Raw genomic sequence first — 241866 nt, 5'->3', positions numbered from 1 at the left:
AGAAAAGGAAATGTCAGTAAGTTCCAGTAAAGACATTTCCAACAGAAATGTCAAAAATAAAGATGGTGGTGATAGGATCTGGGGATGAATGTATAGCTTATAGTTAATAAGCATATGACTCTATCAGAGGGTCAGGAAACTTATATGGTAAATAAATATTTTAGGCTAGGAAGGCTAAGGGGTGTCACAGCTGCTATTTCCTGCCTGTGTAGTGTGAAAGCAGCCATTGATGGTACCTAAATGACTGGACATGATTGGTACCATTAAAACTTTATGAAAACAGGTGATGGGATGACTTGGCCCTTGAGCCAAGTTTGTGAACTCCTGGTCTAACCATGTTGGTAGGTTTAAAGTCCACATCTTCCAGATCTTTCTACCTTTTTGGCCTCTTTCAGATACTATTTTCTATTATCCATTTTCCTTGTCCCAGACCCTTGAGATAGTAGAGCCTGGGTCTCTGAGATGCAGTGTGATTAGTCATCCAATATGCTAGTTATTTTCTTCTACATGAAATGAAGGTAACAGAGAGATAGGATATTTATAAAGGTTAATGAGCTAATAAAAGCCTGTTACCTAATAGATGTTCCAAAAGATTCACATTCTCTCTTTAGCAATGTCATATTTGCCTGAAGTTTATGTTAATCTTTTGGATATCTTTGGAGGACTCCTCAAACATCTATGCTCCTCAAATGAACTATAGATGTATCTGCTCCACAATAAGAATCTCAAGTGGTCATAGAGTAGAAAGGACCAAAATAATAATTTGGCCAGGCCTCTGATATTGCAGAAGAGAGAATATGCCTTTCAAAGTTAAATGACTTGAAATCTGTTATTTATATCAGATAATAGGGGCCCAACGCACAAATTTGTGCATCTTGAAAGAAATGATGAGCTGCAAGGCTACAGTGAGCACAGAGCAGGTCTCAGCCCATCCTCCATACAACTGCCTGGCCCCTCCTGTCACAGCCCTAATCCCCTCCCTGCTGGCAGCCCCACTCCCACTGCTGCTGTTGCTCACATCCACTGATGGCACCGAGCAATGGGGACCAGTGCCAGATGCTGGCAGTGGGTATGAATTGTGGCTCCAGCACCAGCAGCGGGTTCAAGCAGTGGCTCTGGTGCAGGCACCAGGTGCAAGTGGGGCTGCCACTGGTAGTGGGTGCAAGAGGCAGCTGCTGGCCCTGATTGCCCCTCAGGAGCAGTGGTAGATGGAGAAGCCTTGAGGGGTGACTGAGAACAAAGAATTTTCAGTAACCACCAGAGCCTCACCTGGATAACAGTGACTGGTGCTCCGCCTTGGTTTGGCACCTTTGCTCACCTGCTCCACCATCCTACTGCAGCTGATGCCCGCCATGTTTTGCATGCGCCCCCTGGTGGTCAGTGCATGTCATAGTGACAGGTTGTTTAGTTATTCAATTGTTCTGCCGTTTGGTCTATTTGCATATTAGGGTTTTATATATATAGATTTCTATGTGTTCTAGGTAGATTTCTGGGGATTTTTCATTTTATTTCTGAGCATCCTTGTTACTGATAGTATTCATGGTTATTCGTGGTATTTGCTGGTCTCCAATGTCTAGGCATGTATGGATATCCATATTAATGGCCCTTTTCTAGCAGCTTTTTCTGAAGAGGTTTTTCTACTATTTTTCAGTAGATCTTGCTGAATCCCAAGATTTTTACCGCTGTTATCTCCCAGAGCTTACCACCACAGCATCTGTAGACAGTACAACCACATTGCTTGGGGGTAGGGTTTGGTTTGCCCTCACCTTAATGGCAATCCCAGGCCTTCGTGGGGACCCTCCCCAAGGACCTGAACTGGGGATCAATCACAGAAGGAAGCAGCACTTATCTGCAATAACTTTTGTTTTATAGGTACTGTGCTCCTTTAGTTGACACCAATGGCAATGGGAGGTGAGTTTTTGGGAGTCCAAGGGGAAGTAGATCTCTGTAGTCTCTTTTTTGGTCTGAAAGTCCAACACCTAACAATGGAGAGCCATGCACAGAACCCCGTGTCCTATCACTCATCTGCTGCTCAATCACTGTTCACTCTCCTTGCCCTGCTGGGCTGCCCCCTGCAACTTCCTGTTGCTCCAGGCCTAAGAAAGTACCTGCTATCTGTGGCCTCTTGCAGCCTACTCCCCTCATCTTTCTACTTATTCCCGGTTGCCCATCTTTAGATGCTTCAATCGGCTGGTCTCTCGAGCATGCCTCTGTACTGAGTATAGAATTCTTTGTTGAATTAGAGTTGGTTAACGTGATGAAATTTCAGTGGGAGAAGCCAAGGGGATCTCTCAGGCTGCCATTCCTCTGACATCACTCTTATTTTTCTTTTAAGAAATAATAACCTTAGAAAAACTTCATTATGATTAAATGACAAGGATGCCTAGATTCTTCAAACTGGTGTACTGTGTCTCATTTACATGCCTTAACATTTAATACCACCTACTCACATGCCAATATTGTGCTAATGAGGAGGCTACCTTTAATGTACCAGAATATTTTGCAATTAGCAAGTGAGTGAATAATATTAAATCATTTTAAATTTTATAATAAAAGCTTTTCTTTATTTTGACAAATGTGTAGATTTTCTTTCCCAGTTTTTCTAAAAAGTTAATTTTAATTCAATAAATGCTTAGTATGTCTGTATCTGTGTGCTATGTGAGTGGGATTTAATTCTAAGAAAATACTTTAAAATGTATCTGCTTTTAAAGAGATCTTATTCTCCATGTTTTGTGTATTAGGTAACTGGTATGAGTCTTTTTAAGTGCTAACAATAAGGGGGATTCAGATCAGAAATATGAAAATCAAGTAAGATTCTTATGGTGTGATACTCATTTTATCTGAAGCAGCAGTTGCCATAGTTTTCAGGGAGTATAATACTGGGATGATGATGGAATTTATGGTTCTGGTGCATTTAACTGAATAGCTGGATTATGTTCATTCTTAATACTTTCATGAGGTTGCATAATTGGAGATAAAAATCTGTATAGAACACCTTTATTCAACAGGGCTAACTTACAAAGGTGCTATAGAAAAAAATGAAGAACAGACATATTTTGTCAAAATTGGTATTTATCATATGTTGAGGAGCGTTACCTACAGGGTATCAAGTTTCTCAAGACTATTAAAGAGAGAAGTTTTGCTCTAGGTAAAAATCAACTCATTCATTCGTTCTTCATTCATGCATCTAAAATTACTGACTGCCTTTAATGTGCCAGGTACTGTCTGGGAATGCAGACATTAAGAAGAGACAAGCCATAACCAGTTTGGGTCAGTGGATAGGGCATCGGCCTGCGGACTGCAGGGTCCTAGGTTTGATTCCAGTCAAGGGCATGTACTGTGGTTGCCTGCACATCCCCAATAGAGGGTGTGCAGAAGACAGCTGATGGATTTCCTGTCTCATTGATATTTCTAACTCTCTATCCCCCTCCATTCCTCTCTGTAAAAAGAAAAATCAATAAAATATATATTTTTAAAAAGAAAAGTCAAAATTCATCTCCTCATGAAACTTGCACACTCATAGAGGAAATGGGCAACCAACATAAAGTATGTCAGGAAACAATGTCTGCTACTGAGAAAAATTAAAGCAGGATAAGAAGATGAGGAGGTCCTTAGGACGAAGGGGGTGCAGAGCAGTGGGTTGCCATGCAGCTGGTTCACTCAGGACAGCCATGTCTCTTGTGATGGTCAGTGCTAGATATGTTGAACATTTTCCTTGGGAGCAATGCTACTTCAGACAGACTGATCTGGGAATGCTGCTCCGAGGAGGAGATATTTGAGCAGAGGCCTGAACCCATGAATGGAACAATGAAAAACTATTCTCTCACCAGTAGGAATGTAAATGGTATAACTCTTTTGAAGAGTGAGTTTTAAGACATAAAAATATTCATACAATCTGCTTGCCCAATGATACTTAAAGAAATCAGCACTTAAGAATAATCTTTTTTTTTTTTTAAACCCTCATCAAGGACATTTTTTCATGATTTTTGGAGAGAGTGGAAGAGAGTAGCAAAGACAGTGAGAAACATCAATGTGAGAGAAATATATTGGTTGGTTGCCTCATGCACACGCCCTGACTAGAGCAGGGCCGGGGAGGAGCCAGCAACCAAGGTAAGTGCCTTTGACGGGAATCAAAACTGGGACCCTTTTGTCCACAAGCTGACACTCTATCCACTGAGCCAAACCGGCTAGGGCCTAAGGAATAATGTGAAACATGGTAAAAGCTTTTTACATAAAGAAATGTTTGTCATAGTGTTGTAGTAGGAAAAATTTGAAAAGAGTCTAAATAGTTAACATCAGGAAAATTATAACAAGATCCCTGGTGTACATTGATAATAGGGCTTGTCCATCTTGGTACTACTGACATTTAGTGGTGGGTGATCCGGGGGCTATCCATTTTGTGATTTGTGACACTCTAATATCTGTTTTTCCATTTTTTAAAATTATTATATTTTTGATTGTGGAGGGGAACCGAGAGGGAGATAGATGGAAACATCAATGATGACAGAGAATCATCGATCGGCTGCCTACTTACTGCACACCCCCTACTGGAGACTGAGCCTGCAATCAGGCATTTGCCCTTGACTAGAACCCAACACAAGACCCTTCAGTCTGCAGGCCAACACTCTATCTACTGAGCCAAATGGCTAGGTCTGTTTTTCCATTTCATATGTTCCTATTTCAGATTATCTTCATGACTATTGCTTTAAAAAATAAGCTTCAAAAAAGAGCTAATTAATTTTAGTTCTACTTTAAGGATTTAGTGAAAACTTCCTGGTATATTACTAGAGGAGACTCGAGGCTCCCTGAATTGTTCTCAAACCTGATCACGCCTTAAGGTTGCTAGATCCCAACCTCAGAGTTTCTGACATGGTAGGTCTGGGATGGGAACCCAGGATTCGCATTTCTAACAAGTTCCCAGGTCTTGGTGGTGCCGCTGGCCTGGGAACCTGACTCTGAGGACCACTGGTTTAGACGAAGTTTTTCCTGGCCTCCTGCCGTGGCCCTAAGCTGGGCATTCTTGGAGATCACAGCCCTCTGCAGCAGGCAGCGCTACAAAACACTCCTGGCTGAGTCAGGGCACAGTTTCCAGTATCACAGCAGGCTGGTTACCCATGACTCCCTCTTTTGCTGCATTTGGGCTCCCCACAGCCACTGGGCCCTGCCGATTTACCTTCACATAGGACTTCCCCTTTTCCATGCTGGGATTTATGACCTTCTGGTCCTTTTCTACTCACCTAGTTTTCAAACCAGCTGAGCCTGTCCCTGGCTGGCAAATCTAACTCTCAAGTTTGGTTCTCAACAAAAATTTCTCAACATTTCTTGGTATGTGGTACCCACAGCCTCTCTTCTCGGGAACATTTTCCTAGCTCCACTAAGCCAAAGACATACATCATGATTCCCTTTATGAAGTAATTAGGTCCAACTAATTTCAAGTGAATAGCTGTGCAGTGTCAGTACTTGTTACTATGTTGTCTTCAAACATGGAAAAAGTGACGTCCCTGTGTGCCTCAGTGCGGTTTGGAATCACAGTCCCATCAGATCCATCTTTTTCATTTCCATCATCTCCATTCGCTGTCACACAGGCCCTGCACACAACACTCCACAGGCAAACGCAAGCTGACGACGATACTTATATTTATTTATTTTTCAATCCCTTCAATAAACCATTTAAACAATGTTGGGTAAGGTTGTTATTTTCATAAAAACATATTCTTTCACAACAAATGTGTTTCTATTTCTCATAAAAGTTAAAATCACATGCTAAAACAGTTAGTCACTGAGATAACATGGAACAATATCAGGAGACGTATAAAGCAAGACCAGGCCAGGAGCTATATAATTAAACTAAGCAATTACACAGAACTAGAAAACCGACTCAGTATTAAAATATAAAAATCTACGATTATAAATATAAATTTGGTCCATGGAGACACTAGCGCAGTATTTACAGTGAGTAGAAGATTATTTCATACTGTAGGTGAATACTGCAGTTGTAAAATGTTGAATATCATAAGGAACAGAACATTTTATTTACAGTCTACTGTATTAAAAGTTATATTCCCAGCAAACCTGATGTTTGCTACAAATACAGCTAAAAATTTGACACTAAAACAACATGTTTTTTTTGTAATTTGTAATTCCTAATATCTAAAAATTGAAAACTTTTGTTAAAATCAATACAAAAAACACCCTAATTCCATTCTTAGAAACACTGTAAAATTCAATCATTTTTAGTTTAAGCACAATAAGTGAATTACAAGAAGTTCTGCAAAAAGGCACACATTGTTAATAATATAAATTTGGCAGCAGAATCCTATGTCATGAAAGTTACCTTCAGGGGATGGGAAAGAAAACAGGGAATAGAAGAATGGGTTTTCCAGTCTGATTTGAGATATGGAGTTTCACCGCCTTCTCTGTGTTAAACTAAAGACTCTAAGCTCTCGGCTATATTTCCATCGGTCAATGCTGCGCCGTTACTGTCCAGAGAGGTGGATGGATTCTCTTCCTGCCTCGTGCTCACAAGGCTGAGGACTGCTTTGTAGAGAAACTGATACTGCTCCTAGGAAACAGGGAACGGGAGACATAAACAGAGGCTCAGTGAAGACACGCATCTGGAATATTTTTAGTGACACTTGGGCACTGTCCACTGTCTGTGTTAGGGGCTCTGTTATACTCAGCAGAGGCACGCAATCTACATGAATCTCTTCTTTTGATACAATTAAAATAGCTTTTTAACTTCCCTAGCTGGCCTGGCTCAGTGGGTAGAGTGTTGGACTGCAGAGTGAAGGGTCCCAGGTTTGATTCTGGTCAAGGGCAAGTACCTTGGTTGCAGACCCCTCCTGGGTCTGAGCTCTGGTTGGGACACGTGCAGGAGGCAACCAATTGATGTGTTTCTCTCACATTGATGTTTCTCTCTCTTTCCCTCTCTCTTCCTCTCTTTCTAAAAATCAATGGAAAAATATCCTCAAGTGATTTAAAAAAAAAAAAAAGCTGTTTAATTAGTTAACATTTATGTCCTAGAAAATTGGTCCACACACATTGGCTTATGGTAAGCACTCCGTCCTTACTCATTTACTTCATGACGTCAGTGAGAAGGCAATGTGACAGGGTTCCGTCACTGACTGGTCAACTTGTGTGTAGCTCTCTGGCATGGGCACTCGTGACCCACTCCCAAATAAGGTGCTCATTCTCTATTCTCTAGTTGCTATGGAAACCATAGGGTTTGTCTATTAAGGGGGAGGTCAAAGATTGCACATCAGTCAGCTAAGACTCCCATGCAGAATCCACTTATCAAGTATTCTTCATCCTCTTCCCCACCTGACCGCGCTATCCCTGCTTTGCCAAAGGTGAGCGAGCGTGTGCCCTGCTGAGGTCTCAGAGTAAAGACACTGTAGAATAAGGTAGCTTTCCTCTTACAGATGCTGGTTTGGTTGTGGGGGTGGGCGGAGGGGAAGGTAGCTACAGAAAAAGTGAGTTGGAGACTGACATCATAGCAAACAGTCCTTAGGATGACATGGGAATTGGTGCCCCATTGAAGGCATCTTCAGAATAGGTCAAAGGTCAACCTCTGGAGAGCAATTTCATACACAGGAAAAGCTTGATACAACCCAATGGATCTGAAAGGGATGTTTGTTAGGGACTCCTCTGAAGTGCAGGTGTGCAGGGTAACCTTGCCTTTGGCCATTGGGTTTGGGCTATAGCTTAAAAAATGGGCTTTTCTAAGTCCCTTAAACATGCACAGACCAGGGGATGAGCCTATATTCTACATCCCCATAAGCTCCTCCCATTGGGCCACTTAAACTAAGTTCCCTATCGTCTTTCCAGCCCATATTTCTACAGTAAAAACTTCCAGATTATTTCAGTGTTGAGACCAACTTCTCCAGATGTGCTGTATCTTTGTTTTGATCATCTGAGTCTCTCTTTCTTTTAAAAAGTACCCCAAAATTAGTCATTTGTTAACTTATGAAATTAAATTTCACTTGATAAAAAAGTGAAAACTTCAAAAGTTTAAGACTTTGGGGTGTGTCTTCTAACAATTCTCTGAGCTGGGCAGAATGTGAACTCTGGAAATGTAGTTATTTATTTTGTTTGGATCAGTCAGGGAGTTAATGCTTCTACTGGGGATATTTTGCAGAATTACAAGTCTTGTAAAAAAAAAAAAAAAAAAGCATACACATTACTTAACATTTTTAGCCATACATTTTCTAGAAGAAAAAATGTAAATGTTTCTTATTTATAGTTCCAGTTATATGGATCGGAGACAGAATAACTTGTAATTCAGGCTGAAAACTACATCGAATGCTATCAGTCAATGTGACCTTTTTTGATGTAGGATAAAATGAGGTTGGCAGCCTCCAGGAAGTAAGTAGTAACTGTGAGGTGTTTGCTTCATTGCTTGGTTACTTACGATGTCAGCGAAGACACCTGGCCTCATCAGATTAATCATCTTGGCTACCTGGTAGACATCCACGGAATTCTCTTTTTCTAGTTGGTGCATAAGGGTCACCAGAGCACAGAAAGTTCCTGCTGTCACTCCTCCGTGCCTTGAAGCAAAGGGAAGGGACAGACTTTGTTCAGATTCATCAGACTTTCATATTTGAGATTCACAGATTGTACTCTTGACAACTTTATCCTAAGAACACTGAGATTTCCAATGAATTGCCTCTCTTTATTGTGCATAAAACTATGGTTTATAGAACACTCAACAAGTGCTCATGATATTAATAATGAGATACTTTATAGAGGATTAAGATTTGCTTTACCTGGAGCTAGCAATAAATCAGAACACTCTAAGGTTATTAATATGCATTATATATAATATGTATATAATATATAATTCCAGCACACATATTTTTTATTTGCTTATAACAGAAACCTGGAAACACTTATTGGATAAAGATCTCTGTTTCTGATAAATAAAAAATATATTAATTTTACTCCTATTCCAAGAAAGTCCATGGCTGAGAAATGTCTCTGATTAGCACCCGTAAAAACTCAAATGCTAAAACTGAGCCACCAGCCCTGGCTCAGTGGATAGAGTGTCAGCCCATGAACTGAAGAGTCCCAGGTTTGATTCCAGTCAAGGGCAAGCACCTCAGTTGCTTGCTTGATCCCTAGCCCTGGTCAGGGCATGTGTGGGAGGCAACCAATCAATGTGTCTCTCTCACACTGATGTTTCTCTCTATCTGTCTCCCTTCTACCCTTTCTAAAAATCAATGGAAAAATATCCTTGGGTGAGGATTAACTATAAATAAATCAATAAATCTGGACCATCACCCAACGTCGGGCTCTTGGCATCCATTGCAAGAGCACATTTTTGTGATCACACACCCATCTCCTGCCTTCAGGAGAAGCTCCAAGAGAAGTGAACAAAAATTCCGTGTTCACCTTGTCTGTAAAAAGCAGATAATCCACCCAGACTGAATCACTACATTAGCCCAAAGCATTAGGTGAGAACAAAGACAGCAGAAATCTGCATACATCTAGGCAGTGGTCAGCAAATCGCGGGCCGCGGTTTGCCGCTCTGTTGACTAATGAGTTTGCTGACCACTGACCTAGGGGATGCTAAGGCACAACTTGATTTCGAGTGTGGTACTTACTCATCGTGGACAATCATAGGCCCATCCCTGCTGGCAGCTTCTTCTTTGATAATACTTAGAAGTTCAAAAGTTTTACTGAGGGGGCTGTCTGGGTTTGGCCATTTGGGACACTGAAAATGCCTCACTTCCAGTACATAATCATCCTGTGACAGGAAAGAAAAAATCAAGTGCTAAAAGAATCAGATGGGTCACTGAGTAGAATAAGTGAGGAAATCAGAAACCACAGGAAGGTGATGAAAGCAAACGGCATGCACAAGCGAGCAGCAGCAGTGTCAGCCTGTCCTTCACGAAAGGAAGGCATTGGTCTGAGGTCCCGTTGGCCACACACAGATGCATCTCTTACTTATTCCAACAATAAACCTCATTTGTGGGTGTATGCCAATCAAACCATGGCAGTATGTGCAAAAGATGTGTCTGTGATGCTACATTTAAACTTACAAGGAGAAATCTTCAGTGTTAAAACTTATTTTAAAAATAACATAGACTTTTTCAGTACCAGTATCACTCAGGTTTAACTGAGGGGAAAATGAGACAGGAGGACACTGGGGAAGATGCTGGCAAGGAGGGTGGTTTTGGTTTCAAGCTGGTCCCAGTTCTTTTTTTTGTTTTGTTTTGTTTTAATATATTTTATTGATTTTTTACAGAGAGGAAGGGAGAGAGATAGAGAGCTAGAAACATCGATGAGAGAGAAACATCAACCAGCTGCCTCCTGCACACCACCTACCCGGGATGTGCCCGCAAGCAATGTACATGGCCTTGACCGGAATCCAATCTGGGACCTTTCTGTCTGCAAACCAATGCTCTACCACTGAGCCAAACCGGTTTCAGCTGGTCCCAGTTCTGATTCTTGCTTAAGTGACCAAGCAGCCTGTGTGACTTTAAATCCCTTACACCTCTGACCTCCAGCTCCTGAAGTGTATGCAATCAAATGTTACATCTAAAAACAAGCAGCAAATGTTCTAGCTGGCTCGGTTCAGTGGATAGAGAGCATTGGCCTGCGGACTGAAGGACCCCAGGTTTGATTCTGGTCAAGGGCATATGCCCAGTTGCAAACTGAACCTCCAGTAGGGGGAGTGCAGGAAGCTGATCAATGATTCTCATTTAGATGTTTCTCTCTTTCCCCCTCCCTTCCTCTCTGAAATCTATAAAAAATATTTTAGAGATTAATAAAAAATAAACTTAAAAAAGCAGCAGAGCCAACAATTTACTAGTTCTAGTATATGAAAGTGCAAAAGTCAAAAATAGCCAAGAAACCACTGAAGAAGATAATCAAGATAATCATTAGCTATCACAAAGTCTTATATCATAAAAGAATGAACAAGACCCTGTATTTTGGGCAGAGGCGTGAACAAAGAGACCAATACAATACACAGAGATACAAGAAACAAGCCCATACATATACGAGAGAAATTTGATTTATGACTGAACTGGTATTGCTGATCACTAAGTATGCTGGAACAATGTTTATCCACATGGAAAATAAAGAAATTTGACCCTTGCCTCACAAAACATAATACAAAATGTCAATTTCAGGTGGAGCTATAAAACATTTAGAAAAAAGGATAAAAAAAACTGATTTTTCAAGCTAAAAATGGATTTTTATTTTTATTTTTTCGAAGACACCAAATGATTTCCTTATAAAAGTAACAAGAACCTGGCTGGCAAGTCTCAGTGGTTCAGCATAGGTTGGCCTCTGAACCAGGAGGTCATGGTTTGATTCCGGGTCAGGGCACATGCCCGGGTTTTGGGCTCAATCTCCAGTAGGGGGCATGCAAGAGATAGCTAACCAATGATTCTCTCTCATCATTAATGTTTCTATCTCTCTCTCCTGCTCCCTTTCTCTCTGAAATCAATAAAAGTTATTTTTTTTAAGTGGGAAGGGAAAAATATAATAAATTTACATGGATTAAACATTAAAACTTTTATTCACCGAAAAAATCACAAATCACAAATGTCAAATCACAAACAGAAAAGAAGGTATTTCCAGTATATATAGTTGACTAAGGATTAGCATCCACATGCTCACTGGCCCCACCCCCCACTCACTGGTCGTTTGACTGTTCACTCTAGTTGCATATTAGGATTTTATTATATAGGGTAGGATATGGTTTACTGGTTTCAGAATTAGGGTATTGTAAAGTGAAACAACTAAACCATCCAAAACTTTTTTTTTGATTGTGAAGTTATTCTGAACCTCACATTCCTTATTTATCATTCCTAATATCTTTTAGAATTTTTTTATGGCTATACAACAAATAATGTACTGTACTGCAGTTATGTAAATATTGACAAATAATTTAGAGTAATGCCTTATAGATAATCAAGAGATTAGTAAAACAGCCCTTGCTGGTTTGGCTTAGTGGATAGAGCATCTGCCTGTGGACTGAAGGATCCCTGGTTTGATTCTGGCCTGGATTTAGAGTTTGATTCCCAGTAGGGAGTGTGCAGGGGGCAACTGATAAATTATTCTCTCTCATCATTGATGTTTCTATCTCCCTCTTCCTCTCTCTTCTTCTCTGAAATAAATAAAAATAAATATATATTTTTAAAAAGAATTTAGTAAAACAATTCTAGTTCACTGCACATTTTCAAAGCACTTCTTGCCATGGATGGTTTGGCTCAATGGATAGAGTGTCAGCCTTTGGACTGAAGGGTCCCAGGTTTGATTCCAGTCAGGGACATGTAACTTGGTTTTGGGCATATCCCCAGTGGGGGTTGTGCAGGAGGCAAGCTGATTGATATTTCTATCTCATTGATGTTTTTAACTATCCCTCTCCCTTCCTCTCTGAGAGAAATCAATAAAATATATTAAATAATAAAAAAGCACGTCTTCACTTATTGACTCATACATTCCTGGAGAGCAATGCGTTAATTTACTAAGTAATACGTTTTCCATTTTATTTAGCAGAATCCAAGGTAAAGTTAACACATGAGAACAAGGATTGATTCAACTTTTTTTTTTAATTGTGTTTACTTTCAATTTAAGTTCTATTGGCAACTGTTCTGAAGTAAAAGAGAAATCTTTGTTTTCCTGTGTGTGTAGAAATATTTGTTTTCTGTTTAGTGATAATCAAGTATTTAATGATTCTACAAGATTTTGAAAATGAAAGTGACAAGTAAAGTAAAACTTACTATTTAGGTAATCTGTCTCAATTTGTAAGAAATCAGTTTCCTTCTTTTTATTGCTGTAAAAGATCCTTAAAGAGCATATATTTAACAGGTGCTTAAGATGAAAAGTTTGTCATTTAGATTATAGCCATACCTGTGTAGCTTCTAAGATAAAATCTTGAATTAAAAGTTTTTCTTCATTAGACAGACATTTGTGTTCTTCAGCCATAAGAGTGACCTTAAAGCTTTCACAATTTATAGGCTCATCTTTATTTGGCCAATAAACAAATTCGTCTTCTGCCTGGAGGATTAAAAACCAAAGAAAATGCTAGATTTTAATAAAATGACTAATTAAGCAGGCTGTGAAATGAAGTTAACTGGTTAACATAGACAATTCAACACATTTTACTATGAATTCAAAATTTACTCTTAAAATCTTGTGTATTATAAACCTGCAGAATAAAACTTAAGAACCCAAGTTATTGCTTTGTTATTTTGTTTCCTTGGTTTATCAATAACAGAGATTAATGGCAGCTTCTATAATTGATAACTTAGCAAATGAAAGTCAAGTGATTTTAGAGCTCAGCAATTTACAGCATCATTTGGAACGGTCAGCATAACTTTAAGGACAAGAAATGAATCTCAAGGTATATATGCAAAGGCTAAATGAAACATTAATTTTATTTTATTTTGTGGTTTCTCCAAATACATATGAATAGTAGCATAGGGCATCCATGATTTTCTGATACTAAAGAAATCCTTCTGATACTGGCAGTTTACTTTATTCCAAATTGGTCTTCTATGGATAGCCTCAAACTGGGGGAATCTCCAAATATCTTACAGAGTTTTATTAAAAATATTTAGAAGCATACGGACTGACTACATTCATGATTATGATTGTGATTTTCTTAGACTGTGTCACAAAATACTTAAATTTAAATAAATTTCAACCTACCCTTATTTAAAACGGTCATTCAACAATTTCAGACCTGAATGCATAACCAAACCGGGCCCAATAACAGTCAAGGTGCAATTCCAGTGACATTACTTTATTAGTTGCAAACATGATCACAATATCTTCCGATGATTGTGAGCTGATATTTCTCTTCAAGGACAATACTAACAGGGGCCTGAGGGCCTTACCATGTTTTGACCATCAGGAAGCATAACCACCAGCTGGGCGTTATGGTCCCATATCATCCTCCAGAAATCTTTGATGGTGTGGAGAAGGGGATGCTGCGTGATGATAAACTCGTTGCTCTGGTAATAACCCTACACAGTCAAGAAGAAGGTAGATAAAACCTTGGCATATGACTTTACATATTCAGAAAACATTGGTAAGCTTATGGCAGCCTCTTTATTTTCAGATTGTGTTTATAAATAACAATGTGATTCCTCCAATCAATGTTTAGGGGACACTGCTCTATGCCAGGTATAGCATTAAGCATTTTCTCCCCTTAAGTGGGTCATTCCTCCCAGTGGTACTATGGGATAAAAAATGCTATCCACGTTTTACAGGTGGTTAAGCAGATGCCCAAGTTCACACAGTCGTCAGCTCTAGGAGCAGACTTATCAACATGACTTACGAACCGTATTTCCTTCACTATAAAAAGTGGAAATCTAGAGAAGAATTACATTTCTCATTTCCCACAAATCCCAACGACAGAGTGCCACATTTCACACCGCTGGCAACAGGGCAGGTTTGGTGTCCAGAGGCCCTCTGACAGGTGAGCACATGTTTTGTGTCTATGCATGGTGTTTGGATCCTGCACCTACTTACTTGCAGATTTTCCCAATCCCGGCCTAGTTAAAGCATCAGGGAAGGCTGTTATCTATCGCTTCTGTGGGGGTGTTTTGGGGGGTGAAGGGGTGGTGTTGACGTCATCAGATCTGACTTCTATCCCCCAGGGCTGCTGCCCATGTCCCCAGCTACTGCCTCAGGCAGCTCACTCTGGCATTGGTCCTGGTGGCACAAACTGGCAGGCAGTCTCCCCAGCGACTTCTCTGACTTACCATGATATAGGAGGCATTGATGTAGTCTGTGCCTTCTCCGCTCAGAGACGAAATGCCAACTCGTGATCTTTCCACTGCAACACAGAGCATTCTGGGTAAACAACTGGCCTCCCCCCCTCCACCTTCCCCTCCAGCCCCACATGGAAAAACAGCTGCATGTCTCGTACTGAGTGTCTGTGACCTTTAAGCTCATGTTAATCATGTATTTTGCAGTTTTAGGTGACACTTCAGGGTTTGAGATTCTTCTTTAAAAGTTACATAATTAGAAAAATCTGAATGTATTGCTTTTGTCCTAAAATGTACAAATATTGTTAAATTACTTACAAGGGTTCTATTATAAATGAAAAAAAAATTCTTTTCCCCAAGTTTCACATATCTTACCAGGAATGATGGAAGAAGTTCTGTTCTTTTCCCTGTTGCATTGCTTTAGGGCTGTAGAATAGTCACTCTGTTGTATGTTTGATTGGCTCAGGAGCTGAGAATGGGAATGAAGGAAAAATACAGATTATTTCATTAAAGTCACTCAAATACACACACACACACACACACACACACACACACACACACACACACTCCTATACATACACAGCCCAACCAAGGTAAGATACCAAATATAAATTTATCTGACTTTTTTTTTCAAGAATTCCTTGAACTGAAGTTGTTTTAGGGAACTCCGTGGCACATCCGTGTTTGACACCAGGAAAGTTGGAAGAAGCAGAGAATACTAGCTTCCTAGTTGACTTGCAGCATCGGGAAGATCTTCCCCATGGCTTCCTCTGTGGGTGTGCACTCTCCATTTCCTCTATTTAAATCTCATGCAGTTGGGAGATGAGCTGCATACTGTGTGTGTGTGTGTGTGTTAATATATATGGATATAGTTGGATTTTATTCATTCTTTTAGAACTCCAACACATGAACAATCTTTATCTATTCCCCAGTTACTGAAGGTCCAGGTCATTTCCAATGTTTTGCTATGTCCAAAATTGTAGCAATGAATTTCCCTTCTATATTTCTGAATGTTCACATGTGAGGATTTCTATAGAGAATTAGGAGTCACCAAGTGTTTAAATCTTTTGTTAAAATATATTTTTTATTGATTTCACAGAGGAAAGGAAAGGGACAGAGAGATAGAAACGTCAATGATGAGAGAGAATCATTGATCGGCTACCTCCTGCATGCCCCTCACTGGGGATCGAGCCTGCAACGCAAGCATTTGCCTTGACCGGAATCGAACCAGGAACTCAACCAGCCAGAATGTTCAGTGCTTAAGTTTTGATAGTTTGATATGTAAAAAATGCTGTATCATGGTTTTGGTTTGCATTCCCTTAATTATTGTGAAATGAAGTACTTTAATGTTCATTAGCCATTTAGATTTCTCCTTTGAGCACTGTAATTTCTTATTTCTACTTCATTGTCAGTTATTGATTTGTAGGGGTTTTTGATATCTTGAATGTAAACCTCCAGTCTGTTAAAAAAAAAAAGTTGCAAATATCTTTCTCTTTAATTACATAGACATTTACACCCAATGTATTAAGTTTTCCCTTAAGTTTTCTGTAAATTATGTTTTTATTTAAAAACCCCTTCTCTACACTGAACCCTTGAAAGATATAGTCCTCTAATAGTTATAATACTTAGCGTTCACCTTGAGATACTTAAAATCCATTCTGAATAATTTTAGTGTTTGAGGTGTGGTAGCAGCCTAAATTTACTTGTTTCCACATAGAAGTTGTTCTAATATCACTTATCCATTAGTTCATCCTTACCTTACTAATTTGTAATGTCGTATTAATCACATAATTTCCACATGTGCGTGGGTCCTTTGGCTTATTTGTCTGTTTTTAAATATTATTATATCTGCATAATAAGTCTTCCATAAGTAGAACAATACATTTCTATTTCTTACTTTTCAGTATTGGTTTGCATGTTTTGGGACTTTTATGCTATATTAATTTTAAAATCAGTGTCAAAAAAATAAAATAAAACCAGTGTCAAACACAAAAGCCTGACATGTGATAGGTGTCTCATATATATTAGTTGAATAAACAGACATGCAAAATTTATTGCAGAGAAATTTTCCTATGGTTAAACTTGAATCAATACCTTTCCTTATACGACAATAAGCACACACACACACACACACACACACACACACACATCTGCATTTCCTAGTTATGATGTTAACAGAAAACAGTCAAATGTCCCTCTTTTTCAATGGATTCTGATGTCATAATTGATATTTCCATTTTGATCCTGGCCATCTAGTCGAAGCCATATCAGTTCTCCTATAGAACTGTGTCAGGAATAACGCATAGTGAAATGCGGAATATGAGTAATATATCTATTTTTTTAATTAATGGAAAAGCTAATGTTAACATTTAATATTTCCTTATTATCTGTTTCTGGGAGCCATGCTGTGCACTTCTCCTTAAGCGTTCCTTCCTGCCTCAGATAAGCTTGACTAAGGGAAACATTCATGTTTTCTGACAGGTGCTCAGTTCAGCATTCACCCCTTGCCTTCCTCTTTAAAAACAACAACGCATTTTATTAATTTTTTACAGAGAGAAAGAGAGAGGGATAGAGAGTTAGAAACATCGATGAGAGAGAAACATTGATCAGCTGCCTCCTGCACACACCCTACTGGGTATGTGCCTGCAACCAAGGTACATGCCTTTGACTGGAATCAAACCTGGTACCCTTCAGTCAACAGGCCAATGCTCTCAACTGAGCCAAACCAGGTAAGGCATCTCATCTTTCTCTTACTCCTACAAAGTGCAAACAGTGCGAAGAGGGCAACACATCAGAAACAAATCAGAGCTAACATCTTCTATGTTGCAGGCTGGGGAGAAAGGAGGGGGAAACCCAAAATCTCAAGGTTTGTTAACTAACTCTCCTGGATTTTTCCAATGTCTTTCCAAATTCTCCCTCGATAGTCCTTCTTCAGAACTTGACCCTGTCTCCCCGGGAATCCTGGGAAGTAGGAGGTTACTACAGGAATAACGGGAAGCGCAGTAACTCCTCCATTCCTCTGGAAGCCTCGCCTCTGCGATGCCCACCCCAGCTGGCAGGCCGGGGCACATCTGCTTTCTGAGCTCTCTGCTCCCTGATTTCTGGAAGGCAGAGAGCTGGGCTGCAGGAGGAATAATACTAAACAACAGCAGAAACACCCCGTGCCCTCCTCCCCAGTGCGCGGCCTTGGGACAGGGTGCGGGGGAGGAGCGGGCTGCAGAAGCTATTGTGGTGTCGCCTCTTCTCCTTCAGAGGCTTCAAGTGGGGCAGGCTTCTCCCCAGGAGCAGAACAGCCCTCCCGGCTGAGTGGTCTGGCTTTTTCAAAGCGAGAAGAGCCCTTGTCCGCTCTGTATTGTCAGTCCTGTCTGTTCCTCCTGGTGGGCTGGGTGCCCCTCCCCTCCCTGACCGAGTCTGCATTTATAAAAGTTGGTCTAGGGTTTCTGAGAACTTTTTCTCCTCGCCACTCCAGAGGAAGGTTCTCCTTGAAATGCACCACGTGGCCTCGCTGCAGGGGGCAGAGAACAATAGGAGCCACTGTGCCAACAGCTCTCTGGGCCCATCCCCGTGGCCCTGTGGATGCGGAGGGGAGGAGGCAGGCACCCTCAGTTCTGTGGGCAGAGAGGCCCGAGGCGCTGCCAAGAGGACTCACCTTGAATTGTTTCTCCAGCTTGGTTTTGCCCGTAGGCCCGGGGATGAGGAGCGCGTTGACATAGGCGTGAATGTGACTGTCGGGCACCTCGGTCTCCTTGCTAAGTATGGCCTCCACCAGCGCGTCATGAATGAAGACATACTGTTCCTGGCGAGGCAGGGACAGTAGGGAATATTACTTCAGGCTTTCCTTATGTGCATCTAGGTATAAAAGCAGTATCTTCCACGGACAGACAGAAGGAGTTATACTGAGGGTGGAGAGAGAGCCACAAAAGATTGCTTATCAGGCCCGGCAGGAAGGCAGGGGGAGGGAGAGAAGCAGTGGGGGCAGAACACAGCTCTCCTCTTCCCTCACCTCTCCATTTCTGTGGACTCACATCTGTGGGAAGGAGGCAGGTGATTCGGGGAAGCAAAGCAATGCCTCTTCTCTGCCCTGCCTTCAACCCAAGGCCCACTTCCGCCTTCTGCATGAGGACTTCCATGACCCCTCTCCCTCGGATGGGTCTGCCCCTCTGTCCATTCGAATGCTCCTTGTAGCCAGTCATATATAACTTAGTGTAATGATTTATACGGTTTTTAAGAGTTATCTTCTTTTCTATGAATAGGACTCTTTTTCTCTAGACCAGTGGTTCCCAACCTTCTTTTGGCCATGCCCCACCTGAGCACCTCTAAAATCCTGATGCCTGTCCCTGTGACATCTAATTCTTACTATTCGCAAAGTGAACTCCTATTCACGTGGAGGAAGCGTCAAAAGCCATTCATTTGGTCTAAACAAGCTTCCAAAGACTATGGCATTCATGAAAGAGAAAAATAAAAGAACAAAAGGACAGTTGAAGTACTGAGGAAGAAATCACTGAGAAATTGTTTTAAAAATAATAATAATACAAAGCAATATAAAAATATCAAATAGAGTTTCAAAACATATAATAGAGAATTGAAATGCATAAATATGTCACAAGATATATTTATATACTGTAAACGAGGCCCCTAGAATCAGAAGAAATGCAAAAAATTCACTGTTAATAACTCATTCTCAAAAGACACCCCCCCCCCCCCTTAAAAATCCAATTGCCCCCTATGGGGTGTGTGTCCCACACTGGGAACCTCTTTTCTAGTCTTACGTGACTAGAATGTCAGTTCTCTTATGAAATGAAATTTGGTTTGGTTTTAAACCTGTTCAGTTTCAAATCGCTTTCAAGCTGCCATCAATAATTTTCAATTTACATTCCTTTCTATTTAGACATAGCGAAAACCAACACAGATATGCAGACTTCTCCTGTGCCATAGACATGTAAAGAATTTGGGCCTAAAGATGGATAGAACTTTAGCATAATGCATACTTTTTAAATATAAAAATGAATCCATTTGTTTACTACGTGGAGGAAAAACTTGAAGATTTTGCTAGCAGATGACTCATTTTCTGAATCTTCTCTGTAACTGGTGTTGCTTTAAAGATAGTTCTCATTTGATCACAAAATAGACAAAACTTAGTTGGTCCTTTAATGAATTACATGCAATTACCTCTTATGGGTTGAACTGTGTCCCCCACAAAAGTTGTGCTGAAGCCTTAACCCTCAGCACTTCAGAATGTAACTGTACTTGTAAACAGAATCACTGCACATGTAAATAATTGAAATGAGGTAGTGGCTAGTCACAGGAAAATGTGGACCAGGACACAGAGGGAAGAGGGCCTTTGAAGACAGAGACAGGAGGTGGAATTATGCTGCTCCATCCCAGGAACATACGTGCTACCAGAAGCTCGAAAAGATAATAAGGGATCCTTCCCTAGAGGTTGCAGAGGCAGCATGGCCCTGCCAACACCATGATTGTGCACTTCTGGCTTCCAAAACTATGGGGCAATCCGTATCTGTTGTTTTAAACCAGTTTGTAGTACTTTATATGGCAGCCCCACCAGACTAAATTCAGGCGTCTTCAAACTACAGCCCGCGGGCCACATGCGGCCCGCAGAGGAGTCTGATCCGGCCCGCCAGGTTTTTTGGGCAGTGAGCGCAGCCGAGGTGTTACAGTAGGAATTAGTAGTTCATATAGTCCGGCCCTCCAGCTCTCTGAGGGACCGTGATCTGGCCCCCACTTTAAAAAGTTTGAGGACGCCTGTAACACTTATCTTCCCAGCGCTAGCATTTTAATTCCAACCCTTAGGTAAATAAAATCATCCTTCTTCTCATACCTCAGTTTGCACCAAATAGTTTCTTTGTGAACGAATGTGTTTTAAGAAGCCGAATATGTTGACGGTGCCTTCATGCTGAATTTGCTGCAACATGCTGTCCAGCACAATATATGTGCCTGTTCTCCCAACTCCAGCGCTAAAGAAAACAAACAAACAAACAAACAAACAAAAATGGTTTCAATATCAAGCACAGAATAAATTGGAAGATAGGTCACTATCAGCTGTCTTGTAAATTAAAATAATTTCCTTCCTCGAGCAAATGAGCCACATAATGAATAATTAGCTACCCAAAACTGTAAGTAGTTGTTAAACATATGCTTCAAATGACAAAGTTTCCATTCATTTTTTTTTTTTTGCTACCAGTCAAACTGCAAAACAACCCATTTCTGATGTAGATTTAAAAAAAAATTTTTTTATTGATTTCTGAGAAGAAGAGAGAGGTAGAGAGAGATAGAAATATCAATGATGAGAGAGAATCATTAATAAACTGCTTCCTGCATGCCCCACACTGGGGATTGGCCCACACCCAGACATGTGCCCTTGACTGGAATTGAACCCGAGACCCTTCAGTTTGCAGGCTGATGCACTATCCATTGAGCCAAGTCAGAGAGGGCTCTGTTGTGGATTTTTATTTTCAATAAGTATATTTATTATTCATTTTGTATTTCACAGTGAAAATATTATTTGTCAGAGCATAATAAATAGACAATCTGAGAAAAATAAAAGCATCAGTGACACCAGATTCTGAACAAAAAGAAAAAAAAGAAAGGTCCCTGGGTCTATATTGCCAAAGAGAGATATTTGTAAAGATTTCCGCATTAACAAGAAAAAGAATTTGATCAGGCTTGCAGCTGAAAAATATCATTTCAGTGAGAGCGTGAAGAATAAAGCTTAACTTCAGTCATTTCTAAAGGGTCATTATCTACTGACTTCTTCAAAGACTCTACTGAAGGGACAGAATTCATAGACTGGATTCCTTTCAGCTGCTCCAACAAGTGGAAAGTGCTAGAAAGGAAAATTGGCACCTGCTCTGCACAATACCCTGGTCTTTCTCCATTTGCTCGGAAACAATTCCTGACCTTCAGAGCTGTTTTCCTTGCATCTTCCTGTTTCCCTCATCTTCAGGCGAACAGATAAAAACCTCAAGATAGGTCTCTCAAACTTTGTCTGAAGAGAACTCCTGAGATAGGTAATTAGAATATGTCAGGTAAGCTGTAGAACAAAGGAAAATGCTTGCTTCTATGAGAACACAGGTATTGCTTTGATGAAAATACTGCACTCAGAGAGGGATTTGATTTCTGTGATCACAAAGCTTGGTGGAGAGTCAACACTCAGGATTGGTTAACTGCTTCTTTTATTTTAACTGAAAAATAGCACCTGGAACCGCCAATGTTGTTTCCTTTCTCTGTTACATCATTTTGTCCTTATCATCAATCCAGGCTTGGAAATAAAATGACTTGGGCAAGGATGAATTGATAACACATTCAGTAGGATATATTAGGGAGAACTCAAGAAAATAAGAAAAGGGTTTTAGATCCAAAACTGTTTTAAAACAACTTCAAAGTATTCTGTCAAGCTGAAACTGGTTTGGCTCAGTGGATAGTCCCAGGTTCAATTCCAGTCAAGAGCATGTACCTTGGTTGTGGGTGCATCCCCTGTAGGGGGTGTGCAGGAGGCAGCTGATCAATGTTTCTAACTCTCTCTTTCCCTTCCTCTCTGTAACAGATCAATAAAATATATTTTTAAAAAAAGTCTTCTGTTAAATTCCTCACATTCCATGTGCTTCGTTTTCTCTAATGTAAGCCTGGCATAATAACTCTACAACAGCTCTGCCAATGTGGCTCAGCTGACTGAACATTGATTGCCCTGTGCACCAAAGGTTGTCAGTTCCGTTCCCAGTCAGGGTACCTACCTGTGTTGTAGCTATGATCCTAATAGGGTGTATATGGGAGGGAACAGATAGATGTTTCTCTATCCCCTCCTCTCTCTAAGCATGTCCTTGGGTGAGGATTAAAACAAAACAAAACAAACCATCTATAATAGATTATTAAGTCCTAGGAACAGGGGTTGCTTCTCAAACATTTTTATCTCATGCCATTATCTACAATATATATATAAAAGCCTAAGCAACTGTTATGACCAGCCAATTGACCAGTCAACCAGTTTCTCTGATTCGCACTGACCACAAGGGGGCAGACAATCAATGCAGGAGCTGCCCTGGTGGTCAGTGTATTCCCACAGCCAAGTTCCTGTGGCCAGCCAACCCCCCATGGTCCCTCTCCCCAAATGGCTGGCCCCAATCGGCACCCAATCAGGACTGGGCTAGATGGCCCTGATTGGCCCAGATTGCCAGCCAGGCTGAGGGACCCCATCTGTGCACGAATTCGTGTGCTGGGCCTCTAGTATTGTATAAATGTTTGTTTAAGTACAAAATATTGTTCCACCTGCCTCACATGGTTAATAAGTTGAAACCAAATTCAACAGTCAAATAGGATATAATAAACATTATAACAATACCTGATGCTTTGAAATATTTAGTAATCAAATTGTGAGTCTGACATATTGATTACCTAGTGATCAATATTTTTGAAAACCTGTATGTAATTTCATTCCTCTCATGAAACTGTTAGGGGCAAAAATAGAATATAGGGGACTAGCCCTTGTGGACAAAAGGGGCACATGCTAATCTGACAAGCTCAGGGAAGGCCTACATAGCGGTCTTGCAAATTCTAAGACCTAAAGTAACCACAAGGATGGTCTGAAATTAAATTTTAACTAAAGTTGTTGTGGTAGGTAGTCACATCATATGCCAGCCTCTTCCCTGATAAGGTCAGTCTTTACCTGAACTGAGCCTATTGTCTTTTGGAATCTCCGATAAGGAATGTCAGGGTAAATTTTAACTTCCCTTTTTTTTTCCGGAACCCTCAAGGCACAGCCAAATGCCAGGACAGACCACAAATTCCTTCATTGTTTTTGTTATCATGTTAATTGTTGCAGTTAACTATCCTGCACCCACCTAAGTAAAAGAAGTGTGTGTCTATCATTTTATTTTTTATCCAATCCCAGAGGTTCCGCCTCTCCCTCTCCCCTCTTTTGCTTTCTCCCACCTCTAATCTATCACTAATGGAGTTCATGGAACCCACCTATGTCTCCTCCTTTGATTGCAATGTATAAAACAAGTTGAAGAACTGCCATCCTCCAGAGCATTATCCCAATTTGTTGAGATCCTGCTTCCTGGCAATTGTCAACAGTTTGGCTCAATAAACTCACAAATTCTTTATAGGTTTGAATGTTTTACATTAACACTATGGTTATGGGAAATATTAATCATGAGCTGTTAACCATGATTGCCTTGTGTTGGTTAAAGGAAGGACATTCTGACCTGGCTGGGAGTTGTATGCCCCCAGGACCTGGGAGTCAACCGTGGAATGTGGTCCATTCTCATTCAAGAATGACAAGATGAACCACCTTGCTGCCCAAACAAAGGTCTCACCCCAGCCTGAATTAACTACTTCCCTATACCTGTAATCCCTACTTCTCCGTGCAATCTTTGTCCTGTCCTATATAAGCAACTGGTTTAGGGGGGCTGCAGAGCAGATTTTTGTGGATGACTTGCTGCTCTCATTGGAATAAACACTCATATATGATTCAACCCTGTCACTGCTGAATTGACTCAAGTAGTGACCGGCAGCCTGGACCAACTGGCTGTCCGGTTTCAAAACACTTCATGAAATCATTCCCATTTTGGCAAAATCTTGGTTCCACTGATTCCCTTGTCATCAGCATAAGCAAGTCTACGGGTTAGAAACCCATCTCCGGGACTCACCTGCAATGGACAACCACGGGCCCCACCGCATAGCGCTTGGCCTGGGACGCCTTTCTCACGAAGGTCAGCACGGGCAGTGAGTATTCTGGCACTCCCATGTCGGGCCACTGCGTGTAGTGGTACTGCGTGACCACGCGCCCACTGGGCCTTCCTTTCTGGGAGCCCTGGAAGAGACCAGACAGCCAATCACAGGAATACATACAAATCACATGGGACTCTAAAGCGGCTTAGGGTTCATAGCTGGATGTCATCAGCCTGTAATGAAGAAAATGTGCACACTGTTGTTTGTGGTGGCTGATCTTAGGTGTTCACTTGGCCAGGCTGTAGTGGCCTGTGGTTTAGTCCAGTGGTTAGCAAACTCATTAGTCAACAGAGCCAAGTATCAACAGTACGACTGAAATTTCTTTTGAGAGCCAATTTTTAAAAAACGGATAGATCCTCCTTTCCTCCAACTGATGGACAGAGAATGATGTAAACTCCACGTACAGCCCAGACATTCCTGAGCACTGAACCACCAATCAGCACCTGCCAAATACCCTAAGCCCCTGAATCCCAAGTCCCTAGGTCCCTAATCATGTGCCTTACATGCACAAACCTTCACAAAACCTTTCAAATTAGCCTTCAAACCTTCTTTCTACGTTCTTCAAAAATGCCTCAGACCTTCCATTAAGTATTTCTATAAGGCAGGGGTTGGGGGGAGGGGGAGGAGGCGGGAAGGGAACAGGCTCCATAGCCCTTCCCAGGCTAGCCAGGCCTCTAGCCTCTTGAGTTCCAAACCAGGAGGATCTATCAAAAACTTAAACTATTGATATATAGGTAGGTACATTGTTATTAACCTAATTAGGATACTCCTAAGCTGGCCTTTGCTAAAAACTCAAGGGGCCAAAAAGCCACATGTGGCTCGTGAGCCGCAGTTTGCCAACCACTGGTTTAGTCGAACATCAAGTCATACCAGATGTTTCTGCCAAGATATTTTTATATGTGTTTGACATTTAAATTAATAGACTTTAAGTAAAGCAGGTTAAGCTCCAAAATATGAGTGGGCCTAATGCAATTAGATGAAGGCCTGAAGAGCAGACTGAGGTTTTTGAAAGAGGAAGGAAGGAATTCTTCTCCCGTCTGTAACACAGACACTGCCTGAATTTCCACCCTGGAGTCAGTCAATCTCTCTCTCTCTCTCTCTCTCTCTCTCTCTCTCTCTCTCTCTCTCTCTCTTCCTATTTCCCTCTCTGATTACTACATCATTGTTCTGTTTTTCCCTTCCTTTAACTTGATGCTCCACTATTTCTATTTGGATGTGCAGTGATCAAGGGGGCAGGAATTTTTGTTTGTGCATCAAATCCACTGCAACCATCAGGACTATGTCCAATCTAGCTCTAAAGCCAAGGCTGGCATTTAGAGACTTGGAAGAAACTTTGGGATTGAGGTGCAGCTATACTAGGTGTACTGGCTAATGCGGATTATTTTCAATAGATGGAGTTACACATGTGTTGATATATATATGCGCGATTTGATATGTATGCTATTTTGTTGTATTGACAATAAGCTTCAAAACTTCATATGTCAAATTTGCTTAACGTGTTACCATCATAGATATTTTTATGCTTATAAACGTTGAATTTTGTGCCAAAAAAGGAGCATTTGCTGGAAGTTTTAATTCATTACTTTATTTTGAAGAAAAGTGCTGCTGAATACCTCGGGAAAATTATGGTGAACATGCTCCATCTCAAGATACTTGTGAACACTGGTTAAAATGCTTTAAAAATGATATTTTTCTATGTGAAAGACAAAGATGTTCAGGTCAAACGAAAAAGTTTGAGGACCTACAGTTACAAGCATTATTGGATGAAGAGGTGTGGCAAACTCAAAAACAACTTGCAGAAAGATTAAACGTTGCTCAGCAAACAGTTTTCAATTGTTTACAAGTAATGGGAAAGGTTTTAAAGGAAGGAAAATGGGTGCCACATCAACTGAACAAAAGACAAATGGAAAACCAAAGAGTCATTCGTAAAATGTTGCTTCAATGGCACAAAAGAAAGTACTTTTTTTTTGCATTGAATTGTGACTGGTGACAAAAAGTGGATTTATTTTGAGAATCCCAAATGCACAAAATCATGGGGTGATCCAGGTCAACCATCAACATTGACTGCAAGGCCAAATCACTTTGGAAAGAAGATAATGCTTTGCGTTTGGTGGGATCAAGAAGGTGTGGTGTATTATAAGCTTCTAAAACCAGGTGAAACTGTTAATACTGATCGCTACCAACAGCAAGTAATCAATTTGAACAAGTAATGCTTTAGTCATGAAACAACCAGAATGTTCCAGAAGACGTGGCAAAGTAATTTTGCTTCATGATGACACACCATCACACACTTTAAAATCAGTTGAAGACATGTTAAAAGATCTTGGCTGGGAAGTATTGACCCACCCACTGTATTCACCAGACCTTGCTCCTTCAGATTACCACTTGTTCCGATCAATAGCACACACACTTTCTGAACAGCACTTCAAAATACAAAGAAGTAGAAAATTGGGTCTCTGAATTGTTTGCCTCAATACAAGAAAAGTTCTTGTATTGTATTAGGACAGTATCCACAAATTACCTGAAAGATGGGGAAACATGTAGCTAGCAATGGACATTACTTTGAATAAAGCACTTTTGATGTTACTCTTGAAATTATCGTGTTTTATTTTATTACAATACACCCAATAAGAGCACTTAATGTCTTTATTATACATTTTTACCCTATTTTCCTTATACCACCCACTCACTTGAAAATGGGCCAGATGTCTTTATGGACTCACCTTTTTTATCTTTGTGTTTCTAAGGGTAAAATTTCTCACAGTATAATAGGCAAGCATTTGAACACTCTTCTGAGTGACCAGAAAGTTCCCGTACTCTTCACTACCATCAGCAGGCCAGTACTGGTCACATTTTCTCTGCAAAAGGGAAAGTAAAGATGCTTTTTCCATATCCAATGCACAATGTACTGGTAAGAGGGGTGCCTTAAGGTCTGAGACTGTGACAGGAATGGACTCTCGCACTATTCTAAATATTTCTTTCCTTTCTAAGTGATACCAGATTGGCTGAAGAGGAGACCAGAGATAGATCAAAGAAGCAAAAGGACAGTGCAGTTATCTGGTCCAAACTTCCCTTTTTCAGATGAGGAAAGTGAGGCTGAATGTATCTAGTCACCATAGGGCCAGCACTGGAATACAGCTCCTCTAAATTATAATCAGCTTCACTCCACATTGCTACTCAAAGAGCTCCATTTATCTTCCCCAAACTATAAAGAATGCATTTCAATAGCAGATAACTGGATTAATAGTGAAACTTTCTGCCCTAAAATGTTAAGTTTTCCTTTAGTTGTCATATTCACTGGAAAAGAATCCTGATGAGCTCTCCTATCTTTGGCTGCTTCCTAAAGCTGACTCCATGAAAGCACTTTGAAGTGCCTCTGGTTGTTACTTTGGGGATGCCATAGGGATTACCACATACCCTTCCCTTCTCCACGAGGTTTGTGATCATGACGATGACTTCCACATTATGCTCCCATATCATTCTCCAGAAATCTTCGGCTGTGCACTTCAGGGGGCCTTGAGCAGCAATGTAAGCTTTTGGTCTGGTGTAACCCTGAAGAAATAAATGAAAACATTTCTTATTAACTGATTTGCGTGCCATTTTTAACAATCTAAGACTTACATTTTTAGGTCAGCACATTTTTTTTTTCTATAAAAGAAAATCATAAAAAAATAAACCTGCAAAGCTGGATAAACTTATTAGTACTAAAAAAAATATAGCAACTCTTCTTTAGCTACATGTTTTTGTAGAAAAAGAGGTGTACCATTCTGTGCATCTTTAATCCAAGTAAATTTACTCTAAGTCTATGGACTTTGCTTAATATCTGGTCCTTAATTGTGCTGCTTTGAAATGTGGTCCAGGTATTGGGACTCAATTGTTTACAACAGTTAGGAAACCTCTGGTGTCTCCTTACCCTTTCCTTGGTGGAACTGAGCAACGTTAATGATTAATAACTATGCTTCAGTGAGCACCCATTGCTGGCCAAGATGCTCTACAGACATTGACTCTAATCCATAAGCTCCATGCTAAATGGAAGCACCATCCTCATTTGAAGGTAAGGACACTGGAGCTCAGAGGAGTTAAGTGGCTTTCCAAGCTCCCACAGCTAGCCAGTGGCAGACCTGGATGCAAAACAGGTAGTGCTGACTCCCAGCCCCATGTTTCATATGACATACCTATTGCCTTATCTGGAAGCAAGAAGTGGTTGCTTACAACAAACCCACTGTGTACTTATATTTGGTGCTCACATCTTTGAATTCAGTGTTCCACGCAGCATAAACATGAAGGCAGCAAGACTGAGAGCTCATTGTCAGGAGAATAACGGAGCTCCACTGACATTCCGTTGACCACAGTGAAAAACCAATTAAGTTAGTCCCTGAGGAGCTCTAACAGGTCCTACAAAGCTAGTGTCCTGAGGGAAGCCCAAGGTTATGAAGATTGATAACTGGTTAGGAGTAATCACTTTTAGCCAGAACCACCTTGGGAGTTTTTCAGTAAGGATTTATTGATCATCTGCTATCTACACAGCATTGTGCCAGGAGGTCTGGGACATGTAAAATAAGCACTGGTCCTGCCCCTCATATTGAAGGGGTTATAAACCTCCCTAAGTCCCTTCTCTCTCTCTCTCTCTCTCTCTCTCTCTCTCTCTCTCTCTCTCTCTCTCTCTCTCTCTCTCTCTCTCTCTCTATCATCTATCTATCATCTATCATCATCTATTATCTATCTATCTACCACCTATTTATCATCTATCATCTATCTACTTACCTATCTATCTTTCCAGCTATCTATCTATCCATCCATCCTACCCTGAGTATACATTCTCAGCCTGAATCCCTCACACATCTAGAAGAAAACCATATTTATGAGCTGGACTGTTATTCAGTCTGAAATCCTTTAAACAGGGAAATCTCTCACCACTGATTTGTATTTATTATCGATCATATAACATGTATTAAATACTAGTAAGTGGCACAATAAATTCTTACTTTAATATAACTTCTATAACATTTCATTTAAAGCATGCTTACATCAACATAATTGGCATTGATGTAATCAGTCAGTTTGCCATCTTTTTCAGCAAGTTGTGCCAGCTTAACCCTACTATGGTCATCTGTAAAAAAAAAAAAAAAAAAAAAAAATTTCATTGTAGCATGGATTACTTTTCAGCATAAAGGTTCTTTCTATTTATGTAATAATTTGTCAAGTATAATTAGAATCAATGCGATGTAATTTACTATAGCAGGCTTTTGGGGACTCCAGAGATGACAAAGATAAATATAAAAATAACAAGAGCTTCTGACTTCAAGTTTTCTAATGTAGAAGATAAGAATGGACATGCACACATGTAGAAGGCTGAGGCGTTGAGAGAGGTACAAAGTAGTAGGGAGGTATGAAGGAAGAACCTGTATTGGTTTGGGATGATAAACATTTTCGTAGAGATTGAAATATGCACTTGACATCTTAGATAGGTGTCTAAAGGTGGATCCTGGGCTGTGAACTGGGAGGAGCCACTGAAGGGAGAGAAGAGTGATGGGGTCTCAGGAAGCTGAGGAAGGATGGCTGTATGAATGCTCTGAAGGTGAGGCTGAGGGAGGAAGGAAAGTAGAGAATGAAGCACAAGGGACCTAGGAGGCATCTGTGAATGGTTATGAGAAGGCTAACCCCTATTTTGTAAAACCATTGTTTGAAATTCTCTGCTATTTTTCTGACGGCCCTTTATTCTGGAAAAAATAACTTAGCTTTCTAGCCTGCTTGAATAATGAGGAAGATAAACTTAGCTGTCTGACCTTGTAGGCCAGAGACTAGATACGCCCATACTCTCATACCATGCCGGATGCATTTTTTAATTAGATACAACTGTGGTGTTGTTTTCAAAGCCACATGCTTCCAGCGAGATAACCACTAAACACACATAGGGTTGGCTCTTTAATAAAAAGAAAAAATTCTGCTTGTTTGCTCTGCTTAGAATTTGACTTCATTTTTCTCTAAGCCTACTGGTGTATATTAAAGTGTGACTCCAAACTCTTGAAGCATTGCTGGTTTTTCTTTCTGGACTTCTGTAACAGTTACAGCAAACAGCTCTATCAAGGGAAGAACCTCAAAGAGGAAACTCCTGCAAAAGGAGGCAGAAGAAAGGTTGCCCAACAACAGACGTGGATCCTGCCTTGTCCATGAAAGCCATAGTGACTTCCACACTGTGTACTGTGGCAATTTAAATATTGAAATATATTGAAATGAAGTGTGTGGGATTAGCTGCATTTCTGCAGAGAAACTATTTGGGAGAACTACAGAATAAGAAAGAAAAATGTTAACGGAAGAAAACATGGTAGTTTCACAGGGCAGACTATTCTTTTCAAGGGTAAAGAAGTGAGTACAGACCAATCAGTGACAAGATTTAGAGATCTTCAGCGATATTAATGCTTCTGTGATGACAGCTGCTCACACAGGCGCAGGGATATAAGCAGAAATAATGTACGGCAATGGAACGAAGGGTGTGAGGCAGGTTCACCGATTTTTGTACTTTTGTTCTAATATATTTCGATGGATGTTACTGGCTAAATTTTCCGAGTTGTTTTTCTCCATCTCTAAAGCAGGACTGTTAATTACCTATCTTGCCAGATTGTTTCAGGAATTAAACAAAATAATGTTTTGTGGTGGTGGTTGTTTTTTTTTAATCCTCACCTGAGGATATTTTTCCATTGATTTTGAGAGAGAGTGGAAGAGAGAGGGAAAGGCAGAAATATTGATGTCAGAGAAAACACCGATTGGCTGCCTCCTGCACATGCCCCGACCAGGGCCTGGGCCTTGGAGGAGTCTGCAGCCGAGGTATGTGCCCCAGAATGGAATCGAACCCAGGACTCTTCAGTCCACAGACTGATACTCTATCCACTGATCCAAATAGTCTCAGGCTAAACAAAATGATGTTTTTACAGTGCCAGGCACATAGGAGTTGTTCAACAAATGTTCATCTCCATCTTTTTCTTAGTTACCCGCTGGGCATTTTCTATTTAGCTGGTAAAGGGAATAGTTTAACAACTTCACCCTCTCCAAGCAGCAGTGAGTTTTTGTGTGCAGCCAGACAGTTGCTTCAGTTGAGGAGGAGAAACATGAAGGGGGACCTTCTACTAAAAAAATAAACACTGGTGTAAGCCCCATGGGGAGACAGGCAGGATCTATGCAAACTATTTAGAAAAAAAGTAGTAACAAAGGGAGGCGAGTGCAGTTTCATTGGCCTCCAGAAACAAGGCTGGAACCAGTATTTAAATAACCAGGCCGGTAATACTATGTTCATATGGATCTAGGGAAGCACATGGAATATATACGAAAGAATGTAAGTAGAGATTCAGGAAGGGGGATGAAGATGGATTGCAAGAGATGGAGGAGAGGGAATATAGGAGAAAATCAGAGGAAAGAGATATAAGCAAGAGGTGATATATACAAGTGTTGCATCTTCAGGTTTATACCTGAAACTAATATAATGTTGTATATGTCAATTATACTTCAATTTAAAAATCAACAACAGAAGAAAGATGGTAATTTCATAGGAAAAAAAGAGGTAAACTTGCATTACGGAAAAGAGTTATTGAGAAGAAAAAGAGAAACATAACTAAGAAAATAAAGGGAAAGAAAGAATCCAACTAACCCTTTACAAGACCCCAGGAAGAATGGCAAGACAGGGAGGAAAGAGTGGAAGAAAAAATAAAGTCCAAAGAAAATATACCTTGGTTAATAAATTAACATAATAGTAAGTAGATCTCAAATACAAATAGGACCATAGAATTCCTATATAATAAAAAGGTAATATGCAAATAGACTGAACAGTAGAACAACTGAACAACCAATCAAAGCATAATAGGCTAATGATATGCTCAGGCTGCTCAACCACTCGCTATGACATGTACTGACCACCAGGGGTGTACTGACCACCAGGGGGCAGTCAACTGGTTGACCAGTTGCTATGATGTGCACTGACCACCAGGGGGCAGATGCTTTGACCTGTAGCGTCTGGTAGATAGGGTCTAAGTGAGATGGGCTGGACACATCCTGGAACCCTCCTGTGGTCCCTTCTTGGCCTGATCATACACCAGTGGGGTCCCTCAGCCTGGCCTATGCCCTCTTGCAATCTGGGACCCTTTGGGTGATGTCAGAGTGCTGGTTTCAGCCTGATCCCATAGGCCACTCCCCTTGAGAGGGCACCAGACACAGGGCTCATGGCTGGCAAGCACTGCTATAGCAGCTCAAGCCTCTCCTGATAGGGACTGATTGGGTGCAAGCAGGCACAGTGGGGCCAGGATGAGCTAGAGTGGTAGGTAGGAGCTGCAGGTGGTGTTGGACTGGGGTTTTGGCCAATTCCTGCAGGGACCCCACCCATGTACAAATTCGTGCACCAGGCCTCTAGTACCAGTATAAATAATGACAGAAACCGTAAGAATAGATTTATAGTCAATGGGACCTGAGGAAAGGACTGGATTAAAATGAGTTTGTTTTATTTAAAAGAAACAGGGAAGTGGGAGGTGGGGGGTGGGACGAGGTTAATCAAAAAATTTATGTGCATATACGCACAGCCCATGGACACAGACAATAGTAATACTTTCAACAATAAAGATAAATTTTAAAAAATAAAAGAAACATGTGTCCTAAATGGCAAAATGCATTTAAATCATAGAGATAAATTCGATCTATTATCTAACACGTCTTATTCCCTGACATAAAGGTTCGGCAACAGCGACCATAGGGCTGCTGAGAAGACTTGAGGACATTGTTTAAGGGCATAGCAATGACAATGGTAACCAAGTCAGAGCTGAGTGAAGGACATACTTACAGGCAACGATATTTACGTATCGGTTCTTGTGCTTGTTGTCTGGGTGGTTGGAGCTGTCTGCCGTGATACCTAAGTCAACAGTACAGCTCTGCACTTCCTGAAAAGAAATTGTACGTGCAACATTTTCACACGTGTCCTTTCAGAGAAAGGGCCTTAAAATATAATGAAGACAAAACAAACAAAAATAGTCTATCTAAAAAAATTTTAGCATGTTACAACTAGTTCTTGGCTAAGAGAAAATGCAGTGAAATAATAATGCCTTACCTGGTAAAACTCTTTCAGTGTCTAATGAGGGAATGAATGCCAAATAAGTAAAGAAATCAAATTCCACAGCACACGACAAATGAGAAAAAAAAGTGTTCATATTAGGTTTACAATGGAAAACTATGATCATGCAATAAATACATTTATCAAATACAAAACAGAATGTTTCAAACATGTCACATGCAAATCAAAATTTCTAACGATTTGGAACTTTAAAATTATGTGAAAGGAAAAATAAACATTTTAAAAAAGGACAGTGGTACGATAATATGATGGTTTTTAAAAAAATTCAGATGAGGAAACCCATCTATTTGAGGACACATTTTGTCATATTAGTTAGATTTGCTAATAACCAAATATAATGCTATTTGATCACTGTAGCACTATTTGAAACTGAATTAGTGATACATATTTTTGTTTGTGTAATTTTAAAGAATAAAACACTTCCTATTAGGTGGTTTGAAATAGATTTAGGGTTACAAAATATTAAAAATCTCCAAAAACTTTTTATCATATATTTTTTGAAACAAAAATTTAGATAGCATTACTTTCTATACACCGACTCTTTTTAATTTAAACTTTAATGGGTACAGAAAATTACTTCTGTAAATTAACTTTAAAAATGAGCTAAAATTTTTTTCAGAGATATTTTCTAATTATATGAGTTTGAAATTAATAATTATTTAATGTTAAAATAATAACATGAAAGCCTTATACTTTTTTGAGAAAGTATATAACCCCAATATGAACCTGATTAATCACAAATGGCCCAGCCTCTCTCCAAGTAAGCTTTTAATGTCTTTTTTTGCAGCAAGTCATTCTGACTCTAGATTTAAAAACAATTTAATATTTAAAAAGTATAACATTATTAGTTACTAAGCTAATTATTAAGTTAATGAAAAGTTTTCTTTCTTGACTCAAACTGTGAGTTAAAAGCAATGGAATTAAAAAACACATTCTTGAGGCTATTAATTTCATTATTACAATAGCATAGTAATATTCAAAATGATTATTTAGTTGTGAAAGCAATAAACCTGCTCTTGCCCATATGCTATCAGCAACTTTATTATAAATTGTCTATTTTTTCTTGATGGTTTTTCACATTTGGAGAATCAGACTTATCTTTGGCACATTCTCCCTCTTTCAATTACAATTTTGTTTGAGGTGTGCCTGGCAGTTCCTATGAGGTATCATGGGTACCACTCGGTAACCTCTGTTACCGTATTTTCCAGCGTATAAGGCGACCCCCTAATTTTACAGTTAAAACATAGGTTTAGGACTATATTCGCTGTATAAGACCCACTTCCGAGGCAACACCAGTTCTTTTTTTAATAGACCGCCTCTCTGACTCTGGCCAATCTGAGCAGGCTTTTTACTAGAACACAGTGTAGCTTCAGGTACAGAACATGTATAATTTGCCTGCATAAAAAGCCTGCAAACTCGGAAGTGGGGGTAGTCTTATACAGTGAATATAGGTCTAAACCTATGTTTTAACTGTAAAAAAAAATAATAATAATAATTAGGGGATCGTCTTATACGCCGGAAAATACATAAGTAAGAACAACTAATTTGACGTTTAAAATATGTAATTCTTGCCGGGACCGGTTTAGCTCAATGGATAGAGCGTCGGCTTGGGGACTGAAGGGACCCGGGTTCGATTCCGGTCAAGGGCATGTACCTTGGTTGCGGGCATATCCCCAGTAGGGGGTGTGCAAGAGGCAACTGATCGATGACTCTCTCATCGATGTTTCTAACTCTCTATCTCTCTCCCTTCCTCTCTGTACAAAATCAATAAAATATATTTAAAAAATAAATAAATAAAATATGTAATTCTTTATATTATTCCACTTTACCTAGTCATTATCTCACACTGATTTCTTATTCAGTAGCCATGGCTTAATTTTCTTTTAAGATCTGGTGAATTGCCTATTTTAAATTTAGTGAAACAACATCACTTTTCATTTCAATTTCTTTTGATTTCTTAAAGCTTTCTGATCTGTGGCACCTTCCCTCAGTGCACCTTGGCTGGCGTGACTCCTGGGAAGCAGTTGCTGGGCGCAATGGAGAGAGTGGCACACCCTCTGGGCAGGAGCAGAGCTGAAAGTGCTTTAAAAAGGGAGGCCCTTAGCCTGGCAGGCATGGCTCAGTGGCTGAGCACTGTCCTATGAACTAGGGAGGCCACAGTTCGATTCCCGGTCAGGGTACATGCCTGGGTTGTGGGCCGGATCCCCAGTGTGGGGTGTGCAGGAAGCAGCCAATCAATGATTCTCTCTCATCATTGATGTTTCTATCTCTCTCTCTCCCTATCCTTTCCTCTCTCAAATCAATAAAAACATATATTATTAAAAAAAAAAAAAAAAGAGGGAGGAAGTCCTTAGAGCACTGGGGTATTCAGCAGAGACAGAAAAGCCACCTGATGCCCCCTAGAGGGAAAGGAGGGGGCACTGAAGATCCTTAGTTTTGAATCCCAGCCCTGCTATTTTAGTTATTAATTCACTTCTATGGAAACTGATGTCACCAGTAATGTAATAAGAGCAAATAACTTCTGGAGTTGGGTGAAGGCTGAAAGTAGGATAGGTGACCCTATTTTAAAAAGTCTATAAACTGATAGTTCAATGGGTCATGATAAATTCACAGCAAATTATCTGTCTCATCTATCTAGGAGTATTTTAAAAGATATTACTAGAAAAATTTTCATTGATTATAAATTTTAAATGCTTTTAAGTGTATTTTTTTGAGAAATTGGGATGTCACTTTGTATAATATTTATTATATCTGTTTAATAAATGTCATGCATTTACACTGCCATGATGTTTATAATTAACTTTTTGTATATACTTTGGCTGAGAAGCATAAAATTTAGTCATTTAGCTGAAACCAGTTTGGCTCAGTGGATAGAGCGTTGGCCTGTGGACTGAAAGGTCCCAGGTTCAATTCCGGTCAAGGGCATGTACCTTGGTTGTGGGCACATCCCCAGTAGGGGGTGTTCAAAAGGCAGCTGATTGATGATTCTCTCTCATCGATGTTTCTAACTCTCTATCCCTCTCTCTTCCTCTCTGTGAAAAATCATTAAAATATATTTAAAAAAATAATTTAGTCATTTAGGGTAATTTATATAATTTAGAAAATTAAAAGGAATCAGTGTTACTAATGCCTATTATTTTTAAAAAGAATGCTAGATTTCTGTATTTTATGTGCCAATATTAACTATGTTTTGTTTTTTTTTTTTAATTTTTTTTATTAGCACAACATGGCTTTTTAAAATGGAAAACCAATTTTCTAAATTATATGATAATCATAACACATCTCCTAAACACATATATTGAACTAATATTCTTACTAGAAGTGAAAATGTTTTCAATGTTATTAGGTAAAAAAATAGTCTACTGCTGAATCGTTTAAATTTGCCATTTTCCCTATTACTTAACATAGACGTAGTAAAATCGTACCTCGAACTCTTCGGTAAACCCACTACTTGCATGTAAGTCTGCAACATGCTTTGGAAAGTGTTTTATTGGAATTGCTCCGACATCATCTAAATGAATAAAAAAAAAATGAGGTTGGAAAGGATGATTCAACTTACATGAATGTGCCTCCTATTATAAAGATTTACTAGGAGCCTTCTCCTAAAAGAACTTCAAAATTCAATTATTCTTATAACCTCAATGAAACCTTTAGCAACAATTGCCAATGTTTTCTATATTTACTATTTACCATAATCTGCATTTTAGAATTCTGATTAGATGAAGAATCTCTTTTTCCTTTTATATTCCAAAGAGAGAAGAGTTCATTTTCAATGTTAAATGATAAATACCACCAAAGCCTCACTTCTTATCAGCGAACTGCAACTCTTTATGGCCAACTTTCTTTAACATGGCTATGAGTTGCATGTAAATTCTAGGGGAAAATGCAGAAACAATATACTTTCAATTTTACCACGGACATGATATATAGTGCAATTTCAGTTTTTAAAAAATTGTATGGCTCACTGTGTTACAGTTAAATAGTAAGATTTTTTTACAGTTGAAAACATTTTTCCTTTATTTTCTATGTAATAGAGAAGACTTATATGCAGACTATTCATTGAAAATGATATAAAAAATCTTTGGGACTTTTAATCTGTAGTATATCAAGAATTTTAAGTTGAATATACTATGAAAACAAAGTTATCATATCTGTGAGTTAATTGTGAAGAGGCCAAATTATTTCAACTGGCTCTATTTTTATTCCTGGAAAGACTTTCTTCGATTAAACACATTACTAGTTCACAGCATGCAATTTCACAAGTGATTTCTCTGACAAGGAAACATCAAACACATTTCACTGGAAACAGTTATTTACATCAACAGCTGTTCAAGCATCCAGGACATTTAATATTTTTAAGCCTCAATTACCAAGAATTGATTGATTAAAAAAAATTAGAATCCATCTGTTCTCTCTCTTAGATGAGTATACCTGAATACTAACATTGAATTAGCCAGTTAAGTTTAAGAAACTCTAGACAAAGGTGTAACTCCACCTTCACACCTCCTGGAGGATCTTGCCTGCAAGTAGCTTTTATAAGCAGATAAGGAAACAGAAATAATTTGTGGCATCAAAATTGTTGGTTCTTTACTAAAGATCCTTCAAATCCACCGATGCTATCCTGCACAGGTAACCTCTGTGCACAAGCACACGGACTACTTTTTATTTAAAATTTTGCTATTTTGCTGATTGCTTTTATGAATTGGTCTGCAAATGAGACCCAAATATCTTTTTATTTTCAGATTTCATATGAAAATGCACACGTTTGGGTGATCAAGAGTGCATTTTTGAGAGCTGAGCAGGGAAAAAAGAGGAGATCCCTTGATCACTATTCTGAGAAGCAGAACAGGGGTTTTGGATTTCCTAAACAAGGTCCTGATCTTGGATTAACTCTTTGTTAATACAGTAATAGCTTATGCTGGACTTTGGATAATATTATGGTTAATTTGCATACCCAGGCTAACAGGACATGTAAAAGAGGTATGTTTGAAAGTGAAGGGGATCAAAATGCAATAGATAACAAAACTGAAAGTCTCAAAATCCCTTATATGTCCATGAGAAATTGTGCTGTACCAGTGGCTGGCAAATTGTGGCTCACAAGCCATTTGCGGCTCTTTGGCCCCTTGAATGTGGCTCTTCCACAAAATACCACGTGAGGGCGCACACGTATAGTGCGATTGAAACTTCTTGGCCCATCCGCAGAAGTTGGTTTTCGGCTCTCAAAATAAATTTGTACTGTTGATGTTTGGCTCTGTTGACTAATAAGTTTGCAGACCACTATGCTACACTAACATAAATACACAGTAGTTTAATACAATGAGTTAAATATAAATAAAACAGTAGCGGGCCGAGACTGGTTTGGCTCAATGGATAGAGCGTCGGTTTGGGAACTGAAGGGACCCGGGTTTGATTCCGGTCAAGGCCATGTACCTTGGTTGCGGGCATATCCCCAGTAGGGGGTATGCAAGAGGCAACTGATCGATGACTTTCTCTCATCGATGTTTCTAGCTCTCTCTCTCCCTTCCTCTCTGTACAAAATCAATAAAATATATTTTTTTAAAAAAAACAATAGCGGATTAAAGACAGAGTTGATGAAAGGTGGAAAACAGCCAAAGATGTCGAATTCCTATGTCTGTTAAAAGTTACAAAGAAAATGCTTCTCTTTTTTCCATTTTTTAAATCATGAGATTTCAGAAGATAATACCAGGTGGAACTTGTGTCTTTAGCAGTAATAGATATATGTATGTATGTAGTCCCAGAAAATTTAAAAGAGGCTTCTGTAAAATGGCCACGTGGATGAATTTTTCCTCTTGTTTTCCCTGACTTGATGACTTTCCATGTCCTTATCCCACCTTCTATCTGTGCTTCTTCCATAGGTCACACATTTCCAGACAATTCCTTGTTTGTTACCTCTTTCATGCTGAGAGGTAGTACAATGGTAATAAAATAGGTGTCTGGGAATGTAGTCATAGTGTGAACTCAAGGGTCAATGGGTGTCTTCAATGACACTGGCTGATTCTTGCATAGTGTTAATTAGGCAAGTTCTGATAAAAGCCGTTGATTTTTTTTCTAACAGTTAAGAAACCTTTCCCCACACAAATGCAGATGGTCAGAAAGAACTAAAGGTTCTCCTCGTTTTTGTTATTTTGTCCTATCCACCCTACTGCACTGGTTTAGTCCGTTTTTTGTTTTTGTTTAGGTTTGCATGAAAAGAAGCTGAAAGGACCAAAACTCAGCATTATTCTTAACTAATACGCTATTGCTGTAAATGCTTATGCTCTTTAACATAGTACATCTGAATAATTATAAACTATTTTCCCACATCATGTGTATGGTTAAGAATGTTCAAAATCTCTGAGAACAAGTTAAACAACTGAGTGTCTGATACATGATGTAATACATATTTTGGACAACACAAATGTTTATGAAAGTATATTATATGCATTTGCAAAGTACAGTAAGGACAACCCTTCCAACATTTTGCTTTTCATTCAACATCAACCAGCTCCTAGTGGTCATACGTTAAGCTGTTACCTGCAACTGGAAAGATAGGCGTTGGAGGTGTGGATATCACTCTGGGGGAAGTACTGTCCTCCAAGTAAAAGTGTGCAGTCTGGAAGCACTTCCTGGAAAGGAAAGAAAGCAATTTAAACTACCAGCTGCCTCAGAGAATGAGACAATTTCTGCGCTGCCTCAAAGTCATGACAGAAATCATCAGAAACAAAACATAAGGGGGCATCTGTATTTATTTTATAAAACACAAAGTATTGGAGCAATTTATGGCCTCCAAATTTATCTCAGTTTTAGGTACCAGATGCAGAAGAGCAAGTGCATATCAGACTTGCTGTAAGTAGTGGTGGTATTTGAAGTTGTAGTTGAAGTTGTAGCTTGGCTGAGGTAGAATGTCTTAACACCTTAGTTACTCTTCCACTGTTTCTACCTTGGACAGGACCTCAGTGGAAAACAGCTTGTCCAAAGCTATTTTCACTCAATATTTCAGTGACCAAGACCTGCAAAGCCCAGTCAGCTGCTAGCAAAAGGCAGCAAGCTATGATCACATAGAAATAAAATTCCACAGTGGTAACATTTTGATGAAAAAAAGAAGTCAGTTTTATACTGTATGATAATGCACTGATAACAGAACAAAGTGAGGAAATAATGAGCATATAACCAAAAATAGGGGTGATTTTCTTCCCAACAGATGCTGGCCTTGTTGATGAGGGTTTTGAGAATAAACATATTTGGAATCAACGGTAACTATAACCTACAATGTCACCTGAACCTATTTCCATTCAGATAATAAGTGTAACATCTGGTAAGAGCACACTACAAACTACTGAGAAGAGCAAAGAACCAACTGCTGCTATAAATGAATGCAAAACACGCTTCATTTCAAAACTTAGATAATTAAAACTGCTAATGACACTCTTTGATGTGGGTCATTTAATTTATTTGAAGTATTACTCATGAGTGGTTAAGCTTAAATAGAAATATCTATGTGAGAAAATGCCAATCTCACTTTCCATTTAAAAGCATCAAGCTACAAGATATTTATCCTAATGAACTCGAACACAACATTTGTTCTTCCATGACACACCTACATTGTTTCAGTAATCAGTTCTCTGCATAAATTCTTCAATGGCTTCCCAATAGAATGGCATTCAAGTATTTCAGGAAAGACAGAAGACCCTTCATGATTTGGTCCCCTGCCTACTTCAATTCTCTCATCACCTATAACACTTTCCCTTACCCAGTGGGCTCTAGTTCTCCTGGCTCCCCTCTTTCTCCCTGGAGGAGGCCCTGTTAGTACCATCCCAAGCCCTTGGCTCTTGCTGTTCCCTCTGGCCACCTTCCTCTTTCCCATCAGTTTTGCATTGGCCCAAAAGCCACTTCCTCTGAGAGTCCTTCTCTGACCATACTAACTAAAGATACCAGCCTAGCCCACTAACTTCCTATTCTTTGCCCTTTGCTTTGTGGCACTTAGCTCTGCGTGATTGCCTATTTATGTATCTGTTCATTTGCCTTATATATTTTTAGCTGGTCTCCCCTCATCAGAATGTATTGTAAATCCCATGAAGGCAAAGTACTTTGTCTTAATCAGTGCAGTGTTAGTTCTCAGTGCTAAGAACAGGTCTGGCATGTGTAGGGGCCCTCAGATATTTGTTCAATGAATTCATTGCTATCAGTATGAGTCACATAACATTATATAGTTTATTTGTAACCTTCATGTCACAAGAAAAATAATTCAAAAGCAATGATGTGCATAGCAAAACCTAGCCCTCTGCTGCAATGCTGCTATGTCTTTGATAATGAAACCTGTGAGAGCATAGATAATGGAGAGAACACAAGAATGCCTTAAAAACCGAACAGGTGGTACAAAAGGAAAATGAGTGGATGTAGAATCAGATGACAAAAGGATCCTGTTCACATCTGGAAAGTGGAGTAGATACGGCAGATCAGTGAGGAATGGAGGGAGGGATGAGGGCCATCCTATATAATAAAAACCTAATATGCTAAGTGCATGACCATTTGTTTGACTGTTCCACCAGTCACTATGACACACACTGACCACCAAGGGGCAGATGCTCCGACCAGTAAATTAGCTTGCTGCTGGGGTCTGGCTGATTGGGACTGGGCAAGACTGGATCTCTCCATGGTCCCTCCCCAGCCCTGATTGTGCACCGGTGGAGTCTCTTGGCCTGGCCTGAACCCTCTCACATTCTAGAACCCCTTGGGGGGATGTCAGAGCCAGTTTTGGCCTGATCCCCCAGGACAGGTGGAGGAACCCCAGCGGTGCACGAATCTGTGCACCTGGCCTCTAGTAGGTCTTATGATAAAGAAACCATCCCTTAACTCTAGCTGGATAACTCAGTTGGTTAGAAAATTGCCTCAATACAGCAAGGTTTTGGGTTTGATCCCTGGTCAGGGCACATATAAAGAGCAACCAATGAATGCATAAAAAAGTGGAACAACAAATTGATGTTTCTCTCTCTCAAATCAACCAATCAGTCAATCAATAAAGAAACCATCCTATTAAAAGACCACATTTGAATAGAATTGAAAGCAGACTGGAGCAGAAACCCCAGGAAAGTTTGGCTTATCTTTGCAACCACAGATGTAGCCTATTCTGAAACTGGGTTAGACACTTGCTTTTATGATCACAGAATACAATCTCTTTCATTCCTCTAAAATAAGGTTACACAAGCAGGTAAAAGGGTTTGTATTCATTTTTCAACGAGTCTTAAAGCTATAGGATGCGTGAAGAGACAGAGCAATATAGCAGCTGATACAAGAATCTCTTCTGCAGCATCTTTGACACAGAAAGAAGGCCCAGTCTGAATGCCTTCCGTAACAAGGAGCTCACTTCTTTGTGTTATCTTTAGCTTCTAGAAATTTTTTTCCTCCTCCTACTTCAAAGCTCATTCCCTTCTAAGTGCCTCCAAATGGCACCAAAGGCAGGCCTTCCTGTCCCCCTGCTGTGCCTCTTACTGTTGAAATCATACTTGTATCAAACCGGAACTCAGTCTCCCTATTCCTTTAACACACTGGCTCTAGTTCTGTATGTTACAGACCTTTAGATTATGGTACCCGGTATCTTATAACATGTATACCCTATCTACCTATGGTCCTCACCTGTTTTGACATTTCTACTCTAATAATACTAACAAGTTACAGATCATTGAACCTGCCCTTGTCTGTCCGAACTCAGTATTTCTCCTCCCAGCTGTAAACATTGTCCTCCTTCTGGTCAAATGCCTCTCTTACTGAGATGCCAGGCAAGCGCTGTCCTTCTTCGAGATGCTCAGCAGCATCTTCCCTGGGAAAACAACCCCTGGCTGTCTGAGCAGATTCTAGCATTCAGTTTCTCTGTTCCCACTGCACCTAACGCAAACTTCCAATCACAATCACCTTTACTTGATTTCAAAAATGTGCCTAGTTAACCCTGACCTCCACCTCACTGGACATTATTCTCCATTATTTTATTTTAAATTCTCTTCTTAGTTGGTGGTTAGAGTAATTATTTTGCAATATGTTTATTTTGTGCCATATATATTTAAAGATGGGATTTATGTAGACTCAACTCTAAATATAGTGCCCGGAGTATAATAGGTGTTAAACATTAAAAGATTAGATGGATTTCCAGGAGCAAGTAAATCCACCAATCATAAATTAGTTTACAGCTGCATTTTAAAGTCTCTAATCTACTCAAGCCCCAAATGGGATAACTTAAAAATCTCAAAGCATTTGGGAGGGAGAGGTGGAGTATATAGCTAGAGAAAGATAAATGCATGGGTGGATGAATGGAAGGACAAATAGAAAGAGCTTGTCTCCGAGAAAATGGAAAGAAGATAGCATCTCATACAACAAAAAAGATAAATTAAAAATACACTGGTACTGAGGTTTAACATGTTGCTAATGTTCACTATAGTATCTGGGTAAATACCAACTCTACTTTTTTTTTTAGCAAAAGAATCTTGTAAGGAGGAAAATCATACAAAAAAGCTTATAAGTGGGAAGTATTAAAATATTTGGATGAAGGGCATTTGTATATTGCTACTAGATAATCATACTTAAGAAGTGACATTCTACTTAAAAGGCAGCATGGTACTGGGAGGCCTCTATTCTGGGCTGGTAGCTCCCCTCAAGGGCCTGCACACTTATCTTTATGATGAAGAGAGAATTCAAAATGCTTTTCTTCCCACTCCCCCCAGTCAAAACAATGTGTCCATGGCAAGTTCTTCTCTATACTGCTTTTAATGAATGCTGTTTTGTTGAATATAAATTTGGTGGTGTTTTTTTGTTTTGTTTTGTTTTGTTTTTGTTTTGATAGATTCTAACTACTAAAACAGCTCTAAAATTTTTTATCCTTTGAATTTTTAAAAGGTACGTTTTAAAAAATATATTTTTTACAGAGAGGAAGGGAGAGAGATAGAGAGTTAGAAACATTGATGAGAGAGAAACATCGATCTGCTGCCTCCTACAATACCCCCCCCCCCCCCCGGAATGTGCCCGCAACCAAGGTACATGCCCTTGACCAGAACTGAACCTGGGACCCTTCAGTCCGCAGGTTGACGCTCAACCTACTGAGCCAAACCAGTTTTGGCTTAAAAGGTACTTTTTAAATATCTTCCTTATAAAGTAATTTTGCATCTTTGAAACTTACAACTTAGCTTATGTAAATTATACCTTAAAACATCTGGAAGATAATTTCAAGGCATATTATTAAATGTATGACAAGACTCACTATCTATAGTCCATCTGTTCTGTATAAGCAGTGACTGTCTTCACATCTATGTGCTAAGTGTTGATCACAATGTCTCCTGCTAATTATCACTCAGCCATGATGAGAAAGTGATAACTGTTTTAAACTTGCAGACATAGGCCCTATCAATCAACGTTAATCTGATTATTCAATTTACACCTTTTCATCACCGTATTTAGAATTAAAAACTAAAATTTTGTAATTATTACTCAATTTTTTAGATTTTTATACAAATATGAAACAATATCCATTCTTCATGCTGAATTCATGACAGAAACCTGAAAGGTCTGACTGGAATCTTTACGGTAATCTATATATTAAAACTTCCCTGCAAATGGTAACAGGAGAAGCCTAATTCTTAGATGGGAGAGTGAGGTGCCCAAGGCCATAAAGCAAATGCCAGGATGAACTGGGGAAGGGATCTATATTTTATAACTCTAATTCTGTCTTCCAGCTACAACATATTTTCTCTCAAGATTTACACAAAACATAGACCACCTTGAGTTAGGTAAATTAGACGAGAGGATTTATCATCATACTCTGAGGTTATATTTTTCCTCTAAAAACTAGGCTAGAAAAATGTTTAAATATGTAAGCTTGGAAACCCATATAAGGGCCATTGGGACTCTTGTTGGTATGATTTTAAAAATATATATTTTTTATTGATTTCAGAGAGGGAGGTAGAAAGACGGAAATACCAATAATGAGAGAGAATTACTGATCGGCTGCCTCCTGCATGCCCTACTGGGGATCGAGCCTGCAATGCAGGCATGTGCCCTGACTGGGAGTAGAACCATGACCTGCTAGCCGGGCTGGCATGATTTTTAACCTTTCCACAGGCTGCAGTCTCCAGGAAGGCCTAAATTGACTAGTGGAATCATATTGTTCACAAATGCATCTACACTGGAATTTGGGTAATTGACACAAATCTTGAAGAATGTTACAACACTGGCATTTTGTAATTTAGCAAATGATACCACTACCATATTATTGATCTAAAAGGTTACATTTCAAAGTTACTTAACTTCATGTGGATGTGAGTAGAACAAATATGTCAAGTTCTGAAATGGGTAAGTAAAAGTAGCAAAAATTATCAAAACATTTGATAGTTAGATATAAAATATATGCTTAAAGCCCAGCTGGTTTAGCTTGGTGGATAGAGTGTCAGCCTGCGGACTGAAGTGTTGTGAGTTCAATTCTGGTCAAGGGCACATGCCCAGGTTTTGGGCTTGATCCCTGATGGGGGATGTGCAGGAGGCAGCCTATCAATGATTCTCTATCATCATTGATGTTTCTATCTCCCTCTCCCTTACTCTCTCTGAAATCAATAAATATATTAAAAACACACACACACATAAAACACCAGAGTGCTAATGCACTCTCTATTCAAGGTACATCACGTGTTATTTGTGAGGAAAAGAGAAACATCTCATTGTGAAAGTAAAATTTATTTTTACTTATAATTTTATATTTTTTCCATGCTTAATACAGGTGGAATAACCCATTATTAATATAAGATAAAAAACACTCCAAAGTTTAATTTTCCATGAAATATCAAATTGTATTGAAATAAGAGAAAATAAATTTGTAGAAAATAAACTTAAAATACTAAGAGACTAGAAGACTCATAATAATTATTTCAAGGTTATAACTAAACTATCTGACATCTTCATTGGAACTTTGTTCTAGCACTATTTACTATAAAGTAGAATTAGGTCCTGCTTTCCATCTTATTTTAAATTTGTTTAACTCCAATTCCTAATAAGTTCAAACACTGATTTGGCAGGGGGAATCAGATTAGATATAAATAAGTCATTTAAATAAATATGATATCACTGTTGGTAAGAAGGGAGAAAAGCAATATGAATTCTTGTTGAGCAAACATGTATGAATTCTGTACTGTGATCTCGGGACTCTGCAGAGCATGGGATCTTCTGGGAAAAAGAGTCATTGTCAGCTACAGAACTTACTGAAAAAAGCAGCTTTGTGTGCAAAATAGGCACCTAACCCATGTACAATAACAGAAGCATGATCTGTTCTCCACAGTTTGCAGTCTATTCTGTTCTGTAAAGGAAATCAGGTATGAAATGCAGTTGGCCTTGAAAACATTCTACTGTAGCCAATCGATGTCATGCTCTCAGCTCATGCTGCTTCTGGTTTTGCCTCCTGCCTGCAATGCCTTCTCCTTTATCTCCACCTTCTTTTTCTTCTTCTTCTTCTTCTTCTTCTTCTTCTTCTTCTTCTTCTTCTTCTTCTTCTTCTTCTTCTTCTTCTTCTTCTTCTTCTTTAACAAAGCCTTGTTGAAGGTTTTCAAAGATATTTTTATTAACATATTTTTATTGATTTCAGAGAGGGAGAGACAGAAACATCAATGATGAGAGAGAATCATTGGTAGGCTGCTTCTGTATGTCCCACATATGCCCTGACCAGGAATCAGACCGTGACCTCCTGGTTCATAGGTCAACACTCTACCACTGAGCTATGCCAGCCAGGCCTATCTCTACCTTCTGAATTTTGCTCAACTCCAACACTACATTTTATGATTGCCTGCCATTTCTGGCCTGGCAAGATCCTTTGTTCTCAGTTACCTTTAGCTCTTTAGTTCTTTTAGACCACTTTTAGCTTTACATGCATGTACTTTTATGATATTTTATATACTAGTATTTCCATAGAGAATTTTCCCCCTCAATGAGCATAAATTTCTTGACAGAAGTGACTGTCATTCATTCATTTAAAAATATTCTCTCATAGTTGTAGTACATGGAAAATTGTCAATATTTTTAAATAGTAAATATTTTTTAATAAAATGAGAATATATTTTGGGATAACACATAAAGAATGGTAATATGGGTTTCTATCAAAATGTAGTTAATGGATTTATAGCAAAAAGGAGTTAATTATAGATCTTCTGAACAAAATGCTCTTTGAAAACAGAAGTAGAAAATGCTAAGCTATATTCTTTCTTGGTTTACAGATATGATTCCCTTTATTGTTATAAAGTTCTTGTTTACTAACTGACACAATCATAACAGCTATACTGACCTACATTTGTGTCCATGTTAAACTCACTAATTTGCTTTGTGTTCATCTTGCTATCGGTTATGATGGATACAATTTTCTCTATCTTTTCAAGATTTTAGTATGTTATTGGTGGGAATGAAGCTAAATTTCATCCTCAAGGCAAATTATAATATATTTTCAAATCCCATAGGTCTTTATGTTAAATTTTTTGTTTTCTAATTAAATTCATATTTTAATTGCTTGAATTTTACTTTTATATATGGGGTACTATTTTTTCAATCTTTTTAAAAAATATATTTTATTGATTTTTTAACAGAGAGGAAGGGAGAGGGATAGAGAGCTAGAAACATCCATGAGAGAGAAACATTGACCAGCTGCCTCCTGCACACCCCCCTACTGGGGATGTGCCCATAACCAATGTACATGCCCCTGACCGGAATCGAACCTGGGACCCTTCAGTCTGCAATGCTCTATCCACTGAACCAAACTGGTTTCGTCTGGGGTACTATTTTTTTTAGTATGCAGTTGTATGCATCTTGTACATAATCCAATAATTAAAAAACTATGTTTTACTATATCAAAAATTATGTGTTCCTAAATAATAATTTTTAAAATTATAACAGTGGGAGCATTGAAGCAGATAAACTTATAATCATGTTAAATGTTATGATAAGGTTTGAATGTTAGATAAATATGAAAGTACAATTGTAAGAGTACTGTATTATAGTAACTTAAGCCAAAGGTCCTCTATTTTACCTTTCATTGTTTGAAGTATGAAGAATAATCAAATCTTTTATTATTATGACTCTGGATTCAAAAATTAATCTCATTCACAGTACCTGCATAAGTTAATGGTAGCTCTCAAGTAAAAGGAATCTGAATGTGCTTTGACAAATTTTCAGGTAAAAACGGGCAAAAATCTGAGCTTTAAGAGAAACATTTACAAAACAAACACTCAACTTACCTCCAATAGATGAGAATACCCACAAGAACCACTAGACAGATAAAAGTCAGGGCTGACACGATCACAAGGGGTATAACTGCCTTCTTTTCGGATTCCAACCCCTCAGCTAGACCAATACGAGACTCATGGCTACTATTACTGGCCTCTGTAGTCGGAGAAAATGAAGAGAGTTGATATTTAAGTGTCAAGGAAAGTTACAACATTTTCAATAAAATAATTGCAATTTTCAATCATAAACAATTGCAAATAATTGCTTACCTTTAAAATTTTGACTCTATGATGCAAAGAATGTTTATTATTATAAGCCAATTTATAAACCAAAATCTAAAAAGAAGGCAGGAGATCAGACCTGAAGAACTATAAAATCCTAACAGAGATTGGCACCCCGGTAGGGGAGCCATAGCAAGAGTGAGCATAATACTGCCTTGAGAAGATTGTTAAAAGGGAAATGGAAGTATTAAAATAAGAAGGCTATCCAGCTTTTAAATAAAACAATCAGGAAAACAATGCTACTTAGTGAATCACCATATAAGACTAATTTTTAATCTCGAAATTAGGTAAATAATTAGGAGCAGTTAATCATTTCATTCAAAGAGAATCTTAGGACAACCCTTCTTACATTAAGATAAACCTTAATGAAGATAACAACTATTTAAAATTTAGGTGCAGGATGCTTTAAAATGTTATCTTATCAAATGTTTCAAAAATAAAAATATCAAAAAGAAAAATACGACTGCACGTGAATGGAAGGACTTCATAGATCTAAGAAGTTATTTTCAAATATGCAAATAAAAAAGAATAAATTCTCTCCTTGGGTTCATTGAAAAAGGTCGCAAGTATTTTTGTGAGCAATCAGGAATGTCATTGTCCTAGCATTTTCAAAATCACTGCCACTGGCGCTGTCCAAGTTGGTAAAGGTGGTTCAGAATCCGGGGTGTCAGTGGCCAGGCACCACCGTCCCTTCTACTCTGAGGTGTGTGCAGTGGGAGACAAAGTGCCTGAACAGAACTGTTCTACCATAATGACATGCTGACACCATTACCTGTCTGCCTGGAGAGGTTTAGAAAGAACTACATTTACATTCTCCAGGAGAGTCTCCACCGCTTCCTCACAAATGGCACATTTGGTGCTTTTGTACGAAGTACCTTACCATTAGTGACATGAGACAAAGGAATTCAATGGAAACTGAAATATTTTGAGAGTGATATACATTCATAAGCAAAATATATCTAATGCAGAGAGCTTAAGATGTAAAATGATAACTTCCTTCTGTAACTGGATGCTGCAAAAAGGGCCAACAATTTAATCTGTTCATACAGATCCAAGGCACAGAAATGATACCCAAATTTCCACAAATGTTTGTTCTTTCAATTTATGGATGCATTTTCTAAAAAAAAATATAGTGGAATTCAAGCATGTGCCTAAAAATCATAAAATGGAAAAGTGGAAATATTGTAAGTCAACTGACTCCTGTAGTTAATATTCTGTGAGAATCCGGTTACTTTCTACTCTGTTAGCCATGTGCTCTGGCAGTTCTGTATTAGGGCAAGGCTCATTTAGAAAATGAATTAATCTGACGATGAATCTTTTAAAATACCTCTATGAAATTTACAAAAGCACCTTATTTTATTGTCTTCATACTTTTATCTATCACAACGATCATGATCTAAATGGCAAGTCTGTGTAATAAATGAAATCACCACTTAGCAAAGTTCCTGGTACCTAGTAATTACACAGGGTGGTTAATATTATCTGTGTCTGTTATTCTTGAAGTGCAGTCCTTAGTGGCATTGGATCCCCTGATGCATGTTTGGGGCCTATCCCATATTTCCTGAAACTCAGTGGTGCCCTGGCTGAGTAGGTTAGAGTGTTGGTTAGAGTGTCATCCTGATATGTCAAGGTTACAGGTTCAGTCTCCAATCAGGGCATAAAAGAGTCAACCTGGAGAGCATATACTAAGTGAAATAAGCCAGTCGGAGAAATAAGCATCACCTGATCTCACTCATTTGTGGAATATAATGAACAACATAAACTGATGAACAAGAATAGATCCAGAGACACAGAAGCAGTGAACAGACTGTAAAACCTCAGAGGGAAGGCAGAGGAAAGTGGGAGGCAGGTGGTAAAAGATCAACCAAAGGACTTATATGCATGCATAAGCATAACCAATGGACACATACAATAGTGGGGTGAGGGCCTGTGCTGGGGGCAGAAGCAGGCTGGGAGAGGTCAATGGGGTGGGGGGTGGGGGTGAAGGAGACATATATAATACTTTCAACAATAAAGAATTAAAAATACACAAATAACCAGCAAAAAAACAATAACAAAAAAACAAACACACACACACACACACACACACACACAAAACAAAAAAAAACAAAAAAAACAAAAACCCTCCCCTCACAAAAAACAAGAATCAACCAAGGAATGCATTAATAAGTGGAACAAGTCAATGGTTTGTTCCTCCTCTCCATCTCTCTCTCTCTCTCTCTCTCTCTCGAAATTAAAGACACTGTGGATAAGGCCCTGAAATTTGTGTTTAACAAGTCCTTCAGGTGATTCTGGTTCACATTAAAGTTTGAGAACCAATGATGTACATTAATTTACATACAAAGTGAGCTTATATAATTACAGAGGTCTTCAATGACTACAAATATTCATAACAATATGCATATAAACATATAGATACATACATATCTCATTTATATATATGCATGTGCAACACATATGAGGTATGTATAATCATATATGTGCTATATAAGATACAGAAAACATAAAATGCATAACAAATTAACATATATACCATACACTCTGTGTACATACACATGTGCACAATATAGTTTTGTATACAGACTTTCTCTTAAGTTTTCTGAGAGTTCTGATTTTAAATAAAATCTTTAATTGAGAAATTAGAATGATAAGTCCATAATAATTAATTATATATTATGAAACCTAGGTTTTTTTGTTCAAGGTGGGATACTACAGGGCAATGCACACAATCAACTGATTGCATTGCATGTTATAATAACAACTAGTTGTACTGATTTTTATATATATTATATAGTTCATATATATATTAAACTAAAATGTTAATTTGATATAAGCTAAATTGTATATATGACTTACTGAAATGATAAGGCAAGAATCTACTAATAGACAATTAGAAAATAAAAAAACTAAGATTATTATTTTAAAGTAACTTTTCAGAATAAAACATTATAATTCTGGCATTACAAACTAAGCATTATATACATATTTTATTATCTATAATCTCAAAAGCTTAGTCCTGAGAAATAGACACCAATAACTCAGGTTTTCAGTTTCAGTTTTGTATTAACTCCCTAACTGACCTGGATCAGATAATCTAGTATCTCTGTGTCTAGGTTTATGCAGTCATAGACTGCATATAATAATATTTGGCTTACCTATATTATTTTGAGGAACATGTCTTGTAAGTTATTCTATCTTTAAAGATACATAATCAAATTATAAGTTTCAGAATTAGTCAATAGGCATTTGACAAAGAGGCCTATTAAATTATTTGATAAGACAAATTATGTATTATTCTTTTTACAGATAAAGGTTTAAAAACAAGCCATAATTTCCCTAATCTTGTTTTACTTTATTAGTTTATTAATTGTTATTTTATGATGTGGGATGCTATATTCATGTTGTTTTCTCCTCATCAGTGGGAAAACATACTTTTAATAATTCATAAATCTACTAAGATTTGTTGAAGAGAAATTGCTAAGTTTTAGTCAATAATTCTAGGTTTGTTATTTCCCTATATATATTGTTTTTCTATAAAAGCATAATCTAGCAAGAATATCTCAATAATGTCACTACCCAGTAGGACAGAAAAATAGATTGATTCCTGATATTTTCCTCTAAAATGCATTTGATAAACATTTAAAAAATATATTATAATTGGAGCCATCTCTCTCTCTCTTCTCTCTCCTCTCTCTCTCTCTCTCTCTCTCTCTCTCTCTATATATATATATATATATATATATATAAATATATATATACACACATATATATGTATGTATATATGTATGTATATATATGTATATATATATTTATACACTAGTGAATATGGTGACCTATGGGTTCATTATTTATTCTCACACAGAGTTTAAGTTTTTAAATAATATCAAGTTAAATAATATCAAGTCAAAATACTTAGACAACTTCTCTATCAAAATGTACAAACTTTTAATTGCTGCTGTATTGAAAGAACAGCATACAATTGAAGGGATACAAATAATGAAAGAGAAAAAATCTCCCAATGAGTCTGCTGTCTGTGTTCTGGATTATAAATGTTCACTTTTATGCAATAATAGTGAAAGATGTTACTCTAGCCTGTCTTTTAACTTACTGTTAGATTTAATTATTTTCATTGTTAATTTAAAAAGTGCTTTAAAATTTAATAAAAGCAAATTGTAAAATTCTTATGATGAATTCAATAAAATTATCTAGTATCCCATGTGGTTAATGGTATTAAATTTCCTTTTTTCCTCATTGGCATTTGAAGAAAACATGCTATAAATAATCTGCTCTAAGAAACATCTGGCCAATAAACTAATTTTCATAAAATACATTAATAAATGAAATGCATCTCCACAGAAAGTGTTCTAACATTTTGCATCTTGTCATACAATACCTGTAAATACACTGCATATTAATGTCCATTATTTAACTTCTTAGAAAGGTATTTAACAAGTACATAGTAGACTGTGCTTTGTTAGTTTACACTGCCCTCTTTAGGCAACATTAAGATAATCAAACAAAGACAATTTAAAAAAATTAAAACCTTATTTTATAAAGAAGCACACCATTCACTCTCAAAAGTTAGCAACAGAACTTTTTTATAAAGTTCCCAAGCTAATATGGTGCAAATTATGTAATTCCTTTTCATGGGGCTGGTCAGAAAAAGGTGCTTATATCATATTACTCTCAGAATTTATAATTCATTTTTGAATTCAATAGATTTCATTTATAACTTATTTTAGAAAATATGTAAATATGAAAATTATCTTTAAAAAAGCACACGTTAATCTATCATTCAAAAAGCAGGATAAGTAAAAATATATTATGCACGCATAATTGCTCCCACATACAGCAGGCATCATGTAGAACATGAAAAACTGACAATAAATAAAAGTCACTTTCTCTCTTTTGCAGAGAATTAAAGACCAAAACAAACAAAACAGAAACAGACTCAGATTCAGAGAACAAATTGTGATGGCTTCTGGAATTGGGGTGGGGAAATGGGGCAATGACTGAAAAAGGTGAAGGGGAATAAGAGGGACAACTTCCAGTCATAAAATAAATAAGACCTAGGGATATTGCATACAGCATAAGAAATAGAGCCAACAATAGCATAATAATTTTGCACGGTGACAGATGGTTAATAGACTTGTGCTGAACACATCACAAGGTATATAAATGTTGAATCCCTATGTTGTACACCTAAAACTAACACAACATGGTATGCCAACAATATTTTAATAAAAAGCAAAAAAAAAAATTGAGTATTCATTTGAAGTAATGAACAAAATCATACCCTAAAAATCGTAAACTGATTTGAAGTTTTGGTTAAAAACTGATACATCATTTTACCAAATTTCTATGTTTTCCTGACTTTCCTAATTTTTGAGGAAGAAAACCACCAGCCTCAGTCTATCCTTTTGATCCACAACTAACCTGCCTCTGCAATGTTGAACACTTCTGAGTGCCTGCTAGCAACAGTCGGTGCTGAGGACTGTGGGGGTCCAGGGGTTATTTCTGAGTCACCTGCTTCCGGGACCCCAGCCACAGCTCTTTCATTAACATCTGGAAAACTGAAACCTGTGGCGGTCTCGTTCTCATTAAGACTGTCTGACATACTTTGCCCTGATCCACTCTCTTCTGCAAGAATCGCCCACACTGTAGATACTGCCGTGAAAGGAAGCAGGGCGTTAGCAGTCTGAATGTCACTGTCCTGTTTCCCATCATTGTGCTTTTGGGAGAGCACATCTGGTGATGGTGATTTATCAGGACTTCTGTGCATATAGGTCTGACTTTCCGAGGTCACAGCTGTGACTTTACTTTCTTCTTCAGACTTCTCAGACAGGGAGTATGGTATGGGGTTATTCTGATCCACAAGACCATTCTCCTCGGGGTCTGAATCATTCATCACCTTTTCCTGGGATTCTCTATAGAAGGAGCAGGACATACACTTATTGACAGCTAAGCCATCTCTCTCTCTGTCATCACCATCATCATCATCATCATCATCATCATTATCCGTATCACGATCATCACCCACTAACTCAGCATCGGATTTGGCGCTGTGAGTCAGCACGGAAATTGTTTCAGAAGGAAACAGCGACTTTGTTGTGGCAACGGAACCTTCTTGGTTGGGAAAAGCGGCTGGAATAGAAACATGCACATTTCCGAAAGGAACAGAATGATCAGCAGTGAAAAGTGTATCGGGAACACCTGTTGGCATACCAGCCAACACCTCCTCAGGAATGGAACCCTGGGAGGAGGTAAAGACTTCATCAGGATAGACAAACTTAGTGAAAAGTGTATGGGGAGGTACATCCATCGATAAAACAGGAGTAGCAAATGCCTGCCTCTCTTTTTGGGGAAAGGCCTGGTTAGTCTCCAAACCGGCCGTTTGGAAGAACTTATCATTACCGAGCAATGACGGTACCACTTGCTGGGAACGTTCACTCTTAAGCAAGACTGGTTCAACATCTTTCTTATTGGTATAAGAAACAGTTACACTTTCAAGTGAGGCAGCAGGCATACTAGAAGCAGGTGACACACCAAAAACTGACACAGATGTAGAGAGTGGCATGTTTTCACTTGAAGCAGAAGTGGATGCCATGAGATGCGATATTGTAGGACTAATGTGCTCAACCTCGGGGGATGCAGCCAACATTGGCTCTCTAGGCACAGCCGAAAGAGCAGTTGTGAGCAATGTGTCACCATCAGAAGGTGGCAGCGACACTTCAGGGTTAAAAGAAGCGGAGGCCTCGTAAAAGGAGAGTTGAGTTGAAGGAGATAACATGTCACTAGAAGCAGGGTCAGAGGGCGCTGGGTCTGAGCTCGCACTAAGCACAGGTGTAAGGGAAGTATCACCGGGTGCTTGAGAGACTGCATGTGTAGGTTGAATTGAAAAGCTATTTTCTGGAAATTGACTAATCTCATGATCAGAAGCCCTAGTGACGGTATAAGCAGGCGAGCCTGGAGGCATGCCCTTTGTGATAGAAATGGAAACAGGGGATTCTTGTAGCTCATTCACATCACTGTGCAGGCCGGGCGTGCTTTCAGACTGGGAACCCATCTCCGTGAGAGGAGAAATGTGCAGTTCAGTCTGATTTCCATCCACTACATCACTCTGAGAGAGCGGCTTATCATCATCATCATCCCCAAACACAGATACCGTATAGGTAAATTCAGCTATGGAAACAGGTGAGGAAATGTTAAGGGCTGGCAGACCATCTGTGTCAGGTGAGAGAAATTCACCATCAGAGGAGGCTCCAGGCCACTCCCCGTCACCAGAGAGGCCGTGAGTGGGCTGCAGCCATGGTGCGGTTGGGGACAGTAACGAAGGCTGAGGCGTGGGGGTGTGGCTGGGACTGCTAAGTGAGGAACCCCGAGGAGACACACCGACAGGACCATGCACGGGGACCGCAGAACCGTAAGAGGCAGTGAAGAGGTGCCGGGAGGCCTCGGCATGAGACAGGGCAGAGGAAGGCCCGGGCCCCGGAGAACGTGCATGCACGGTGACATCGCCGCTGGACGGCTCAGCTTGAGGAGACAGGCGCGTTTTATGAAGGACACCAGCTTCACTACCACTGAATTCCAGCGTCTCTGAAGCAGCAGCAGGAGGAGTGGCCTGATGCGGCATCACGGGAGCGTACGGGGCAAGGCTGGGCGCTAACGGGACATCACCCCCGGCCACGGGCAGAGAAGCATGCAGGGACCCAGTGGAGGTCACTCGTGGAAGGAGGGTCTGAGAGGCTGTGTGCAGGCGGCCAAACGGTTCACTACTGGAGGAAGCAGAGGAAAACGGAAGCAGAGGCGCACCACCAGAGGCAGACAGGACGGGTTCTAATGACACAGGGACACTGGGGAACACAGGCGTCGCATGCAAGGCCGGATCACTACTCGAAGCGGCAGGGGGAGTGTCGAGGATCGGATGGCCAAGCGACAGAGGGGCGGCTAGAGGAGAGGCGTCACTACTGGAGGGAGGCTGGAGAGGTGTCTCACCGTTGTACCCGGGCTGCGTGGTCTGCGCAGGGACCACGCCGACGGTGGGCCCCGAGTCACGTTGCCCGGAGGACGGAGTGAAAGCGCCAGGTGTCCCCTCGGTGGGGAAGAAGGCAAAGGAAGAAGAGGGTGGCATTTCCATATCTGTGACCGGGGGACGCTGGGACACCCACGGGCCTGGGGAAGAGGACTCGGCCGTCTTCTCAGATGGGTCCACCTGGATCTCGGTGGGATGGGTCTGGAGAAGGCCCTCGCCACCTGACCCAACATCGGGCGGTGTCCTCCCATCCATGGGGCCGGGAAACCACACACTTCCCTCCCCGGAAGGGTCTCGGAGGGAGTCTTCTGAACCCGACGATGCTGGCTCTTCGGAGACATTTCTCACAGGGTCTGGGAGAAGGGCGTCAGCGGTGATGGCCTCCGGGCTGTCTGAAGAAAGCACATACCCGTGGGATGTGTTCTCAGAGGCAAACGGGCCAGCAGCTGGGGTGGGACTGGAGCCTGACGCATCATCAGCTCCCCCTTCAAGCTTGACACTGACGAGTAAGCTCTCTTCCTCTCCGAGATCAGTGGACACCTCTTGAGATTCCACTCCAGAAACTGTGCTTACAGGTTCCGCAGTCCCAGTCACGGTCTTCTGCGGAAATCTGAGGACTGCTGTAGAGGCTGAAGAGCCTTCCGGAGAGTGAAGAGAAGGAGGTTTGGTCCCAGTCCGTGATGTCAAAGAAACCTCCTTTTCTGGGGCTAACTCAGTGACTGGTTGGGAGGTGGAATCTAAGGACGTGCTGGGAATAGCACCCTTTCCAGAGAATCCGCTTCCTCGTCCTGGGGACCGGTTAGTCTTGGCCTCGTTGGATTTGGTCCCCAGGCGATGGTAGTTTGTTGTGGTAGCACTCTGGGGTTCCTTTCTCCTTATTTGGTTTGTGGCACTGTCTCTACCAGGGTTCACAAGAGTGTCTTCTCCCTCTTCTTCCTCCTTGGAAAAGCAAACAAGATTTAATGGAACATGAGAGAACAGCTAAATCTCTGTTTTATAATATCTTATACTGCATTATACTGCTAATCTTCGTGAGATCTCGGGGACTTCCCATAAAGCACCATTCCAGAGAAGGCTTTCTCATCTCTTGGCACAAAAAAAACTAATGACTAAAATTCGGTGGCCCAACAAAAATATATTATTTTTTTCCAATCTGCTGAAACAATTAGATATAATTTTGTTTCAACTGGGAGGTTATTGGGTTGGCTGTTGTCATTTTTCTTTTAATATGTTTTTCCTTCTTTATTCAGAGAGGAAGGGAGAGGGAGAGAAGAATAGAAACATCAATGATGGGAATCATTGATTTGCTGCCTTCTGCCACTGGAGATTTAGTGGCAACCTGAGCATGTGCCCTGACTGGAAATCAAACCGTGGCTTCCTGGTTCATAGGATGACACTCAACCACGGAGACACACTGGCCGGGATGTTGATATTTTTTTAATTGACAACATTTTTTAAAAGACAAAAGATTGTCTTTTCCCTTAACAATCTAAGGGAAAAGAGGTCAGTGCCTCTAATTAAAGAGCCAGGTATTACATGTTTTAAAAAGTGTTCTGGCACACGGGTTGAAAATCCCTGCTCTATACTATAATCTTTATCATCCACCCCCTAGAGCAGTGGTTCTCAACCTTTCTAATGCCAAGAACCTTTAATTCAGTTCCTCATGTTGTGGTGACCCCCAACCATAAAGTTATTTTCGTCTCGACCCACAGATTGAGAACCACTAGCAGGGTCGCCTAAGACCATCGGAAAACACAGATATTGACTGAACGATTCATAACAGTAGCAAAATTACAGTTATGAAGTAGCAACGAAAATAATTTTATGGTTGGGGGTCACCACAACATGAGGAGCTGTATTAAAGGGTCGTGGCATTAGAAAGGTTGAGAACCACTGCTCTAGAGAGAGTAATTAAATTTAATGAAAACATCTTATTTATGGCTGCCTTTATTTTAATGCTATATAATGAAGTAATCAAATTAAGAGATACCACAGTTTTGAAAGGAACTTTGTAGTTACATTTATTTACTGGGAGTGTTATGTAACATAGTATTTATTATTTTTTTGTTTTATGTTTCTCTGTTCAGTGCATCTGACAACAAACTAAATAGGAATTAGCTTTTTGTAATATGAAATGTCAATGAAACAACTTATTTCAAAGACTAAAGTAGTTGCACATTCAGCATATTTCATTGTGTATATTAAGAATAAATCACAATTTTTAAGTCTTCATAATAGAAAGAGGTTTTTTATTTATTTTTGTTTTTCATTTTGTTTGGAATACTTTCCGAACAAATGACTTAGGCAGACATTTTAGAGACAACTTGTCAAAATACATTTCTAGTGCTAGTTATTTAATTTTGTGTTTCCTTTGGAAACACCATTCAGGTGGCCCAGCCTTTCATGACCACTTAGTCTGTTCATTTTATAACATGCCTAATTATATATTTAGAAACGAAACTGCCAAAGGTATCAAAGTATTATATTTTTAGCCCATATGAGATATGATTTTCAGTTTGTTAGCACTGTCACCTGTTAGGTCTTTTAGGGCCGTGTCCCTTAAAAGAAGAAAAAAGTGACTGAGTAGAAATTAATCAGTAGAACCTGACCAATATCCATAGATAATATTTGAATCCTAAACCACGTGTGTTCATGATCATGTCTCTCTTACATATGAAAAGCTACATTGGTAAAAAACAAGTTTTCATATCCAGAACTTAATTATTTTGATTTTAAATATTTTCTAAGAGATAGGTTGACTTTTTGGGAAGGATTTCAATTTCAATGATCTAGATTGTATTGATGCTAAAAATAAATATTCTTTTAGATCCCCTAGACCTGTGTTCGGCAAGCTGTGGCTCGCGAGCCACATGCAGCTCTTTTGTCTCTTGAGTGTGGCTCTTCCACAAAATACCAGGGCCTGGGCGAGTCTATTTTGAAGAAGTGGCGTTAGAAGAAGTTTAAGTTCAAAAAATTTGGATCTCAAAAGAAATTTCAATTGATATGCTGTTGATATTTGGCTCTGCTGACTAATGAGTTTGCCGACCACTGCCCTAGACAATTGCCTCACTAGTGGTCAGTATTTATTCATGTAATTTTGCATTGTTTAATATCTTGTTCATAAATACAACCCAAGTGCTTTCGCCAAATAATTTTCCTGAATAAAATACTCACTTAATCTACAAGCCCAAATACTTCATAAAAAAGGAAATAAGAATAGATTGCCTTGACTCTCTTGGGGAAAATTTTTTGGTGCCAGATATCTCTCCTTTCCCTAGAAGTTCTTAAAAATTTGGTTTATAATCTGATTGAAAGTTTTGCTGAGGATCAGTGTCAAGTTTAACAACATGGATTTTCTCAACTCTTCCTCATTTTTGCAAATCTGGATTTGTGCCTAGTTTCTGGTATCACTCCATGTTCTTATCCTCTGCCAAGACTCTTTCAAACCTTTTTCTGCTCTATTCGAACCTCTGTTTTCCTCTCCTCTTCCTTCATTCACCTTAATGTTTACAGGAAAAATAGAAGCCACAGACAAACACATACCTCCTCCTAACACTAAAACACCCAAAACAGGGGCCTACCAACTCCACCCTCTCTAATTAACTTCTAGTTATTATTCCACCTTCTCCTCCCCTTCTCAACCAAAGTTCCCAAAAGACATCATCTATATTCTCTACATAATCTAACAATTTCTATCAAATCCCACAATAGCATTGTTTCTCTTTCTTTTTGTTATACAAACACACTTTATTATCTTCCTACCATAAGTTCTGTGGATTTCTATAAAATTTTTCTTAAAACATAATACTACACACCTTCTTCTTCTGTTAAATCTGGAAAAATTACTATATGCGGGTAGACACACACCTCCTTTCTATTTCTCTTTTTTTCTAGCAGATTTTAGACTTTATGAAGTTCAGATACCTACTAGAAGCTGATGAAGGTGACGGATCATTTATTAATCATACCCATCCAATCTTGAAAATCTTTATGAGGCCATACTGCCTTTGTCAGCATTTCAAGAAGAATATGTAAGTCATGCTTTACGATTATACAAATATTTTAATGGCTACTTCTTCCTCTAATTTCTTACGGAGTTGTGAATCTCTCTTCCACTGTGGTTTTGATCTGCGCTTCACAAATTCCATTTTTCAAAAATAATTGGAAAGCCTTGATTATGCTGGAGATACTTTGTCTTTCAAAGTCATACAATTCTACTTAAAGAGGATCCAAGAAACATCCCAAAACTATTCATTTCCATATTGAAGCTTAAACCCACTACAAATGTATTCTAGATATTCTCCAACCTCTATCATTCATTCCTGCATGAGTCAATTAAAGTGAGCAGTGTTTATGGACTGAATGTTTGTGCCCACCCCCTCCCAATGTGATGGCATCAGGAGGTGGGGATTTTGGGGGGTAATTAAAATTAAGTCTTAAGAGGGAACCCTCACGAGTGGGATCAGTGCCTTTATAAGAGTCATCAGAGAACTTGCTTCTGCTCTGCTCGCTGCCATGTGGAGAAGCGTGCAGCCTGCACCCAGAAGGCCCCCTCCGGAACCTGATCTTGCTGGAACCTTAATCCCAGACTCCCAGTTTAAGACACAAACTAAAGGTTTGAATTTACAGTGTAAAAATATTCTCTTTTTCCTGCCTTTGGCTTGATTCTGGTGATAATTTCTAGGTACATACATATCCATGCGCATGTGTACACAAGCATGTAGGCACACACACTCACACAGAAATACCCTTAGCTGAATTCTATGGAGCTCCCGTTAATAGATAAACTGACTATTTGATAAAATAATCCTTTGCAAGAGAGAATTGCTGTAAGTTATATAAAGTATTGATGTAAAACACAACCTAATTGCTACTTATTGCTAGATAATAGCATTAGTTATCACACTTTATGATTATATATATATATATATATATATATATATATACACACACACACACACACACACACACACACACACACACACACACACATTCATACTATATTAACAATAGCACCTGGATTTAAACATATAATCTCAGTTAAGATGAATAGTGCATTTGGGTTTAGGATTAAATATAAGGTATATCAGTCAGTTTCTCTATCTTTTAAAAATTAAGACAACATTAAAATGTACAAATATTTTTAATTACCCCTTTACTTGAAAAACAAACATTATAATCTGAATAGTCCAAACATAAATATTCAAATTAAATGGACAAAAAATATATTCAATTTGTATTTTGGCCCATAGTTATTATCAATCTACTAATCATTAGTTAAGTTGGTTATAAATAAACTGTAGTAATATTAAGAATTAATTAAAAAATAAAAATACAAATGGAAAAATAATTGATATTATTTTATTCTTTTTGAAAAATTTGACACTGAACAATTTCTGGTTTATAGCTATATAGTTCATAGCCATAATTATTTTAAAGATTTATTTTTCATTATCACCAAATTTTTTGCATCTCTATTATTTTTATTATACCCATTAATAAAAGTTCTAAGTTCTTCATATAAAAATTATGTACACCAATTATATGACTATCTATGAAGCTCATCAACCAACCCTACAAAATCTAATGCAACACTAATTTTTATTAAAGTAATATCTGAAACCTAGTGAATAATTCATAATAGACTTTTAAAGTTTAAAACATTTGAATATAAAATATAACTATGATACCTTGATTATTTCTTCAGCTCCAATTAATTCAGGAAAGAAGTCAAGTTCTATGAAATTAAAAACAAAATTATTAATGTTTTTATTCAATATTTTAGCTGTGTGGGTTTACCTTTGTATGGAAAGAGGAAAAAGACAAAAAAAAAAGACTATTAGCTTTGAAAATACAGAATATGTCCAAATAAAAATCTTGAATTTCAGTTTTCAACACTACTGAACACTATAAAACACAACACTACATGCACCTGTATGAATCTAATCCAACTCCCTTCCCCATTCCCACCCCCGTGTATTTGATGCTAAAGAAGGATAGGGAGGCAGTGAGGCTGATGTTCTGAGTATAAAAAATCAAAGAATTTTCATCAGTGCAGATTTACTTACAACCTGTGCAGAGCTGATGAAGGCACAATTGGGGAGATGACAGAGGTTTGGGGGAGAAGTAACAGGACTTACTTTCTCATTCAGCTACGATTCCCTAAGTTAATCTTCTGACTAAGGGTAGACTACGTCTTTAATTCCTCAGATTTGTGCTCATAACTAACTATACACAGAGTGCTGCCCCAGGTAAACTGGAGCGTGTTTTCCAGCAGGTCTGGGCTGGGCTGGCATTCCCTGCCTCCTCCCCAGGGAAACGCAGTTAATGCTGCCCATCCAAAGAGTGTAATGACCAGGATCATTCAAATCCACTTTCCAACAGACGAGAATCAGCATATTTCTAGTACATGGACATATGAATCCTAAAACAAGATCTGTCTGTAAGTATTAGAAAAGGTTAGGAGCTGATTCTCTCCAAGAGACCTAGCCCCATGGCCAATTACTGGGGGACAGAGGATTCCTGCTCACTCTCCATCTGAGCTGCCGAGGGAGACAGGCTAACTGGGAGGGTGCAGGCATTACTACAATGAGGTTGCTATTGCTATTATTTTATAAAAATCTTATTCTGTCACCGAAGTTTATGCTCTTCACTATCCCCATGCTGTTGATGTTCTGTCGTATGCCTCTCTATATCCTCAAAGGAAATGCAAGCTCTATAGAATTTTCAAATGCATGACTGAACTAACAATAAATGTTTCTCAAACCCAGGCCCGTTTTATAACATAGACTTTCCTGAGTTTATTTTTATCAGGAAATTTCTAGCTGCTCAAAAATGTAAGCCCATAAGATACAGTGGTATGCATGAATTAAAAAAATAGATAAAGTTAATAGTGTTTATTGTTAGCTATTTCAAAGTTACTTACCCGGAACAATTTTCTGTGCTGTAAAAATGAAAATATTCCCTGAGAACAACAAATCTTAAATTTTAGCTCTCAATGTTTTTTCTTATTACAACTGACCAAAACAGAAGGAGTTTGGATGTTTGGGTTATTACTGTTCTCTCTTTTTTAGTTTTGTTTGTATGAAACCCCTTCCTCACCATGATTTCCACGTTCTTTATTTCTTAGGTTACCAATGAAAACGATTTCAATAGTCAGAAATAATTGTGTCTCTATAACCACCAAGGAAAGCAAGAAACACTACATGTGAATTTAAAGTGGGAGGCAACTAAACTGAGAGACATATAACAACTTCAGTATGACTTTGTAAAAACTGCAATTTAAGAAGGTCATGCATGTAAAATCTTCAAATTCAGCAGTCAGACAATGCAAAATTTGACTGACAATGCTTTCAAACGCAGTCACTCCTTGTGGACTTTTAAAATACTCTAATGTTAATAAGGGCAAATCATAATCAAATACTTGGTGATACATATATTATACTGTTGCTCTATCTCTGTTAAGAAGCTAGGAGCAAAAATCTCAAAGGTACCGTATTTTCCGGTGTATAAGACGACTTTTGAAACAAAAAAAAAAAGTCAACCGAAAATCGGGGGCAAAAGACCAAAATTGCCAAAAATTACCTGCAAATCTTGAAGGCAAAGTAAGTCTTTTCTTTGAAGTGGGGGGTAGTCTTATACAGCGAATATAGACCTAAACCTATGTTTTAACTGTAAAAATTAGGAGGTCATCTTATACGCCGGAAAATATGCTTTTCTCTCCAATATGCTTAAGGAAGTGTTCATTTTAAAAAAAAAAATTTTTTTTTAAGGTCTAACTGCCCTAACCGGTTTGGCTCAATGGATAGGTCCCAGGTTCTATTCTGCTCAAGGGCATGCACCTTGGTTGCGGGCACATCCTCAGTAGGGGGTGTGCAGGAGGCAGCTGATTGATGTTTCTCTCTCATCGATGTTTCTAACTCTCTATCCCTCTCCCTTCCTCTTGAAAAAAATCAATAAAATATATTTATAAAAAATTTTAAAAAAGTCCTATCATGCCGAAACCGGTTTGGCTTAGTGGTAAAGCGTTGGTCTGCGAACTGAAAGGTCCCAGGTTTGATTCTTGTCAAGGGCATGTACCTTGGTTGTGGGCATATCCCCAGTAGGGGGTGTGCAAGAAGCAGCTGATCGATGATTCTCTCTCATCGATGTTTCTAACTCTCTATCCCCCTCTCTTCCTCTCTGCAAAAAATCAATAAAATATATATATTTTTTAAAAAGTCCTAACTTCACCTAACTCTATAATTGTAATGGGTAAAAGTAATTTTCTTATTCATTGTCAGGGTTGGGGGAGTACACATAATGATCACATTGAAGACTGATTTTCTTCTCCATCAATATTCTCTGTGTTAACTGCATTTACAATATTTGTATCATTTTGCCAGAGTATAATTATTTTTAAAATATCTTTATTGATTATGGTATTACACATGTGTCCTTATTCCCCCATTACAGAGTTTAAATTAACTATATGGATTATGGATCCTGAAAAGTTAAAATACATGATTTTACCCAAACATATCCCTAAAGTATCAGTGAGTTCTACTCTGTGTTTGCTGCATTATAAGTTGAAGTTCTGCCTGAACCGTGTGGCTCAGTGGTTGAGCATTGACCTATGAATCAGGAAGTCATCATTGGATTCCTGGTCAGGGCACATGTCTAGGTGGCAGGCTCCATCTCCAGTGCAGGAGGCAGCTAATCGGTGATTCTCTCTTATTTTTCATGTTTTTATCTCTCTCTCCCTCTCCCTTCCTCTCTGAAATCAATTAAGATATATATTTTAAAAGGGAAGCATATATGCACCCACACTGCCTTTTGATCCCCTTCTGTTTCAAGGCACTCTTATGGGTGAGTACCCCATGTGTGGGCCTTCATATTGGTAAGTATACACACTTTGAAAAACCCTAATTCTGGTTTCCTATTAAACTCAGATTATTTTAATTATCTGAAATCGGGGTTACCCAGCAACACTTCAATACCCCCTCCAAATAATCCAAATAAGTTTTTTTTTGTTTTGTTTTTTGTGTTTTTTTTTTTTTTTTTTTTTGCTGAATCTCTTCAGAACAATTTTGAAATAAAATAATTTGGGGAGATAGTTTCTATCATCCTGGAGATTCAGAAGTCATACTTCTGGGTCTGAGAGTTCATAGCAGCCAAGGTCAAACTCTAGTGATTGGCAAAAGGTCTCATATTGGGTACCCTTTGGCCTGCTGTTTCCTCACAAATAATAATGATATTTTAGTAGTCACTGGTCTGACTCAGGTTCTACACTCATACATAAGAGTGAAAAAAATTACGCTTGTTAACAGAATCCTCTCCCTTCATCAAAATAGATCCCATGAGGGCTGTAAAAGTCCAACAGCCAAGATTGTCAGATTTTTTTATTTATTTACTAAATACTTAAAATTCATATTTGTGTGATAACTAAACAAAAGCTCTTGACCCATCCTGGTTTTGGTTTTGGGTACTTATAATGCCAGATTTTCTAAAAGAGCCTGTTAGTTAGACATTAATATTCCATAGCACACAAAAAAGCAACACTAGTGTAGGTTGGCAAGAAAGACTTATTTAATTGTTTGAAGGTAAGCCAAGTTTCACAGTGCAAAAAGTGAAAGCCACGTGGACTGCGATTTCTTCAAACTGTGATATTATATTATATCATATTAGCCACAGCGTAGGATGGTACAGGCAGGATAAGGACAGATACAGAGTGATTTCACAAAGACAATTGTTACACAACTAAAAAGCACACATAACAGAAAAAATGTGTTGATTTAATTCACCATGCATTTAAATTGAACACATAATTACCAAGGCCCTAAAACATGTACCTATATAATGTCTCCACAAATGTATAGTCATTAGCTCTACTTTATAGAAAAGAAACAAATAAAATTATTTCAGTTATAATAGAAACAATATTTACAAATTATTTATTTATAAATAAAATCATCTGCAAAGTATTTGAAAAGACTGTTTTTTCTGTTTAACCTTAAAAAGTTTTCCTTTTTAAAAGGGAAAAAAAGTTAAATTGTTTATGAATATGAATTTATTTTAAAACAGCAGATTCTAATTATATTTAATGATCCATAGTGTATTGTGATACTGCTGTACACAAAAAATATAATTTAATGCAACGCAATAACTTAATCTAAGAAGCCAAAGTTAAACGCCCAGTTTGGAAGATTGAGGTTTCCTTCACAGATATTGATTAAAATATTTGAAATCATTGATTGAAAGAATAAAGGCAATTATAAATGACCTCCTTCATTTCTTTTGAGCAGAAGCAATAAACAATACAGTATTTAGAAAACAGTTTATCCAAAATAATAATAGAGTACTTCAATAGGACATATTACAAGGTTACTAAAGTAATGAAACAACATGATAAACAGGATGAAATGGTATAACAAAGACAATGAAATAAGCAAACTCAAATCTACTTACATCTATATTAGCCACATAAATCACAAACTTCACAAAGGTACTATCACACTAAACCATGACGTGTACTGTGGTGTATTTACCATAGAAACAATATTTAACATAATGTAATTTCAATAATGAATTGAAAACATATTGATTAGAATGATTCTGCAGCCTGTAAGATCAGAAAGGATGAGTTGTAAAAAAAACTAATCTTTTTTCTATATAAAACAGGAGGACCCCAAATTTTGGGTAAATTGACTTTTGATGAAGTGGTTTTTGAAAGAATAATTAAAGGATCATTTATTTGTTTTTAACCTTTGGTTTTTAAAATGAGTATCATAGTGAAGCATAAATCGAATACCATCTTCTACTAAAACATCATTACAATATAAAATGTTTTAAAAGACTGAGACATTCATGGAGATTAAATGGTGTGTCCACACTAGCATCTCATTAGTTCAATACTGTCCAGGCCCTTTAAATAAATAGAAATTAAGTTATAATATTGATTATTTTGTACAAATGTGAAAGTGCTACAAGCGATACAAGAGTATTGTACTTTGTGCCAATATAGATTTAGTCTAAAAGGATCACTCAGAAATCACTTCTATAAAAAATAGACATTTGATCTATTTTTTCATATGCAATAAGTTTCTCAAAAAGAAAAAAACATTCAGGAAGTTTAAAATTTTACCATAGTGGACTTAAATTTCACTATAGTGGATAGAATAAGGAAGAGTATAATATAAATAGCTAACAGTAAGTGTTTTTTGTAAACTACTGGGAAATTCTTTTATGTAAAGAAATTAGATAGCTATCATGAAACCAAAATAGTATCAAGTGAATATATTCAATATAATTCATTTCTGAAAAGACACAATAGAATTAGAGGAGGTTTTTGGATGCCCTATCACATATGATACTGACCAACACGGTCAGCGTTGCACTGATAAAGATGCCATTTTCTGGAAGGGATCAATAGGAGCACTTTGCTAGGTGAGGGATGACATTCTGTGGAGGAGCATGAGATGGTACAGCTGAAACCATGGTCAGTTCATTTGATACTCACCTTTTAATAAGACTTAGAGCTAACATTCCACTTAAAAGTAACCTGATTTTGAAAAACAATGCTAAATAAGAGCAATAGGAAAGATTTTTAGACCCAGGCCATGTGAAATATTATAAAATAACTAGAGGCCCGGTGCACAGAAATCGTGCTCTCAGGAACATGGGGGGTTCTTCTGCCTGGCCTGCGCCCTCTGGCAGTTCAGGAGCCCCACAATTGAATGCTCTGCAGAGGGAGGCCCCGCCCACCACCATCAGCTGGGTAGCCTGGGCCTCCCTCTTTGGGGCAATCATGGAGACCCCCCACCGGTGGCCTCGGCTTCCCTTTGCTGGGCAATCGTGGGGCAAAGCTGGGGCCCCCTGACCAGTCATATAGCACCTGCCTTGTCAGTGGCAGTCAGTGCTGGGTCGCCTTATTGCCAACATGATAGTAGTAATATTTATTAGCCATCAATGTTTTAACTTGGGAAATATCTTGGCAAGTTTTGTAGCCTGTAGTTTGGAAAAATACATACTCTAATATCTAGTGCTCTAGCATATATTCTTTCAGTCAAAATTCAACTAGTAAGAATACTGAGATGAGATAATTAGTGAACAGCTCATATGGATTAAATAAAGTCTATGCTATAGCAAATGGACCACAGGAAAGTCAATACACATCAGTTGTCCATCCATATGTAAGACTGAAACTTGCTATACTTAATGTAACTTGTAACCATTCATTTCCATTAAAAACCTGTAAAAATTTCAGTGAGTTACCTTATTATAGGGATGACCACACAATATTTAGATTTATATATGTATCTTTGAATATATTTATGAATATGCATATGTAGGGCATGTATGTGTATGCATGTATAAATATATGCATATATATATTTAATTCAATTCTATTATTTAAAACTGCTTATATTAGCAAAGAAAGACTTTTGTTTAATTAGGTATATCTATAAATTGTAAAATTATGATAGTTAGCAATTCATTTAATTATTGCATATGTTTTGAGATAAAAAGATTTCCCCATAATACTCAGAGAAGATGCATGCAAATAAAATACAATTAGAACCAACTTTCTGTTTTGCTTTTAGGAAATCAACTAAGAGAAAAGCACTCCCACCCCCAGACCAAATCACAAAAAGTGAATAGAAATATCTAGATAAACTCTTGAGGTGCTTTGTATAGATATTCCAAAGTACCTTACATAATCCCAGCATCACATACTTACTACAAAATGCTTTGAGGGCTGAAAAGGAAATAAACACAAATGAAACCAAACCTCATTGTCCAAAATAAAAGTCTTAGTGTTTACACAGCTATTTTCATTTGATGACCACCTCAGATGTTACAAAAGGTTTTGCTGGTCTTAGTTTACAAATAGAAAAATTCAATATTCAGAGTAAATTCAGTGATTGTCCTGTCCAGACCTGCTGGGCGAAAAATGGCTTCCATGTTTCACAAAATTACCCGTGACCCAGACTATAAAGAGAATCATTTTGCCTTCTGGTCCAAAGGATATAAAAGCAGAGAGAAAACACCAATGCGTCCAATAATGAAACTAGCCGCATTTATGTACATAATCTAAAGGCTTGCTAGGTGGCCACTTACCAAGGTCATTGGAAGGCATGTCCACAATCAGCTGGTCACTATATTTTCCATATAAGCCATTGGTGCATATGGCTACTATTTGAAGAACGTAACTCATATTGGGTAGTAAGTTACTGAGGATAGCACCCTAAAAGAAAGATGTCAATAAATTATAACTGTGTTATTTTCAAGGAGTATAGCATGTACACATTTGTCCTTGAAAACTTTTTTCTCATTAAATGAGAAATATTTATATTTTATTAACCACAGAAAATGTTTATGTAGTGTTAAATGGAAAACCTACCGAAAACTAGGCATCTTTCAACTTTACAAAAAAAAAAAAAATCCGATTTAGTTTTAGAAAGTTTCATTTTTTAACTAGAACTCATAAAAGTTATACATGAGTGTCAAAATCTGCAAATTAATATTCTAGACAAATAAACACGTAGCATTTGCAAGGAGCAAAAGGTGAAGAAAACACAATGGAAAAACAACTTATTTCCAGTTTTAACAATATATAAGCTAGGTAGTAACAGAATTATTATCATCATACTATTATGAAATGAAAAATAGTGTATTTCTATAAATTCCACAATCTTCCATGTTCATAGAGTCTCAGTTCTAGTTAAGTGAATCTAAAAGTTGGAACAAATTTGATCCATTTTGTCCATATGGTAGTCAACACCACGATCACAGGGACAGTTTTTGTTTAAAGGCAGCTTTCTAGGGCATGTGGGACTCGAATGTCTGAATGCAGAGTGTAGGGTCTGGCCTGCAGTGGGATCTTCCTAGAGCCACACCCAGATGGTGTTGCCTCAATGAAACCCGAGTCCACAGCCAACACTTCCAACACTCCCTGCCCAGGCAAAGTCTGCTACTGAGACGCTCAGGTCATGTGGGACTCTGCCCTTTATTTTCTTTAGTTCATATGCCTGGGCAGGGAGGAAAAGCAGGTAGATCTTTCCTGAGGCTTACCTGCCTTGTGTTCCGAAAATTCGATCTCAATTGTTTTCTTTGCTACTTGCAAACTTGATGCCAAAAAAAAGACCTTTGGAGAGCCCTACCGTATTTGCCTTGTGCTGGTGTAACGTGAAGGGGCAAAGAACACGGGATGGTGCCAGAGCATGGAGATTCCAGCCCAGTTCTTTCCACAACCGTGAGGTCACACTCCAAAAATTTAACTGCTCTTTCCGTCCCTTTATTTCTAAAGAGAAGTGACCCTAGATGACCTCTAATTCCTAAGCCTTCTGTCTGTGTCTACTCTGTAATGTTGTTGTTGGCAAAGTGGTGGTCTCCCATAATTAAAACCATAAATAATAACATAGTGTGATTCACTGTAAGATTTGATATAACTTAAGCTAGGTCCTCTTCCTCCTCCTCCCTCTGGTGACCTTCATACCAACTCTAAATAACCAAGGGCAACAACATACAATCATTGGTAAGATTTTCCTTGAAAATTAAACTATAATATTATCAATATAAGAAACAATTGATCTTATAGTTACCAGATCTTGATAGCCATCTGTCAAAAATTCATGTTTGGTTTGGTCTTCTCCCTCTAACTGCTGGTAAAGAACGGCAAACTTCTCGATCATATTATCATAGACGACGCGAGGTCTCTCCCATGTAACAAGAAGGCTGGTGTAATTCTTTGGGTCGGCTTGAACATTTTCTGGTTCTGAGCTACAAACTTCAGAGAGAAAAAATTTACAAACTTCAGAGAGAAAAAATTTACAGCTGTCAGCCTCTAGGATTTTAACAAGTAATAGATGATATTCTACTAATGGCCTGGCATATGAATTCATGCACATTGAAAGAAAATTAATTAGAAGAAACATTATAATATCACTATTTGCCCTTTCTCTATATTAGAAGTGTCAACCAAATTCACATCAACAATGACAGATTGAAGCACAGGCATGCAATTGGCACCCGTGAGAGCTTTATATGTATCGTGCATGTGTGATAAATAAATTTGCTTAACTAGACCTGCTTTCTGATTTAGCTAAACTTTTCCCAGCCCAGTGAAGCAGCCCAACTTCTCTTTCAGGTAATTGTCAGCAACACAGCAGTAAATATCAACACAAAGCAGATTATTATTATAGTCAGCAGGGAGAACAAAGGGTAAAATATTTAACTGCAGCAGTGTTTGACTATATTCTGCACAGTGAGAAAACGTGAAGTCATTTTCAAGGTCCACCATTTCTTACTTCTTTTCAGTCAGGTCAAGTTTCTAAGCTTTCTAAATCTCCATTTTCCAGCTAATGAATACAGGATTCCACTGAGTCTCCTATCTACCTACTCCAGGACTTCTGTGAGGATCAAATGAGATCAGGCATGGGAAAATGCTTCACAGACATTTGGTTAAAGTGTGAAATGTTTCCATCTGGCTATAAAGCAAGTCATGTTTCTGGGCTGAAGAAACTGCAAGGAGGCTAGCTAGGGAGAGGAAGTTGGTCATTACTACATGATGCTATTACCTGGATAGTTGGACACTTAGCATATTATCCTTTTATATATATATATATATATATATATATATATATATATATATATATATATATGGATGATTTTTTCGGTATTTTATTTCAAAAGAATGTAAAGAGTTATACTTACTTGCTGGAGAGCTTTTGTTTATGCCACTTCCTTCCCACCTACCTCTAGCTGTTCAAGTCCTACATTTCCATTCAGGAAAAGTCTAGGTCAAATGCTCTCACTTCTGCTGTTCCGTGTCATTTGTCTGCTTGGTTTCACTACTGTATTAATTGCACTTTCTCCTATATTGTTTTTCTGAATTGGTCTTTCTTAACTTCTCTAGCTGATTATAAACATAAAAGCCATAATTCTAGACTAGAGGCCCGTTGCATGAAAATTCACGCACTGGAGGGGTAGCCCCTCAGCCCGGCCTTCCCCCTCTCACAGTCTGAGATCCCTCAGTTGCTGGAGGTGACCTGTAAATCAGGGGAAGGTGAGGCCCCCATCACACGTAAGCTGCTGTCATTGCCGACAGTGAAAGCCTCGGCTGGCCCTGGTTAGCTGAGCCTCAGGCTGGCCCTGGATGGCTGGGCGGCCGAGTGGACGGGGGTGGGGTGGGAGGGGGGGCTCCAGAGGCAGGTGCACAAAGCAGTCAGACCCTCCTGGGGGTGGTCCCAGCTGTGCCCCACACCTGCCTCCCCAGCGGGGCTGAGGGGATTGGGTATCACCATCATGTGGCTGTGGTGTGGCAGTCAATTAGCATATTCCCTCTTTATTAGGTAGGATTGACTAAAATGCTATTTTGAATATTTGGCATTATTTTTGGAAATAAATGTACAAAAGACACCTACAAGATTGTGATGCCTTTATTTCTCTTGTTTGGTACTTGATCAAGGTGGTTAGCTTGGGATGAGGAGAATTTTAATTATAAAATATGACCTACTACTGAACATTTTGCTGACAGAAAATCCTTGAAATAATTAAAAATTTCCAACCAGAGAAAAACCATAGGAGAACAAGTAAAACAATCATTTCAGTATTTTTCAGATCTGCTAACAAAAATCCCACTTTGGCATAATAAATTGATTAAACAATTTCATGGAATTAGAAATTTCGCTTATCTCATCTGCAAAAAAGGTGTTTTGTTTGTTTGTTTGTTTTTTTAATCATATAGGGATTTCAAATAGAATTGAAGCCTATGCTGGGAATGGTGCCAAATACTTAGTCCAAAGAAAGAGTAGTCTGATACTTTCTGAAACATACATAATGTGCTATTGTAATTTGAGCTAATTGTGAGAATGAAAATTATATTGTGCAAATGAAGCAAAATAATAAGTATCTTTCTTCATAGACCATATCGAGCTGCAAAAGACAGAGAAAGCAAGGTCACTAAGACCCAGGATTAACTAATCAGCTCACACAATCTGGGTTTTGTTTTCGGGGATACTTAAAGCATCTGGCTGAGATCAGGCAGTTGCCTCAGGTCACCCAATTGTCACTGCTCTACGAAATAGTTGAACGATTCAGTGAAAATGTGCCTTAATAGCATCGTCCGCATCTCTGTACAAATCTGTAGTTTATCTCATGAACACAGGAGGGCACCCAAAACTAACAATTGGCCTCGTAAATTGAAAAGTTTTACATACAGTACTTAGTATTAACAATTTCAGCAAATGTGCACTATGCTAGTAATGGAATATGAATGATTCAGGAAAATATAAACATATATACTTTGTATAAACAAATGCATGAATAACTTCATATGAGTTAGAGATAGGATTTATTATTGTAAAAACTATGAAGTTTTTTTGTTGTTTATTAGGGAATTAGGGTAAAGTGTTCCTTTGGGAATAAGAATAGGATTCTTCCATTATCATAAAATATGAATTCATAATAAGAAAATATATTCTAATTTAGATCCAGACTACATTATCTTTACTCTACCTAGTGACACTTTTATTAGTGTCCACCAGATGGCAGAAGACCATCAAGTCATCTCAAAATATATGTGAGCTACTCACATAAACTGTCATGGTAGGAACAAGATTCCTCAGTTTTGCTTGTAATGATTCCCAAGTTCTTTTTGGAAGGAAAAAAGCAATTCTAGACAATATAATTTGTTGATTTTGTCCTAAAAATTCAATCCCAGGTTTTAGAATATGGGAATGATTTAAAGTGAACTATTCTCTTCCCCCCAAATTAATCTTAAAATTCATAAATTTTGTGCATGCCCAGAAATGATAAAAATTGCTTGAAAAAAGTATAAATACCCAAATGACTGCAAAATATCCAAATGACTATTCTCTAAATAGCACAAACTTCTTTGGTCAGATGTCTATGTTTAGCTAAATTTAATAATAGTAGAAATCACAGTTGCTTCATATTTTAAGAATCAACATTAGTAAAAAAAATTCTAAAAAAAAAAAGCTATAATTTTCATTAAGTCATCATTGATTTGCTTTCTTATTTATAGATCTAGTAGAGGCCCGTTGCATGAAGAGATTCATGCAAAAGGCTTCTTTCCCTTGGCTTCTAGCACCAGTTTTCCTCCAGGACCTGGGATCCAGGCCTTCACTCTGGCCAGTTTGCCTTCTTCATCTTTGCTGCAGACTCCGGAGTCTGCAGCCTTGTCTTCACTGTGGCACTGCGCTCCTGTAGACCCATCCCCTTTTGTCCCCTCCTCAGGCCCTCCCTCTCATAGCGGGTGTCCTGCCCCACCTGGCCACTCGGGTTGGAGCAGCTGGGTGGCCACCATCTTTGGCCTTCTAATTTGCATACTCACTCTGATTGGCTGTGGGTGTAGTGGAGGTACAGTAAAGATAATGTAGTCTGGATCTAAATTAGAATATATTTTCTTATTATGAATTTATATTTTATGATAATGGAAGAATCCTATTCTTATTCCCAAAGAGCCTATTGGTAATTAAAAATAAGTTCACTTATTTTTAATTATAAATGGTATGTTAATTACACTATTTTAAAAACAAATTTTTTAAACATTTTATTGGTTTTTTTTTTTTTTACAAAGAAGAAGAGAGAGGGATAGAGAGTTAGAAAAATCGATGAGAGAGAATCATTGATCAGCTGCCTCTTGCACACCCCCTACTAGGGATGTGCCTGCAACCAAGGTACATGCCCTTGACAGGAATCAAACCCGGGACCTTTCCGTTCTCAGGCTGACCCTCTATCCACTGAGCCAAACCGGTTTCGGCTTAAAAACATTTTATTTTATTATTATTATTTTTTTTATATTTTATTGATTTTTTTACAGAGAGGAAAGGAGGGAGATAAAGAGCTAGAAACGTTGATGAGAGAGAAACATCGACCAGCTGTCTCTTGCACATCCCCTACCAGGATGTACCTGCAACCAATGTACAATACATGCCCTTGACCGGAATCGAACCTGGGACCTTTCAGTCTGCAGACCGATGCTCTACCGCTGAGCCAAACCGGTTTCGGCGGCTTAAAAACATTTTAATCCTCACTGGACGATATGTGTATATGTTTTTTAAATTGATTTTAGAGAGAGAGAGAGAGAGAGAGAGAGAGAGAGAGAGAGAGAGAGAAACATCAATGTGAGAAACATGGATTGTTTGTGGTTGCCCTGACTGGGGATCGAACCTGAAGCCTTTTTTGATGCAGGGACAAGGCTCCAATCAACTGAACCACCTGGCCAGGGTTCCCTTTGTTTATTGATAACCAAAAACTTAATAATAGGTTACAAAGCTACAGCCCAATCTAGTACTTTAGATATTGAAATACAGGTTCTTATGGGGAAAATATATATATTTCAGGATATACTAAAAATATAAGCCTGTATTTCTATTTGTAGTCATTGATCTTGCCAAAGGACTGCCCTTCTATAAGGTAGGATGGAATCTTTAAATAACAATCTAGTTAACCATATATATATATATATATATATATATATATATATATATACATATATGTATATATACATACATATATGTGTATACACACACACACACACACACACACACACACACATATATATATATATATATATACACACTACTTGATATTCAAGCATAAAACTGGTAATTACCATGAAATGAGTTTTTAATTTGCACTAAATTTTCCAGGTTTTCATTATATTTTTTATTGGAATTAGTATAATTATCATATCAGAAGGACATATACTCTACAAAGCATATTATCTGGATTTAAAATTATGAAGCATTTTCCAGATCAGATTACCAATTGATATAATAAAGTAATAATAAGAATGTAATTAATTTTCTTGATTATGAGGAGTTCAGAACTATGTTGAGGTCCCAGTTCCTACAGCAGGACTGAATCACATCTCCCGATATCTTTCTACAAGATACATGTGATCTGAACCATAGTTACAGATTCTTTAAGCAACACTGGCCAAGAACGAGAATTTGGTTTCTGCAAGCCCTTGCCCTTGACCATCCTGTGGTCCATGTCAAGTCACGTAGAGTACATCAACTGCCTTGGTAGGAATGCAAAGGACGCTCACGTATAAAGAATGAGGATACAGTCCCCCTTTTCAGGGTACAATACATATTCTCACTTAAAAACTTACTTCTCACGTTAAATTCTCATCCACTTGATAGCGGGCTCTCTTAATATACAAATACAGGTGATGCTGTCCCTGCCTCTATGAAGCTTGTTCTAACCCTCACAGCTAGTAAGCTATAAAATAGAATGGCTGTTTTTAGTTTCTTAGTCCTAGACTCCATTTATAGAGGAATAAAAATAAATTTGTAAAAATATACCATTTAGACCAAATTAGGTTGTGATTTTCAAAACCACCCATTTTTTCCACTATAAGTTGTAAAAGTTTCACAAACTTTCAGCTGACAGAGAGTCATTTATCCTCTATTACATATATAAGTCTATATGAAGGGCGAATATCTCATATGTAGGGATGTGCATGACTTGGAGAACAAGTATGAAAGATTAATAAGCAAAGCACTGGGTGTCATGAGCAAAAAAAAGAGGAAAAAGAAAAGAAAAGGAAGAGGTAAAGTACAAATGAGAACATGACAACTCTTCGGCACGAGAATAACACATCTCTCAGCTAATGGAGCAAGTGGCTGCAGATGGTCAGGGGAGGTGCGAGTCTCCTTCTGCTGCTTCATGTGCCCCCCTTGGGGGAAGGGCAGTCTGCGCTGAGGGAGAAGGTCCAGGCTTAGCTCCATGGCTTATGAGTCAAGGTGACAAGACAGATGGTGATTCTTAGGGAGGGGCAGAGGAAATGTCACAATTGCCTGCGATGTCGCTAAGTTTTACCCAGTTATTTTACACTGACTTGAAGTTTGGTGCCATTTAACACAAGCCATGACAGAGGACTTTGTGGACAAACTGTAAACCCACCTCATCTTTGTTTGAGGTTTATGAGCATTATTTGAAAAACTATTGTGAGAGGAGCTTAAAGATTCACAGACCCAGAAGACAATCAATATTAAGGTTGCGATTTCCCCTCAGGGAGTAGCAGATCTTAAAGCTAATGTAAACATGGCTACAACTGTGACAAATAACTAGAAATGATCTGTGACTGTTTGGTACTCTAAATTATGACAGCATTCACTTGAGATAAATAGCCAAGAGGAATCTTTTAAATTCTCCCTAATTCAGTCAGTCTTCTCTTGGGGAGCACAGGAACTTCATCAATAGTTTGATTAGTAATATACTAATATAATCTCCTAAGAAGTCTCCAGTCACTTTTCCGTAGAGAGTGTCAGTGGACATGTGATATTAATGAATGCTATTTATAACTACTGACTTTCAAGAAGGTAAGTCTGCTGATGTATAATTCATCGTGACATTTTTCAGGCAATTATAGACAATTTCTTATTGCTCAAATACAACATTAGGGGATAAAGACAGTCCTGTAATGCCATTTTCCACTGAAAAGCATCATTAAATATATTACCATGCCAGCAAATGAAGTGCATTTGTAATTCTATTCAACAAACAAGAGCCTTAAACATGGAAAACTTGAATAGTATGCCATACTTGCTGTGATAGCTTATCCATCATATATAGACACATATATGCATACACACATATAATCAAGAGTGTAACACACACACACACACACACACACACACACACTACAATAATCCTATACAATAAAAAGCTAATATGCAAATCAACCAAATGGCAGAACAACCGGTCTCCATGACACTCACTGACCACCAGAGAGCAAATGCTCAATGCAGCCAGGCTCAAGGCTGGTGACTGCAGCAGCAGTGCTATGGATATCCGACTGCTGAGTGGGCCTAAGCCTTTAGACAGACATCCCCTGAGAGCTCCCAGACTGCAAGAGGGAACAGGCTAAGGGATGCCCCCTCAAGTACACGAATTTTCATGTACTGGGCCTCTAGTAGTAGTTATAAGTCTGAAGCGCATTATGTTCAAAGGACTGCTCTGCTTTGCAAACTTTTGTTCATTTAAAACCCAAATGCTACAAAGGTGGCATTTTAAATATATATATATATATATATATATATATATATATATATATATTTTATTGCTTTTTTACAGAGAGGAAGAGAGAGGGATAGAGAGTTAGAAACATCGATGAGAGAAAATCATCGATCAGCTGCCTCTTGCACACCACCTACTGGGGATGTGCCCACAACCAAGGTACATGCCCTTGACCAGAATCGAACCCGGGACCTTTCAGTCTGCAGGCCGACACTCTATCCACTGAGCCAAACCGGTTTCGGCCAAAGGTGGCATTTTAACTCTCATTTTTTAGGTGCAGAAACTGAGGCTATGATAAATTAAGTAAACTGACAATTTCTGTGTAACTAATAAGTGTTGGCACAGGGGTTTGAAAGCAAGAGCCTACTGGACTTTAAAGACCACGCCTTTCCCACTGTGCTTGCCCAGGCCCTGCTTCTCAGTGGAAGTCTTGCCAGTGGGCTGCGAGGGCAGCAGGGAAGCACCTGGTGCCCGGAAGGCAGGCGACAAAGTTGAACTTCACCTACTTCCCACTCACGCTGTGTCTGTATGGTTACTCCACGTATTTCTCATTATCTAAAAGACTGCTTTTACTAACTCCTTCAGGATCCAATGGTTCTACTAAATTCTGTGATTCTTAGAAAGCCATTGTGCATCCCATGGTGCCAAAAAGACATGCCTTTCTATTAATAATAAGTGGCAGCTCCACATAAAAAAATGCAAAACTTGAGGACTGAGTTCTGGTAAGACATGTTCACGCACAAACTCTGACTGTGTTCCTGCTCTGAATGCAGAAGTGAATGAAGCTGAACCTCTGCTCTGAAGGGTATAGATATACAGACCTCATGTGGGTTTTGCAATTATTTGCAATGTAGTTTTCAGAGTGTATTTTTCTACAATGCATTTACTGAGAGGAGAATTTTGACCATTTTCATGCCAACTCTTGGTCAAAATGAGAATGTTAGGTATTTATAATGGTAAAATATATAAATGTAACCTGAATATCCAGAGCTGAGAGGTTGGATTAACAAGCTGTTATGACTCTATAATGCAATATTACATAAAAATGATGCATTAATAATATATTTATATCATGGAATAAAAAAATCCATAAAAATATGTATGTAGTGCAATTTCATTTCTGTGAGAAATAAGAATATATTTTTAAGGAAAAGGTCTGGAAGGATATTCACCAAAATCCTCATAGCAAGTATCTTTGGGTGGTGACATTATAAAATGTTTTTATTTTCTTCTGTGTATTTATCTACATTTTCTGATTTCAAAAAAATATTTATTTTAATAAAAACTTACTTTCAGATTAAATATAATAAAAATTAAGTGCTGAACATAAATGCAAACCTCAATTCTTATTCTCAAATTCAGTTCAAGAAAGTAGACAGGAAGTAGTGTATCGATTAAGAAAACAACCATCACAGGGATATGCTCAAAGCAATTGATAATAGGAGCTTGTTGAACACCAGTACTAATGATGGGACAAGCAAGAATTCAGTTGTTACCTTCTGCAGAAAAAATGAAATACTATTTTTGAAAAGTTTCATGTCATTAAGGTAATCAGTTTTTATGATGAATTCATATAGGCAGAAATCATGTTCCCTTCTAAATATAAAGCATAGCGGAGAAAGTTTTGGAAGTCTTTAAAATCAAGAAGAACTGGGTTCAAATACTCATTCAGAACTTTATAGTTCTGTGAACTTGGACAAACCACTTTATATCATCTTTCCAAACTGGAAAATAAGGCCAATGTATGGTTGCACACACTGATTCACACCATACAGGGTAGATTATTGTTTTTATTGATTACTTTTGGTCTTCATCACTTAACTGTGGAAACAACAATGTTCCACATTAAATCAGAACTATATATGGGTAGACATGTTAAATGGTGCAATAGACCTACCCTACTTGCATTCTATGGAGATGAACTCTTTTAGTCATTTGGTAGATGTCTGGTGAATAAGACTTGTATGTTAGCTCAGCAATAGAGGTGAAGAGGTGAGACACTTAGCGACTTCTTTCATGAGTAAACAGACAATTATCATTCTATGCCAACTGCTATGAGGTGTGGATGCGCAGAAAATAGGCACACCTGGGCCCATCACACAACGTCAGATGCACATAATTTATCTTGTACTCTGTGGGTACAGCACCTCCACCAGCGCACAATCCTGTGCCCCGGCCAGAGCTAGACTTGGTGGGGATGGAAGTGGAGTCAGAGTGGCTCTCCAGTGGATGCAACCATCTACTTGGTCTTGAAGAATGAGAAGACCAGTGAGTGAAGACAGCGGGGAAGAACATACCATGGACAGGAAATAACATGTGTAAGTGCAACTTGGGAGACAGGGTCTGCCCTCTTCAGAATGAAAGGAGGAAGCTGGGTGAGGAGCAGAATGCCCTGAGACTACCGTAAAATGGCAAATGGTATGGAAGGGTTTCAATAAAATATAAAAGTACATGACAGAAATACAGTTATTTAAAATTTTTTATTTGGTTATTTGCATTTTAGAAGAGGAAATGGTTAAATCCCGCTTCTTTTTTCTAATCAATTGTCTATTATTTACCAGACAGGATCTTATAGTATTTAGTGTTGCTAGTAGAAATATAATTAAATTTCCTCACTTTGGGGCAATTTAATTTGAAACTTAATGTAACATTAAATGCAGCCATTCATCATTGCTGTCTTGTGCTGTATTTTTTTTTTCTTGTGTGGTTAAAGCATAAACAATGCTCACAAATAGCACATTAAAACATGCCATTTTAATGCCTAATCTTCAAAAGCAGATGATTATGAAATTAATGTTATACATGGCCAAAAATTCATTGCAGGGCTGAGATCAAAGAAGACCATGTCCTTGAAAAGATTTTAAGTCCCTTAAGGCCACTTCAACTATTTCCTTCATGAACTAGTCCATTCAAACGGTGAAATGAAAAGGACAAGTCAGTAGATGTAACCGATTGTATCCTCTGGGCATTTCCAAAGGCTCCAGCTGCTGGGCTGGCTTCAAAAGACTCAGAAGTCACTGAGGAGATGTTCCCCTGAGTCTTCTCCATTGCCTGACAAGACCTTTCTCCCCCCAAAGAAGGCAACTAGGGAAAAGACTCATTTTTTATTCATTACTTAGTGGCCATGTACACACAAATCTGTGCGCAAATAGCTTGCTGCCACTTGCCTCAGTTGGCTGCCCCGCCCCCCACTGCTGTAGCTCTCCCTGCACATAGCTCACTGCCCCACCCTTCTGTAGCTCTCTGTGGCTGGTAGCTTTTTGCCCTGCCCTCCTGGTGATTGGTCGTTACACATCACGATGTAACGACCGTTTGTATGTTGCCTCTTTATTATATAGGATAATTCAGCGCATTTAGTTTCCATTTCTACTAGGCAATAGCTCTTCTCCAGGAGCTGCTGACACTAAATGAACACCTTAAAACCCAACTATATGGTGACAAAAGATTTGACTTTTGGTGGTGGGCACTCAATGGAGTATCTTAGAAATGTACCCTACATCATCTTCTTAACCAATGTCAACCCAATAAATTTATTTTAAAAACACTTGTTGAAACAAATGATTCATCTACCTCAAAAACAAACAAACAAACAAACAAAACAAAACCACCTGTCAAGGCTCAGCTCAAATGTAGTTCTCTCACAGGGGTTTCCTGATCACCCCAACCGGATGTGATCTCCCCATGCTCTGAACACCTTGGTTGTTTATTCACTTCTCTTTCATAGCTCTTAAAACAGACAAATTCCATCAGGTGAATTCAGAGGTGTGTCTGTAGCTTTGCCATCTATTGCTGTGTGTTTTAGAAAAAAACACTGCCTTATTGAATCTCACTGTTTTTCATCTGCAAAATGGAAATATCCATGTGCGAAAGAACAGATATTTTAAGTTGCCATTTTATGAATGTGGTAACTGAGATTTAGAGAAGTTAAATAGTTTGTTTAACGCTACAAAGCTAATAATAAAAATATTACTAGGAATTGTTGTTTTCCATCGTACCACAATTATCTTCTACAACACTGAATCTGTGAGTTGTAGAAAAATCATATTTCAATACATACCCGCTTCATGAATCTCTTCCTTTCCAGTATAAGAGGTAAACACCTGCCTGGAAAACTTGTACTGTTGTTCTCGAAAATTATTTTGTAAGTACTCCATCAGCATGACATAACCAGACTGTTGCATGGTGAGAACTTCACAAAAAACAGCCAACTAAAAAGAAGAGAATGTAACATGTACGTTAACATTCCTGCTCCACGGGCATCAGTAAATGTTCTAAAACATACTCTGTAGTGAAGCTTGGAAAATTATTTTTTCAAATAACTTCATTTGTTTGAATTTCTAATATTACCTGGCTTTCAGAGATGCTAACTGTATCTTTAAAAACAATCCAGTCAACGGTGTCCGTGCAGGGAGGAGAGGTCAGCGAGCCGTTGTAGGTGTAATACTTGTCGGTTGAGTTTGGCAGAAGGGTCAGCAATATGAAAGGATCTAACGCCGCCTGTTTCCCTGCAAAGTAATCACATATGTCTCAGCTGGCATCCCAACTCTGCAACTTAGCTGTTCAAAACTTCTATGAAACAGAGACATATGCCTTGACATCTATTTAATCAGAAGTGAAAATTTGAGAACAGTTTGGATCTACTTTTTAAATGGCAATAAAACTGGCATATACATAACTTTCTTACATATATCACTACATAGTGTTAGATGCTTCATCTTTACACCAGGAAGATGCTAGAAAGATTATTATACATATAAAAGATATTCATAAATTATATGACCATTTTAATAAATCCGGAAAAACTATTTGATAAGATTCAATACACTTAGTGGAAAACAAAAACAAAAGCTTATTCTGATGATTATCTTCAAAAGTCCATCCTATATAATAGAGGTAATATGCAAATTGACCCTCATAAGATGGTTGCCTACAATCAGGCCAGCAGGGGAGTTAGTGAGGGATGACCAAATGATTGAACTGCAGGCTGCTTGGAGCGACCAGGCTAGTGGGGTGGCCACGGGGGGTGACCAGGATGGCAGGGTGGGGCAGTTAGGGGTGACCAGGCCAGCAGGATGGCAAGAAGGGCAGTTAGGAACGACCAGGCCAGCGGGGGGGGGGGGGGGGGACAGTTAGGGGTGACCAGGCCAGCAGGGATGTGCAGTTGGAAGTAATCAGGCTGGCAGAGGGGGTATTATGGCCAAGCCAGCAAGGGGAGCAGTTAGGGGCAATCAGGCAGGCAGGCAGGTGAGCAGTTAGGAGCCAGTGGACCCAGATTGTGAAAGGGACTGCTGGTTTAGTCCCAATCCCTGGGATCAGGCTGAAACCGGCAGTTGGACATCCCCCGAGGGGTCCTGATTGGAGAAGGTTTAGGCTGGGCTAAGGGGACCCCCTACCACCATGTATGAATTTCATGCACCATGTGTATTTATATACATTCTAGTATGTATATAAATACACATACATGTATAGTACAATAATAAATATTGATTTAACTTCCTAGATATATAATATAGGACTTTTATTCAAAACAGAGAATCCCTACCCACTTCCTCCGCCCCAAAAAATGGGTAGAGTTTTCCTAAGTATTTCATCTGGTCTTAGAATCCTGAAACAATCTGGCTTTCCTGGCTCCTTGAATAGTCCCATTTTTGTTTCTGCATTTCCTAGTAGCATGTCCCAGTAGCACGACCACTGCCTTGGGCATTTTGTGTGCCATCCCTCACTCATGCAGGAAGCAATCTCCCAGTGAGATCTGTGTATAACCCATTCTCCCACCCAACTGATTTTTGTAATAATGTAAAAATTCATAAGAACCCCAAGCAGAATCTAGAAGATGTCTCCAAATAGCTTACTTACCAAAACGACCAACTTTCTCGACTCCATCAATAATTGCTTTGTAATCCAAATTTTCCTCTATTCCAATCTGTTAAAGAAGAATGATATTCTAAAAATGGGATAAACTGTTTGATTAAGTGTTCACTAAAATGTAAAGATTAGTGATTTGCATTTTAAGTAGTCAAAAGCAATGTTCTCTAAATTGCTCACTTTTTTCCACAGCAAGCTACAAACAAGTGCAACATAAACCTTTTAAATCTCTTCAACTTTCCACCAAGAGAAGTACATTTTAAAATGTCATGACTCACCGTCTCTGCTATATCATTACGACATTTCGCCTATACAAAGAGGCAAATTGGTGCTCTCAGCACATACAGTTCAAGCTGGCAGGCAGTGAGGTACCCAACAAATGAGTCCAAGAGGCCCTTTCAACTTCCCAGCCAAGAGGTGGTTCTCCCAGTTAGCATTCTACTTGTGAGCTCTTCTACTTGTTCCAAAGAATGTTTTGATATTTCATGTCAATATTTCATGTGATTCAAAAATTAAGTTAGCGTTAAATCTAAGTATAATGATTACCTCAAATAAAATAGATAATGCTCTTATCTTCCCTTTTCCTTTAACTGCTTCTTCAAAGCTTGAGAATTGGTCCACATCAAAGCAGTAGATTTGCATCTGTAAATGTAACAATGAAGGCTTTAGTATATAGAAAGGCTTCACAAAAGTGAGCAAAGAGACAATAAAATGATTTACCAATTCAATCACTTCTACCTGAAAAATTTTCTAAACTGTATAATTCTGTACTCTGCATATTTAAAAATAATTTTTCAATTTTGTGTACTAGTATACATAACTGCATTTACTATCATTTCTCATCCTGCAATGAGGAAGGAAACACAAGTTAGATATGCCTGTAACTGAAATGACACATTGAGATTACTAGGTGGCATTAAAGTAATAATTTCTAGAACAATTATCAAATGCAATAAATGATCAAATATTATTTAAACTATTTTGCTGGTATTCTTTCAAATACAGTTTCATTCTTTTTTGACTGGACATGCCTTTCTTGATGGTCTGAGGGTTAGCATTTTTGAACTTTGTCTTCCACTCTATTAATTGTGAAATTCTTAAGGACTTTATTTCCACCTAAAAAATGCTAGGAGTTTTAATTTCTTGTTTTGTCTTCTCTCTGGGTATGAGGCTACACCTTGTTAATTTCTACTTTAGCCTATATATCTGTTGATTGATAGATTCTAGTCTCACTTATAATTTGGTGATCCTCATGCTGTGGGCTTGGGAATAAGGTAACTCAGTTTAGAACATAATTAAGGAAAGAACAGAACGCCTCTGAGAAGGTTAAGGTGCAGTAGGGCTGTGATCAGAGAAATAGTGGGTGTGAAGCAGGGGGTGGCCGTGGCTCCTGTCTTGAGTGATCCCCAAAGCCTTTCAAAGAGAGAATTTCTACTAAGCTGAACCCAAAAGGATGAGAAGCTTTCAAGCTCAGAGCTGAAAAGGCAGAAAGATGAGCTTATGTTCAAGTTAGAGGGACCAGCTTGGGAAAGGCCAACAGGCAAGCAAATATGAGAAGTGGAGGAAATGGGAAGAAATGGGTGGTGTTTCAGCTGAGCATATATGACGGAGAGGAGAGGTGAAGCTGGAGACGTAGGCAGGGGGCACACCCAGGAAGGTATGTGATGCAGTTTGGTCTTGAGAGCAATGACAAATCCTGATGCATTTCATCTAACAGGGTGGGGAAGGAGCAGGATGGGGGTAGGGGAAAGGGGAACGTGGAAGACATTAAGACTAGAGAGAAGGAGACCAGTTCAAGATTCGAAGTAAGAGACAAAGGTGGTTTAAATTTTTATCTGATCTCCCTCTTCATTTAGGGGCAGAATGGAGATCTGTCTGTAGCAATGCAGAAAGACCAGAAAAACAGAACAAGTCCAGGATGCCCCTCAGTTTCCTGTTTGCAAAATGATATGGAGAGAGTTTACACAAGCAAACATCAAACAAACAATACCACTGAGAGAACACTCTAGGGCCTTTTCAAATAAGAAAAATATATGAAGGTTAGTGTACAGACTCTCTACTGTTTATTTTGCTGGTTCAGGACTTACGTTGTTGTCAGAGTTTTTCTTGACTTTTAAAAAAATTTTATTGAATTTCCTGAGGTGACATTGGTTAATAAAATTATATAGGTTTCAAGTGTATACTTCTATAATACATCATCTGTACCCTATATTGATTTTCATCTCTGTTCTAAATTGTGAGAGAGCTAAACTCTCAGAAATGAGAATGTTATGTGTGCTTAATGAATTTACTTTTCTTTCACAAGCCAAATTTGATACTGTATTTTCTTCACTTGATCTTAGCCAAAAGGCCGAGAAGCGATTGATACTGTATTTTCTTTAAGAGTAGTTAATATATCTATATATATAAAACCCTAATATGCAAATAGACAGAATGGTGGAATAGAACAACTGGTCCCTATGTCATGTGCTAACCACCAGGGGGTGCACATGGAACATGGTGGGTGTCACCTGTGGCAGGACTGTGGAGCAGGTAAGCACCTTCCCCTGCTTCTGAGGCATGATTGGGGCAGCAGCCACCGCTCACACCCACTGCTGGTGCCAGCCCCAATCGTTCCACGCTGTCACAGGTGCAATCGGGGCCAGCACTGTCAGCGCATGGAAGTGGCGGTGGTGTTAGTGGTGCTGATGGCAGACAGAGAACCGGGGGTTGCAGTGGGAGGGGCTGGGCAGGGTATGGAGGATGGGCCGAGACCTGCCCCTGTGCCCATCACAGCCTCATGGCCCACAGTTCCTTTCAAGGTGCACAAACTCATGCACTGGGCCCTAGTTTAAAAATAAATTACAAGCTATTATAATATAAATCTGAATGTGCTTATCCACATTAAAAATGACCTTTAGTCCTTTAAAAGATCATTCATGCTAGTCTTATTGTTATTATCAATATATATTTTGGATTATAAATTCATAGTTTCATTATAAGTAATTTAGAAAACATGGGAATTTTAAAGAAGGCACCTATATGCCATCACAAAGGGAAAAATCATTGTTAATGTTTTCTTAATTTCCCTCACTTATTTTTATATTAGTAATAATCCATCTTCTCCTTTAATCTCTTAATAACTGCATAAGATAGCTGTTACTACTATTATATGAATTTCACAGAAGAGAACTGGAAGCTCAGGTAAAGTAAATAATTTATACAATGTCATGTCTTTAACTAATAACTAAAGTAACAATAATTTGTACAATGTTGTGTCTTTAATAATTAAATGGTGAAATCCATATTGAAACTTAGTGATTCAAACTTACTCTCAGTCACTAGTTTTCATATTTCACAAAATTGAAATAATGCCATGTTCACCATTTTCTTTTCTTTTTTAAAAGCATTAAAATCTTTAAAAAGCAAAAAGCATTACTATCTATGGTAATATCTTACGATGAACCATCTTTGTGTAAATCATACAAGAATATTATTTTTACAAGATGTATAATATCCCATCATAATGTATTTAATCAATTTCTTTTGTTTCAACTTTTTATTACTGTAAAAACTCTTTGCACATACATTTTTTAGTATATCTATAATTATATTTTATTTTTTATTTCATTTTATATTTTATTGATTCTTTACAGAGCGGAAGGGAGAAGGATAGAAAGTTAGAAACATCAATGAGAAAGAAACATTGATCAGCTGCCTCCTGGGGATGTGCCCCCAACCAAGGTACATGTCTTTGACTGGAATCAAACCTGGGATCCTTCAGTCCACAGGCTGACGCTCTATCTCCTGAGCCAAACTGGTTAGGGCTAATTATATTTTAGATTAAATTGCTACAAATTGAAATGATAGATATTGGAAATAAGCTTATTAAAGTCTTGATAAAAACAGCAAAGTACATCCAGAAAGTCTACCAATTTATACTCTCTAGACATGTATAAAAGTATTTATTTCCTCCCACATTTATGACTTATTATATTTATCTTGCCAATTTTAAAGCTGAAATTTTTTTCTCATTTTACTTTGCATTTCTTTGATTCTCCAGTATAATGATTAAGTCCCCTTACCCACCCCTTTTTTTTCCCTACAGGGATATGAATAAATTTCATTTATTCATTTACTCATAACCATTTATCATCACTAATGTGACCAGGAAGTGAAAAACTAAATTTGGGTATTATCGATATTTAACTTAGTCTGATAAGGAAGACAGATATTAACAAAGCAAACAAAATATAACTGCACAAATTATAACACTTGATAACAAATTAATATAATAGTATGCTTAATAAAATCTCAATGAATAGAGGAAAGAATCAGAGGGAACTCAGAGGAGAATGATTAGGGGAATCTTAGGATGGCTGTGCATGGATGCAGAGGGCGACCAGTCCAGATTGGAGCACCAGCAGAACTAGTGACTTACCTCAAGTGGAAATTTTTGTCCTTCCAAACTATGTTCTGATCCATCGGAAGACATGTTGCATTTTCCCCAGTGAAAAGTGATCTTGCTTGCTTTGAACACCGTTTCTGAAACTCCTCCAACGAGCTGGTAGTCATTAGTGAGATTAATTTCCACTAAAAACACATACACAGACAAAAATGAAACTGCGTTTAAATTTCTAAAAATCAAAATGACAAATTTCAAGTAAAATTTTCTCCTATTACAGGTACATTAAAATGTCTTTGATTAATTAAAAAAAATAAGTTGCCATTTTGGAAGCTGAACTGTAACTCTGCACAATATAATCAATATATCTTATTGCCTAAAATGTAAACTAACCGGAAGACCTTAAGTGCTGTGGGACCCTTTAGCAGAAGACAGCCAGCCAGTCCACCTGCCCTGCTTCTCTGGTGTCCTGAGATGGCCCTTACCTCAAAGGCATGTGACAGTGAGAGGACAGAGTGAAGGGAGAAGGAACAGAAGAGTGGACAGGAGAAAAGTCTTCCCTTAGGAGTGCTCCCCACCTTCTCACGTTCAGCTCATTTCTACTCGTTACCAGGCTGCTGTTTCTGTCTCCCCTTCGTACCCCTCCATGTATCACCCCAGGCTTCGTCAAGCCGTGTCCCAGGCTGCGGCAAGGCAGGTGGAAACCCAGACCCATTGAGAGGTTTTAGCCATCTCATGTTTGAATCCTGAGCGACAACTTTCAGAATCTTAAAATCTCTTAATTTGAGTTCCATATCAGATATTATCTGACAGTATTTTAAGAGTTGTCTGGAGATTAAGGATTCTCTTGAGAGCTTAATATATGAAAGTGAAATCTCTCAATGAGATTTAAACAGTTTTTGTTCCATGAGGCAGACACCGCTGTTGGCATTAGGGACTTAATCCAACATGCTGGTACAACCAACTGGAGATACATAAACTTCCATTAAGAACAACAATAATAACATAACAATACAATAACAATAATGGTCAACATCCTTTTTTATTACACTAATTTACATGTATTAAATATTTGCTACTCACACATCCTAGGAAGGAGGAGACATAATTATTATCCTACGGGTAATGAAATTGAGTCACAGAGAGTAACCTGATCAAGATTTAATGCTGTACTTAAATAAAAAAAAAAGTATATATTTTTTATTGATTTCAGAGAGGAAGAGAGAGGGAAAGAGAGATAGAAATATCAATGATGAGAGGCATGCCCCTCACTGGGGATCAAGCCACAACCCGGGCATGTGCTCTGACTGGGAATTGAATACGACCTCCTGGTTCATAGGTCGACACTCAACCACTGAACCACACTTGCTGAGCTTAATGCTGTACTTTAAAAGTCAGTAGTAAACTCAAAACTGCCCTGTGCCCAATAGTCGGGGGTAGGGGTGACTAGAAAAAGAAGGTGAAGGGATCAGCTAAAGAAAATACATGCATACTCCATAGACCCCATCTATAATTTGGTGAAGGCCCAGGAAGAGGGAGATGGGGTTGGTGCAGATGGAAAAGTGGGGGAGGGGGAAAGAACACCTGAAATAATGTCAACATTAAATATTTTTAGTAAAAAAAAATTGCAAAAAAAACTAAACAGGAATGGCTCTAAAGATCAAGTGTTGGCTGCACTCCACTGAGAAAATACAGCAGAGGACATGCCTCATGGCTTCATAACAGCCTTCAAAGCTGGTGCTTGAAAGTTCGGAAATGGTGGCAGAGTAAGTTGAAGCTACACTGATATTCTCCCACCAAACTGGATTTTCAACTAAAATACAGAAAAAACCACCCTGAATAATCAACTGAGGACTAGCTGCATAGAATCCTGATAACCAAGGATGGAAAGTGGAGGCGGCATAGAGACTGTAGGAAGTGCAGAGATGGGAGAGAGCTGGCCAGGCACCGACAGGCAGTAGCTGAAGTTCCAGAGGGATGCCTAGCTAGGGAGGCTTCTCACAAAGAACTCTGGGGTCTAAACCCCAAGCTGGGCTCTGCAGCCCAGAGCAGCATAACTGAGAAAGGTGTCCACATAACACCCGGCTGTGAAAAGCAGCAGGGCTGTGGTCTACCAGGGGAAAATGGCAAAATATTAGCAAATTGGATCCAGCAATATGTTATTAAAAAGATCATACACCATGACCAAGTGGGACTTATTCCAGGGATGCAAGGCTGGTACATTATTTGCAAAACAATAAACTTGATATATCACGTAAGCAAATTGAAGGACAAAAATCACATGATCATGTCAATAGATGCATAGAAAGCATTCCACAAAAGCCAACACCTATTTTTGATGAAAACTCTCAGCAAAGTAGGAATAGATCATACCTCAACACAGTAACAGCCATATGTAACAAACTTATAGCCAACATCATACTCAATGTGCAAAAACTATCATTTCCCCTAAGAATAGGAACAAGTTAGGGATGTCTGTTTTCACCACGCCTTATTCAACATAGACTGGAAATCCTAGCCACAGCGATCAGACAAGAAGGAAACATAAAAGGCATCCAAATTGGACCAGAGGAAGTAAAACTGTCATTATTTGCAGATGACATGATATTGTACATATAAACCCTAAACACTCTACCAGAAAACTACTACTATATTTAATAAATTAATTCAGCAATGTAGCAGAATACAAATTTAATACCCAGGAATTAATGACATTTTAAAAATATATATTTAAAAAATATATATTTTATTGATTTTTACAGAGAGAAGAATAGAGAGTTAGAAACATCAGTGAGAGAGAAACATAGATCAGCTGCCTCTTGCACACCCCCTATTGGGGATTGAGCCTGCAATCAAGGTACATGCCCCTGACCACAATCAAACCAGGACCTTTCAGTCCATGGGCCAATGCTCTGTCCACTGAGCCAAACTGATTAGGGCTCAATGGCATTTTTATACGCCAATGATGAATTCTCAGAAAGAGAAACTAATAAAACAATACCATTTACATTAGAACAAAAAAAGATACTTAGGAATAAACTTAATCAAGGAGTTCTGTAGAATATTTGTACTCAGAAAACTACAGGGCATTGAAAAAAAGAGAGCAAGACATAAACAAGTGGAAGAATATACCAATTCATGGATTGGTAGAATTAACATTATTAAAATGTCCATACCACCCAAAGCAATCTATAGACTCATTGCAATCCCTATTAAAATACCAAGGGCATATTTCACAGATCTAGAACAAACTCTCCAAAAATTTATATGGAATAATAATAAAATAAACCTCCCACAAATAATTTTAGCAATCTTGAGGAAGAAGAACAAAGTTGGAGGAATTACAATACTAGATATCAATATCAAATTATACTATAAAGCCACCATAATCAAAACAGCCTGATACTGGCAAAAGAATAGGCATATAGATGAATGGAACAGAAGAGATCCCAGAAATCAACCCAAGCCTTTATGCTCTATTAATATTTGGCAAAGTATGCAAGAGCATACAATGGAGTCAAGGCAATCTCTTTAATAAATAGTGCTTGGAAAATTAGACAAGTAGTGCAAAAAAAAATGAAACTAGACTACACTAAAAATGGATAAAAACTTACATGTAACTCATGAAACCATAAAAATCCTAGAAGAAAACATAGGCAGTAAAATCTCAGACATTTCTCATGGCACTATGTTTACTGATACATCTCCTAGACCTAGGGCAAAGGAAACTAAGAAGAAAACAAACAAATGGGACTGCATCAAAATAAAAACTTATGTACAGCAAAAGAAACTATTAAAAAATGAAAATAGAGCCCACTGTACAAGAGAATATATTTGATAATGATACATTAGGGACTCACACAATTTATCAAAAGGAAGACAATCCAATTTAAAAAAAAAAATGGGCAAACCTAAATAGACACTTCTTCAAAGTGAACATACAGATGGCCAAGAGACATATGAAAAAATGCTCAAAGTCACTAATTATCTGAGAGCTGCAAATTAAAACGAGGTATCACCTCACACCTGTCAGAATGGCTACCATCAACAAATCAACAAATGGCAAGTGCTGGCAAGGTTGTGGAGAAAAGGGAACCCTAGTTCACTGCTGCTGGGAATGCAGACTGGTGCAGCCATTATGGAAAACAGTATGAAGTTTCCTCAAAATATTAAAAATGGAACTGCCATTTGACCTAGTGATTCCACTTCTAGGAATATATCCCAAGAAACTTAAAAACCAATAGAAAAGAATATATATGTCCCTATGTTCATAGCAGAACAATTTACAATAGCTACGATTTGGAAACAGCCCGAGTGCCAAAAAAAAAAAAAAAAAAAAAAAAAAAAGCTGTGGTACATTTACACATTATGGCTGTAAAAAGAAGGAAGTCTTACCATTTTGCAACAGCATAGATGGACCTGGAGAGTATTATGCTAAGCGAAATAAGCCAGTCAGAGAAAGATAAGTATCACATGATCTCACTCATATGTGGAATCTAATGAACAAAATAAACTAATGAACAAAATAGATTCAGAGACATGGAACAGACTGGCAAATTTCAGAGGGAAGGCAGAGATGGGAGATTAACCAGGGAACTTATAAGCATAAATGCATAACCCATGGACACAAACAATAGTGTGGTGAAGGCCTGGGAGGGGTGGGTATGGGATTGACAAAGTCAATGGGACATCCATATACTTTCAATAATATAGATGCATTAAAAAAAAAAAAAACAGTACTGGAAATGTCAAGATTTACAACAATATAATTTTATGAATTTAATTAAGAATATATTATAATATAGTAATTTTCTTAATTTTTCATTCAACACACATATACTGAATACTTATTTAATCTGCATTAGGCATTGATATAGAAAAAAATCCTACCCTTATGGAATTTAAAACTAAAATGCCACATTCAAATAATTATATTATTAAAACATGGAAAATAGAGAAAAAATTCACTAATGATAAACCACCTCAACATTACCATTATTACAATTTTCAATATTTTTTCCAATCTCTTCCCCATAATTACATTTGTTTTATCTAACTTCTTGACATACATACAATTTTATTTAAAACACATCAGAGAAAAAAGATGTTCATATTTTGAAAACTATTTTTTTAACTTATTATTTAGTGGAATTTTTATGTTATTATAGTTTGCATGTTTTTAAAAACAGTGTCAAGAAAAAGCACGTTGAGAGTGCTTCCTAAAGATTGTATATAATTTTAAACTTTTGTGTAGAAGCGCTAGTAATTTCTTAAAATTCAATTATAGTCAATTGCTTTTTTTCTTATCCAATTATTGAATATAGTCTGAGGTTTAGCAGACAAATCAAACTATAATGCCCAAGAAAAAGAAATCCTGATTGACTAAGTGATTAACCAGTGATGGAATTATTAGATTACATTAATTATATATTACGGTATATTTATCACATCTTCTAGTGGAGGCATCATGAGGTAACTACCGTATTTTTTGGACCATAAGACGCACTTTTATCCCCCCAGAAGTAGGGGGAAAAAGTCCCTGCGTCTTATGGTCCAAATATAGCCTACACATATACTTTTTAAAAAAAGTTTTTTTACTTGCCCGGCTCTGTGTGGTCTCTGTGTGCTTGCCCGGCTCTAAAATGGTTCTAAATGCTGCTGTTTACTTTACAGGGTTGATTACATGTGTTTATGACTGTGATGTTGGGTTTTAATGAACATAAAATATTTTAGGACACTATTTGTTTCAGAATCTTTTTTTCTTCATTTCCCTTCTCTAAAAACTGGTGTGTCTTATGGTCCGGAGCGTCTTATGGTCCCCAAAATACGGTACTTTGGTGATTTTATTCTTTTGTATACATTTTCAAAATGTCTAAACTTTGGATTTTCTATGCTCTGTTTGGTTTGTTGTATAGATAGTTTATGTCCAGTTCATAGTATAATACATTATAAAAGACAATTCAAATGAAACTAATCTGAACTTCCTCTAGGTCCAATAAATATATTAAAAAATCACACACAAAAATGCAAACATGTTACCTGTTTTCCCATTGTTATGAATGAATGTGTTTTCCAAAGATGTTTTATCCCAACCCTGAAATTTAAGTTTCTTAAGATTCACATTTACTTGTGTAATATCTTCATCAATATTGATAGGAGATTGTTTGGGGCTATTACATGTTGGATATTTCTTTCCCCAATTTTTTTGATTCAGTGCTCCTAGGAAAAGAAAAGGGTAAGAAATTAGTTTCATAAATTATCATGCAAAAGCTAAATTTTATATTATAAAGTAATGAATCCATTACATGAAAATATATATAATAGGAAGAAAATTCAGACATCTTTGAACCAATTCATAAAACAACTATGCCTAGAGTTAGATTCTGGATTTTAATATAATACACTATAAAAAAACAAAAAACAAAACAGGCCTCTAGGACAACCACATAAAGTACAGAGATCAACAGCCTTTCTTTAGCCACCACACTCTCTCCCAAATCAGCAGAAAGCTTGGTTGTCATGTAAGTCCTAGCCCACGTTTGAGCAAGACCAAGGTTTTCCATGATTGATGTTGAAGGAAATTATAAGTAAACAAACAACCTGCATCCCCCTGTACCTGCAGTTTATGCAATCTACTTCTTGTGATAAAACAGCGATTTTCAAACACTGTGCTGCAAGAATTTTTTAAACATGCAATACCTGATTATTTAGTGAAGGGCTCTGACCTCTTTTTCCTAGATTGTCAAATACAAATATGACAACAGTCAACACAACAGTAGCTATCTGGTATGAATGCCCTGTCTTGAACCATAAATAAATAGGTCATATAATCTTATTGGTCACATCAACATCAATGATGAGAGAGAATCATTGATCACCTGCCTCCTGCATACCCTCCTACTGGAGATTAAGCCAACCACCTGGGCATATGCCCTGACTAGGAATTGAATCATGATCTCCTGGTTCAGAGGTTGATGCTCAACCACTGAGCCATGCCAGCTGGGTATGATTCGTTAATTCTTGGTACCAGAAATCCTTTATAGGCACCTGAATTTTTAAAAAGTCACTTTGGAGAAAAAAAGTGTAGATAATTACTATTATTTTTTTAAATCATTCAAAATTATACCTACTATCGATATTTTGTCAGATGAGTAAAATATATTTTTTTGGGTTTGCCCAAAAAGTTTTGTGACACACTAAAATTACTGTGAAAAAGAACTCAGTGTGGATGAACTTCCATGCAAGCTCTTGTAATGTGGCAAAGCTAGCTTTGCATAATCCATTTTATATATAATTGTGCATTAAATTATATTCCCATCAAATATAAGCATGTAAATATAAATATTAATATTATATAATACACTTATATGTGTAATCATATATACCCATAATTTAGCTCAGGAAAAAAATAATAATCAGTCATACCATGAAACTGCCTATATAGCCAGGGGCGATTAGGTAATTCATCCCCTAGTGAGGCATCTACCAAAATTGACAGATGCTAATTTTTTTTTTTTACACCTAACTCTACTCCTAGAGAGCACTTAAGTATCAGATGCTTTAAGTATGCACCGTGATGCACATGTCAGCTTCCAGTAAGGAGTAATACTATGCTTATTTCACTGTAAAGAAAATTGGCATGAGGACATAAAACACTGCTCATGTTACCGTGTCAGAGCAAGAGGAGCAGAGAAAATGCAGCACAAACCAATAGGCCCTTTGTTTGCTTAAGTTTTTAATAGAGTGAAATAAATCCAAGACAGCTAGGACCAATCTTACAGTTGTGGTTCACAGAAACATACAAATTTAAGTAAGCCTCTGGTACCAGTTCCTGTGATTTATAAACCTGCTATTTCCCATAGCAGTTCGTGATCATCTCTGTTTGGCTTCCTATTTGGTTTATCCAAACTGAACAACTGAAACCAGCTCCTCCTGTAATCTTTGTGGTCCCTTAAACTTGGAAGTCTTTCCTCCTCAGCAAGCCCTTTGGGTCTATCTTCAAAGCATATCCCTAATCAGACAGTTTCTCCTTTCCACTGTTACCACCTAGCCCAGCCCAGCCCACAGTCATCATTAGTCTATGTCTTTCTCTTCCACAAGCAGCACTGCCATCACCTAGGTCCTAGGAAATTGTTAGGAGAGGCAGGTCATAGCCTTACTAGGTCAGAATCTAATTTTAATACAAACCCCAGGAGATTCAGACACATATTAAATTATGAGTCACAATAGGTTAGACATCTCTATTGCTTTCTCTCTGATTTCCACCCTTCTTCTCCTGTCCCTCCCACAAGTCTGTTCCCCAATTACATAGTTGGCAGGATTATGAAATGGACCCCCAAACTCCCACACCCTGTATGTCTAGGTACTAAGAGTGGCCTCCGGCTGATAACCAGCCAAAACAGACAAGCTGGTACCAATAAGGCAAATACTGCACGATTCCGCTTATTTGCAGCATATACAGTTGTCACACTCACATAGATAGGAAGCAGAATGGTGGTTACCAGGAAGCGGGGGGGGGGGAGGGGGAGGGATAAAGGAAATTATTTCATGGGTACAGAGCTTCAAATCTGCAAGATAAAACATGTTTTAAAGATGTTTCACACTAATGTCAGTGTACTTAACTAATGAACTGTGTACACTTAAAAAAAAAATGGTTAAGAGGGTACATTTTATACTGTGAAATTCTTACCACAATAGGAAAATGATTAGGGTGGCAAAAACAAACAAACAAAAATTGGGGACCTGAACCACAATCTTACGACGACAGGGATGTGAACTCGGGCAACAACTTGCATGAGCTGGAAATAGGACTCTGCCCGGCAAAGGGCATCTTGATTTTAGATTTATGAGATGCTGAGCAGAGAATCCAGCTAAATGGCCTCTCCTCTTTGACTCTAGACCCATAGAAACTGTGAGGTAACAAATACACATCGTAAGTTGTATTAATTTGTTGTGCAGTGTAAGAAAACGAATGCAACAAGTGGGGAAAGTAATATTTTAAAATATGTATCAGATTGCGTGTCACTCCTTGGCTTGGGTCCCTCAAATAACTTTTCATTTTGCACCGAGTAAAATGTAAAGAAACGCATTACCATGGCGGACGGATGCCACCTGACATCACCACTTCCATCCTCCCCAATCTCATTTCCCATTGTGCTGTGGTGCCGGCTCTACACTAGCCGCACTGGCCTTTCTGTTCCTGGAACATGGGCAGCCCCAGGGCTCAGCACTTGCTGCCACTTCTTCCCGGAAGGCTTTCCGAAAAGCTGTGCCAGGCTCTCTCTCATTCTCTCTTGCTTCAATGAGGTCCCTGCAGCCTTTCTCTGGACATCCTGTATAAAACACACTTCCCTGCCCTGGTCATTCCTGATTCCCTCTCTTTAGTTCATTTTGTTCTCCTTAGATATTAATTATGTGTATTTGTTCCTATACCCTAGAACCTGAGGGGAAAAAAGCCCTGGCATATAGCCTAGGTGTTCAATAAACATTTGTTGAATGATTGAATCAGACAAATAAAAGATGATAATGTCTTTTGTTATATGAGTTTGAGCTCATAGGGATCTATCATAAAATGGCAACAGGAAGAAAAAAAAAAAGAAAACCATTTCTGACCTCAACAGTAGGTCACATTTTACTATTTGCCATATGATGGATTTGTTAGGTAGTCTCTACTAAACTTCTACTGAAGGCTATCAAGAAAGACATGACCTCTAACCTAAATGTTGTCTGACATTTTATAGCACAGTGATCCCGAGTGACAAGGTTAAGTTTGAAGTGAATCAGTTACACTGAGTGTGGACCTAGTTCAAAACATCAAATAGAGCATGGGGTCAAGTACAGAGTCAAGAAGCCTCCTTAACATTTGTGACTAAAAGAAAATAAAAGAGGCAGAGTAGGGAAAATAATTTTATGGAAAGATTGTAAAAGAGAAAAAGTCCCATAAAAAGAAAAACACATTTAAAAAGCTATAAAACAACAAAAGCCCACTGATGTTTTTTTTTTTTTTTTTTTGCAAAGCACTCTGGAAATTAGGTTCTTTCAAATCGTCATAAGTACAAAACCAAGGGAAGTAAAATAATGTGTTAAAATTATGCACACAGATGAAACATAGGTCAAAGAAGCATTAAATGTATTTTACCTGACTTTAATAATAAAATATTAGATTCATGTTATGCTTAAACATTTTAAAAACTCCCCAAATTAACATTTTTCATGTCACAATTGGAGAGCTCAGTTCACATTGTGGTTAAAGCCATGATGATGTGCCTGAGAAAGCAGGTGCACAGAATTCATTAGAATGACACCCACTGCATTATTAGTGAATGTGGTGAAGGAGAAATTAGGTGAGTCCCTGTAGTTGCAACACAAAATCATCAGGCTGATTACCCACGAGGAGGACTGTAGAGGACTAAACGTCAGCTCTAGAAAATTAAAATAAATTATTCATTCACATTGACATCTATGCTTTCATCCAATTATTGACTTACCTGGATTAGTACCACTCCCATAAATTTCCTGTGGTTATCTCTACAGGAGCATGCGAGAAACTGTATTTTGTTAACTTAGTTACCTACTGAATGTGTTTCTTTTTAAAAAAATGTATTTTACTGATTTTTTACAAAGAGGAAAGGAGAAGGGAAGAGAGTTAGAAACATCGATGAGAGAGAAACATTAATTAGCTGCTTCCTGCACACCCCCTACTGGGGGTGTACCTGCAACCAAGGTACATGCCCTGTGGCAGAAAAGTACAGGCAATGCTCAGAGAGAAGTGAGCAGCCCAGCTTGGTCCATGAACAAAGAGTGGCTGCCAAGGACCTCCAGATGGAGGTGGAAGAGCAGACTGCGTGGGCCATGGGAGGCACGGAGACCTTGGAAGAGTAAAAGAGTTCACAACAGTCCTATGAGAGAAATGAAGAGGGCGAGACTGCAGAATAGGCAGAGAAAGCGAGGCTGTATAAATAGCAGACATTTCACAGGCATCCATTATTTGTTTTCATTCACTTTAAAAAATATATATTGTATTTTATTGATTTTTTACAGAGAAGAAGGGAGAGGAATAGAGAGCTAGAAACATCAATGAGAGAGAAACACTGACCAGCTTGTACAACCAATGTACAAGCCCTTGACCTGAATCAATCTTGGGACCTTTCAATTCACAGACCGATGCTCTACCACTGAGCCAAACCGGTTTCAGCTGTTTTCATTCACTTTTTACAAAATCCCTAGCAAGGGACTGAGTATTGGCCTTCTCGGATTTTATATGTTGAAATCCAAATCCCCACTGGGATGTATTTGAAGGCAGATCTTTGGGAGGTGATTAGGTCAGGAGGGTTGAGCCCTAGTGAGTGAGCTTGGTGCCACATGGGAGAGACCTCCGAGAGATCCCTGGCCTTCTTACCAGTGAGGTTGTAAAGGAAAGACGGCAGCCTAGGAAACAATTCCCACTAGACACTGAATCTGCTGGCACTTTGATCTTGGACTTCTGGACTCCCAAAATAGTAAGAAATAGATTTTTGGTTTTTTGGTTTTGTTTTGTTTTTTTATAAGCTATCAGCCTATGGGATTTTGGTATAGCAGCCCGAAAGGACTTATTTGAACTACAATATGTCTGTGTCTTATTCATGTTGTAATTTCAGCAACTTTCTTAGAACTCAATTTAAGGATTAAACATTTCCTGAATGAATAAATGCTTCAACAAGATATCCAGAGTTATCTACCTGTCTTTGTATTATACATCTTGACAAATTATTGTCTTAAATAAAAACACACTTAAAATATTCTATGTAGGGAAATATTATTTCACCAGTCTCTAACAAAAAGAAAGAAAGAAGAAAGAAAGAAGAAAGAAAGAAAGAAAGAAAGAAAGAAAGAAAGAAAGAAAGAAAGAAAGAAAGAAAGAAAGAAAATCAGGAAAGAAGGAAGGGAGGAAGGGAGGAAGGGAGGAAGGGAGGAAGGGAGGAAGGAAGGAAGGAAGGAAGGAAGGAAGGAAGGAAGGAAGGAAGGAAGGAAGGAAGATGTTTTCACTGTTTGGAGAGAAAAAAGTAAGAAAACAAAAGTTTTAAAAAACAATTATTCCTATCTATTTTTATATTATTCCTATTGAGTTTTCCCTTCCAATGTGAGAAAAATGGATAAAATAATTGTAATATTGTTTAAGGTATTCAGAAAAAAGCCACTGAAAATTCAAAAAATTTGATAAAAATTCCAATATGATTCCTTTTAAGTGCTATTATTTAACAAAAATTGACTCAGAACTGATTACTCAAATAGCAAGCTATTGTTAAGAAAAACATATTTTAATGAATTTATTTTCCAGTCCAAATTATATATATACATGTGTGTGTGTGTGTGTGTGTGTGTGTGTGTGTGTAATTTTAGAGAGAGAAAAGGGAGAGAGGGGGGGAACATCTATGTGAGAGAGAAACATCTATCAGTTGACTCCCATATGTGCCCCATCTTTGAATGGAACCTGAAACCTAGGTATGTGCCCTGACTAGGAATCGAACTCACCACCTTTTGTACAGGATGTTCAGGATGACATTCCAACCGAGTCACTGGGACTGGGGCCCTGGTCCAGATTTTGTGTTAAGAATATGTTTGCATTTCTTTATCTTTACATGTAAAAATATTAAAAGGCAAATATAAATGTAATATTGCTATAAGGCTGTAGTAATGATCATAACACTCATTACTAATTGCCTTGAATATTCCAAGATTCCATACATTACAAATCACGGCTTTATGAATTACTGTGGCTCAATGCGGTCGTGTAGTGTTTCTACTGCTATAGCCTGATATCAAATATTACTAATTAAATCAGATAAACACAGCTGAAACTGAGCAAGCTACAGGAACCATGAAGAGTTATTAGTCTACCTACCCTGACAAGCTAGCACTTCCAGAAAGGAAGATAAGGCTGGGGATTAGGTAACTCTGATTTAAGTCGTGACCTTTAGATTGGCACGATTCCAAATGAGTCCACTGTGTTTGAATATTCAGGCTTAGTGCCGGACCTTTCTATAGTATTTGCAGTTACCGTATTTTTCGGACCATAAGACGCACTTTTTTCCCCCCAGAAGTGGGGGGAAAAAGTCCCTGCGTCTTATGGTCCAAATATAGCCTACACATATACTTTTTAAAAAAAGTTTTTTTACTTGCCCGGCTCTGTGTGGTCTCTGTGTGCTTGCCCGGCTCTAAAATGGTTCTAAATGCTGCTGTTTACTTTACAGGGTTGATTACATGTGTTTATGACTGTGATGTTGGGTTTTAATGAACATAAAATATTTTAGGACACTATTTGTTTCAGAATCTTTTTTTCTTCATTTCCCTTCTCTAAAAACTGGTGTGTCTTATGGTCCGAAAAATACGGTAACTAACCTCACTGGAAGGCAGGCAAACTGCCTGTGGAATGATGAAAGAGAAACAGAGTGAGATTTCTTTACTTTGTCACTGCAGACTGGTTACCACTGATGATATAGTAAATATAGAACAAAAAGAAGAAAAAGAAAAAAGCCCTGCAAGTTACTTCATGGTTTGAGGAAAAGCTCTGAAAGTGCTTTAGAGTCACTGAGAATGCTTGTGGTCATCAACATTCCTCTTCAATAACAGAGGAGCCAGGTTCCTATGCAAGGAAGCAATGGCACAACAGACAACACGGGTTTTCTGACAGCAACACCACCATCTCATCTGCCCCCACGGGTTACTGTCCACAAGCTTATTACTGCCATGGTGTGCGACTCTTGGCTCTGTTTCCTACTTTTGGTAAAAGGACCAGAGATTTAGAGTTTAAGTCTGAGATACAGATATCATCCTATGTCCTTCTATTTGTGAGAGGCCTTTTGATACAATTTTCTGCAGTATTATTTTATTGCTTTGGTTGAAGAGCACAATGTCCACAGGACCAAATATTATGGTTTAATTCTTATATAAAAACATCAGTTCCTCCTTTCCGTAAACACAGACTATGGGGTTCTTTCCTAAATCAGATCTCCTCCGTGCTCCATGTAAGGACCGAGAAAAAGCTGTGGGAAGATATCATAAATCCATTGCTTCAGCTGGGAAGTTTATATTTTGTATTATCTCTACATTCCATCAAAATTTAATCCCAATGAAGGCAGCTTTCATTTATTCATTGGTTCACTCAGTCATCAAATATTTAACAAAGTGCCTAGTGGGAGATAGAATATAAATCTGGTACAAAAGATTCAAATATGAATAAAACAGCACACATCATCAAAGAATTCATGCTCTAGTGAGACCTAAGACATATCAACTGTGAATTGTAATAAGTGTGACAGCAGAGAGATGCACGGAGTATTCCAGGAACATAAAAATGTCTTGCCTAATCCAGACAGGACAAGAGATACAGAAGACTTTTGAATGACAAGACACTTGAGAGAAGTCTTAAATAATGGGCAAGGATCATCAAATTGAAAGTGGGGAAGAAAGTCAGGGCCAAAGGTATCTAGAAGGAGAGAAAGAACAGCATGAACACAGACTGGTTATTTGGGGGGGAAAAAAAGCAAAAAAAAAAGCAGGAAGTTCCATGCGATGACACAGAAAATGCAAGGCAGGGAGGGGAGAGGAATGAGTAGAGAGGAGCAGATTTTGAGGTTTTAAATGCCAGGATAAAGGGTTTGAACTTTTTTCTGATAGGTTATTGAAGGGATTTAAGTTGCAGGTACTTCTCAACAGGGCTTATTTGCCCCTCACTCTCAAACTAGCACCCACCCACCCCCCACAACACACACATAACACCCTGAGGTGTGATCCTCTTATTTGATTTAAGACCTACATATATCAAGGGGCCAGATGAAACAGCATCAAAGCAAATTCCAGTGAGCTTCACATATAGCATACCCAAGGCTTTTTGTGTGTGTGTGTGTTTTGTTATTTTTTTTTTTGTGTGTTGTTTTTTTTGTTTGATTTTGATTTTCTTTCTCTCTCTTCATTTGCATAGTCTTTAATTGCTATTTTTTATTTTGGTCTGCTCTTTTCTTTCTCATCCTCTATTTTTTGTTAATTCTTATTTTTAATTCAATTTATTTTCTTTTCTCTGTTCCCACTTTTATTTTATTTGGTATTATCACTTTAAAATTTATTATTATTATTTTATTTGTTATTTTCTATCTTTTATTTGTATACTTACCCTATTTCTTTTTTTTAAATATATTTTTATTGATTTTTTACAGAGAGTAAGGGAGAGAGATATAGAGTTAGAAACATCGATGAGAGAGAAACATAGATCAGCTGCCTCCTGCACACCCTCCACTGATGATGTGCCTGCAGCTAAGGTACATGCCCTTGACCTGAATCGAACCTGAGACCTCTCAGTCCTCAGACCGACGCTCTATCCACTGATTTCGGCCTTACCCTATTTCTGATCTCTTCCTTCTTTGCTTTCATATTCTCTTTTACTTACTTATTTCCTCTTCTAATTCTTCTGGTCCCATGTATTCTAGAGTTCTTTTTTAGTGTCTGTTTTTCATTTGATTGTTTGTATTTTAGTTTTCTGGTTGAGGCTGTTGTTTTATTATTGTTGGTACTGGTATTTGTTTTCCTTTTTTAGTTTTTATTGTTTTCTTCATTTTCTTTTTGGTTTAGTCTAGTTCTGTTAACATCCGTATAACAGTTGACATGATGTGTTTGGGGCTGAGCCTCATGGTCAACAAGCCTGAGGGCTGAGCTCATCCACAAATATAACAACTATCAAGACCCAAATTCAACAGGAAAACCCAAATAACTCACACAAGGGTCATTCCTAGAGCACTGAACTTAGATAAAGAAGATTATACCACTGGGTTCCATAAGATGCCACCCCACCAAGATTGAGAGGCAGAATAGTATTCTCTGGCATAATGAAACAAACACAAAGAAATAGAAAAGAGAGGAAAACAAAGAAACAGGCCCCAAATGAAAGAACAGAAGGAATAGCCAGTACCCATTTTTTGTGTTTTGTTTGTTTGTTTGTTTTTTAATATATTTTTATTGATTTTTTATAGAGAGGAAGACAAAGGGATAGAGAGTTAAAAACATCGATGAGACAGAATCATCGATCAGATGCCTCTTGCACACCCCGTACTGGGTATGTGCCTGCAACCAAAGTACATGCCCTTGACCGGAATCGAACCCGGGACCTTTCAGTCCGCAGGCCGATGCTCTATCCAAGAGCCAAACTGGTTTTGGCAAGTACCAATTTTTTGTAACACCTCTCAGCAAAGTGGCAATAGAGGGATCATATCTAAAAATAATAAAGGCCTTATATGCCAAGCCTACAGCCAACATCATACTCAATGGGCAAAACCTAAATGAAGAATAGGAACAAATCTTCCCCAACAAAAGTCAATATTTACTTACACTGAGCCTGTCTATTGTGTTTTTGCATCTATGATAACATACCTCTTTCCAGACCTCTCAAAGCACAGGCACTGCACCAGAGCAAAGACCACAAATCCCCTCTCTGTTGTTGTCATGTTAAATGTTGACTACCCTATACCCACATGTGTCTATCATTTTACATTTTATCCAATTTAAGTCTTCTCTTTTGATTGTAATGTATAAAATAAGGTGCAAAACTGCCACTTTTTTGGAGCATTTTCTCAAACCGTTAACATTGTTGTCAGTTTGGCTCATATAAACTCACAAATATTACTTACAGGTTTGAATATTTCTTATATTGACAGTTATTTGTTTTTCTGTCTTTCCCTCCCTAATAGAATGTAAGCTTACTAGGGCAGTACCTTATCTGTTCTGTTAACTGTATCGACAGAGACTAGTATTGAATTAATAAATTGGTATTACCTATAATTGTTATTGTATTTATTAGTATTTATAATTTCTCTTCATTCTTATAAGTGCTCTCTGAAGCAGGCAGATAAAAAAAAAAACACACATTTCCAGAATAACTGAAATGAACAACAAAATGCACTTTACAATGTAAGGAGAAACATCATCACTAAAACTGAATAAAGTTACTAACACTCCCTAAACACCTCTAAGCAGCTACAGAGAATTCAGTTCAATGGAGCATGAAACTCCATTTCATGTGCTCCAGTTTGTCTTATTAAAATATTTTAGTACTCATACTAAAAGGAAGTACTTTTTGAGAGCTCCAAATGATATGTTACCATAATTAATATATTTAATTTAGACTGAATTTGGCCTCACAAACAAAATTCTTTTAAAACAGGCTCAGTAACAAAATTTTAAAATTACAAAACAGATTCTCACTGCAACATCCGGCTTTCATCTATTCTAGTTAGAATTCTCAGCAGACTGGAATAAAGAGGCCACATTAAATTATGCATTGCCGAGGCCCTTGCATTGTTTTCTAATCAAAATTATTTCTATAGAGAAAGCATTAAACTCAGTGTAGAATTACCAACTGAATTATCTTTATTTTTAAATTAAAACCAGAGGGAAATTCAATAGTTGAAGCTAGTGTAATCGAATTTCTGCTTTATTAGTCACATATTTATAGGCTCTGTGATATGAACTTTTCCTTTATTTTCCACTAAGTAATTAAAATTTGCATGTATTTTCAATGTGAATGAGCAACACACAACTATAGAGTAAAATAGTAAAAGGCTCAATTTTTACCTCCCTCACATCTCCTCCTTTAAAAGGCAAGTCTTAATAAATGGTTGTTGTATAAATTTTCTTGTGGAAACAATTTTAAACTTAAAAAAAAAAGGTCCAAGTACCAAATAAATACATATGATGTCATAGGACGTGTTCAATTAAAATGTGTTGAATAAATGAAGTTATCGCCCTAGTGGGTGTGGTTAAGTGATTAGAGTGCTAGCCAGCTCACTGAAAGGTCTTGTTGGATTCTAGTCAAGGGCACCTACCTGGGTTGCAGATTCACTCCTCCTCCTGTCAAGAGTATGTGTGGGAGGCAACCAATAGATGTGTCTCTCTCACATTGATGTTTCTCTCTCTTTCTCTCTCTCTTCCCCTTGCCCCCTCCCCCCCAACTCCCTTTCTCTTCCTCCCTCTCTCCTTCTCTTCCACTCTCTCTGAAAAGCCATGGGAAAAATATCCTCAGGTGAGGATTAACAACAACAACAAAAAAGCTCAAATGAGCTTATTTATCCAACAAGTTCAGGCTCTTCTATCCACTGGAAGATTTTCAAATGAGTTCTCTGCTAGAATAATGCCATATGGCAGATGCTTTTATTCTCAATTTCTTTAGAAATTATTAAAACTTTCAAACATATCCCCCATGGTTAGAGACTAAATTCCAAGAAAAGTCCAGCCCAATGATGGGAAATGTAATTTGTATGTATGGTAGTACCTTGTCCTAGGGAACTGGCGTGACTTGGAAAGTGACAATTATACAAGTGAATTAATTCTAAACATCTACCGAAGAATGAAAAGTATAACAGACTTTATAAACAAAAATCCAGAAATATTTCTATTTTAAAACTTTTGAAAGTAGCACTAAATTACATTATCAACACCTCATAAAATTAGGAAGAAATCATTAACATAATTAAGGAGACTAAAACCCTGAAATTTGGAAATTAAAAAAAATAAATAAAAATGAATTCAAGGAAAATACAATCTTTTAAAAATTTGTTTTTGCTTTTGTTTTTTTCCCATTGATTTTTAGGGAGAGTGGAAGAGAAAGAGAGAAACATCAATGTGAGAGAAATGCATTGACTGGTGGCCTTCTGCATGAGTCCTGACCAGGGCCCGGGCTGGGGAAGAGCCTGCAACCAAGGTACATGCCTTTGACTGGAATTGACCTGGGACCCTTTGGTCCACAGGCCAGCGCTCTATCCACTGAGCCAAACTGGCTAAAGTTGAAAATACAATCTTGATATCATCAGGATCCAGGCTCTTTGGGGGCCAGGTCAATAAAGTATTATTTTTAAAAGGTTAGGAGAAAGAACATTCCTTGGAAATTGCTGGAGATAAGTGTGTCTAGACTAACTCAAGGTAAAGATGGCTTGCAACCAGGCTCACTAGTGAGGGGTTCTCCTTGGACCCCCCAAAGGTCAGAAACTTCCTGATTCAGGTAATGAGCCTTCTGTCTAGTGGGCCAAATTAAAGCAAGTTGTATTTACAATGGCTTGAGAACTTTCCTTATCTTTCTGTAGACTTAGCAGGTTTTGAAAATTACATTTAAGATATGATAGTATAGAGAAAGAAAACCCCTATTTTGTAAAAAAACAAAAAAAAAAACAAAAAACTGTTTGGAATTTTCTGCAGTTTTTCTTATATGGCCTCTTATTTTAAGAAAATGTTTGCTTTCTAGCCTGCTTTAGACTGCTTGAATAATGAGGAAGAGAAACTTAGCTGTCTGACCTTGTAGACCAGAGATTAGATTTGCCCAGGTGCATTTTTTAATTGGATAGAACTGTGTTGTTTTCAAGGCCAGCATAGAGATAACCACTAAATGCACATAGGACTGGCTCTTTAATAAAAAGGGAAGTTATGCTTGTGGCTTTGATTAGAATTTGAATTCATTTTCTCTAAGCCCACAATGGTGAATAAAGTGAACCTTTCCAAACTCTCCCGCATTGTTTGTTCGGGACTCTGTAACAGTATAGTAAATAGAAGCAATGATAATATTCTTTCGTATCAATTTAACATGTCCGGAGAGCTAAAGCACTTTCACAATTATAAATGCATATTATTTCTCTTAATTTTTACTCATTCATTCATTCATTCATTTCACAGATTAAGGCAATAGAAGTAGAGACTGATTACGATTCTGGGTAGTGCAATTTGAGGTCTCCAGATCAGCAGCAGGATCACCCGAGGATTTGTTAGATATTAAATTTCCAACCTTGACCTAGGATTTACTGAACTGGGAATTCTGGAAGTCAGACTCAGTAGTCTTATTTGAATGATTGCCCAGGTAACTCTGATGCACACTAAAGTTTAGAACAGCTGGTCTAAGTGATAAACTATCTATATCTACTTTCCCCTTTATTCTTTACCATTGTAATCACTCCTCTGGCAATTTCATTTCCCAAAAATGGCAACATTTAAAGTTTAAGAACATTCCAATGAAGGTAACTGAATTCCTTACTAATCCAGTATTCTATTATTTTTAGTGTTAAGTATGAATCACTTTTTCATAGTCTCAAATAGTTAAGTTTAATTGTTGTATTCTCATAAACTATGAACAAACATGCACTAAATTATCTGTGATAATTCAGCATAAATATTGACACTATTAAATACACACTCTTTTTAAGGTATTTGAATTTTAGCATGTCTAGGAATCTATTCTAATACAGCCCAACTATGGTAAACAACTTTACACATACACTTGGCATACTTAATGTTTATCTGGCCAACAGCTGCTTGCTTAATTGCTTACCGTTAGGAAATTGGAAAGTGGTGTGATTATTTAAGTAAGGCCAAATATTAATTAGGATCAAATAAATATAGCTCCTTAGATCTCTGTGGTTTCTAATCTATATAAACATCTTGCAGTGATAACTCATAAATGATTAAACAAAGGCCAGATACTTTAGAGGAATTTGCATATGCCAGATCTTATTTTTTTTTACTTCAATTTACTTTTTGAAATGTTGATAGCATTTTAAAACACATCAATAGGCCTTGGATTTTAAATCAAACCTTTCTCGTGCTTAAGTATGAATAAGAAATAATGGGGACTGGCAATAGAAGTTCTTATTTACTAAAACATCTATGTTTTGGGGATAAACAATCATAATTAAAAATCATAGAACCTTTTCTCCAAATCTAACTGAAGCCACACAGACATAGGACCTAACTGGCTTTCTTCATTATCCCCACAGAAATTAAAGGGGCAATTATTCTTCTACAAGGCAACAATAGAGGTTGATTTCCAAAGAGAAGCCGTCCTCCTTTCAAAAGAGAATAAACTCTTTCATGTCAACAGAGACTCACTTAGAAGACAGTGAATTGGAATGGGGATCCTTTATCTAGGGGCCAGTCACACTGTCCATCAATGTGCAGAGGAAGTGGAGCTCCCGGGGTGGGCAACTCCTCCGAAGCACATTTGGGGGCATTTCAAGGCTCTAGGAGACATGCACGAGTGTTTTGATTTCTTAAAAAGCATATACTCTGTGGTAAGTGATATACAAAATGCGACTGAGCTGGTAGTGGTTCAATCAACGATTGGAAAGAGATTCTCACTGAGCTGGGATAATGACCCAGACTATGAAGTGAATGGAAAGTGAGCAGATAGTGCCACAGTAGAGGAGAACACCAGGTTGTGAGCCCATCAGTGCCCTCCCCTGGATGGAACACTGGCTAGACTGAGTCCCGGGGAAATGCAAACGTATAACATTACCATTTCTCTGAGAGAACATAGGTCATTCCTACACCGATTACAACTTACCACATACTCTTTAAGGATACAAATGGTTAAGACAGTATTTTTCACTTTATTTATCAGCAAAGCAGTTCACCTGCTACGGTCAAATAGCAATGGGTCCAGATACATAATTCACTAGATCATTACTGAATGAGGAAGTACGAAGAGGCAGAAGATTTTCTGTGATGCCAGAAAAACTTTTCAATCTTCCACAGAATAAAAATTAACGTATATTCAATATATGTTTAAGCCTCCCTCCTCCTCCCAATTCAATTATAAAACAAATACATCAGTTGGCTGGAATATTGCCCCACGCACCAAAAGCTTGAGGGTTCCATTCCCTGTCAGGGCACATACCTGTCAGGGAACATACGGGAGACATTGGATTAATGTTTCTCTCTCTTTCTTTCTCTCTTTCTCTCCCTCCCTCCCTTCATCTCTCTCTAAAAATCAATACAACAAATACCTCAGGTGAAGATTTAAAAATAGAAAGGAAAAAGGCACCCACCATCACATTTGTTAGAAGTGTCTGCTCTTCTAACAAATTTCTAATAAAGACACATGTATGCCCTAACCAGGGTGGCTCAGTTGGTTGGGTGTCATCTGGTGCACCAGGAGGTTGCTGGTTCAATTCCAAGTTCAGGATTGTGGGCTAGATCCCCAGTAGAAGGTGTGCTGTGGCAGTGGATATATGTATCTCTTTCACATCGATGTTTCTCTCTCCTTCTCCCTTTCTCTCTCTTTCAAATTCAATGTTATTCTTTTGTAAAAAAAAATTATTTTATTGATTTTTTACAGAGAGGAAGGGTGAGGGACAGAGAGTCAGAAACATCGATGAGAGAGAAACATCAGTCAGCTGTCTCCTGCACACCTCTTACTGGGGATGTGTTGGCAGCCAAGGTACATGCCCTTGACTGGAATCAAACCTGGGACCTTGCAGTCCACAGGCCAGTGCTCTATCCACTGAGCCAAACAGGTTAGGGCAATAAGTTATTCTTAAAAAAGTAAAAACACACGTGTAAAGTAAAACAAACAAACAAACAAACAAATAAATAAATAAATAAATAAATAAATAAATAAAAATATATATATATATCAAACACAGTGGCTTTGGAACCAACATTTTTTACATCTACACAAGATTTCAAAATCAGACAGTTTTACACCTATGTTATTGCCCAAATCACTGAGACAAAAAAAATCAAAGGTGGCCTTCAGGTTCCTCAGGAAACAGCGCTGAAATCAAGACTCAAGGGCCCAGTCTCCTGCTCTCTTGTCACTCTACACAGTGATTTCACCTGGTTCTGCATTTGTGAAGTGAAAACACTGGCTGCTTCTCAGCTTGGTTCACTCACGCCACCCACACTTGCTGAGCTCAAATTTTATGCTGCACTCTGTGAACGTAAGATGCAAAGAACATGGGACCGGCCACATCTCTGTGTGGTGCGCAACAAAGAGAAGAGCTGGGGACAGAACACAAGGGCAGGAGGCATCTGGAAGGCTTCACTTCCTGAAGGAGATGCAGAGGTTTGGGATGCAGGCAAAACAGTGGAGAATAATTAGAATCAGAGAGAACCTGCTTTTGAAAATGCCAGTGTAGCAGTAGGCAGAAAGAGAGAAAGGGAGAGGGAGCGGGAGAGGGAGAATGATGACTGATGGGTAACAGAGAGGTGAGTTGAACCAGATCACAAGAGTTTCTATATCCACTCTTTAGAGTCAATGTTTCATGCTGTAGGTGATGGAGAGCAAAGGAAGGGGTTTGAACAGGGGAATAATACAATTACATCTCTACTTTAGCTTTTTACAGATGAGGAAATGGGAAAGATGTGCGGTCTAAGGAGGCCATCTTTGAAGGCAAGCAGTTAGATAGTCTGATCCCAAAGCTTGTCCCTTCTCAGACAAACTGGTAGAAGAATTCCCACCAAAACCTGTTTCCTTAGAACATGGCCTTGTCCATCATCTTTCTCTCACATGGACTCCCTGTGAAGTCACATGGTGATGTTGATTAATCCTGTCTTTTTTGAAACCCTCTCCCATTTCGGTGAAACCTCCACCTCCTCAGACCTCTCTGTTGTTTGTGGTTTTTTTGTTTGTTTGTTTGTTTGTTTTAAACCAGTTCATCTTCCTTTCATTTACTAACATGTTGGTGTAATAAAAATCATGCCGAATATCTCTTAATGCAAAATAATCCAATAACTAACATTTCAAGTCTTTGCCAATCAAAATATGGTATGAGTTTTATTCCTCAGAAATCTGAACAGGACAAGGATATCAATTAAATGAGAATTAACTCAGGAGGCTCTAAGAATTGGTCTCATCACACTCCTAGTTCCCCCCCCCTTCCAATTATAATTAAAAGTTTATTTAGAAAGTCACAGGGGTAGAAGATGTGAGACATAGAAGAAAAGGTCCCAGGAAACAAGCTGCAGCAAAAGCAGGGCCCTTGGAGCTTAGGGGAGAGAAGGAAACTCAAGCCTCGAGAGACAAAAGAGGGCGGAGAGTTTGGGACGGGCATGCTCCATAGAGAATGGCCACATTCACAGTTTTGTGTCCAAAGACTGGAGGAATACCACAGAGGCTGGAGCAGCCACTTCTCTCTCACCTCCAGGCTGGCTCAGCTACTCCCTGTGCCTGGAGCAATCTTTCCCCCACGTTGGCTTAACGAGCTCCTCCACATGCTTTGTCTCAGTCTGAAGTCCCTTTCTGTAGGAAGCTTTCCCTGAACCCCTGGAGCTATGCAGAGGCCCCTGACCTTGTGCTTGTTACCACAATCTGCCGGAAACTGATCATTGTCAACAACCTTCATTGCTCTGAAAGGTCAGAGCTAGTTTGCTCACAGCTTAGTTGAAACATTGTTAGCGGAAGCAACCTCCACCTCTGTTGTCTTATGTAAATTTCTGTTATTGGAGACTCCTGCCCAAAGGCTATGGGTGTATCCCATAGTCTCAATAAAAGCCTTGGCAAGGCCAGAGCAGTGTGTAGTCCTCCCCCTAGAGGTGGGTTCCCGCCAATATTCCCAAATTAATACTTTTCTAGTCTCTTTTCATTTGTTTGCGGCCTCCTCCTCCAGAACCCAAACCCTGAACCGGAAACTCTGAACCACGCGGGATGCGAAAAGGGGCTCCCACAACAACCTACCACTGGGCATTTATCACGCCTGTGGCTGCTTCCCTCCTTCACTGCATCCTGGAGGCCATCACACGCTCTGGCTCATGTTTTTGCACCCAGTAAACATTTGTTAATTAAGCGAATGATCTCAAGAGTTTAGATTTTCCTTTGCTGAAAACTAGAGAATAAGATTCAGAGAAAAGAAAAGCCAGGGACATGATAGGAAGTGGAATCCTACACATTCTAACAAAGATGAACTGAATATAAAAATCCTCTCAGGGATATGTTGAGGGCACTACATACCTAAATGCAGCTGGTCCTCAAGAACAAACTTTTGGGGTTTGGGGAAAGAACAACTATATGTTATCTATGGAAAGTGTTCTGCAAGCAGCTCTTACATCCTAAAGATGCTTATGGAATAAGAAAGGATAGGAACAACATGGGAGGAAAGCTAAATTAGTCATGCTCAGTTTAGAGATCACCTAATTTGGCTTATGCCAAGTTTTGAATTTGCTCTAAAGCTGATTTTGGAATTTTCTGCTATTGCTTCAATTTCCAGGTGGCAAAGGGCTACAACATACAGCCTTTCCCGCCTTCATTAAGAGGTATAGCTACTTCTCATGTTCTAAAACTAGCTCTGAACTCAGTCCACAGTATTCATTTTTTTTCTCTATCCCTATTTGTTGCAAGACTGATCTGGGTTGACTCCCTAAAATTATGTTATTAGTAGTCACAATTTCTCCCAGGTGAAATTAATTCTATGTCCCAACGAGACAGAATGAGGTAGATGAATAAGTATCAAATATCTGTTGGTCATTTGCTATGTGTGAGGCTCTGCTCTGGGCCTGGAAATACAAGGAAGAAAAGAAAGCTAAGCCCAGGAGCAGCTTAGTTCTTTGTTTCCTCCACTTAGTTACAATAGATTTCCCTAGAAAAATAGCCAAAAAGTATTCTTGAGAATAAAACAGAGTACAGAGTAGCACATTTAGTAAGAGGACAGAAACATGTGTGAAAGAATAATTAGGAAGAGTAAGGAAAAATGAATCTTAAAAATAAGAGACAATTCTGCTGAAGATAGGAAAGCGACGTGGCCTTTTCTTAGAGCGTTTTTGTTAGAAATTCTATCATGGTCAGTCCTTTCTCTGCTCTCTGAAAAATATATGCATCCTTTTGAAAATCCTATGGGCCTTTTGTGAGCTCTATGAGCCAGGAATGTCTTTCTCAAGGACCTGGGAGCCATCTTTTATGGGATGTGAACAAGAAGGAAGACAAAGCGCCATCTCCCAGTTTCTGTGGGAAGGTAGGAGCCTGGCTTAGGTGGTTGCCTGGTTCCAATTTGCAAAGCTACCTCCTCTGATAAAGCTAGGAGGTTTGTTTTCCTTCTAGATAAAGCCAATATGCTAACAACATATGTAGTCACTCCAATTACCAGGGAAATTTCGTGTGAACTATATGTGATAAAGCTGCTGCCAAGTTCTTACTTGAGGACTGACTAGTCATTGTTTATCTTGAAAACATGTGTGCCATTGGTTGTATCTGCTTGACTGGATAGGGATGAGGTTCTTTTTTGTCTTTGCAGTCTCTCAGTGGATGGTCTTGATGTTCTGGTTTAATGCTTATTCAATAATAAAACAGTTCCCTTTCTCTACTACCTTTATGGAGAGGGTTTCTGTGTTGGGAGATTTTATTTTTAATTATATTTCCTGAACATAAGACATTAATAGCAGTTTTATCTCTGGAGAGTGAAATCCCAGCTATTTTATATGTACACCTATAAATACCATATACTTTATATGTACATGTTTATAAATACTTACCTATGCTTATAAATATACTCATATATTTATGTAAATATTTATATAAGCATATAACAGGATGTCCCAAAATGTATACGCAGCTGATAGCTCACTTAATTTTCACTCCTTTTTAGGTTTAACTGGTCTGAAATAATGGGGTGAAGCCAGACTAAGACTGAACAAAGAAAATTTATCCTAAAGTGCCACTAAACTTTTTTTTTTTTTTTTTTTTATGAGGATACATAAAGAAACAAGTTTATGGTGCAAAACAGGCAACAGTTGACAAAATGGGGTGCATAAATACAGGACGAAATGATTCTTAATGTGTGTGATGCCATTGCTTCACACTATCAGCAGTGCTGGACAAGAATGGCATTGCCCCCCCAAAATTATTCATTTCTGTTGATTCTATTACGTTTTGAAAATGAACTGTATGTTAACAAACACTGACTTAATAATCACTCAATGTGCATATACATTTTTTGGGACACCCTGTATTCGATATTTCTGAACATTTATTCTTTTAAATGAAAAATAAGTGAACTGATTTCCAGTTGGGGAAAAAGGAATCTACCCACACATCAGATCCTCATCCATGATACTCATTATGAGAATGGCTAGGATCTCTACACTTCATAGATTCACAGGTTCATTGGGAGGAATGGATCAGAAAGGCATCTACCATCTCCCCGGCTTTAGTCTGGTCTCATCACACTTTCCTCAGCCTGGGTAGGTCTCCTCTTTCATCATCTGTCACCAAAAATTATTTCGTTAAATTAGAAAATGAATTTTAGCCCATGTTGACCAAGAATCTGATTTTAAGCCCCAGGTTGCTGCTCCTCCCTGGAGATGGTCAGCCTTGGAACCCCAGAGTCTTCGTCTCATTTCTGACTCTTTGAAGACTCCGGCAGTGGAGATGGGGGGCAGTTCACCGCCAGCTCAGTGGAGGGCAGGCATTGGAGAGGAAGGGAGGCTCTAGGTCAGGAGTGAGCTGTTGAAGCAGCAGGAAACCAATTTAACCTGGAACCTGCTCCAGTGGATGCCAGGCTCTGCTCTGCATTCGGCTGCTGCCACCAGGTTTCTCCCTCTGTCTTTCTAATTGCCTCACAGGGGCTCCTTACTACCCTTCCTTGGTTCTGGCTTCCTTCATCCCCCCTCCCTCCAAACCTACTTCTAAATACAGCCCCAATTCTCTGCTCTCTCCATGAAACCTTAGGCTTATACAGTTTAAAGCGTGACTCTGTGCAGTGTTGTGCGTGTCCTGGGATATTCCACCATAATTAAGAAGCTCCTTGTGTGGTCTAAAATAGTTTGAGGCTGGTGTGCCAGAGGCCATAAAGGACCTCTAGGGTCCTCCACTCTCAAGCCAGAAAAGGTCCTAGCTCTGGGCCATTAAAAGGCTCACTTATCTGAATAAAACACAGTACATGATTAAAATGGAAATTGGGCAGCTCTGGCTGGTGTGGCTCGATTGGTTGAAGCTTGTCCCACGCACTGAAGGGTCACTGGTTTGATTCCGGGTTGGGGCATATGCCCAAATTGCAGGCTCAGTCCCAGGCTGGGGTGTGTGTGGGAGGCAGCTAATCCATGTTTCTCTCTCATGTGGATATTTCTTTCTCTCTCTCCCTCTCCCTTTCTCTCTCTAAAAAAACTGTGGCATTTATGGATAGCACAATAGAGAGATAATCATATTGATTGACACATATACATTCAAGGGATAAAAAAATAAAATCTATCAGTCCTAAACATATTTTAATATATTTCAAAGTCATTTTTGTAATTTTGTGCTTTTGTCATTAAAATATATAAGAAATTTTATATTCAATTTAGTAAGAATTTTTCTGAATATAATGAGTCATTTATATTATTTTTCAACTTTTCGCTCTTTGATAATCTTTGGTTTAAAGATTCAGAATTATCATACAGGAAACTAACTAAATAAGACTAATATTCAGTCTTTACTGACTCATAAATAGGAAGGCCAGCTTAAAATTACTGCAATACTATTTTGCCTAAAAGTTGAAAATGTATAAATGAGTTTTGTGTGACAATACAAACTGTGGCCTAATCTTATATGTTTTCTTAACCATCTAATAACCTATTTTATTTTCTCTTGCTAAAATACATATTTCACATAGTAGAGTGCTCCAGAGAAAAGAACACAAAGAGATAAAGTCCCAGAAAAGGGAAGAACAATATACACAGATATGAAACCCACAAGTGTGAGCACAGACAGAGGAGGAACAGCCAGATTTTTTCAGCCTGAGCTGCCAAAGGACTTGACCCATCCATTCAAGACTCTACTAGGTGCTACCGTAGGATTACTTATGAGGCCCGTCTAGAGAATCTATGCAATTTTAATGTTACTCATGGCAGAACACTCACTAGAATCTCGTTTTACTACTAGAAACATTTTGCTGTGATTATTCAATCAGGATGCTATTCTACAGCCACACTTTTATGTTTTTAATTCCATACTAAATGATAGTTTCAGGGAAATAAGTTCTGAGTTTTTAGATCATTTAACTGCACTCTATTCAGCCTCTACAATGAGGCATACTCTACTGATCATTTAGCATAGGGAAAGCTTTCCCAGACACAAATCTTAGCTCAACTCTTAGAAATAGACAGTTGATAGAAAGTACTTGTCTATAATATGCATACAAGCAAGACAACTCCTTCTAAATCCTTCTGTGAGACTCTGTGCAATCTGTTTGGGTCCAAGTTAAGATGCTGCCAAATAATAATCACTTAGATTTGCAGTGAGCTCGTTCAAACAGCTCTCCTACGACATTTATTTGACCCATGAACAATTAAGTAGGGCATCATTAAAAACTTTTGACAAAGCTGAAATATAGAACAGTATGGCAGGCTGGTGAGTCTGCGTGTTAGTGATGTCCACAAAGCCTGCTTAAGTGCTCTCTGCTCTGATCAGCTGTCTGCGACATCCTCTCCCTGCAAATCAGCAAAGCAGAGGCATTACATTCTGCCTGGGAAAAACCCAAAGTGTGGTCCTTATCCAACTGCCTTACCCTTCTTAGCTAAGGGAGTTGAAAACCTTTTGTTTCAATATACTTGTTTTACAATTTTAATACAATAGAGGTAAGCAGTGTACAATGAGCAGTGAACGTCTCCAGCCTCTTTTGGCCTTCCATAGACACATTCCTTGGTGCCAACAGTTCGGTATGTATCTTTCTAGGCCAATGGTTCTCAACCTTCTAATGCTGCGACCCTTTAATACAGTTCCTCATGTTGTGGTGACCTCCAACCATAACATTATTTTCGTTGCTACTTCACAACTGTAATTTTACTACTGTTAATGAATTGTAATGTAAATAGCTGTGTTTTCCGATGGTCTTAGGTGACCCATGTGTTGAGAACTGCTGCTGAAGAGTCTAAGACTATTGGAAAACTCAGCTATTTACATTACGATTCATTAATATAGTAGCAAAATTACAGTTAGGAAGTAGCAACAAAAATAATGTTATGGTTGGAGGTCACTGCAACGTGAGGAACTGAATTAAAGGGTCTCAGCATTAGAAAGGTTGAGAACCACTGTTCTAGGCCTTTCATCTATGTTCATATACAGGTTTTTACAGAAATGAGATAATTCTATACATAGAGTTCTGGAACTTGCTTTTTTCACTCCTAAGCTTGAAACCATAAGTGAACAGTATGTTTAATATAAGGAGTGATGAATCAAAGAGGAAAATACAATATGTTACTGTAAAAAAATACATTTTAGATTTTAGAAGAAAAAGGATGCCTGGATGAGTCAGAAACCAGTCATTATTCTATGTGGATTGAAAATTTCTTTCTGAGATACGTTTAGCTACTTTCTCCTAGTTTAACAGAGATAAAACATTAAATCCAAGAATGTCCAAAAATAAATGCCAAACATAAACCCACACTGCACACAAACTTCTATTATGGCTCTTGAGTTTGCAATAAGTGGCAGCTTCTAGTTCATATATTTATTGGAATGGAAATACTGTTTAGACAGGATATTCCATTTAAGACAACAGAATCAATTCAGTATTTAAAGCCTCCTTCCTCCAGAGGTGTTCAGCCAAGTGTCTAAGAGTGACACCCATGTGGCCTTTTTTACTTCTATCCAATGCAACCCTTTAACCAAAACTTTAAAGGTATCCAGGTTTTAAGAATTTGACAATACAGTATACAAAAAAATTTCAATTTCAAGTTGCTCTGAAAATGGTGGAAAAACACACAATATATTTTTAAAATCCAGAAAATAAATACTACATTTCTTTATTTTTTCAATAAATTTTTATTTTTTATTAGCACCACGCTCTAACCAACTGAGCTAACTGGCCAGTTGTTATTTTTTAAATTTAAAATATATTTTAATTGATTTCTTAGAGGAAGGGAGAGGGAGAGAGAGATAGAAACAACAATGATAAGAGAGAATCATTGATCAGCTGCCTCTTACATGCCCCACACTGGGGATCAAGCCTGCAACCTGGGCATGTGCCCTGACTGGGAATTGAACTGTGACCTCCTGGCTCATAGATTGTTGCTCAACCACTGAGCCATGTCCAGCTGGGCAATACATTTTTATTGATTTTAGAAGAAGAGGAAGAGTGAGGGAGAGGAAAAAAAAATTTGATGTGAGAAACATTGATTGGCCACACAGAGATTGAACCTGTAACCTGGGCACATGCCCTGGCCAGGAACTGAGCTGGCAACCTTTTGGTGACTAGATGATGCTTCAACCAACTGAGCCACACCAGTCAGGGCAATAAAGACTCCATTTCAGTAGTGAAACTCCTAAGAATGCAGCAGTAAAAGCCCCTCTACTGCTTGAAGTTGCAAAGTTCTAACACCTCAAACGGAGGATCATCAGCATTTCACATGATGATCATGGGTTATGTATATGAAAGGAAGGTCAAGCAATTTAGTTTTTATTTTTATTGAATTGTCAGAGAAAATTTTAGGTTACTAGGAAGAAGGAAATTCACCTTCTGAAACCCTTTAATGAAATTAAGTTACTAAGGAAAGAGCTAAATTACTAAGGATTTTAGTGCCAACATTCCCAGGTTTAACATTCACTATTTTGTCACAATGACTAACATGTCTTGCTCACTTTCCCATAATAACTTTAAAAACGGGACTGTCAACTGTATTTACCAACCCTGTCATTTCTCAACATAATTACAGCAAACATCCTATATAGCTGTTTTTAACCTATATAAATAACACAGCTGAAAGAGTGGTACTTCTCTTCTTCCACCTTCTATTCCTCCACCCAGCTGGTAGCCAGCTGAGATTTCCATTGTTTCTTCATGTATAATAATTGTGTAATCTTTCATAAACTACCTTAGCCTGATGTGATTCCATTTCAGTAATAATTTAAATGGCTATGGTAAAGCAATGAGCTCTTCTATAGTCAAATGTTATGATGTTCCTAGTAATTTTTATAGAATTCTATATGTACAAATATTCAAGGACAAATCCTTCCTTCTGAGATAGCAGCTAATCTAACACATTTCAATGATAACACAGCACAAGAAAGAATAGAAATATATAGCTCACCAAGATAATCTGTTATGAAACTAGCATTAAGTGTAATCAAAACCAGTTTACTTCAGCCATTCGTCAATTAGTTAAAATTAAGAATCTTAAAACATTTATTAAAGAGGATAGTTTTTCACTTTCTAGGTGTAATAATAAGCATAGAAATTGAAAATACTATCAACCTTTAACTACTTGTGTTAACAATAAAAGAGATAATAAACTTTATAGTGAATAATCCACATTATAAATGCTTGGTTAGATGTAATTTGCTTGAAAGAGACACATCCATTTGGATCAAGACTTTCATTTGCTTTCTTTTTAACACTTTAGGAATTCGGAGAGAAAAAAAATCTGTAGTCAGTTGGAACTACGCAGTTGTAAAATGTCCTCATCTGAAACATTCCCTTTTGAGACCTATAACACTTTCCCACACAGAAAATGACATTTTTTAATGAGTCTATCCCTTCAACTGGTAGATTGTCCCTTAAAGGAGCAGAAGCCAATAGGTCTTATGTTATAAACAATATGGTGCAACTTGATCATAAAGCAAAGAACTGGGGAGCATTTGAGATCTTGCTCCCTGGCATATGTTATCAGTTTGGCTCAAAAAAAGCTCTTACAACATTCTCTACAGGTTTGGGTGTTTCTTTCATTGACATTTACTTGGCGTAGTCAGCAGGACTCCAAAGAAACCTACCCAGGATCACACCAGAGACCCGGACCTGGTGCTGGGACAAGCAGGGGCCCATTGTGCCTTCCTGGCCCCCAGCTTCGCACTGGGTGAACTAGGGTGAGTTTCATTGGGATTTCAGGCCTCTGTGCTTCAAGAAGCAGACCATGACTTTATTTGGACTATTCTTAGGAAATCCTCGGCATGGGTTAAGTGTTGAGAGAACCAAGGAAAAGGGGGAAAAATGGGTTGTTGTTTTTAATTTTGGAATTTTAATCATATACTTACTCAGAATCTGAACAAAATGTTTGCTGGTTAAACAAAAGATTAAACTCTCTTTAGCTCTGAAAGAGAGAGAACATTTGCTTCCCCAACCAGAATAGCCAATGGGGTGACAGCAGTTGTTTCAAACCCCATATCTGAGTGGCAGAGATGGGCATCAGGAGTTGTCTAGTGCAATTAAGCACAGGTGATTCCAGAGAAGCCAGGGGGCGCCCTGGAATGGGTTCACCCCGAGAGAGGGACTGTGCCTTGGGAAGCACCACAGCTCCATCACACCTGGTAAGCTCTTGTTGATCCTTCCGCTAGTATTCTTAGCACACTGAGAATCTTTGTGGAGTTTCCTGAGAAAATTTTACCCCTAGAGCCTAAAGTAGTCAGTCCTATACAGAGACTCACAGCATTAGGCTCATCTAGACATGTGCAGATAAAGGTCAGTGCTCCATAGAAGTTTGTGTAGACTCCACAGCTCTCAAAATTAACACGGGAAATAGAGCCTCCCAATCCAGCAAGGCCCACCACTGTTTCCCATTAATATGAAGATGGCCAAGATGAGGATCCCTGGATTCTTCTAAATTAATGTTTATGCACACAATTAGGAAAAAAAATAGCTATAAAATCAAACCTTTCATTGGTCTACAGAAGCTTCATAAAACAGTGTTTAGAGAAATAGATCAACTTATTATGTCAAAACAATTCTTTAGGGTGTTAAAAATGGCTGTCCTTATTCTAAAAAGGGAAGGTCAGTTGGAACTTGACTTGTCAAGGGCAGATATAAATCACAAAAAGCCTCCAAAACAAAATTTGAATCCAACTGTTCTCTGTGCGTGTCTATCTGGATATGCATATATATGTGCATTATAAATATATGATAATTTTCTACCTCCAGATGGTATTGTCAAAATTAATTCAAAGGCAAGCACTTGTAAGGATTGAGCATTCTAAAATTCTCGGAAATATAGAAACTAACTCAATGCTTTTCAAGTTCCTGTGATTTAAGATTAATCCTTAGTAAATAAAAGCTAGTTTAAGTAGATGGTTTAGTAAAAAAATAAATAAATAAATAAATATAATAAATAAATAAATAAATAAATAAATAAATAAATAAATAAATAAATACGAGAGAGCAAAGAACTTCATTGTTTATGCCAAGACCCTTCTACAGAAGCCTGGCCACCCTACAGATGCCAGGTCTATACACATTTCGCCCATTAAAGGAAGAGCTCTATAATAGAATATACACAGTGGTATCTGCATTGGCGAATAATAAACCCAAAAGTAGAAGTGTTGTCTTCTCCCGACCTGGTGAGGCACACCCAGTTGCTCAGGGACCCTGGTCTGCCGGAAAACACACAACACTACACTCTGTCAGTCAACACACATTGGTGCTTGGTGAGAACTGTACCCCTCTCTCTCCTTAGGCCATTTTCTGATTCTAGATTTAGGAAGGAGGGAGGCTACATTAACGCTTGCTTTTCAGTTAAGTCATACCTGGTAAATATCTGAGTTCTCTCTTTAAAGATTTATTGTAGAGAGGAAAGTAACTCACTTTTAGTTCTATCTCTAAGACTAGGGAGTTGTTCAGAAACTATTGTAAATCTGGATGATTTTTATCTACGAACATGTCTCTCTGTATCAAATTTCCTAAAAAGGCTATATATATCACTTTTTATCCACAGCCAAAACTATCCAGAGTGGTGAACTTTTAAAAATTGGCTGTGATATTCTTGGCAGTTAAAAATAAGAAATATAAATGTAACCAGCCAAAGCAGGTAGAAATTTAATCCTCATCAAAAACTTCTTAGAGAAAAGTTTATCTGCAATCAGCATTCCCAAACACGTATGAGTGATATCTAGATAAATCTTTTAAAAAGATATCCTGAATTAAATCCCCAAATGGTGACATCAGCAAATATTTCCCAAGAGAACAAGAGGGCTGTCCATCATGATGTTGTCTTCCTTGGTTATAAATGCACTCCCAAGTATTCAGACTTTTTCATAATTGCTAGAGGGGTCACTTTTATAAAAAGACTAGAATTTTTATTTTGAAGGGGGGAAAAAGACAAAATTAGTTACAGAGTCAGATATAAAATTACTAAGCACAAACAGCTTTGAAAAATAAAACAATACTTTTTACATCGATTAATAAACTTATTACAGCCTGGAGCTGTTCTTTGCAAATATCTTTTCCCATTTGGTTGGGTGCCTTTTGTTTTGTTGGGGGTTTCTTTTGCTGTGCAGAAGCTTTTTAATCTGATTTAATCACAATTATTTATTTTTGCCTTTACTTCCCTTGTCTCTGGGGTCAAATTCATAAAATCTTCTCTAGGATCAAGGTCCATAAGTTAGTTCCTATGTCTTCTGTGTAATTTATTTTTTCAGGTCTTATATTTAGGTCTTTGATCCATTTTGAGTTAATTTTTGCATTGGGAACAATCAATAGTTTAATTTCATTCTTTTGTATGTGGCTTTCCAATTTTCCCAGCACCATTTACTCAAGAGGCTTTCTTTTCTCCTTTGTCAAAAAATATTTGCAGACATACATATGAGCTTATCTCTGGGATCTCTGCTCAGACAAGAGTTTAATATCTAAAATATATAAATAACTCATGTAATTCCACTAAACAAACAACCCAATTAAAAAACATCAGAGAACATGAACAGACTTCTCCCAAGAAGACATACAAATGAACAACAGATATATGAAAAGATGCTCAACTTCACTAGCTATTAGAGAAATGCAAATCAAAACTATAATGAGATACCACCTCACACCTGTTAGATGGCTATTATCAACAAGACAAGTAGTAACAAATGTTAGGCTATGGAGAAAAAGAAACCTTCATTCACTGCTGGTAGGAATGTAAACAGGTACAGCCACAATGGGAACAATATGCTAGCTCCTCAAAACAGTAATACCATAGTTACCATATGCCCCAGCAAGCCCTATTCTGGCTGTCTAACTGAAAATTTTGAAAACATTTATTGGCAAAGCTATATGCACCCCCGTGGTCATTGCAGCATTATTCATGGTGGCCAAGACATGGAAACAACCAAAGTGTCATTTGAGAGATGACTGGATAAAGCAGATGTGGTACATCTATATAATGGACTCAGCCATAAGAAAAGATAAAATACTGCCATTTGCAACAACATGGTTGGACCTTAAGAATATCATGTTAAGTGAAGTCAAACAGAAAAAGTTAAGAATCATATTATTTCACTTTTAAAGTTATCCAATTAGTAAAGATTTGAAAAATGACAATCACCAACCCTGGCTAACATTCAGTGGGTTAGTCTAGAAAACAGGCTATGTATATCAAGAATTTTGAAGGAAAGCATTTAATTTTTTGTACTCGGTGACTGCATATCAAATATTCTCTAATAACCAAATGGTAAAATTATAAATAAAGATATATCAATCTGTCTATTCATACAGTGTTGTTTCTACAGTAGCTTAAATATAAAAAATAATGAATGGTTAAAAATAAAACATGATGATCAATAAGAATTATCACTGGAATGAGTAAATGCTCAAAAAATAATTTCTAGCATATTGGGTATATAACTCTATGTATAATATAATAAAAACTGTCCTAAAAGGAATATATACATTTTTTTTAGTGGATATCCTGGCAAGTACTTAAGAGTAATTTTTATATTTTTCTTTGTCTTTTAACATATTTTCTAAATTTTGTACAACAAATATTTACCACTTTTAAAGAAAGAATAAAAAATTACAACTATCTATAAAGCCCATGGTGCTGCTGCCCTTCACCTATAAAATAAAGTTCAAATTGGCTATATTCATGTTAAAGGCCTTTCGATCTGATTCCATTTTATCCATCCAATTTTATTCTTTTTTTCCTTTTTATTGAATTTATTGGGTTGACATTTGTTAACAAAATCATATAGGTTTCAGGTGTATAATTCAATAACACATCGTCTGTATAATGTATTGTATGTTTACCACCCCAAGTCATCTCCTTCCATCACCACTTATTCCCTCTTCACCCTCTTCTACCTCCCCCATCCCCTTTCCCTATGGTAATTATTGTACTATCGACTATGAGTTTGAGTTTTATTTTATTTTATTTTATTTTATTAATCCCTTCACCTTTTCACACAGTTCCCCAACCCCTCTCCACTCCTCTACCACTCAGCACTGTCTCAGATGGTCGCCAGGCATGTCATGGGCCATCTAGATGCCACCCATCAGGTCTGGAGCTTCTCCTCTGCCCTAGGTTTCTGACCACGATTTCCGGTTATCACCATGTAAAGCCAACTTAAGATATTCATGATGCTCTCAGCCAAGGTTGGCCATTCTAAAAAGTCATTTTGGACCAGATTCCAATTAGTGCAGCCCAGCAATTCAGAAGGAGAAAAGGAGAACCCCTCTGAGAGCAAAAATCCCATTAGTATTCGTTAAATGAATTTAAAAAATCACTACTGTCATCATAACAATAGCAGTAACATTTCTTGAGAGCTTTCTGTTTATAAAAAGGCACTGTTCAAATTTCATTTATCTTAATGCCCAGAATAATCCTCGATTTCAAATATGAAAAAAATAAGCCTCAGGTAGTTTATGCATATTTCCCAAGGAGATACAGACACTGTAGAAAAGGGATTCAAATCTAGGCTCTATTTGATATCAATATCACTACACTAAAAAATTTGCTTATGGAAAATCCACTAGAAATCATTTTGCATATAACATTTTTATTAGTTAATCTAAATGAACATCCATGTTGCTAAGTTTAAAAAGGTGCATTGGCTACAAAGTTTCCTATTACATATAAAAATAGATAAAAAGGCAATAAAACTTTCTTCTGAAAATCATTATATGTTAATATGTTTACCTGTATAGGACCAGCCAATCTCTTCAACAAGTTTTCTCTGTTGTCTATAGTATCCATAAGCCCAATCTAGAACCAAGAAAAAAACAATTAATTAATGTGTAGAAAAACTTGTCTAAATTTTTTTTTTAAGTAAGATGGTCAAATTATTGATGCCATAAACAGTTCCTTATTACCCTTACCATGTCACCTTCCCAATGTTTTCTCCCAACCCCAATCACTACCCTTATAGATCCCATTGTTGCTCTTTTTGTAGACAGTGTAAATTTTAGGAGGCAATTTAAAGAAGGCTGAAGTTCAGGCAGGGACAAAGCATATATTGTGGGTAAAGTAGGAGCAATTCAGAAGGGTTTAACCCAAAAGAGAGACTGTGTCAGGCATTCTATAAGTTCTCAGTTCAACTTTTCCTGTCTTCAAATTTTTCTTCCCATTTCCTAAGTCAAATGCTTATAATCCTATTGATTATTAGTAATACTTTTGGGTTTATAAAAACACAGGTTTTATCTGTAAACACTTCTGGGAGACCCAAAGGTTATCATGTTTTGAAAGTTTGCTTCTTTTACAATACAAAGTTAAATGAGGTGCTTGCAGAAGTGAGAATTGAGATGTGTGGTGTTGGCTGGGAGAAACCCTCAGATCTAGCCAACCACTAATCTACTTTGTCACTACAGATTTGGTATTCTAGACATTTCCTATAAACAGAATCACACAATATATGGCCTTTTGTGACAGGCTTCTTTAATTTAGCATAATTAATATTTCCAAAGTTCATCCATTTTGCAGCAATCATTACTTCATTCCTTTCATTGCCTTAAAAATACTCATTGTACGGTGACCAAAATGGTCTGTCTTAAAGTTCCCCTCAGCTGGAATAAACTTTGGCCTGGCTTCTTCTTGACTCTAGGCCCCTGACCCACCTTTCCTTGGAGTTTAGAAGACTTGTATGGTAAATTCTCTCTGTGTCCCTGTGAGATGTAAGTCTTTTTTCCTAGCCACATGGCAGTTTTACAGTCAGAAATGTACGCTCAAGGACTGGGGAATCTTCTCTTTGAAATGAAATCATCAAAGGAAATAGCACCCTTATCTCCTCTTTCTATGAGCGGGTAGGAGCCTAACTTCATTGGGGTGACTGCTCCAAGTTCAAAAATTACCCTTTTGTCATAAAGTAATGCATTTATTTTTCCTTGAATAAAGTCAATTAGCAAACACAAATGGTTTATGATTTTCCCCCTTAATGTTCTGCAGTACTTTTCCACTGGGGCTCACTCCAACCTTTAAACAGCTTTACCCCCTCTGCCTCAATGGAGTTGAATTCAGACTTAATTATGGCTTCTTTCCCAATTGCAATAGCTTTGAATAAAGTCTCTCTTGCTGTTTAAACTTGTCTGGTACAATTTTTCTTTTGACAACGGATGTACCACATTTTATTTATCCATTCACCAACTAATTAATGGATAGTTAGGTTGTTTCTTTGGAGGGGGAGGCTATTATGAATAAAATTAATATTAATATCCATACATGTATTTGTTTTTCTATTTAAAAATTAAATGTTAGGTTTCTACTTCATTTATCTAATAGTTATCCCATAGTATGGTGGTCATTTATGGTTAAAATGTTTCTTCATGATCAAGGAATATATCAAATTAAATATTAGAAAATGTCTTAAAGATCATTTGACTCAGACCTCAATGGTCTACAAAAAAAGTAATTCCTGTCCTAGCTGGTTTGGCTCAGTGGAGAGAGCGTTGGCCTGCAGACTGAAGGGTCCTGGGTTCCATTCCGGTCAAGGGTATATTACCTGGGTTATGGGCTCGATCCCCAGTGGGGTGCTGCAGGAGGCAGCTGATCAATGATTCTTTCTCATCATTGATGTTTCTATCTCTCTCCTCTCTCCCTTCCTCTCTGAAATCAATAAAAAAATATATTTTTAAAAATTCTTATTTTAGAGTAAGGTATTTATGCCAAAGAAATGTAAGCGGTGTATAAAGGTAGCGACAGAAATGAACACAATAAGCATGGCACCTGCCTCCTACTGCGCTGAGCCTTCCCCAATATCAGTGATTCCTAACAATCCTGAGCTATTCATTACTACCCAAAGGTGTGCTGCCTGAGCAGGAACCGCTATTGCACATATACTGTCAAGAGAACCAAAATAAAACAAAACGAGACAGAAATTATTTAGGTATATAAATGGCTGAGAATTGACTGTATACCTAATTTGAACTGAACATCAACTGTAATTTTCCTGTGAAACTTTGCACTGACCACAGGGAAAAAGTTTTTCATCTTATTATATATTTTAAATATAAATATTTTTAAATAGAAGACTTTTTGTCCTCTCAATGCATTTTGATGATTTCAGATCAAAGATCATACAAAACCTACATTTATCAAGTATTATGTTGAAATAAATAAAACAGTAAATTCTTGATTAAATGATTCAGTCTAAAAGATGACAGTAAATAGCAAAATTTAGCTTTCCTTGGGGCTCAAACTCTACAGAATGAGCAGTTATCCTTGGTTTTTAATCGCCTACCTTAAGAAAGCTTTTCCCCATGCTTCCATGTCTCTGGAAGCTTGGAACAGAGGGCTGAATCTCAGATGGAAGGCAGGGGGTGGGGGGTGGGAGGGTGGGTGAGTGAAAGGTAATCAGTCTAGGACCTTGCATGCATATCTGCGTGGCATGGCCAGTGGACACAGACAATGGGGCAGTGAGGGCCTGGGGTGGAGGGTGGGGGCGGGCTGGAGGAGGTCAATGGGAGGGAAAGGGGGCATGTGTAATACTTTCAACAATAAAGAATTATTATTAAAAAAAAAAAAAAAAAAAAAAAGCTTTTTTCTTTTTTCAATACAAGATTCCCAGATGTTGGTAGCTCCCCTCAGTTCCTTCCCATATTGTTTCCTTGTTACTTCAAACAACCCATTGCACATTCAAATGCTAATTGCATAGTCTTTGAGTGTGAGAGTATCTCCTTAGAGGTCTGATAGATAGATGTGATAGCTCCAATGAACCAGAAAAAAGAAGCCAGGGTCACTATTTTTCTTGTGTTATATACTTTGAAAATCAACATATAAAATAGAATCTATCAAAGTACTTAAACATTTTTAAATCAATTAAAATAATAAAATAGACTTCTTTTTCTGTTTCTGTGAACTTCAGTTTCTTTAGTTTTTATCTATTTTTCTTTCCATTTAAACATATTTGCCAGGTCTGTTTTGGTGTGCTTTGTACTGTTAAAACTAAGAAATGAATTTCAGAAATGAATTGTACACATGATACACAGAATTGTACACATATATATATGTTAAGGCTACTCTAAAATTTGTCCTAAAATATTCTTTATAAAATGGTTTTATACCTGCTACAAAAAAAAAAGAAAAAAGAAATTTGCTTTATTTTATTTCAGGTAACCTTAAAAGTACTTGTTGCAACATATTTGATCTTATACTTAACTTGAGCTTCTAGATATATGCAAATCTGTATATGTCTATGTGTGTATATGTGTATATATGTGTGTGTATACACACATATATATACATTTATGTTATATTATATATACACACATATATTATATTCAAAGAATATAAAGAAAAATATGTGTATGAAAAGTATAGGTAAAATTAGCATTTTTTTTTGCTAAAGTTTTTTTTTTTTCATTTTTTGCCCCTCCCCACCCTACTGCTATACTTGCCCTTGCTCAAGTTTTTAAAACAACAAAATTAGAGTGCTCATTTCCTATTAAAATATCATTATAAATATTTCAAATTACAAAAATGCCTCTGATTTTGCCCTTAACTTAAAGTCTCTGCTTCTTGTTGGTTAACATATATTCTACTTATGGTTTGTATACAAGTACATAAACTAGCAGCAGTGCTCTGACAAAACACACACACACACACACACTCTTTAATACTATAAAGTAGCCAGATATTATGACAAGGAGAAGAAATTCAGCTTTTGGTGGGAAATAACCACAGATACAAGTTTGAAGTTTAAGATTCTAAAACTAAATTTCTCTAGTGGACTTTGCCAAAGGAGATGATACTAACAAATTTCACATCCTTTGAAAGAAAATCACTAAGGAACTTCAGAGGAGGGACATCTGGAAAGGCAGAGAAGAAATAAAATTAAAAATGAATCTTTAAAGCCCTTAAGACTGACAAGGAGACTGAGAGACAGGCATTGACAGGTTCAGATAGAGGAAAAGGCATGAGCACCAAGCAGTGGCAGATGCTGAAACCAAAGGTTTAATAGGCCAGTTGGGCCCTCATATAGGGTCTGCATAGGTCACTAGGAACTTATTCTTGGTGACAACTCACCGTGATACAAAAGTCACTTCAATGTTCATACTTTTTGTCATCCAACTCTCTCCTCTTACCTACATTTCTTTTAAAAACAGGAAGGAGATAGTCTGCTGAGTTAACTGGAAAGTATTCATATATTTCATATACTGTGCATATTTTAAAGGAAAATATTACAGAAGAGTTTGTAGTCTGGCTGGTGTGGCTCAGGGGCTGACCATCCACCCATGAACCAGGAGGTCACCAGTTAGATTCCTGGGCAGGGCCCACACCAAGGTTTAGGGCTCGATCCACAGTAGAGGGTGTGCAAGAGGCAGCCAATTGATGTTTTTCTCTCATCAATGCTTCTATCTCTCTATGTCTCTCCCTTTCCTCTCTCCCTAAATTCAATGAAAAATATTTAGTAAAATAAATAAATGGATAAATAAGATTGGATAATAATGCAATAAATATTTCTAATTGAAGTGAAAGAGGTTGGGGGTGGGTGGGTAAAAAATTTAGATGGCTAGTATCTGCTTGAAGGAAGACCTGGAAACCCCTGACTACAATTTAATGTCATCGGAACAATTATCACCCAATAAATAATGTGGCCGTCAGACACCCATTAGACTGAAGCGGCAGTGATAAAAAAGGGTGATCGCTATAGCTGTCATTACCCATCTATTACCAGAAACAAAATAATAGAAGTCCCCTCTCAGAAAAGAAAAAAAAAAAAATCAGAAATAAGAGTTCCTTTAAGAAGAGAATTAGCTTTTGATTAAAGAACACCTGTGAACACATCACCTAGCTTTGAAAGTCCTTTATTTTGTCAGTATCTACACTAATAAAAGAGAAATATGCAAATTGATCACACCTCTATGGCACCCATCATCCAAAAAGGAGTGAGTATGCAAATTAACCCAACAAAGATGGAAGGTTAATTTGCATGTGGAGGTGCTGCAGAGTGGCCGGATGGGGCAGGTCATCTGCTATGAGGAGAAGGGCTGGAGAGGGGGGCTGAGGGAGCTACAGGAGCAGTGCTCAGGCTGGGAGCAAAGACTTGCAAAGGCTCCTGGGCAGCCGGGAGTGAAGCCAGGGGAAGAAAGGCCTATTCTTGCACGAATCTTCATGCAATGGGCTTCTAGTTCTATTATAATATCTTTGTTTGATAAGAAAGCTGAGTTTATGATCCAAGTGATCTAAACCAAAATCCTGATTAGATAACTAAGGCAACTTTCCAAATAAAATTAAATCTGCCCATGATATAGTAGAGAGTCTATAATATCATACAGGGCAGATTTTCTCCAGATTTTCCTGTCATTCAATATTGCTATCAAATTGTGTTATCATATAGCCTGCCTTTACCCATCAGGATTATAAACTCATCCAGTATATGTGCAAAGATATTTGTGAAACATAATTTACTTAATTATGATAATTCAGGTAATAGGCTTGTTTAGAATACTGTTACAGTTCAAACATAATACTTCCTGTTTATTCTTCAGATGTAATAAAACTTCCTAAAAAAGTACTCCTCTGAAAAATTATATATTTACATATAAATTTTTCCAAAAATCATTTGTTTCCTAATTTCAGCTACCTTTCAGTGTTAGTAAGAATAATTCCATTGGTTATTTTCTTCTCTGTAAAGATTTAAAAATTAATGTACTGCTTACAGTCTTAAAACTTAAATTTACAACTTAATGCCAAATAAGAAGGTACTTAATTCATATTGATAACAACAAAGAATTCTGCAAAGAGGTGAATTACTAAAGTCCAGATGACCTCTTCATTTAAAGGTTAAAAAGATGAAAAAAATATATCCTTGAGACACTACACTGAAAATGAGAAAATTATCCAGAGAGATAGAAAGATTAAATGTAAGAGATATAAAAGATAATTAAATAAGAGCACAAAGGGAGCTATTTCTTCCATATGCTTATTTTGATAGTTACCTAATTAAATACACATTTCTCATAGGACTAAGGACAGGTTTGGAGGTGAGCAATTAGATTTTACTGTTCCCTAGACACTGAGTACTGTGTGTGCCTCCCTAAAAAGGATTTGTATATTGGCAATTTATCTACCAAACTTACTGAAAAATTTTCAATAAAAGCTCAAAATATTCACAAGCTTTTCTTGAAAAAGTAACCAGTGTATTTTCTTACACTCCTTAGATGTGTGGGTTTAACCTACTGTGATTTGTTTGTATCCTTAAAGTTGAGGCCTTTTCTGTCAAAAACATATGAATAATTTTAATCTGTATTACATGAACAATAACACATGCCTGTTTCAAAGAAGTTAGGAAAATAAAGATAAGAAAAATAATTTTAAAAATCACTTATAATTCCATCTCTTACAGACAACCAGTATAATTTTGTGCATGTTTTACTATATCTATGTAATGAATTTATAATTTATGTAAATTGAATTACACTACTTCATTATTTCGTGACTTGTTGTTTTTTGGTGTGTTTTTTTTCATCATAATAAATCACTGATATATTCTCAAGTTAATAAGTAGGGTTTTATAGCCTCATAACTGTTCCATTAAAACCATCTCTACATTCTGAATACTAAAATGAAAAGTTGATTTAACTTTGGGAAATTTATTCCTTGGACTTAAATTATGTAGGTGATGAAAGTTTCCATTAAGCTAGTTTGAGCTTCATGTATAAAATAAAGTCTGAAGGAGAGTAAAGCAACACTTTTTATTTTCCCTGTCAGCTGTGTTCTACTTCACCAAGGAAACACTAAAATGGCACAAACTCATTGCTATTGTACAGGGCTATAATTATCACAGCTACCTAGGTTTATGACAACAACTAACAGTGAAATTATCCCACTATAAGAGAAAAACACAATTGGTGATGAAATAATGGTGATGGGATCAAAGATAGAAATAACATGTGTGAAAATAGTTGTAGGAAGAAGGAGCTAAAAATAATGCTAAAAGTGGGAAGAGAATCAAATCTGTAGAAGAAAAAGCATATGAATGTGAAGAGAAAACATGGAATTCACCAATACACAAATATAATGTACTATCACATTTGTGTTATGTATTAATATACTATTACTAGAGGCCCATTGCACAATATTCTTGGAAGAATAGGCCTTCCTTCCCCTGGCTTCACTCCCAGCCGCCTGGGAGCCAGCACATCCCTGTTCCCTGGCCACCCAGAGCCAGCAAGTCCTTCTGTCTGGAGCACCACTCCAGTAGCTCCCTCCACCACCTCCTTCCCTTCAAAACAGGCTTCACACTGCTCTGAGCCTGCATATGCAAATTAACCTCCATCTTTGTTGGGTTAATTTGCATACTCACTCTGATTGGCTGTGGGCATAGTGGAGTGATGGATAATTTGCATGGTTCTCCTTTATTAGATAAGATTCTATTATGTACAATTATATTGATATCTAAATGAAAGTGCGTGATTATTCAGCAGTCTAAATGATGTTTCTGCTGTTCAGTCTTATGTCCATGTGAAATCAGGAGTAGAGCAAGAATATCTGTGTCTCTCCATGGTCAGGATCACTCAGCACACCAAAAATTCCCAAAGATACAAAGGGATTCTATTTACATTTACCATGAAAAGCATAAAATATGAAGACATTTCCTAAATAAAGATCTGACCTGTTATTAACACAAAAGAAAACATAAATAAATAAGGAGAATATGACATTCTTAAATAGAAACACGATTTGGGAAAGATATAAGTTCTTTCCATATCAATAAATAGATCAAATCTCAATGGAGTGTTTTTAATCAGCAAAGTTATTCTAAAGTTCAGTAGAAATTAAATGAAAAATAACAATTAATAACACAGTTAAGAAAAAGAGTGAAATAATGCGGGGTTTGGTTAAGCAATCACTAAGAGATAAATTGATAGGCAGATCAATATAACAAAGCATATAGCACTAAAATTGGACTTAGAATAGATACTAATATAATCCATGATAAAGGAAACATCACAGTCAAATAAGGAAAATATGAAAGTTCAACAAATTTGGGGACACTGCTATTTGGAAAGGCAGTTAAGTCACACTTTACATATATCAAAATAAAATCCATGTGGTCCTGGCCAGGTGGCTTAGTTGTTTGGAGCATAGTCCTGTACACCAAAAGGTTGCAGGTTCGATTCCCAGTCAACATGCCTAGGTTGTGGGTTTGACCCACATGTACGGGAATCTTTCAGGCATGTACGGGAAACAACTGATTGATGTTTCTCTTTCTCTTTCTTTCTCCCTTCCTTTCTAGAGCTAAAAATAATGCTAAAAGTGGGAAGAGAATCAAATCTGTAGAAGAAAAAGCATATGAATGTGAAGAGAAAACATGGAAGTCACCAATACACAAATATAATGTACTATCACATTTGTGTTATGTATTAATATACTATTACTAGAGGCCCATTGCACAATATTCTTGGAAGAATAGGCCTTCCTTCTCCTGGCTTCAATGGAAACCTATCCTTGGGTAAAGATTAAAAATAAAAAATAACAAAAATAAAAGCCAAGTGTATTAAGGACTGATTAAAAAAGAATTCACAAAAACTATAGGAAAAATACAAGTAAGTATTTAATCTATATTAAGATGGGGAAGACCTTTGTACACACAAACAAAAGATATAATAAGAATATAGTACTGACTCCATAACATTCAAAACTTGAAGAAAAATGCTTAGTAAAATGCAAATTACAAATGTTAAACTATTGGTTATTGCTAAAATGCACTCAACAAATGTGACAATATATTCCAAACATATAAATTCTTACAAATCAATAAAGGCAAATAGCTGAAACCAGTTTGGCTCAGTGGATAGGGCGTCGGTCTGTGGACTGAAGGGTCCCAGGTTCAATTCTGGTCAAGGGCATGTACATTGGTTGCGGGCACATCCCGGTGGGGGGTGTGCAGGAGGCAGCTGATTGATGTTTCTCTCTCATCGATGTTTCTAGCTTTCTATCCCTCTCCCTTCCTCTCTGTGGAAAATCAATAAAATATATTAAATAAATAAATAAATAAATAAAGGCAAATATATGAACAGACAAGTTTGTAAAATGAAAATATAACTAATAAACCTAGAGAGAACTTTTAGATTTTATTGGGTATCAAAGAAACAAAAATTAAAATAATGCTAAGATAGCATTTCTGTCAAAAGTTTATTATTATTATTATTATAAATATTCAGTGACACCCAAATTATCTTGATATGTTTCTTAATAGACAAGTGGAAGTATGAACAATTATAAATTTTCTGAAAAGTAAGCTGGCAAGAGTCATCAAGATTCATAAGAATCTTCATATCCTGTGAGACAGTAATTCCATTTCAAGGAGAATATTTTAAAAGATTAACAGAGATAAGAACAAAGGGCCATGTTCCATGATGTTCACAACACTGAAAGTAACAGTGACCAGTTGGAAAATAAATTAATGTACAATAAGTGAGGGGAAGTTTAAAGAAATGATGTAATGTTCATAATATGAAATAATGTATTTATTGATTTGGAGAAATGCACATGATATAAAACCTTATCAACAGTGATGGTAAAAATTTTATATTACCTATATTCAGAAAATAAGTTTCTATGTGATTTTTATTTTTAATATGTTTTTAAGTGTTCAGTGTATTTTACGTTTGTATTAGTTAAATATTTAAAAATGTAAAATGAAAAAAAGTAAAATGTATATGCATTTCTGAAACAGTATCTCTAATTCTAAAGCCAAATAGGATAGAGACAAATTTAAGTTTTGTTTATTTTTAATATATTTTTATTGATTTCAGAGAGAAAGGGAGAGGGAGAGAGATAGAAACATCAATTATAAGAAAAAATCATTGATTGGCTGGCTCTCACATGTCCCCTACTGGGGATCGATCTCCAATTTGGACATGTGCCCTTGACCAGGAATCAAACTCGGGACCCTTAGACCCTTTAGTCCACAGGCTAACGCTCTATCCAATGAGCCAAACCAGTCTTGAAGACTGGGTAAAGAAAAATTTGAAACCCATTTTCCTTTCTTATTTTAGATTTTACAGTAACAGCTTATCTTTATTCACAAGAGACTGCATACAGTAGCATTAACAATATTTTACAGCTAAGTTTAGAAAATCATAACCAAGCCTGCACATGTTAGGCAATCTGAACATTTCAACGACCAAGAAAATTAAAAACAAGAGCCATAGCAAAATAGGAATGTAGCAAACTCTCAGAACATCTAATTAGCTATGATGACTGGATTGATTAAGTCACCTATTTTGGGGTAAACTTTTTTAAAAATTTTATTTCACTTTGTGTCTTCTAAAACAAGTACTTTTTGCCGAGACAAAATTAGACCCATATGTACATATCTATCTATTAAGCAGGAAAATCTGGCAACTTTATGAGTTGGCAGCCTGTTATGAAATAGGTTATAGGTGGATTGTATGTTAAAACAGCTGCTGGTGTTTTGACTGATTCATTATTATGCCTGGACAAGGCAGAACCATTTTCTTGACTTTCCAATGTGGTGACTGAAAATTCATTTTTATCACGTTTCATTTAGATTTTATTTTTTTTAACAGTCTAGCAAAAAAGCTTTTATTCATAAGCATAGTCATTGTAATAAAGAGGCTGATAATTTTTAATAGATTATTTTATTTTATTTTATTTTATTTTATTTTATTTTATTTTATTTTTAAGAGAGAGAAACATGGCTATGAGAGAAAAACATCAGTTGGTTGCCTCCCCTATTCACTCTGACCCAGGACGACTGAACTTGAACTCGCAACCTAGGTTTTTGCCCTGACCAGAATTGAACCAGCAAACTTTCAGTGTGCAGATGATGGTCCAACCAACTGACCCACAACAGTCAGGGCATTTTTCAATAGCTGTTAATAATTTTTGAGTATCTGTTATTTTATAATTTTTATAAGCTTAATAAGCCAGATATTACTGCTCATTACACCTCCATGGGCTTGGGCAATATTTCAAACAGAAATCAGAGTAAGCCTGGTAGATCTGCCTAATTTAAATTATAGACATATCAATATTTTATACCTCTTTCAGGAATCTTTAGAGTCAGAAATATAGACCCTCCCTCTGAGTGGTGACCTTGGAGAAGTGACATGTCTTTGGTGGCATTTTGATAATTATAAAACTCCTGTTTATAAATAATTATAAAACTCCTGTTATCTCCTGTTTACTGATAAGGATGCTGTAACAAATGATAGGGCATATATTAAGCCATTTTGAGATTCCTAAAAATGGCTTACATAGTGCCCTGGCTGAGTGTCATCCTGTGCAGCAATAGGTTTCTGGTTTGATTTCCAGTCAGAGCACATGACTGGGTTGTGGGCTCAGTTCCCAGTCGGGGTGGTTATGGAAGGCAAACAATAGATGTTTCTCCTCTCTTTCTTTCTCTCCCCCCCCCCACCTCTCTCTCTTCCTCTCTCTAAAATAATGATAAATTTTTAAAATGGCAATCAAAAAGTAATATACCCACCAACACCACCATCAGTAAATAATAATTGTCAACACTATACTCTCTATGAAGCCTTATCTGATCTTTCTCTTGTAAAATAAAAAAAAGGCTCATATCAACTCATTTCCTGAATTTGTTTTCTAAGTGTTTAGTTTTTTCTTTTACAAGTGAAGCAAAAGTCCCCAAAATAATATATTTAGATCATGGCAGAGCATATTCTATTCAGTCACATTTGTTTACTGTTGTCTGACTTTTAGACTAAAGTATCCTTTAGTCTTAAAGGTAACTGTGGACATGGGGAATACAAACCTCTCACAAGAACAACGAGCCATTAAACTTTCAAATGATAAATACCACTCATCAACTTATTTTTGGTCTGTTAATGCATTTGATGTGAGTGGAAACTGCTCAAATCCTATTGGCTCCATTGATTGGGACGATGTAGGAATGTTCTGTTGGAATAGAAGATTCATTTTTGTGTTTCACCTTCTTACTCTCCCACCAAGTTACTGCTCTTTGAAAAGCTTCCCCCTTCCAAAACCGGTTTGGCTCAATTGATAGAGCGTCGGCCTGCGGACGGAAAGGTCCCTGGTTCGATTCCAGTCAAGGGCACGTACCTTGGTTGCGGGCACATCCCCAGTGGGGGGGGTGCAAAAGGCAGCTGGTCGATGTATCTCTCTCATTGACGTTTCTAACTCTCTATCCCTCTCAATTCCTCTCTGTGTAAAAATCAATAAAATTGAAAAGCTTCCCCCTGCACTCATCTTTCTTGTGTAGACATGTGTACACCCCACGGAACTTGGTGTCTCCATGACATTCGCTCTCTGAACCACCCAAGTCCACTCTAAGAAAAGAGGAGTCCATTCAATCATCAGTCACGACACACTTGTCTTCAAGTCTTGCACTGGTGACCTGTCTTGACTTAGTGGCCCACTGTTTTTCCTGAAACTTGAAAGCTGTGTGCAGTGACAGATGTTAGGTTGCCTAAATAACCCAGGTTTATTGCACTCAGAGGATCAATATCTAAAAAGCATTCCCGTTCTGTAGATAATTAATAGCCTTGGAGAATATAGTTCTTTAGTTACTTTTTACACACAATCACAAATGGTTGGCCAGGAGTTAGGTATTATTTATTTTGGAATACTTAACTCAGCTTGATTAAACACATTTTCTCTCCAGGTTTACTGTTTGTGATGATGCTGAGAGACTAAACAAGTTAATGCAGTGTTTTCAACCTGGATTGCAACCAGGACTCTGCTGGTATTTTGCCCTGGAGTTACTGGGCCACTGGGGCACCTCCAGACAATTAGCATACTCCTGCAGTGTCTGACGTGGTAATGGAGAGGGTGAAATGAAAAAGAACATTTTACAACACACAAGGGTAGCATCTCTGCCTGGGCCGGGCGGCTCAGTTGGTTGGAGCCTTGTCCCATACACCAAAAAGCTGCAGGTTCCATTCTCAGTCAAGATGAGTATGAGAGGCAGCCTATTGATATTTCTCTCTCACTTACATGTTTCTCACTCTCTCCCTTCCTTTCTCTCTAAAAATCAATAAAAACATATCCTTGGGTGAGGATTAAAAAAAACCCCCCACAGGGTAGTATCTTTGTACCTTAAAGAAAAAAAGAAAATTGTTTTTTTATGAAGGGACTTAGTCCTTAAAATTATTTATATTTGATATTATATATACTAGATATTTGATATTATATATACTAGAGGCCCAGTGCACAGCATTCCTGCACTGGAGGGGGGTCCCTCAGCCCAGCCAGTGCCCTCTCGCAGTCTGGGATCCCTTGGGGGATGTCCACCTACCAGGCTAGGCTCACTACCCCTGGGGATCGGGCCTAAGCCTGCAGTCAGACATTCCTCTCGCAGTCTGGGGCTCTCTCAGTCCGGGACCCCTTGCTCCTTACTGCCCTCCTGCAGTGGAGGCAGGAGAGGCTTCCACCACTGCAGCTGCACTAGCCAGCAATGAGCCCGGCTTCCGGCTGAGCAGTGCTCCCCTTTTGGGGAGTGCACTGACCACCAGGGGGCAGCTCCAGCATTGAGTCTCTGCCCCTGGTGGTCAGTGAGCATCATAGTGACCTGTCGTTCGGCTCTTCAGTCAATTTGCACATGAGGGTTTTAGACATAGGATCATAAATACTTAAGATATTGATATATAATTTATGTTTTCATTAATATATTTTTAAACATCTAAATGACTTTATGCTTTTTTGAAGTTTATGTCTTTATCCTAATTTTCATTTTTGGTGGCAAATAACTGATAATCTATTATACATCTAGTCAAAGACACATTGATTTAACCTGGGAAATAAAATTTGCACAATATCTATTTTATACTGAAGTGAATGCTATTTTGTTGATGTCTTCAGTTTTAAAATAAAAAATAGTGGGATGACTGAACAGAAAATACGATTTAAAAGAAAAGCTACAATTACCAGTTCAAGTTCGCCTTTAAACATAGAAATAGCAACCTTTCGATTAAAAACAATAATTTTCTCCCATACTGTATTTACTCTCTAAATGTAAATTTTATTCACACTGAATATAGATTATAGGAAGAAAAGGCAAGTGAAATGTGGAATCAGAAAAGAAGATGAATGGTATAAATAGATCCTTCATAAAAGTAGATTTCTTTCAACTACTTTTGGAGAATGTAATAAAAAGCATTTGAAAAGTTTTCTTTAAAAAAAAAGAAAAAGAAAAAGCAAGCCTAAACATTAAGTGCCCTTGTGTGTTTATATTTAGCACTAACATCTCATTGGAGACTTTGAATTTGTGTTCCCTAGCTGACAGCACTCACCTGCTGCGATGGTCCCACTTCTCCAGTCAAGGGCGCCTCCCAAAAGTGAAAGCGATTTTTCATTTGTGAAACTTTGAAAGGCTATGAACCCCAATGGAAAGGGGCTGGAGCCAGCCAGGGGGCCAGAAGAACTATGAATGTTACATCTGGCTTTAAATGTCCCAGCTGTGGGCTTTGGAAGACATTTGCCCACCTTAGAGCTCAGTTCCTCTGCCTGCAGCATAAGGCCCTCCTATGCTGGTGAGGTGGTTTGGGATCCAATTCATTAATTCATCTGCATGTGTTTATAAAGGATAAGACAACCTATTAACATAGCAATAATGTTTTCATCTGGGAAGTAAATGAAACCTTATTTTCACCTTATCTTAAAGAACAAAGGTTATTTCATGTACTGCTACAGCAGGAGTTTTCTCTATCCTTTCTTTTATGTTCTATGTGAAATATTACTCAATCCTATTGTTTAACATATTGCTTCCTATCTCTGTGGGCCAGTCGGGGTTTGTCTTTAAGTCTCAAACCCCATATCTATAGAATATATATCCTATCTAATAAAAGAGAAACATGCAAATTGACCATACCTTCGCTTCACCCTCAGGCCACACCCACCAACCAATCAGGAGCCAGTATGCAAATTAACCTAAAATATGGCAGCAGCCACAGATCTGGAAAAAGCAGGAGGCTGGGGGAAAAGGAAGCCAAGCTTCCTTCCTGCCCTGGCCTGCCCTGCCCTCTGCTCAAGGCTACAAAGTTTCAATTATAGAAGATAAATAAATCCCAGATACCTGCTTCCAGCCAGCACTGGCCTATACTTGGCTCACCGGGGTGTGTGGCTGGCCTGCAAACCACTACAGGCCCCTCACTCAAGCCACTCCACGCCCCAAGGGAACTCCCACCCTGATCCCGGACACCCTTCAGGGCAAACCAACCGGCCCCCACCTGTGCACCAGGCCTCTAACCTATCTAATAAAAGAGTAATATGCAGATTGACCATCACTCCAACACACAAGATGACTGCCCCCATGTGGTCAAAGATGGCCACCACACAAGATGGCCAGCAGGGAAGGGAAGTTGGGAGGGACAAGATCTGCAGGGGAGGGCAGTTAGGGGTGACCAGGCCTATAGGGAAGGGAGCAATAGGCCTGCAGGGGAGGGCAGTTAGGCATCAATCAGGCTGTCAGGGGAGTGGTTAGTGGGTGATCAGGCTGATAGGCAGAAGAAGTTTTGGGCAATCAGAAGGGCAGGCAGGCAGGTGAGCAGTTGGGAGTCAGCAGTTCTGGATTGTGAGAGGGATCCCAGATTGGAGAGGATGCAAGCTGGGCTGGGGGATACCCTCCCCACCCCCCAAACAAATTTCATGCACCGGGCCTCTAGTGTATGTAGATAGATAGATAGATAGATAGATAGATAGATGATAGATAGATATATAGATAGATATGTGCATATATATGTATATGTGTGAGTATATATACTCACACACACATATATGAACATATATGTGTATATATATGTATCTATATATTTATTTTACATTTAGAGTTCATCCTGCTATTTTTTTAAATTCATCAATTTCACTGATTCATTAACTTCTTTGCAAAACAAAAAAGTTAATTTGCAAACAACTGGCATCTGACAAGTCATTTTACATAAAAATACTATCAGGAATGTTCACTGAATTCACTTCAAGGAGAAATCTATATTTTCAAAGATATTTTTATAGTCAGATTTACTCAATAACAAAATTAATGTAATTGAAGAGATCCACAGGAGTAAGCAATCAATAATAAATTTTAATTTAATTAAACTGAAATAAATTAATTTAAAAAGCTGAATGGTTAACAGAAGTAACTTCAAAACAAATTCATACATAAGAATTCTTCTTATATTATCCAGAGTTTAGATTTTACATCTTCAATATATATATAACTATCATGAATCCAGAGAAAGTTAAAAATCACAAATGCTAACACAAAGGAGAAAAATCTGAATAAAGAAATTCCAATAGTATCTAAAAGTGACAATGGATAGTGGAGTAAATTGACCAAACAACCATTAAAAATCAGAAAAAAAATAACCTCAAAAACAGTAATGAGCCATTTAATGATGTGAAAATAGGCCTCATTCTTCAATAGCATCTTAAAGAATTATTATAGACTAGAGGCCCAGTACACAAATTTGTGCATGGATGGTGGGCTCCTTCAGCCTGACTGGTGATCGAAATCTATTGGGGGGCCGGCTGGCTGGGGAGAGGATCACAGGAGGTTGGCTGGCCAGCTGAAGGGGGTGGGGCCACAGGAGGCTGGCTGTGGGAGAGCATTGAGTGTCTGCCCCCTAGTGGTCAGTGCGTGTCATAGTTATTGTTCAACTAGCTATTCCAGTTGTAACAGTTGCTTAGGCTTTTATATATATACATATACATACATACATATATACATATACATACATATATATATGATATAGATGAGAATACTGATGTGAGATGTCACTTAAGAAGTTAGATTATATTAAACATATTTTTAACAAAGTAGAAAAAACTATTTACATTGTAGAAAAATGGTTTTCATCATAAACTGGGGAGATTTTAAAGTAAATATTTGGGGCTTTAACGGATATATTTTAGTTACTTCAACATTTTTCCAATTCCATCACAACAGTGCCAAATGGAATGTTCACTAAGAATTCATTTAACAGTTAGTGCCTACTAAACTATATGCATGAGGGACACGCCACTTACTAGTAAATAAAAAGATTATCTTCGAGTTGTTCACAAATGATGTCTAAAGTTCTTTAACATGCCATTCAAGTTCTCTGGCAAACTTAGAATACAGTGACTACTGAAATACAAATTAACTACCTTTTTCTTAAACTTCAGAAGAAACAGCTTACAGAAACTGTCAGCTCCTTCCATTTTAAATGACATCTATATACCTCCAGCTATCCGAAATGTTTCACTTCATTTAATATTTCAGTGAAAGAAAGGATTGAGGAAGGATTCCCAGAAGCCTCTTGGGTATCAGAGCAAAGGGCATGAGTAGGCCAAGCAGTCTGCATTTCCCAAGACCCCTGCCAGGTGCCTTGCACTCATTCCCTAGTTATTACCGGGCCAGAGGCTCACTGCTCCCTCCAGTTCGGGAAGCATCTGGTGATTTGGGGTGGTAACACCATCGCCCTGACACGCTTTCCCATCTCCCGCAGAGCCCCTGTCAGCCACAGGAGTGTGTATGCAGGACATGGTGACACCCTATGGGCCTTCTTCATTCATCTCTCCTCACAGGGAGAAAGACCACCCCATCTCCCTGGGACATCCACCTAGAAGTAATGCAATGTGATCAGCCTCTCGTAACGATGCCATTTGTAATAACCTGCTTATTGTTGAACAGGAAAGGAGAAAAGGGAAGGCCCGATGATATAGGCGTGCCATTTACACAGCTTTGCCAAAAAGCTGCATTTCACACTCTCCAAGTCTGTTCCCTGCTGATCAGTGGGGGGAGGGACTAGACAAAGGCAGTTAGATGCATGCCCAGTGAGGTGCGGGTGACTTGGGAAGGTACCTACCTGTCTGCCCTTCAATCACACCTGAGAGCCAGTTAGTGGCCGGGAGGGGCGTGGTCACTGCAATTGGAATATTAAACTTCCAAACAAAGGAAGTCCCCTCTCTTCTCCCTCTTTGGCACACTGGGCCCTCCCGCGGCAGGGAGCTTGGGCTCCCCTGCACCCACAGAGCACAGGGCCATGTGGGGCACCACAAATGGACTCAGGCACTTGAATCTGGCCTGAATGCTGAACCGCACCTGCTTAACATGAGGTGGAAGTTCTGGACCCTGGCGTTGTTTCTGGCTGCTGGAACCCCAGCTGCCCCCTTTCCAGGTCTTTGGAACCTGAGAAATGCAAGTTCACACAAATAAAGCCTTTTCCCACATCCCCTCCTCCCGTGGGGGCTTCTGAACATTCTTATTTCAGCGGCACCCCGAGAACCTCCATCTCACTCCCTCCAGCTACAAGGCAGTTTAATCCCCTGGTAACAATATAATGTCGTCAATGCCCAGTCCACCAGATGATTTATGGGAAGCCTAGCAGTGCTTTTGGATATAACAAGAACCCCTGGGATGTTTTCGTCTGCAAACCCAGCAGGGAGCCTGGCACAGGAGTGAACAAATGAGCAGAAAGTTATAAACCTCACATCATGGTCACGCCTGTAGTCAGGTAGGTATAGCAAGCATTCAGTACAAAGTCTTTAAGAAGAAAAGGCAGCAGGAATTGTATTCCATGGTCTTCAACAATCATGCTTTTCATTTTGATCTTTAAAAGACAACTGGCCATCAGGAACATCTCATGATGAAAAGAAAAGATTCATAGATGCTTCACAATTTTAATGAACTTGTGTCTTGGAATTCAAGGCATGCCTCGAGGATTTTTCACAAAAACAATTGATCCTTTTCATGGCTGAGTGCTGCTGCAGCTTCCGATACACAGCCAGCAGATTGCCATGGACACACTCTCCCAGGCCGTTCAGACTGGAGACCACCACAAGTTCACATCTGAGTGTAAGAAGAGACAGCCGTGGAATCTCTCCTTTGCAGGAATTTACTTAGGACCTTAACAGGCACCCTTGTTAGTAATAATACAGATCACTCCCAACAATTTCTATCATGCTAAAAAAAAATTTTCTACAGAAATAAAAATGGAATGCTTTAAAAATCCAGACAACATCAAGCAATCAGAAACCAACGATGTAAGATAGTGTGAAATACATGATTTCGGAGTTGTAACAATGCATAGCTAAGAAAAGCAATGCTAAGTGTTTGCTTCTCTTAAATGGGAACTATTGTATATACAGAAATGAAGAGGATAAGTAGGCAATTTAAGAAATATAGTCCGTGCAGCTGGCTAATTCCAGGCAACAATTCCACTTTTTCCCCGGCAACTAACTTGGATTATTTTTTGCCTGAACTTTTTGAGTGACTTGCTGAATTATGTTATTAATTTGTGTAAATAAGTTGAGAACTCCTTTTGTTGGATATGACATAATTTGAAATTCCACTCCATCTTTTTCTAGTCTACTGATGGTAGTCAATATAAAAAGCATGAAAGAAAACTCTCCCATACCTGCTGCCTAAGGCACTATCTCACTCTCCCTGTGAGCAATCCCAAGATAAGCTTTCATTTCACACACCCTCTGCGTGCTGATTTGTGGTATTTATACAATGAGGGCAGGTTAAATGTAGCTTCATTTTATCAAACACATATCAACTAAATAAAGGAATTCGTTCCATGACTGTAAACATAGGAGACATAACATCATCTTGGGATGTGCCGAACTTGGTGCACGCGAAGGGCCAGATGAAGGTGTCATCCAGGTGTCATCTACTGCAGGCATCTTGTTATCGATTCAGATGGAAACCTTTTAGCATCCATCCACCTAATACAGGGCTTCCCACACTTGTTCCTATCATGACTCAGAAAATGGTAATTCTTGCAGTGCCCTAAGCTGACGTGTAAGACCCGACTAGATGAATCCTAGACACACTCTTGGCAGTTCTGCTCCCAAGCAACTTCTTACCTGAGAGCTCTTGCTCAGCCATCCACCTGGCTGGACAGCTACTCTCTCCCTTCTCAGGCTCCTTACCCACCCCCAATCCTTCTCTTCCTTCCTATTGTACCTTAGTACCACCTTTTCTAAGAAGTCCTTTCTATTATGACTCTTGCAAAGTCTTTCTCGGAATTATATTTGAAATACAACTTGTGTAATAGTTTTTCTTCTTTCTCTTCCCCTACATCGAACCAGTTTATACTGTTTCTTAGGTAATTCTTTTTTCTTGTGTAATAATTTTGATGTTTGTTTACTGTGCGAGGCTATAAATTTCATGAGAATTGGAAATGTGTCTACTTGTTTTGCTGTATCCTCAACACCTAACCTAGATACACAGTAGGTATTAAATAAATATTCACTGAATGAATAAACTACAAATTTAGGATTTACAATCTCAGATGAATGTTCCCTGCCACATATATAATTCATTTATCCCTCTCTGGTAATCAACATTTTCTAGACCAGTGATGGTGCTAAATCTCTCCCTTTACAATTAAAGGCTGACCCAATACCCTGTTACCACCAAGAAAACAGAAACTATTGCACCTTCTAATTACCTTTTGTCTTTACTTATAGTTCTCTGTCCTACCTTCTCCAGGATTTCTTAGGCTTCAATCTCTCTCTCTTCACTGGATTTTTTCCTTGGGCTCTGGTACCCTAAAAAGTACACTCGACCCTGGTACCCTAAAAAGTACCCTTCCCCGGGACTCTTTCCCCCTCTCCATGTGAGATTCTATGCTTGTTTCTCAATAAATTTCCACCTTTTGCTATATATATCTTTTGCTATATAAATATGTATCACTCCTTGATGGGTGCTGAGGAATTTGACACCATTTTTATTCTCAGTCCTTTGTATATTGAATCTAGTTGTTGTTGTTTTCCACTTTAAACTTTCATAATATTTTCTTTATCTCCAATGTTTTGAATTTTTCACAATAATCCTTTAGTTTGGATCTCTTTATCATTGACTATAGTGGGTCTATTTTAGCTCTTTCCAATTTAGAGAACCTGATTCTTCAGTAATGGGACATTTTCTTGACATTTCCTTCCCATAAATTTCTCTTCTTTGTTCCTATTACTCATTTTTCTGAAACTCCTGTTAGCTAGATACTTGATTTTCTGGATGGATTATCTATTTTTTTTTAACAATCTCCTCTTTCCTACTGTCCACATAGTTGGATTTTTGTTCTACTTTTAGGGAAATTTTCTACCTAATATTTGATAGTTTATTTCAACCATTATTTCATTATAAAAAAATTCTAAGGGCACTTTCTTGTTATCTTTTTATGCCCTTTTAAAATCTCTTGTTCTTGTTTTGTGAATACAAAATATCTCTAACTATATAGATTTTATAAAATTTCACTTTATTTTCTGTTTTGTCTTAGTTTCTCTTTTTTTGCTTACTTGTTGTTTCTTTGGATCACTTACTTACTAGGAGGCTTTGCTTGAATATATGGTCATCCTAGACTGACCCTTTTTATTTATGAGAAACACACTAAAACCTAGAGAAGGTATGTTTCGTGAGTGAAGTTTGTTAAATGATGTTTCACTAGAGGGTGATCACAGCATAAGGTAGATTTTCCACTGTGGGATTCCAAATAGTGGTATCTGTTATCCACACCCTTTGGCATCCTGGGACCAAGATGCAGGAATGCATCACAGCTGGAGCTCAAACTCTCCGTTAATTCCCTATTCTCCCCCTGATATAGCTCACCTCTGCCCTCTGCTATGCCTGGGTATCCAAGGCAAGATGTAAAGGGCAGGATGAAAGTTTAATTTGAAAAGAGAAAAGCTTAATTTAAAATAACCTTAGCACAAGCACATATACTTAATACATAGAACAATCAGAAATGTCAGAACAATATTAAATCCTAAACATATCTGCTGATATCCTGCAAATCCTTAAAAAATTGCCATGAAACCCTCAGGTACCAATGACTATTCCATAAAAGAAAAATGAAAAAAGAAAAAAAAAATCAACACTATAGATTTTTTCTACAAAAATAATTTGCTCCAGTTTTTACTTTGCTAATCCTACCCCAGTCTATCTGACATTTATTTCAAAAGGATAAGTAGCACTGTCACTACAAGGTCATTCCTAATGTTATTCTAGCCTGAGACCTGCTTATTGGTAATATTCTTAGTTCAAAAGGCTATTTAGTGACCTATTTTAAAGTCTCAACTTATTCAAGTTACTAATTTTTAAGGAGAGCTTACCTAAAGTGTTGTCACTTGCCATTATAGAGAGTAGAAATACAGATAGAATCATTACAGAAATATATAATCCATTTTGGAGCAGAGGGGTGGTAAGACCAGGGAAAACTAGTATCTGAAGCCACAAGAAAAGCTGGATGAAAATAAATAATAAATCTGATGCAGAACCTAAAATATGACACAATCAGAAACATTAAGGATGCACCACTATTCTTAACAAAGAACAAACAATAAAACTAAGAATTACACAGTTTATAGTTGATTCTCTTTTCAAATACAACTGAACCACACATTTTGTTGTTGTTAATCCTCACTCGAGAATATATTTCCATTGATTTTTTTTTTTAAGAGAGTAGAAGGGAAGGGGGAGAGACACACAGATAGAAACAATGATGTGAGAGAGACACATCAGTTGGTTGCCTCCTGCATATGCCCCAACCAGGACTGGGGATAGAGCCTGCAGCCAAAGTACATTCTCTTGACTGGACTTGAACGTGAGACCCTTCAGTATGTGGGCCGAAGCTCTATCCACTGAGCCAAACCAGCTAGGGCTGAACCACACATTGGATAAGAGCTGATATTTACAATGCACAAATTCAGCTACCTTCAAAGTGGTGGAGCTAGACAGACAGGCCGTTGAACACAAACATAATAGAAAATATTTTTAGATCTTATTGTTCTTTTCCCCAACTACTCACGATTTTAACAAAATACATCTTTTTTTCAGTCCTATTTACTTAAAACGAGCTTTCATTACACTGCTCAGGAACTTTAGATTGCATGGCCTCATCCATATTCTAGTTTTGCTTTCTCACTTTGCATAAATAGTGAATGTGAAAATGAGATTTCTGGCAAGCATAATGTCTTTGCCTGAAGTGTAGAAGGGATGTCTTAAATAGCGCTCTCTTTACTGCTGTCGTTCTCAAGAAAAAGACACCATCACTCAGAGCCATGGTGAGAAGCATCAGACACACAGAATGGAGTACATTTATAGGGACACATACCGCTGAGCTCTTCCCTTTCCTTTTGCTTAGACACTTGACTCCATGCTCTCCTACTTACCAGCTGCATGATGCTGGGGAAAGTTACTTGACTTTTCTACACTTCCTATTTGTAAAATGGATAAAACAAATCCGATGGGCTTGTTGTGAGGAGTTATATTACATAAAAACGGACAACACTTAGCAACAATGAGCACCAGGTCATGTGTAAGAAACAGTGGTTATTATGCTCAGCCTTAGGCCTTGCGAGGGGGAGGGGAGATTTCATCATCTTCATTTTGTATCCCAAACATTGACCAGAATGCTTATCTCAAAGCACAGACCTGCCACTTCTGGCTCCAGGTACGTATCTCCACACATCCCTATGCCCCTCGACCAACGCGAAGATTTAGAGCACGCAGGGAGAGCCACGGATATGACTGGGCAATGTGACTTATCCTTATCTATGTTCCAGAATGAGCCAATATATCAAGGCTCTCTCTATAGACAGATAAAGAGATTCTCAAGGTCTCTTTGCCAATTCAACAGCATGCATGTGCCAGGTGGTGAGCTAGTTTCTGGCACCAAGTTCACACATTAGAACTGGAAGAGGAATGTATAAACAATTGCCATACCACAGGATCTTGGCAATGAGAGGCGTGCTTGAACAATGTGATTTCACAGAAGAGCGAGTGACCCCCTCAGGACGATGAGGAAAGCATTAGAAATAAGGTGATGCTTATATTTCTATTGTGCAGGGTGAGAGGCCTCCTGTGGTTTCCTGAGTTGCCAGGGCTTTGACCCTGGTTCACATTTAGGACCGTGGCCTGAGCATCTAGTTTCAGATCACCCTTTCTATCTACCCTCTCCCGGGGTCATGTTTCTTCCTTCCTTCCAGCCCCACACTTGACCTCTTCACTCTGAAAACCAAATATGAATTCTTGACACCTGTATCTCAGGTTTCAACAACTGTTGTGGTGTCCTGTGGTCCCTCAGTGACTGGCTGTCTCATCTCTGCTCAGACTTCGGCCATAGGAGTATCTATTGACAAGGCCAGAATTTTCTTCAGAAAAATGGATGTGAGTCTGTTCCAAAAGCAATGCAGGCCCCAAGTTTAGCCACCAAGAGCACAGTGGTCGCCACTATTACACAACTAGGTCGCTTGAGTCATAAATGATAGTTCCAGAAGTTGCCTGTACTACAAACACTCTCTCTTGTCCCCAACCCTAAGCTTGGTCTCCAATAATCCATCGGAGGCACCTCCATCCACACACACCAGGTCACACTGCCTCGCCTCAGGAGATGGGTCAAGCTCCCATGGAGAGCTGCTCCAGCCCAGCCCGGCCTGCACCGAGCTGTAGAGCCTTCCAATCAGATCTGGCCTTTGCCTGAGCCTGAAACACAGATCTCCCTTTCCCCTGAGTCCACAGCCACCCCCTGCTCCTGGCCTTGGCTCCAACTCCCACCAGCTCCGGGATCTGAGCTTCCTGAGGAGAGAGAGACAGTCTGAAGGAAACCAGATATGGTTTCTAAGTGATCATTCTGTTCAAACGAAATCAGAGCTTTCTGAAACTTCAAAGATAAAACTTCTGATAATGTAAGCAACAAGGTAGGAACTTGTACAAAGAGCAGAGTTCATCATTCATATATTCAGAGTGTTATTCGTAAAGTATTAAGAACATAATGAAGAAGAAAAAAAAATCACAAGAAATGTATTTGAGAGATCTGGAAATGACATAGAAATACCTCCAGGCATTAGAAGGTTAAGAGGCATTTTGAGGCACGATTGAAAGGAAATAGAATTGATCTGAATTGGGATGGGAATGGCAATGCCTAACAGGATTTGCAAAGGGGAGGAATAGAGATATGTCCTCATCACTACTGTTTTAGTCTAATAGAAAACATTGGCTTTGACTCTATTTTTAAGAAACATCTAGGACTTGAATGGAAGACGAGCTAAGAAAAAGAGAAACAATCGACGATGGCAAGTTTTTAAAACACAGTAATAATACAAAGCCGGGTGATTATGAGTAAACACAAGCATTAGACTGGATTTGCTCTCCTGTGATGTCACTTCATAGCAACTCCTCCTGCGCTCCCATCATTGACTATTCTGTCCCATGTCTTCCTTTACTTCCCACAGATACACTCTGCGTCAGCTTTCCCCTGGAGGCTGGTCAACCTGAACTACTTATTAAGAGCTTCCCTGCACGCTTTGGTAGATCACAAGTATATGAAACACTTCTCTTTATAGCGAGATGCTCTTATGTTTAATAGAATAGCATCCTCCTCATTCTGATGTGTAAAGCAGCACTTCCCAGACAGCCTTGTCAGTTTACTCAAAGGAAACACATCTAAGATTCTTCGTCCTGGAGCCAAAAGAAGGAGCAACATCAATTAATTTGCCACTACTCTTGCAGCAAAGAAAACCAATATTAAAAAAAACGAACAAAAAACAGTAAGGGTTGCCCTGCTGGTGTGCATCAGTTGGTTGGGCATCACCCCAAGCCCTAGAAGGTTGTCAGTTTGTTGTCCTGTCAAGGACACATGCCTGGATTTGCAGGCTGGATCCCAAGTAGGGCACGTGCAGGGGGCAGCCAATCAATGTTTTGCTCTTACATCAATGTTTCTCTCTCTCTCTCTCTCTTTCCCTTCCCCTCTCTCTAAAAATTAATAAACTATCCTTAAAACATCAAAAAATAGCCGAAACCGGTTTGGCTCAGTGGTAGAGCGTTGGTCTGCGGACTGAAAGGTCCCAGGTTCGATTCTGGTCAAGGACATATACATTGGTTGCGGGCACATCCCTGGTAGGAGGTGTGCAAGAAGCAACTGGTCGATGTTTCTCTCTCATCGATGTTTCTAGCTCTCTATCTCTCTCCCTTCCTCCTCTCTGTAAAAATATCAATAAAATATATTAAAAAAAAACATCAAAAAACAAAATAACAGTAAAGATTGCCAGAAAACTTCAGCTTCTCATGCTCCAGAAAATAGTATTTGAATTTAACAGAGATGATACCTAGTGTACTTATATTATGGTTACTCAAAATAGCAGCTGAAAAGACTTTAAAGATATTACTTCAATGGCAGAGACAACCTCTGAACTGTCTACAACAATACCATTTTTTTTTTTTTTTGGATTGGGAAGGATCTATGTCCTATTTCTTTCTTTTTAAAAAAATATTTTTATTGATTTCAGAGAGGAAGGGAGAGGGAGAGAGAGATTGAAACATTAATGATGAGAGAGAATCATGGACCTGCTGCCTCCTGCACGTTCCCTACTAGGGATCGAGCCAGTTACAGAATCATTGGTGTTCATGTGCTTACCTTTTCAAATCTACCTGTGTCCTTATTAATTTTGATCATTTACAGATCAGCATGAATTACATGGATCAGACAATGAGGAAGTATGCAACTGAGTAGTCAAGATAAAGAAATGGAGATTTGATTGGAAAAAGGGGCAGAACAGCTGACTAATTAGGGGGCCCTGGAGCACTTGGCTAAAAGGAGAACTCAGAAGAGGTGCAGAAACAGTGGATGCAGGCCTTCAAATGCAGCCTGAAGTATCGTGTCTCGGGAGGATGGGAGAAGAATAAATCAAGAATGGTGCTGGGTAACATTCCATTGCATGTAGGTACTGCAGCTTTTTTATCTACTCATCATTGATGGACACTTGGGTTACTTTCATATTCTGGCTCCATATATATATATATATATATATATATATATATATACACACTCACACACACACACACACACACACACACACACACACACACACATATATATATATAGGCAAATCTACCAGACAGGGAAGGACCAGTCAGCTATGATGCACACTGAACACCAGGGGCAAATGCTCAAGACAGGCCCTGATTGCCCAGATGGGGAACCAGGAATTGGGGGTGGGTAGCAGCAGGTGCGGACAGTGCCAGGGCCTTGATTTCCCCTCCAGTCGCCCCCCCACAGAGAGGGCAACAGAAAGTGGCACGTTAGTGGGGGGAGGGCGGTGGGGCCAGCTGATGGCAAGGTGGCCTTGATCACAGGCCAGGCCTAGGGTCCCTACCCATGCACAAATTTTGTGCGCCGGGCCTCCAGTTGTAAATAACACTCCAATGAACAGAGGGGAGCCTATACTCTTTGGAGTTAGTGTTTTGGGTTCCTTTGGATAAAAGCCCAGAAGTGGAATTGCTGGGTCAAAGGCACTTCCACTTTTAATTTTTCGAGGAACATCCATAGGGGCTGCACCAATCTGCAGTCCCATCAACAGTACATTAGAGTTCCTTTTTGTCCATTGCCTCACCAACACTTGCCATTTGTGGATTTAATGATGATAGTCGTTCTGACAGGTATAAAGTAATATTGTGGTTTTCATTTGCATCTCTCTGGCATTAGTGATGTTCAGCATCTTTTCATATGTTTATTGTCTATCTGTATGTCCTCTTTGGAGAAGTATCTGCCCATTTTCAAATTGAATTGTTTGGGGTGTTTTTGTTTTGTTTTGTGTTGTGTTTTGTTCAGTATGAGAGGAAGAGGTTGAGGGACTTGGATAAAAGAGGTAAAGGGATTAAAATATAAATTTACAATTAAAATATAGTCATGAGGATGTAAACTACAACATAGGGTTTATAGTCAATAATATTGCAATAACTGTGTATGGTGCCAGGTTGGTACTGGAAATATCAAGAAAAAATTTTTGTAAACTAAATAATTTCCTAATCATTATGCTCTATGCCTGAAACCAATACAAAATAATATTGAAAGTAAACTATAATTGAAAACTCTAACTAACTAAAATAGATAAATAAGTAAAAGAAGAGGAAAATATGCTAAGCTAAACTTTTTTTTTCTTTGAGATCTTCCTGCATGTCTGAAATTTTGTGTTTTTGTTTTTTTGTATTTCATTGAAAATTATTTTCTTAAATTATTTGGGGTACAAACTGGGTTGCCAATTCCTTTTATAATCTTTCCTCATAAGGCCCATCTGAGTCATCACAATTTTCTCAAATAACTCTTCAAGACAAAGATATCTTTATTTCTGAGCTCAATAGTATATAATACCAGAAGATTCATCAAATGGTTATAATAAAACAACTTTCTACAGTGAGCCTTCACCACAACATGGCATGTATAAAAAACCTCTACTCTGTCCTCTGTTCATATTTCCTTTAAAATACCATTATTTTGCCGAAACCGGTTTGGCTCAGTGGTAGAGTGTTGGTCTGCAGACTGAAAGGTCCTGGGTTCGATTCCGGTCGAGGGCATGTACCTTGGTTGTGGGCACATCCCCAGTGGGGGTGTGCAAGAGGCAGCTGATCGATGATTCTCTCTCATCGATGTTTCTGACTCTCTATTCCTCTCTCTTTCTCTCTGCAAAAAGTCAATAAAATACATTTAAAATAAAATAAATAAATAAATAAATAAATAAATAAATAAAATAAATAAAATACCATTATTTTAAATCTCTCTCAATAAGTATCCTATATAATAAAAGCCTAATATGCTAAGTGTCTAGTCATTCAGTTGGCCATTCAACCAATCAAAGTGTAATATGCTAATGATATGTTAAGGGTGTTCAACAGCTTGTTGTGACATGCACTCGCCACCAGGGGGAAGATAGTAGACCAGTAAATCAGTCTTTATGACATGCACTGTCCATCAGGGGTCAGATGAGAAGGAACCAGCAAAAGTGCTTGAGGGAACCGGCAAAGTAGATGGCCAGTGGGAAAGCCCGGAGAACCAGGCCAAGTGTCGCGTTCTGAAAGTCACATGAACAAGGCCGTGCCCAAAACACAAAGTGATAATTTTCGAAAGCTGCTGGTAGGTCAACGAAATGAAAACCAAGAACATTGCCTATTGGATGTAGCAATCTTGAGGCTGCTGGTGAGATTGGTGAGGGCATTTTTTTGGAGGGGTAGAAACAGAACCCTGTGTAGAGTGGTTCAGAAGCAAACAGGAGGAGAGCACATGGAGACGATGAATACAGAAAACATCCCAAAGGTTTAGCTGAAAAGGGAATGAGAGAAAGGAGGCAGAAGGCTAGAGGATTCTTTTTTTTTTTTTTTTTTAAATATGTTTTATTGATTTTTTTTACAGAGACGAAGGGAGAGGGAGAGAGAGTCAGAAACGTCGATGAGAGAGAAACATCGACCAGCTGCCTCTTGCACACCCCCTACCAGGGATGTGCCCTCAACCAAGGTACATGCCTTTGACCGGAATCGAACCTGGGACCTTTCAGTCCGCAGACCGACGCTCTATCCACTGAGCCAAACCGGTTTTCGAGGATTCTTTTTAATGGTAGAACTAACAGCATGATGAGAAACAGTCATTATCTTAACATTTAATATGAAACACACATTAAGTTAACATCTGCTGATCAATTTGTATTATCATATGTTAAGCTAATAACTGGGAAGAAAGCATCGCTGTAGTGATGAATAGATGAAACGCTGCTGTTCAAGACCTCACCTTTAGCTGTAAGCATTCACACAGAGCCTCCTGCTTCAGGCAGAGAGGAAGTCCTGAAGTCACACACAGAACTCACATTTCCTAATATTACATTGTCCCTTCTGCTTTTGCAAAAGAGATAATTATCAAAAATTTCTGAAGTCATAACAAGCTTTTCTGAAAACATGGGCCATACATAACTTTATGATTAAAGTTACATCCAAAGGACCTCAATTTTGTGTGAGGCTCTGTATACTGAATGATTAACTCATTAACTAAAATCACAAAAGCCTCTTATTCTGAATGAATAACTTATTAATTAAAGTCACAAAAGCCTCTTTAAAAAGCAGGATGAAAATATTGCATTCCTTAAAAATTAATATTAAATTAACCTAATTCTTCCCTGTGCTCATAATTTAAAAACTTTGATCATCTAATTCATTCCCTATATAACTGTTTTAAGACCTGATTTTCCCAAAGTAAGTCCCATAGGAATCTTAATCATCGCTTAAAATATTTGGTTAGAATCTGTTAACTCTTACTTAAAATGTCTGCATCAACAGTCATAACTGAGATTGGTTATACATTTTAAAACTAATAAATTTTTATGAAGTCTTCATCAGTTTGGGGGTCAATGAGAAATGTTCCTTAAAACAAATTTGAAAGAAAAATGAAGTCACTTGCTCTGCTTTGGAGTAGTTTAAGTTTTCTTTATATTTTGACTTATAAACATTATGACAGACTTCCCATGACACTATCTAGGCCTTTTATTAGAGGAACTCTTTATATATTTCCTCATTTTTTTCTGTCACAATTGTTCTGTATAGGGTTTAGGCTTCTAATAGGGTTAATCTTGTAACTTATATTTAAAAAGAAATTATAGTATTTACTCTTTCCACTTTTTCATTCATAAATTCAGAATAGTGTCATGATTTTTTCATAATTTCTTTTACTTTTCAATTAGAGTTGATATTCAATTTTATATTAGTTTTAGGTATACAGCATAGTGGTTATAAATTTAAATAATTTATGAAGTGATCCCCCTAATAAGTCTAGTACTTACTTGGCACCATACAGAGTTACTACAATATTAGTGACTCTATTCTTTATGATGTACTTAACATTCCTAGGACTATTTTGTAACTGTCAATTTGTACTTCTTAATTCCTTCACCTTCTTCTCCCAACGCCCCAATCCCTCTCCCATCTGGCAACAATAAGTTTGTTTTCTGTATTGATAAGTCTGTTTCTATTTAGTTTGGTCATTTATTTCATTCTTTAGAGTCCACATATAAGTGAAATCACATGGTATTTGCTTTCTCCAACTGACTTATTTCATGTAGCAATAATACCCTGTAAGTCCATCCATGCTCTTGCAAATGGTAAAATTTCATTATTTTTAATGGCCAAGTATTATTCCATTGTATACTAGTATTCGTAGCACTACTTTTTTAATCCACTCAACTATTGATTTAGAGGCCCAGTACATGAAAATTCGTGCACTAAGGGAGTAGTTCCTAAGCTGGCCTGCACCCTCTCACAGTCTGGGACCTCTCGGGTGATATCTGATAATGGCTTAACTCGGGGGATTGGACCTAAGCCTGCAGTTAGACATCCCTCTGGCTGTCCACCTGCCTGCTTAGGCCCACTCTAGGGAGCAGGCCTAAGCCATTAGCCAGACATCCTTTGCACTGCTATGGCAGTGGAAGAGGCTCCTACCTCTGCCACTGCGCTGGCCAGACATGAGCCAGTCTCTGGCTAAATGGTGCTCTCCCTGTGGAAGTGTACTGATCACCAGGGGGCAGCTCCTGCATTGAGCATCTGTCCCCTGGTGGTCACTGTGCACCACCGTAACCAATCATTAGGGTCAATATACATATTACCCTTTTATTATATAGGATGGGCACTTGGGTTGCTTCCATTTCTTGAATATTGTAAATAATGCTGTAATAAATGTAGGAGTGCATATATCTTTTTGAATTAGTGTTTTGGGTTTCTTGGATTATATACCCAAAAGTGGAATTACTATGTCATCAGGCAATTTTTATTGCCTCTATCTGAGTGAGATGGGAAGGGCAGTTATAGAATGGAGCTGCCTGGTTACCGGCTTCCACTGGGCTCCATCGTCAGGAAGTGAGGTCGCTGCTCATGTCAGAGGAGATGCTCGGGGTAGGGGACCCATGGGCGACCTCACTTCCTGATGATGGAACCCAACAGAACCTGGTAGCCAGGCAGCTACATTCTGTAACCGCCCTTCCCATCTCACTCGGATAGAGGCACTGGAGAGGACACCATGTTTTCGTGTTATCTCCTCGTGTCCCGAGGCCGAGGCCTCAAGAAAGGCAAAGATGAGTGTATATTCCAACGTGCCCGCCGCTGGATCCGGACTCAGTCCAGACGACGGGACCCAGCGGTAACACAGGGAGGCTTAGTGCAGTTTTGTTCAGGCCAGGTCATCACTCTGATCCCACTTGAGCAGCCCTATGTCCTCACTGTGTGTGTGTGTGTGTGTGTGTGTGTGTGTGTGTGTGTGTGTGAGGGGTGGTGGTGAAGGGGGGTACATGTAGGGAGGGCCTGCCTGGAGCAAAGACAGGTTGGGTTGGGGGGTCAGGATCAGTCATGCTCACACCCTAGGTCAAGGCTGGCTGGGTGGACATGTAGTGTGGGTGGTGCCCTCTGCCCGAGGTTTATCCTGAACCTGGAAGTGACTCTCATTTCCCCTGGGAGGAGGTCTGTGCAGACACAGGGCTGGGCCTGATCCGGAAGCAGAAGGTCCAGGGGCAGAAGCAGCAGTGACTAGGGCAAATATTGAGTCCTGCTGACTGGCTGCCGGTCACTGTCATTGCAGGGCTCAACCCAGACCAAGGTGGAACAGCAGCTGATCCAGGAGGACCTCTTCCCCATGTCCAGGAGTGAGAGGGCAGAGAGCCACACCACTGAGGGCCAGGACAGGCCTGATGTGTGTGAGGCCTCCTGGGCATCTGGGGAGCCAGGGCCCGTGGGTGGGCGGAGGAGGACTCCTCCACCGAAGCCGTCCAGGCTCCACAAGCCTCCAATCTCTAAGCTGCTCAGTTTCAACATGCAGATGCCAATTTTCAACTCTGATCTGAAGCGCTATATCCTTGTTAATAACACCAAGTGGGAAGATCTGGAGCCCAACGAGGCACAGCCTAGGGGTGAGGAGGTGGGGCTGACAGGGGTGGAATGGGTGGGGAGATTCATGTGAACTTATGGGGAGAGGATGCTGCCAAATACAGAAGGAGCATCCCAAGAGGCTGGTTGGGAACAAAGACCAGCCTCTGACCACCCATCTGCTGGACTTGGGACAGGAAGGACGTCCTGTGGTGAGTCCTGGGCTGTGGCTGTGTTCTGTCTTTGGAGGACAATGGGCATGCAGGCACCTGGGTGATCTTTTCTCCTCACTCAACTCCAGCAACAGCCCAGGAGACAGAGGCAGCTCCTTTCACAACCAAAGTCCAGCCTCAGGAGCAGGATGCAGAGCTGGAGGCATCTCCAACTACAGAGCTTTCACCACCTCCAGCAGCCTCTCCAGCTGCAGCTGTGGAGCCAGGGCCGGCCCCAGAGGAAAAGGAGGCCCCACCACCGCTGGATGAAGAACCCTCCCTGGAGCCCATGCTGGCTCCTGCCTCAGAGAAGGTGCTGCCTATGGATGGCCCAGCTCAAAGGCCCAAGGGTGAGATCGTGGGGTGGTATAGGGGTGGGAAGGTTTGGGAAGGTCCATGGGAGCTTATGGAGAGAGGCACTTGCCGGAGACATGGGGAGCACCCCTAGAGCCTGGCCAGGAGCAAAGACCACTTAAGACTACCCATCTGCTGACTGACAGTGGGGAGCGCATCCTTTGGTGGGTCCTAGGCTCTAGCTGTGCTCTTGCTTTGGGGGACAGATGGAAATGCAAGCACCTGAGTGATCTTTTCTCCTCTGCCAACTCCAGCACCAGCCCAGGAGGCAGAGGCAGCTCCTCCTGATGCAGAGCTGGAGGCATCTCCACCTACAGAGCTTTCACCACCTCCAGCAGCTTCTCCAGCTGTAGCTATGGAGCCAGGGGCGGCATCAGTAGAAATAGAGGCCCCACCACCGCTGGATGAAGAACCCTCTGTGGAGGTCATGGTGGTTCCTGCCTCAGTGGAGGACCTGCCTGTGGAGAACCCAGTTCAAGAGCTGCTGGCTGAGCTTGCACATCCTGTCATAAGGGGAAAACTTTATATTTTCCTTTTCTCTCCTGTTTTTCTTTTCTTGTTTTTTTGTTCTCCATGGCATGATACAATTTTTCATGTTTTGACTCTTATTATTTCAGGGAGTTGGGAGGTTTTTGACTTTATTATTTCCTTTTTTCTGTTTTTAGCGTTTATGTTCCCATTGTATAACCCTGATTAAGTAATAAATAAATCGTATTATTCATATTTTAAGTGTTGCCATTTCTGAGCTTGAAGTACATTCATGATCCCGGGCAAGCATCACCACCGTCTATCTAGAGGCAATGCCCATACCAGCACATGTCACACACACACTGTCAACTCTGGGGAGACATCACTGTCACCATCGGACTGGCTGTTTTCCGGTCTCATGACCATCAGCCCTGGGGACAAAGTGAGGCAGCAGAGACCCCCAAAGGTTCCCTGGACAGGAAGGGGAATGGTCCCTCCTCTGGGAGAACAATGTGCAGGACCTGCCCAAGTCCTACAGACGCACACCTTCACCTGGCAGTGCTTATCCCACAGAAATCCTTGCACAATTTATGAAAGATTTATTTTTGAGACTACCCATCAGAGCACTGACGAAATTAGGTAAAACACTAATGTCCATAGAAAGTGGAAGGGCTCTAACAATCCCGGTCCACATGGATTAGGGAAGCTGAGCAGCTGCTAACATGGGTGCAGGGGTTTCTAAGTACTGACAGATAAAGGCCTCTGGGGTCCTCTCACTGGAATTGAAAAGAAGATAATGAAATAGAAGTTAATGCACTAAAAGAAAATACTGACTTATCAGAAGAAAAGTCTCTTATTTCTGACGATACTCCTGATGATCAATAAGTTCAAGCAAAAATATATATAATTTTTAATTCTTTGTTTTTCTGTTTTGATTTAGTTAGGATTCAAGCCATACTTCAAATGTAATTTATTCATTTCTTTGATTGCTAAATACAAACCTCTTTGTAAAAATGTCTCAAAATATTTTGTGGAATATAAAAGAACACATCCTTTGGTGGATGTGGGAAGAGACTGAACATAAACTGTGCACCTATGGATGAGGACAATGGGGAGGTGGGGAAAGGGCAGAGGGTGGGGTGGGAATCTGGTGGAGGGGGAAAGAAATGAGGAACCTTTGTAATAATATGAACAATAAAAATTGATTAAAAAAAGAAGAACACATCCTTTATGTAAGAAATTATTTTTCTTACTATACAAAAATGGAAAGGCTGTGTTAAAAAGTCACATTTTTAACAGCTTGATTTTTTCTTATTTGTGGTCTAATGAAAGTTCTTTTAGCCATAAGAAAGCAGATATTGGTTACTCAAAAGACAAGTGTGACACTAAACTATTCAGAGCATATATTTCAAAATAACTGAGAATGGTTAAAGAGAATTTTTTCCCCCCATGCATACTTTGATAGTCACCTGCCTGAAGTTGAACAGTCTTGGAAAAATTTTTTTTAACATATATATTTTATTGGTTTTTCTTTTTCTTTTATTTTTTTAATATATTTTTTATTGATTTTTTACAGAGAGGAAGAGAGAGGGATAGAGAGTTAGAAACATCGATGAGAGAGAATCATCGATTGGCTGCCTCTTGCACATCCCCTACTGAGGATGTGCCCGCAACCAAGGTACATACCCTTGACCGGAATCGAACCTGGGACCTTTCAGTCCACAGACCAATGCTCTACCACTGAGCCAAACCGGTTTTGGCTTTTTCTTGATTCTTAATATGACCTTTGGTTTCTAAAAATCCCACCAATTCTCTCCTATTATCAAATGGCAACTTTTATATGATAATTGAATTTAATATGGAGGAAAATCAACTATTTAAATCATTTATAGAAGTTCGGTTGTATAGTGTTTGGAAAACTGCTTTACTCATAAAAATATCAGGTGTCTTAGTATTTACTTTTATGACTATTTTCACTATAAAACAGGTGGATAAGATCCCTATTATGTTACCTAGGAGACTTAAAAAACTTTTGTGCATGGTGTACGTGGGAATCCTCATTTCTGGGTATTTCCAGTCTATCATCTCATTGGAGTGGGAAAATGTTCTTATCTAGGTTGGTGGTAATGTTGTTGGGATCAGGATTAGGGACATTCATGAAGCAGCTATCTTAGGTGAATAGGGAGACTATATTAATAAGCTACAGAAGGCACTTATAATGGCACTTACTATATAATACCATCCTACGAAAATAGGGAGAGATAGCAGATCTACCTATACACAAAAACAAGTACAGAGAGGAAGCCAAATGAAAAGAGAAATAAACAGGCCCCAAATTAAAGAACAGGAGAAATCCACAGGAAAAGAACTAAATGAAATGGAGGAATGCAATATACCACAGAGTTCAAACAATGTTTATAAAGACTTAAATGTTAGACTTGAAATCATAAAAATCCTAGAAGAAAACATATGAAATAAAATCTCAGACATTAATCAGAGCAATATTTTTTCATATATATTGCTACAGGAAAGGGAAACAAACAAAATAGACAAATGGGTCTACCTCATAAGTAAAAGTTCTTGCACAGCAAAGGAAAGCATCAACAAAATGCAAAGACAAATTGAATAGGAAAACATATTTGGCAATGATACATCTGCTAAAAATTGATATCCAAAATTTATGAATTACTTATGCAACTCAACCCCAAGAAAAAAAATCCAATAAAAATGGGCAAAGAACCTGAATAGATACTTCTCCAAAGAGGACATGCAGATGGCAAATAAACATATGAAAACATGCTCAATGTCACTAATCATCAGAGATATACCAATTAAAACCACAATGAGGTATCACCTGTCAGAATGGCTATCATGTCAACAAACAACAAGTGTTGGCAAGGATGTAGAAAAAATGGAACCCATTGCACTATTGGTGGAAATGCAGATTGGTACAGCCACTGTAGAAAACAATATGGACTTAGCTCAAAAAATTAAAAATGGAACTGCGGTAAGACCCAGAGATTCTATTTCTAGGAATGTATCCAAAGAATCTCAAAACACTAATTCCAAAGAATATATGCACTCCTCTGTCCCTTGTAGCATTATTTACAATAGCTACGATTTGGAAGCTGCCCAAGTGCCCATAAAGATATGAGTGGATTAAAAATATGTGGTATATTTACACAATGGAATACTATTAGGGCATAAAGAGAGAAAAAAGAAAATTTTACTTTTCATGATGGCATACAATACAGGGTATTGTGCTAAGTGAAATCAGACAGACAGAAAAAGGCAAATACCATAGGACTTCACTTATATGTGGAATGTAATGAATAAAATAAACAAAATAGAAACAGACTTAAAGATATACAGAACAGACAGACAGCTCTCAGAGAGGAGGAGAGAGAAGAGCTGGGTGAAACAGGTGAAGAACTACATTTAAAATCAAAACAAAACAAAACACCCTCATAGATAGACAACAATATGGTGAGTACCGGAGTGATAGGAAGCTGGGGAGAAGGTAAACAGGGGGTAAATGGTGATGAAAGGAGTCTGGATTTTGGATGGTGAACACAGATAATATCCAGATGAGGTGTTATACAATTGTACCTCCAAAAACTAAAATTTTATTAACCAAAGTCACCCTAATAAATTGAATAAAAAATAAATAAGTAAATAAATAAAAATAAAAATATTTCCCCAATCTGGAAAGGTAATCTTATTTTCCGTCCCCTGAGTTCTGAAATGGATTAACATGAAATTGAATGTAAGTAATAGGATGAATTTAGGCTGTAGAAATTAAAAAGATGCATTGTCTATCTATAACTTAGTGATGACTGGTGACAGAGCTGCTTGCCAGGAGTAACTCCTAACCTGCAAACTAGTAAAAAAGGTTTAAACCTATTTGCTAATTCTGCATCAGACCAAATACTGCTGCTTCTATTATATAAGAAAATAGTTTTTTGAACTTTTAATAATCTAACATTCTATCAACCATCACTATGTCACCAAGTACTTCCTTTTTCGGTGTCTTTTAATTAAATATCTGAGTATTGTAATTCTTTTCCTCAGATATTTTTTCTCTTAATTTTGTATTTCTTAAATTATAATGCATACATTTTGTTCTGGACATATTAAACATTTCAAAATAATTTCTTAAATAATCTATTATTAAATAATAATATAATTGACATTAAGTTAAAAAGAATGACTAATTTTTTCAATATAAGCAATTATGTATTTTAAAGGGTCCTTTATCCTAGTCTAACCGGGATAAGTTTTCCTGAATTCAACTTCCTTTCATGGTTATTTGCAGAATTGGGAAGTTATAGAGGTCTGCAAATAATGTCTATTGGCCTATTTGTCTCATAAATATTTAAACTCTTTTGTTTAAATGTACTGAATAGAACACTGACTTCTATAATACTTCACTAAACATTTGCCTCATCTTGATAGACTTGATTTGAGCAATCTGTTTTTTTTCATAATCTCTCCTTCATATTTCACATATCTTATTGTAAGCCATTCAACTACACTGTAAAGCAGTTCAGAAGCCCAAAGAAAAGAAACTAGGATTCTTGTCACAAAACTTGGTTTTAGAATATCCCTCATAGAACCCCAAGCAGGGCCAGGCAAAACTCTGCTAATCTCAGATTTTTATTTGTTTGTTTGTCTGTTTGTTTAGAGATTTTAAGTATCAAGAACACTGGCTCTTCTTTCCAAGTAAAATAGCTTTTACTTTACAAATCTAAAATGTAGCCTGTTGCAAAATCTTAAAGCACTGGACACATGGTAAAATGCAGACAATAAAGCTATTGACAGCAACAGGTAACCAGTGGCTATAAAATGTACAGCGCTTTTCTCCACAGTTGAATCGAACAGGATCTCAAGTATCTTAGATCTTGTTCTTGGTTTAAAAAAAGGATAAAAAGAACTGAGGGAAATGCTCTTGGCTGGCCCTGGAGGGATGAGGAGGTGTTAGTGACAAGGATCCGGTATTTTTTTGTTTCATTAAAACCCTGGTTTGACAGGAAACATAGGGAAAACTTAGCCACAAAAATGGCGCATCCGCTGTGCAGGCCAGCAATAGATTCTCCCACCACTGCTTAGAATAAAGAAACTTATAGTCCTCTTTCTCTCATGTTTCTGGCCACAGCCATCTTTCTTCCCTTCTTCTGCATTCACTATTGTACTCTATTCCAATCGCTTACTTTTCTTTCTTAAAAGCCTGAATGCTGAGAGGAAAAGCCCTTAGAAAGTGGTCCATGAGAGTATGCCAATTCAGTTCAAAATCCATATAGACTCTTGGGTCTGTTGAAATGAGAATGTAATTTGATTGACCCACTTTTGGTTTACTTTTTTTAAAATAAGAGGGTGAACTGAATTCTAATTCTGAATGCTGGAAATGTGATCCCAAGATCCTCACTCTGCTAAACAGTGTGCTGAATGAGATGGGGTGTGGGCCATATTTCACATTTGACTAGATGGATCCTACTGGATTTTCTGTTCTTAAAGTGACTGCTTTGGCAGAAATTTCATCCCTTGCTTTATGTCACAAGTACTGATTGAGCATCTACTTTACCGGTCAGGGGTCTTGACAGACCAGGGCTTGTTGTATCCCTTGAGACAAGACTCTTTCAAGGAAGAGAGTTATGGATACAGCATGAGTGATGTTCCCTCTCTGGGGCAGGGAAACATGCTGTATTAGAGAAGGTTTCACAGTGCTCGTAGAAGAAAACTAGGGATGCAAGGGGCCACAGCCTCCACAGGAAAAGGAAAAGCTTGAGCCAAAGTGAAGGGCACTGGTGTGAAGGGTCAGGTCAAGTGGGTCAGGTAGCCGCAGTTCAGGTTTGAAGCACCTTGAATGCTCTCATGAGAGCATCTGATGATATCAAGAGTTACATGAGTCTACAAATCCCTCCCAATACTGAGTAGAAGCAAAACAAAATCCCACCTAGTACTTTCTATTTTCCATGGATGGAGACCTGATTCCTCTATTGTGTTTCATTATTGAAGTTAGTTTTTGGTGAGTTTTTTTTTTTTTTTTCCTGAGAATTAAAGAAACACACCATGTAAAAGGAAAAGCATACCAATAATATTTGTCACTACAAATTTACATAAAACGTTTTAACATTGGCCTTAGACAAGCAATAATTTATGTTAAGTCACTAATGACTATAGCATGTTTATTGAACTTTTTGCCTTATGGGAAGAGAACAGTTTGGTTTCCTCGATTAGCAAGGTTTCCTAGCTTAGTAGGGAATGGATGGATGTGTTACTATTTCCATGGCTCTGTGTGTGGGTATGTGGGTGTATGTATGTATATGAATGACATTTGGTGCAATGGAACTTTCCAGCTGAGTTTTGATTAACGAATAGATATGTGTTTGGGGTTTATAGATGACTGATCAATAAAATATGCAAAAAACTCTTCATATAAAGGTCTTGAGAGGTCCTATCAGTGGAAGCATACACTCCAGCCTAAGGATCCTAACTGGGATAAATGTGGACAATTTTCTCACTGAAACTGCATAGTCTGGCATATTGGACGATAGTAGAAGGCCACAAGTGCAATCTCTTCCACACAAAAATCTGTATCAATTTTTCTTGACCTATTTTCAGGATTTCCCCCAATAACACAATCACCCAACCCAATCTCCAGAAGACTGTGTGCTGCAGTCTCAAAGCCTCATGTTTAGAAAGCCAGCACTCCCCATGGGTTCATAATGAAAAACTCACTGCATGAGGTAGCCTCTGTCATCATTTAGAGAAGCCCCAACTCGTCTCAGGTAAAAAGATTTATGCACCACAACCATTACCAGAGTGATTACTTGGCTAAATATCATCTTCATTTGCCTGAATGCCACTGAGTCTGACACATCCTCACAGCTCATCATGTTTGTAAAAATGCACCAATTGCTTTATTTTTTCAAATGGCAGATGCTGTAGGATTCTAATTTCAAAATGTGGAGGAAGAGGAGAAGGAAAAGGATGGCGAGGAGGAGGAAAAAGAGGAAGAGGAGGAGAGAGAGAGCGAGCGCCATCTTGAAAAGCTCCCATCAAACAGGGAACTGAAATATTCTCTTTTAAAAAAAAAATGGTGGTTATTTTATCATTTCATGGAATGGAGGGATTAGTATAAAATTTTGAATTCATTACTGAGGAACAAGAAAGCATCTTGTGTTTTCTTGATTTCTTCTGTCAATAATACTAAATAGCTAAAATGTAATGAAAGATAGGGAAGAATAGAAGTTAGAGTCACAGGCAAGAGGGATCCTTGCCATGGATGATGCTCAGACTGTACTGCATCTTAAAGGATATAAAGGCAACATGTAGTAGCCATTCTTGACTAATTAAAATTTATTTCATTCTCTGCACTTCTTTGTCTAAAATTCTTGCCACGTTTTGATAAACTTTTACCTAAGAATCTAGGCATATCCAACCAGTCTTTGAAATCTTAGCACCAAGAGTTTATCTTTGAAATAAAACAGCAGTTGCCACTACCAAAAATTAAACTTTGCATTGGGACAGACATAACTATGGAAATTCTGTGACATTTTCTTAACAGTAAGTATTGAACAGAACATACAGGATGAGTGTTTTAACAAATATCTTGCTTCTGTATCTTGCTCTTTGCACTACTATTTTCAATGTGATAGGATATGAAGGTGAAGTAAATGCATTTCAGTATAGAAATGCAAAACCCAACCAACTTCTGTACTGAAGCTTCTCTTTCCGTGAGTAATCTGAAATGAGTAATAAATATAAGCTTATCTTTTTGTATCTGCATCTAGCAAAAATAAGGGAGGAGGTACAAAAGGGGTTTCAATTATTAAATGAAACAGTAAATGTCCCATGTTCCAAAGGAGAAAGTGCTGCTCATATGCTCACAGATATATTTTTAAAATAAATTCACATCTTTATTTTGTCTGTCCTTTTTCTGACTTTCTACAGACTTAAAAAATATGATTCATATAACTGAACATTTATTTCATTTTTCTCTATTCTGGTATACTCCCACCAGGGTTCATTTCATATCTGTAGCAAAATTAACTCCTGAAAGAGAAAAACTATTGAAGTCCAGCACAGTGCTAAGCAAACAGTAGCTGTTCAATGAGGAGCTGGTGAAATGAGTTCTATTGATCTCAACTGGGCTCACCCCTCTGAGAGGCACAGAACTGTATTCAGGTCACAGGACGAAGCAGACCTTCCTCTCCTTTCTTTATGTGGGAGGCAGGCAAAAGGCAGGCTCAAAATATCCAGGATAAATCCTACCATTAAACCTAATTTTTCTAAAGGATATAATCTTATTGTTAGAATGCTCAAAATAAGGCACTATCAATTTTGAGAAGCAGAAAACATATATTATTATATATTTATTGTGTGTATATATGTACAATATACATATGTAGTTACAGACAAAATACTTATATAAATATTCTATATAATAAAAGGGTAATATGCAAATTGATCCTAACAGTGGAATTACCAGTTGCTATGATGTACACTGACCACCAGGGAGCAGACGCTCAATGCTGGAGCTGTCCCCTGGTGGTCAATGTGCTTCCACAGGGGGAGTGCTGCTCAGCCAGAGCCTCTCCCGCCGCCTCAGCAGTGCTAAGGATGTCCAACTAATGGCCGTTAGTCTGACATCCCCTGAGGGGTCCTGGGCTGCCAGAGGGATGTTTGATTGCCAGGTTAGGCCCAGTCCCCTAGGGCGTGGGCCTAAGCTGGCAGGTAGACATCCCCCAAAGGGTCCCAAACTGGGAGAGGGCATAGGCTGGGCTGAGGCACCCCCCCTAAGTGCACGAATTTTTGTGCATAGGGCCTCTAGTATATTATAATACATATTACATGTCATTTCCCCACTTTATAAACCATCAAGGGCAAATTTATCATAATCAAATATTACTCTTGAAGAATCCATTCAGCCATACTTCTTAAATATCAAATTCTTGCAATCAGCTCTTAATAGCACAATATAATTACATTTCTTCATTACACAAGAAAAACTATGCTTGCATTATTTCTTTTCTAAACGTTATTAATTTACCACTTACTTCATTCATTTACCATTTCATATATCTTTAATGTAAATTGTGACATACATGTGTATATTGAAACTAATGCCCTTTCCTCCAACAGTAATCCTTGATCCCACCTACCCACTCTGCAGGGTCTACACCCAACCCTGTCTCCTGGAAACCTTCCCAAAGGTGAATCCAGTCTACCCTCTCATACAACTCACTCCTTCATATTCTGCAAACTCTGCTATGGATGAGAGACCTTTATGGATGGATCTCTCTCGGGCAAAGGCTTAGCAATCCACTAGATGAGTATTCTCTCTAAGGAAATATTTATTATAAGGGAGATGCTCAACAAAGACTCACTGAATTGATTTGTGCTTGTGTCCTCACTGTTAATTACTAATGATAATAAAATAGTTATTTGGGCCATCTGAAACAGTTCTACATTAACTTTTAAATGGAGCTATTATTAATTTTCAAATATAATTAAAAACAAATAGCATAGACCTGATGAATATGAAAACGTTCTTTTAAGAAATACATACAAATCAATTGATGAAATAAAAAAAATATGGCTATATTTTATACCTATTACATAACAAAAGAGTAAGTCTGATTCTAGCAACTTATGAATGGAGAAAGAAAATAAACAAGACAAACAGTTAGCAAGAATATGTGTCATTGACAAAACTAAATATATTATGTGCCTATATTGCACCTGGGACTCCCATCTCAGAGGCTGGTTCAGGTACCTATCCATCTGCTGACAGACTTAAATCTTTGGACCAACTCCAAGATTGTCTGGCCTCCTGAGGTTCCTCTGGCTTGCAGAGACTATGAGGTCAACTACTATAGTCCACATTCCTCCTTCTAGGGTTACTCTGACACTGAAACTGCCTTAAGGAGAGAAGAAAGCACGGTAGCCTGTTTGGCTCAGTGGATAGAGGGCCAGCCAAAGGGTCCTGGATAGATTCCAGTCAAGGACATGTACCTTGATTGTAGGCTCCTCCCTAGCTTGTCCCTGAAGGCAACTGAATTGATGTGTTTCTCTCACATGGATGTTTCTCTGTCTTTCCCTCTCTCTTCTATAATACTCTCTCTAAAAAATCAATGGAAAAAACATCATGAGGATTAACCAAAAGAAGAAGAAAAAGAAAAAGAAGAGCAGAAAGGGATGGGAAGTTTTCCAGAACCTTTGTTCTGTGGCACTAGCTATGTTTTAGGATAGCGCGGAATTTGCAAATATTTCTACTTAAGAAAAATGAACCAAGATTACTAGGTTATCTTAAAATGAACTAGTATCACAAGGTTAACCTAGATTTGTGTTTTTTAAACCCTGGTTGTATTTTTTAATCACCTGGGAAATTTTAAGAAAACATCTGTCTTTTTTTATTTTTTTATTTTTATTTTTTAAAAATATATTTTATGGATTTTTCACAGAGAGGAAGAGAGAGGGATAGAGAGCTAGAAACATTGATAAGAGAGAATCACTGATCAGCTGCCTCTTGCACACCCCCTACTGGGGATGTGCCCATAGCCAAGGTACATGCCCTTGCCCGGAATCGAACCCAGGACCCTTCAGTCCGCAGGCCGACGCTCTATCCACTGAGCCAAACCAGTCCCGGCGAAACATCTCTGTCTGGGTCCTGTACCCACTCATGTATTAGATCCAGGGTGGGGCCCAGACATAGTATGTTTTAAAAGTTCCAAAGGTGTCTCAGTCAGCCCAGGCTGCCATAATAAAATATCATAAAATGAGTGGCAAAATGACAGACATTTATTTCTCACTAGAGGCCTGGTGCACAAATTCGTGCACGGATGGGATCCAGCCAGCAGGTCCCAGGCCAGCTGGGGGGAGGGGCATGGACACTGGCTGACTGGCCCCACCCCCTGGTCAAGCTCCTTGTGGAACTCCTGGTCAGGGGGACAATTTGCATAATAACCTTTTATTATATAGGATCATTCTGGATAATGGGAAGTCCAGGATCAAGGAGCCAGCATATTTGGTTCTGGATAGAGCTGGAGAGGACTCTCTCCCTGGCTTTCAGATAGCTGCTGTCTCTTTGTATCTTCACAGGGTAGAGAGACAGAAAGCTCTGGCCTCCCTTTCTCTTCTTATAAGGACACTGATCCCATCACGGGGGCTCTACTCTTAGGATCTCCTCTGGAACGAATTACCTCCCAAAGGCCCCACCTCCAAATCTCATCACAGTGGGAAACAGGATTTCAACATAGGAATGTTGGGAGGAGACATACCGTATTTTTCGGACCATAAGACACTCCGGACCATAAGACGCACCAGTTTTTAGAGAAGGGAAATGAAGAAAAAAAGATTCTGAAACAAATAGTGTCCTAAAATATTTTATGTGCATTAAAACCCAACATCACAGTCATAAACACATGTAATCAACCCTGTAAAGTAAACAGCAGCATTTAGAACAATTTTAGAGCCGGGCAAGCACACAGAGACCACACAGAGCCGGGCAAGTAAAAAAACTTTTTTTTAAAAGTATATGTGTAGGCTATATTTGGACCATAAGACGCAGGAACATTTTCCCCCCACTTCTGGGGGGAAAAAAGTGCGTCTTATGGTCCGAAAAATACGGTAATACCAACCAATTACAAAATGCATCGAGAATTGAGAGCCATTGACCTCGATAAATGGTTGTCAATCTTTATTTGCACTGAAACAAACATGACAATGATAGCGTATGTGTAATGTACTCTTGTGAGCAAACCAATATTCTGCACAATTCTGTATCCCATTTAAGAAAATGTGTAAGAATGCAAGAGGGTAAAAGTGTTAATTACAGAAATAATTTGTACTCTAATGACAACGCAACTTAAAATCATTGTTAAAATCTAGAAAGTTCCTTATGTCTGCCCAGCATTTTATTATTATGAGCACACAATCAGGACTCTGGTGGTGACCATGATCTCTGCCAAAAGAGGTCTTTGTAAACAACAACAGTGTGTTTTTTTTCTTATTCAAAGTTCTGAATTAATAAGTTCAGAGAAAAAGTCTAGTAACAATGTCCATCTTTTGGTAAATATGTCAGAGCTTTAGGATTTCAAGAAATAAGCAGTCCAGTCAATGACAGTGAAAGAACAGAAAAAGTATGGAGTCAATGTTGTCGGGGAAATCAGAGAAAGAAAGATAGACTATTCTACAGGTGTGGGAAAGTAATTTTACTCACTATGAATATTTTAAAAGGAAATGCTTCTTTCCTACCAATTAATGCATTATTCTTTCCAAATATATAAAAACTATATTTCTAAGGAAACTTGTAAAAAACTTATCTCCCGCCAATGTATATAATGTGTACATAAATTGATTCACATTTATTGAATGAAATCAGAAAGTTTACATTAACCAGCACTTTAAATGCTTCCATATATGTGTGCAAATATGAAAAAAATAAAGACAACCCGCCTATTTTAGGGCACTAGGATTTTTAAGCAAAAAGAAATGTTAACGTATCTTTTAAAAATGATGTTAACTACAAATTATATCACAGTAAGATATTTTTAAATAATGGTATCAAATAGCATCAATGTTCTCCCTAATTCTTCATCAAGATGCTGGGCAATGCTGAGGGTTTTTTAAATCTTAAATTCATGCTTAAAGGAAGTGAAGAGGAAGATCAATGGCCACCAAAAGCAAACAAATAAGAGAAAGGAAGGAAGGGGAGTAAGGAGAAAACACAGCAAAGATCCTAAAAGAGGACCAAGTCTTTTTTTCTGTTTTTAACTCCTATGAGGATTTCTAACTCACCCCACACCCAGTTCCATTTGAATTCAACTCAATTCAGTATATGCTTAATATCTGCTATGTGCAGGGCTAAGCTAGGCACAGCTTAGATTAATAATAAAACTTGAGACAATTTTCAAAAGCATGCATATCCATCCTAATTTATAAAGAGCCAGGGTCCATAATGTTCAAAATTATTGAATGAACCACCAAATGCCAGGCTGCACACACAGCAGACTCAGGAGGGCAGGGATTGGTGAGTGGACTGAACTGCTGACCTCTCGGTCCCTCCTAGGTCTTGGGTTCCATGGTGACCCAGCACTCACTGCAGCAGCCAAGGTGGGTGTGATGTGACCATCACCCCAAAGAGGGAGTCCCAGGCTACCTGGCCAGCGACCCTGCAGTGGGCGGGGCCTCTCTCTTCGGGGCAATCAATCACAGGGCTCCCAGACTGCACGAAGGCACAGGTCCAGCTGAAGGCCACCGCCCCCCAACACACACAACTATATGTCGTGTCCTTCATCTGCTTTCTAGAACAGCTTTGGCCACTACCTCTTGCAGTCAGCTTGACTGGAGGAGATTAATCCATTATGATGACTTTTGACTGACTAAAAACACAAGTCTTCATGGGTTCAAGACACTTCATTTTTCATTACTGACCCCCTAACCTCTACTGCCCTCTCCTCCCTAACGGGTAAACATGAGTACACAGTCACATGCACACACCCGCACAGGCACATACAATGACTTGATGCCCTGCTCCCTGGGCCATATCCAAGCATCATTACTGCCAACTCATCTAGAATTTAACCTTCACTCAAAACTGCTACTGCGAGGACACTTAACAGTATCCATCTCAGGAGCTCCAATTTTAAGACCCAGGTCGTGTCTGGATCTAGGTGATGCTTATGGGCCTTTCTGGGAGAATCAAAGAATGTGAAGATGAGGTGCCAGAAGTGGCATGGCTCAAAGTGAATAGTGACCTAACTCTTGGGCTGGGGGTCAGAATCAAAAGAAGAAAATGTCTGATGAAATGGACCCATCTTAACAGCAAAAGCTACTGCTAAGAACCTTCACAGTTCTTTTTCTCTATGACCTGTACATTAAATATTTACCAGGTACCTACTATAGGTTCTAAGTCCAAGAATCCTAAGTCCAAGCGTGAATGAAATACTGTCTTTGCCCTCAAGGAGCTAGAGGGGGAGATAGATACACTACAAAATGATACGGTGAATGCTAAAACCCGTCATGGATGATGTGCTGTGGGAGCAGAGCACTCACTTCTGAGCTAAGAGCTAATCTCTCCCCTTTAACACCAGTCTATACAGGCCACAGAGTGGCTACGGAATTGTCTTCACTATTAAAGCTCTACCACCTAGTCCCACCTTCTTTAACAGTAATATTTACACTTTTACATTTTGCATACCTTGCAGGGCTATCACTCAATTCAAAGATCCCGGGTTCTCATTAGTTCAATGTAATAACTATTCCATAAAAGCCCTTAAAACAGTTACCTCTCCTCTATGACTCATAGTTAAGCTTCCTTACAGGAAAGCCACAGCGGCTTTTCCCATTACCTGTTCAGTGGGTCAAGATTAAATAATAATTAGAGGCATACAGTCATCACATTAGTTCTCCACCTAGTAGCACACCTCTCAATTATTTTAGAGAAGGTCCAGATTCACTTAGGGGATTACCTTACAGTCATCTTTAAGTTCCGCCTCTCTTATTAAGAATCTCTAGCATTAAATGTGTTACTCATGTGGTTTTTTTTAAAATAATAATATTAAGTCAGGTATCAGAAATCAAATCCACAGTGAAAACTTGTTAATAATCTGGACACCAGGCTAATATTTACATGTCAAACTAGCTCAGAAGTTGTCAAAGTGCGGACCTGGCCCTAGCAACAGCATATCCTGGGAATCTGTTAGATGTGGATTCTCAAGCCCCACCCCTTACCTACCAAATCAGAAACTCTTCAGGGTGGGGCCTGGAATCTGTGTTTTAAGTGTTTCTGATGATTCTGACACACACTAAAGTCTGAGGACTGTAATCTAGCTAGTTGGCAAAACCAGTTCAGGCTACAGGCCAATTTTGACAGAATAGTCCAAGTAGATGAACTCACACCATATTTAACAACCCCCCCCCCCCAAATAAAAAGAAAACCCATAATGTTTCTCTTTAGTAATTTGGGAAAATATTTGTTCCAGTCTAAATAGTTTAATGATATTTTGTTTGTGTTCTGAAGTTATTTGAGGGATGCAATTGGTCTATATGTTCATTCAAAACACCAGAATATTTTGGACAAAAAGTGATAAGGTCATTAGTGAATTCTACAAATTTTTGCAGATAATGGCAAGAATGGCAGCCTAACATTCAAATTGTCCCAGAGCTGTCACCAGGCACCGCTGGCCTCAGTAGGTAGACCTCTCATGAGCATCTCTTACCTGTGCAAGGTCTCTTGTTGACCTCAAAGGCACTGAAGACGAGTAACAAACACATTCACAATACCAGGTAGATGTTGAGGGAAAGATAATTGAAGTGGAGGCCGAATATTTCATTTGTAGATAATGTGCCTCTGTTTTTTTTTTTTTCAAACTATGCTACTCTAAGATCAAGATACTCATCAGATCTGAGATTGTAAAGACTCCTATGTCTGCCTGCAGGCAACACTATAAAAGGCCAACTTTCTCAAAATAGAGAAAGGTTGATAAAGGAGTCAACAGTTAGTCTAAAAAAAAAAATCAAATTTGAATCCTAAAACAGGCTTACATTCTATATCATCACATACACTTGTGGTACTCTTAATTAATTTAATCCTTTACAATCTAACATCATCAAAGCATTAAAGAAAATATCCAATAAACTAAAATCTAAATAACCAAAAGCAACAAGCTGCAAATTATGCTTTATTAAGAAGTTGCAAAATGGAACCTATTGGAATGGGATATAGTTCAGCCATAAGATGGAATGAAGTACTGATACAGACTAGAGGAAGAGTCCTGAAAACACTATGTTAACAGAATGAAGCCAGCCACCGAAGACCGCATATTATCTGACTCCATTTATATGAAATACTCATACAGGCAAATCTAGAGGAGAAAAAGTAGATTAGAAGTTTCCAGGGCTGGGGTCAAGAGAATGAGGAATGACGATTAATGGAGTTTATGTGAGGGGTGATGAAATGCTATAATTAGATAGCAGTGATGATTGCACAACTTTGTGAAAACACCCAAAACTACTGAATCGTGCACTCTCAGAGATGAATTGTACACCATGTGAATCACAGCTCAATTAAAAAGAATTCATGGTATACTCAGCGGATGTGGTTTGGAAGGCATACAAAACAGTATGCTCTAATTTATTTCTATACTGCAGTGAGGTGTGTTTTAAATAATCATCTAAGTACCAAGGGGATCTGGCTTTGTTGTTAAAACAGATCTACAGAGGAAATGTACATTCCACAGGTGTGTATCTGATGACCACAGCACTAACAAAAAATGTCTTTCCCTCTCCAGAGTCAGCTGTATGATGCTGGAGAGAACCAGCACCAGAATCCCCTGTAAGTCTTCAGCGTCCCTGTGTGTCTCACATCACCCCTGAGTACTTCCGCAAAGCTTTTGGGATAGATATTTTGACCATGTGTCTTGGGGTAGGTTTGGGGAGGTGGCAGTTATCACGTTTGCCATACAATTCTAACTAGTTAGAATATGAAATTATTTTTTTCTTGTACATGTGACTGTGCCAAGAACAGCACCATCTGTTGGATGAAAATGTAGGTTAATATCTACTTGAATATGAACAACCTAAACATTTAACAAGAGTCTTATCCTCTAACTAAAAAGAGTATGTGCACCCATAAATGGAGGTATGCTTTCCAACTTCCAAGTGCATGCCTCCAAACCTATTCCAGTCCATCATCATAGCAAATATTACTAAAGGAAAACAAAACAAAGCATTTCTTTAATAAAATGCAAATAATCCAATCTTACAATTCTTCGGGAAAATGGCTACTTCTGAGTGCACCTCCACTACTTAATGTGTCACCTAAAAGGCGGTGCATGAAAGATGAGTCCTGGATAAACAGATCAGCCTACAGCTCTCCTCTGGCTCTGGCACCAGGGGCGGAAGGTTGACAGAAATGTTGATTGAAACTTTTTTTTTTAAAGTAACTGCCCAGACTTGAATGTGACTAAATTAAAAGTATGAAAAAACACTGAAAAGTCGGGTTGGTGCTTGTTCCTGTTACTACCTTTCAGGCATTGTGTGAGCAGTGGGGGGAAGGGGTGTGTGTGTGTGTGTGTGTGTGTGTGTGTGTGTGTGTATGAGTGCGTGTGTGTAATGCTCGTGCATTTTTCATTCAAGTCCATAATATCTGTAGCCTGAACTTAATAGCAAAAACCGCGCTGTAATGTGCAGCCCCGCACCATGGTTAGATGTATGGCTGCATTTATCTTCTGATGTGTACGGAACAACAGGCTCTTCCCACACTGCAAAATGAGAGAGAGAGGAGCTGTGAGGACGGGGCAGTGATGCCCAGTGTCTCCTGTGCGGCGGGAGCCGGAGCCCGCGGGCAGGTGGCAGGCGGCGGAGGTCGCGGTGGGGAGGGCGCCTTCCCACGCAGCTGGCACCGTGGGGTCCCGGCCCCCCGCCCCTTCTCCTCCTGGTACACGGCGGCGGCGAGAGCCAGTGCCTAAGGCTCCAAGACACCCCACCTGTGTCCCACAGGACCCCGAGGGGAAGCCCGAGGTCCCCACTCACCCAGGCGGCACACGCAGAGCAGCGGGATGAGGGCGAGGAGGCGCGCCGGGAGGAGCATCTCCGGGCGATCCGGGGGCCCCCGCCGCGCGGCCGCTCAGCTTCTCGGGGCGCAGAGGGAGCGAGCGGGAAGGAAATGTCTTCTCCTCCAGCATATAGATGTGCAGATCGTGTGTGTGTGTGTGTGTGTGTGTGTGTGTGTGTGTGTGTGAGAGAGAGAGAGAGAGAGAGAGAGAGAGAGAGAGAGAGAGAGAGAGAGAGAGAGAGAGAGAGAGAGAGAGGAAGCGTGGTGGTGATCGGGGGAATAGGAGCCACTAGCCGAGGCGCATGTCGGCGGGCGCGCGGGCGGGCGGCGGGAGTCGGTCTCCTTCTCCGGCTGCGGCCGCCGCGGTCTGAGCGCTCGGAGCGCAGCGGCGCCGGGAGGCGGGGGCTGTGCGCGCGGCCGCGGGACCGGGCGGGGGCGGGGGCGGGGGCGGGGGCGCGGGCGGGAACGGGGCGGGGGACTGGGGCGGACGCAGGGACGGGGCGGGGGAGCACCGCCTCGCCTCGCCTCGCCGCTGGGAACTGGCCGCAGCCCGGGTTCCGCGTGACTGTGGGCGGAGGGGCGCGGCTGTCGCTCCGGGTGCGGGTCCCAATACACGAGTCCCATGGCGACACCCCCCGCCCCCCGCAGCAGCCGCCCTGGCTGAAGTCGGTGGGACCCGCTGGGGTTTAGAGTCTTCGCGGAGTGACCATCCTCTCTGAGGACTCCCCCATCCCTTTGGAAGAGAAGAGGCCAGACCCCCACAGTCCCGTACAGCCCGAGATGGACCTTCGGGGTTCACGCCTGGAACTGTTTTTCCATTCATCGCTGCCCTCCCTGCAGATGCTAAGTGGCTCCGATCAGCCCCTCTCCGTCTCCAATGCCCACATCACCGAAGGCGTTCCATCCATCCCCTGTTACTTACTTCCAGGGCAGCTGACCCGCAAATAATCTCCGTCCGGCCCAGGCTGTGTGACCAGTCAGACCATGCCCCTTCCCCAAAGTGCCATCACATTGTCCTGCTGCGCACAGCGGCTTGGGGAACGTTCAAGTGCATGAGTCTGGGTCGCAGGGAAACGTTGTCTAATTGGTTGATTGAAAGATAAAGAAAAGAGATATATTGCATGCCTCCTGCTGCCTCCGAGCTGGCAATGTCACGCTGTGCGTGCTGGTTTGAGTGGTGGTCTCCATAGCTAGCCTGGGAGCACCTTGGTGGTGGGAGTTTGCCTTATTTCTTATCGCCCTAGAGGCAGAGATAGCCAATGTGTATTCTCTAAGTGTTTGTTGAATTAACTTGAAGCCTAAAGGACAAGATAATGCAACGTCCTGAAAATTCATGAACTTTTCAAATATTTTCATTTATATATCCTTTAACTATTGGAATATTTTTTCTACTTATATGAGACCAAATTTGGAGCTTTTAGAAACTCCACTCCAAGACACCGAAAATCAAGTTCTGAATTAATCGCTTGTATTCTTAGCAACCATTTGATGTAGGTTTCCTGTACAGTGAGTGCTCCTGTGTCCTGTTCTGGTCTCAAAAATAGTATTTTAGTTTAAACATTTTAAAGAAAGTTATCACATGCAAAATTGAGTTCTGAATGTATTTCGAGTGTTACCACCTGTTCTCACCAATATCCACAGCGTCTGAACTCCAGGTTACTAGTAAATGTGCAGAGGCAGTGGTTCTGTTTGCTATTACTTCCGAAATTGATTGTAACCATGTAATAAATTTCAAATCAATCTAGAATGCTTAATCAGGAATACATGTACATTTTAAGAAAATTGATTCAATCTTATTCCTTCCATGAATAAAATAGAAAAGGTGCAACTTTGAAAAGAATTATAATGGGGGTTGATTGTTCAGTTTCCACTAGGGAAGAAAATAGTTGCTAACACAGCAAGAAACGCATATAAACTAGAAATGTACCAAGAGGTCACATAAAGTGTTTCATATGGACTGGAGTAGGTAGATGAGGTTTCCTAAAGAACTGTAGTTAATTGAGGACTAGAAGGGGGGAAATTGATGTCAAAGGTTTGGGGGCAAACAAAAATGAAATAAGCAGTCATGTGCTATAAAAATAGTGTGACTTAAATTTGAGCAGATTAAGTGGGAAACATTGCTTTTCTATCGGGGGAGCTTATACGTGAAGTACTAAGCAAGAGGGAACCACAAAAGAAACTTCCAAGATCTTCAACTATTTAGAAGCTAGTTTTGCTCAGGAGCATATGTGGTGTTCCATAATGTCTCAGTTAACAAGTCTACCTGACTAGTCTGCCAGAATAATCCAACAATAACAAAAATGACACTAACTCCCTTTTTACTTGGCCAAAAAGTCACATCACTAGTCACTCTTTTGAGTGAGATCACAAAACCTTTGAGATCCTAGTTACCCTGGTAAAAAGGACAGATGGATCCTGTGGTCTCTGCTAATTCAGTTCTCAGCTAAAATCATTGTCCTTCTTCTAGGAAGGCACGGAAGCCACCTTGAGGGAATTGTCAAGTTGCTATTGAGGTTTTCATTGGGAGCAGGATGGCAATCAATTCTATATGACTGAGTAATGGCAACGGAAAGCTGCCATGGAGAACCAGCCAGTGTGGATCTCATGGTCCTGGGGAGGGTGATGGAGCAGGAGGCTCAGCTGGTTCAGGTTCTTGAAAAAATAGGTCAACAGCCCAGGTGTTGGAGAAGAGAAGGCATCAGAAGGGTCAGAACATCAAAAGCAGATTATACCTCACATTTCACAATTTTATGGGGGTCATGGTCATTTCTGAGATGTGTTGCCTGATTTATATTCATTAGTTATTGTGATTTAAAGTTATAAACTTATGAAATCACATCAGAATCTGAATCTATCACCTATCTACCTATTTATCTATTTACCCATATGTAAGTCAATTGATAGCCATATATCATGTCATGTATTATATATTATATACTTATGTATGAAAATATATTTACATATTTATATCTTTTGTATATTTAGACATATATTCTATAATCTTACAATATTATATATGTGGTGGTGCTGGTAAAGTTTATTTAAATTATGCTGTATCATATCAATCACATTTAAGTTCTGGAAGTTTGTATTTACAGGTGGAGTTTAATATATTCCTGGAAGGATATTTTGTTATTGTTGTTTTTTTTTTTCTTTTGTCAAAAATAAAAACAAAACAGGATACACTTAATATGAGAGTTCAGTAGCTTAATGAACATCTTTGTTGTTTGAGGGGTTATTATCTTGGATTTTAGAATGAAATATATCCAGAGGTTGCCAATGGCAATTTATGAGAGAGTCATAGAATTCTTTGCTTTCTACCATAAACTCCTTATTTAATTATTAAATATTCAATGAAGATTTGGACCTTCTAATGGGTCTTCGTCTTAGTTCTCATCCAGAGAAGTGGTGAACTGAAGTGGAACCAAAGTTTCAGTGTGCACACAGGGGCCTCACCAGCAGGAAGACAGGTATGTCCATTTCCATCCACTGCACAGCCACGCTGTAGCCAAAATAGAATCGCAGCTGTGCTGTTGTTCATACCAGTTGCCAAAGAGGTATACCTGGTGGGGATGAAACTCTGGCCTCACTTTTTGCCAGAACGGGTAATCATTATTTTGTTGAGCTATGCAAACAAAATAAGCTATAGGGTAATTACCTATATCTATCCATCCATTCAACCATCCACCCATCTATCTGTCCATTCACCCATCCTCTATCTGTCTACATCAATTCTTTAAAATTCATTCTTTACGTTTATTTTTCTTATGCATCACATTTCTATTGTGTGTCCATTATATGTCCTGCATTGCTTTAGGAGCTGACCATTAAAGTTTTAGTTGTTCTATCATTTTCATAACGGAACTCACAGTCTGAAAGGAGATAAAAGCATTGTTCTACAAAATACCTTTGCTGAGGATTGCCAGATAAAATACATGATGCCTAGTTAAATTTGAATTTCATATAAACAAAGAATAATTTTTAGTGCAAAATAATTTTAGTGTACTGTGATGCACTAAATTTAATGAATAAACTTAAGGAATAGGTTTTTAGGGTAATGAATACTTTTTACTTACAAATTAATTTTTAGTGCACTCCAAGACAACTTTTAGCACATTTTTATATTTTGTAAAAATGAATTATTTATCTGAAGTTTAAATTTAACAGGGTGTCCTGTATTTTTATTTGCTAAGTCATCCCATCACACTTGGGTGGCTCTGGGAATTGTCTGATGTTAGGGCTGGACATTTGTGGGGGTGAAATAGCCACAGTCTCCCATAAGTTTTCTTCCTCAGCAAATTATTTTTGAAGTGTCCCTAATGTGAATAAAGATAGGGGCAGTTGGAGGAAGGAGGGTGTTTTCTCTGCAGAATATGTGTGGCTCAGAACTATGGAGTATTGTATAATCACTGAATAAAATATGGAATTTAGGGGCATGTAAAATACTTCTTATACTATGACAGTAATGAGTTCTTCCTGGTTTGCTCACAAATGCTAGTGCTCCTTTTTATCCATTTTTATTGACAAATATATTTCAGCAGAAATAATTAGGTTGGATCAACTCAGTATTTACAGTCTGAGAATGTAATTTTATTTTTTTTAGAAATAAAATATGTGTTTTGTGATTATAAGATGTTTGTCAGAGCATATCTCATTTTACTTGAAACCAAGTAATTTAGATTGTGATGACAGATTTATCTTATGTTTTGAACCTTACAAATTGTGTTCACAATGATTGAGACAATGGCTTATACTCAGTATTCTTGTGAAATTTCTGGGGGGAAAACTGAAGAATAATTTTACTTTCTTTGACATAGTCAAACCTTTTATTTGGATTTGTCCCACTAACAACTTCCTACCTAAAAAGCAGGTAGGAACCTGCCTGAGTTTTGTATCTTTACTCCTAATGACCCTAAGGTGTTTAGCTAGTTGACCCATTACTACCTTTTCACAATTTCAGGTATAAAACAGGTGGGAGGATCCTCACTGATAGGTCCAGAGCTAAGTGTGATATGGTACCCTGAGTCCATTTGAAGAAGGGATAATTACGTTTAAAAGAAAACCACAGTGAGCTACATACTTAGCCTTTTAGTATATTATCATGACTCACTACAAAATAATGTAAACTCATTATATGCAAAGTATATAATTTAGTGATTAAAATTGTATTAAAGAACACAAAAAGGTAGGAACCATTTTATCCATGTCAGGAACATTTAGTTCAGGATAAATTTTCCTCTGTGTATTAAAATAATTTATTTATGCATTTTGCATAAATTTAAAACAGTGGTTAGAAAAAATAAGCATAAAACTGTAAAAATTACTTGTGGATGGATATTGCTTACATGTTTATCTTTCTTTCAAAAAGCAAATATGTCATTGTAACAAGGATCTTAGGTGTCATCTTAAATTTTTGATTGGTTATACTGCTATCTTGCTTTGGAAATATTCCTTTGTCTTTGAATAAGCCCAATTTTTGTATATGTTTAAACGTAAGGGTATTCAAATTCTTGAGCCTCTCTTTATCCTGAACTAAACTTTTAACTTGATTAACTCATATAAAAATGGTTTTTCTTTTTAAACTGACAATTTTTAGAACAGTTTTAGGTTCACAACAAAATTGAGCAGCAAGTAGGGAGAGTTCCCATGAACTCTATGACCTGCACAGCCCTCTCCACTGTCAACATCCCACAACAGAGGCACATTGTTATAATCGATGAACTGAGCTGCAATTCTCTAATCGTTTACATTTACCTTTCCCCCCAACATCCATGATCTGAATTTCATTGTAAGTTCCAAGGGAATGTATCTTCGAATTTGCATTAAATTACAAAGATTCATATGGCCAAATTTAGGTTTATTGCTACTTCCATTTCTTTGTCATTTAAAGGTGAAAACATTCTTCTCTCTCTCTTATCAGAAGCAAGCACAGGATTTAAAGAGTTTTTATAAGCTTAATTTAAAAATCAATATTTCTCTGCTCTCTAGGTCTTCAAAAAATACCCATGATAGTATTAGCCTGGAAACTAAATGTGTAAAACAACTTCTGAAAAAAATCAGGAAATCAGCATTAGACTGGGCCATTGGAATGAGCCACTCTATTTCAAAGGCATACACATTTCCAATAAATAATCACTTAACTCTTTTCTGCCTATTTCCAATGAAAACTAACATACAACCACTCTAGATGATCCATTATACTCTGACAATATTAAAAACTATTATGTTCACCTTTATTTTTAGCCTAAATTATCTCTATATGATACCATCCACTTGACCTTAGGGACCAAGAAAAAAACTCTCCCCTTTTCTTGTAGAAAGAATTTCTGCTTTCCTCCAATCCTAGATAGTGAGTTTGTTTTTTGTCTTTCTTCTCTTGCTAAATGCTCATTCTTCCAAGATTGATCTGAATCCACTGACTCTTCTGGGATCAATGATCCATCATTTCTTTGAATCTGTCCCTTCCAATTTATTCTTCTCACCAGGCTATTAAATATTTTCAATTAAAAAGTCTTGGGTTTTTTTTGTTTGTTTTTTGTGTTTTTTGTTTTTTTTGTTTTTTACTGCATATCTCATTATAATCATAGTACCAGGTAAGTATTTATAATTCTCTTGAAAGAATGGACTATCATCATCTCTACATCCTCACCTCCTTCCAATTTCTACCAAAGCATCAACATTAGGTTTCTGCCTTCCTTTTTCCATTAATAGTTATCTTTAAAAGGTAAAAAAAATAAGTAAATAAATAAATAAAAATCCCATTTTAACGGTCTTGCAAATGCAGTGCACCTTGAAACTAAAATCTCATAGTTTCTCTAAAACTGGTGCTTTCTATGGTCTTTAACACTATAACACCTGAGAAATCTCCTTGGCCTCTTCCTCCCCAGCCTCAGCTCATCAGTCACCAAATCCTACAGTTTACTCTGAAATTTTACTCTGTATGGATCATTACTTATTCAGATAATCAATGGGCCTACCACATAGCCAGTGCTTAATAAATATTTACATATATGAACTAATTTATTGAAGGTGGGCCATTGTCAAAACAATACTACTCACTGCCTCTCCTGCCTGCTTATGGTAAGTGTCAAGAGAGCCACGCAATTCATCAGCCTGTAGCCTGGATGTTTCCCTATCATTTCCTGGACATTAACTTACACCCTCTGAACAAGGAGGCTTCTTCTTCCTCTTGCCTTACTGGCTGGTTTTTATGATAATAGACTTAGACTACTCATAGCACATTTTCCTTGACTTTTGTTCCTCAACTGTCAGTGCATTCATTGCCAACCTCCAGTGCATTCATTCCCAGATCACAATCTTATTCGCTCCTCTTCTTTAATGATTAACTTCTCCACAGATTCTGTTTAAGTAGAGAACCAGCTAGGCCTGAGGACTTCAATCTTTCCCTGATGTTTTCAGCAGCAGTATTTGGCCTTCAGTTATTTAAAATTTTTAAAGTTAAGAAGCATCTATATTTTGAGGCTATTGCAAAACCCTGAAATTTGCCATTGGCCAAAACCTGTCTAAGCATTCACTTTTACTTACATTATTTCTACACAGCTGCTCCTGTTCCTTAAAATAGGAATACAAGCTAAGGAGGTTCCACAGCCCTAGAGGATTCTCACATTATTCTCATAACAAAGAATATATATATATATATATATATATATATATATATATGTATATATATACATATATATACATATATATATATATATATTGTTGAGAAGCTAGTATACACCAAAGTTCTAGAAAACTAATTATTAACTCTCTACTATAGTCCTTCTAGTACAATAATAATTATAGCCACACTTATTTAACACATATGAGGTGCCAAAGTTGTTCTGAAGGTGTTGTATATAATTGTTTAATCCACATAATTGTTTAATCCTCCATCAAAACTAAGAGATGGGCTGAAACTGGTTTGGCTCAGTGGATGGAGTATTGGTCTGCAGACTGAAGGGTCCCAGGTTTGATTCCAGTCAAGGGCATGTACATTGGTTGCAGGCACATCACCTGTAGGGGATGTGCAGGAGGCAGCTGGTCAATGTTTCTCTCTCATCAATGTTTCTAACTTTCTATCCTTCTCCCTTCCTCTCTGTGAAAAATAAATAAAATATATTTTTAAGAAAACTACGAGGTGGGTAACATTGTCATCTTCCCAATATTGTAGGAAAACTGAGACAAAAATGATTTGATCAGTCATATAGATCATAAGTGACAGACCTCAGGTGTGAACTATATATTTATCAGCGGTAAAACCTTGTTTGTTACTGTCACTCCCATTCCTTTTTGTTTGAAATCAGAATAAAGTTGTATTTTTTTAATGAGCTGTATATTTAATTATTAATATACACTGAACCTTCCTGAGGACACTTAAGACACCAACCCCCTACCAAACTCAGACCAGATGCCTTACACATGTCGCTATGTTGCTTTCCTGATACATAGCACATTTTACAAAGCTTGTTGCGGTGCGTGGTGCAAGGAATACACATCCTTCCAGGAATTCAAGCATGCCATCTGCCCAAATAAGATTCTTGTTAGCCTGGGGATAATACCGACCGGTGTTTCTTTTCAGTTACCTAAGTCGATATATTTTGGAACTATACCTCTAAGGGCTTGGGAAATCAATATAGGAGAGGCGAGGAGAAGGAGGCATCAAGGCTGGAGAACAAAGGCACCATTAGTACCCTCGTTTTCTTCCCTGAAGCCGCCAGCACCTGGTCATCTTCAAAATCATGTCAGGAAAATAGAACATAATAATAGCATTTATCTTGTACTGACTATCAACTCGAAGCCAAATGTTTCTGTATTGTTATCTTTAATCACAACCAAACCCCAAATTTGATATGTCATTTCTCTATTTTGTAGATGTTTCCCAAGGCAGAATGAGTTTAGCATTACTCAAAGACCTGGAGGGGGTGTGTGTGAAATTGGCATTAAAAATTGAGTTTCTCTGGTGCCAGTGTGTATGCTCTCTTCATAAACACACCATGAATTTACTTAGCCCCAGGAAGGCCTCTTTCTCAAGCAGAAGTAGCCCAGTACTTAGCCACTCCCCTAGGGAGCATCTGTGGCTCAACCGGAATTGACAAGATTCCTGCTAGCTTTGTACTCCAATGAAACCGATTTTTCATAGCAGTAATACCTATACCTCTTTATAGATGTATACTTGGCAAGTTAAAAGTTGAAGACTGATTAAATATGTTCAGTAACATGAAGAAGTACCCAAGGACAAGAGCAAATTAAAATAATAAAAACCAAAATGGGAAAAGAAAAAAAAGAGATAATGCAAAGAGTGTAACCGTCAGGATGGGCTAGATTATACTGCAGTGACCAAGAAACCTGATTTGCCAGGGTAGCTGTGTTGAATTCAGGCTGTTTTATGGTTTTGGCATCTCTTTCTCAACACACATTTTTCACAATTTTCACCATTTCAGGGAAAGAAAGTGCTGGTGCATCTTGTACTGTCAACTTAAATATCTCCATACAGGGAGGGCACATAGTACTTTCCTTCCAACCATTGGCTTTTCAATGTGCCTAGAAGGAAAGGAGAAATAATTATGGGTAAAATAGATGTCTGCTACAGAGAGTAAAAACAAGAAGAGAGAGGAGGGGGAGAGAGAATGAGAGTATAAAATAAAAAGATATAAAGAAACTCAAAATCAACAGAGCACAATGGTTTATGATTGCATATTGAATTGCAATAGTTTTGCAATATTTTCTTCGGTTCTGAATGTTAAAAATTATTCTGAAGTCTTTCAGGAGAAATATGGAAATTTCCATCATCAGAGATGAGTCAGCTCACAAATTGTTAATACTTACTCTCAGCATCGCAAGTTTTTGAGTTGTTGCTCCATCGCTGATGGCTTCCGTAGGCGGTTGAAGAGGGTAGATGAATAAGACTGAAGCGATTGAATATGACAGCAAGACAAATAGTTTGTATTATAAAAGCAAATCATTTCTCTGGTTCTTTGCTGCCTTTTTTAACCTAGAAAAAATGTTTATTACATTTATATACTTTAAGACCTTGAAGGCATGGACTCATCACTGGTATTTATAACAGTACCAGTTGTTCTATCACTGCTTAGAAAAGGCAAAATAATTTTGCCACTTTTAACTTGAGCTAAATTTCCTTAATGTTACAGTAAGAATATGGTTTTAAAAAACATATGTTGCTGGAAATAAGAGCCTGAGGAAAGACCATGGCCCTTTAGCTCAGCTAAGAGACATCATGGCCCTCTCTGTTATACTTCCCACAGCTAATGTCATCTAGATTACATACAAACTGAATGCCTTTCCAGATGTTCATAAACTTGTAAGAGGTTCTTGAAGAATATAGACACATAGAAGTAACATTATGAGAAAGTTGAGTTTTTTCACTGACTACTCCTCAAAGTACTATGTGGTAAACTACACTTCTCATTTCTTATATAGCCTCTTTATCAGAGTATGCAATTTTTCCAGACAATCTTGTTTATTCAAACTCTAATCAAGTCTGCAATACCAATATTGCATGAATCCAAAGCTCTTCTTTTTCTCCAGGGACCGATAGACTCAAGCATCTTGGTGGTAGTGTATTCTTACAGGATTCCCATTTCTAAATATTCTAAAAGGGCGGTGGAAGGTTGGGTCAGAGTGGTGTGATGGGAAAAGGCCTCCACCATCCCTTGTTGGCTCTGAAGATGGAAGAAGAGGGCTGTGAGCTGAGGACTGTGGGTGAACTCTGGAAGCTGGTAAGGACAGAGAAATGAGTCCATTCCCAGAGCCTCCAGAGGAAAGGCAGCCGTGGTGGCCCTTTGACTTCAGCCCCATGACACCAGCCTCAGACTGCTCACCTGCAGAGCTGGAAGTCTGTGTTAAGCCACTAGATCTATGGTGATTCTCTATGACACATGTGTCAAACACAAGGCCTGCGGGCCAAATCCGTCCCGCCAGGCCTTGCAATGTGGCCCACACCGCGCTGTCATCACTGCACTCCGCTGCGTTTCCATCACAATGACAGTTTATGACTGTTCAGTAAACCATTCGGCCCGCGATTTAGGCTGGATTTTAGATTTTGGCCCCTTCTCTGATTGAGTTCGACACCCCTACTCTATGACAACGAGGCAACTGCTGCAGCAGGCAACCTTGCATCTTGACCATGTCAACACTGCTGGCTGCTTCACACTTGGCCACCTCCTCTCCTCTTAGTTTTGTGCGTAATTTCCCCAACTCAGGGGGGCAAAGGTGCAGACGAGCAATTCCACAGCTCAGGCAGATGTCGACCAAGGGAACAAAATGCCGCTTTCCTTCATACATGGCAGTGTCCACCTTTTCATTTTTAGGTTTGCATTTGGAGATGGAGTCTTTGGAAGATGATTAAGTTATGAGGGGACAGCCCTCAATGGTGCTCCTAAAGAGACGAGGGACACAGTTTCCCCCTTCTCCCTGTGAGGGTATAGTGAAAAGAAGGCTGTCTGGGAATTAGAAAGCCAGTCCTGAGCTGACACCATTGCTGCCAGTGCCTTGATCTTAGTCTTCCAAACCTCCAGAATGGTAGGAAGTAAATTTCTGTTAGATGCAAGCCATTCAGACGCTATGTTGCTGAAACAGATAAGGAATAGCTTTTCTTTTCTCTCCTATCTCTATTTATTGTATTGTATTGTATTGTATTGTATTTATTTATTTATTTAGTTAGTTAGTTAGTTATTGCTTCCTGGGAGAGTTTTGTCAATTCTCTCTTAACATGTCTGTTGGGGTTATGGTTTATTTGATCATATTTTTCATTTTCAAGAGCTCTTATTGGCATTTAAATGTTCTTCAAAAATAGTATCCTGTTCCTGTTCCAGGAATGCTGTGCTGTACCATCCATTTCACCTTCTTCAGAGATGAGAGTCTCTATTTTCTATCAGGTTGGGAAGGCAGGGTAATCTGTACATGTGAAGTAAGTGAGAGGATCTAGGATTTGAGCCTCTTAAACAGACTGTCAGCCAATCTGCTGTTTTTAAACCCGTCTTTTCTTTACTCACAGAAGCACTGGAGTTCCCAGCTCTCGTGTTTTCAGGGATCCGCGTTGCAAACTGGGTGGCTTACGGACGTTCTCCATTGCTAGTTCAGGGCCTAGCACTCTCAGGCCCTGGAGATCCCTTAACATTCAACCCGATTTTCAAATTTGATTTTTCTTTTGTCTTCTTTTGCAATTATTTTCCCTATGTTTTCTTTGTCCTTATGTTATTATTACTTAAAAACTTTTCCAAGCTGTTGTTTCAGTAGGGCTTCTAGAAAGAATAGGGATAGATGTATGTGTGTGTTCAGTCCACCCTATTTAATACTTTTAATGGGGTTGGCACCATATGTCTTTTGAATGACTCACTTGGAAATCATCCTGCCCAGCCTAATCAAGTGTCAGTGGGGAGAAGGATGGCACAAAGGGAGAACACCTCTCAGCACAGGCACCACCTAGAGAACAATCCCTCTCCACCTGTCCCCCGTTGGTGGTTTCAGACCCAGTTGGATAGTCTCTTAGTAAATGTTGCCTTGAGGGTCTCTTCCCAATTTTTTTTTGTTTTAGGGGGATTGCCTTCAGAATTTCGTATTTAACTTTTGGCTTTGGGCCTTCGCTAAAATTTTGAGATAACAGGAAACATTTCACTCAATATCCTGTTATATACTGAACTGGCTATTGTTTCCCCCCAAGTTAAATTACGGAGTTGTTCTGAATGATCAAACAGTTGATAATAATTATTCTGTTGCATTTATTTCACCTGTGTCTTTCGCTTATCTATATTCTTGCCCTTACAGCACAGACTTTTTGTGTGCTTCCACAAAATTATGCAGGTCTTCAAATGCTAATTAGTTAGTGGCAATAATGCATATATCTTCTTTAATGAAGATATGATTAGGTACATTTCATAATATATAGTTCTATATAATGAGAAATGGAAGTACTAAAGTAGGACCAATAGGAAAAATTCTTATATAAGTCCATCAAGCAAATCAAATAGATAGCACTTACTGTATTCCAAAGCATATCATTTTTTCCTTTCTTACCTTTAACAAATATTTAATGGGTTAAAACAACTTTAATACTAGTTCCCTGAAAAAACACACACATCATAAATTCTCAGGAGTCAAGGCTAAAAGGCATCATAATCAATGACTCACAATTCTGTGGCACCACTTTTCTTTCTCATGCTCCCCGATTCCATTTCAGGAACTTACTCTGGAGCCGCATCTATGTCTAGAAATAATCATTTTCTTACCTTCTCATTGTTCTTTCCTCTTACATTATTCTATTATGAAGTAAATTCAAACATAAACTTATATTTCTAGATGATGGAAAACAGATGTATTGCTTTATTAACTTTTATACACCAAGGTCTCCTATGTCTTCAATTCTCCCACTTTTTTCCTGGCAGTAGGCACAGCTAGGTTTTCCTCAATGACAAGATTCGCCAGAAGCCAATTCCACAGCTTCTGTGCTTAGTGCCTCGAGCTCATTTTCACCATCACTTTCAGCCTCAGAGACTTAACTGCAAACGTGATGTTCAAAGAGAGAATTTACCTCATCCTACACATCTTGCATATGCCTGCTAACAATATTTTGCAATGCCATTTTCTACAAAAACTTAAATAGGCTAGGGGTAATTTCTGAGAGTCAAGTCATTTGCAGTGAGAGGGAAAAAAATGTAAAACTGTGCTGTATTGCCATGAACTGAAGCTTCAATCTGTTTGAGGTGATGATGATTGCGTTTTGCAGGAGGGCGTTCAGGAAAGGAACATAATGGGAGCTCATGCCAGCTTTGCCTGGAATGGAGCCACCTTGCCCAGAGCAAGAGGAAAGGATGCATTTTCTCCGAGTGGTGTCAATGAGTGAAGGTTCTTCTTCACGCACAGTAACCAAGACGTGAATAGTTAAAACCCAGTGTGGCTTTTAAGGCACAGAGACCCATCTGGACTCCGCTCTGTCATTTGCTTGCTGAGTGAGCTTGGGCAGATGACTTACCCAACCTTCATTGGCCTCCCTGGTAAAGGAGGACAGTGTTATTTCTCTCACAGGGCTCTTAGGAGGATTAAATGAGATAAAGTGTGTGAATGTCCTTTGTAATTTTTAAAATGCCATGGAAATCCAACTGGTATGGTGGCTTTAATGATTTCTCTGGCTGAATGGAGGTTTGCATTGCATTGTAAGGCTATCAAACACAGTGAGGTGGGAGCTTCAAGGGACCTGAAAACAAGCATTCAGTCATCCTGCTTGGAACTGCAGCCCGCACACATCTTCAGATTCCATTCCTGCTCATTCCGAAGAGCTGTCTGTAGGAACGATTCTTTTCTTTGTGCTTGGTATGTATTTTAATTAGTTTTCAGAATTTCCAGATACCCATTTATTAAGCAGGGATGCAATTGCAGTCTTGCCCCAATCCTGAACCAGTTGCATAGAACAAAGGCCTTGTATTTCTCATTCTCTGCATTGTCCAGAGCCCAGGGAAAGAACAGGGGGAAGGGCTCAAGGATATCCAGGTTCTTGTCCCAGGTTTACTGTAAAATAATGTGTCTTCTTGGGGAAATCATAGTTATTCTGTGCCCTTTTCCTTTTTATTTTTTTATTTTGATAGAGCTGTACTAGGCAGATGACCCAAAATTAACTATTACTGTTTTTTTGCAGTAATAGTTGAGATGTTATTGACATTCTAAAACAAATGGAGACATGACGCATGGAGCTGTGAAGCATCTCTGTAATGATGTTTTCAGAGCTGCCTCCTTTTAACAGATGATGACAGAGCACAGCAGAAACAGATGATTTTACCAGAGGCTCCAAAATGCACGGAAGTGGAACACATCTTTTCTTCTGACCTTCACTTAGCCAAACATAGGCTTCTCCATATTAAGCTTTGAAGCATATTATCAGTGTTTTAAAGAGGGTTACTCTTATAAGATTTCCAAATAAGCCCTGGGTGGTGTTGCTCAGTGGTTGGAGTGTCATTGCATACACTGAAAGGTGGCAGGTTTGGTTCCCTGTCAGGACACATACCCTGGTTGTTGGTTCGATCCTAGGTCAGAGTGTGTACGGGAGGCAGTGAATTGATGCTTTTCTCTCACATTGATCTCTCTCTCTCTCTCTCTCTCTCTCTCTCTCTCTCTCTCTCTCATTTCTCTCTCTCTTATCTATCTTTCTTATCTCTCTATCACTCTCATCTCTCTATCACTCTCCTCTCTCTCTCTCTCCCTCTCTCTCTCTCTCTCTCTCTCTCTCTCTCTCTCTCTCTCTCCCCATTCCTGTGTCTCTCCTTCCCTCCCTCCATCTCACTCCTTCCCTCTCTCCAAAATCAATGAGAAGCATATCTTTGGGTGAGGGGAAAAAATGGTAAATATTACTTTTAAAAATATATTTTCTATTCTTTGAAACTTACAATTCTATTTTCATGTTAAGGAAGTTGTATTAGTGCCAGATAATCATCTGAACTTCTGGATGCTTCTCTAAACTGAAATTCTGAACCTCTTAAGGTTTTCTCCTTGCTATCTGAAATTTCTGCTGTATAAGCCTTTTTTTCTAAAGAGTACATTCAGGCTCTTATTTTCTCATATAAGAAAGAATCTGTGCATTTTTGGGGGGTGGGGGGGTCAGGATTTGAGATCCAGTAAAATACAATCATTATGTGACAAGTTTCCTCAAAATGAGAAAGTGGTTATTTCAGGTTTTTAATACCAAATAAGTATCTTCCTATTCTGCATGTATTTATTATACCTCCTAGGTGCATTCTCTTTGACAAACACAAATGATTTGAGGCATAGGTTGTTCATTTGTGCTATTCCCCCATTCCCCCTCTCAAAGGCTGTGAACAGGAGCTATATTATAGGAATATCTAGAACCAACACCTAACACTGTCTAAGACATGGTTAATAAATATGAAATATTAATGAACACATTCTTACATAAAGGACAGGACATGAGCAACTAGGAATATTTCATTGTCAATCACAAAATGGCAACTGACATAAATGATGCAGACAAGTATTCCAGCAATTAAAGAAGGTAGGAAAGTTCTTGTGGGATTTCCATAAGAGAAGCCATCTAAGGAAGGGTGAAGAGGTCTGTAAATTATTCAGAGGATGAGCCACAGAGAAACCAGCCTTTGGTCTGAGCTTGAGTTTATATCATGATCGCAGTGCAGGGGTTTACAAATGAAGGCAATGGCATGCACTCACCAACTGAGACTTGCAGAAGATATGAGGGCTGTTTCCATATCCAAAAACAAGTACAAGGGAAGGCATGTAACAATGACAAAGACAAAGACGATAAAGCATTTATTAGTGACTATTAACACTAGGATATAAAAATCAGCAAATTGGGAATAATAGATGACCTCCAGGTCCTAAAATAATATAATCCTTGAGAAGTGACCATGGAAACACAAAACTAGGAGAACTCAGTGTCACCCTCAAATAAATTCCAAATGGATCTGATCATTGAAATAGCATTCCTGTCTTTGTAACTTTTAAAGATTCTTTGTATTTTGTTATATGGACATGAGCATTTTAAGGTACCTCATCATTTGATCCTTAAGACAAATATCATGAGATTACCGTTGTTTGTTCCTTCCTATTGACTCACCACCAGAGTAAACTTAACATCAAGCATATTGGGTTCTGCTTCTTGAATATATTATAATCCCTATTCCCTTATTCCTCATTTAGACACATGGACCTATCATCCACCTAGCTGCTTACTCCAAAAGACCAAGAATCTTCCTTGACACTGCTTTTTTCCTCTGCCCCTCAATCCCATTAATCCATCCTCAAATGTATCTTAAAGTCTATTAATACCATCTTAGGTCATTTCTCACGGACTGCTTCAATAGCCTTTTGCTTGCTTTGCACATTCTTTTTTTTCCTCACTAAACTATTCTTTGCAGATTATAATTTAAATAAAAATATAGAGACTTGTTCTTTCAAATATGACAGAGGAACTGGAACCAGACTTGCTGTCTTGCTATAAATAAATATTAGTCAAAATGCAGGAAGCAGTTAGGTTATATATATATATATAATTTCAGAGAGGAGGGGAGAGGGGAGAGGGGAAAGATATAGAAACATCTATGATGATTGGCTGCCTTCTGCATGCCCCCCACTGGGGATCGAGCCTGCAAGCCAGGCATGTACTCTTGATTGGAATCAAACCCAGAACCCTTCAGTCTGCAGGCTGACGCTCTATCCACTTAGCCAAACCAGCTAGGGCCAGGAAACAGTTGTTTTAAGATATTGAGCAATAGATAGCACAAGACTGTGGATACTCAGATAAGGGCAACAAACAAGGTAAGCCCAATGATAATCCTGGTTTTCTGTCTGGAAGCATACCGGTGTTCTTTTGTGGTGCAGTAGAGGAGTACCCAAGCAGAGCATGTCATGTAATCTTGCTGAGTTGGAGGGACCAATCAGAGTTTTGGGAGGCTGAGTAGCTAAAATCTAGGAAGAAAAATATAGGAGGGTAGCTCTTAAGAGATTGAGCTCTAGAAATCTGCATAAAATTTACTTGCATCTGTGGATGAAATCAATAAGCCTGGGCAAAAAGAATAAGCTGAAAACTTCCCAGAGCTCACTCATGGCTGGGAGACATGCAAATTCCAAAGAAACAGAGCTGAGGTAATTTTAACATGTTGTAGTGTTCAATAAGGATTTCAAAGGCCGTATTTTACTAGTAAGATTAAACTATCCTCAGAATAAAGGCTATCAACTCATCCTAACAAAGCTAAAACAAGTCTCATTAATAGAAAGCACACTATGTAATGTGGCTGTGTGACAGCCTAACCTCATATGAGATGACAAAGAAGGCTTATCCTGGGTACGTGACTTAAGCTGAATGTTAAATGCTCCGTAAGAATTAGCAAATTGAAGAGATGAGAAGATAATTGAGTATTTCAGCATATGCAAAGCCTTAGAGGCAAAGAAGACTCAGGTAAACCTGAGAACTGAAAGACCAGTGTATCTACAGCAACATGATCGATCTATGATGAGACTGGGAGCTGGCAATGGCCATAGAACTTCAGCTCTCAGACATCATATAACGAATTGTCACTTCACACTGTGTCTTGTTGCTTCTCTTGCTCTTTGGATGCTGGTGACTTTGGACAACTTCTCTCAGGAATCATGAGAGAGAAAAAGGAAGAGACAGGACAAAAGAGGAATGAAAGAAAGAAGAGAGCACACAGGCTGTTGGAGCAGTTTGGACATGGAGAAGATGCTAAGGAGGAAAAAAATAGATTTTCACTATGTTCCATAATCTTTAAATAACGATCATTAAGAGAAAATTGTTATGACTGAAATTTCATAAAAATGAAAGACAAATTTGTGCATGATCACAAACAGTGATCTCTGTTAATTTGTCCCCGTGAACTAAAACTGTAAGACAATAGAAAGTCATTAAGTAGAAAGTGCATGTTGGTAGTGTCCTTGGTGAGTAGAAAGAATGAAATGATAGGTCTTTCTCTAAAATTTTTTATTTAACAGAAAAAAAAATGCAGTCTTGTAATGTCACAAATAGAACTTGGACTTATGCTTTATAGTGTACACAGCCAATTTTATGTTCACTACTTCTAGCACATTTCTTAGCATTTTATTTTGTCCAACTGGAACAGTGTAGGCAGTGGTGGCAAAGAAATAATAATTTCCACTTTGGAGATCTTAGTTTGATGTGCTTGAAAGGGACTTGAACATGTAGAAAGGCACACAATGTTTTTGGATAGATTGAAAACAGTAGTGTAAATATATCTTATTTCCGCTAGATATCATACATTATTATAAGACCGAAAAATAGAGAGCTATTTTTAAAACGTAGGCAAGCTGAATTCTAACATTTTTATGAAGAAAATAGAAGTTTAGAAGTAGCCAAAATTAATAAAAAGTCTGAAAAGGAAGACTAATAAAAAGAATAAGTACTATAAGTTACTGAATGTATATAAAGCTACAGTGATCAATTTTAAAAATGAAAATGTTTTTGTATTGACAAAAGAGTAGTTAGGCAGATCAATGGATCAGAATTAGAAACAGTCTATATAGATCTAATAAATAATTATCTATTTAATTTTTGGTTGATTAATATTTAAAGGCAAAAACTGATATCATAAAACTATTAGAAGAAGTAATGGTACAATTATTTTTCACCATGGAATCAAGATCCAAAAGCCTAAAATCTACACAACAAAGCTAAGTATATTTAATATGAATATTGCTAATTATTTTTATGATTAAAATATTAGAACAAACAAAATGGGGGAAATATTTACAACTCATGTGAGATTCTAAGTGCTGTTTAAAAATATATATATTTTTAATATATATATTTTTTAATATATATATATTTAATATATATATTTTAATATATATATATTTAAACAGCACATATATATATATATATATATATAGAGAGAGAGAGAGAGAGAGAGAGAGAGAGAGAGAGAGAGAGAGAGCTAATTTAAACCAATAAGAAAAAAACTAGCAACTCAATAGACTATTGGATAAAGGGTTTAGTCCAAGCTCTAAAACCCATATAGCCCACTAGACCAGAGTTGTGAACCAGAACTCAAAGGAAACAATAGTTTCAACAGAATCAAATCCTGCCTGAGATCAAGCGAGGGAGCGGAGAGGTGGTGTCATTGGACAGTCATCTAACATAGTGTGGTTGACTTGTGACAAAGAAGTTTATGTAGAGCAATGGCGAGTGGAGGCCGGATTCCAATGTGCAGGTGAGTGTAGGAGAGTTAAGGAAGTGAAGACAGGAATGTAGACTGCTGTCAAGATTTTTAAAAATTTGAAGGAAGGAAAGAAAGAATAGAACAGGAGGGAGGAATTGTTAAGAGAAATTTTTTATTATTATTACTATTATTTGCAGATTGAGAGTCACTGGAGAAAAAGCAGCTGAAAATTTTCAAAAAATAATGGATAATTAATGAAGCAAGAAGCTGGAGTAGAGGAATAGGAAAACCTTTGAGTTTTAGGTAAAGATTAGGATGGCATAATTTTAAAGCACTCATTTAAAATTAGGGATAAGTAAATTCATGCGTTAACCTAAAGAAATACAGCTAAATGGGTGCTCCTGCTGTGTTCCCACAGCACCCCTGACCGCCATATGCATCCTCTGCTTTCTCCTTTGTTACTGTAACTGCTTACAAGCTTATATCCCGAGTCTCCTGCATCTCCCTAGTGAGGGGTGAAGCTCACTCTTTGAGAAATAAATGAGAATTCTTAAGGTAGCTCAAGCCCTTAGCAAGTAAAACCAAGTCTGAGGCCAACTATTACAAATGATTTAAATCTGTAAAGGCTTTGAGATGGATCAACCAAAATGATGCAGTTTGAGAAAATAGAACCTATGTAAGATATTTTGAAATCCTAAAAACAACTCCCCTCTCCCCCTCCAAAACAGAATTCCAACAATAAAATATGGGAGAAACAGGTGAGAAAATAAGGAAGTAAGTTGAATAGTATGTTAACAATTATTAAAAATAAAGGCTTCAACTGCAGAAACTTAGTGGATTCAAATGGTTGACCTCTCAGGAAATATTTTCCAACTTAGTAAAAACATTGCCTTTCATCCCAGCAAGAGGACTCCTTCCTTTTTTAGTGGAAGACATAAAGAGAATTGCTACAACTCTCCACATGTGATTTTGTAACAGTAGAATCAGTTTAAAAAAACCTCATGGCTCCCATTTATTCTTTTGTTCTCTGACTAATTTTATAGATGAGGAAATAGGCCCCTGAGACACATGATAGTTGGCTATTTGATGATTTATAGTTACTTATGGTGGTAAATGTGTTTTAATTTTTTTAACTGCTTTTATTACTTTTTCTTGTCTTTTAGCAAAATGAATGGGAAACCCAATGTTGAATGGAGCAGGCCCCTTTGATGCTCTACTATTTGTGAATGGGTGTACATGAGAGCCATGTGGGTGTGTCACCTCTAGCTACCACATTTCCCCCACCGTTCCCTTACTTACTGATTTCTAACGTAAGACAATTGGTTAGAGTTAAGCACAAAGTTAAAAAAGACATAATTTTAAGAACAATTAAGTCCATTTAATAGTGAATTATAGTCACAACAAGGTGACAAGAAAAAAAGGTGGAAAACCTAGAAAAGCACTTTAAGACAAAATGGCAGTCTAATTGGTTATTTGAAAATAATTACAATCTGATCAGCTCTCATGGAACTCAGAAGCATTAAATTCCAGAGTGATTAATATGATGCCTGTTTTTTATTATTCATTATAGAAAATGCTCTATTGTGAGCAAACAGGTATAATTGAATTGTAAATTATGATGTTTTGTAATGCTTGATTTAATATTTTAACTGATTTTACTCTTTCCCCAATATCAATGAGTTCTGAAGACTGTTCTGTATGAGTAAATGTATAATCAATGCTAAATTTTCCTCATAAAATATCATATACTGAGTAATGAATCATTTTAGAAAAATATTAGTAAAAATTAAAGACTAACAAAATTCACAATTGACCTCCAGAGAGACAGGTTGCGGGAAAGTGGGGAGAGAGAGAGAACTCAAAGTAAAGCAATAAAGAGGTGCTGATACCAGTGAGACTTAGGAAGCAAGGGGTTAGAATATTAATACTGATCCTGGGGAAAAGAGATAGGGCATGAGATGGTGAATTGGCGAGTAAGAACTAAATTCTTTAGAGCCCACAATCTCTAAAAGCGACCCTTATTATATCTGTCTGTATCCAGGAGAAATCTAGTACCTATTAGAATGATTATTCATTATTAGGTAAAATAAATTAGCAAATATTATTAAATAGATCCTTAATTTCTAGGGGAGAGGAAACTAATTCATTTATGTAATCTTCACAACAAGGGTACATCTCAATGTAAGGCCATATTTGTCCCATGAAGAAACTAAGTCCTTTCTTGCCTCCCTACCTTCCTTCTTCCCTTCCTTCTATTCTTTCTTTTTTCCCCAAAATAGCACATATCTATGATTCAAAATTAAATTCCTGTGTGCCAAGAACTTGAACACAACTCATAATTAAAATCAGTTGTGGCGATAGTGATGGTTTCATATTCAGCAGCTTAAGGAACAGTAGGAGTTGTTGCAGTAGATTTTTAGAAATCAGAAGGAAATTAATATTAACAATTGGTATAGGACTTATGAAAACTCTGTTGTTTGGACATGTCCATAATTCAAGGCGCTCTCTCTCTCTCTCTCTCTCTCTCTCTCTCTCTCTCTCTCTCTCTCTCTCTCTATCTATCTCTATCTTTGACACACACACACACACATACACACACACAGAGAGAACAGAAGTAAACAAACTACTCTGAGAGTGTTATTAAAAATAGGAGAAATTTTACCACAAGAACTAGAAATATCAGAACAATTTAAAAGACCTTACATCTACTTATATTTAAGTAGGTTACAAGGACATTCCTGTGACTGACTGCTGGAGTGACATCCTTTGTACCCACCAATGAAGGTAAAAGTGCTGTGGAAAATGGGCACAGGGTCTAGAGCTGTGGCTGTGAAATTAAGCCAAAGGAAACTAGAAATATTCTCTGGAAAACTGGCTAGATTTGTGAATGGCTCTATTGTTGTACTGTTGGGTGACACTACAGTGATAGTCACAGTGGTCAGTAAAACAAAATCTTCACACTCTCTGCTCCTGCCTTTGGTGGTTGACAATAGACAGAAAGCTGACAGCAAGTGGAATTCCCACATTCTCTCTCAGAAGGGAGTTTGGTTTCTCTGATTAAAAAAAAGTTACAAATGACTAACAGGTGGTTCAATTAAACATCTCTTTCCAGCTGACTAGTTTTACAATACATAGTACCTTTGTAATTTTTTGTAATTGATAGTAACAATAGACCTTTTGTAACCCTCTTGTTACGAGATATTTCTTGGAATGGGTATTGATGGGATGATACAATTAGGAATGATTGATGGAGAATGTGTTAACATAATATACACATGCAAAAAAAATGTCTATTTATACTTTAAATTCGATAGATACGCAAGCACCAAAAAGTCAGATTGTCATATTGGAAGTGTCTGCAAAAAATGTGATGCATCAGGCCCTGGCCAATTGGCTCAGTTGGTTGGAACGTTATGCTGTGCCCCAAAAGGATGAAGGTTTGATCCCAGTTGGGGCACATACCTAGGTTGCGAGTTCCATCGGAAATCAGGGTGCATGGAGAGGCAACCAATTGATGTTTCTCATATCAAAGTTTCTCTCTCTCTGTACTTCCTCTCTTTCTCTAAAATCATTTTCTTAAAAAGGTGGTAGGTACATCAGGATTCAGGTCATGACATCAAAGTGGTGGTGACATCTACCCAACAAATAGTTTAGGCTATGTATCAGTGAGTAAAAGAAGCTGGTGTTACCAAGCAGCTAAGTCAGATATTATTTAATGCTTTAAAAGGGATTGTGAAATATTGTCATATATTCACCTTGTAAAGATTCATATTTTGTTATAATTTTGGACATTTAAAAATTTCCAGAGATAAAGCTATCAGTAAAGTAATATTGGCTACTGAGGAAAAATTTCTACAGGTCATCCCTTATGAATAGAATCCTTCAATACCATTTCTCGGGAGGTTTTTTAATGATTACAAAAGGTATGATGGTTCAGATATGACTGTACTTAGGAATATAAATTGTATATTCCTAATATGATATGTTCAAAACTCTTCATGGATCAGCACTATTTTAAGGAGGACAGTTGCTGGCACTTGGTATTGTCACATTAGATTCATTAGAATTCACTGTGAAGTCCTATTTTATTATAATAGCTATAATGGGATAAGAGGTACACATTTTATGCTGTACTATGAGGTTTCTACTTACAAAGTCACTTGTATAGATTAAGAGAACATGAACATGGTGCTCTGGCAGATAAAGCTTTCTATGCTGTTGTTCAGAAAGAGTTTGCTTTCACGGCTAGAGTAATAGTCAAGGTCCTTGAATAAAATGGGTCATCATCTGCAGAAGTCCTCTCAAGTAGAGTTTTCTGTGATGATCAAAATATTCTACATTTATCTGCATTGTCAAGATGCTAGCCACCAGCCACATCTGTCTCCCGAGTGCCTAAAATGTAGCTAACATACCACAGAAACTGAATTTTTAATTTAATTTATTTATGTTTGAATTTAAATAGTACATGTGCTTAACTATTAATTATTGGATAGTATAAGTCAGAAGTATTGACTTGAAGTGGAAGTTTAGAATTCATGAATGCAGGGATTCCAACTGCATCTGCTGGTGATGTGATTTACAAAAACACTCATGAGAAGGATAAAATAGGATATTATCATTTATTGACAGAAATAATGGGGACCGAAGATTAAAATGGTGATACAGATTTTAAAATAGCTGACATCAATAAGGGAATAGCTGTAATAGAAATCAATACTACATTTTCTGGGACACAAATAAAAACTTAATGGAAGCCATTCAACAAGCCTCAGTCACAATGGAGAAGATATAACAAGCAATGAACACAATTCAAAATCTCGAGCATCCAGAAAATAAAACAGTAGAAACTGTCCATATTCCATTATAAAAATGATCCAAGTTTCTTGGAACAGTGAGATGCAATTTTTGAAGCTTCATAGAAAGAGGAGTAATTATTCATCAGTTGGGGGGAAGAAACATTTTCTATACTTGCGCACAGTGCCATGCATGAAGAGACTTTACTCCTGAAATGTACAAAAATAATGAAGGCTGTCATTAGAATATGAAGAGTTTGCACTGCACAATAACTGACATCAGAGTCACGCATGACTGGAGAAATTCAAAATATCCAGGGTGGTCAATGAAAACTTAATCCTACTGTCCTATATTTAGAAATTAGTCAAGAAATGCAGGTGAAAATTTTGGATGCTATCTGGCTGATGAGAGAAAGAGGCATTATTAGAAAGCAGTTCAAGTTTCTGTTACAACTCTTGTCAAAACTCTGCATTGAGTGTTATATTGTAAATCAGCGAGTGAGATATAAGACGCCATAATGAGCCAGTTACTTAGGTGTCATTTGTTGTGCTTGGCCCAGAGGGAGGTGTCTCTTTCCCAATTTCTGAGCAACCCATACTGGAAGTTTTTCCATATTTCTACTCTTCGAGCCTCTTTGTTTGCAGATATTACAAAGGGCTCTGTGTGAGTTATTGTTACAGACAGTTGTAACCTTGATTACATAATGAGTTTGTACTTGGCATAATTATTATCACTATTAGTCTATTTTAGTCTATTACATTGGATCACTAGTTTGCAAGGTTAGACAGTTAAGTTAATCTTTTTCTATTATTTGAACTAAAACCAAAGTATTTTACAGAATAACAGACGGTCTTAAAGTGACAGTTTATAATGACAGAGTTTACAGGATATAGACTATTTAACAATAGCAGAGAATTCAAACAACAGTATTATATAAGATGGAGGTTACTTTGCTTCAATAGAAGCAGTATAGTAACAGAAGAGGTAATCTCAAAGTGATTAATCCTTCTTTCCCATTATTTCTTTTTTTATTCAGTGTAAAATTTTTATATTTAGAATTAGGCAGCTGAACTCAGTTTAGATAATTCCAATTTTGTTGGCAACATCCAAAACCTCATAGTCAAGAGCCAGTTGAACATATGCCTTCTTCTTGCCATCAGGCCTGATCAGGGTGTTGACCTTGGCCACATCAATGTCATAGAGCTTCTTCACAGCCTGTTAGATCTGGTGCTTGTTGGCCTTGACATCCACAATGAACACAAGTGTATTATTATCTTCTATCTTCTTCATGGCTGACTCAGTAGTCAGGGGAACTTGATGATGGCATAGAGGTCAAGTTTGTTTCTCCTTCTGAGGATATTTGGGCGGCCTCCGGAGCCTTAGTGTCTTTGGCCACCACGGGAAGGTAGGTTTTCTTTTTTTGCGTGGCTGTGGACACCTTTCAACAATGCTTTCTTTGCCTTCAAAGGCTTTGCTTTAGCTTCGGCTTTGGGAAGGACAGGGGCTTCCTTCTTAACTTTCAGCACCATCTTAAAAAAAAAGGGTTTCCTTAAATAATTATTGGTAAAATTCATACTCAAAAGACAACAACATTTCAGGAGTGGCATCTATGGGCATGAATATTCTATCTACAATAAGTATGTAGCAATATTTTATTAAAAGTTAAATAAGGATTAAAATATAATAGAAACAAAATTCAAAACCTAGGCAGTGAAATGGCACATATTTTTATGAAGATATTTGAAACAGTGATAAATTTCTATAATTGAAAATTAAGTCATTCCAATAAAAAGAACAATGGGAGGTTTAGAGAGCAGAGTAAATAGCTGGAAAATGTATTATTACATTGGAAAGTAGATCTGCATTTGAGAGAATAATGCAGAGAAAGCGATGAAAAAAATGAAAGATAAGTTAGTAAAAGATAGGTTAACAACAAATCGTCTTTGACATAATTCATCCTCATCTATTATTGTTCAACATAATTTTATTAGATGCAAAAGAAAAAAATTATCTAATAGTTCAACATTTTAAAAGGGAAGAGGAAATAAGCTACTAGGAACAAAAGTCAGAAGAAAAAACAAGCAGCAAAATTAGACCTTGAAGGACCAAGAAAGAGTAATGACCAGAAAGTTCAAGAAAATAAAAACACAAAACCACAAAATAGGCAAGCAATATGATTTAAAATACAGCAAATCTGATAAACAAACTAGAAAATTAGAAGTAAAAAATTAAAATCACTGAAACCACAATGTATATCTAAAGAGATTATTTGGAATTCGACAAGGAGGCACAAAGGGAAGGAAAATAGAAAATACATGATAGCCCAGCTGTCATGGCTCAGTGGTTAAGCATCGATTTAGGAACCAGAAGGTCACAGTTTCATACCTGGTCAGATGGTTGAAAATAAATTTAAAAAGCCATAGACTATATATTAAAAGAACATAATTTAATGGCAGAGAATGGGATAGATGGAGGTAATAAACATGAAACTACTGAAAACAATTTAGAATCATGAAGGCACTCACACTTTAATTTAGATTAATATGTACATACATAAGAATATGTCTGTCAAATTTAATTTTATTTACCTGAAAGTTCATTTAATACAATCTTTTAAAATGATGCTAAAATTATTTTCCTGACATTAAAATTAGTTAGTGAATTTGGCTGCTTTTTTTCAGTGCTTAAAATGCAATCTGTTAGTTTGTGGGTGGAACTTATTATTTCATTGTGTCATGCACTGACCAGCTGTTAATTTATATTAAGCCAGGTATATTTGTTTAAAAACAGCCAATTATTCGATCAGAAATATTATCTACACATTCTAAAGAAATACATCATAGTGTTTTCTGTTAATTGCCCCTGGCTTTGTGTAAGAAAACAGATGGATTCCATGGCTGAAAAGAAAAAAATTATACATTTCAAAGCCAATTTTAGCAGGCATTCTCAAAAAAAAAAAAAAAAAAAAATATATATATATATATATATATATATATATATATATATATATATATATGAAAGCAGTACTAGAAGGCAAAAATCATATGATATTTATAGGTTATTATTTTTAGGTCAGACATAAATATTTTTAAAGTTTATAAGTAAAAATACTTGCCAAACCACTTGATACTTATAGGGAAAGACAAATTTTAAGTTGATAACATACCTATAGTTCCATGCTTTTGTTAATCCTCGCCTGAGGATATGTTTCCATTGCTTTTTAGAGAAAGTGGAAGGGACAGGGAGAGACAGAGAGAGAGAAACATCAATGTGAGAGAGACACATTGGATTGATTGCCTCCTTCACAAGGGATCAAGCCTTAAACCAAAATACATGCTCTTTGACTGGAGTCAGAATCAAACCTGGGACCCTTCAATCTAAGAGCTGATGCCCTATCCACTCAACCAAACTGGCTAAGGCTAGGGTGGTTCCATGCTTTTTAACTACATATATTTTCTTGATTCTTAGATTTGTTATTCTGTTTTAAAAAAAACAAAAATACATCTTTGTTGTGAGCTATGTATTTTTATCAAGGTTCTTGTTCTGTTTGAGGACATTTTTATATTAAAGGATGACTAAGCATGTCCTTCTCTTGTTCATGATTTTCACTAGATGGATGTAATATTTTGCAAATTTCAAACACATGCACCATCTGGCTTTGGTGCACACAATTCGTACGCTGAAAGGCAGTGCAGTTACATGACTAAAAGGGACCAATCTGGAGTCAGATATGCCTTCCTTTCTCCCACACACTGTGTGAATATAGACACACTATTTGCTATCTCTGGTATCCAGTTTTCTTCTTTGTAAAATGAGGACAAAATTTATGTACAAAGTTGTGATATGTATTTAGTAAGTATAGAAAGCTGTTAACCTAAATATATCACATTACACCCATCTTTAAGAATTGAACATAAATTAGTAACTGGTTAGTTTTTTCCTTATGTATAAAGAAACTATAATAATAATCAAAATCCGTCCTATAAAAAGGGAAGAATTTTCTTCCTAGTCTAGTCTCTTTTATGAACTGATGATCATTCACATAATGTCCACTAATGAAACAAGTCCTGTGGGACATAAAGTAGGAGACTGTTCATTTGATTTTGAAGACAATAAAAGGCTTCAACTAAAAAAGACAAATTATTTGAAAAACTTACCTAGTTTGCTGAATATTTAATGACGTGGATGCCAAACCAATGGAAAGGTTTTGTACTCCTCCATTTTAAATTGTAGAATATAGAAATAGACAAAGTTTTTTACTGAGAGTAAGAAATAGTAAGCCCAATATTTTGTAGTGTGGTGTGTTACATCTTATAGGAATGCTTCCATGCAATGAATTGTATTTTGCATTGTAATGTGTTTGTGGTCCCATCCTTTTTTCCACTTCGGGGTTTAGGTTAAATTAGTATGTCCAGCCGAAACCGGTTTGGCTCAGTGGATAGAGCGTTGGCCTGCGGACTGAAGGGTCCCAGGTTCGATTCCGGTCAAGGCCATGTACCTTGGTTGTGGGCACATCCCCGATAGGGGGTGTGCAAGAGGCAGCTGGTTGATGTTTCTCTCTCATCGATGTTTCTAACTCTCTATCTCTCTCCTTTCCTCTCTGTAAAAAAATCATTAAAATATATTTTTTTAAAAAATTAGTATGTCCATCACCTCATGTGTTAAGGACCCTTCTTCCCTGGTGATCACAGCAATACTGCTGATGTTGAGGGCCACCTTTTGGATGTCAAATACCTCTGCCTAACATGATCCTCATATGTTCTCCTAGATGAAATATCTCTGTAGGCTGCATAAAACATAAAAAATGGATTGGGCAAAATAAAAAAAATAAAAATTCAAGTGCTTTTTCTCAGGATTTGCTTCTATCTTGACTATTAACTATAACTATATGTATATATTAGCTCTATCTAAGAGATACACCAGGTGAACCATATATGTAATTTCAAATGTTCTATTAGCCACATTTAAAAAATTAATTTTAGTATAATATTTTAATACAACACATCTAAAATATAATTTCAGAATGTAACTAATATAAAAACCTTATTAAGATATTTTTATTATTTTCTCATATATCTTCAAATTCTGGTATTTTTTTATTCATATTACATGTCAATTCAGACTAGCCACAGTTTAAGTACTCAATGGACTTTTGTGGCTTCCTTATGGATAATAAGAGAGCATATTTCTAATCTGCCTTAAGGAAAAACATTGTTACACAGGGAAAGACATTTTTATTCTAGAATTTTTGATTGGTTATGACTTTTATTTTATATGCATTTTCCAAAATATATAAACTGGACAAGGGTTGCTTAATCTAGAACATGATATTTGACAATCAATAGATGACCACCTAGAGCTTTATAGCATTAGGACTAAATACATCAAATATCTGTGTAATTTCCAATTAAAATTACTCTGAAAAAAAATTCATATCTTAGACCTGAGGACACTCAAGATAGAAACATAACTGTCTTTAAATATCTCAGGAGACTAACATAAATGCTCTTTGTTCGAAGGAAATTAATATTTTAAATGTATGTTGAGGACTCCTTTGTTTTCATTTAAATCCAATGATAGAATATCCTGGTTGCTGGGAACTGACTTATGTTTCCATCCTGAGGAGGAGCCTCAAAATATCTAGTTCCCTCATTCTGTAATTGTAATCCTTGTATCTCATTCCCCTTCTGCAATGAGCCCCACCTAAGAGGTTGGGAGTGTTTAGGAACTTGTCTCCATTCAACCTTCCAAATCGGTGCCAAGATTGCTACCAGAGGGCCCAACAGCTCTTAGTTTTGTCTGTCCATCTGGGCTGAGTTGCACAGGCAAGCTACACTGAGTCTTTTCCCCCCATGACAGATTCTGAGTATCCGACTTCCTTTCTGGGGAAAAAAAAATCAATAAAAAAAGACAAAGCCATTTAAAATACTCCCAAAGTTTAGAAATAAAAACATATACATATAAGTATATGTGTATCTATCAGAGATCATAATAATCTGGCCACTCAGTGCATATTCCTCTTCTCCAGACTGATGGCTGTCAGGAGAAGAAAGGGGTGGGAAGGGTAAAGGGATTAAGCAAAGAAAATAAAAGAAAAACTCATGGGCACAGACAACAGTACAATGTTTGCTAGATGGAAGGGGGAATGTGGACAAGCAGGAAAGGGGAAAAGGGTGATAAGTGGTGATGGAAGGAGATCTGATTTGGGGTAAACACACAATATAATACACAGATGGTGTATTGCACAGCTGTCTGCCTGGCACCTATATAATTACATTAACCAATGCCACCCCAACCAATTCAACAAAGACATTTTTAAAATAATGTTTTAAAATAGCACCAACGCTGCAGCATGCACCAAGCAGAGCACTTTGTGCCTTTTCAGGCCACCTTTCATTTTGGATCGCTTGGGAAACTACTGTTTGCCTCTCTTGAATGACTCCCATGAAATCAGCATTCAGCGAGCCTGGCTTCCTGGCAGACAAGGGCACATTCAGCTCACGCGTGAGGAAGGAGATCCCTCCAATGAGGAGGGCGCAGAGAGTGGGAAAAGTGGCAGCCCTGGTACAAAGGGGCAAAGAACGGTGGCGATTCATGCGGACGGTGGGAGAGAGAAGCTCGCCTCCATGCCTGCCACAGTATAGATTTCACAACTGGCACTTCGTTGGCAGATAACCCACCGGGGCACTGACCTTGGCAGTTTGACAGAGGTAACCTTTATGCGGAGAGGAACTGTTCTTTGACAATGTCTCCAATATGTTTGCCACAAAAAAAAAAAAAAAAAAAAAAAAAATCCTTTTTTCCCCTCTTAGGGAAAGGGAGTTGGGGATGGTGACTGGAAAAACATATTTTATTTCTTCATGTCCCTCTTTATCACTCGCTGCAAGGGCAACATTCATAGCTCATTGTGGAAAATGTCCTATAAGGACAATGTGTTCTTCATAGTCCTTTAGGAACATGTGAATGACATTTAATTACAGGACACAATAACAACGGCTGTTATTAGTTCCGGTTTTTTTTCTTTCTATTGAGGACCGTAGCATAATTGGTTCTCCCTAGTAACCTTTTGTGTATGGTCAAGTCTGCTAGGTGGTCTCATTCCCAATGGGGTCGTCTGGAACTGGAATGCAGATTCTGCCCGAGTGGCCCTTGTTTTACCCACACGCCACACCACAAAGTGGCTGGGGTGGTGGCCTTCTTGCTTCCATTTATATGACTATCAAAGCCTGTAATTTGCTAGTCTCAGTACTCATTACTGGCAATCAGAGGTGTCACCCTATATGTGGTGCCTCGTATTTGAGAAAAAGAAATGCCTTATGGCTGAAACCGGTTTGGCTCAGTGGATAGAGCGTCAGCCTGTGGACTCAAGGGTCCCGGGTTCGATTCTGGTCAAGGGCATGTACCTTGGTTGTGGGCACATCCCCAGTAGGGGGTGTGCAAGAGGCAGCTGATAGATGATTCTCTCTCATTGATGTTTCTAACTCTGTCCCTCGCTCTTCCTCTCAGTAAAAAAAAAAAAAAAAAAAAAAAAAAAAAAACAATAAAATATATTAAAATAAATAAAGTTTAAAAAAAAAAGAAAAAAGAAATGCCTTATGTAAGAGAATAGCATGAAATTTTATACTCTCATAGTGAGAAGCATTAAATCAATGGGAGAAAACAAATAGTGAAAATCTGGCCTTGTTTTTTGATGATTATAGAAACACCAGGAACTGTCCCAATATTTGGGGGGGTGGAGGGTAGAAAGAGGAGGAAGGGAAGTATATTTGAATACTTTGCATGCCTGAGCATGCACAGTAGGCTGCCAGCTGAGACTGGTGGCAAGTCCATTCAGAAATTTCAAGTCATAGCTCCCTTGGGAATAATGTGCTATTGTGCCTGCTAGCTCCAAGTCAGAAATGGCCTTCTCCCTTCCAGCTGGCATCAGGGCTAGTGGTGAATCACTTGCCTCTTTATATTTTTGCTCTTCTTATTTTGTTGGAGATTACTGACCATGATAGATGGCTGCATACAACTGGTAAAAGCAGAAAATAGCTGCTTCAGAGTAAAACAGTGGGAAGAAAAAGTCAATATTATACTTTTGCCTTAGGTTTGCAGCTAAACTAGTCAGTTATGCTTGCTCAGGAGTGGGAAATCAGTTTCCTATTTTGTCCCTCAAATATCATTGTCTTTACTCATAATAGCAAGATCATATAGAGAATCAAGGAAAATTGTTTCTACAGAACTAGCAAATATTTATAAGTAGACTGAATATGGCTTCATTTTAAAAAGGCATTTTGAATTATAAAATATTATTTTGTACATTATATTTATTGATATCTTATATGTCCAATATATATATATATGAATTTTATTATATATATAATTCCTAAGATTTATCATGATCTTAATTAATCAATTACTTATTAATCATTTATCAACAGTCTTCCATGCTAAATTAAGCCCTGAGGAAACAGGGAGAAGTCCATTTTATTTTAAATTTGTATTTATTGTTGAAAGTTTGTTTTTTATATTCATCCAACTTATTTATTTTTCCAGGTAAATGTGTGTTTTATTTTTATTTATTTTTTATTGTTTAAAGTTTTACATCCCCCACCACCACTCCCACCTCTGGGGGCAAGCTCCCACCACCCCAGTGTCTATTGGTTATGCTAATATACATGTATACAAGTCTTTTGGTTGCTCTCTAACCCCCACCCCCACCCCCACCATTTGTCTCTGAATCTATTTTTTTTCTTTCTTTACTGATTAAGGTATTAAATATGTGTCCTTCCCCGCTACCCCACTCACGTTCATGCCTTTATCATGTTCATGTCCATTGGTTAGGCTTCTTTGGTTGATCTCTCCTCCTTACCCTCACCAGCCCCTACTTTCCCTCTGAGGTTTGAGCATTAGATCGATGCTTCTCTGTCTCTGAATCTATTTTTGTTCATTTGTTTATGTTGATCATTATGTTCCACATATGAGTGAGATCATGTGATATGTATCTTTCTCTGACTGGCTTATTTCACTTAGCATAGTGCTCTCCAGTTCCATCCATGCTGTTGCAAATGGTAAGGCTTCCTTCTTTTTTACAGCAGCATCGTCCATTTAAATAAGATAAATATCCAATGTCTGCTGAGCAGTCAAATCTGCAGCTACCTGGTCTGAGGTGCCAGCAGGGACCTGCTCAGGGGCAGGGTGTCTGCCATTGCCCAGCCAGGTGAAGAGAAAGAAGGGGCAGCCATGACCTCCGTTTTGTCAACCAAGGTCTTTTTACTCTGATACTCAGTGTTCTCCAAGATGCTCAAAGCTTTGTGAACAGCAATACAAGTCCCCTTAGGAGGTGGAGAAGCTCACTTTAACTGTAGAACAGTGGTGGCAATGGTAGCACCAGTGGTATGGGCTTTTGGCATTTGCGGGGCTTCCTGCTGGTAAAGGCCAGTGCAGAATCCATTGCTCCTTAATGGGAGGAACAACTCCTTACGCTCTCTCTCACCCTCTTCCCTCTCTAAAACCAAAGCAAAGTTCTTGTTGCAGTCTACGAAAGTCTCCTTACATGTTGATATCAAGTTTCTAGAACTTTAGAACCTTTACATTTTACAGTAAAAAATCAGCTCAGAATTAAATTGCCAAAGTGCTTTTTTTTTTTTTTTTTTTTTTTTTTTTACTAACAAAAACAGACCCATCAGAAGACAAATGGAATAAAAAACTGTGGTACATCTATATAATGGAATACTATACTGCTATAAAAAAAATAAAGAACTCTTACCATTTACAACAGCATGGATGGACCTGAAGAGCATTGTGCTAAGACAAATAAGCCAGTCAGAAAAACATAAGTATCACATGATCTTACTCATTTGTGGAATATAATGGACAATATAAACTGATGAGCAAAAATAGATCCAGAGACATATAATCATTGAACAGTCAAATCTCAGAGGGAAGGCAGGGGAGGGTGGATGGGGGAACAGAATTAGGGAGCATAAGAGTTCAACTAAAGAACTTGTATGCATAACCAATGGACACAGACACTGGGGTGAGAGGTGAAAGATTGGGGCTAATGTGGGGGGGGGGCAGCAGGGACAGGCTGGGAGAAGACAGTGGGGGTAAACGGGGACATATGTAATATTTTCAACAATAAAGATTAAAAAAAAATAGACCCAGTGAAATTTAGTAATGTTTACAAGGTCACACAGTTAGAATGACAAAAATACATACTGTGCCTATTGTTTCTATATAACTTCACTCTCATTTTCCTCTCTACTCTCCAATTGTTTTATCTAAAAGTATATCTTTAGAGGATTCATACACACATCATCCAAATGAAGAACCTTTATGTTAATGAATTTCCCTCTCAACACATCAGCAGAAAAAAAGTCAATGTGACATGCTTGATTTTTACTGGACTTGTGGTAGCTTTTCCACTTATTAATTCAACCTACATTTTCTCACTGTGCTACGATGATACAGAAATCCCTAGGGTATATACCCTCCTTCCAAGCTTGATGATCATGCTTCTTTATGAACATCGGAAACAAAATTAAGCTGGATGGGAACTTGGTGTCAAATACATTCCACCTGTTGAGGAGGCAGGAAACTGTCATGAAGAGAGAAAATGACTTGCCCAAGAGTAATGTGAGGTCAGCTGCCTTTGTCATCTGCGAACATTGCATCATATTCCCTGGGACCATTTCTCTTTCTTTTCGATTGGAACATCTTTCAAGTTATTTTTGCTCTGTTTGGAATCTTTGAGCCTCATCTTTTTCAGTGAGGACTTTAGTCTTCCTGGTGCTATTCATAGGCATCCATACTGATTCTTTGGTTTAGCCTTGGTCATGTGCCCACATTCCATGATTTTTCCACACCCCTCTTAGGTGTCTTTAGTTACCTCCGTTCTTTAAAAATTTGGAGCATTTTAAAATGATTACTTAGCTAAGATTCTTTCCTTCAGATCATTCCAAGTGACCTCTGTTCCCACAAAGCCCATTCTTTTATAGTAGCAGTATGCTTGTGCCCCCACCTTTCCATTCCCATGAGTTACTGTCACTGGCTAATCTTCATCGTCACGAAGTCCTGTGCAGCCCTGTAGCCACCACCCTACATTGTTGCCCTTTCCACATTGTCAATTTGCTCTTCAGCGGTGATGAAAATTAGGTGGAGCATCTTTCTCCCTCTGCGTGGACTCACACTTGCTTGGAGGATTCTTGTACATTTCCATTGTTTCTCAGCAGTGCCCAAGAGTGGATGTGGAAATTGGTTTAAGTCAGTGAGTCGGTACTGCAAAGCCTACGTGGTTGCTCCTGTAGTGCACATTGTCCGCAGTCAGCGTTATTGGTAATAAAGATAAATCTATGTGTTTTTTTTTCTTTCTATCTGTGTTCTTTCTGTCTGGTTCTTCTCACTGTTAGCTCAGGCAGGGAAAAGTAATGTTACCTCTTGAGCTCCATATAACCCCATATTTGGGACCCACATCTGCAAACACTGACTACCTCCAATGCCTGTGGTAAAAGCATGTTACCCCTTTACATGGGATCTATTGTCTTGCACCCCTCTCATCCTCCCTCTCATCTCATCTATCTGTAGAATCCAAAGATCTACCTCAGCTGGATGTGGTATATACTCAACATTGGTTTCTCACCATCCATGTCCACAGTGGGGAGAGGTAAGGGGCCTCCTGGGGATGAGTGAGGTAGTAGACAGTGAGGGCTTCCAGAGTTGAAGCAGCAATGGTCTTGCATATGTGCGTGTGGGTTTTGATAAGGGTGTGGACCACATTCTCACATACAGGCACTTAGTAATAGGAAATGAACAGAAAATGTACCTTCAGAGTTTCTTTCTCTTTCACTAGAGGCTGACTCTGGAGCCTTAAGAACTACAAGGGCCTTTATTGAGAGCTGAATAGTATGACTCATTACATTTAGGTTTTTAAGTTGCAAGACAATTGGCTGGATTTTGTGGGACAAAATAGGCCTTGAAGAGAAACCAGTTTTACCTTCAGGTTGCAGTGAGTACAAGGATTGCTTTGGTTAATAGTAGAAAATCTTGGGATAGTCTCCCCTTCTTTCCTTCTGATGTATGATGTGTATTGATCTTAGCACATTCAAGTTTGGTACAGCCTGGAAAGGGCCTTTTCCTCTTTATTGTCTTTTCCCATTTGGCTTTAACACCTATTAAAACTGTGCCTTTATTCTGGGACAGAGATGGACAATAAAAGCCCTTGATAGGATTAAAAATGTAAGAAATTCCAATTGTTTTTTCCATCTCCTCTGTAGATGCTTCTTGGTCTTCTGTCTTCACCCCTTTAGCAGAGTCAAGACTGAGCTGGTACTAATTATTTACACCCGAGTGTGTCTGAGTTTCATGGACAGGTTCAGGCATGCTGGGCCAGCAGCCAGCTTACTCCTGAGGGATCCTAAGTGCTGAAGGCATGAGTGTGTGTAACTGAAATGCCAGCATGTAGATTTTCACAGTGTTGCCTCCAATCCTTTATAATTACCCTATATAATAAAAGCCCAGTGACTGAACGGCAAAACGACCGGTGGGCCAGTCACTATGATGTGCACTGACCACTAGGGGGCAGATACTCAATGCAGGAGCTGCCCACTGGTGGTCAGTGTGATACCACAGTGGGAGCACCACTTGGCTGACTGGGATGGGCGGCTGCTCCCGCTGTGAACTCGAGCCAATGGGCAGGAACCTGGGCTGGCTATAATAGCCTCCTTGCTCCAGGCTCCTCCTCCTTGCTCTCTGCTGCCTCTTCACACAGCTGACCCCGGAGGCTGAGAGGTGAATTGGTGGCTGCCCCTGGACTGAGGCCTACTCCCCTGCCTCTCAGTACTATTGTCCTTGGGCCCAGCCCCAACTGAGTCCCTTGGAGAGACAAGTGCTCTGGCTCCACAGAAGATGCCAGACCAGGGAGCAGCCGCTCAGAGGGTGGTTCCACAGCCACTCAGCTGACCAGGATGAGCGGTGCTCCCACAGCCGGCAATCCCTGCAGGCCATGCCCCCCATCAGTGCACTAATCCCAGGTACCAGGCCTCTAGTACAGATATAATAATTCACACAAGGTCTAAATCAATTTGCAAGCTACCCTGGAAACACTATGCATCACATTTTGTAAAAGTTCCCTTCTTTTCCTGCTTTAAGAGACTTTTTTTTTAAAGAATCACGAATGGATATGACATTCATTCAAATGATTTTTTTTTTTTTTTTTTTTTGTCGAGATAAGTGTGCATTTTTGTCCTTTTGGTTATTGATACAAGAAATAAATTGATGAATCTTTGAATGCTAAGTGAACCTAGAATTTCCACTTGGCATCACATTATAATTGACTTGCTAGTATTTTGCTGAAGATTTTTGCATTTATGTTTATGGGGGATACTCACCTGTGATTTCTTTTCTGTTTTGTTTTTGTCTCATTTGGTATCAGAGTAATGCTGGTCCCACTTAGAAGAGCTGGGAAATATTCACTCCTTTTCAATTTCTGGAAAAGTCTGTGTAACATAGTAATTCTTCCATCAATGTTTGTGAATATTCACCAGTGAAGCTATCTGTGCCTGGAGTTCTCTTTATGGGAAAATTTATAACTACAAACTCAATTTATTTAATAGACATAGGGAGGCTATTTAAGACATCAATATTTTTTTTTTTTTTTGGAGTGAGCTTAGTTGATATATTTTATCTGTCCATTTTATCCAAGGTGTTGAATTTATTGCATAAACTTGTCCTTAATATTCTTTATTTTTCTTTTCTATCTTTAGAATCTGTAGGAAATTTTACTTTTCCTACTCCTAATGTTGGTATTCTGTATTATTGTATCTTGCTTTTGTCCCTTGTAAGTCTGGCTAGCAGTTATTCATTTTAATAGTCTCAAAAAATCAGCTTTTGATTGTATTGATTTTATTTATTGTTTTTGTTCCAATTTTTTTCTAAATACTACTTTAGAGACAGCCCACACATTTTTGTATGTGTGTTTTTATTTTTATCAGATCAAAATTTTCTAATTTTCTTTTCATTTCTGTTTCTGACCCAAGGGTTATTCCAAATATTTGGGGATTTTCTCAGAGATCTTTCTCTTATTGAATTTCCCTCCAATCCTCACCCACGGACATGCTTTCATTGATTTTAGAGAGAGAGGAGAGGGGTGATAGAGAGAGAACGAGAGGAACATCAGTTGGTTGCCTCCAATAAGTGCCTAACCAGAGATTGAACCCAAAACCTGGGTATGTGCTCCAACTGGGAATTAAACCCATGACCTTTCAGCTAACAGGATGATACTCCAACCAACTGAACCACACCAGTCAGGACTGATTTTTAATTTACGCTATTGTGGTCAGAAAATATACGTGGATGACTTGAATTCTTTTGAATTTATTTTGACCTCTATTATGACTTTGAATATGGTCTATCTTGGTAAATATGTTTACATGTGTATATTCTGTGGTTGGGCATAATGTTCTATAGATGTAAATTGTGCCAAGTTGCTTAATAATTTTGTTCAAATTTTCTATATCCTTACCACCTTTTCTCTACTTGTTCCACCAATTATTGAGAGAAAAATATTGAAATCTCCAACTGCTCTTATGACTTTGTCTATTTCTCTGGTGAGTCTATCAATGTTTGTTTCATGTAGTCTGAAGTTTTCTTATTATGTATATTAATGTCTAGGGCTATTATAGCCTCTTGATGAATTGACCTATTTATCACTATGAAATGGCTTTCTTTGTTCCAGATAGTATTCTGTATTCTAAAATCTACATTGATATCTATATGGCTACTCCAGCTTTCCTTTGATTGTGTTAGCATTGTGTTTATAATCCTCAAACTTGTAACCTATTTGTGCTTTTGTATTTTAAGTATATTTTTTATAGGCAGCATCCAGTTATATCTTATTTATTTATCCATTTGAAACCTCTGTCTATTAACTAGGGTGTTTAAACCACTTACACATTTGTATTTATTAACTAGTCTTTATTCCTTGGCAATATTTTCTGTCTTCTCTGGGATTAATTGAATACATTTTATGATTTAATTTTATTTCATGTGTTGGCTTCTTACCTATAAATCTTTGTTCTGTTATTTTAGTAGATGATTTAGGATTTGTAGCATACATCTTTAGCTCATTATACTCCATCTTCAAATTATATTGTACTAGAAGCCCTGTGCATGAAATTTGTGCATGGGGGGAGGGATCCCTCAGCTCAACCTGCACTCTCTCCAATCTGGGAGCCCTCAGAGAATGTCCCACTGACAGCTTAGGCCTGCTCCCCATGATTCTCTGCTCTCTGTGGGGCCTGCCTGCTCCACACTACAGAGATGGGCAAGCAGGCCCTGCTGGGTGCTGAGTGCAGGTCATGCTTGCCTGCTCATGGGTCACCACAGCTATGGCCAAGCAGGCCATACTGTCTGCTGTTAAGCTGCGTGGCTGCCCTTGCCTCCTGGGGCCAGCGATGGCCCTGGGTGCCTGCAGGCATGGCTTGGCACAGCAGCCCTCACCTCCCAGGGCCAGTGATTGTCCTGGGAGTCTGTGAGTGATTTGATGAGGCTGCCCAGGGCAGCAATGGTCCCAGGAAGCTGAGGGCTTGGTGCCCATCCCCGGGACCCAGACTGCTTAGCACCACCCCTCCCCTGACAGCCTATGCAAATTAACCTACCATCTTTGTTGGGTTAATTTGCATACTTGCTCCTGATTGGCTGGTGGGCATCATGGAAGTATGGTCAATTTACATTTTTCTCTTTTATTAGTGTAGATTTTTTTTTTCATAGTATAAGAACCTAATAATAATAATATGCTTCCTTTTTTTTTCTACTCCAGCCATGGGGCAACATTGACATACTTTTTATTTTTTCATATTTTATAACATATTTTATAACCTCCATAATACAGGTTTTTAAATCTTTGTTTAAATAATCAATATATTTTAAAGAATTTACATAATAGCAAAAAAAAAATCTCATTGCTACTCTGTAGGTATAGTTTCTCATGCTCTTCATTCCTTACTGTAGGTCATTTCCCTCTGGTATCATTTTCTTCTGCCTGAAGTCTGCCTGAAGGTCTCTCTTTATCACGTCTTGCAGTGCAGGTGTACTTGACATGAATTATTTATCCTTTGTATGTCAGAAGAAGTCTTCATTTTGCCTATGTTCTTGAACTCGATAAGTTGACTATTTTCTTTCAATATAATAAAGATATTGCTCCACCATATTCTCACTTGCACTGTTCTGAGAGATCCAGTGTCCTTACCTTTGTTCATCTTACCTAGTATTTCATTTTTCTCTGAGTGCTTTTAGGTTCTCCTTTTCTCATTGGTTACGAGCCGTTTAATTACAATGTGCCTTGATGTAGTTTTCTTCATACATATTATATCTGAGGCTTTTTGTGTTATTTAATCTGTGGGATTATAATTTTCATGAAATTTGGAATATTTTTAAGCATTTAAAAAAATTATCTCATCTTCCCTTCTGTGATTTCAAATATATGTATATTAGCCTGCTTAAAATTGTACCACAGCTCACTAACGTGCTTTTTTTTTTTTAACTTTTTGTTTGATTCCCTTTGTTCTATGTATTTCATTTTTGTTAGTTTCTATTTTCATGGCTTCAGTATGCTAATCTTTCTTTCTGCCATTTATTCCATCTGGTGTTTTTTTAATCCTAGAAGTTTGATTAGGGTCTCTATTTATAACTTCCATGTCTCTACATAACGTTTTGAATACATGAAATTCTGTGGTAACTGTTTTAGTGTTCCTGTTTGATAATTCTAACACAAGTATCAATCTAGGTTGGTTTTCCTTAATTGATGTATTTCCTTTTATGAGTCAGATTTTTCTGCTTCTTTATATGCCTAATAATTTTTTATTCGATATCAGGCATTATGAAATTTACCTGTTTGAGTGTCATATGTGTTTGTATTTCTATAAATATTCTAGAGCTCTGTTCTGTAATGTAGTTTTGTTTCTTGGGAAATTTATTCATTCAGGTGCTGCTTTGAAGATTTGTTAGGGACCAGAGCAGGATGTCTTACAGAACTTATGATAATAAGATATATTCTTTCTGTTTGTATCTCTCCTTTTTGGAACTCTATTTTAAAAAGTCTAGATAATTTGATTACTCCAGAATCTCAGCTCCATCTTCTAAACTTAGAGAGTCTGTCAATCTCCACATGGGTTCTCCCTCTTTCATTAGTTTGGAAATTCTCTCAAGATAGTCACAGGGACCATCTCATTTGTTTCTCATCTCAGGGATCACTTGGTTGCCTGATGTCAGATTCTTGAAAACCATTGTGTCATATATTTTTGTCAGCTATTAACTGTTTCAGGTGGAAGGACAATTCTATTAATTCTATTTTTTTTTTTTTTTTTTTTTTTTTTTTTTACTTCATGTTGAATAGAAACAGAAGTATATAAAATTTTGTGAAGAAAAAATATTTTATAATTTCAAAGAACTGACTAGGAACCAAATTTTGAAAAGTCAACTTTTTTTTTTTTAAGTATTGGCTGTATGGTAGGTTTTTGCATTCAGAATTAGAAAATAATTAAATAAATATAACTTTCACAGTATTATGCAATTAGAATTATTGTTCATAATGAAACCTTAAGTTATTAAGAGAAACTGAAATATCTTTTGAGACATCAAAAATGTTAGATTATTTTGGCAGACCTTTAGCATTTTAAATTATCTTGTATTCTACTATATGTCATATATTATTCTCTCTCTCTCTCTCTCTATATATATATATATATATATATATCCATATATATTACTTTCACTTGAAGAAAATACTTGAACTATTTTTCTGTTATCTAGGATAAAGTCTGGGACTAATACTTATCCAAAAGGGCTTAATCATTTAACACACTTTTCTAACAATTCTATTTTCTCTCTATACTGTGTGTCACCTGAGTAGTTTCTATTAACATTTGATAGTTAAAGCAAATATCATAGTTTTGAGTTTCATATTTTTAGTTTTTTTGCTCTTTTTTCTTTAAAAATTTTAAAGTGTATTTTAGTTGTACTATTTTTCCTGTTTTTATAAACTATTAATAAATCATATGCTGCAATGTGAATATCAGTATACAAGAAGATATTTGTGTTTGAAAATGATAAGATGGTTCATTAAACATTCATTTTTAAAGGTTTTATGTGTGTGTGTGTGTGTGTGTGTGTGTGTGTGTGTATAAACAATTTTTTTCACCTCTCTATAGAAGGGGTCACTGTGTTGCTAAGCAACAATGACTACATAGGAATTGATATACAAAATCCTGATTAGTTTTTTGCCTGTGTTTTAGCTTTTTAAAGTAAGCTAACATTTCTCCTTCTTTTTTTAAAAAAAAAACAGCTCTTGCGACAATATAAATAAGTTAAGAATAAATGCAAGCAATGATAACAGTACTATCTAAAACAACCAAGTTTAACACTCAAAACAAAACAGATATGTAGGTGGCTTTTACATAAATCAGCGGTGAGCAATTCATAGCCACTTTGTGCAAAGAGAAAGCCCCTGATTGTATTTTTTAAAATATATTTTATTGATTTTTTACAGAGAGGAGGAGAGAGGGATAGAGAGCTAGAAACTTCGACCAGCTGCCTTTTGCAAACCCCCTACCGGGGATGTGCCTGCAACCAATGTATATGCCCCCGACCGGAATCGAACCCGGGACCCTTCAGTCTGCAGATCGACGCTCTACCACTGAGCCATAAGGCAAATATTTAGAGAGCTACTTCCACATCCTTCTCAAATATGCTAGAAGATTAACATCTACCACTGACATACTCCAATGACAACTTTCTCATTAATGATCTTTCATTTGGGGGGAAGTAACTTATCTGAATTATAAAAAATACCTATTGTTTGTCTGTAGAATGTTGTCAGGCTATGTTTATTTTAGATAAGAAGAAATTGATCATTTTAACACATTGATTTTTTGTAAATTCGTCTTTATGTAAAAATCATTGCTGACTGTTGACACTTGTGCTTTTATTTAATACCACAGACATCACCTACTTATCTTTAATTCAGTTGTATCGTGTATGTACAAGTTTATATTTAAGTTCTATAGTTTCTGTCCTTGTACACAGTGTTAACTTTAGTCTAAACCAGTCAGATGTTTGAGGATTTGCAGATTTTTGACACATTTTCCTCAAATGCTCTTCTTAGTTGCTTTCTTTGGATTTATATTTTAATTACTTAATTATAGGATATGTTATCATTTATAAAAGGCTATTGCCTATACATTTTTATATGAGACTATGAGGCAGGTAATATGATTTACATTTATTTAAGTTATAATAGAAAACTGATGCTCAGCTGGTTGAGCAAGCTGGTTATGTTTCCCACTAAGTGATGGAATCTAAATCTAAATGAAGAAAATGTCAATAAAATGTGCTCAATCTACTAAAATTACTTGTAAAGTGTTTGCTGGCCCTAGCCAGTTTGGCTCAGGGGATAGAGCATCAGCCTGTGGACTGAAGGGTCCTGGGTTCGATTCCTTTCAAGGGCACATACTTCAGTTACAGGCTTCTCCACAGGCAGGGCCCTGGTCAGGTCAGATGCAGGAGGTAGTTAATCAGTGTGCTTCTCTCATATCAATGTTTCTTTTGTCTTTCCCTGTCTCTTCATCTTTCTCTAAAATTCAACAGAAAAATAGCTTCAGGTGAGTATTAAAGAAATAAATAAATAAGTAAAATGTTTTGTTTTGTGTTTTTTTTGGCTCAAGTAATGCAGGCTTAACAAAATATGAAATTGAGTATTTGAAGCCAAGATTCACAGAAGGAGTTTAAGATGAATCAATATGTTTGTTTAACTTATACCTAAATCTGGGCAACTCACTTTTTCCTGACATTTGTTTCATTTGTTTTCAACAACCTTTCTCATTTTGTTTTGCTTGCTTGTTTATATGTCACTGATGCACAATAAAACATTAGCAACTACATTTAAGTTTTTGTAATGGTTATACCACAATCTTACTATGAATGACAGTGAGAACCTCCAAAGAAATGCTTAGAACACAAAGAAATTAAAGTGTAAAAGGGTAGTATCACCATAAACCTCAGTTATAACTAGAAAGTCACTGAGTATAATTCAAAATTAGTAGACATGTGAAATGAAGATATGTTTGATTTTATAAAAGCTTAATTTCATGAAGCTATATTTTTACCAAATTTTCCAAGCTGTAAGTTATGTGCTCTTAAAATGCTTTAAGATTTGACACCTTTTGTGGTCTATATTTATTATAAATGAAAGTTAGGGTATCCAGTAATTTAATAAATACAGTCACCATTAGCTTGAACTGTGTTTGAAATATACCACCTTGAAGTTTAGGTCTAGGAAGTGGAGGCTCCACACCACATTTTGGTGCAAAAGAGGTAAAAAAAAAAAAAAAAAAAGTGAAAGAAGGTTGAGAAAAAATATTTGGGGGCATGGTGGTAGGTGGCTCAGAGCATGTCTGGGACAGAGAAGATGTTTCATAAATATTGGTGGGTTTATTAACTGAATGAATGAATGAATTTTTGCATAAATAGGGATCATTTTTGACATTTGCTAACTCATAAAAACTTCTGAGAGAGATTCAAAGAAAATGTGCTTGGATGCCTTTCTTTCTTCCTTTTCAAAATTGCCTACTTCATATCCCCACCTTTACCCCTGCCTATAACCAACATTCTCAATTTCCAATGAGTTAATTTGATACTAACTAGTGTGACTGTAACTGTCACTTGCTTTTTTAAATTTATGACAGAATTCTATTCAGTGCAATAAAATTTTGTTTAAAAATATCCAGTGGATCATGGGAAATTACTTGGGGACAAGGAGGGGAGATTGGCTACTATTATCAGGTATTAGCTCACTTAAGACCTTTAAATTTGCAATTTCTTTCCTTTCAACATTCTTCACCTACTCTTTGTAGGCCCCCACTTTACTCTTCTCAAGTTCTTATATCAGGATAATAGTCCACCAAAGAAGTGGAAAAACTATGTAAACAGTGATGGATTTTATCATTTAAGTTATAAGTGAATTCAGTATGTAAGACATCAGGCCTAAACTTAATAAATTACAGGACATTCACAAGATTTAAGGACAATGTAAGAACTGCTCAGTGGCTTAATTTAATCCTTGATTTGATTCAATGCCAAAAATACTATGAAGGGGCACTGTTCTGAATACTGTTGGCAACTCCAAACAAATGCAAACTATGATTTATATCCTTCAGGAATTTATAGTCTATTCAATGAGACAGGACATGTCTAACTTATCACAGTTTTTGAAAATTCAGAGTTCAGTACAACTTCTTAATCAACACTCTAGCAAAAGTGGAAAGAGTGTCAAATAAGATAAAATTTATGTCTTTTCTTCACCCTTACTACAAACAACACACACATACACACACACACACACACACACACACACACACACACACACACACAAGCTCATTTGATACTTTCTGCCAAAACAAACAAAAACACAGAGAGAAACAACCAACCCACAAGCAAGCATGCACCAAATACTTATATAACCGTTTCATTTGGATGGTAAATAAGATGAGTAGTTGAGAGCATCAAAACATTTGTGAGTTTTGTGTGCTCTGAGAGGAAAAGTTTGCGGATATCAGTGACTGTGATGGTGGCTGGCAAATACAAAAGGTTTCTACAGACTGATATAGAAGCTACAATAGTGGATGAAGTATTCAGAAGGAGGTCAGCTCAAATGCTGACCTGTGAATATTCCATGATCTTTGAAACCCAGGAAGAGATAAATATCTTGGGAGGAGTACATAGAAAAATAACACTGACCTTATAACTTTTTTAGAAAAATTGTTTCTTTCTGTAGAAAGGAGAGAAATTGAAGGTAAAAATGGCTGGGCCCCACCCAGACCTGGAACATATTTTTGGGTCAAAATCTGGAACATACTTAGAATGAAGCAATGGTACTGCTTAACTTGATGTACTACTGTAAGCTATGTTTTATTTTTAGAGGTTGTTTGTTATCACACTAGGAGAAAAGCCACCTGGAGTCTGATGGGAGCACATTGCAGAACTGAGAACTGGCAATGTTTTGGGGGATATAAGTGGGGAATTTGCCCCAAGAAGTTTCATGTTTTAAACATTGAATTCATCACTGTTCATAGCCACTTCTGGCTAGTGGACCTGAAGTTGGAAGTATGGAAAAAGATGAGGTAATTAGAGTCTGTAAATGATACACCAGAAATTGATGACTGTAAGAGTGATTCTCAAACTGTGTTGAAAAAAAATCAAGGGCTTTGGGAAGATACCTTGGGTACTTTCTGGGGTTAAAAGGTTTCTCTGATTTCACTGCAATTAAGAAGTTATGCCTTTATATATCTTATATGTGGAGATTCTCTAGACTCTAGATTCTACAGGTTGGGAACCACTAGCAGGGTCGCCTAAGATCATTGGAAAACACAGATATTTACATTTTGATTGATAACAGTAGCAAAATTACAGTTATGAAGTAGCAACAAAAATAATTTTATGGTTGGGGTTCACCACAACATGAGCAACTGTATTCAAGGGTCGCTGCATTAGGAAGGCTGAGAACCACTGCTCTAGAGGCTTTCACTTCAAAAAAAAAAAGTCATGGCCTTTCCTGAGATAAATCTGTGAATAAATCTGAGAACCAGATATGAACCTCCCACAACTTAGTCTTGGACTTCCAGCCTCCAGAACTGAGAGAGAAAAATGCCTGTTGTTTATAAGCCACCTAGTCTATGGCATTTAGATAGCAGCAGACTAAGACAGTTGTATGGCTGATTGGCATTCTGACACCAGCTCCTAATCACATACTGAGAACAACAAAGTGGACAGACAGGAAGCTGGTCAGCAGCCTGCAATTTTTGAGTAGCATTAATATAGGAGATCTACAAAGACTACCACTGACCCTTGAGTTACCACCCACAGATCTATAATAGATATTAAAACTGAGCCATGACCTTATCAGCAACGTTGAAGAGGGATTTCTTCTCTATAAAGGAGGTGAAGGTAGAAACTTTAGGAAAAAATATCAGGACACAGCTGTAGAGGTGCTGCATAATTGGACAAGCATGCCGGTCTGAGTCAGAGCCCAGAGCTCACAAGCACCCACTTGCATAGGACATGAACAGTTAAATCGCTGGCTATCACACACCATATTTGTGTTAAAGTTCTAGAGATTCAGAATTTAATTAAGGGGCCAACTAAAGGGTGGCAATACAACCATACTCACCAGCTGTGCAAATTCAGGTGACCAATATAAGCCTCACTAAGCCTTAGTTTTCTTAATAATAATTATACATAGGGCTGTGAGGATTAAATAAAATATTCACAAAAAGTACCCATCATATAGCATGCTCAATACTATGGTTGTTCTTTTGTATCAAACTAAAATACTTTCTATAGTATTTGGTCAAATTCTAAAATGAATCATAGATGTTCTAAGTAGTACTGAATGAACAGGAGGAAAACGTATTCTATAGGGGAGGGCGCACATAAAGCTTCAAAGTTTATACCCTGAAGGATATACGTTTATTAGAGGTGATGAAATTCTGTACCTAGCTTTGGTAAGCTGAAAGTTGCAGAGAAGCAAACCTATGTGTTTCAGACTCAGTGAGTCCTAAAGATTTCCAGAAACATACGTTCACCCTTTGAAATTTTATACTTGACTCTGGCTGGAGCCACCTGGTAAAAATCATTCACAGTTCACTCATCTAATTCCACTCCTGGATGCTTTCTTAAAAGTTGTAATTTCAGGAAAATAGTTTATTTATTTGTAGTAATGACCTCTTTATCAGAAGAGACTCTTGCCTGGCGTGCTGGTAAAATGGCACTCACTCATAGAGTCAGAGCGCACACAATGCCATTCAAGATTGCACCATGGAAAAGTGTCCTTCACATAAATCCCATGACATCAGAGCAATGCTTGGTAACTCAGGGTGGATGCTCACTCAAGGGCTTAGCATGAAATGAATAATTGCTGAATCACTAAGAATGAAGCTACCAACATTAACTTTTTCCTGGTTCCATTGGGAAAAGTCTAATTGGAACCAGCCTTAGGCAGATGTGACAGGTGCACTGAGGTCCGGACTGCCACACCTACACGCACAAAGTGAAAAATGGGCGCCCTCTTCCCAACATTCAGGAGCTCCCCAAACAAGGTCTAGTGAAGAAGGACTGGTCCTCACAGGGATCAGCTCTTAAGGAAAGCTATAGAAAAGCTGTCTGTCAAGGGCATCAGAATAACACTGAAACCCCACCTGGATATAAGCCCAAGGCATAGCTTAGTGCTGGGAGCAGGACAGGTGGGTGCAGATTGAAGAGGGTGTCCTCACATATAGATGCCTCTCCCTTACTGCCTTTCTACTGTGACTTGCCATGTGTCCACTGTTCCTCCAATTATGTGTTTTCCGCTGCTTCCTCTAACAAATGGGAATTGCTCTTAAAGGTGGTGTGAAAAATGCACCCCTTTGGAAGGTGTGATAAGAAAGATTCACTCTTACTTTATTCTAGATTCTGCCTACATGTCACCTTTTCAAGGACTTTCCTAGCCACCCTCTTGAAATATCACACCCCGCCTCTTCACTCGCTCACTCAAAATTGTCAACATTTTGTTTCTTCTTAAAATTTTGTCAATACCTTGTTATTTCCGGTGTACCCACACAACTCAAGTCAGCTCCTTAAAAAGTGCCCATTCTCCAAACATCTGACTTCAAGATCCAGCGCTTTTAAGTAGTCTATAAACTGTGTTTCTTCCTCGGGTATATGTATGTGACTATTCCTCTGCTCCATCTTTGTTGCAGATGTCTTACTATGCACGGGGTCAAAGCGGGCTTGGATGTAAGCCTGGTTGAGTTTCTCTGTTCTCTCCACAGCTGCTCCTGGTCTTTAAGGTTTCTTCTGCCATTTATAAAAAGCGATTATATCCAGTTATATAATATTTAGAGGCATTTGTCTTGTAAATCCAGTTTTATAGCTATTGACAGAGGAAATGGTGTGCAAGAGCTGGGCTGGGAGCTGGCTGCTTTCTTCAGCTGGTACTTCCTGATGACTCATGGAGAGTATGGGCAGGGTGCTCATATGTCATTACCAAGGTTACTGAAGTGCTCTGCCTTTTGAGCATTTTTTTTTTCAGTAGGACTGACTCTATAGAGAAACAGTTGAGGTAGCTATTTTGTTTAATTTGAGGGCCCTCCAAAGGTAGCATGAATACAAATTTTATTCATATTTAATTTATCTAAAATTCCTGCGTCACCTTCTAGAGATACACATCTGCTAAATAAATAAAGACGTTTTTCCCCTAGACACTAGAGTTACAAATTAGCTAGCTGACACATTAGCAGGGGCTAGTCATCTGATCAATATTTCATCACATCTCTTCAATCAGGGGAGCTCAGGTATCTGACGTGAATGAAGTGTGACAGTTTATTATCAGAATTAAAATAGGACCGTTTATGGAAAGCACCAGGCACTTAGAAGGTGCTGAAAAATAGTAGCTCTCATTACAACTAGAGCAAAAACAGGAGGTCATCATGGTTCCTGAGACAGGCAGTAACACCTCTTTGTGATATTGCTCCATGTGATATTGTTCCATGTGACTGCCATGAGAACCAGAAACATTGCTGCCACACATGCTCCTGCAAGTCCCGGGATCTCTGAAAACGAAGCCCTTGATGGTTTCCTTTTTATCATTTCTAATTCTAAAGCTATTCACACTGAGATTAATGTTAGATAAGCCTTCACTGTGGAGAAAAGAACACAAAAATACCAGGTAACCTACAGGAGGCAGGTGTGCAAGTGAAAGCAATGCTGATTTCTTCCTCTTCCTCGTTCAGCCTACCACTGCCTTCATTTCTCTTCCATGTGACTCAGCCTCAGGTTCTTCAGTCTGTGTGGCCCTGCCTGCTGACTCAGTAGACTCTGGATTTCCTCAATGCTAACATTTCTTCAAAGGCTTGGCAACTGAAGACTCCAATTTAATTCTTATTTCAGGAGGCTCCTCAATTTCTTCGATGCCTTTGTTGTTTTTTCTCATGCTACCTATTTTCTTAAAACGGTGGAGAGAGTTAAGCAAATGCATAACCAATCTCTCAGATGATTTCTGGATATTTGTAGGAGGGTGATTTTCCTTTTGACCTTGCAGATGTGGGGTAACAGCAGTGACCCATGACCCTAAGCTTTCTGGAACTATGACATTCATGTCCAATCAGCAACCCTCATGTAGACTTTGTGACCAAAAGGGTTAGCAAACATATGCCATCCAGAATTCTCTGATTAGAAAAGGAATAATAATTCTGTATAGGCCACTGAATGGGGTCTCCTTTCCTGTGAGAGACAAGATCCAACTTGTCTGGAAAATCATCAAAACAAACACCTTTCAGCAAACTCACTGGTTCCATCTGCTCTTTAGGGTGCTGGCCAGGAGTTAGGCGGCCACATTATTTTCATCCCAAGCTTTTGCCCCTGGACAATTACTCAACCTCTGAGATGTGGTTTCCTCATCTGTAGAGTAATTGTATTATCTACATTAGCTTCTTTACCAACTATTATGAAAGTCAACTAAGATAATATGTGTCCTTTTAGTAAAGAAACATTATGGAGCAAGGTGTGCCAGGTAAGGAAATGGGCATTGAGGGTACAATGATAAATAAGGCAGAGTCCTCTCCCTCAGATAGGAAGTCAGACCCATAAATAATGGCTGATCATGGTAATAAGTACTTGATAGAGATACAACAGAAACCCACTTACCCGTTAGATTCACACTGGAGAAAATTGGTTATCAAAAAAGTGAATTTAAATAAAATATCACATGAGTGATACACATATAACTTTAACTTAACCCCTATAAATATACATTTGTTGGTCAATATTTTAATAATATATGTAATTCCTTTGAGTATGGGTTTCCTGATTGAAGTTCCAACTTCCCTTTCTTCCATAAACCACACCTAAAAGACATTCTGTATAACTCCCATTAATTACACTTTTCTGAAAGTAGAATGGGAGCTTAAAGACACTTGGAAAACAGACAAGCTTGCAGAGCCATTTGTAGAATCTTGTTGTACTTTTATTTTTTCCTTAATAGTTTATTAATGTCTAACTCACATCTAACACAATAGAAGTTTCTCTTAGAGTCTTACCTACAAGTAACTTAGTTGTCATTTCATTCATATTTCATTGGCTTACATATTATATGAATGATAAAAGTATTAAATGCCAATGGCATAAAAAAAGTTTGGCAACAAATAACCTGCCTCTTGGTAAGCCTGTGACTCCCTGGCAGAGGCAGAAGGATGGAGGCACACTGGAAAGTGCTCACCGTCAGGAGCTTTGAGCAGGCGTGAAACACAGTCCATTTGATTTTGGAGAGAGAGGAGAAAGGGTGGCCTTGAAGTCAGCACCTTCTAGTCAGCACTGGCTAGAAGACCTTCACCATTTGTACCAAGTGCTTTGAGAGCACAGTGAAATGACTGAACATTTCTGCGTGGATTTGGTGAGATAGACACCACAGCGAACATGTCCTTTGCAGCCAGATTTTAAAGAAGTTCAACAAGTTAAGAAGACAAAAACTGCCAAAACTGGTTTGGCTCAGTGGATAGAGTCTACCTGTGGACTGAAAGGTCCCAGGTTTGATTCCAGTCAAGGGCATGTACCTTGATTGCGGGGATATCCCCAATAAGAGGTGTGCTGGAGGCAGCTGGTCGATGTTTCTCTTTCATCAATGTTTCTCTCTATCTCTCTCCCTTCTGTAAAAAATCAATAATATATATATATATATATATATATATATATATATATATATATATATATATATATATTTTTTTTTTTTTTTTTTTTTTTTTTTAAGACAACAACCGTTGAGGACTTGGTGAAGGGCAGGAGGGCCTTCACAATATGGAAACAGTATGTGAAAACCAGAGAGGAATGCAGGATGGAAAATTTGTTTCAGCCACACTTTCTAAATGCCTATGTGGGAAATGGGGCCGAAGAATCTGGTGCCTGAAAAGTGAACAGATAGTATGGTTTTAACCACAATTTTCAATGTTTCATTGTATCTATACTATTCATGCTGGATTTAAGCTCTCTAAACATTTAGTTTGTTTTTATGTCACCTTGCTACAATTTCTAAACACGTTCATCTACCAACCCTCTTTTCATTGGTGGTAAAAGAAGGGGGGTCAAGAAGAACACCAACATAGAGCATATTCCTAGCCTGGAAGGCCCAGGGGGACTTGATCACCACTAGATTGAAAAGGTTAGAGGCCCACTTACAGAGGCAAGGTGCAAGCTTCCACCAGTCATTCTGCTGAGAAATTATGATTACAGCAGAGGTGTTGCCTAACTGGTTGTAATGTTAGAGGGCTGAACTTTACCCACCAAGCCTTCCTTTTGGGATCATTCATTACCTAACTAAAACCTCACTCCTTTACTACTAAGGGCCGCAAATACCACCACTCTATAGCCAGTGTTTCCTGAATGCTATCCCACGGTCCCTCCACCTGATAGCATTAGTCATCATTTCCCCTTCCATGGCATATTTATTGAACCTCTGTTAGAGCCCTCACTTCATTCTGCTTTGAGTCAAGTGCGGTTGGGTAAATATCTGCTAGGGAATTGTGCACTTCCTGGACACTGTATTTTTACTTTCAAGACTCTTTATTTCCTTCAGTGGCATCTTCTACAATATAGTCAGTAGTTTCACAGTCAGTACTTTTTTGCTCCACTGAAGTAATGAAGATATGAAGTAGAGGTCTTGGTAGACACGAAGAGAAACACTGTTGCATTTATGCAGTGTGCTTCTAGAAACAACAGAAAGAGTAGAGAAGAATAAAGAATTTGGAGAAAGTCTAGTGTTCAGGCACAAGGACATCAGAGGTTAAGATAAGACCTTTGAGAAAAGGTCAGAGGAACTGGTATGATTTGGTATGAAAATGAGAGGGTTTGGGGGAGTTAAAAGTGGCTTTAATTACACACATTAAGTAGTTAAGCAAAGAAAGATTCCCAGCAGTTGTCTGGTTCTACTGAGGATAAAACCAAGTGGTATGTAGTTTATCTAATTTTCTTCAACATATATTTTTTTTAGTATATTTTTATTGATTTCAGAGAGGAAGGGAGAGGGAGAGAGAGATAGAAACATCAATGATGAGAGATTATCTTTGGTCGACTGCCTCCTGCAAACCCCCTACTGAGGACTGAGCCTGCAATCTGGGCATGTTGTTGAAATGGAAGGGGATCTAGGCTTATTTATATGGTTGCCTGTGTGTGTGTGTGTGTGTGTATACTGAAGATTCACCTGTTGTCAGAAGATAAAAACCTCATGTGCACAAAAGAGATAGATGGATCCCAGTTCTAAGAGAGTGAGTATTCATTTGCATAAATACTTTTTCCTGCCCTGGGGCTGTAGTGGGTAGCAGGAGGAGAGAGAGAATTATTTATTTCGCTTCCTTAATAGATGGACCTCACTTTCCCCTTAAATATGTGAGTCTGTGGTGCCAATATTCATTGACTTCCACAACCTGTGACTCACAGCTATTTTCATTTGGGATCAGGCTCCCACCCCCACCCTCCAGCAGAGTAGCTTTCTGCCCTTTTACTTTTTTTCCCAGAACTAAAGAAATACAAAAATGACCTGGAGGTAGACATTAAGAGCAAATGCACTTCTTTAATTTTTGTTTTCCTTTCATGAGCACATGTGATGATAATAACAACATGCTATTCCTGTCCCTCACTTAAGACTCACTTAAGCATGCCCTTTACTAAATGGATAATTTACAGATCATCTTGGCTTCTCTGGTGGCAATTAAAATTCACAATCTGGTAATTATTCCCTTTTAGTGGAAATAACCTTAGCATTTTCTATCAGGAGCTTGGCAATAAAAAAAAAAGTCAGAACAAACAAACAAACAAAAAACCCTTCAAACGCTGATTAAATTAAATAAAGGAAAATTGGCCCTTTGTCCTTGATTTAATTGGAGTTTTCAAAATGATAAATGGTAGTCATGAATGTTTTAAGGTTCCCTTTAATATATATTTTATTAACTTTGAATGCATCAGAATTTCTCTTTATTTTAGCTTTTTAAAAATAGTAAAATTGAGACCATCTTACCAAGATTTAAAAGGATATTAGTTCTCTCCTCACATATTCTGTCTGGTCTTGTGAGAGAGGCCCTTTGTGCCCAGGGACAACAGTTTCTTTGCGGCGAAGAATCTTAGACACTGAAGACAGTCTCTCTTCAGCGGGGTCACTACAGAGGCAAAAGGAAATTTTAGTGCGTCACCGAAGGGACAATCTAATCCTCTTTGCTGGTACATCTGCTCTGGCAGTTTTGCTCTGCAAATCAAAAGGCATCCCATTAATTAAAGCTCCTTTTTCTTTCATTTTTATTCAGCTTGTGAAATGTGACCAGTATTCAGAGAGAGAGAGAGAGAGAGAGATCCAAGCCATTTTAATCACAAATATCTACTGAAGAGTGTGCACTTTGATTTGTCTGGTTTTCCCTTACTATTCTTTCTCCTCTCTCTGTCCCTCTGTCTCTCTCTCTCTCTCTCTCTGTCTCTCTGTCTCTCTCTCTCTCTCTCTTCTTCTTCTTCTTCTTCTTTTTTTTTTTTTTTTTTTTTTTTAAGAAAGAGCCCTCCTTTGGTAAAGTGCAGTGCATTCAGAGAGCTTTACAAATCAAAGCTTTCAGCTCTGAGTCAGCACAAACTCATCTTTGTTCGTGCAGTTCTCTATGAAGAAAAGAAGGCCGATTTTATGCAGGTTTCTATGGCTGGATTCACAAAGGCATCTCTCTGTGTGCAAGCTTTTTGGCAGAAACATTCGACTCTGAGATCATCGTTTTCAGTAAATGACCAGCTGCAATGATCAGAGAAAGAAAAATCATAAACTGATTATATAGTGATTTTCCTAAGGAGCCTAAAATATAGATTCATTCACGGGTAGGCACTTCATAAAGGCAGCTCATTGGTGGCGTCCCATGTATAACCCGAGGCCTTCTCTATATTTTTCTCTATCTCCAAACACACTTTGTTTGGATATTCATGGCATTTGTCTTGAGGAGGAAGTGAAGCTCATTTGCATTTCCCTGGGTTTCCCAGGAAATCCCCAGGAGTTCTCATCCTCCATTTAATGGTGTTTCATGTGTTTGAGATCACATGAAATGATACTCTCACAGCATGTTTCCAGGTAGGGAACATTTGTCGAACAATATGACTAGGGCACTGTTAAGATTTCCGCTTGGCCCACAAGGAGATAGTTTGAGATTTCTAGGACACATGGAAAACATTCAGAATCAACAGAATAGTTTTAAGCTTCCAAAGCAAGCATTTTAAAAACCATCAACAGGCCGAAACCGGTTTGGCTCAGTGGTAGAGCGTTGGTCTGCGGACTGAAAGGTCCCGGGTTTGATTCCGGCCAAGGGCATGTACATTGGTCCCCAGATGTGCAAGAGGCAGCTGGTCGATGTTTCTCTCTCATCAACGTTTCTAGCTCTCTCTCTCTCTCTCCTTTCCTCTCTGTAAGAAAATCAATAAAATATATTAAAAAAAATAAATAAAAACCATCAACAGAACCCTATTTGTCATGAGTTTTAACAAGATAGGCCTCAGAGATATGGAGCCACATGCAGCAGACTGTGCTAGTAGAGTATTCTACAATAGGTTCGTCCATATTTTGATTTAAAAGGAACTTTTCAGATTAGATAAGTTTGAGTGGGAAATAGTCTTAATAAAATGAAACTTCTTTTAACTCAGGAATTCTCAGAACCTTACATATGCTAAAGCATGCTGTCTTTTTCTAAGAAATATTTCTTTTCCTCACCCAACCTGCACAGGAACATCCGTTTAGACTAGATAGAACTTTTGGGGAAATGCAGACCAAAACCAATGGAATGATTGACAATGGAAGCCTTCAAAAGCTTAGAGTATCCTAGATGAGAAATAGCAAGAGGAACTGCAGACATTTGTTTTAATATGAGTGTATGAGATATTTATAGTCAGATGTTATCTGAAAGTAGCTATTCAGAAATCAATTACAGAATAAGAGCTCACTATACCTTTTCCCCAAAAAGAATACAGACTTTTTACAGGTAGATCCTTAGGGGATCTCTATTGGTTTGTGGATACACTGGTTGAATGACTCACTTCTGAGGCATTATAGCCTATAGAAAGAGCCATGATGGAATGAAAATGACAAGTATGACTGCTTAAGTACATGGAAACCAAGCAGGTACCTGTTGCTTCTTCTCAATCCAGGGCAACAAACAGAGATTCCAGAAAATGTATTTTTGCTATATTTACGTATGATATACTTTTGCCATTTTATGAGAACTGTTAGCAAAGGCTTTGTTCATTCTTCTTTTCAATTATTTCAAGTAAGAAATATTTATTGAGTGCCTACTTCATACCAGGTACATTATGAATAAGACAGGAATGGTCTCTGCTCTCCTGAAATTTACTATTTGAGGGGGAAAAAAATTTCAAGTTTTATAATTTCTAGTTATGTGATAATTTGTTGATTTTTCCATTTGTGCATTGAGAATTGAGTAGGTGGGTGGAGGTAATGAGTGATATTTTGAAAAAATAATATATTAGATCAGTTAATAGTGAACAGCATCAGATGTTAGACCTTGGTCCTTCAGTTTAGCTAAGAACGAATTCAGAGACAAGACTCAAATACAGGTGAAAGTTTATTTAGAAAGTCACAGAGAAAGAAGAAATGAACCAGTTGGGTTGTGTGGATTAAGGGAACAAGTTACAGAGAAAAAGAAGGGCCTTTGAGGTTAAGAAAAAGAAAGAAAAGGTATGCACCTTGAGGGAAGAAAGAGGGATGGAGAACACTGACATGCTCTAAAAAGAGAGCGAGTGCTCCCTGGGTCCTTTGTCTTAAGGAATTTTATCTATTTCCAGAGGCAGGGATTTTATGGTAGGTCTCAGAGGAAGATCTCAAAAGACTATTCATCAGCCGAGACCGGTTTGGCTCAAGGGATAGAGCATCGGCCTGCGGATTGAAAGGTCCCGGGTTCGATTCCGGTCAAGGGCATGTACCTTGGTTGTGGGCACATCCCCAGTAGGGGTTGTGCAAGAGGCAGCTGATCGATGATCCTCTCTCATCGATGTTTCTAACTCTCTATCCCTCTCTCTCCCTCTCTGTAAAAAATCAATAAAATATATTTTAAAAAAAAGACTATTCACTAGCTTTTCCACATGTGTCCTTTCATGATCATTCTTTATTAATTGGTTGGTGCTAGGGAAGGGAAAGGAGGAGGGTAATTAGTTATTGCAGCTGGTCCTGATGTCTGACACGGCATCATTTCATCTGGTTTGCTATTTTTCTGGACATGGTGCTGAAACACAACTGAAGCCTAGATGTTATCTCTAGTTTGATAAAAACTCTGTTTCTGTGGTCAACAGACCTGAGGTCTTGTTCTTAAGATTATTTGATGCAGGTCAGAACATCTTTGTCCTGAGGGCTTAATGCTTAAGGAAGTGGTTGCGCAAGAAAGTAATATGAGGCTATTCTCCAGATCCCTTGTTCCTTTTATAAGGAGGTCTACCACATGACTAGTCGCATGTCATAGGAGGAAAGGTCAGAGGAGTGTCCAAACCACACGATCAGAGATATAAAAGGTCAAGGAGTCTAAACCACATAACCAGTGATATGCTAAGGGAGGAAAAGTCACTCTAGGGATGAAGTTCTCCCCTACAATTCTATGTTCCCAGTTTTTCCCATTGCTAGGCACCCATGGCTTTCCACCCTGGTGATCCTCTGTACCTGGCCTATTGCTCCTATTCTACTAGTGCTATCTAACTGCCTATTTCATCAGATCCATCTTGAAAATTCTCTGACCCAGGGAGGGTATTTTCGCAGGCATTTGGCCTGTAGCTTCTTATAAACATCTTACATTTACAATGACGGTACTTTGGGGCAGAAATTTATGAGGATAAAGATGGGTCTTTTGAATTATTTGCCCAGAACTGAGTTACTACTTCTATTTCTCCCTGATGGATGAGTCACAGTTCAGAGAAGATACAATCAGTGTGCCAATTGTAAAAAAAAAAAAAAAAAAAAAAAAAAAAAAAAAAAAGAGGTTGCCTTCTACCTTCGAATCCCTATACAAGTCTAAACTTACCTCAAGTCGTAAAATAAATCCTCAAGGCACATACCTCAGTACTTGATATACTACAACACATAAAGGAGCAGGTTGGGGCTTGGTTTAAGTGTGTTTTTCTTACGAGAGGACAAAACATATGGCTGACTTTATGTTTTAAAGAAGGCAGTGATAGAAAAGCTATGGTAAAAAAAAAAGTTATAAGTATTAATAATATACATTAATTAAATGTAACATCTCACTGGGAAATTTTATTACCTAATTGAATGGTGTAAATTTTAATAAATCAAAGAAATTATTTGGTATTGATCAATTCAGAACACACTTTAGAAAAAATATGTATAATCTTGGCTTCTTGCTAAGTGTATGTGTTTTAATGTATGTTTCTTTATCTCTATTGTTTTAACAAATTACCAGTCACCTGTGTATTTTCTCCATAGTTTTCAGTGTTTGTCTCTATGATGTTTCTGTATATATATTTTATTGAGTTTTTACAGAGAGGGAGAGAGAGAGAGAGAGAGAGAGAGAGAGAGAGAGAGAGAGAGAGAGAGTTAGAAACATTGATGAGAGAGAAACATTGATTGGCTGCCTCTTGTACACCCCCTACTGGGGATGTGCCTGCAACCAAGGTGCATGCCCTTGATAAGAATCAACCCTGGGACCTTTCAGTCTGTAGGCTGACACTTTATCCACTGAGCCAAACTGGTTTTGGCTGGATGTTTCTTTATGTCCAATATTTATTTCAGCCCCCATATGGAGGCTGAAATAAATATTTTTAGATTTTTAAGGTCTGTGTCAAATATTTAAATCATCTCAATTGTTTGAGATGTAAACATAGCCTGAATAATATGAGTATTGGAAATATAACTGTAAATATTATAAACAAACAATAACATAAGTATTATAACTATTCTAACTTCAAATTTTAAATATGTTATTATAATTAATAGCTTATTCTCTTATAAAGTGCATCTTAGTTAAATTTATAGGAATTGCAAAAATGATCATTAAAGAGTATAGCCTCTTATTTGGTTTCTTGTTTTTGTTTATTTATATAATATATATATTATAATACATGTTTTATGTGATGTATTATATCAGGTAGAGACTGTTTCCACTCTTTAACCTTTATGGCTTCATTCCACAAGCAGATGAGGCACCAGTTCATGCAAATGGCTTCTTCTCCCTCATTCACCAATCTCTGCAGAAGCTACATTGTCAGAGTTTGAAGGTTTTTAAATGGATCAAAAATAAACATCATTATAAAAAAATGTCAAATTGTTAATATCATTGTCAATAAATATACTTTGAAATCAACCAAGTAGTACACCTTTTAATTATTGAAAGATGAAACACTTTTAAAATGTTAAAGATTATGGCAATTTACTCATTTAACTAAATTTACATCTTGAATGATTACAGATTAATTAATTTATTCACTTCTATTTTACATGTGTGATGTGTATGAGAAAAAGAGTGAGAGAGATTAGTACTTGTCAAAAAAGTATACTAGGAGCTGAATTTACATCAGTAAATCAAACAGATAACACTTCCTGCCTCTGTGGAACTTAATTCCAGGAGTGGGAAGACCAACAACCAACAAATAGTTATTTAATAAAAGAGTAGATAATGTTGTTTTAAAAAGGGCTATGAGTAAAATTAGAGTATAGGAGAAAATGGAGAGGAGAATTTTGATGCGTTGAAGAAGTATGCCCTCTCTGAGGAGGCCATATTTGAAGAGATAAATAAAGTCTAGAACCAATGCTTTCATTTATCTGGGAAGAGCATTTCATGTAAGTGCGAAGGCTCAGAGGCAGAAGCATGCCAGTTGTGAGTCAGTAACAGCAAAGTAGCCACAGAAGTGAAGGAGGCAGAGTGGTAGGGTAGGCACTAACCATGGTGGGTCAGCTCACACCTGACAGTTAACCAGGGGCAAAAGCAGATGCAGGCCCATGATGAATATTTACAAGTTATTAATCAAGCTTACATACTCTTAAATAAAATGTTTTATCCTCCTTCTTTACCCTTTACAACACGCAGGAGGCCAAGGCTAGTGAATAAGGAGTTGATCCCTGGTCCTTGATCTGTCCCCTTCTCTTTTTATCTTCAGCTCCATTCTATATTTTGAAAGATTATACTTATGTATGGACAACCTAGACCATTATATCCAAGCTTCACTCTCACTTCTGCAAACAGCTGCCTCTTGGCTAACTCTTGGGCCTAGAGTACACACCTGCATCGAAGCCTGTTTCTATACAGATAGATCATGTAGAAAAACTAGAGGCCTGATGCATGAAATTTGTGAAAGGGGGTTGGCCCTCGCAGCTGCAGCAGCTGCCTCAGCCCTCACAGCCCTGGCTTTGTCCAGAAGATCACCTGGTAGGACGCCAAGGTCATTTGGCTGTCCAATCTAATTAGCATAATACACTTTTATTATTATAGATAGATTGCAGCTCTGGAAGTGGGAATCCTGGGCCTCTGGAGAACTAGGTCATGTTTTGGGTACCTTGGATACTCAATATCTTGGAAATTCCTTATCTGGTGGTGGGTGTATGGGAGCAACTCATAGTATAGTGGGAGAGAAGCCAGAGCTAGGCTCTCTAAAGCACAAGTTCCAGATTGGGTTCTAAACATGGCATCAAAAGGCCTTATGAGTCTTGATGAAAATTTGGCTTTTAATATAACAGAGGTGGGAGAACACTGAAGTATTTTAATTTATATTTTCAGAGTTTTACTCTGGCTGCCATTTGGATTGTAGCCTAGAGTAGAACAAAAGTTATGAGGCTATTGTAGAGTTTTGGACAAGAAATGGCGATCTTTATGGATTCTGATTAACAGCCAATAGTTATTGGTAAACAAAATAGTCATAAGCTCTTTGAAACTCAAGGAAACAGATTTTTCTGTGGGAGAACAAAAGTGAGAACTAGAAGCTTCTCCACCCACACAGCTATCATCTATATTACGTGTCTCTATTATTCAGCTATCTTCACCAACACAATGTTACTGTTCCACTATTTTTATCAACATGACTTTATTATTTCAGGAAACTCTTGCCCAAGATCTAAGTTGCCAATAGCTTTATTGTATGCTCCAGGAACTAACTGAAAAAGAAATTAAATAAACATAACACTGTCGAACTTCTCTATAGACAGCACCAAACTACACTTACTCCTCAAGACACTTTGAAAACTTCTAAAAAACATGCCCCTCATTTTGCCATGTTCATCAATTCTAATGTCTTATATCATGATTTCTACAAATCTCAATAAAGTTCTCTTCATTGAAAGGTTGTCTTAAACTAGAATCAGAATCTCATAAATCTTCCAACTTGTCCGCTCTCCCCTAGGAGAGTAAATGTTCTTTATCTTAAATAAAATTTGTCTTATCAAAATATTATTTTGGTGTCATTTGTAGTGAAGCAGTCTTTGGTAACCTTGGCGGTCCATTGAGATCTGGTCTAAACTTCACACTTCTGTAGTCCAAGATGCTCAATCTTGGAATAAAGCAATCTTCTTGCCAAAGGAGAATCAAATTTCCTCATTGCTCATGGGAGCAAGGTGGAGGCTCCTGGGGTATCGCTGAAATGAGAATTTTCAGGAGCCAGGGCCAGAGGATGGGATGTGGGGAAAGGCTTTATTTGCATGAATTTGCATTTCTTGGGTTTTGAAGTTCCTTCTCCAATAAGCCAGTCCTGAAAAAGGGGCAGCTAGGGGTTGAGCAGAGCCCAAAGGATGGCCAGTGTCCAGACTGCCCGCTTCATGGTCAGTTGGGTATGGTTCAGCATCCAAGTTAATTAAAGTCCATTATTCTGTCCTGGAGTCCCCACATGGCTGTGAGCTATGTGGGTGCAACAGAAGTTCCAGGTGCCCGGCGCCATCTAACCAAGAGAAGAGAGAGTGCCTGTCTAGTTTCCTGAGTATTTGTAGTGGTCACACCCTGATTTGTTCCCAGGTGTGACTGTTGGGCAAGCACCTCCCACATCACTCAGACATTAATGGGCATGCATCCAAGTCACCTTTGCCCGGTCCCTTACCCCGTCAATGAGCAGGCAACAGATTCAGACAGTGTTAAATGCAGCTTTTTGGCAAAGCTGTATAAATGGCATGCCTATCTTATCAGGTCTCTCCTTTTCCTTCTTCCCTGTTAAATAATAACCAAGTTAGTACAACAGCATCACTCTGAGATTCCTTGAGCTTTCAGCACAGGGATATTGTATTTGATCCACCCTCCTATTTCTATCTTTTTCTTCTGCTCCCCAAATACTGATTTTATTTTGTCTTCTAGGAAGAACAAGCCATTTAATGGAACTTTGGTTATCTGATCAGTTTGTAGATCTATTCTCACTGGAAATCTGCCTTAATACTGTGATATTGTAAACACTGAATCAGCTCAAAATGGTCCTGTCTTGTTTTTAACAAGATATGAGTTGCTTTCCAGAGACAACAGAGAAACCTCAAGTGATGCAGCAAAAGTGTGCACAGTTGATAGAACTTCTGCCACTGCACCCAGAGCCAAAGTGTTGCCCCCACCTAACTGGAAATTTAGAACCTGAACCCTTTCAGAAGTGAAGGTCCGTTGTCTAAGAAGATCTGGTACTGAAGCCCCTTATCATAAATGGCCAAGTTTCAAGGTCATCCAGTTAAAACAGTGTTCCTGCCTATGGGTTCCTTCTAACCCCATGAAAACCTGTGGAACCCTGGATCAGGGAGGCAGATTTGGGCTTTCTCTTCATCTCCTTGTTTGGCTGTCTCTTGAAAATAAATCTTTCCTTATTGCAAACTTGATGTTTAAGTTATTGACCTTATTTCTGTATTTGGCATTTAAATTTTTGGGTTCAATTGCAGTATCGTGATTTAT

At 38.2% G+C, this 241866-nt stretch overlaps 1 protein-coding gene and 1 long non-coding RNA gene across 6 annotated transcripts; both read right to left on the bottom strand.

The window, feature by feature from the left end:
* Positions 1 to 5620: 5620 nt before the first annotated feature.
* On the bottom strand, positions 5621 to 178847 carry PTPRZ1 (protein tyrosine phosphatase receptor type Z1). Of its 5 annotated transcripts, none has more exons than XM_036425438.2 (30): positions 178448 to 178847; positions 126983 to 127048; positions 95453 to 95632; positions 89450 to 89601; positions 85576 to 85671; positions 85021 to 85087; positions 83512 to 83669; positions 83222 to 83372; positions 71715 to 71899; positions 70231 to 70357; positions 62823 to 62869; positions 54537 to 58071; positions 48831 to 48975; positions 40117 to 40208; positions 37008 to 37093; positions 33559 to 33579; positions 33295 to 33391; positions 29501 to 29583; positions 27891 to 28025; positions 27197 to 27331; positions 24392 to 24555; positions 20566 to 20701; positions 18379 to 18525; positions 15105 to 15198; positions 14724 to 14797; positions 13854 to 13982; positions 12865 to 13011; positions 9603 to 9745; positions 8411 to 8546; positions 5621 to 6562 (listed from the first exon to the last, which is right to left on the bottom strand). In XM_036425438.2, the coding sequence occupies exons 1-30, from the start codon at positions 178503 to 178505 to the stop codon at positions 6422 to 6424; spliced, it is 6927 nt and encodes a 2308-aa protein (XP_036281331.1). In that variant the 5' UTR covers positions 178506 to 178847; the 3' UTR covers positions 5621 to 6421. The 5 variants fall into 5 exon arrangements, with proteins under 5 accessions (XP_036281331.1, XP_045432306.1, XP_045432293.1 ...); XM_045576350.1 differs by having other exon boundaries at positions 57096 to 58071; positions 178448 to 178835; XM_045576337.1 differs by lacking the exon at positions 33559 to 33579.
* Positions 178848 to 203969: 25122 nt separating this feature from the next.
* On the bottom strand, positions 203970 to 212721 carry LOC118710998. The gene is made up of 3 exons (XR_006741019.1): positions 212711 to 212721; positions 208290 to 208295; positions 203970 to 204220 (listed from the first exon to the last, which is right to left on the bottom strand). It is a non-coding gene; the product is annotated as an uncharacterized LOC118710998 (long non-coding RNA).
* Between the last annotated feature and the right edge of the window lie 29145 nt (positions 212722 to 241866).

The sequence above is a fragment of the Pipistrellus kuhlii genome, unplaced genomic scaffold (genome assembly GCF_014108245.1).
Source record: "Pipistrellus kuhlii isolate mPipKuh1 unplaced genomic scaffold, mPipKuh1.p scaffold_m20_p_10, whole genome shotgun sequence".
NCBI classification, from domain to species: Eukaryota; Metazoa; Chordata; class Mammalia; order Chiroptera; family Vespertilionidae; genus Pipistrellus; species Pipistrellus kuhlii.
The sequence above is the reverse complement of the archived record's forward strand: the minus strand, read 5'-3'. Positions and strand labels throughout refer to the sequence as shown.

Bases quoted from the DNA above. Each gene is read 5' to 3' on its own strand.
- PTPRZ1 (XM_036425438.2), bottom strand. From the start codon at position 178,505: ATGCTCCTCCCGGCGCGCCTCCTCGCCCTCATCCCGCTGCTCTGCGTG. The intron at 70,358-71,714 runs GTAACTATAAGA...TCTTTCTTTTAG, and splicing joins CAGATGGCTATCAAGATCTG to GGTGCTATCCTCAGTAACTT. The intron at 14,798-15,104 runs GTAAGATATGTG...TCTGTGTTGCAG, and splicing joins AACTTCTTCCATCATTCCTG to TGGAAAGATCACGAGTTGGC.